This window comes from Callionymus lyra, chromosome 15 (genome assembly GCF_982586985.1).
Source record: "Callionymus lyra chromosome 15, fCalLyr1.hap1.1, whole genome shotgun sequence".
NCBI classification, from domain to species: Eukaryota; Metazoa; Chordata; class Actinopteri; order Syngnathiformes; family Callionymidae; genus Callionymus; species Callionymus lyra.
Genome location: NC_141832.1, coordinates 23,454,321 through 23,704,951, shown reverse-complemented (window position 1 = coordinate 23,704,951; position 250,631 = coordinate 23,454,321). Strand labels below are relative to the sequence as shown.

At 40.5% G+C, this 250,631-nt stretch overlaps 26 protein-coding genes across 40 annotated transcripts in view; 12 read left to right on the top strand and 14 right to left on the bottom strand.

Annotated features, from left to right (window-relative positions):
• The first annotated feature begins 11,760 nt into the window (after positions 1–11,760).
• fscn1a (fascin actin-bundling protein 1a) lies at positions 11,761–27,267 on the top strand. Its single transcript, XM_087809322.1, has 5 exons — positions 11,761–12,701; positions 22,522–22,678; positions 23,980–24,101; positions 24,483–24,650; positions 25,757–27,267. Exons 1-5 carry the CDS (start codon positions 11,861–11,863, stop codon positions 25,963–25,965), a joined length of 1,497 nt encoding a protein of 498 aa, XP_087665448.1. The 5' UTR covers positions 11,761–11,860; the 3' UTR covers positions 25,966–27,267.
• A 4,989-nt stretch (positions 27,268–32,256) lies between these two features.
• Positions 32,257–44,857, bottom strand: rnf216 (ring finger protein 216). Of its 3 annotated transcripts, none has more exons than XM_087808835.1 (17): positions 44,747–44,857; positions 43,940–44,067; positions 42,946–43,070; positions 41,425–42,576; positions 41,273–41,349; positions 40,722–40,824; positions 40,427–40,588; positions 40,240–40,351; positions 38,135–38,268; positions 38,026–38,076; positions 37,801–37,938; positions 37,438–37,586; positions 37,184–37,262; positions 33,505–33,602; positions 33,057–33,279; positions 32,903–32,972; positions 32,257–32,800 (listed from the first exon to the last, which is right to left on the bottom strand). In XM_087808835.1, exons 2-17 carry the CDS (start codon positions 44,007–44,009, stop codon positions 32,463–32,465), a joined length of 3,081 nt encoding a protein of 1,026 aa, XP_087664961.1. In that variant the 5' UTR covers positions 44,010–44,067; positions 44,747–44,857; the 3' UTR covers positions 32,257–32,462. The 3 variants fall into 3 exon arrangements, with proteins under 3 accessions (XP_087664961.1, XP_087664959.1, XP_087664960.1); XM_087808833.1 differs by having other exon boundaries at positions 32,258–32,806; XM_087808834.1 differs by having other exon boundaries at positions 32,258–32,806; positions 44,769–44,788.
• A 2,073-nt stretch (positions 44,858–46,930) lies between these two features.
• Positions 46,931–60,561, bottom strand: smurf1 (SMAD specific E3 ubiquitin protein ligase 1). 4 transcript variants are annotated; one of them, XM_087808900.1, is made up of 18 exons: positions 60,292–60,561; positions 54,204–54,242; positions 53,380–53,488; positions 52,335–52,468; positions 52,169–52,234; positions 52,018–52,093; positions 51,426–51,637; positions 51,271–51,355; positions 50,539–50,685; positions 50,111–50,351; positions 49,929–50,032; positions 49,734–49,848; positions 49,474–49,652; positions 49,266–49,403; positions 48,894–49,014; positions 48,557–48,758; positions 48,337–48,421; positions 46,931–48,266 (listed from the first exon to the last, which is right to left on the bottom strand). In XM_087808900.1, exons 1-18 carry the CDS (start codon positions 60,344–60,346, stop codon positions 48,167–48,169), a joined length of 2,208 nt encoding a protein of 735 aa, XP_087665026.1. In that variant the 5' UTR covers positions 60,347–60,561; the 3' UTR covers positions 46,931–48,166. The 4 variants fall into 4 exon arrangements, with proteins under 4 accessions (XP_087665026.1, XP_087665027.1, XP_087665028.1 ...); XM_087808901.1 differs by having other exon boundaries at positions 48,337–48,412; XM_087808902.1 differs by having other exon boundaries at positions 50,111–50,330.
• A 2,848-nt stretch (positions 60,562–63,409) lies between these two features.
• Positions 63,410–71,519, bottom strand: wipi2 (WD repeat domain, phosphoinositide interacting 2). The gene is made up of 11 exons (XM_087809361.1): positions 71,298–71,519; positions 70,656–70,738; positions 68,837–69,006; positions 68,674–68,770; positions 68,409–68,506; positions 68,235–68,327; positions 68,094–68,164; positions 67,912–68,025; positions 67,650–67,814; positions 67,358–67,563; positions 63,410–64,467 (listed from the first exon to the last, which is right to left on the bottom strand). The coding sequence occupies exons 1-11, from the start codon at positions 71,369–71,371 to the stop codon at positions 64,355–64,357; spliced, it is 1,284 nt and encodes a 427-aa protein (XP_087665487.1). The 5' UTR covers positions 71,372–71,519; the 3' UTR covers positions 63,410–64,354.
• Positions 71,520–76,429: 4,910 nt separating this feature from the next.
• Positions 76,430–85,123, top strand: mmd2a (monocyte to macrophage differentiation-associated 2a). Its single transcript, XM_087808765.1, has 7 exons — positions 76,430–76,736; positions 79,722–79,803; positions 81,138–81,298; positions 82,358–82,432; positions 82,497–82,598; positions 82,661–82,730; positions 84,124–85,123. Exons 1-7 carry the CDS (start codon positions 76,708–76,710, stop codon positions 84,322–84,324), a joined length of 720 nt encoding a protein of 239 aa, XP_087664891.1. The 5' UTR covers positions 76,430–76,707; the 3' UTR covers positions 84,325–85,123.
• Positions 85,124–85,151: 28 nt separating this feature from the next.
• ap5z1 (adaptor related protein complex 5 subunit zeta 1) lies at positions 85,152–92,560 on the bottom strand. 2 transcript variants are annotated; one of them, XM_087808762.1, is made up of 18 exons: positions 92,452–92,560; positions 91,880–92,017; positions 91,343–91,508; positions 91,024–91,174; positions 90,855–90,967; positions 90,089–90,263; positions 89,977–90,024; positions 88,879–89,019; positions 88,770–88,807; positions 88,414–88,576; positions 88,179–88,357; positions 87,798–87,940; positions 86,684–86,802; positions 86,484–86,611; positions 86,318–86,415; positions 85,807–85,939; positions 85,515–85,729; positions 85,152–85,435 (listed from the first exon to the last, which is right to left on the bottom strand). In XM_087808762.1, exons 1-18 carry the CDS (start codon positions 92,490–92,492, stop codon positions 85,183–85,185), a joined length of 2,442 nt encoding a protein of 813 aa, XP_087664888.1. In that variant the 5' UTR covers positions 92,493–92,560; the 3' UTR covers positions 85,152–85,182. The 2 variants fall into 2 exon arrangements, with proteins under 2 accessions (XP_087664888.1, XP_087664890.1); XM_087808764.1 differs by lacking the exon at positions 89,977–90,024.
• Positions 92,561–92,881: 321 nt separating this feature from the next.
• Positions 92,882–108,209, top strand: card11 (caspase recruitment domain family, member 11). The gene is made up of 25 exons (XM_087808930.1): positions 92,882–93,031; positions 96,630–96,830; positions 96,898–97,035; positions 97,106–97,282; positions 97,695–97,843; positions 97,900–98,079; positions 98,190–98,336; positions 98,392–98,517; positions 98,592–98,780; positions 100,244–100,390; positions 100,518–100,587; positions 100,655–100,812; positions 100,892–100,989; positions 101,382–101,422; positions 101,494–101,617; positions 101,689–101,890; positions 105,193–105,319; positions 105,386–105,626; positions 106,025–106,109; positions 106,189–106,284; positions 106,341–106,458; positions 106,524–106,706; positions 107,416–107,537; positions 107,621–107,736; positions 107,887–108,209. Exons 2-25 carry the CDS (start codon positions 96,641–96,643, stop codon positions 108,089–108,091), a joined length of 3,429 nt encoding a protein of 1,142 aa, XP_087665056.1. The 5' UTR covers positions 92,882–93,031; positions 96,630–96,640; the 3' UTR covers positions 108,092–108,209.
• Positions 108,210–108,654: 445 nt separating this feature from the next.
• LOC148065456 (carbohydrate sulfotransferase 12-like) lies at positions 108,655–115,953 on the top strand. 5 transcript variants are annotated; one of them, XM_087809443.1, is made up of 6 exons: positions 108,655–108,887; positions 110,249–110,325; positions 110,844–111,524; positions 111,616–111,768; positions 112,426–112,605; positions 113,673–115,953. In XM_087809443.1, the coding sequence occupies exons 3-6, from the start codon at positions 111,159–111,161 to the stop codon at positions 114,219–114,221; spliced, it is 1,248 nt and encodes a 415-aa protein (XP_087665569.1). In that variant the 5' UTR covers positions 108,655–108,887; positions 110,249–110,325; positions 110,844–111,158; the 3' UTR covers positions 114,222–115,953. The 5 variants fall into 5 exon arrangements, with proteins under 5 accessions (XP_087665569.1, XP_087665572.1, XP_087665570.1 ...); XM_087809446.1 differs by lacking the exon at positions 110,249–110,325 and having other exon boundaries at positions 110,923–111,524; XM_087809444.1 differs by lacking the exon at positions 110,249–110,325.
• An 887-nt stretch (positions 115,954–116,840) lies between these two features.
• Positions 116,841–120,966, bottom strand: c1qtnf6a (C1q and TNF related 6a). The gene is made up of 3 exons (XM_087809256.1): positions 120,875–120,966; positions 118,099–118,299; positions 116,841–117,800 (listed from the first exon to the last, which is right to left on the bottom strand). Exons 2-3 carry the CDS (start codon positions 118,289–118,291, stop codon positions 117,253–117,255), a joined length of 741 nt encoding a protein of 246 aa, XP_087665382.1. The 5' UTR covers positions 118,292–118,299; positions 120,875–120,966; the 3' UTR covers positions 116,841–117,252.
• A 411-nt stretch (positions 120,967–121,377) lies between these two features.
• On the bottom strand, positions 121,378–127,509 carry il2rb (interleukin 2 receptor, beta). Its single transcript, XM_087809035.1, has 9 exons — positions 127,258–127,509; positions 125,873–125,963; positions 125,577–125,740; positions 125,419–125,515; positions 125,205–125,347; positions 124,764–124,932; positions 124,557–124,662; positions 124,406–124,484; positions 121,378–123,634 (listed from the first exon to the last, which is right to left on the bottom strand). The coding sequence occupies exons 2-9, from the start codon at positions 125,943–125,945 to the stop codon at positions 123,134–123,136; spliced, it is 1,332 nt and encodes a 443-aa protein (XP_087665161.1). The 5' UTR covers positions 125,946–125,963; positions 127,258–127,509; the 3' UTR covers positions 121,378–123,133.
• A 1,506-nt stretch (positions 127,510–129,015) lies between these two features.
• On the bottom strand, positions 129,016–130,036 carry cimip4 (ciliary microtubule inner protein 4). Its single transcript, XM_087808392.1, has 4 exons — positions 129,970–130,036; positions 129,775–129,898; positions 129,239–129,346; positions 129,016–129,098 (listed from the first exon to the last, which is right to left on the bottom strand). Exons 1-4 carry the CDS (start codon positions 130,027–130,029, stop codon positions 129,016–129,018), a joined length of 375 nt encoding a protein of 124 aa, XP_087664518.1. The 5' UTR covers positions 130,030–130,036.
• Positions 130,037–130,874: 838 nt separating this feature from the next.
• LOC148065452 (SUMO-conjugating enzyme UBC9-like) lies at positions 130,875–133,155 on the bottom strand. The gene is made up of 7 exons (XM_087809513.1): positions 132,875–133,155; positions 132,560–132,644; positions 132,412–132,495; positions 132,098–132,170; positions 131,919–132,028; positions 131,776–131,855; positions 130,875–131,704 (listed from the first exon to the last, which is right to left on the bottom strand). The coding sequence occupies exons 2-7, from the start codon at positions 132,623–132,625 to the stop codon at positions 131,641–131,643; spliced, it is 477 nt and encodes a 158-aa protein (XP_087665639.1). The 5' UTR covers positions 132,626–132,644; positions 132,875–133,155; the 3' UTR covers positions 130,875–131,640.
• A 630-nt stretch (positions 133,156–133,785) lies between these two features.
• LOC148065451 (3-mercaptopyruvate sulfurtransferase-like) lies at positions 133,786–135,585 on the bottom strand. The gene is made up of 2 exons (XM_087809165.1): positions 134,969–135,585; positions 133,786–134,351 (listed from the first exon to the last, which is right to left on the bottom strand). Exons 1-2 carry the CDS (start codon positions 135,555–135,557, stop codon positions 134,053–134,055), a joined length of 888 nt encoding a protein of 295 aa, XP_087665291.1. The 5' UTR covers positions 135,558–135,585; the 3' UTR covers positions 133,786–134,052.
• Positions 135,586–137,543: 1,958 nt separating this feature from the next.
• Positions 137,544–139,170, bottom strand: LOC148065450 (3-mercaptopyruvate sulfurtransferase-like). Its single transcript, XM_087809544.1, has 2 exons — positions 138,524–139,170; positions 137,544–137,871 (listed from the first exon to the last, which is right to left on the bottom strand). Exons 1-2 carry the CDS (start codon positions 139,104–139,106, stop codon positions 137,576–137,578), a joined length of 879 nt encoding a protein of 292 aa, XP_087665670.1. The 5' UTR covers positions 139,107–139,170; the 3' UTR covers positions 137,544–137,575.
• A 301-nt stretch (positions 139,171–139,471) lies between these two features.
• Positions 139,472–146,731, bottom strand: LOC148065449 (uncharacterized). Its single transcript, XM_087809543.1, has 4 exons — positions 146,598–146,731; positions 144,466–144,930; positions 143,670–144,065; positions 139,472–143,575 (listed from the first exon to the last, which is right to left on the bottom strand). The coding sequence occupies exons 2-4, from the start codon at positions 144,904–144,906 to the stop codon at positions 139,754–139,756; spliced, it is 4,659 nt and encodes a 1,552-aa protein (XP_087665669.1). The 5' UTR covers positions 144,907–144,930; positions 146,598–146,731; the 3' UTR covers positions 139,472–139,753.
• Positions 146,732–146,884: 153 nt separating this feature from the next.
• Positions 146,885–156,360, top strand: LOC148065448 (uncharacterized). The gene is made up of 4 exons (XM_087809542.1): positions 146,885–149,219; positions 150,511–150,955; positions 151,297–151,698; positions 152,328–156,360. Exons 2-4 carry the CDS (start codon positions 150,512–150,514, stop codon positions 156,201–156,203), a joined length of 4,722 nt encoding a protein of 1,573 aa, XP_087665668.1. The 5' UTR covers positions 146,885–149,219; position 150,511; the 3' UTR covers positions 156,204–156,360.
• Positions 156,361–157,647: 1,287 nt separating this feature from the next.
• On the top strand, positions 157,648–158,561 carry LOC148065447 (mitochondrial ribosome and complex I assembly factor AltMIEF1-like). Of its 2 annotated transcripts, none has more exons than XM_087809509.1 (2): positions 157,648–157,688; positions 158,313–158,561. In XM_087809509.1, exon 2 carries the CDS (start codon positions 158,349–158,351, stop codon positions 158,559–158,561), a length of 213 nt encoding a protein of 70 aa, XP_087665635.1. In that variant the 5' UTR covers positions 157,648–157,688; positions 158,313–158,348. The 2 variants fall into 2 exon arrangements, with proteins under 2 accessions (XP_087665635.1, XP_087665634.1); XM_087809508.1 differs by having other exon boundaries at positions 157,665–157,823.
• Positions 158,418–161,544, top strand: mief1 (mitochondrial elongation factor 1). The gene is made up of 5 exons (XM_087809507.1): positions 158,418–158,547; positions 158,803–158,950; positions 159,036–159,216; positions 159,961–160,232; positions 160,417–161,544. The coding sequence occupies exons 2-5, from the start codon at positions 158,804–158,806 to the stop codon at positions 161,266–161,268; spliced, it is 1,452 nt and encodes a 483-aa protein (XP_087665633.1). The 5' UTR covers positions 158,418–158,547; position 158,803; the 3' UTR covers positions 161,269–161,544.
• A 1,722-nt stretch (positions 161,545–163,266) lies between these two features.
• napsa (napsin A aspartic peptidase) lies at positions 163,267–166,300 on the bottom strand. The gene is made up of 9 exons (XM_087809541.1): positions 166,142–166,300; positions 165,873–166,029; positions 165,269–165,392; positions 165,017–165,135; positions 164,758–164,957; positions 164,575–164,697; positions 164,014–164,158; positions 163,848–163,946; positions 163,267–163,667 (listed from the first exon to the last, which is right to left on the bottom strand). Exons 1-9 carry the CDS (start codon positions 166,207–166,209, stop codon positions 163,506–163,508), a joined length of 1,197 nt encoding a protein of 398 aa, XP_087665667.1. The 5' UTR covers positions 166,210–166,300; the 3' UTR covers positions 163,267–163,505.
• A 1,660-nt stretch (positions 166,301–167,960) lies between these two features.
• Positions 167,961–179,903, top strand: LOC148065444 (uncharacterized). Of its 2 annotated transcripts, none has more exons than XM_087809540.1 (12): positions 167,961–168,094; positions 170,147–170,228; positions 170,368–170,484; positions 171,315–171,434; positions 171,666–171,776; positions 174,272–174,355; positions 174,422–174,511; positions 174,918–175,040; positions 175,109–175,189; positions 175,251–175,290; positions 175,361–175,415; positions 175,589–179,903. In XM_087809540.1, exons 2-12 carry the CDS (start codon positions 170,166–170,168, stop codon positions 176,307–176,309), a joined length of 1,605 nt encoding a protein of 534 aa, XP_087665666.1. In that variant the 5' UTR covers positions 167,961–168,094; positions 170,147–170,165; the 3' UTR covers positions 176,310–179,903. The 2 variants fall into 2 exon arrangements, with proteins under 2 accessions (XP_087665666.1, XP_087665665.1); XM_087809539.1 differs by having other exon boundaries at positions 175,106–175,189.
• A 1,260-nt stretch (positions 179,904–181,163) lies between these two features.
• Positions 181,164–183,656, top strand: atf4b (activating transcription factor 4b). Its single transcript, XM_087808342.1, has 3 exons — positions 181,164–181,322; positions 181,955–182,398; positions 182,468–183,656. Exons 2-3 carry the CDS (start codon positions 182,062–182,064, stop codon positions 183,418–183,420), a joined length of 1,290 nt encoding a protein of 429 aa, XP_087664468.1. The 5' UTR covers positions 181,164–181,322; positions 181,955–182,061; the 3' UTR covers positions 183,421–183,656.
• Positions 183,657–183,710: 54 nt separating this feature from the next.
• LOC148065442 (GTPase IMAP family member 8) lies at positions 183,711–192,125 on the bottom strand. Of its 2 annotated transcripts, XM_087808339.1 has the most exons (7): positions 191,651–192,125; positions 190,830–191,442; positions 188,952–189,507; positions 188,795–188,892; positions 188,597–188,728; positions 187,866–188,456; positions 183,711–186,072 (listed from the first exon to the last, which is right to left on the bottom strand). In XM_087808339.1, exons 2-7 carry the CDS (start codon positions 190,858–190,860, stop codon positions 185,999–186,001), a joined length of 1,482 nt encoding a protein of 493 aa, XP_087664465.1. In that variant the 5' UTR covers positions 190,861–191,442; positions 191,651–192,125; the 3' UTR covers positions 183,711–185,998. The 2 variants fall into 2 exon arrangements, with proteins under 2 accessions (XP_087664465.1, XP_087664466.1); XM_087808340.1 differs by lacking the exon at positions 191,651–192,125 and having other exon boundaries at positions 190,830–191,539.
• A 77-nt stretch (positions 192,126–192,202) lies between these two features.
• adsl (adenylosuccinate lyase) lies at positions 192,203–198,071 on the top strand. Its single transcript, XM_087808341.1, has 12 exons — positions 192,203–192,445; positions 194,676–194,879; positions 194,965–195,009; positions 195,236–195,315; positions 195,382–195,553; positions 195,635–195,681; positions 195,825–195,915; positions 195,998–196,067; positions 196,143–196,290; positions 196,405–196,585; positions 196,896–197,072; positions 197,170–198,071. Exons 1-12 carry the CDS (start codon positions 192,308–192,310, stop codon positions 197,254–197,256), a joined length of 1,440 nt encoding a protein of 479 aa, XP_087664467.1. The 5' UTR covers positions 192,203–192,307; the 3' UTR covers positions 197,257–198,071.
• Positions 198,072–213,218: 15,147 nt separating this feature from the next.
• On the top strand, positions 213,219–222,179 carry pdgfbb (platelet derived growth factor subunit Bb). The gene is made up of 8 exons (XM_087809324.1): positions 213,219–213,709; positions 217,632–217,728; positions 217,969–218,016; positions 218,383–218,576; positions 218,646–218,822; positions 219,489–220,167; positions 220,228–220,372; positions 220,706–222,179. Exons 1-7 carry the CDS (start codon positions 213,644–213,646, stop codon positions 220,356–220,358), a joined length of 1,392 nt encoding a protein of 463 aa, XP_087665450.1. The 5' UTR covers positions 213,219–213,643; the 3' UTR covers positions 220,359–220,372; positions 220,706–222,179.
• Positions 222,180–222,692: 513 nt separating this feature from the next.
• Positions 222,693–231,415, bottom strand: csf2rb (colony stimulating factor 2 receptor subunit beta). Of its 2 annotated transcripts, none has more exons than XM_087809323.1 (16): positions 231,290–231,415; positions 229,394–229,536; positions 228,975–229,092; positions 228,558–228,730; positions 228,343–228,491; positions 227,356–227,500; positions 227,143–227,281; positions 226,924–227,072; positions 226,515–226,648; positions 226,251–226,440; positions 225,575–225,671; positions 225,448–225,514; positions 225,317–225,393; positions 225,109–225,256; positions 224,694–224,987; positions 222,693–223,403 (listed from the first exon to the last, which is right to left on the bottom strand). In XM_087809323.1, exons 2-16 carry the CDS (start codon positions 229,488–229,490, stop codon positions 223,326–223,328), a joined length of 2,055 nt encoding a protein of 684 aa, XP_087665449.1. In that variant the 5' UTR covers positions 229,491–229,536; positions 231,290–231,415; the 3' UTR covers positions 222,693–223,325. The 2 variants fall into 2 exon arrangements, 1 of the variants encoding a protein (XP_087665449.1); XR_015713406.1 differs by having other exon boundaries at positions 223,385–223,403; positions 223,755–224,987.
• A 2,690-nt stretch (positions 231,416–234,105) lies between these two features.
• Positions 234,106–250,631, top strand: part of pvalb6 (parvalbumin 6) — a 21,532-nt gene continuing 5,006 nt past the window's right edge. The window contains exon 1 of the mRNA XM_087810211.1: positions 234,106–234,234. The gene's annotated coding sequence lies outside the window, so the exon portion shown is untranslated. The remainder of the gene's footprint in view (positions 234,235–250,631) is intronic.

Genomic DNA, 250,631 nt, shown 5'->3' with positions numbered 1-250,631 from the left:
CACATGCTTGTGCACTTTAGCCTCCACTTCTTGGACAAAAGCAGTTTTGAAACTTCTTACATAATAAGATAAGATAAGATTCATTTTCTATTCTTCCCACATTGATTTTAGTTTTTTACAGCACTTCATAAAAACTATATGACATACTCGTTTTACACAGCACACAACAGTACACAAAAAAAACAAAAAAACAAAACTAATTAAAAAAAAACTAAATAATACATGAAACAATGATAAATATATCAACAACAATAAACAGTACTACAAGTGCACACACTACAGAAGTAGTAAAGTAAATAGTCAAGTAATAAAAACAGCTATAAAAATGAAAGAGGTTTTAAAGGAGACGGAAAAGTTCAGCTCTTCGCATTAAAACCTGTCTTGAGTTTCATTCGGGAACCATCTTATATTAGTTTTAGAGTTAGAGTCAAGGCTTGGAGAGGCACAAAAACATATTTAACAAAAATAGCAGAATTATCACAAACTATAAGATATGAATCAAAGTCGTGTAGATCATGTTTGTTCTGTTTTTCCTGTTCTCTCCTCCTCATTTATATCCCTGTCAAAACGCTGAGTTTAGTTTTTTTGCCGCGACTTGCTTTGTTTCATTGTTTCACATGTATTTTTGTTGCGAGCTGTGGGCCCGTCCAGTGTGCTAGCGGGCGACATTGTTCTCCACGGTGCGAATGCTTTTCAGTTCTATTTGCACTTCCCACCCTTCTCCTGTCTCTAGGTTTGAATGAACGTGCTGCTCTCATGTGATTGGCTGGGGGACGCATTCCATATAAGGACACGGCCCTGCAGTCTCGGGCAGGAAGTGGGGTAAAGAGGAAGCAGAACGCCGGCTCTCCATTCAGCTCAGAAGGAGCTGCCACACCTTTCCTCCGACCCCTCGTCTATCTGAGCCCCCCAAACGTGCCAGCCTGCATCATCCTCCCTCATTCCACAGCTTCCTGCCCGAGCATCCTCCCTCTTGGTACAAGTCAGACCTTTTCTATCCGTAAGCTGCTGCACAAGTATGTGTGAGCGGTGCCTCCTAAGCACTGGCGGCAGCAATATTTCAGCTTAGTGCAGCACACACGCCCAACTTTACAGCCCAGGGCTGGACAAAGTCCACTCCGGCTCGCTGTTTGATCATGATGCAATGGGTGATAAATAAGATTCATCATCCGCTGCAAAGCATCGAGTCTTCAGACTAGTAAACTCAAATGGAATGTCCATAACAGAGATTCAATCGCGCAACATTGACCTTTGACAATGAACCATGAGCCAGTTGAATTCACTAACTACCCGCAGAGAAACATGAAAACAGAAACCGTGGGGGTCACCTGATAAGAGAGCATTGACCCCGGTGCCAGTCTGATATCAGTCTGCATTAAGGCCTGTTTTTAGCATTTATGTGCATTCCTGTTGCTGTTTTTGTTGACCTGTGTGTGGAAGCGGGAGGCCGAACCCTCCTGCTAACGCCGACGTCCATAAAAGGAGACCTTAAGTGTGTCACATGACAACAATCGGAGGAATGCGAGAATGGTCACATGTGATGTGGTCTCAAGGAAATCAGCTTCACCCCGAAGGACCGTGGCATTAAGTGTGCGTCATACTGTGTGTAACCTTCCTTTTTTCACAACGTGTTCTCTTGAGACAAACAGTACAAATGAAATAGCCAGATTTTTTTCATTTTTTAATCTCAGGATCACACAGCAATGTTTCAATGGAAACTCACTGATGTAGCCCTCAAGGCTAATCGTTGGTTAATGGAGGATAGTGTGGGTGAAAAACAACTCAAGGTTCATGTGGACAAATACGTGCTAAAATAACCAGATATATACAGGTGTAGGTAAATCTGTACATTGCTTTAAAAGGCTGATACAATTTCTAATACAGTTCAACTGATCCTGCTGCTAATGTTAATATGACTAAGGCTAATGCTACTACCTTTACTGCAGCGAATGCTACCACGACTAACCCGGAAGCTTCTCTCACAATAATACTTTTAATGGTGTTCTTGAGTAAAATATTTTATTTTCACAATCAGGTTGTTACCCAAGAGTGTTGCTCTGACGGGGTGTGATGTCATCAGGTCATGCACTATGTCTATCACTTCTCATTAGATTAAAACTAGGTTTTTTAAATTCCTTCTTTCTGGAGATCTGTCTGAACATCTCATCTCACATCTCACAGTCTTGGTTCAACAGTCGACATGTATTTGTGTAATCAGAGGAGAGGAAATGGAACAAAACCTTTCAGTGGTCTAGTTCCTGCTCTCTGCTGCCTCCTAAAGGTCAGTCCCTGGACAGTGGAGTCACTGCTGCACACAACACACTTCCTCTTTGTTCACTACGACCATATAAGGTGAAAGTCAGCAAGCATAGACACTTTTGACTTCAGTCAATCATATATTTAGGAAGCTTTATAACTCTGAATGCATATTTAGAAATTATTCAAATTTACAGAACGTATCATCAACATGAAACAATGGTGTTCTCAGTCTTTCTGTGAGTGTTTTTTCTATTTTATAATATATATAGATATTCTTTTCGACCATACAAAGCACCACTCCTATTTTCTCTTCCCATTTCCTCATCCCTTACACTGATATTTGTTATAGACTAAAAGTTTAATTTTAACAGGTTGAAGTTAAAACCTTTCACTTGCTTTTCTCTCTGTTCATTTGTTTCGTTCGTTTGTTTGCCATCTCTTGTGAGCTTCAAGCCTGCATAAGTGCGGGATTCCCAAGGCAGCCCGGTACAGTCAAACCCCCTAAAATGTAGGTCAAGAGGCACTGCATTTCCCTTGTGCTATTACATAATCAGCCGAGCACTCGCTCACATAAGCACATCTGTGTCGCTGGATCCAGTTCAGGAGACAAAACATACACTGAAGCCTCCTCAAAGTTTCTCATTTCTACTTAAAAAAAGGGTTTTCCAATGAGGACAGAATGGCGAGTTAGGAGGTCAGTGATGGTTGAACTGCTGATCTGGACAATAGTCATGGACTTCCTGGAAGTGTGTTGTTACCTCAACCATGTGATTCATGGTTGAATCAGCTGTAGATGGTGACTAACGGAGGTCTTGTGTCAATCTTGGTGTTTTAGCAAAACGTATCAGGTCACAACATTGTCCTTATTTCACGTTGTTAGCTGGTTAAACTTGGGTACATTTTATGGAACGTAAAAGTGGGACAGTGTTAGGATTTATCTTTTATTACATATTAACTCTAAAAAAGCTTTATTAAGTGATTCACTTTGGCATAACATGGTAGATAAGACTTACATTTTAAAAGAGAAAAAGCCTGGAAAGAGTGTTATTTAACTAAACAACGTAACTAATAGCTCTGGGGTACTTAAAATGGCAAAGAAACCAAAAGTACAAATGCAATCCTCCAACAAACTAGCATTTATTTTTTGGAATTTATTTCTTCACCACTTGTTTCATTGTTTTGGAATCTGACTTCTCACTTTCTCAAGGAAAAACAGACTTCATAGGAAAGAGAAAAGTGATGAATTTGTGCTGATTCGGAGACATCATCCGAGAGATATTCCACAATATCAACATCTTGGTTACATTATGAAAGGAAAATTCAATGACAGCCCTCTGGTGATTGATTGGGACAGACATGAGAGTCTCCTGAACCGTACATATGCTGTTTTGAAATAAAATAAGTATGAAAGGAGACAGAATGGAGGTCTTTAGAATGTTTTTCTCATCAGAAAGAGCTCCCTCAGGTGTGAAGTGAATGTTGTGTGTCTTTGTACAGGTAGAAGCAGATGCGCATAATAACCTCGACAGGTCACCTTTTAGAGACTGATCCCAGATCCTGCTATCATTCTTCTTGTCAAATGTCCAATTACTCTGCTCATCTCCCAGGCTTGAGTTTGACCCGGCTGTGTGACACACTGCTGGTGTCTGAAGAGAAGGAGGACAAAGAGAGAGAAGACTCCTCTGGCTTGTCTGATCGTAAGATGATAACATGCAACTACTACCAAGCTGTTACATAAGGAACAGGAGACACCCAGGGCCACTGGGAGTGTGTGTGTGGAAGTGAGAGTGTGTGATACAATGGGCCGCAGTCCCATTCTGGACTTGTTTCCCCCTCCGTTTCCATGGTAACGCAGGGATAACTGGGTGATTTTCATTTTTCTTATGTAAAACAATCTGGTTTCAGTTATAAGTGGCTGAGGGCGTGTGTTTCTTTGTGTTTAAATAAATATTCCAGTGTGTACCTTCATGTCTCTGTGTGTCAATTCAAATGTAAACGTGTGTGTGTGCTTCATATAGGCATGTGTGAGTCTTTCAAATCAATTACATTTCAATGTAAAAATCACACTAATATTTAGAAGGGTCGGCTCATTCTTGTGTGTTTGTGTTTTTCTTTTAAGGCCTGCATCTGCTGACTTATGTGACTGTATTTGCAAGTGTGAGACTCTTTTGCATATGTGTTTTTTTAGTTTAAGCACGTATTAGGGATTGTTTGTGTCTTGCATTTGATTGTGTGCGTCAATGGATGTGACACTGACTTAGGCAAAGTAGGGCGTGGAGGAGACATTATTATTTTTTAGTTAGTTCTGTTTTTTAACTTATTTTCAGTGTTTTTGTGGTTTTATGATTTATATCGAAAGTAAATCTGTATAAAATGAAACAACTTTTAAAAGGAATAACCTTTAAAAAATAACGTTGTTAATTAAAAAGATGTTTTTCTTTTAATAATGAGTTTCACATGTACTTTGTTTTGAGCTGATGGCCCTTCAGAACTTCACAAGTTATATAATATCTGCATAAAGTAGTTTACAGGATGTGTGTCATCATGTGTTTGTGAAAGCTAGTGGGTGTGTATAAATGTATATGTGTCTGTATATATATCTATATATACTGTATATAGATATATATAATTGAAGAGAATCATCTAATATTTGTTGTTTACCATATACTCTTCTCTCAACTCTATCTCTTTGACCTGAACTTGGCGTCCTGTTCAGTCAAGCAGGGGAGAAAGAACACATTCCAGTGAAGCAGATATGAGACTGAAATGATTCTGATGTAAACATCCATTATTTAAAACACGACTTCTATCGGGCCACCACAGAAACCATGGCGACAGCAGTCTTAAGAAGGAGTCTAAGAATCTAACATGAGAATCTGAGTAAAAGTGACGAGGGTCAGGTCTGAGGTAAGTAAATTGAAGTAGAGTTCTTGAAGAAAACATTGAATCAATGTGTATATGTGAAAAGATAAGATTACTAAAGTCATCGAACTCATGAAGGTCAAGAAAATCAGACGAGAAATGTTCCTCAAGGACACAAGCACATTGTAACAGCTCCAACCTGAAAACACTGTATTCACTCAACACACCAGATGTGTGTGTCCCTGTGTGTGTTCATGTGGTGACGAAGCATGTGTGCCAGCAGATGGTGTGTGTCCATCACACACATGCTCTTTTCCATTATCACTTCTCAATCATCAATTATTCACAGCTGAGGAAAGGAAAATACCTCAAAGTGGTCAAATCAATTAAATTTCAATGTAAATTCACCCAAAATCACATCAATATTTAGAGGGGTCGACGCTTTTGGAAAGTGTGCTGGTTCAGGCGTGAACATCGAGAAAGTGTTTTATCGTGGAGTGTGCAAAATGGGAAAGAAACAGAGAAGCTAAATCTTTTAGGGGGGTCCATGTAAGAGGCTAGCAGAAAACAGTTGTGTGGGTGTGTATGTGTGGGTGCGTATGTGTGTGTGTGATCCATTGGGGTGCTGATCTTTTTGTGTATCATTAGCATCTTAACTTCTCAAGTGATTAATGATCACATGAGTGTCAATCTGTGAATACGAAGCATCATTTACACCTGCTGTAGATGTGTTTGTATTTATTTTTGTGTAAGAAGATTGTGTGTGCAGGTTAGTGTTCATGTTTCCATTTGTGTGTGTTTTGGTGTGTGTTGACACGCTGATGTGTGTTAAAAACAAGGCTTTGTCTGGGCTATTGTGCCCGTGTGTTACTCCATGAAATTAATGACTGTAGTTCAACTTTTCTGTCAGTAGGTGGTGCGCTAGAGTCAGGCTCTGGAAATAATCACATTATAAAACTATTCAGCTGAGAGTCACATGAAAACTATATAAAACAGAATTTAACCAGCTGATAAAGGTAGAATTAAATTAATAATAACAAGATTCAATTCCGTATGAAAGTAGCATTGATACAAAAACATGCTTTATTAGTGTTAACAGTTTCAAACATGGGTTATATTGTATTTATAAATAAATATACATCACAAAATAGTCAATACATATTGACATTTCTTGTTTAATAAACTTTAATTTACACAGGTCAATTTCAACACATCTGTTAAAATTTTGTATTAAAACCCCAAAACATGCAACAAACAGCACTTAAAATAGATGAAGTATTTCTGCATTCCACCGCACTCAAGCGAAACACAGCAGCTATGTTTTGAAAACAGATGAACAGCTGTTTATGACCCGGGAGATTGAAGGAAGCTAAAGTGAGACTAAAATAAAAGAAGGAAACAGGTGAAGAAGCAGAACTGGTCAGAGAAACAGTGCACATTCACTGGGACAGGATGTGATGTCATTCATAGCCACTGGAGGGCAGGAAGTGATATTTTTAGTGGCGCCGTGATCAAGTTTCCCTGTAGTCTGTGATGAAGGCGCAGAATACAACCAATTAAAACACACACACACACAATTATACAAGACCTGGGTAAATAGCAGGGTCAGTAACATTCATTCATCATTGTGTGAGAGAACACTTATCAACTCACATACACGTTGTACAGACACACAACTGGTAACATGGTCAGAAGAAACATCATCAAGAACAGCTTGGCTAAGCAAAGTGCTGCAGTAGTATATACAGTGCTCAAAGTACAGACAACATACATTGCAGGAAAACATGTAGAAAAAAATGTGATTCAACCACAACCAGCATGTTTACACACATGCAGACCAAGCACTTTTGCACATACACACACACACACACACACACACAAACACACACACAAAGCCTTGAGTCTCTCATGGGTTCCCTGCTTGTTGTCTTTTCACTGACCTATATCTATAGGCATCACAACCACACTCAAACCCTCAAGTTATGCGGCCTGATCTTGGTTGCTGTCACCATGGCAACAAGTGGGTGGCCATGATAAAGGAACCTCAGAAACACACTCATGCACATATAGACTCGCCCAGACCTTTGACCTGTCGCAGAATGGAGGCCAAAGCTAGCAGAGGGAGTGTGTAGGGTTGGTGCATTCTTGTTGATGGTGAAGAGGCTCTTAGTGGGCCACAGCTGTGCTCGGACACATTCCAGAACCACGGCAGAACTAGGAAGCTAGGTGGAGAACCCAGAAGAAACCAGATAAAGTAGCCAGTTTCATCTTCACAGATGAATTCATTGATCAGATGGAACTGTTTTCAGTTCCAGTCAGCAGCATTTTGAACCAACAATCCATCCGTCTAAGAGCTCGTTCGCTCCTTCAGACAGATGTGAGTCACTCTAAACTGAGTCTTCAGAAGAACTCTATCATCGTGGTGCTCCAGTTCTGGATGTGAGACTAGGACTTTCATTCTGAGCTCGAGGAGCTCACTCTTAATTTAAGAAAGGAAAAAGGGAATAACGAGGAACATTTCTCTACATACATGAAACTTACATTTATTTTCAACTCAAATGAGCAATAAGCAAACAACTCAAGCGGAAGAATAAATAATAGGAATTCATGAGAAGAAAATGTTTTCATTTAGCTACTTGATGATGCAAAACCCTGAGAAGCTAACTAAGTCATGGAGATTTTTACAGGAACTGTAACTAAAGGAAAATGTTGTCTCTATAAATAGTTATCATTGATGTTTTAAGGACTTATCCATTTGTTTAAAAATAGGACAGTAGCAGAGATACAAAAATAGCATTTGTATGTTTGAAGTTTGAAACACATTTTCAGTAATGGTTATTAAATTGTTTTGTTTACCTACATTCACATTGTTCTTCCTAACATAACCTTTGCAATATTACATTGTATTCTACTTTCTAAACCTGGCCAAAAATAAAACCATCTGACCGCCCTGTTAACGCAAAACAGATTTATTTGTTCTCTGAGTGAAGAGCTCTGCCTGCTCTGATTTCCTGGCAAACTGCTTCTATTGTTCTCTTTCTTCTGACCCAGGAGGAAACACGATCTCCTAAACCACACAAACAAAAGACAGACAAGGCAGTGACATGTGCCACCGTTAATACAATCAATACAATCAATACAATCAATGCAGAGAACCTGCTGAAGGGACACAATTGCTTAGTGGTTGAAACTGGAGTTTTTTAATCTGCCGAGGTCATACTCAGTGTGATTGACATGATTTTCTTGAAGTCACGAGTCATGCTTTTTATCTACATGATCGTGTGACTATTGGTGAAACTAAAACACATCGGAGAAACTGGGTTGAGTCCATTTATCCGTCAATATGACTCTAAAATGAACCAAATAAAAAGGTCATGTTACTTTACAGAAACAGTTTTTGTTAATCTGTCATGGATGAGGAAATCGTTTTCTTTTAATATATCAATTGAAAAAATTGATATATATTGATATATGATAATAGATAACAGAACAAATTCAAATGGGGTTCATGGCTTTGAGCCTGTAGATGAAACTCAACTGGGAAATTTGGGTCAGAGGAGCGACAGAAATCCCCCCTCATTCCATCAACCATCTCTCTGCGTCACACTGACACCATTTGCACCCCCATCTCTTTCATTCTGGCCTCTCTCATTTTTGTTTTGACATGTCATGAGTTGGTTCACATCCAAGTTTGATGCCACGTTTGAGGCAGCACTCTGTGCACAGAAAGCAATTTCCACAGTATAAAATGATAATGTTGAACAAGGAGAAGTATTTGTTGGATGAAGAGATGGATGGAGACATTCCGCTGCATTTTTGGCACAAAATACAAGCTAGATATTCAACAGGCAAGATATTTTTAAACTAGGAAATCAAATCTCAGCTTCAATGAGACGTCCACAAACGTCTTCTGTTTGAATTTAACCAAAATTTGAGCCAAAGAAAGGCTTTTTTTGGAGGGATTATTTGGCGCAGTATATACTTTCTTTTTCTGTATACTGGTCGATCTACGTCCCTAGCCTCACCCATTTTCAGGAACGGTGGGTGGGGACCGAAAGAAAAAGATTGTGGCCAAAATTAGTTTTCTCTGTAGGGTGGCTGGGCTCTATCTTAAAGTTAGGGTGAGAAAACAAAGCCAAAGATGTTCAAGGAATGTCCCACCGGTAGGAGACCACGGGGCAGACCTAGGACACAGTAGAAAGACCATGTCTCCCAGCTGGTCTGGAAAAGTCCTGGAGTCCCCCGGGAGGATCCGGATGATGTAGTTGGGGCGTAGAAAGTCTGGGCCTCCCTGTTGAAGCTGCTGCCCCCGCGACCCAAACACGATAAGTAGAGGAAAACGAGAGACGAGTATTTACTTTCTATACAATACTAGTAGACCACAAAAACTACATAAACAGCCGCACATGATGACATCATGACTGGCACAAACATTATGCCAACTACGAATCTGGAAAATACATATGTGAGGAAATTTAAGGAAGGTTAATATTTCTTCTTCAAGGGAAGAGGTGTTGAAAGAGTACAATCATTTTTACTTATTTTCTGGTGCTTACATTAATGACTAAGAACTGACATGTAAATTCATTGTTAATTTGATTTCATTGATGCTGTATTTCTGTCTCACTTTTATTGCTGAAGGGATCCTTCTGCACTCAAACTCCTTCAATGCTTGCTAATTGGCCGACATTGTGTAGCTGGTGGTGCAAGGGATGCTCTGATTGGCCCCCAGGCAGAGGTGTGTGATGTTAGGAGGCGGTGGATTGGTTGGCTCCGTGTCTTCTGATACAGCACTGCAGTGTCTGATGCTCGTGGCAAGTGTGTCAGTGTGTCAAATTGTTGGTGTGTGCGCGAGCACCGCAGCAGGCAGTCTGTCCTTCATCAGCCATCAGAAGTGAGGCTGTGTTGCCATAGCAACTGTCCATAAAGCTGAGCTTGCGAACAAAGCTCCGACTGCACCCTCCCTGTTTGGATGTGTGTATCAGGGTGTGTGACTGCAGCTCTTCCAACAATTTGGATTATTCTTCATCATTTATTTTGCGTTTGACACAACATTTACATCTAGAAAATGGTTCGGTCCACATCGATGTCAGACGAGCAGGTCCTCAGTGCAACTCTGGTTTTAACCTTGTTTATCCAGAGGGGTCAAAAGTCAAAGTCCTCAAACGCAAGGCACTTTACTTCAATGCTAAGGCACCTTCCACAGTAGCTAGCACGCTCGCAGTGCAAAACCATCCCTATCACAAGCATGTTAGATGATGAATCATGATCACTGAGGACGAAGCTGCTGACGCTGTGAGTGTGTGTTGGTTTGTGCGATGTTGTTCTTGCTAAAAGAAGATGCGGTCGTGATCTGTTTGGCCTCTTTGTTTACGGAGCCAGGCTTCCTGCCTTCTGATGTGCGTGTCTCTCTCATGAATGCAGCCTTGTGTACCAACGACACACAGCGACCTCGTCCGCATGATTGGAATACCGAGTTCATCTGATCAATGTGCGCCGGAGAGAGAAGCATCCAGAGGAAGATTTGATATTATCAGAGGAATTTCTGGGTTTGAGCTGATTCACATGGATTGGGAGGACACAGAACAAGGTTATCAGCACAGAAACATTTGTAACATTTACATGCTGGTGCTACATGAACTCTTGGCTTGTTATTAATGGATATAAAACATCAACATATATTTTTGTATTCATAGTTAATGTTTATTTAAAGTCCTACTCATATTCATTTTTAATTAGTTTCGTGTGTCATAAAACCAAACAACAACACACAAAAGCAATGGGAAAAAAGATGAAATAAATCAATTTAAATACGGGGATTTCTGGTATATTTTTGGTACACTTTTCAGTACAGAATACACACAGATACACTAATAACATCATAAGCCATCTCAATGTTGTGTTTAAAAAAAAAAAAATCAATATTCTCAATTTATATATCAATAATTCTTATTTCATTTTAATCCCATCACATATATTGAGTGTTCACCTTCTGTTCATTTCCATACATTTTAATTGTTTGTAGATATCATGGCATTATGATACTTCTTTACGTAATTGTTCACGCTTTTGATCATGGTCCTACATTTTATTCTTATTTAGTTTTTCTTTTACCATCATTGTAAGTAAGTAAGTAAGTAATTTTTATTTCTATAGCGCTTTTCAAGACCAGGGTCACAAAGCGCTTAAACAATCAAAACAATATTCAATAAAGTATATATTTTAAAGATCAAGATAAAACTGATAACACAACCGTTCTCTCAAAATGTGTTGAGGCTATGAGGGTAAGTTTAATTTAAGTGTTCTTAATGTTTGTTGTTAATCTTTGTGTTATTGCTGCTAATGTTTTAACTTTTAATATATATATTTTATATATACTATATATTTATAATCACACAAAACTTCTTGTAACTTTCTCTTGCGATTCTCGTGATCGTTGTCCAGATGCAGGTCCACATCAAGGGTCAGATAAAACCCCCCAAAAACCAGATTTTGCAAACATTCAAGAGGTGTGCCACCGCGTGTGACGTCACGGCGGTGGATATCTGCTGCAGCTGTGGCGGCGGGACCGCGCTGATGAGAGCGTGAGCGGCGGCGGCGGCGCGCACGTACAGACTCCAGCGCTCACACTCATCCACACGCTCCCCAAACAAAGAGAAGCACGCGAGGCAGCACAGCATCCCAACCCTTCCAGCTCATCACCTCACTGTCAGAACCGGTGTGAGTCCACAGAACCACCATGACAACCAACGGAGCCGCCAACGGAACCAGCGACATGCTGCAGATCCAGTTCGGCCTGATCAACTGCGGGAACAAGTACCTGACGGCCGAGACCTTCGGCTTCAAGATCAACGCCTCCGCCAGCAGCATGAAGAAGAAGCAGATCTGGACCCTGGAGCAGAGCGGCGACGAGTCCAGCGGGAACGTCTTCTTTCTCAAGTCACATCTGGGTCGGTACATCGCCACAGACAAGGACGGGAACGTCATGGGGGACCGGGAGACCCCGGACTCCGACTGCCGCTTCATCATCACGGCGCACGATGACGGCCGCTGGTCGCTCCAGTCCGAGCCGTTCGGCCGCTACCTGGGCGGCACCGAGGACCGGCTCATCTGCTTCGCGCAGACGGTGTCGGTGGCGGAGAAATGGAGCGTGCACATCGCCATGCACCCGCAAGTCAACATCTTCAGCATGACCCGCAAGAGGTACGCGCACCTGAGCACCAAGGTGGACGAGATCGCCATCGACCGGGACGTGCCCTGGGGGGTGGACTCCATGATCACGCTGGTGTTCCGGGACCAGCGGTACCACCTGCAGACCTCGGACAATCGGTTCCTGTGCAACGACGGCTCGCTGATGCCCGCCACGGACAAGACCACCGGGTACACGCTCGAGTTCCGCTGCGGCAAGGTGGCGTTCAGGGATTGCAATGGCAAGTACCTGGCCCCCTCTGGCCCCTCCGGAACCATGAAGTCCGGGAAAAGCGCCCGCGTGGGGAAGGATGAGCTGTTCGTGCTGGAGCAGAGCCACCCGCAGGTGGTGCTCACCGCCGCCAACGAGAGGAACGTCTCCACCCGCCAAGGTGGGTGTGGTAGTGGGGTGTGTGCGGGGGTCTGGATGTGCGAGGGTATGCAAGGGTTAAAGTGATGGCATGTCAGAGCACAAACACTCGCCGTTATTCAAATAACTGGAAATGTCAGTTAGTCATCTTATCATGCCTTTGGATCTGGTCTTGCTCAAGGGCTCAACCACCAGGACCCATTCTTCTAACCTGTGTGCAGCCTTTAAGCCCCATTAATGTTAGAAAATACATTGCATTTTAGTTAAAAAATAAAGAAATGAAGACAAAAAGTCAGAGTACCAGCCTGTGTAACCCTGGAATACTGGGACAAAGTGGGTGATGGTTATAAGTTTACTGTCAATCTGCAAAAAATGAACGCTTTACCCCATTAAAATCAACCTTTAAATAAATGAAATGTAAAGTATATAATGACACACACTTTATTTCTTTACAGTGTCTTCAGATAACTTTGTATTTTAGTCTCAAATGATAAAAAAAAAGTCTTTAATTATATTGTGTTTTTTTTTTTTACTTGATGGTCCTTTTTTTTACCTTTAATGATCGATGGCAGGTACATTCCATTAAACTAATTATATATCTGTGACACTGTCGGTTCAAATGTAGTAACAACATATTTAGACAGTCTATTGAGTTACAAGTAGGTCTCATAGTAAAGCTGTGCTCTTGATGTGACTAAAGTTCATGCAGGTGTTAAGATGACAAACATGCTAAACTACCACAAAAATCATTTATGCAAATGTTGCATATTTCTAATGGCTCGATCAATAATCCCCTTCCAACCCAGACTCGATCCAGTCTGATCAATAAGTCTACCCTCTGCACAGATGCAGGTTCTCGCCTCCTTTTCCTTCCTCTCGCCGCCTCCCTCATTGTTCCATCCTTGCACCTCTTGCATAATTTCTCTCCCCGGCTTCTCCTCCCCCATCCCTGGCTCCTTCAGCAGCCTCGTCTGAGCCCATTACCACTGTCAGTCTCTTTAACTGCTGTCAATCTTCTGTAGCCCGTTAAACGGATCTAACGGGTATAATTAAATTGAAGAGAAGAAGTCATTAAATCCGAAAATCTTTATGAAAAAAACAACACATGTAAACATCAACACTGATGGATCCATTTTTACAACATGGTGAAGTGTGCGGTGAGTTTACAGTGCAGCTCTGTGGCTTTAACTTCCTTCTCCTGACGATCCATTTATGTCTACGATCCCTCTGTTGCTCCGCTTTGTTTACTCGTCAAAGGATCATTTATTCATTCTCTCCACATCAGCAGTTTTTTTTTTCCCTTTTCAATTTCCCCTCGCACTTCCTGCTCGGACACAAAATGGACGCCAGCCCATTTTTCTAGTCGTCATCTCTGTGTTTTTTGAGACGCTTCGCTGTATCAGATTTACTCTTTGTGTGGGTGCATAAATGGCAGATGTTGGAAAAAGACAAAAATAGAAAATGTATAAATAAAGCAATGAAAAAAGAGGGGACAAAATCGCTACTTCACTAATTCATATATATATTGAGCTTGACGATCTCTGGTATAGCTAATTAAGATACAACGCAGCTCTTAATAACAATCCAAAATAGTTTCTGCTCGTCTTTTTGTGTTGCAAGAAAACATGCAGTGGTCAGTTTTTTTCCTCTGAGAAACTCAGTGATCATTCCCACATTCTGGTGACTTCAGATGGAAGTATTTCTTTGATTGTCCGACCACACGAGGAGAACCCAAAGAGGCTTCCTAATGAGCTTCTCATCTGTGGAGCTGTTTTGTTCACGACTGCATCGCTGTGATCAGGATGGTTGTGAATGTAAATGCCTCCAGATGCTCCAGCTGTCGCGGAACCTCGGCAGACCTGAGCCAACATGGCGGCCGCAGGCTTCCATTAGACTGCCTTTTTCACAAAGGTCCACAAGCAGCTTGTTTGAACTAAACCTCTTGAAGTTTGTGATCTGAACTTGATCAGGTTTTGACCAGACAAGTAGATCTGTTTGAGGGTCACATTGCTGCTGAAATATCAACTTTACACATTTAATCTATTTAGTTAACTCTATAAAATGTGTACAAATATTTAAAAGGTTTACATTTTTGTAACTTTATTAACACCATGCAATCCAAGAAAACAATGGTGTTGTGACGCTCCAGCTGATTGGACCAGAGACCGTCATCATAAGACCCGCCCATAAAGTCCTCCTGCTTTGATTGTATTGGTTTATCCAGCTTTCAATTAAAACAGCTGATTAGGTGTTTGGAATATCGATCCGCTCTGATTGAACTGATCCTAATGATTCATTTAGTCAACTTGGGTGCAAAAATGAACATAGTTGATTGTTTGTGGCAATATTGGCTGCGTTACATCAACATACATGTAACTAATTGTTAATATATTCATAAATAAATATATGTTAAGCATATTTGTTGTATGTATCTTTGACTTGATCATTTTACGAGTAGCTTGTTAGCTGAAAAACCTCCCCTAATCTCTGTTATAATGCATAATTTAATGTCTATTTAATATGGCAACTTATTTTTATTTATTTGTTTTTAAAAGAAGTACAATGTCTGACATTAAAGTCTTGGATCGTGTATTTAATTGATTTATGTCTGAGGTGGGTAAAGGTCAGCTAATATCAATATCTTCCACAACCTAGATGATTTAAAAAATGGTTTTACAGATTGACCTAGATTTGAAACACTATTTTCCTCATGTTGTCTGACTATAATTTCCAGATACAAAGATGGCTTCCCTGAAGTGAGCAGACACAACGAGCCCTGACACTAAGGACGTTAGAGCCAGAGGTTAATGTTGTTTCAGTGTTTTATTGATTCTTTATTGCATAACAAGAGGAGAAGTAAAGGAAGAAAGCAAACTTGATGACCTCCATTTCTGAACATTGAAAGGTTCTTGATCGTAGTCAGAATCTGCTCTGTGTGTAAATCTTTTCGCCGTTTTGACCAGGATTTGATTTTAATCTATCATATGGCATTAACACCTGGAGCCAGGACTATAGACGCGATTGGATCTGTTCTAAGGATTAAATTCATGGAATATAATCGGGGAAAAAAAATCCAGTAAAACAAAAGCTGAGCTTTACATAAGCTGATCTGGAAAAGGTCACAGGTTTAATTGAGAAAGTCATAGGATTAATGAAGCTTCAAGCTCAGCTGGAGAGAAATGTGTTATCAAATCATCATCATGATTGACACACATTACTCTCTGGCACAGGTATATCGTTTCTGCAGACACTTAAACAGTTAATATTGATATAATGAAAAAGCACTTTACAATAAATCTAAATCAAGTCATCAACTGTAATTTAACTGCGAAACATCTCCCATCTGTGACAAGTACGAAGCTCCACTTCCTCTCAGTAGGCCTTTTAGCATCCCTGCCATTAACCCCAGTGAGGTCGCTGGTTCCATCCCCTCCTCTGCATCCCTTGCTGACAAATTCCCTGAGAGACTAGTTTATGAGCCTCTTGGACTGAGATGCAATTATGAGACGGTTAGCCTGCAGCTAGATGGCCTTTTAAGTGGTCTGTTTTAGGTCTAAAACTGTGTGTGCAACTCTGAGAGGAGGGTTGAGCGGTCGTCATATCCTGCTGGCTTCCAGTGTGAGTGCGGCTCTGTACCCTCAGGGTGTAGAGGAACATAAGAGGTGTTGTGTTTTCATGTATATCTGCCTGTAACACCATAAGAGAAGGAACTTGGACACTGATTTGAATTCCTGCTGCTGTTCTTATTAGTGTTCTGTTGGGATAAGATTGTGCATGTATCATGTGTGATGGCAACGATGAGCAGCAGAAGGAAAGATCAGTTGAAAAATGCTTAGACAGCAATGATGACTCCTAGTTTTAATTTCAACACCTCATTTTGCCAAATTAAAGCTTTAGTAGCCACATTTGGTGTGATGGTGACATGTCTTCATTATATCACCGATGTTCACTCATTCATTCATTAATTTTCTTTACGGCTTAATCCCGTACTGGGGTTGCCTCTCCCGGTTTCTTTGGGCGAGAGGCGGGGGGACACCCTGGACAGGACGCCAGTCTGTCGCAGCCAGTACAACCATTAACATTAACACTCATACCTATGGACAATTATCAAACTGTCACATTTCATAACAGAACAATGATCGCATGTCATTCTTAAGTCCAAAACTAAGATTTAGAGAGACACACACATCTTTGTCTTCAAGGTAACATTCCACCACTATTAACCACAACTTCAACTTTGATGTTCGATGTCCCATTTTGCTTTTGCATTCCTGATACAATTCACTTTATTTTATTGTTTGCTTTTGTTTGACAGACAATAATTTATCGCATCAGCTATGCTAGCAGTGAATGCATTAAAGAACAAGAGTATTAGTAAATGATGCCTGAGTAATTTAAAAGAAGGTGTTTTGTCTAAACCTTCTGGTTTTAAGGAGTAGCTTGTTGGGGAGATGCCGTCTGTTAGAATGAGACGCTTGTATACATTTGTCTATCGCAGCAGTGTCAAACTCAGTCAAATCTTAAAGTTCAAGCCTCGGGCCGGACAATGTTTACACATATTGAACCGTTTAAAATGGTAAATTACCATTTCATACAGAATGTATTCTCAATCTTTTATTGGAGTTAAAAAAAAGGTGTATATGTAAATAAGCTTCTAATTAAATGATTCTCTGTGGCATATTAGCTTAAAATATATACTTAATTATTTTCTACTACTTCTCTTGTCGGGTCATCAATACAAGAGACAAGCGGTATGTATTATTTTGGATGTTTTTTAGCTGTTATATGGACATACATTTCTGCCTATGTTTCCAAAAAGACATGGATTACTGTGAAAATGCTCCTACCCATTAGTCAACATGAGGGTGTGTAGAAAAATGAGAATTCTGTCCCTTTCAAAGCTGCTGAAGTTGACTGTATCCTCCTGTCCTCAGAAACTAACTAGAATAAACTACACTTTATAAACCAATAACGCATAAAAGAATTAGGATTAAAAGTAAACTGATTTAAAAGCCAAAAAAAATACAATTGATACAATTCTGTTCAATATCAATACAGTGTATTTAAGTCGATGCATGGTCTTTTACACCATTACTAAAAACACACTTTCAAAGCATATATATTAGCTTTCAACAAATTCATTTCCCAGCTCTTGCCACACCTTGGCACTCACTCAGCGAGAATAAAAACACGTTTCACTCTTGAACTTCTCGTATTAAGAATCTCGGTGTCACATGTGAGCTCAGCTGTGATACAAACATCTCATGACGAATGTCCATGTGCTCTAGTTTGCTCAAGAGTTACCGGGAATCATGTTGTCTGGCCATGAATCCGCATCAGTGTCCTTCAACCTCCTGCTGGCAGGAAATGAGACACGACACTCATTTCGACCTTGGCTGCTGATGAACGGTCTCCAGCAGACATACGCACGCTTGCCAAAATGAATATTGAAAAAAAAAATCTGAGTAAGTTTGAGTGAACTGAGTGAACTCATTTCAGCGCCTCAGAGTTAGTGTGTCCCATGATGTAGTGTGGAGGGAGAGGCTCGGTCGGTTGCTCACTCGGTGCATCTGGATCACAACAAAGGATGAGGATCTGGCACTCGGCTGGTGGTCTCCTATGTTGGACCCGCCGAACAATGGCCGACACGCAAACACAAATGCTCTTGATACAATTGTGAGCGTTCACAGCGGGCCTCCGGTTCTGATTCACGGCTCCTCAGAGCAACAATCTGCTGCCATCGGCCTGAAAGAGGAGGGCGGGTCGGACCAGAAGATGGAGGGCTTGTTTAAGAAGCGGGTGCAGCGTGTGCGGCTGGTTTATGTTCTGGTGTGGTTTGGGAGGATTCTGCATGTGTGGTCACTCCTTTTGGGTGGGGTTAGCTTAACCCTTCTCTCCTTGGCCATCCTCGAAAGGATGTTTTCCAACTGATCACTCTGAGGACGGAGAGCACACGCCTCTTTCAGGGCCACAGTTTGGGACAGTGTTGTTTAGTCTCATAAGCGTTGGACCTTCACATTTGGGCGTGTTTTTCCTGCGATTCCCTTCAACTGGCGGCAAGGTTTATTTGTGTCCACTTTTAAATATAGATGACTTCTTGTATTTTACATCATCATGCGCAACAACATCTAGAACTGGGTTTTTCAACTGGTGGCTCATGACCCGTAAGTAATGGTGATTAGTAAAGCGCCTTTCAGGAGTCCCAGAAAATCAGGGAAAAAACATCACAAATATAATTTCTAAAGATGTTTCTTGAAGGAGTCAGTAGATCCATCAAACCCAGAGAGGGAGGAAGATTGTCCCAAAGCTTAGGAGCAACAGCCTGAAAGGATTTCTCTCCTCTGGTCCTGAACCGTGTGCGTGGAACCATCAGCCGTTTCTGATCCACAGACCTAAGAGCCCGAGCTGGGGTGTAAGGCTGGATCAGATCAGTGATGTAAGGAGGAGCCTGACCATGAATAGCTCTGAAAGTAAGAACCAGAATTTTATAATTGACCTTAAAAGAAACTGGAAGCCAGTGAAGAGATTTATGGACTGGAGAAATGTGAGTTCTTCTACCAGAGCAGGTCAGAATTTTCGTTGCAGAGTTTTGTATCAACTGCAGGCGAGACAGATCCTTCTTGTTTAGACACCAAAATAATGGTTACAATAGTCCAGACGAGAAGACACAAAGACATGAATTACAAGCTCAAGATCATGTTATGATAACATTTTCCTAAGTTCAGAGATTTTTCTCAGTTGAAGGAAACAGTTTCTAGTTGGTTTTATGAAACTGTTGAACTAGAGATATGTCTTTGTCAAATACAACACCCAGGTTTCTCAGGCTCAGTTTGACAGACTGACCTAAGTCACCCACGTACTGACTCAACCCTGGAATCTTATCACCAGGAGCAATAACCAGAGTTTCAGTTTTAATAAATATGTTCTATTGATGTTGTACTGTTGAATAAAAAAACTAAACATAGTTGTTGGAAAGAATTCAGTTGGACAGACTAAGAAAATGCAGCAACTCTGCTAATCCAACTTTTTAACACTACATATTGACCTTTAAGAGTTAAAATGGAGGAAATAATTTCAAATGAACGCTGTGAAAGATTAAACTAAACGCCTTAATTCTGTCTTTGTGCTCGACGTTTAAAATGTCAGACTTAATGGTATTTCTGTAAACCCCTTGATACTCCAGTTAACGATGTAATTACGATCTTTTGACATGACGTTACTTGCTTGATAAGTGGATGATTCAGTTAAAGATCTAGTAAAAAGCACAAAGATGGATAAACTCCCACTGCATCATGAGGCGCTAGGAGAGGTGAAGAAGACATGTGACCTCTCATTGCTTGTGTCCTCTCTTGTCCATTTCTTACATAAAGCTTTTGACCATGTGGTAACCATTACTGCCAGTGGTGTGTGTGTGCGTGCGCGTGCACGTGCGTCATGCCTGCCTACATATTTGTGCAGAAACATGATACGTCCTCAGCGGCCTGAGCTCTCAAGTGTTCGACATGAGGCGATTAATGTTCGCTTTTATATTTTCTTATCTCAACGAGACAACACTAGAACCTCAGCACTTTAGTAGGAGGTGGGAGACAAACACCGTGTCCCGAAGACATCTCTTTGTCCAGCGCTCTTGTTGTGAAATCCCATAATTGTCTTTAACATTTAGATTTATTAAGTGACATCACTCATGTAGCTCTACTACTTTGAAGTTATATCTCAACTGAGCTGAGAAATGTTCAGCCGTAATCCTCACCGTTCTTAATGAAAGTACAACGTCCTAGAATGTCTTCAGTCTTGCTTCAACCATAGGAAGCCAGTTTAGCGTAACTCATCTGTTTTGATGAATATCATTCTTCGTCACCAGCATCATATTGTTTTTTAAACAAATGGGTGGCGGGTGAGTCTTTCTCTGCTTGGTCTGGACACACATTTACTCAGTAGAATGGAAGACAGAACGTCTCCCTCATTCTCTCGATGGACGCCTGAAGCTCATGGTCGACCCCCGCCGTGACCTCGTCATGTACAATCGCCACTATTGTACTGTATGCAGTTTGTATGGGGCGGGGGTTGTGTAGACACTGTAGTCTGTATGATTCTATAATTGACTTTGAGTCCGTATCTTTGTCACTGTTGGTGACTTGTTACGAGAGTCTGGACGTTTGGAAGACGCCATATTAACTGTAGGATGGAGAAATATGTAAACATGCAGCACAGTAACATCTGGACAGCCTACAGTCCAATCTGTGCATGTGCATGAGACGATGCAAAAAAAGCAAAAATAATTCACAAGGCAGCGACATCCTAAACGTTAAAAAATAAAACTAGCATATCTAGATCTACCTCCTGAAATAATAAAAAATCTAAACTTATTTGGATTTTAAAAACGAATAAAACAACCTTGATCTATCTCTTGACATCTACCACACATGTAAACTTTAACCATGTACTTTGATAAATACTATTAAAAATATGATTAGTCTGTGAAGTGATGATTTGAAAAAACATTTTATACGAAAGTGTCAATGAAATTCCAATAAAACGCAGATGTCGGGTATTGTATAGTGTGTATATATACAGTATTATTTACTATTATGTAAACATTTGATTTCGGATATTGGCCTTTTAGAAAACGACTCGTATAAAGCTACAGTTTTATAGTTGCATTAGTCTTCAAACATTACAAATTTACATTACAAAATGTGCTTAAGCCCCGCTCTCTGAAAAAAAACGTCTGAAAACAAGATAAATAACCACACCCACTCTGCTGTGATTGGTCAAACATCAAGGTTTGTAACAGCATTCATTATTCCCCAAAGTCTCGACCTCCAAGGGATTTGTTGTATAAACGAAGCTGGGCGAGACAGCTGGCTGGAGTATGTCATAATGTTCCTGCTTTTGTAACCTTTCGTTCGTTGAGATTTCAGGAAAACTTCAGTAAGTAAGTCAAGTTGGAATTTTACATGAGTTGTCCTTAAAAATGACTTGTAAATACTGTACAGTCGGTCGAATTTACCACTTGGTCTCTGTCCCACGAAACCTTTATAATTTCTTATAAATATATTTACAAAATACAAAATGGCCGAGGATAATACAAAAGTGTGCGATGAGTGATGTGTCAACTGCATTACGGCACATAATTATGCTTCAAGATTTCTTTAAGGGCTGTCTAAGGTTTTTCAATAAAGTTATCATTTGACAAAATATTGGTCCTGAAGTGTGGAAAAATCAAAAATCAAACTCGCAGTGTAAAAGCAATTGATGACCTTTGCATTTTCTCCCACACATGTGCAGACCAGATCCTCTAGGCTGCCCAGATCCTGTCCTGACAACATCTTTCCTGAGAGAACATCCCATGATCCCCCTCGGACTAACATTTTTGTTGCCTCATTCCAGAGAAGCACCTAAATGTAAATGATCATTGATTAAAAATAAATGGATACATCACTTACCTTATGCACATATCTTAAATTTAAGAACTGACTGAAGTATTACATTGGAGTCACTTTTAAAACGTATATTGACTTTCAAAATCTCTCTGAAAGGAAAAGTACATTTGTGGTCCTGCTCCTATATGTCTGGATTCTCTATGAATACCAGAGGAGTGATGAGTCAAGGGTGTCCCGTCATGTCTGCTGACCTCTGACCTCATGTTGTCTGCAACAGATGTTTGTGCAGATACCAGTCAAATCCTCTAATCCTGGTCGTCTGATGCTGCTCATTTATCATGTCTGGTCGTGATCCGTTTGCATGAAGAAGTTTGTTTTATTGAGTCATTGTTGGGATCCTGGACTGATCTATAATATTATCAGCAAGTATTTAAGTTGAGCTCTTCTGTCTGTGCACAGGTATGGATCTGTCTGCCAACCAGGATGAGGAAGGAGACCAGGAAGTCTTCCAGGTGGAGATCTGTCGCGAAAACAGGAAGTGTGCGTTCCGGACAGCTGCTGGGAAATACTGGACCCTGACTCCAAACGGAGGCTTGCAGTGCACCGCCTCCAGCAAGTCAGTATTCACTGAGTGTACCCACACCTGCTTCTGTCCGTCATTTAACACACACACAAACACACTTGGAACACACATCCCGCGGTCTGTGCCAGTGTTGCTTGTTAATATTGCAGATCTGGTCTGACGTGGCCTCTGGTTCTCAGTCACATCTGGTCATCTGAAGGTTTTAGGAGGACAGAATCTCCTCCTGAGGTGTCGTCTGCATGTTTTGGGGAGATTAACTGTGTTTATAAAAAGAGAGAGTGGCTTCCTTTCATGTGCACCGATTCTATCCAGCTTGAGTGCTGGTGTCTGACCTCTGACCCCGGGCTCCTGGATGCATTCCTGTGAGGCCCCCGACCGATAAAGCAACAGAAGCTCTGGAGGGGTCCATTGATTTTTAGCATGATCATTCACTTCTGGGTAATAAAGTTGCAGATCTAATGGCGGCTCATTTGTCTTTTGGTCAAAGATAGGCAGCTCTGTGAAAATGTTTCAGTGTTTCTACTCTTTTACAGTAATGAAGCTAAAAATCATGTTTAGAAAGTTTGAACGCGTTCAAGTACTTGACTTTAAAGTACGCTCTTTGACACAACTGACCTAGAGGGTACTACTTCATACCACTATGACTCACATAATCCTACATGTATCATTATGGACCAGGAATGAAATTCAAATATAAAAAGGTAGTTTTATGTCTTACTTATTCAAATGTTACAAAATAATTGCCAATAACAAACAGAGTTGATACAATCAGAAACATATTTTCCCCCAAAATAATTGCTTCAGTCAAAATGTATTTTTTTCAATTTAAACCATTTTATTTGACAATAATGGAGGCCATGACAGAAAGATTTTGTTGTCATTGTCGGTCAAACATGTCAGAACCACTTGTGAAATACTGTCAATACTTTTTTCACTTAAATAAATAAAAAAGATTGAATTTATTTTTGGATCGAAGAAACTCTTTTGAGATCGAATAATAATACACACATTTCCCTAAAAAATGAAGGAACATTTGTTTATTAATTTAAGTTACTTTTCTTTGGATTGAAGCAACTTTTTTTTTTATTTTACATTAATATATTATACATTATTAACCTTTTTCGAATGAAAAAATATGTTGGAAAAAAAAACAACCTTCATACAAAATGCTCAGCAAAGATCATGGTTAACTTTAAGAATGCTAGTTGTGTAATGATGGCCTGCAGTTATCAGTCAGATCTTAGTATAATGTTAAAGCAACAAATAAATGGCCAGTAAAAACTACACAGTGATGTGTGTTGGTGTTTATATTTAAGAATCTTTCTTCTCTGCAGGTCGGCTAATTGCTACTTCGACATCGAGTGGCGTGGGAAGAGGGTGACTCTTCGGGCAGCCAATGGCAAATATGTCGCCGCCAAGAAAAACGGCCAGCTTGCCGCTTCCATCGACTCGGCCGGTCAGTTGGACATGTTGACACAAGAGCTCACACAATGACAGCGAGGCTGGCAGAGATAAAGCGATTACAGCAAAACACTCATTAGAGATCGGCAAAGGATTTGACTTTATTTAGGTCGGATTCAGACAAAGATGACCTGGAACCGTTCAATGGTGTTTTTTGTACAGCCTCCAGAAGAACACGGAAGGAATGATTCAGATTTAAACACTTCCAGATCGCAACAATGAGCCAAAATAAGCTCTAAACTTAGAAACTTCTGCGGGATAATTAAATTCGGCAGGAATTTGCTAAAAAGTACTTTAAATGGATGGAAAGAAAAACAATGTCTTGTAGCGTCACAACCAGGATTGAACAGCTCTGGAAATGTTTTTAATGTTGCAGGTGAGACTGAAGAGTTCATCATGAAGCTGATCAACCGCCCGATCATCGTGCTGCGCGGCGAGCACGGCTTCATTGGCTGCAGGAAGGTGACGGGAACGCTGGACTCCAACCGCTCCTCCTACGACTACTTCACTCTGGAGTTCCGAGACGGAGCCTACAGCCTGCAAGGTCAGTCCATGCTACTGGACTCACATTTGTCTGGACCAGTTTGTTCATCCATTTGGTTTGTCAGTCTCGTTCTTGGTTAGTCCTGCATCTTTCAGAGTTTAAGGCGCACTTTCAATCCTTAAATTATACCAAGAAACTGCAGAACAACTTATGTTTAAATTGTGGTTCTTCTACTGACCTGGAACTATAGTATGACTTTAATATGGAGCTGCACAGTAAGGCTCCGTAGTATTAATTTGTGAGTCACCATAGTATTACTCTGAGAGTCACCCTAGTTTTACTCTGTGAGTTACTGTTGTATTACTCTGTTAGCCACTGTAGTATTACTCCTCGGGTCACTGTAGTATTACTCCGTGAGTCACAAAGTATAACCACGCCTGTCACCGAAGTATTACTCCGCCTGTCATCGTAGTATTACTCCGCCAGTCACCGTAGTATTACTCCGCCAGTCACCGTAGTATTACTCCTCTGAGAGTTACCTTAGTATTACTCTGAGAGTCACTGTAGTATTACTCCGCCACTCACTGTAGTATTACTCCGCCACTCACTGTAGTATTACTCCGCCACTCACCGTAGTATTACTCTGAGAGTCACTGTAGTATTACTCTGAGTCACTGTAGTATTACTCAGAGAGTCACCTTAGTATTACTCAGAGTCACTGTAGTATTACTCCTCCAGTCGCCGTAGTATTACTCCTCTAGTCGCCGTAGTATTACTCCTCCAGTCGCCGTAGTATTTCTCTGCAAGGCTCAGTGAGGTTTTGTAGTATTACTCAAGATTGTATAGTATTACGCCACAAGATTGTGTAGTATTACGCCACAAGATTGTGTAGTATTATGCCACAATCTTGTATAATAGTACTCTACAAGATTGTGTAGAGTATTACTCCACAAGATTGTGTAGTATTACTCCACAAGATTGTGTAGTATTACTCCACAAGATTGTGTAGTATTACTCTGCGGGGCCTGATGCACAGCAGGGCTCGTAGTATTGACTGACTACAGAGCCTGGTGGAGTACTACGGAGTAAACGACAGGAAATGTGCTCATCCTTCCATCATCAGCGTTCTAGTGTCCTGACTCTCTTCTCCTTCTCTTCGCCCACAGACTCCACTGGGAAGTACTGGATGGTGGGAAACGAGCAGGCAGTGGTCAGCAGCAGCGACACGCCCGTCGACTTCCTCCTGGAGTTCTGCGACTACAACAAGGTGGCGGTCCGACACGTCGCCGACGGCAAGTATCTCCGCGGCGACCACGCCGGCGTGCTGAAGGCCAACGCCGACGACCTGGAGTCCGCCACGCTGTGGGAGTACTGAGGGCCCCTGAACGAGAAGAACCCGTCCTCACGTCTACCTAAACCCCCCCGAAACACTTTTTTGACCGAGCGCGTGGATGAACTGCACAGAGAGAAGAGGAGAAGACGCTTCCTTCTCTTTTTCCTGCCCTTCCATCCCCTCTTCAGCCCCTGCAGTATCTGTTGCTATAGTTACCGTGGGGCTGTGCACTTTTTCTGCTCCCATTCTCTGGTTTGCTGCTGTCACTCACTCCCTCCTCGCCTTATGATAACCCCTCCCCCTCCGGCTGGCCCGTTCCCTCCTTCAACCGCCCAGAACAGAGCCTTGTCTTCAGTAAAGCCCTCGTGTCGCTCCTCGTCTGTCTTGACTCGTCCTCTCGGTCAAAAGTAGAAGAACAGGTTTGTCTGATGGTGAAGGTCGTTCGTCTCAAGGTTGTTTCCAGAGGAGGAAGGATGTAACCTGGAGAGTATGTTCGACGATGTCATCGACGGGTGTCTTGCTCGTCTCCACTGTAAATTATAGTTTCCCGTCTCGTCCTCAAAAGCTGTGTTCTCATTGGTCAGCGGGACCAGACCAACTGTTCACCAACTTGTGTGGCTCGACGCAGATTAAATCCCTTTCGTTTCAACCAAGGCACAGACATTATCATGTGTACAGTCGGTAACCGTAGCAACTAGAGTGATCTATAGACCCTTTTAAGCGCTGCTTTCACGAAAAAAAAAACCTCAAACTCCTTCATCACTTGGTTCGTCGGCATCTCCTGTCACGACTGGAACTCGGTGCTATCATCTCAAACATCTCGTATTTAACAGGCACCTGAACGCCTCACAAGTGCCACCGTACTGGATCCAGATGTTCTTGAGTTCCCATTCAAACATCAGCATTTCATATTCCCGTCGAGTCCGTCGGCCAGGACGAGGAATTCAAATCTCTGAGTCCACGTTTACTGCCACGCTTCCTTCATAGCATCTCGCTGAGCTCCAGCATAAAGCAGCTCATCTCATGGTCCACTTTATTTCATGAAGGGTTGAGAACCTCTGAGTAAGTCAACGGAGAGTTTATCCTGGGAGACGCTGTTTCCACAGCGACGGACGACAAACGGATGTGGGAGGGTAAATATGTGGTAATGACTGTGCCTTACTCTAAAGTTTTTGGGGCAGTAAAAAAGAAAAAAAAAGATAAAAATCCACATCTTTGTTTTGTATAACTGGAATTTCCTTTTGTATTATTATTTCTTATGTTTTATATTGTGGATTCATCTCTCTTGTGCCATTGGTTCACCCGAAGTCCAACAACCAATAAAACTGGAATTTGGAACAAAAAGTATTTTTTCTATTTTTTTGTGTGTGTTGCATGGTTTGCTTAATTTTACATAAACTTGACCTCACATGCACCACAATGAGGTTTTTTAAGTGTCAAATCACAATTTTTCTTAAGACAATTTACAGTTTTAAGTCAATTTTTTTAAGAGAAAAGCAGATACCAGAGAAATGAAAAAATGAAACTAGAACCAATGAGGAAAACCTGGAGCCGAACCAGACCGATTGTGGACAGGCTTTAAGAGTCAGTGAAGACTTAATCAAATCTTTCTGCCAAGATTGAGGTGTTTTTTAAAAAAAAAAAGTATCTCTTATTTCAATCAAAAATAAAGTTGCTTCAATTTAAACATTTTCAATAAAAAACATGACATTTTGGGATTAAATCAATAAGACACAGAAAGATTATTAGATTAAAATTAAAGATGACCGTTTTTTAAATTGTTCAAAAACTTTTTTTTCTTTTTTTCAATGAAGCTACTTTTTTTTTTTAAGTTGAACAACAAGGAAACAAATCTACCTCCATAAAGGAGTCTTCAGACATTAAAGCAGTAGATCTGCTCCGAGTCTCTCAACAATGACAGGGCTTTATTGTTACAAACACACACAAGGGTGAAGAAGTTCATGATCTCTGCAGTGAAAGTTGATTCTGTCACTGAACCTCCAAAAACAGACTTGTTCCTGCACAGAACGTTCAGTCTTCTCGGCTCCTCTCTCAAAACCACATTCTCACTCAGGCCTCCTGCCAGGTTCTGACCACATGGAGCGACTCCATGTTCTGTCCCAATAACACACACACTTTTCCTCTGTCTGCTGAATAGAGCCTTTGTGTCGGAGCATTTATTCTAGTGCAGCGAGAGGGCAACCCCCTCCCCACACACACACACACACACACATACACACACATACACATGCACACACACTCACACTCAGACTCGCACACGAGGCCATGTTAATGATGGTGCCTCCAGAGCAGGTCTCTAATCCATTTCCCCTCCGTCAGGTTGAAGATCCCAGAGGAACATCAGACAACAAACACACCTCCCTCTGCACCGTCGCCTCCTCCCTCCCTCCCTGCTGCAACCATCGATCCCTCCATCTCTCAGCATTTTCCACTTCTCGCTAGCACCCCCCTCCCATCCCCCTCACTCTTTCATTTTGCTGAAAAGATGAGTCACTCAAAATATGACCCAGATCCCAGAAACCGGCTGCAGTGGTTTGTGGGTAAAGCTGTGAGCTGCAGCAGGTCTCCATTTTTTTTTCCAGTGGCAGAGGAAGGAATAGAAAAGAGGGGGGAGGGTTGTGTTTAAAATGGCTTCCACCCTCGACCCCCCCTTGCGCCATCCAGACAAACCCATCCTTACATCGCCATGGCAACCACAGCTGCTAGAAGGACTCTATTGTGCCGGTAGATGCCGATAACCTTCATAAATGAACAAATGAAAACATTTATTGTGGGGGGAGAATAAAAGTAGCAAATATACTGGAACTAAACAAATATCATTCTGGGTCACAATATGAAACCGGTCCCATGTCTTCTTTGCATCCTCAGTCTAAGACACATGTCCAAAACTCGGCCTATAGAGTCATTTTATGTGGCCCAGAAGGACTTGAATTGAAGGACTTATTTTTTGAAAGCGTGAAATAGTACTTTTTTTTTCAATGAATCAATAATAATTCAAATAATTGTTTCTATATTTCTATAGTATTGTTACTTTTTCTTTGACACGTCACATTTGTTTACTTCCGTTTGAATTGATTCCTCAAAATATACGAAGATAAAAATAAAAAGGTAACTTATTCAGTTTACTTTGCAGTAACGTTTCAGTGTTATTTGTAGGAGACATGAAGCTCGATGTTACTTCGTGAAAAAAGGTTGTAATCACGTTGGATAAATCCTTCTCATGGACACACACAGCTTGAGAGAGTGTGTGTGTCCTCCTGCAGCTGATCAGATCTATATCCAAGTGTGTCTCCTCCTCCACCAGTGGGTCAGTGGGTCGGTCAGTAATCACTTCAGGGTCTGTGAAGGAGCGACGAGGGTCTGGAGGAAGATTACCAAGACCATTACATACACACCAGTTTTTATGCACGTTCAATGAATCTTGCCCGAAACCCCTCAAAAGCATGAAGCATTCAAGATATTGGATCATGTAATTAACAGTTTATAACAGCCCACAGCCACGAGGAGCTCAGTTGTTCAACACACACAATCATAAAGGATACACAAACACTGCTGGCAGGAATGGAGCCGCACAAACCGTCTGGGGAGCATTTGCTGCCAGAGACAAGTAATCCCTTAGGACAACACACACACACACGCACGCACACACACACACACATGCACGCGTGCACGGACACACACACACACATACACACACTCACACGCATGCATGCACACACACATTTATTTATGCAGAAACATACATCCATACACACACAAACATATGCGTGCGCACACACACAGACAAAAAAACACACCTACACACACGTACAAAAAAACACATACACACACGGACACTCACCTACACACACACACACCTACACACACACATGCACACAAACACACACCTATGGACACAAACACACACCTACGCACACACACACACATACACACACACACGTACACCTACACACACACACACACACATTCACATACACATGGACACAAACACACACCTACACACACACACACACACATGCACATACACATGGACACAAACACACACCTATGCACACACACACACGTACACCTACACACACGCACGCACGCACACACACACACACATACTACTACACACACGCACACACATACACACACACACACAAACACACACACACACACATACACATGGACACAACCCACACCTACGCACACACACACACACACACACACACACACATACACATGGACACAACCCACACCTACGCACACACACACACACGTACACACACACACACACACACACACAGGTGTTTTGTGTTTGTATGAAGTTTAGGTTGGTAATAAAAATGATCTGGACGCAGCTGTGGCGAAATGAAAAAGGGATAACGATAGAAAAGGAAGTGAAGTAGTTGAAGCTTAATTCAAATGCAGTCACCAACGTTTGAGCGGAAAGATGTACTTGCTGTGAGATCAGAACTAGACTTTAAAACATTCTATTCCTCCCTCCTGGAAGCGTATTTGTGTTTGTCCACCTGAATAAAAACAAACAAAATTTGTCATTTATAAGGTTTTGACTTTCAGGCTCTGACAGGTTCTCCCCAAACTCACTATTGAGAGAAAGCAGTAGAAGTTACAGTACAATGTTGGTCCTGCTCTTGATACTGTACATCAGCTCCGCTCTATTAGGATATATTGTAAATAAAATATTGAGAAAATCCAGATGCAAGACTGAAGCGGAACTTTTCTCTCTGTTCATTGAGTACTTGGAAGAAATGATTGGACCCAGTTCTTCTTTAAAGAGCCTCACTGTAGTTCTATCAACCTCTGATGAATCTCTTTCTGTCTTAGCTGTTAATATATTCCTCTGTGCAATAACAACAGATGTTGTCAAAGGTTTACGGTGAATAGATGATCCCACAAAACTTAATTGATCTATTTGAAGCCAACTTTTCTTCCCTAATTCTTAAAATTAGAAGCGACTTAGCTGGTCTTCATTATCAACCTCCTTAGTGAAGATTTATTTCACAATCTGTCTTGTTATCTGAAATAATGACAGCCTTGAAATCCTTTGAGCAACATTGAGTTCAACATAACGAGCAGATACTCTTCCAGATATCTTCAAATGAACAATTCCAAACGCATTTGGATTCTTTTTCTGTGAAGAACATGCACTTTTTTTTTGTTACTGCTTATTTGATTAATAGCGTTTTTATATTTATTTTTTATCTTATTTTATTTTTTGTGAAGAACCTGGAAAGAGTTATTTCTGGAAAACAATACATTTTTATGATTGTCACACTTTTTCCGGTTACAAATTGACACTCCATCAGAGAAGGGAAAGGTCATGTGGCCCTCACAGGAAAAAGTTTGGGGACCCCCTGGAAAAAGAATTACGATTTAAAAAGTATAACCTCCTGACTCTGAGTCTTGATGGAAAAGTAACTAAAATGTCAATTTTTTAGAATAGTAAATTTCCAATGATGCTAAAAAATACATTTTATGGGATGGCTAGCAGGATGAGTGGCTAGTTAGCTCAGACTTTCTCACAGAGAAATGTTATCTTAAGAGTAGTAAGGTTCAACTTGACTCACATGCTTGTCCTCATGTGTTCTCACAAAACAAAAGCAGGAGCCGGGGTGAAAGGTCATCTGCCTGAGGCTGAGGGGTTACAGCAGAGCGATGGCTCAGCTGAGTAGCATCATGATGGTCACACATCACTGTGACGTCAAAAAATGTATGAATGACTCATATTTTCACTTTAGAATTGAAAATGTCTTTATGATTGTGTGTAATATGTTTTTATACAGTTGAAATCTACAGTTAAATCAAAGTCTCATATAACACAAATTATTTGTATTGTAATTTGAAAAAAGTTATACCTTTTTTGGTAATCTATTTAAGCAAGGACGGATCTATACAGCCAGATGGTGGCCAATACGTTTGAATAATAAATATATGTGATCAAGTCACCGCTGGTCATCACTTGAGAGTCATGAGGGTTTATAAGCTACAAAACACGGTGAAACTTGTATTCATGAGTGATTTGTGCCTCTGGTGTCGTCTCATGCCAGGCGAGACTAAAACCTTCAGGCTCTTGCAGAATAAAGAAGCGTCGCTGCGTTTATAGTGGCCATCCGTGAGCGAATCAAAGTGATTGGTCGCGCTCACTCTGCTGAACAACAGAGCCTCCTGTCCCAGTGCTGTGCTGTGATTGGTGCAAACAAGTCACTCGCGCCGTCATGTGATTGACGTCATGAGTCAGCGACTTTGTCGGGACAGAGGTAGTAAAACGACGTTGAAGTTTTATCGAAAGCTGAAAGCTTTATTAGAAACGTACATACAGAAAGGAAGGCTAACAATCTTCAACTTTATTACTTTTGTCCCAAAAATATCTGTATAAAGAGGACGATCAAGACGGTTTCCCTCCAACTTAATAGTTTCATCAGAATAGACATTTTCAACTCGTTGTAAAAAGATGCAAAACATGAACACAACTGTAGGGAGACGGTGAGACGACACCAGGACACACAACGGTGCTAGAAGCGTCGGTAGTAGGGCAGCGGCGGTCCGTAGTGCATGGGCATGTCCAGGTTATCGTAGCGGTGATTGACAGGTGGGTTGTTCTGGTGGGGATTGTTCAAGGGGGCGAGGTGTTGCAAGGGGGGCACGTACGGCGCTGGGGGGAGGTGAGGAATGATCAGGGCCGCCCGGTGAAGGCGCGGTGGGACGAACAGTGGGGCTTGTATGGCGTGAGGGGGAGGAGGGGGGAGGCGAGGCGCGGGGTTGGGCGGGACGGCGGCGGCGGGGTTGCCCGGACATTTTCTCTTGGCGTCTTCAATGGTCACGGGAGGACCCACTCTCTTGGCAGAGTTCTCTGTAACTTAAACGCAAGGACAGATCAACATGGGTGTTCATAGAGGAACTGGACAAAGCAGCAACGATCAAGAAGCGTAGATTTGTAACCAGATGTACTGACCTGTTGTTTTCTTGTTAAGCTCCGCCTCCCCTTCTTTCTGGATCTCCTGAATGATTCTCTCGTCGTCTTGCTGCAGACACACAACATTCAGATGATCAACTTTTGTGTCGGTGTTCTCTGTGTCTCGGTGTGGTGCAGGTGTGTGGCCCCTCACCGTGGGGTCGGTCCAGAGCGAGCACTTGTGGCAGTGTCGACAGGGGGCGCCGGGCGAGCGGGCGTGCTGGCAGAAGTGCTCGTAGCCTTGGATGGGTTTCCTGCAGAGGTAGCACATGGAGCGTCCGCAGCGACATCCCATCCTGTTGCAGCCCTCGGACTTCACCAGTCCGGTGCCGCACTTGTCGCACTTCCTGACCCGGGCCGCCGTCATGCGCTCCTCGCTGTCACACACAGGAAGTGAAGGAGGGTTAAAGAAAGAAAGAGACTCTTTTTGTAATGTGCATGATCAAGAGAGGAAGTTTGATCCACTTCCTCATTACGTCAACACCAGGAAGCAAGAGGATCAGCAACCGTCTCCAAACAGGAAGTGCTGCACAGGAAGCAGCCTGGTAACTTCCTGGCTTGCTCTCTCTGTGAAACATTTGGTTTCTGTGTGGCCCACTTACAAGAGGACCCTCATGCGGATCTCGTCTCGTTCCACGACTTGCTCGCAGGTCTTCCCCGCGTGCTGGTTCCACTGGATGTGGCACTTCCTGCAGCTTTCCTGAACACAGAGAGGTAGACGTTAGACATTTTGGAGCTGCAGTCTGGTCTAGGCGTGGCTGCAGACGTGCTCGCCATCGACTCCCCGGTTGCCTGGAAACAGCAGCTCTGCTCTGGGCTGCCTCTTCTCTGCCAACATCAGTTGGAGGACACAAGGCCTGACACGCTCCCACTTGTCGTGCCCGGTTCCTGCTGACCCTCTGCTAAGTGAGGTCACCATGAAACTTTGATCGCTCATCTAATATTAAAATGAAGGAAATGCTGCGTTGCGTTCCTAGGCTTCACTCAGGCTGTTCTTCTGCTCCTGACCACATGTGACGCGTCTAACAACTAGGTCGAGCCTCTTGTAAAAAGGACTCAATTCTCAGAAAGCCAAATGACTGACTTTTCTAGAAGATGATGCTGAAACCGAGGTGTGTGGCTAAATAGTAAAGAAGGAAATGAGCCAGATAACAAATCTTATCACATTTTTGCTGATGACATCGAGCTCTACTGCTCTTTTGATCCAACTGAGCCCCAGAGGCTGAACAGCTTAGTCAATTGTTTGCTAGAAATCAAACAATGGCTGAGTAAAAACACTTTGCAGCTAAATGTGGACAAAACTGAAACTCTGGTGATTGCTCCTGATGATAAGGTTCAAGGGTTGAGTCAGTACTTGGGTGACTTAGGTCAGTCTGTCAAACTGAGCCTGAGAAACCTGGGTGTTGTATTTGACAAAGACATGTCTATTGTTCAACACTGCAGAAAACTGACCAGAAACTGTTTCCTTCAACTGAGAAAAATCTCTAAACTTAGGAAAATGTTGTCGGAATATGATCGGGAGCTTGTAATCCATGCGTTTGTTTCTTCTCGTCTGGACTATTGTAACAGTTTGTTTTCATGTCTTAACAAGAAGGAGCTGTCTCGCCTGCAGTTGATTCAGAACTCTGCAGCAAGAATTCTGACCCACTATAGTAGAAGAACTCACATTTCTCCGATCCTTAAAACTCTTCACTGGCTTCCAGTTTCTTTCAGGATCAACTTTAAAATTCTGGTTCTTACTTTCAGATCTATTCATGGTCAGGCTCCTCCTTACATCACTGATCTGATCCAGCCTTACACCCCAGCTCGGGCTCTGAGGTCTGTGGAGCAGAATCTACTGATGGTTCCTCGCACACGGTTCAGGACCAGAGGAGAGAAATCCTTCCAGGCTGTTGCTCCTAAGCTTTGGAACGATCTTCCTCTCTCTGCGCTTGATGGAGTCTACTGACTCCTTTAAGAAACATCTTAAGACGTTTCTATTTGTTCAGGCTTTTTCTTGATTTTCTGGAACTCCTGTTGTGTTATCAGTTTTATCTTGATCTTTAAAATATATACTTTATTGAATATTGTTTTGATTGTTTAAGCGCTTTTTGACCCTGGTCTGGAAAAGCGCTATACAAATAAAAATTACTTACTTACTTACTAACTATTGATAGAACAATAAAAAAGGACCCACATGTTTTAAGAGCGATAAAAAGAACGTTGGACTTCATGTACAAAGTCGGATGACACATGGTCGGCTGATGAAAGATCGCCTCCTAGCGGCGGCTATTTAGAGAGCAAGTTCTCGCAGCTGGTGACATTTTAGAAGGGAGTGTCTCCTCGTCTGGACCGTGAGTGTTGATGTAATGTGACAAAAGGTCACGATAAATCTACCACATCATGCAAACACGACGCGGGGACAAGAGCAGCTGCCACACTGATGCTCTGGTTAGCTGGTGACAGTCGGACGTTCACACCTGCTCACTTCATTCATAAACTTCTATGAAAACATGCGAGTGTTAGCCATGCATCGCGGGTGACACATCGCCAACATTTGAAGACACCAGGGTGCTTAGATAACTTGAAGTGTGGCGTGATCACGGTGCCGCATTGAGAAACATGATGAGATAAACACTTGATTAATGTCTGTCACGAGGAAAAAGGAGCCACGGTCCGGAACTCTGACTCAAACTGAGTGATACACAAGTAAAAAGAGCAACAATCTCAAGCCTACAGATGCTGCTCGTCACTTCAGTCACAGGGAAGTTTCTAGCCTCCATATATATTCCTGACATGGGCAAAGTCCTGCTGCTGTCCTCATGGCCTACTTTTCACTTCCTTCATTTCATGAAGTAATGGAACACAAAGCAGAACCAGTCCAAAACTTCCTCTCTCAAAGACACATGGAAGACATTAGCGTCGCTGTGTTGAGCCCGGGACAGGCGGGGAGGGAGAATCTGGGTCAGATATGATCCGAACCCCGTTTGAATTAATGGGACAAAGGTTCTCCACCAGTTAGAAACCAGTATAAAGGGAGTGGTCGACCAATGACGAGGCTGGAAGGAGGAAGACGGGTGGGCACGCTCATGTGTGCTGGTTACATAATGGAGCCCCTCCCTGATCCTCCACGGCATGAGGGAGAGTCTCACCAGTTACAGGGCTGATGGTGGACAGAAGATCCATTTCAACTTCATCACTGGAAATGTGATGACGCAGTGACAAAACAAGGATCTGTGGACATTGCATAAACCAAATACACCACACAAGTCTACTCTTCAGGGTCATGCCTCACCCTCGGCATGTCTGGGTGTGTAACAGAATACAGATGTGCAGTCACATTGCACCACTGAGTAACGGGCGCCATCTACTGGCTCAGAGTCAGAGCGTCATTAAAAGCTTCATAAAGAAAATATTAACAGTGGAAGTCGGCAGAACATTTACGATTTTATTTTAAAAAGAATGTTAATAATCACATGTAATAATAATTAACATTAAATATACAACTGGAAATTTAAACCTAAATAATAAATAATTTTGATGACTTAAAAAACAGACAACCTGACTTTGTCTATTGTCATCTTTCACTTCAAAAACACATGTACTATAAACATTTGAGAAATCTATTTCGCTGCGATTTAATATATTAATTATCTAGTAGTGAATCAGAACAATTCGAAAATGTTAGTTAGATTTTACTCTACGGAGCTCTCGTCTTACTGATCTCACGAGGTCCGCGAAGAAAAAGTCAAAGGGATGGAATGTGCCCCCCTCTAAAAATCACCCACGCAGAGGCTGTGTTCATCTCAAAAGAGAGATAAGCTTCAAGATTTATGTCAATTGTAAAAAACCCAGACGCAAATTCCACTGGTTTTAAGATAAGGCTGAAATAAAGCAACTATAAGCAGAGGACTCCCACTTCCATCGAAACTCCATTTGCATTAATCAGATTTTCTTTGACAACATAGTGTCTTTTTCATCAGAACATTCTTGCAATTGTTGCAGATTTCTACGCAAATGTACTCTCTTATCATTCCTCAGACAGAGAGAAGAAAAACAAACCCATGGGAACCAAGGTCACGACCTCTCTATAGCCTTTTTCTTTCAATGAGACAAAGACCGGAGGAACAGCCTGACGATGGTGATTAAAGATGGAGCAAACATTAGATTAAAATAAATGTATTAGAAGTTCATCGTGTGTCAGGATTCAAAGAAAATTATTACCAGGAACAGGTGTGTGTAGGTGTGTGCGTTTTATGGGTAAACTTCACGGCACAAGACAGACACTGCTTGCAGACCAACCTTGCGACATCGAGGGTTAGGGCAGCTGAAGAGGAACACTTGCTTGTCCAGCAGGGCTGGGAAGTTGCAAAAAGGACACCTGTGAATAACAAGGAGGGAGCGTGATGAGGAAAAGGAACAGGGGATTATTTCTGATAGGCAGAGCATAAAGCTTCATCTGATTAAGTGTGCACACAATGGGATGGAAACATGTGCTTCCTCCCCACGATTAAAACCTTAAAATAATTGAACGAGTGAGAGAGTTATTCACTCACCGTACTAGCTCGTCCGCACAGGTGGCAGCAACAGCCTCCTCTGCCTGCCGCTCATAATATTTACAGAGGATGTTCTCTGGAAGAACCTTCTCCAGCTCACATACGGGAAAGGAGCAAGGGCAGCCCCCCTGCATGCAGCTCAACTCAGACTAAGAGAGTAAACACAATGAATTCAAGTGACTAATGTTACTTACAAAGTGGATAAAAAACAAACATGTGAAACGGAATTTAGATGGAGTTTACATGCTGATAGATCATGATTAATGTGTCATCCTACGGATAACAAATAACATTAGTCTCACAAGTTATTTGAACTTTTAGGATTGATCTCCATCACGTGAATTTTTCGGACCCTTGACTCACCCTTCCAGAGCCGAACACGGCCTCCTGAGCGTACTTGACGAGGCATTCTTTGCAGAACAAGTGACCATCCGAGCACTGCGTCATCTTCTCGAAGGCAAACTCCCCACAGCAGCACCCACACTCAATCAGCTGACCGTCCTGGAGAACATCTTAATTAATTTGAGCGTTTCCACCTTCATTAATGTGGTTTTCTTCACCCATCATGTAGTTATAATATGAACTCACGTTTTTATATTCGTCCTCGTTGACCTGCAGAGCCAACAGGAAGTCCTGATGCTGAAAGAATCAACACGTTGAATAAACTTTGAAAAAAAGACCCACAAAACAAGCTCACCTCTGCCCATTCCTTCCTCTTCTGCTGGAAGAATGAAAGCTCCTTCTGCACAGAAGCGTTTAGGTTGGTGTACGTTCTGTAGTAGCGCCGGTCGTTCTCCAGGAAATGCATCCTCTTCTGAAACTTGACCAGACCTGGTGGAAGAAAATTATCTTAAGAATCATGCACGATATATACCAGGGGTGGTCCATGATATTATTCTAGTGTACAATTATTTCAAATTATTATCAGAATAATAATGAAAATAAAAACAAATAAGTAAATTCTGGGAGTAACATAAATACAATTAAAAACATGGACTCATTGGACTTTTATTTTCAGTTTAATAATTGCCAATAAACATACTATTATTAGGTAGGAAAACAACAACAAAAATGTTTATTATTATAATGCAATATAATAAAATGTTGTCGTTGACAGTATAGAGAACGTCTTAAACAGGCCTTGCCGTAATCTCGTCACTTTGAAACAATAAAAAGAGTAACTTAAAGGGCAACTAATGTGTTGATTTAAGTGTCTCTTAAATTGATCTTGAACCTCCATTTTTCTCATTAGTATGTGTCTTTTTGTACAAACCTCTTTTTTTTATAAAGATATCCACATTATAATATGCGCTTTACTATAAGTATCTCTGCCCACTGAAAACACAGTTTTTGCTGAGACGAAGTCTCGTCCATGCTGCACGACATTGACTTCACTCTGCTGTAATTGGACAGACGGGTTCCTTCTGGCTCTCTAAACTAATCAGACCTCGTCTGGCAACAAGCTCCTTTTTGGACAACCTTTCAAGGTTTGCACTCAGGGAATCTGGGATGTTAATTTGTTTCAACTCATTCATAAATTTATGTGGCTCCACCAGAACTTCTTTATACACAGGTTTTATCAGCTCGGTCACGTAACCTAGAGAAGAAGAGATATTTTTAATAGAATGACAGATTCATCCATTTTCTTAACAGCAGCAGCTAATAATCTGAAATAACCCACTGGTATCAATAACTTTAAAAAAACAACAAATGTTAATTTTAATTCAGTTCACAATAAAAGAAATGTCTTACTTTCAACTTGTTTCATTAAGTTACCTAAAGTTGGGTGACAAGATAATATAGGGAATGTCTAGCTCAACCGTGAAACTTGTACAGTGCCATGTTGGCGTATAAAAAAACTAAGGTTTGCTGCCTAATGCTCACATTACAACAAGAACAAAGAGCAGAAGAAACTTATACCGGGTTTAAGTAAAGATTAGATATTGAGTCACAAATAACATGAAGGTTTTGTGTTTAACTGCTTAGTAAATATTGTTGTAGTCAGTATAGTTAAATGTTACAACGAACTTTGCCGACATTTCTACATTGCTACATCCTTCACTTACTTTCTGTAATGAGTCCTCAGTGGCACCATGTAGAGTTGAAATAGTAGTCGTATCACATGCTGTCGTTCGGCGAATCCAGCGTCGAACTGAGTCTCAACAATAGTCTTCATAGTAACGCTTGGAAACAAAAAATCTTCCAATTGCTGCGATCCTTAGGTCTGTTCACTGGCTGCCAGTTTCTTTCAGGATCAACTTTAAAATTCTGGTTCTTACCTTCTTCGTTTCTTTCGTTCTTACTCAGAACTATTCATGGTCAGGCTCCTCCTTACATCAGTGATCTGATCCAGCCTTACACCCCAGCTCGGGCTCTGAGGTCTGCAGAATCTACTGGTCTACTAGGTTCCAGGACCTAGGCTCCAAAGCTTTGGAACGATCTTCCTCTCTCTCTGTGCTTGATGGAGTCTACTGACTCTGAAGATATTTTTATATATTTTTTACACTTTTCATTAATATTCTGAGACTACTGTGTTTGTCTCGGTGTTGTCTTGAAGTATATATTTTATGGAGTATCGTTTTGATTGTCTAAGCGCTTTGTGACCTTGGTCTGGAAAAGCACATTAGTTGCCGTTTAAAGTAACCAAGTTATTTTTGAAAGAAGTAACGATTAACTTTTACCAAGCTACTGTTTTTAAGTAACTTGCCCAACACTGCTTGTGACCAAATTTAACTTAAAACCAAAAAAAAAAAACTGTTTTAAAAAGACTCAGTTTTACCTTACACTTTGGATTCAACTTACCTTGCTCAAAGCAGAAGTCGATGTAGCAGCAGTTGGTGGACGACTTGCTGCGTCGTCTCTTTCCTGAGGGGTTGCCTGAGTCTTGCCACTTCTTCAGAGCTTCACATAAGGCCTGCAGGGGGCAGAAGAAAGCACGTGTGAGACCTGTCAGGTGTTTTGAGGAGCATCATTTAATGGCGTCTGCTACCTTGCGTGTGATTGCATAGTGTCCCTTCATTACATTGAGGGCCCATTTTATATCCTGACAGCTGATCATTCGGAAGTCGGCCATGAGCAAGTCGGCGGCCTGCATCATGGCCTCTGGCTCCACCAGCCCCAGCTTGGTGAAATCAAAGAGGTCCTCCGACACCTGGAGGAACATGTGGGTCACATACACACACTTGCACATCATTATGAAACCACAGACTTCAGGATTTCCCAAAAAATTTTAGGAAAGCTGCAGTCCTCAGGATTTCATTTAAAGATTACAATAACGCACAAACCTCTGTGGGCGTGTCTCCAGACTCCAGTAGGATGCTGGTAAGTGCGGCTGTGGCTGCGTCCTTTCTTGGATAGCCAGGGGTCTCTAGCAGCATGTTACAAATTCTGAGACAGATAAAGAGGACAAAAAGGTCAGTAATTCCAAAAGTCTCTTCTGTGACTTTATTACAGATAAGAGGTTTTAATGTGTTCACACTTCAATTCATGTTAACTTTGATATTAAGGAAATTCAATTTAAAGGAAATCTGCATTTTCTTTTGCTCCAATTAGAACTGCTGTTAGAAGCATCACATTATGCAATAATCAGTACCCATCCCCACTTTTTGTGTGCTTCAGATAAGTTTCTCTGGCTACTGTTGGACACATTTCCAACTGGATTTGGCCCACACCCCTCAGGTTTGAAATTGACAGTATGAAGATGACATAATGTTATAGGTATACTATTCTTATGCAACAAAAGTTACCTCATAATCTTTATAAACAACATAATTCACCTATTGTTTTCTTGTAATGATGACTGAAGAAGGCAACACAGCAACACACAAAAACTTACACATTCAAGTCATTCACATTATTCTTCTGGGCCAGTTCTGCTACATAGGCTTCTTGGACATCTGGGAAAAGATCCAGCTAAGGGACATAGGAGATATAAGGGTATTTAGACAGAGAGGAAAAAGTTTGTGCACAATTCACCCAGTCACTCACCACTCCAGCAACAAGGGTTCTGATATGCTCTGGCTGCACTTGTGGCACAGACGGACCCGGCCTTGCGTCCTCTATCCTTGGAGCATCCTCTATTCTTGGAACGTCCTCTGGTGCAGGAGGAACAACAACCTGAGCGGGTGCTGGCGCTTGGTTAACCACTTCTGCGCCTCCAGCCGCTGGGTGGGCCGCTTCATGGTTGGCACGAGTTTCTCCAGGGGGGCCGGGGGCCGCATGATCCCTGTAAGGCATTCCAATATTGAGGCCATGGGGTAACGCTGCCCCAGTGATGACACCCATTTGTCGACGTTGGTTAGCTCCCATTGGCGCCTGACTCCCGAGGATGATGCGGTGACCCGCCTCTGGAGGTCCGAGCCTCTCTGGAGCTGCAGCTATTAGCACTGCAGGTTGTAATGGCTGAGGAGCTTGGGGGGCAGGTGGTGGTGCATGAGCAGGTGTCTGAGCCATAGGATGTGGTTCAATCTGGATTAAGTTTCCCTGCAGCCTGAATCTGGGCTCTTGCACAGGCTTGTGATGGGGTCCAGTGATCAGAGCAAAGGCTTTTATAGGTTGCTGTGGAAGGACTTCTGATTTGACCTGTAGACTCGTGGAGGGTGGGGTGGAAGTCCCACTTGTCTGAGGCTGATGTGCAGAGGAATGACTGGCGGGAAGATTGTCTACAGTTACTGCGCTTGTACTGGCATTTTCTTTTGATGGATGTGTGAAGGCTATTGAAACCAACTTTTGGGTTGAAGGAACCGGCGGATGCTTGCTGAGTCCAGATGTGCCAGAGGCCTGAGTGGGCATCTTCAGCAGTTCTCTGGGTGGGATGGGGTTGGCCTGAGAATTGGTGGAGGTAGATGTCTGAATAGGAGATATTGCCCGGACCTCCACTTGTAAATGTTCTGTTGTATTGCCCGCAGGCGGTCTGTTTGTGTCCAATCTTGGCTGTGTAGTTGATGTGCTGGGCTGTGGCTCTTTCAGTACGGATATCCGGACTGCTGAGGCATCACTGGAGGTAGAAGGTGCAGCAGAGCCAGGGTCCGTGTTGAAAACCCCAAGAGACGTGCTACTTTGTCCAAAAGATGGAACTGTGTTGGCTCTGCTCCACTTTGCTGCGGGCCGGATTAAGTGTCTGTGCAAAGGAGTAATTTGCTACAAGAGAAAAGCATGGTTAAAATAATAGTGCCTTTTCATATAATCAGTGTGAATGTAGTGCAAGTATAATTATTGAGTAACGTCTCCTCCATTATGGTGGGAAGGTAGTGCGAAGAAGCAGTTTAATTGGACAATCATCTTACATGCTAACCATTACACTGGATGGAAGGAGACGACCATAGGCCATCAAAGAGAAATTGTAATTTCCCCAGTTTTTTATTTTAATTATATCACTCAGCCGAAATAAACTAACTTTTTTTATTCTTAACCAGCAACAGGGCTCATTATAAACCGGTCTACACATTTCATAACAGATTGTCTACAGTTTTGCATCCTCTTAAGTAGTTATCAAATCATGTTACGCACCTCTAGTATGCTGACATCATCATCATCATCTGGGACTAAGACAGGAGTTCCATGATTTGAATTGGCTGGTTCCTCATCCGAGTCATCTGAAATGGTGATGAGTTCCCTCTTACGTGACCGAGAGCCTGAAGATTTGAGTTTTGTTTAGTGTTCAGTGAAAATATTAATGAAAAAGAAACAAAGCTAGTGCTGAGACCCATTTTCTCTTCTCTACTAAAGTGATATTTTAAGTGTTAATTTGCTATTTTAAATGTTAAGATTATTTAATTAAGCATTAAAAATAAAGTTGTACCTTACCTTGCCCTATAACATGGAAATGAACAAAAATATTTGGGTCTTTAAAGGCTTTATAATAATAATCTATAGTGAGCTTTTGTCTTCATTCTTCATAAAGGCAAAAAGTCAGAAGCAAAGAGAATAGAGCCACCGGTAGGACAGGGATGTCAAACTGCTCCAGAAAAGGTTTTTGTTCCAACCAATCAAGCACACATGAGTTAAATAATCAGGGTTGGCTTTAACCATAGACATATATACTGTACATAGACACTGCATCGACTGCAAACAGATGTGTATAAAGCGCCGCCATCTTGGTACAGTGCCATCAGAGGCAGCAACACATTCACATATGCAGGGAAAGTTTTAAAATACAATTATTTGTTGAATCCTGGGACGATTTTCAAACAGTTTGGTCCGTATTTATTTTATCTATCAAATTCATCATATTCAAAATGTGTTTTTATCTGGTCCGAGGTTTGAAAAAAAAAAACCTGTAAAAAAGCTTTACAAATGAGCGAGTTATGAACACTTTTATAGTGTAAACACATCATTCCTCTATAGACGTAATGCACTGTAGGAGCGAGTGCCACCATCTTCAGACGCCTGATTGGTTCAACTATATATAAGTTAAGTTTAATTCTTATTTGGAATTTGCCCTAATGTAAGACTGCCAATGCTGCATGTTAACTGGAGGAAAGGTTCTCCATACAACACTTACCTTGGCTGCGGTGAATGTTGAAACTTGCCAAGTGAATGACTTCATCGTCGCTGTATCCTTCTGCCATCATGATACTCAACCCACCTGCCTCCAGACGTGGCCAATAGTCACTGCTTGACAGGGAACATCTACGAATACAAAGTCAGGTTTGGCTTTTAGCACAACATTTATGTTATTACCTATCCAAATAGACCACAACATATTCAGGGACAGAGAGAGCCAGTTAGAATTTATAACACACTCGTATATTGAACATAGTTTGTGTCCCCTTTGTAGTTTCACTTCTTAATGCTTTGCCAAAAGGAAAGGACTAAAGGCTGGAACCACACCCGCTTAAAACACTCTGATCATACGACATCACAACACAAGTGACAATAAAATGAACGATAATACTAACAGTACCGTGAACTTTTCTCAATCTCAAGCGAACAACAACTTAAAACCAAAGAGAGAATGTGAACGTTTCTGATAAGGATTGAAGTGAACTGCAGTCTTCTAACTGATGTGAAAATATTTGTCTAATCTTAACTAATAAACCAGTCCACGGTGAACGAGAAAGGCTGCATTAGTTTTATTTTATCCCTGTAATTTCACATGTTAAATACAGTTTGGGAAACCTCCTCTTTCGAAATACGTAAAACGCCTGAATACTTTAAAGTGTCCTTTGGTTTCGATAAGCTAGCAACGGTTAGCTAAGCTAGCTAGCTCACGAGTGCTAGCAACAAACCAATAACATTCATTTTCAAGACCCTAATATTGTTTGTAAAGGTTAACGTTCGACAAATATTGAAAAATAAAAAACATTACCGCAACGCGGTGTCGGACAAACCGTTTCTAAACGTCTTGTTGGCGGCACTAACGATCTGTTAATAACCAAATAAACCAAAACAAGAACATTCGCGACGTCACGCATTGAACCGTCGAACGTCTCCGGGTGCATTGTGGGAAATGAAGTCTAACAGACTTCCCAGCGCTGCGCAGTTATTTGGTTTTAAAGCTTTACTTCACTGAGAAACTTTTTTCACAACTTGGAAGCAAGCAGCTGAAAATATTTTTGTAAAGCGAAATTGATTTTAGGATAGTACATATATCTTATTGACTAGAGCAGTTTGATGTTAATCGATCCAAGCACTTGTTATTATTGTATTATAACAGTCTGGGTTCTATTCCTTACGATTCTCTGTGCAAACTGTGGCTCCCAGTGGCCGAATTTAGAATCATAATGTTTTCTTAGAACTTCACCAAAACGTGAAGAATCCTACCAGGATGACATTGGAGTAGATGACGCGGTCCTCTACATGTTTCAGTGGTTTGTGTCCTTCCTGGGTGGGACTGGAGGTTCCGTGAGGCTGATGTTATTTTCACTTCACCAGTGCTTTAATACCATTGAAGATTGGAGTGGTTCCTATTTTTACCAACTGGATCCACAACTACTCCACTGTACGGCCACAGTTTGTCAGACTAGGGTGTATGGAACTGTGGTTGGCAATAAAGGGGCACCACAAGGTACCCTTCTGCCCCCCCTTTCTTTTCACAATTTTGGACTGGAGCGAGTAAAATGGTCTTATCCTTAACATGTCCGAGACCGAGAACATGATCATTATGACTTTGCAGGAATCTCTTTCAACCGTCACAGTGAATAGAGAGGTCATTGATGTGTTCCATTCATACAAATACCTGGGAGTCCACCTGGATCACAGACTGTACTGGTCAGCTCAGGCAAATGCGGTGCACAGTGGCTAAAAAAGTGTTTGGGTTATATCTTGTGTTATCTCTGGGTCAAGGTGACCCAGTGTCTGAAACCAAATGTTTTAAGTTATCACTTGTGTTATCTCTGGGTCAAGATGACCTTAAGGTCTGAAAACAAATGTAAGTAAGTAAGTAATTTGTATTTATATAGCGCTTTTCCAGACCAGGGTTAAAAAGGGCTTAAACAATCAAAACAATATTCAATAAAATAAATACTTTAAAGGTCAAGATAACACAGAGACAAACACAGGAGTCTCAGAAAATCAAGGAAAAGCCTGAACAAATAAAAACGTCTAAAGATGTTTCTTGAAGGAGTCAGTAGACTCCATCAAGCGCAAAGAGAGAGGAAGATCGTTCCAAAGCTTAGGATCAACAGCCTGGAAGGATTTCTCTCCTCTGGTCCTGAACCGTGTGCGAGGAACCATCAGTAGATTCTGATCCACAGACCTCAGAGACCGAGCTGGGGTGTAAGGCTGGATCAGATCAGTGATGTAAGGAGGAGCCTGACCATGAATAGATCTGAAAGTAAGAACCAGAATTTTAAAGTTGATCCTGAAAGAAACTGGAAGCCAGTGAAGAGTTTTAAGGATGTGTTTGTGGTATCCCTTGTGTTGTCTCTGGGTCAAGGTGAATGACCTCCCTGGCTGCCAGAAATACATATGGTGGAGCACTCCTTTACTCTGTGAGGTCCGTTTTGAAAGAAACTGGGTTGTACATGGAAAATGGTTGACGGGAGGGTTAAGTTAGAAGCTCTCTGATAGGACTCTCAACCAGGTGAGTTAAGTAAACATTACAAGACCGTGTCCAGTTGATAGATGACATGTGTCATACCAAGTTGTGAGGCATGACCTATAATAGTTTTTAATCCAAAATTGTTGGTACAGAAAAAAGCACAATTATTAATTCTAAGGTACATTTTATGCTAGAATTAACCTTAAATAATTACAAGGGAAACTGTATGTTTTATCCATTTAAAAGAATCCCACTTACAGAATAATTGTGATTTTTGTACTTTTGATATTTTTAATAACACTATGATTTAATTTTCTAGTCATAAATCTGTGATTTTCTTTTTTAGAAAATACAAACTAAACCATGAGGTTAAAAAGACAGATAAAGATCGGAACACAATCTCAAATGTATGTTAATCGTTTATAGTTTGAGTCAAAATAAACCTTTTGGGGAATATTTAAAAAATATGAACAATTCAGTAAAATGTACACACATGAGAACACAAACAAATCTGCTTTAATTTCTTTTAATATAATCTTATTTACATCTTCTTTTCTCATAAATGTTTAGTACATAGTAAGTTACAATACTCTTGCATCCATTACACAGTGAATTCAGAAAAAAAGGCAGATTGAAATGTTTTTGCTTAACAGTCTTCAATCTTATTTTACACATCGCTCAACATAAAGGGTTTGTAATTTAGTTCACCCGTTAACAGCTGCAAAAAGATTCCATGATGGTCAATTTCACTTTATTTCTGAGCTGGAATGAAAAATGCTAGTATTCATAATGACACATGTAGCAGAGGTTTTATTGGACAGCTCAAACAAAAATAAAATTCCTCAAGTTGACTACTAGGTTTGCATTTCCATGGCTCATTTAGGAAAATCTGCTTTAGGTGCGATGCTTTTGAATCTTTGTTGTACTTTTTGACTCAATATGTGTAACAGGATATTTGAATAATACCTACATGAACAACTTTCATACACCCACAAGAGTATGCATTAATATGAATGTAAAAAAGTTATGAAATTCAATAAAAACCACTTTGTGGAGAACTTGCAAGTTGATTGACCTTTGAACTCTGGTGTATAAGAGGAGGGTTAGTGAGAACTCTTCGTAGAGCAATAATAGCAGCTTGGTCAGTAATCACTGGGTAATAAATAATAAAATAGAGTAGATCAAAGTGGTCGCAGGTGCAAATGGAAGAGACAAAAAACAAACGGCGCAGGCTCATTTGATCATTTTACAGAGTAACCGTCGGAGCCATACACACTAACGCAGACACACACACACACACACATACACAAGTTCACTCGCACACATTCTCCGACGCCACAGTGGTAAAAACATGAAGCATGAATACTCAGTTTGTCAGAGACAATCCGCCGTGTACTGATTCTCAAGTCTCACTGTTCACTGGCTCGGTTTGGTTTTGCCCAAAGACTTGAGTGATTAGAGTCACCGTGGCGACAGACATTCTGATGACTGACATCATTGCTTGTTCAAACCAAAAGGATTCATTTAAAAAATGCTGAGAACATTTCAAAAAACCTTTTTTTAAAATACTTTTTTAGTTTCTTCCACTGCCGCTGTGCTTCGTCCTGTAGTCCGGTGGCAACAGTCCTCTTTGTTCACGCTCGGCCACTCTGTGTACTCGGCGTATACTCAGTGTTCCGTATATGAGCATAAACATTGAAAAATAGTTGTGTGCAAGTGCAAGCGCGACTCCTCCTGCTGGTTGGTTCACTCCACAGCGAAGCCGCAGGTCTCCTCCACCGCAGTCAACAGTTTCTCGTAAAGTTTCTCGTAAGACTCGTAGGGAGGGATGTCTATTCTGTTGAAACTGGACACAACAGAGTCGCCAAGTCATTCACAACTTCATTTCAAAGCATGGGTGACTATAAGATGCCTACCAGGTGTGAGCCTTGGGCAGGTTGTCTGTGTTGGCGTCTATCAAGTGGATGGTAAAGAGCCTTGGTCCTGCGGAACCTGTAGAACCTTACACAAATACATTCTAGTTATTACTGCGCTAGTCTGTTCAACTGACTCATTCACATTAAGAATCCAAAGCTGCTTCGTTGAAGAGAGTTAATCTATCATCTGGTGTTATGTTTGAACTGGTGCATGACCCACCCTGCAGCGCTTTGAACCCTTGTAACGGAACCCGGGTGGAGCCGGTGACAAACTGCAGCAGGCGTCCTCTCCTCTCCTCGGTGAAGGCCTCGACTGCCTGCCAGAACCACCGCACCACGTTGCTCTCGCTGGTACAGTGCTTCAGCCGCGTGTTTGTCTTCCAGTCGGCCAGGTCGATCTTTCCTAGTCCACCGATGATGAGCTGCAGAGAAGATGGTTGAGAAGATTTTTAAATATAAACAAGTATAATTAGATTAAAAATGTGCCTTCTTGTGAGCATGGGATCATGTGTACGTATCTTAATAAAAACTATTTGGGGAAAAACCATGACACACACCTCGAGTTCTTTATGATCAAAAGGTTTGAGTAGATGTTGAGGGATGAGCTCACTGAATCCTTTCTGTAGAGCCAAAAACTGAGCTTCAATGCCACGCATGAACCTCCAGTTCACATATAGTCTGTGGAAGGAAGAATTCACACGTCAAAACATGAAATCTTTTGATCTGGACCCAATTATCGTAAACGAAAAAGCCTTTCCTTAAGTCAATATCACAATAGTTAGACGCTACAAATTAAGATTTGTATTACTTATTTTTGATTTTGTTCAACGCTCTAACAAAAAGATGCTCTTTCTAACTGTAATAAATCGTTTTCTCAATAAACATGTTACTTATTTAACTTCACTAAAAACGTAAGGAAAAGTCTTCACCTGACATACTCCTTCTTGTTCTCCTCAGTAACCGGAATGTTTCGCCCATTAGGTTTGAGTTCATGTTGCATGAACTTCCCAAAGGCGTTGTGCTCCACACAGAAGGTGTGGTCCAGGACCGAGGTGATGTCGTTCTCACTGAAACATGAGAGAACAGTTTAGAGTTTTTATATAAAAGCCACTTTGATTTGTACAGGGATTTGCTTACAGTATCCAGACGAGGCTTTTGTGCAATTCTGGGTCGGTGGTCTCAAGGTCGTTGAGCTGAATGGGTTTTCCCAGCAGCTGTTTGTAAAACGGAAGCGTGAAGCTGCCGTTGATGTAGTGACCGTGGAACACTGCCAGGCCCATCACACGACCAACGAAGTGGAAGTACGACAAGTGATCCTGAAAATAAAGACAAGAAGCGTTACCTGAAGATCTTCCTAGTTTGTGTTTGCATGTGCGTTCATGCATTAGAGTACTCACTGGATTGATGGAGGAGTCAGGATTGATCTGTAGTGTGTAGATGTTGTCTGTGGAATACTGGAAAAGGCCGTAATAGGGGTTCAACATTTCATGACACAGCAGGTACAGCCACTCCCTGGATATAGACAAAAGGATAGGTTTAGTGAATCTGAACATTTTTAAGTATCACATACAGGTTGGGAGAGATTTGCATACCTGGCCACCCCACCGTAGTCCAGACCCTCCTCCCCTCTGAATTTCACCATCAGGCGCTTCTTCAGATCTTTGGGACGCATCTTCATGATCTGCCGGTACGACTCCTGGAATCACAGATCGATGAGTCAACTGAAAAGGTGGATCCATCTATGATTCTTTGTGCAACTCCAGAGGTCACCGACCTCAAAGATCTCCTCTCTGGACACCTCTATTCGACAGTGTCCAGCTTGGGGCTGCTGGAGCGACAACTCGTGACGCAGCAGCTTCAGTTTGTGAACCAGGTCTCGCTCGTATCGCGCTGCCACGTCTCCGTCCCCGGTGCCGACCAACCCTCCTCCTCCGTCCTCCCCACCCACATCCATCTGCGGGGGCTGCGACGACTCCTTCACTTGGGATTGTTGGCTGTCGGGACGCAAGGAAACACTGAGCAAAATAGACCATTAAGAAAGGCGTTTGTAAAAAGACATACATTGTATGATGGATTACACTTTCATCTACCCAAGAACCATCTTAATTGACAGAGCTGGTGTTAGGTCATGCTGTGATCCAGTCTAAGGTCTGTATTAAAATACATACACAGAGAAATGATTCAAACAGTCTTGCTTTGTACCTGATGATTGTGTGTAGACGTGGGTCTGTGAACTGTGTGGTTCTGTTGTTGTGGTCTACAAAGTAAATCCGGCCAGACACGGTGCTTCGGACCTCCCAACCCACTGGCAGCGGTCCAAGCTCTTCACAGCTCACGCTGGCCAGGTCCCTGCAGCGGAACAAGTGACCAGAGTGAGACGCCAGCCAGTCCAAATCCTCTATGAAACAGCATTTTCAATTTGTTCTGACTCGGCGTACTGTGTTCCTATCCTCGCGCTGACCTCCGCGCTGGCACCAGGAGAGAACCCGAGAATTTCTCAACGGCAGCATGTTCTTGTGGTTCTACTTCCGCTGATCAAATCAAATGTTGCTATTCATGTCTTGCTTCTTCACCAGCATCCTTTCTAACTCACACCTGTGTCACCTTATCATTTCAATTCATTTATTTCTGACATATACAAAACACTTTACAAGCCCTCTCTTTTAAATGTCAGAAAAAAACGATACACTCCAACTCTGTGTCGAGACATGATGTAGTGTTTGTACGCTTCCATTAAAAAGTGGCAAATGGTGAAATCCAAAATTCTTGTCAGTTTTAGTCAGACCCAGTAAATGTGCACTACTGCCACCCACAGGTCACTAATAGATGTTTCGATAATTTATCTCAGGAGGTGCACCATCATGATCATGTCACACAAAACAAACTTTATAACGTTAAACAAATCATTCGGGGTCAGTTGATATGAAGTCATACCGTGGTATTCTTGGATCATGCCACGTGCTGACGCCCGTCTGTGTGTGTAGGAAATACACCTGTCCTTGAACCGTCGTTCTTTGCTCTGTAGATGAACACAAAATTAACCATCATAACATTTAAGTGAAGAAAAAAACCAAAAAAAAAAACCCTACCATATCCTTCGGGCAGGTCGGGTGGTTGGTGACCATGCGGTCTGCTCTGAGGGGTGTGTCCATGATTACGAGAATCCTGCCCTCTAATTCGTTGACTCTGGAGTCTGTTGTCTTGACTGGGAGAGTCCAGGCGACAGTTGCCGCCCCCGGCTGCCCCCGTGGGGTCCGAATAAGGCAGAGGTTCTTCACTGATGCATCCCTCGAACACAGGGCTAACACACAAACACACTTAAACTGTCAACTCAATCAAAAGCATAAAATAGAGATAGATAGAACTTTTATTGATATATATAAAAAGAGATTCATACGTTGCAGAAGAAACTCGTGTTTAAACGGCCAGAGGTCACTCTTGTGGTCACATTTTTGTACGTATGAATTTTGCAACACTGAATAAGAAGTGCTGTCAAAACAAATTTGGTTTCACATCCCTAACAGAAGCTTGAGTCAACAACAATGACTAAACATTCATTGGTTCAAATATTACAAGTTGCAGTATACCAGTCCATCTACTAACAGACCCAAAGAGAACATATAGGGTGGGCTATGTAGAATCCTGGGGCATAAGCAAGTGATGCACCGATTTGATACATACCCATCATTCTCCAACAGTCCCCTACAGTCCACCACCGGACCCCCGCTGCCGATGCGATCCCGTGTTTGTAAACTCACTTCAAACAGAGACATTAGTCAATACTCAAATTTGTCTGTGACACAGAAACGCCCGAGCCGAGATTCAACCTTACCTACAATCTGCCCTCTGACTGCGTCGCTGTCCGAGGGGTTCAGCTTACAAAGGTCCAGACGCTGGTCTGAAACAAAACGTTCAGTGTTTTAATAACTTTTACAGCAGCGTGTAATAAATCATAGTCCGACATCTCATAATTGATTAATTTTTAATATGAGCCTCACATCCTGTGTCTTTTAGTCTGCTGACGGCGTTGGACAGAAGTCGTATGCACCCCAGGAAACCGGCCCCTTGTCGCTTATGAATCTTCTTGTGGTTCCATATACTGATCGTGATGGAGTCCGTCTTCCCGATGTAGCTACGACAGAGAGATCAAGACCTTCATCATAAACGGCAACTTTGTGATTCATAATATAGGAGTGAAATAGAGGAGGAGGTGTTCCTTCTGAATGAGAGTGTAGGTTCGTCATAGGCACATCTACTCCAGACACAGAGGCATCAGCAGATATTTGGACTAATAATACATTTGGAAAGTCAGCATATCTCAAGACCAGGAATGAGTCTGATGGTGTTAAACAGATTTCTAAGCAATAGACCAACTTGAGCAACAATGATCCTACAACCGTAATTTTTTTATTTGCAATTTGATGTTCAAAATGAATCCTATAAAGTATGACCTGATTAGTCCCTTTGATTGAAAAACCATCGATCGATGCACATTTTGCATTAATTTATTATTTATTCAAGTTAACCAACTAAGATTTGTTTGCCAACCGTTTTACACATAAAATATTAAAATGCACCTGGAGGTCATATCTAGCAACAGGAAGTGCAGGTTAAATTAAAAATTATTTCCTCTAGAAACATGTGCAAATAATATTTAAAATATCACAACAGTTGATTGTGTTCCAGTTCTCCTGGGGACTGACTATGTTGGCCGAGTGACTATGAAAGAAGAAGAGTGACCATGAAGAATCATGGTTGTAGATTCAGTATTGAAATAGACAGATGTGTCCTGCAGAGGTTTCTCAATACAAGGATGTCTCGACTCTTAGAAACAGGAGTTCACCCTCATCTTCTTGTTATGTCACATTAATAGAACAGAGTGGCAAACCCAGTTTGAAAAGTCAAGTTCTACACAGGCTTGAATAATTTACCCTTGTTCAACAGCTTTTCGTGCTGATCTGACGCTGAACCTACCCTTGTAACTACCAGAAGGACGATAAATAAATAATGTTTAGCTCAGCATCGATTCAAGAGGAGACTCACAGGTCGTAGTGCTGATTCCATTTGGGGTCCAGTGTGCTCTTGACTGTGTCTGTTGAGTGGCATTGACCCGATCCGTCCACCACGACCTTGGCAAAAGGATCTGGCAGACCTGCAAGCACACAGGAATACAATATTCATCATGGGGACAGGAACCACAAACGACTTCAAATCGATCCAAATCCTGCCCATCTCTATATCAGACTGAAATAGTAAGAAGAAATTGACAACTAACTTGGATCCTAACTTGTAGCCATCTATGTAGTTTGTGAAAATGAACTAATCATATGAACCTGTAATGTTGAGGACTAATATATATATATATATATATATATCAGTATCATAGTTGCTATAGTACCCTCATCTTTGTTGACTTTAATAACGTTATTTCATTATACGTTTTTCCTTACAGTGTTCTTAAATGGATCTTTTATTTAACTCTGTAAATTAAGTAACAATAAAATTCTTCTGATACATTCTCAGTGAATAGTTTCTTTTCCATTTTTATTTTGTTGGCATGTGCTATTATTTATGTAAATCTTAAAATAAAAGTGTACCTGAAAAAAAGAAAATATGACTTTATGTTTTCCCCCTAAATATAACTTGTTGCATTGAAGTAAACTTTTGTATATTGCTTTTTAGAACAACAGCAGTTTCTGATTTGGGAATCTCAATAAAATACAAAGATATTGTCATATTGCTTGATTTTATATCCAACATCCGTCTTATGTGCCACGTTTTGCGATCCGTTATGGTTTATAATTCACATTTGTTTGGCGTTCTAAAGACTTGCAGATGACGCAAGCAGCATGCAGAACAGTACTTACGAAAGAAGTCTTTCTTTGCGAGGTTCTTGGCACATAATACTGCAAAGAGAACAGAAAGATTAGGAAGAAAAACTCCACACAGAAATATGCAAACGAACCGAGCAAGTGGGCGGCTGGAGAATATAAGAACAAAAGAAGATAAAGTTTGGTGGAGACGTTAAAAACCAGAGGAGGATAATCAGTAGGAATATTTATGTTTATGACAGTATGAACAGTCAGGAGGCGTCTGGTGTCAGTGTGTGTATTCACAGACTAACACACACATACACAAACCGCCCACACCGAGCATGCCACTGACGCCAGCTCATTAATGTGGGCACACAGAGCTCAAACAGGCTATGCACAGTTTGTTGGTGCGTTAATTGATTGTGTCTCCGCACAAATTCCAAGTTACTCTTTTAATGATACCGCGTGTGATTCTATTAGAGTGTAACCAGTCTCCTGATCACTCACTGATTAAAACAAACTTGTTAATCAGATTCCCAACAGGAATGGACAACAGTGTCTCTCATTCTGGAAGACTGGATTTCGATATTGCAGCATGGGGCAAACAGCGAGTTTTGTCACAGGTGTGTAGCCGAGAACGAGTGTGGAAGTTTGAGTTAGAATATCCTAGAATCCATTACACCAGCCAACAGAATTGCATAAGGTATACATATTTTAAAGAGATTCCTGTCTGAGCCAATAATGATTTGCATTGCTTGGCGATAGTGAAAATCACTACAGGGATCCAGGTTTGTGGACGAGTCCCTCTTCTCACACCTCAAGCATCATTACCTTGAGTTTGCTTCAGACAAAAAAAAAAAATCAAAGAAGTTGGTCAGTCACCGGTTTGGGATGTGGCGGCAGTGGTGATGTATATTTATCTGCTGGAATATTTCCTGTGATTAAGTGACGGAGAATTGCTGCAGGATATCCTTATCCCTTCAACATCACACACCTCAGTCTCCTGACTCACACATTCCAAACAGAGACATCATCTTCTGCGCAGACAGACTCCTTTCTGGCTTCTTCCTTCAGACCAGCAGCAGAGGATTCTCTGTCACTGCCATGTCATCCACCCCCGCCACACAGCAACACAAGAGGCACAGCCCCGGTTTCACCCTGTATCCCTTTTCAGCCTTTAGACCAGTGCTTCCGAAACACTAACTGTGCGTCTGGCTGTTTCTCAGAGTCAGAGGAAATTCCTCATTTTTCCAAGGTCACGGCTGGTAAAGACACACAGACACACACATCAGCTGCTATCTTTTTCTGGCATTCATGTCTGCTGTTAAAGCTGCGGAGAGTCAACAGAGGAGGAATTCTATTCATCGATCTTCAGGGAATAACAAAACTCGCAGGATGAAGGGAAATGCATTCCATTAGAAGTCTAAACGTTTCAAACCCTACAATCCACACACAAGGAACGTATGGCATAACAACATTAAGAAACCATGTCTTTACTTTAACCTACTGTGTTGTCAATTCAGGCACAGATTTGTTGTCATCGCTGGATAATGCATGACTGTAAAAACCTAGAGATCTTTTTTTAATTCATTTTGGCAGGACGAAGCTTCAAAACATAAAATCCAGTCTGAAGGGGAAGAGAACCTCTGTTGTTTTCCCTTACCAATATGATCTACTAACGTAGGAAACAAAAGCCAGAAAGAACATGAATTCACTCATGCAATTTTCCATGGTGGATTCTTGTCTAATTGACATGTAAAGAAAGTATTTATAGGCCACTGACTGCACCCAACACATTACACAACGTACAACATTTTTAATTGAGCGTCTGGACTCCTTTTTGAGCAAAAAAGGGTTTGAAAATTTAAATGTATAACGATATAACTTAAGAAAAAAGAATTGTCTAACATTTGAACAAAATTAAGATCCAATATTTAACACGCATATTTTCAAATGGTGCATTTATAATACAATAATGTCCTGCTTATACAATATGTTAAAGGACGATGAAAGTGGGACTAAAACAGTATTCAGAACAGGGCCGGGTCTAGACAGGCATGTATGAGGGGGCAGCCACAACTCTTGAGGGGGCATTGTGCTGTTACTTACTTACTTACATGTAAGTTTGAGGGGGCACAACATTTATTTGAGGGGGCCAGGCCCCCTCTTGCCCCTGCCTAGACCCGGCCCTGATTCAGAATGGAGGCACTTTTGGACTAATCATCGCACGTGTGTATGAATTAATATTCCCTCTTCTTAATCCAGGTTGAAAGTCAGGAAAAACTGAAAATAGACTTTACCACTTAATAAACAATTGTTTGTTGGCCTTCAGCCAGTGAGAAATTATTGACAGTTTAAATATAATCTAAATACGCCGTTTATACTCAACTTTTATAAATTACAATTTTGCCATCATTAATTTCACTTGTGCTCTAATAACACTCGTCTGTGCATCACATTGCTGCTTCGAGCAGGTGACTCTTAAAGGACATCAGAAGGTTCCCTCAAAAGATTAAGCTGTGAATCTTAACGCACTAAACTGCTGAGTACAGCTAGAGATTTAAAAGTGAAGCACATTGACCGACTCAAACGAACGACTATGTCATTTCCTGTCTGACCTTCTCTTCTCAGCTCCAAATATCAAAGCAGCGGCTGTCAGGCACATGAGCAAATATCTCACCTACTTGATAACACAACCCCCACCGGTGTCCAAACACACACTCCAGGTGACAAATGGGTTTCTCTGTTCGCTGTGGCCTTAGAGAAGAAAGTAGGTCGATCTCCAATATTTTAGGTTTTATTGGTTAAGCAAGTTGCAGCTACAGGCTTATTTTGCTAAAAATAAAATTGTTCAGCTGGTTGAAAATGTCTACATATATTAAGGAGCCTCTGAATGTGTCTGAGAGGATTAGAAGCGCTTATGCAGCTTCCAAAGTGAACAGCATTTCTTTGCTACTCGTCTCTGTCAAACACACTTAAGCTACTTTAAGAGTCAATATTCCCCCTACTCTTACTTTCTCAAATCAACAATGCATCCTTCTGTTGCCATGTTTTCATTCCTCTGAGATGTTGTGTCCTGAATCACTCTGCCCTAACACGGCCCCAAGATTTAGCACTTCACTAAATCACTAAGGAATCCGAATGTCTGGCATCAAACCCAGAGCCGCACGTGCAGCGTGTGCGAGCAAATGAACATTACTGGACTGAACATTGCTGGACTTACTCTTTTCATTCCCTGACATTTCTCACAATAATCCTTTTATTTTGAAGACAAACATCTTGTTTTTTGTCTCTGATAACGTGGTGAGAGATTTCAGCACCTTGAAGAGGCCCTAAGAAAAGAAGAAACTAGTATTTTAATAATGCAAACCCTGTGATGATAAAATTATCTCATTTAAACCTACTCTAGATCTAAAGAATTACTATGAAAACAAATGTTTAATTAATTTATGATCGAGTCGATCAACTAAAATCATAAATCCGTCTGGTTAAAATTGTCCCCCTTTAACGTTTTCATTTTTTAAGTTTGTAATGAAGAAAGTCTTGATAAAAGACTCCAAAAAGGATTTAAAGATGACTTGTTAAACAGTACTCTTTGTGGTCGTAAGGTAATCCACATTTGACCAACTGTCGCCACACACGGCTTAAATGATCTTTATAAATGGGCTAGCCATTGATTTAAATGTAAAGTTTTTAATTAGTTTAGTTTGACAACTCAAAGCAGTTCGCAAACAAAACTGGCACTAGTAAAGAGATAGTACATACAATGTCCAAAATAAGACAATTGCATCATGACAATGATGTGATGAAAATGAACACTATATAATTAAAACCAGGTGTGACACAAGACTATTGTGACACTGTTGTTTAAAGTTACTTCACACTGTATGGCCCAAAATCAGACAGGGATGGAGACAACAATCAACTCCTGACTAGTTTAAACACGTTCTTAAGAACACAATCTTGTTTGGCCTTTGAGTCTCGAGCCCAGACGCTCACGCACACACACACACATACAGGAGAGCTTCCCTGATGTTGGACAAACACCTTGACAGACTAAACACAACCCTGTCCAGCTTGGCAACATTTCTCTCCCATTGGCTCTTTGTCATTCCTGACCCAATTAATATAGCACTCATACCTGTGAGGGCTGAGCACGCTTGGTTTACAATGAAGAATATCTCCTAGCATCCCCTTAATTGCACATTCATCTTATAAAAGGTGTGTTTTAGAACAAGCCAACCTGTCCCAAAAAATATTGACTGCCTTTGCATGTTATCCTAGCCATCACCATTGCCATCTTAACAGCCGAAAAAGCTTCTACAACTATATCAAATCTTTTTAAGCAGCACTTTCTTTTAAATTTTCTAAAGGTCAACTTCACCAACACAAGTCAAGCCATAACATTTCTCAGACAAAACATACTACTTCAAGACAAACCATAAGCGTCAAAATAAAGCCTCTCTCTCTCTCTCTCTCTCTCTCCATTTTACAGACATGCCGAGCAGAAATTATAGTTCAATGAGGCACTCACATGATTTCACCTTTAGCTACCATGGTAAAAGAAAACTAATTTAATACAATATTTGATTGTTTGTCCTCACTATATTTAAATTCACACGATTATATACAGTACATTGCTCATCCATAAACTGCTGGTTATTGAATATAGTTAACATCCTGTGACATCTGGCCTCTGAGGTAATTTCAGATAAAATGAGAAAAAAATCTCTTCAATATTGTCCTGGGTCTATGGCCAGATCTCTTGGACCACTTGGACATGCTAGGAACATCCCACCCGCCATTGTTTGAAAATGTAATTCATAAATACCAAGCATCTGGCTAAACATGTTAATCCATACTACTCCATGTGGTGTTTAAGCATTGCAACCAAAGCAATATAAAACTGCAGTTGACCCACATTTTTTTAAAATACCAATTGAACAAAAGTAATCTGGACAATGAACATATTTTCCATTCAAGACAAAAACGGTTTGTAGAGTGTTAACAATACCTAACATATGGAAGTTAACTGATCATTTTTTGGTAAACATTCTGATCGCAATAGATTTGTATCAGTGTATATTTTTAAAAGCCGTTGGTTGTAGAGTGAGCAACAATAAATGTGAGCTTTAAGTTGGTTAGATTGTAACAAAATGAACAATGAAACAACTTATTTTATAAAGATCCATATGGTCATTATGTATGTCTTCACTGTGATCGTTGGGTTCTAAATGAAAGAGGAGCCAGGCGTTTGCCAATGGCCACAGGGAGATCATTTACATTTGAATAGAGGCCCCTGGCTGCCCAGTGGGGTTACAGTTAAAACCATTGTTCCAGCTGTGTGTGTGTATGTGCGAAGACACAGACCCCAAACATTGGGATGTTGTTCTTTAAATCATAAACGTGTCAACCTTTACAATGTAAAACATTTATTTTGTCATCCACATGTAACAAATAAAACCGTATAGTTGTGAACTAACTGAAAATATATTTAACCTTATTATATTATATGATTCTCTTGAAATTAGACTTCAGACAAAAGTAACTCACAACCACGAATAAACAGTGCAGTGTTGGTTTTTATGTTTTAAAACAACCTGTTATTTCAACGTTGTATATTAGCATTTTTCTTCCGTTTACATTATTTAAACGTTTATTTGTGCGGGTTTACAATGCAAAGCAATATTCTTTTGCATATATAATAACATTTGTCGACATTTAAACCCAAATTAACGATTAACATCGCTACGATTGAAATAAAAGCTCAAACATTATGTAGCTAGCAAATCGCTTAGCGGTCAACATAAACTACAGCGTTAGCTTTCGCCATGCTAGCGACGCTTGCTAATCTGTAGCGAATTCACAACTTTTCAAGCATGGAGTTTTTCCCATCTGTGATTTTTAAAGCTTTAGGCTGTCGAATAAGAAGCGGCGACTTTGGTCGTTGTTTTCTATTTGCTTCCAGTAATGTGGTTAGCATCTCGGCTAACACAAAAACCGGATGTTTAGGCAAACAGAATTGAGAAGCTAAGCGACTCTCAGTCGTGTCTCCACAAGGTTGCTCCGGCGAACCGTACTTTCAAAAGTGCTCCAGTGAGCAAAAACACACTGAAATCGCTTCCGAAGCTCATTTTTCTACCTGTCAGCCGGATCTTGATGCTGGAACCGTTCCTCCGAGTCCCAGGATTCGACATCACTCCGAGAGAAAACGACCAGCACGAAAACTTCCCCTTGGAGTCTCCCCCCGAACACCGTGTCGCAACCCAGCGGAGACGCGAACGCCTTCAGTTCACACTCATGCGGGATGTTGGTGTCGTCTTCATGGGTACACGGGGGTAAATCCACCGCAAAGTCCTGCGCTCGCTCGAAATCCTACAACACGGGAGAACATTTTCGGGCAGGCTCAAGCACGTACTGACGTCATGCTCTTAATAAGTAGAAACGTACGTGTGCGAGCGGACGCTACGTGCGCGCTCCCGCGACTGTCCTCCCACTTCCTAATGTAGCAATTACTAAATAACGCGTTAAAAACTTCCTGTTATAAATAAAACCAACAAAATAACAGGATTGCTATTATTCATAAATCAACCAAAGTAAAACAAATACTTAACCATACATTTTGGAATATAAATATTTATTTATTTCCGAATGTTGTCACTGTTGTTTTTTTTTAACTTGTTTATTGTCAATTCACATCAATCACAGATGACATATCCATAATATGTAGTATACTTACAAGAAGGTACTCCTATTCAAGTCACCCATCAGGTATATACAAGAAACACAGTTAAACAAAGGAAAATCAAAAATAAAGTGAAAAAAAAGAGTACGAAAAATAAAAACAAGAAAACATCAACAACCTTTACCTTGAGACTAATTAAAATAGAGCTAAACATTCAGTTCAACAGTATCTGTATTCAGATTATGCATCTCAAGTATACTTTTAGTTCTTCAGAACTGAAACAAAAGAAGGGGTGAAGAGGAAGAGAAGTAAAAACTGTTGTTGTTTTTAAGACGATGAAACTAAATTGAGTCATGGGGATGGACATTGTTCTTGATAAAAAATGTTAAAATGTTAAAATGTTAACGTGGATTTATATTTATAACCCACAATTCATCATTTAAAATACACTTTGACACATTTTTGAGACATATTGAAAAATAGAATTGAACAGCAGAGTGAGTATATATTTTCTTTAAATTGATTTATTCTTAGATGATGCAACTATATTGAGTAAACTTGGAATAATACAGTAGTTCAAACTGTGTAAATAATACAGACACTTTTTTTCCACCATTTTATTTCAAATGTATGCACCTATACACACTGAATATAATTGACTATGTTTAGGGAAGGGTTCTCCGTAGGAGAGACTATAGAGAATGAGTTCACTAAAAAAAAGAGCTAAGCCAGAAGGCAAAGTTGGCAAATCCAAATTTTTGATGTCTTGGTTTGAAGTCATTAAGACTGAAACACTTAGTTTACAACTGTACCAGCGTCATGTTTTATTAATAAAACATTTTTACATGAGCCCTATTTGTCTTCCTCTCTGCCTCTGTTGCCGTGTTTGCTCTGTGTGTTAATCAAATAGTGTGTAAAACCCTTGAGACTCCTGGAGTGTGCTCCAAATGAGTTACACGCTTCCAATCACAGCGGTAAACCCGGCGACAGCTCCTGGGATACACACTGATTATACGCAGCAAAATGGCAAAGAGCTGTACATCCATCTCTGAGAGATGCTCTGTTTTTTGTACTACACTCTTCAAACTTGAGAAATGCATGCAAATGAAGCCTGATAGGAAGTGTGTATCTTGAGTGTGTCTCAAAGCCTCTGGTGAGTGTGTGTGGAGCCACATCAGGGCTCATGTGAATATTCTGTATCCTGTAAACAGGCTGATCAGAGGCTCCATTGTTCCTCCAGCTAATACTGCACTAGTTTACTAACGTTCTGTGCAGCAAAACAGTCAAATCCCTGCAGTGAGCCTTTATCCCTGCGCACCTTCTGACATTCCTGACAAACATTTGTAAAAGCTTATCATATGATTTTCAATGTCTGGACCCAGAGGCTCGGGTCGGTACCCGTGTGGAAAGTAATACATGTTAATATAAGACACCAAGAATGAAGTCAATTTTATACAGCTTTAATTCCAGCGACATGCTACACATACAAAGATTCTCTTAGACAGTGTTTCCCAACCCCTGGTCCAGGGACCGCTATTGATTAACATTTCAGTCTTACTTAAAAAATATAACTGTAAACAAGTGAAAATGAGTGATAGAAAAACTCTATATAATTATTTTTCACTGATTTTATCTGAAGGTCGGTCAGTGAATATAATGTCGACATTAAACTGGTATGCAAAGAACACTTGTATTGTTCCTATCTAAGGTATACAGGAGGTTAATTATCTTAATAATATACTTTTTTCAAATATATGTCTTCCACTACAATAACTAACTTTACATAACATTGAAAAACACAATGTAATTTCAAAAGTTTTCAATCTAATTTGTGCCATGGATGGTAGAGTCAAGTTTAATGGATCCTGTATAACTAGAAAAAAATGAATCACGATCTCAGCATCAACTCAGGGAACTAGCCTGCTTGAGATTGTGGGTCCTGCAATGGTTTCAATGATTTCATTTGTTGTCTGTGACTTTTAAAAATAATGTGTTTTTGTAATAGAAAAAACATGTAACATAAGTTACATGAAGTTAATTTAAACGTGAATTTATATTTAGAACAACACCAAAACAATCTCATCTTTCAATTCAAAACCCCTTAATTTTCATCTTTAATCATTTTAATTGCATTTTGCCACGTATGAGAGTTCACAAATAAAATTAAGTATAGAAGAGAAATTCATTTTCCCTGAGAACTTTTTGCTGCTTTCATTCTAAGATATCTGACCTAAGAAAACGATTATTCTTGCTGGTCCAGTTAAGATTATTCAAGGCTTTAAAATTTGCTTTTTGGATCAAATGTGATGGACCAAGATGAGCTGAGATGAAGGTGGAGTTATTAATAACTGTCGTTCCTCCCTCTAGGTTTGTGTTGGGCACTTAAATCCCTAAAACATCCGTTAAGCTGCTTAAACATTATCTGAAACTATCAGTTTTTTTTAGATTATATTTTCTATACAGGATTCAATCCATGTTTCTAAAGGAAGTTGAGGACCTTTGATTTCAAATCAGACTTCCATTTTCAGTAATAGTCCTGAGTGAATAATACATACGTCCCAAAAACACCCACCACTTGTTTCATACACCAACATGTCATTTATTTTCAATTAACTCTCAGATGAATGTTTCACATTTTGTACAAAATCATTAGAAAATGACCGACAATCCAAAACCCTTAGTGGCTTCAGACACCATTAGGATGACAGGCAGTCATGCAGCGCCTCGAACCTGAGCTTAGGATAGACCTCATTTAAACCACCTCGGAGTGAGCCAACAGTAAGGTACAATGTCACATTTAGAACAGAAAGATGAAGAGGAGGAGGAGGAAGGTTCGATATGCTGCTGGACGTAAAAACAAAAATCACTTTCTAAATGTTCTGGGTGTATGATCACAGTACCACGTCAACAACACCATGCATGGTTTGTTATGCATGACAACTCATTGGTTAGGATGCTGCTTGTCATAAGTCCTTTTAAAATCAACCAATGAGTCTGATGAGCCTCAGTATGGATGAGGTGACAGTTTGGGTCAAATGATGGCTGATGTTTGCCAATCTACATGTGCTGGCAGAGTAAAAAAAAAAATAACACTCACTCGATTAAAACTAATAAGAGATTTTATTATACTAACGTAGATTGAAGCCTCAACATGATCAAAGTGGGGCAGAGGCACTTACAATATTTTTTAAACACATCTGTGTGTGTGTGTGCACGTTTAACAGAGACAGCTACATTTACGTGTTTCCATCACGTCACACATCACATCGGAGCTTTAGCTGTTGGCACATGTACATGCAAAGCTTCAGTCGAACCTGTGCAGGTGAGCTGAGGGAGAAAGGATCATTAAAATAGTTGGAAAATAAAAATCAAGTGAAAAGACACAGAAATGAAATGAAGGGCTCAGGAACGCATTGGGCATTGAAAAAACAAAACGCTCTTTTAATGGAAACTCTCCCCTCTTCCGTTTACTTGTCAACACAGAAGAGGAGCACTCCGATTGGTCAACGGGGGGGTCCGCTCAGTCAGTTTCGAGGATGAGTGGCGGCTGCTCGTTCTCCTCCTCCAAGCGTAGGTCGTTGAGGTCCTCCTCTAGTCCAGCTCCTCCCACTGCACCCTGCTCTTCAGAGTAACCTGTCATGCAAGAGGTCAAAGGTCAAACACTCAGCTTCCACAGCACTCAAGTGAAAGATGCCAATTAAACAAGAAACAAAAAGATTGATTAACAAAATACAGAAAAACAAAAATTCTTCTGTGGTCTCGAGGATTTTTAAAGTTACAAGCAGTACTTCATTTTTAAACGGCAATTTTAGTCTTTAAAATTCATCTTGGACCTCTATTGTTCTCATCAATATGTCTGTTTGTACAAAACTCTTTTAATTGAGATATTTACATAAAACAAAACAAAAAATCAGCTTTAGCCATTATGTCACACATCACATCTACAAAAACTAAAGTTAGCTTTTCACATTAGTCACTAGGGATAGACAGATAATCGGTCCGATATTCAGCATTTTGAGGAATATTTTGACTGCAAAACTAGTTTTTTTCTGAGGCTAAAATCTAATCTGAGAGGAGATCACTGGACAAACTACTGTCAATCATGGATGATAACAGTCATCCCCTGAACACCGTCATCAGTGAGCAGAGAAGCAGAATGAGTGCACGAATGCTACTTACCAGATGAAAAACTAATAGACTCAGGGACTTATTAATTCCTCGGGCTATTAGATTGTACAATTCTGAGTTTGGGGGCAGGAGTGGAGCGAAAGTATAAAGTATCTTGACATTCTGTTCTATGTTAATCTTTGCATCCTTTGTCTTTGATTTATGTTCTTTATCTTTATACTTAGATTGTGTAATCTTGTTCTTTCCCTTTATTTCTCTTGTTCTTATTTTTATGTATAATTGATGTATTGCTCTGTCTAATTGGACTTTTTTTTTTCCCCAAAGGAGACTTCCTGAGGGATCAATCAAGTTCTACCTTACCTAACCTAATTTACCATAACCAAGGCCACCCTGCTGTGATTGGTCAAGCATCAAGGTTTGTCAGGCAGCGTCATCAATTCTGGAAGTTTCCACCTCCAATGAATGTGTAAAAAGTAAGATGCACAGCATTCTTTGCTGCAGGAGGAGTGAAGCCCATTATTACGTCATAATGGACTCGCTCTTGTAACCTTTGGTTCTGCGAGATTTCAGTGTGTAAGTAGGTAAGGTTAGCTTTTTACATTAGTCACTAGGGATAGACAGATAATCAGTCCGATATTCAGCATTCTGGGGCATATCAGCATCGGCCTTTTTTATAATCCGACAGCCGATAAGAGATCAATTTAAACGGTCATTTCGGCTCTGATGCAGCAACGCCTCTCTGACTCCAGTCACTACTCGGTCTCCAACTTCGCCCCATGCCTCTATGATGTTTAATAAAAATATATATTTAAAGTAAATCTCATTTCCAAGTAACAACCATTATTTAAAATAAAAAATGTACCGCATTTTGATCAGGGACGTCACCTTCATAAAAACAAGCGCTCCCTTTTTCTTCAACAACAAACCCGTTACGTTTAAATCCTGAAATAGGTTGGTAAATAGAATTGAGGCACAGAGGCATCTGCCGGAGTGTGTGCGTGCGTGCGCAGCTGGCGTCTCAGCATGTGCGCGTGTGTGTGCGCGGCTGGAATGTTTGCGTGTGTGTTATGTCAAAGTTTGTTACCTTCAACTATCACATAATTCTAATCGTATAAATGAAAATATATTGATGTGTATGACAGAGGATGCACTTATATATGACAGAGTAACAACAACAACTGTGCAAACATGTAAGTAAGTCATTTATATTTGTAGAGCATGTGCAGTAAAAGTCACTAATAAATATATTTTCACCTCAGTGAAGTTTTTCCGTTAATAGAGTACGTTTGTTCATTGTTTTTTGTTCAATAAAGTGCAATAAATATTTATATTGGGGGAAGAAAAAAAATCGTAAGACAATCGTGATCTCAATTCTAGGCAAAACATTTTGTGCAGCCCTAGATTAAAACCGTTTAAAAATTGTGTGGTGTTTGTATTACTCGAAAAATTGATGCCAATATATTAATTAATTTAAATCGGCCCTGATCGGTCCATCTCTATTAGTCACCCATTAAATATATATTGGCTAAAGGTCAAGTAAGTCTGTATGTTTTTTTAATCAGTAACTGATGCACGGGCTGCTTTAGGTCACGCCCAACACATAAACAGAGACATGACATGCTGTTCTCAGTTCACGCCGTTCAACAACCAAAACAACTCTCCTTTAAATGTACCAGAAAACCAACACACACTTCCTCCATCTCAGCAGAACGGTCAGTCGCTTAGCATCATGACATCTTCACTGACCTACGTAATGACCTGAACCTAACCACTATGAAACAAATGAATCGTCAGTTTGGTATATACGTAACACACAAGGATTGGGACATGGCATGATAAGAGAAACTCCAATTTATTTTACAGGGTGATAAACAAAGGACCACTGCACTTGATTTAAGGAGTCGATCCAGATTCTAACATCAGAGCACAATTTCCTTCTGAGGAAAGACTAGGAATAACTTCTGGAATATTACCCAAAAACTTTTATTTTCAACTATTCATTAATTTCTACAATAAAAAGAATCATAAAAAAGAAAAATCCCAATAAGTAGAATTTCGTTCTAAATGGTGTTCTGTCGGTGTAATTTTGGGGCTAAATTGTGCATGTAAGAAGTAGAGAGAGCCAGTGCTGTAAATCACTGATTCTGATATTATTTTTTTTAATAAACAAACGTTTTCAACACGCTAATAGTGTTTATGAGGGAAATTAAGGAAACACCTTATCACTTTTCAGTTTGTTCAGTCAGAATGTGTACAATTATTAATTATTAATTAAAAATATTGAATTGGTTAAAATGAGGATTAAGCCTTTTAATGTCAAATTTAAATCACTTAAAATAACACTGGAACGTTTTAGTACATTTCTTCATTCCCTTGACGTGTAGCCTTGTCTTACCCCTAGAGACAGCAGCACTGTACGCTTGCGCCACTAGAGGGCGATCATGGGACCCTTGCTCCAGGATCTCATTGGGGGGCTCAGCGCTGCCGTCTAAGCGGTGCTGCTTCATGAGCGTGCATTCTCCTCCCTCCTGAGGGTCCAAGTTGTACAAGTACAGGTAGCCATCAGCTGCTGCAACCAGCAATCGTGGAATCTTCTGAATCCTGATGCAAAACGACTTATTTTAGTACAAGCATGAGGCATAACTCCAATACATTTAGATTTAATGCCAAAAGATTTCTGCACTTACACAGTTAGAGCGCAGATGTTCTTGTGGCCGCAGAAGGGGAGACGTACAGTGGCAAAGGCGCGACCTTGTGTGAACATTTCTGTGACCTGTGAAGGCAGGTAGGTGGTGGACGCCATCAGGACTCTTCCAAACAACCCCCCCCAGGTGGTGGGCTCCTCTGCTGGCCTGTATCGAATCACAAATAAATGGAACATCAAACACATACTGAACTTAATGTTCATTCTGATGGACCTCCCTTTGCCAAAAGAGAAAAAGTACATACACATATTTCTCCTTCTGGGTTTCTAACTTGAAGATGTGGACCGTCTCTGTGTTACTTGAGGCTGACAAGTAAAGACCGTCCATGCTGAAGGCCAGAGAACAGATGCTGACGCACCTAAGAGGGGGAAATACAATATGAATTATCTTGATCAGTTCTGGTGACTTAAAAAGAGAGTTGCCTACCGCTTAACGCCTCGTCTGAACTCGAAAAGCTTCTGTCCTTCTGGTATGGAAAAGACTCGAATGACGGTTCCCTGTAGAGATAAATGAATCTACGTTTAGAAAACCTCATCACCTACTATCCATGTGAAGAAGATGGATGACCTTCTCTGAGGCTGTGGCCAGCTTGGTTCCACTAGCGTCAAATGCCAGAGCGGCTAGTGGACTGTCATGAGCTGGAATCATGTTAGCAGCTCGCTGGAAGAGACACAACCGGAAATCATTTAATTTGTCAAGTAAAGTGAGGACAACGCTGGCTCCTAAATCATGTCCACCCACCAGGTTGACTGTGTCAAACACTTGTACTTCTCCTATGGTGGCACTGCCAGGATAGGCCAAGTAACAGTTATCATTGCTGATGGAGAGCGCGCACAAGCCTGGAACAACACAGACAATTAGAACAAACATGGATCCACAGGCTGACCCGAACTGTTACTCATAATACATGACTATGTCTGTGTAAATCCATTATCAATGTTTCCCAAATAATTTCGCTGAAACCCTTATGAATTGTATAACAGAGAGACAATCACAGAATCATCACCAGAGGGGTTGGGCGGGGTCTCCCGGATCGTGTGCAGGACTTTCATGTCTTTGATGTTGTGGATGTACAGCGACTCCTCCAGACATACTATCAGCCTCTGCAGAGTAACGAAAGAACCATGATATCACTCGTGTAAAAGCTACATCTTGTCAACTATAACCACCTGTCTGTTTAGTTTAACTGCCAAAATTGTGTTGGAATACGAGTAGTTGCAGATTTCCGTTCCCTTCTTGAAGTGACAGACTTTGAGCTTCCTGGGAGCTTTCAGGCTGACGATGGCCACCAGGCTGCTGGAGAACAGACGCTCCACAATACACACATCTTCTGTGTCCGCTGTAAGCCAAACACACACAAGAGACAATTAGCCAAAGCAGTTTTCTTTGCAACATTTTTTCCAGGTTTTTGTTGAGACAGTAGATATTAAGTTGTTGTTTGGAACCTTGCCAAAGGAAGTGTCCTACAAAGATAGATAGATAGAACTTTATTGATCTGAATTCTTTTTCCCACTAGCACACAGCAATTCAGACGATAATTCATAAAAATAAGAACAAGAACAAAGTTTCCATAAAAAGTACAAGATGACACAATCTAAGTCTTAAGATAAAGGACTTAGATCTAAGACAAAGGATACAAAGATTAACATAGAATAGAATGTCATGGTACTTTATACTTTCGCTCCCCTCCTGCCCCCAAACTTCAATTTTATAATGCTTGCTGGTCTGATGTTAGTTTTACTTTAACAGTGACTAAAATTTACAAATTAAAATAACTAATCAAAAAACTGTCCAAGTGTGAATAAAGAATAGATTTTAACATGGTTTCACAAGGATGGATTCATTCATTTCACTGCTTTTGATAATAAGAATATGTTGTTATGGCTGTGATTAGATAGGAGCACTCACCATGACACATGATATTTACAAGGCTGCCAAGTTTCAGAAAATGACAAGAGTGAGATACCATTGTCATAATGCGTGTGCAGGGAAGAGTCGATTTATCCGATTTTATAATACTGATGTCATCACCTGCATGACAGCTATAGCATAAACCATCATTTATTCTTAAAAAGTCTACATGGAAACATTATATATTTAATTTATATAAAAATATTATATATTTTTGGGTTAATAGTAATCATCTTCTAGAAGATATTGATGGCAGAACTTTGGATAATTATTGATCTATAGCATCATTAACCATGTATGAGTCACAGACAAGATATTGTTTTTAATCATGAATTTCTCAAAAATTCTACATTCAAATGTTATGAAATTGTATCATTTCAAATTTTAAACCTGCCATTTTAAACAGTAAAGAGTATAGCAGTGATAATAAAGGATTACAAGGCATGTAATGTTGCTTTGATGTGCTGCTTCTGAATAGTGTTACTGTTGTTTTTAGCCATGTAAAGTAGTGATGCTGTATAATCCTTAGATTGCTTCTGATTAGTTAACATTGTTTGGTGCCTTGTGATTGACTGGATATACTTTAAAAAAAGCCAACGTTTATTATCAAGAATAAAATAAATTGAATGGGTCGGGGTTGACTGAATATATGTGTGAGAATGTCAAGTGTGGTGTAAGAATGGGTCAAATTGCATGACTGTCGCACTCAAAAGCGTGACACTTGGCAGCCCCAAATTTAATATAGTGGAATAATTTAAACAAATAAAAGAAAGACAAAACAAATAATGTATTTTGGTGTATTTTTTTCATATAAACTGACTTAACATTTAAAAACATCATAATTCAGGATGCATTTGTAATTGTTGTGAATAATCACTTTGGAATGAGCCACATGTTTCCCTCAGGGAGAAGAGATTATGAGTAGGGGTCTGAATAAGTAAAAGCTCAGAGTACAAAATGGTACATTGAGATTTTCTTCATCCCACATTAATATAACGGAAGTATATTTTGGGATTTGTAGGAACTGTTCAAGTTGATCCCAACAGAAGTTAATGAAAACAACTGGGAAATACTTACTACATTCATATATCTGCTCCAATCTATCCACTGAGGACAAGGAGAAGAACTTATAACCAGATTTGGTGCCAACCGCCAATGACCTTTAAAAATATGGAATAAAAAAAAAACACAATTGGTCAGATGGTATTGCAACATGAATACATTTCCCTGTATGGTCCTGCCAGTCATTCCACATGACATGTTGTGCAATTGACACTGCTATTCCCAGCAGCAGTTATTACATGTAATACTGCCACACACATGTCATCGTCAGTTATAACAACATGGTAGGAAGACGTTTTAAACATTATGAGAAATAAATTAAATATCAGTGTACTAATTGACACAGACAAACAATATACCATTACCTTGAAATCTATACTTAATTCTACACTAATATATACATGGCAGAAGTGACGTGACTAATAAGCATTAAAGCGACATGTGTACTGAAGCTAAAGTTAGCCTGAAGTACACTCAACATGTTAGCCACGAAAATAAAAAACGACCACATTTGATAGTAGAAATCTGTTTTTAAATCGAGACAGTCGTTTGAATGTTAGTGTCAAGTGTAATAGAAAGAGAGAGGTGTCGCTGTCTGAAGCCCAGACATGTCCACACACACGAGCTAACACGGCTCCATGCTCGGCCCTGTCTTACGTGTTGTCCTGGTTCAAGTTGGCGAAGAGGAGCTGGCTTCCGCCGGCATCCTCGCTTTGACTGGACCAGTTCATGGGCCCGAAACCATCGACTTCTTTAGCTTCGGTGGAAATCACTCGCCCGGGGATGGTTGTCGCTGTGCTGAGGCCAGAAGTGTCTCACGGCTCCATCGCTGCACTGCTGGACCGATTGTTGTTGTTTTTCATTGGGGCTGTTGCTCCACTGCTCTGCGCATGCGTCACCTACGCAGCGTGCGACGTCTTTAAAGTTGCAGAACACACTTCCTGGTTCCTGTTGAGTCACAACAGGTATTCCAAACAAGACTTAAAGCTTTTATATCAGAAGTCTTCTGAAATCTTCAAAGCATTAAAGAAGATGCTCGGTATGCATTAAAGTAAACTATGACATCAGCGGCGGCTGCTGGTCTTTAAAGAAGGGAAAGCTAATTTTTTGGGCTTGATCCTTAAATCAGAATCAGAAAATCTTTGTGGTGGCATTATAGATAGATAGATAGATAGATAGATAGATAGAAATGTATTTATAAATTGTTTTTCCATTTAGCACACAGCAATAAAGATGATAATTTATAAAAGTAAAAATAAGAACAAGAACAAAGTTTCTATAAGAAGAAAGTACAAGATTACTCAATTTAAGATAAATATAAAGATCAAAGACAGATAACAAAGACAAAGGATACAAAGATTATTATAGAATAGAATGTCATGATACTTTATACTTATATCCATACCTGCCCCCAAACGCAGAATTTTACAATCTAATAGGTTAGGTTATGTAGAACAAAATAGTTTTTTTTTCCAATTAGCCACAGCAATACAGCAATTTTCCATTAAAAATAAATCAAAATAAAATAAGACCAAGAACAAAGAGAAATAAAAAGAAAGAACAAGATGATACAATCTAAGACTAAAGATAAAGATAAAGAACATAGTTTAAAAACTAAACAAAGACAAAGGATACAAAGACTAACATAGAACAGAACATCCAGATACTTTTACTCCACTCCTGCCCCCGAACTCAGAATTGTAAAATTTATTGTGTTATATGTGTTATAGAAATGAATTGAAACAATACGAATTGAATAAGAAGAAATAAATACAAATACGGTTAAAAATAAAAGTAATTAAAACAAAGCAAGACACGTTAACACAAAATAAATAATTAATCAAAATAAAAAAAATGACATTAAATTTAACAATATTCATGATTAAGACAGGATCCTCTGGTCCGTATCGATCTCAGTGGCCTGCTGGACTGGAGCAGTTGGAACAGGGGTGTCCCGGGTGAGAGGGGTCAGCTATGATCCTGTCTACTCGATGTTCTGGTGACATACAATTCCTGCACAACAGATCATCTGTTGCAGTCTGTTCTTTTTTGAGTGTTGGAGGAGGTGGTGATTGACTCCACAATGGCAGTGCAAAACTGCACCAGTATCGACTGTGAGAGGTGGAATTTCCTCAACAGTCGCAGGAAGTACTTTTGGGCCCTTCTTCATGATGAAATTGATGTTCTTTTCCCACTTCAGATCTCCAGTGAAGATGGTACCCAGCTGAAAAGTAAATAATGTTGATTATGAGAGGGTTGGGGTTGGCTGGAACTCTCAGAAGGTCCGCGATGATCTCCACTGTCTTCTGAGTGTTGAGCTGTAAGTTGTTCTCGCTGCACCAGTTCACCAGTCGATTCACCTCTGATCTGCAGACGGACTCTTCTCTGTCTGAGATAAGTCCAAACAGTGAGGTGTCATCCGCAAACTTGAGGAGCTCTACAGACGGATGACTTGAGGTGCAGCTAGCAGGGGCGAGAGAACACAGCCATGGGGGGTATCAGTGCTTATGGTACGAGAGTCTGTGAGATGTTTCCCCAGCTTGACTTGCTGCTTTCTGTCTGACAGGAAGTCGATAATCTGTTCAGACAGTAAGGCCTGTCTGGCTGGTAGAGTTTGTCCTGGAGGAGGTCAGGGATGAATGTGTTTAACGCTGAAGAATAGTCCATCCTGTATGTGGACTGAGAGGTGCTGCAGGATGTAATGCAGGCCCAAGTTCAGAGCATCTTCAACAGACCTGATGACTGTGTAAGCAAAGAGGGGCTCCGTGAGGCTGTGTCTTTTTATTTGGGACAGCTCGAGACGCTCAAAACACTTCATGGTCTTGTGCTTTTCTGGCAAGGTGATGGGTCTTAAGTGAGGTGTTGAAAATGTGGTGGAGGAGGGCCTGGGCTTGAAGATAGTAATATTTACTCAAGCTCCTCCATACAGATGCAGAGTCATTAGCTGATAGCTGTTATTTAAATGTTTTAATTTTTTTATATTGGGATGGAAAATAAACATTGACATAGGAAAATGACCTGTCAAAAGACAAACTATATTATATATATATATATATATATATATATTGAAGCAAGTAGTAGAACAAGCAGTCGACTAAAAAAGTGAAGTTATTACAGATGGGGGTGTGTGTACATTCATTACTGAAGAATAAGAAAAAATACATAATTTGTCATTTAATACGACTTAGATAAAGTCTCTAGCCTTCCTCAATCAAAGAACACCAGCATCTTAATTCTCTCAGTTAGAAATAGATGCTTGCAGTTTAGAGAAGCCGCCACTGGAGGACATCAAGTAGTCACTGATGAATAACAGGGTATCTTTCTTTGTTAACTTTTGAACTCAAATGATAATATTAAAAAGTTAAAATGTGAACCAGCACTGAAGGAATTTTGAGTTGATCATTCAAGGTCCTCACCAAAATGTTCACTCATCTAAAAATAACCACACTTTTTAACATTTATTTTAACACTATATTCAGGTTAAATGCAGAAATTAATTCAAGCGAAGTAACAGTTCGATTTATGTTGCGTGTATGACCTCAAACCATCTCCATGCATCACTTTTTCCGTCTATCCGCGATGGAAAATATGCACTTTGTGTTTCATGTGTGTTTGCAAGTGGCGAGAGAGTGTGGCAAGTTGGACCCGGGCCTGTACTGACAGGCCTCCTGAGGGAGCGTTCGCCAACGTTCAACTTTGGACATAGAGTTCCAGCTGACACATTAACACAACGACCCTGGAGAAAAAAAGACAAGCTCTAGAGAACACTTCAGACCTAAAAAGAAAATAATCTTGTAGTTGTAAAAATCAACCTCTCACGCAGGTGAATAAAAAACAAAAAGATGATATTCAAAACATTCTCTTATACAGGTGGCTTCTTCTTCTGATTCCTTTACTCATCACTGCTGAGCATGCTGGGACCTGACCAGGAATATCAGATTCCTCATGATGATGGTAAATAACAACTTAATAGGTGACATTATCTTCTTCTACACACAAAGGAGTGTTAAACTCAATGGAGAAAAAGTGTCAGTCGTATTCCCAAATGCTTAAGTGAGACCAAAGTTTGGGTAAACTATTTTACAGTTGCATTTATATTCTAATACATTCCTATTTTAGACTTTAGTTTCTTGTGCGCAATTAACCCAGATAATTAATCTCATATATCAACGATATGAAAAATAAAAACTAGTTGGTGATCTTGCAGCTCCGGCAACTCTCCAACCAATGAAGGACGATAACAAAGGGGAGAAGAAAATGTTATTATAGTAAATTATCCCATTGGTGTCTCGTCTGAGTACTTAAACTTTTATCTTAAAATATCTTAATTCAAATATAATCAATGATTGCTTGAATTATAGTCTCACAAGGACATCCATTTATTAATCCAAGTTTTTCTTCTGGTGCCTGCAGGGCTGGATCTGTTCTCCAACAACAGCACCTTCAGTGATGGGGTCAAAATGTCCAAGATTGAATCCTAAATACCTCCCCTCCCCCCCTTTAACAGTCGTCTTAATTCGCGAGAATGTTGTATATTTGCAGCTACTTTAACTTAACTTTTGTCAAGTGTTTCTAAAATAAAGATTAGAATAGATGAGATCAGAAGCCGTCTTCTCTGATTTAGCCAGAGCACTGTCACAATGTTCCATTTGTCCGTCTAATCGCGGCTCGGTCCATCTACAATATGTTTGGAAAACAGAGGCTGTTCAGGAGTCTGTTGTGTATCAAGCTTTGGCTGCACAGCTACTGTTCTGGGTTAATGTTTAATTTTCCATGATGTTTCTGCCTGGTCACATATTTATCATGACAAGGGCACAACAAGGCTAACGCAACCGGATGACGTTTTTGTTTTTGCGTGCATATAAAATTAACTTTAATAAAGGGAAAAGGATGTGTGTTATTGTTGATATTATTGTTCTTCACAGGTGCCAATATTTAATCAATGAACAATTACAAAAATTAACATAAATAAAGACATTTCAATTCAAACAGTATCAAACAACCAAACAAAGAACATTTTTATTTTCTATAATTATAAATTAATTTTTACCAAATATTTCTAAAAATATAATTTAAAACCCATAAGGATATTATATATTTCTTAATGCCATTGTCAAACCTTATTAAACAGTTAGTTATTTTTATAGGTGTCTGAATTTTGGGTGTCAATAGTTATTATGAGATTTTCACTCTTGTAGTAATAAAAGGTTAAGTCCAAACATACCACACTGTAGTGTATAACTGAAAATGAAACAGCTTTATATTTGTGTGAAATTTGAAGCTGTAACACTTTTTGTTAATTATCTATCAAGAATGAAAACAATAGAAGTATCTATATATATAAATGCAGCACGAGCAACATGAATACAAGTTATGAAGAAATAGTAGTCACAGAATGGGGAGAACATGAATGGAAAACGTAGTAGAAAAGCAGTCGACTAGAAAAGTGAAGTTATTACAGTTGGGTGTGTGTACCTTCATTACTGAAGAAGAAGAAAAAATACATAATTTGTCATTTAGTACGACTTAGATATAAAGCTATATATTAACTTATAGTTGTACTGGAGAACCTTATTATTAGGATTCCAGTTTTTTTGTTGAACTTGTCTCATGAGTTTGTTTACATTAAGCACATGTTGATAATGTCAACTGTGTTAGCAGAGAGTGTGTGCGTGAGTGTGAGTGTGTGTGTGTGTGTGTGTGTGTGTGTGTGGGGAGGGGCTGTGTGTGTTATCATCAACCAGGAGGAAGGGGAGGAGGGCAGGAGAGGAGGGGTTTGAAGCCCAGTCCAGCAGAACATCCTGCAAACACATCCGAGTCTCGGAATTCAACTCCACTTTCCTCCCGTGCTTGCTCAGAGGCACACCGGCAGCTCTGCAAGTTCATCTTTCTTTCTCACGAGTTCTTCATCAGAAGTCAGCACCTCTTGGATCCAGTTGGGTCTGCGGGTCTTGGCTCCTACTGGACTTATGTTTTCGGGTTCGCACGCGCGGTTGCGGGGGAACATCCGGAACATGGACTCCTCGTAGCTCAGGGATAGAAGCGCGCACGCGTGCACGCTCCCGCGATGGATCTGAAGAGGACAAAATTCGGCAGGTACCGTATGAAATTTAAAGTTGGCCAAACATGGCTCACAAAGTTGACGTGTTCCCTCGCATCCAAGTCCTGACGAGCTGACAGCCAGAGGGTTCTATGGATCCGTGCGAGCGTGTGTTGGTGTGCACGAGACATTAAGTTAAGGTGGTGTGGTTTGTCACGTTCACACTACAAAGAAACCAACATTTAAATTTGCTTTTATTGTTGGTGAATCCGTTTCCCATTGTTATTTCAACTCTTTGTGAGTGATTTTAAAAGAACCCATTATCTCATCAAATGGAACCGTTCTCACACCCTTGAATTACTTTTTAAGGAAATAGAGATATTGAACCGTCACCGGGTTTGAAAAAAATATGCATGAGATAGAGCACAAGACAACACCAGCGGATCAGAGTCGCTAAACTTTTGTGTAAACAAACGTGTGAAAACATATTGACAAGTAAGAAAACTCTTAATTGAAGTGTTGAAAATGACCTTAAACCTGTTTCACTGTAACTTTGCATATAAATCGTTTTATCAAGAACATTTCCTCCACGTTTCACACAGAACTAACACACATATTCATTAAAATGATTAAAAGATGAAATGAACAGCTCATAGCTCAAACTTACTTTATCAACACTGAGAGATCGCTAGAGATGAAGAGGAGAGTGCAGGCAGGGTGGAGGGGACGGACACAGGTGTTCTATGAGAGAGGGAAATGAAGATGGACAAGATTGGAAGTGAGATAACAGATAGACACCTTGTGTGAATCAGATACATTTAGGTGGAGGCACTGGAAGACTGGAAGAACGAAAAAAAGGAAGTCATCAAAAAGGTTGTGGTGTTAGGACAGGTATGAGGGAGGATGGTTCTATAGGTTCTGGTGGAGAACTTGCTGCTGCCTCATTGGAAATGCTGAAGGAAGAAGACACTTGTCACTGCATCCCACACAGAGATCTACGGAGTGTGCGCTGTTGTTCTCCAGATCAACAAAACAAGGATAATCGTGGGAAAAAGAGTTGGACTCCCTGAGGCGATGAACTGGAGATATTGCTGTACACACCCAGACACACTCTTTTGTGCGCGGCAGTGCACCAGGATCTGATAGTTATGATCCTCTTAGATGCAAGTGATCCTATTAATGTATGGAATGTGTGCTAATGAGCTTACGCCACCTCAAACAACAGCTTACACAACTTTTTTTTCTGTCACACATGAAGCAGGAGAGAGTCGTGTCCGCACGACAAAGTTTCTTCTCAGTCGCTCTCGGGTCATTACCCAACAACACTCCGGCTCTGTGTTGCGTTCAGAGATGACAGAAACACTTCTGCCAACATTGAAACAGTGAAAGATAAACGTGCGAGTGGAAGTTGTTATGTTCAGGTCATTACGGCACTGAAGATGATCGAGTGATTACTAATCCAACACAAGCAGCGGAGAGCTTCCCCTTACTGTCTGCAAATACATATATATATATATTTAATTAAATATACATGCTCCTCACATAAAAAAAAATCACATATCAAAGACAATATTAAACTAAATAAATTTAAAAAGTGAATAAATAAATAAATATATCATAGAAAAGTAACATCAGTATCATCAATATATTCCGTGAAATATGTTGCTGTAAAAGTTAATCACTTTGCATATATGCATGTGTGTATCATGATCACGTCTATATATTTTGTGATGAACTTTTACATCAACATACTTCACGGAATAAATTGATGATACTGATGTTACTGTTATTGTTTTTATTTTTTATATATATATATATATATATATATATATATATATATATATATATTATATATATATTTTTTTTTTAATGTATTCACTTTTTTAATTTATTTAATTTATTATTGTCTTTGATATGTGTGTTTTCTTTAATGTAATGAGTATGTATGTTTATTATTAATAAGTATTCCCAACATGGGAAGAAGAATAAGGTTTATTACGCACTAAATAATAATTATGATAAAAAAGTGAATCCAAAAAAATACCCAAAGAAAATAATGATAATATAATAATATTAAAACATAAAGCATAAAAATAATAATAACACAATAATCAATACAATAATAATAACTATATCTACAACAATAAAATCATGTATATTTGTATCTCTGATTTTTCTTGTCAATGTTATATATTTATTTCCAAAAAGGTATTTTTTATTTATATAGAATAAATCTAATTATAAATGTGTCAGAATGCAGAATTTATTTTGTCTTTATCGACGCATTTATTTTATTTGATCTAGATGAAGATCAATTCTCTTCTTGTCTGTCTAGTTGGCAGAATAAAGGGAAACCCAGGAAAAGGGATGTGACACAAACACAAGAATAATTAGTCATTATCATGTCTGGTTAGAAATCACTTAAGAGAGAGAAATGTATGAAACACAACTGAAGTACTTCCTGTCACATGGTTCATATTTTATGTGTGCGTGTCTGATGTGCATGCCAGAATGAGTTGTTGCCCTAAATGTGTATTCGAACATCCCAGCTGATCCACACAGACACACCTGTGGCCTGTCATGAAGACTCATGGAAACTTGTGTGTGTGTGTGTGTCTGTGTGCGCTCGCCTGACGTGTAAAATGTGCTTTGGTAACATCTCCAGATGTGTTTTCTCTGTAAGCTGGGATTGAGACATTTATTGCTGATTAAAAAGCAAACACGAGTCGCATAAGCTTCTGTACAAAGACACACAGAGACACACATCACATGACTTGGAAGGTCATCAGAGTGAAGAACATGTCCCTGGATTATTAACACATATTCGAACATGCATACAGACAAATAAACAAGATCAGTCGAGAAAGACATGTATTGATATCACATGTTGTCATAGCAATGTGGACAGTTTCCTAAGTAACGATGAGAAACAGGCAACGTGATGTGGATTAAAGACTGTAAGCTCACCAGGAATGGCCATGACACACACACACACACACACACGATAATAGTTATAACTCATACAAGACCTTCTCTCCCAGGTTCATGAACTGCCGAGTGCCGTCCAGTAAGCGATACCAGCCGACTCCCTATGAACACGTTGCCAACTGTGCCACACACGGGGTGAGCAGCACACTCTTGAAGATGTCCAGACGTGAGAGTTCCTGTTGCTTCTCTTCTGCCCCCTTGTTTACTTCACTTAACTTTCAGATGTTGAATTTCCCACAGAAATTAAAATACATTTTAAACAAAACATTGTTTTAAATTGAGAATAATCTTAAATAATAATGAGAAGAATATTAATTAAATACTGAACTCCGATGAACCTCATTAAGACAATTTTTACCTACATATTGAATACTATGTATTTATTTATTTTGAAAGACATATGTTCAAGGGTTCAACTACATTTTTGTTGTCGTCATGACCTTTTTTACTGAGACAAAAAACTATTTATATATTTATTTGTAAAAAAAACAACCATTTTTTTGTCTTTTAACACAAATCTATTTATTACTTTACCAAGGCTTTCACAAACAATTTTTATTAATTCAATTCAAATCTATTGTACGTTTTGTCAATGAAGACAAACATGGAAATAGAGTAATTACAAAACATTTTGTTTATTTAATTACATTTCCTGTTAATAATCAATAATATCTAAGTGGATGAACTGATCTCAAAGCATTTACTTTCATCTAAACAATTTAATATAGATTTCTGCTTTCTATGGAAAAACTCATTCTCAAGATTCAAACTATAATTTGTAAAAGTCTCATTTTGATGAACGGTAAAGAGTGAAAAGGAAGAACCAGGAGCTCACAGATCACCCTGCACAGAAGTTTGTCAGCAGCATGTCGATGAAGAGGATTGTCAGTAAAAGGCAGATGATTTTTTGGCTCCACATTAGAGGCAGTGAGCTATAATCTGTGATTCAGTCTGTAGCTTTCTCTAATCTGCTGTAATCCCTGAGCCACCGACCGAGCGCTGGAGAGAGTGAATACAGCAAAGACAGAAGGAAGCAGAAAGCCGACATAATGATGATAAATCCTCAAAGAGTTCTTGTGTTGATCTGCCACTCTTGTTTTATGGTCCTGCTGCTGGATCGTCTTCAGTGCGGGTGAATTATTCATTGTGCTGGTGTCAGGAAGCAGATGAGTGTTGACAAAACAGCGTTTAACAAGACCACAGTATGAACGCCCGCATAGGACTGACGACTAAATGGAGTCGACGGGGGTGATGATGCAAATGTTGGAAAGTGTTTGTTAACTTGAGGTTGTGCACAGTACACCCCGGTTTAGGGCTTATTGGGCCGTTAACAAAATATATACGAGAATACGTTTGACTTTAGAGCAGTAGCTTTGGCATCAGGTGGTCATAATGTTATGACTGATTCACTCAAGTAAAAGGGGCAGTAACACCAAAAAAAAAAAAAAGGTTTTTCATTCTCATTTTAGTTCTGGATCCTGCCAAGCCTGGTGGGCGGTTCCGTGCTCTACTTCCTGTCTCTGGACCAATGGTATCGCGTGGCGGCCTGTCTGTACGGCAGCGGTCTCACCGGGCTGTTTGTCACCTCCACGCTCTTCCACACCGCCGCCTGGAAGATCAGCCACCTCAGGTGTGTGTGTTCGACAGATGTGTGTGTTCGTCTGCGCCGGGGCTGATGGTTAATTACGTCTCTTAATTATGATAAATCCGGACGCCCCGAGATCACAAGGCAGATGTGACCTGCTTAAGAAATGTCATCATCTCGCACTATTGATGAAACAGATGATGTTTAAAATTGTTATTTTATATTTTTATAATAAAGCACAATTCTACACTTTGATCATTTAATCAACAAACGCAAAAGAGTATTGCTGTGTCTCAAATCGCATACTACTCTTAGTATACTAGAAGTTAGTATGCATCAGTTTAGTGTACGTACTAACTAGTACACAAATTCTCCACAGATAGTATGCTCAAATCAAACTCTGCTGCTACACACTAACCGGAAATCACACGACAGCTTCTTCTTCTACTTCTATTTAACGATGTTTCAACCAGCTTTTTGAACGCTATCGCCGACACCTGCTGGCAGCACGTTTTGCAAGTTTGGAAAAAGAAATAAAGAAAAAATATGAGAATCGAAACATTCGCGAGATATTTACGCTGGTATCAGCATCGAAGACATGTCATCCTTCTACTGCTGCTGAAAATGCACCTGTAAGTATATGAATATATATGCATTTATATATGACGTAACTTTCGTTTAAAACGTCATTAAGATGGCGGCTGTTTAGGGTGGTTAGTGTCCATCGAACCATGCTGAGTTTTGTGGCCGTGTTAGTACGCTAATTTAGTGTGCATGGCGCACTAAATTTCGCATACTAAGAATTGAGACGCACTAATGCACTAAAAATACTAACTTTGAGTACGCTAGTATGCGATTTGAGACACAGCATAAGTGTTGTTAAAAGTACCACGATGTGTATGCACGCTCACCTGACACTACACACACATCAGGGAAGCTCACCCTAACAAGTTCATGCTAACAGGCTAATATTTAAGGTTTCTGTCTTTGCAACAGTTCGCACAAAAGGCTTTAGTGAAAACTCAGCTGTCACAACGTTTTGAAGACTACCCCACCCTCACATTTCTTCCCTGACCACTCTACTCTTGCTTGATGTTGTTGCAGGAGGGTTGAACAGCGCTTCCACATGTGCGACAGAATGGCCATCTACTTCTTCATCGCCGCCTCCTACACTCCCTGGTGGGTCAGCCCAGCCCGGCGGGGGAAGATGGGAGTAAAAGGTGACGTTTGTGTGTCTCGTCAGGCTCATGTTGCGGGAGCTGGGTCCCTGGGCGTGTCACATGCGATGGCTGATCTGGGTCATGGCGTGCGTCGGATCTGCGTACGTCTTCTTCTTCCATGAGAGGTAACGTTAACCCTCCCTCGCCGGGTGTTCTCTGCAGACTTTTGACGCTGTCGTGGTTTCAGGCACAAGCTGGTGGAGTTGATGGGGTACGTGACCATGGGGGTCGTTCCTGCTCTGGTGGTCCTCTCCATGGTAGGAACAAACATCAATTGTGTGTCTCAGCTTTGGGAATAGTCAGGTTTTTCCCTAAAGCCAGTTTCCTGCTATTGTGAGAGAATCTTGGGAACCAGTTCAGCAGGTTTTATTACATTTAACAACCGATTGTTTCATATCTTAGTAAACATCCTCCAACACTATCTATTCTATATCTTATCTTAAATCGTTGTTGGAGTCACATCTGTGTCCTCAGGTTCCCTCAATTAATTGCCAATTAAAATTATAATAGAAAAAATGTAAGATTTATTTAAAAAAGGAAATTGTAATATAAATTGCAAATCCATTAAACATTACTTTATCCAACCAACGTCAAAGCCCAACTGCTTTAATCACACCGGCTATGTTTATACAATGAGTCCCTTACAGATGGTTACATCCGGAATTGATGACTTGCAGCGACAAATCTTAATGTTTGACCAATCACAGCAGTGTGGGTGTGGTTATGGTAAACAAGATTTCATCTCCACAAAAATAAAGTGTTTTCAGTGGGCGGGGCTTAAGCACATTTTCTAAAGTAAATATTTAAATGAAAAGAGAGTTTTGTGCAAACAGACACATACAATAGAGGTGCAAGATCTATTTAAGAGACGCTTATATCAACATATTAGTTGCCCTTTAAATGATTATATCCTAATTACTAATTAATTACTTAATTTATGAATCATTATTTTATCCACATATTTCTTTTATCTTTTGGCTCACGGGCCCCTCTAGAAAATTAACTATCCATTCATGGTTCAGGTTATGGAAGTCAAGCAGTTTATTAAAGTTACATTTTCCAATTTTTCTTTTATTGAAATGTGTTTTTTTTTCATGCATTAAATCTTTTTTTTTTTTAAATATAATTCTATTAATTAATTTCTATATTGAAAGTTTGAATTTGTTTTTTATTTAATAATTGTTATTTTCCATATTGAAAGGTTGAATTCGTTTTTTATTTAACAATGGTTATTTTCAATATCGAGAGTTTGAATGTTTAAATTCCAATAGTTTAAAAAAATAGATAATCTAAAGAATTATTAAAACTCAATCAAACTCAATCAAATCCAACTTGTATTAAAAAAAAACTCAAAATATACACATTTTTGAAAACTAATTCAACCTTTAATATAGACATTATTGAACTGAATTATTTAAAAAATATATATTAATTGCTCACAAACAATATTACAATAAAACAATTTAAAGTTTCAACATTTGAAATGTTAAATTCAACTATTTAATATTCTGATGGCACTGATATATTTCCATATTAAGTCATCACTTTTTTCTTAGAATCTCTTTCATTTGATGAATTTTATTTAAAAAACCCACTAAACTACATTTCCTCCTAATTTGTTTCACCTGTATTACTCTACCTGTGCTTCAGGTGAACCGGTCAGGGATCTGTGAGCTGGCCACAGGCGGCCTCCTCTACTCGGTGGGCGTGTTCTTCTTCAAAAGCGACGGCCTCGTCCCGTTCGCTCACGCCATCTGGCATCTGTTCGTGGCTGCGGGAGCGGGAGTTCATTACTACGCCATCTGGAGGTATCTGTATCTTCCTGCGCCGCTGCTGCAGACCTCCAGGTGATACGGATCAGTGATGGGTCGCTTGGCCGGGTCAGGACACAACGTGAGAAAAACAAGATTTTCAAAAAAGATACGGAGAATTGCATCAGGTCAGTATCAGATGAAGTCATAAGCAGCAGCTTCTACAGTCGCTTCACTCACATGTGCCTTTTAAATCTGTTGAAGAGATTCTCTCACCTGTATTTTCTTGCTCATACTAAACATTCCAAATTGTGTTGTGACAGCTTTCACTTGTTCCTTAACCCCTCAAGTGCCAATAGTTCTTCGGTGCTAATATTTGTACTCTTTGATTAAGAATTATTTGAGGGTATCGTGACTTTCCAGGACGAATAATGAACCACTTTTGTTTTTAGTCGATAAATAATTATATCCGTGACCACTCTGGCTGTGGAAGGTTATGTTGTAGAAATGTGGGATTTGATTGACACATATTTGTGCTTCAATAAATCATGTTGGACTGACAACACATAAGTTGTACACATATTTAACTGTGATAAAAAAATGTTTTGGTTTATTTGCAAATTGAAATGTGATTGGATATTACAGTGTAATTATAATTGAAATATAATTACATTGTAGATTAAATCATTGATCTAGTTCCATTAAAATATCATGTTTTGGTTTAACACTGAGGAAACAAGTGGAAGTCTTTCTTTAAAAGCCTATTTTAAAATGATGCACTTTCGTTGTCTCCTGCTTCAGTCACATGTCTAGAAATGTTAAGCGAGGATCAAGCTGGAGACTTTGTATGCTCAGGAAATTGTTTTAAAAATGATTATGTGATTGTATGAATAAAGACGACGACACGACATTGTGATGCCTTTTTAATGTGAGGTGTGAGACATTATTTCTTGTCGGGTCACTGAGAGTGTGTGAGGCTGGTGAGGGCTCGCAGTTGTATCGACATGGCCACGTTCGTGTCCCTGTGCCACTGCGCTGTGGTGACGTGAGAAGGCGGCGTCAGCACGCTCTGGGCCACGCCGGGCGTCTTCAGCAGGGCCCACAGCTCTTCCCCCAGGGTCAGTATGGAGTCCAGGTCCTCCTCGTCGGGGCACCAGACCACTGGAATGGCTCTGGACACCGACCTCAGCTTGGAGAGGAAGAGCGACACTCTGGAAGATACATCGATCATGTGACCTCACTTCCTGCTTATCTGGCGCTAAATCAGTTTTCTCAGCTGAACTCACTGACCTGGGTATGAGGTCATGTGATCTGGAAGCCAACTTGGCTAAGGCACTCATGAGCATGGTGATGACCCGAGGGGCCGGGCAGTCGGATCCCGGCGGGGGCGACGACGACGTGATCTCGAACAGCACGGCCTCCAGCGCCTCGAAGCAGGACGTGATGAGCGTCACTGAGCAGCGAGAGTCACGTGACGCCGACAGATACTCTCCCAGAACCCAAACCTGATCCACACAAAAACATTCGGTTGTTCTGTGACAACACAAGCCTGTGACTTCCTCCCGTAGGAGCCCATCATTACCACGTGTGTGTAGATTTCCTCTCTGTTGTACACGTTGGCCGAGGTCCCGCCGAACTCCAGCAGCTCGTGGGACTGATCCACGACCAGAGACGGGTGGAGTTTACACAGCCTCAGCAAGTGGCAGCTGAACACTCTGGAGAGCAAGAGGATGAAAATCAGGTGTGAGCCTCTTTCACTGAATAAACGCAGCCCTCATGAGGTCAGTAAAATTATAAAACTGATCAAAAAGAAATGCTTCCAACAGACAACAGCTTATATTCATTACTAATAAATCTATAATCTATATGATATTTACACATTTCATATATTTATATGTTTATTGAAAACATTTGAATTAACTTTATTTAAACTGATACATTATCAGTATCCATTTGTGATGCTTACAAAATGTTTGATATCTTTACTTAAGACATTTGATCCTTTTCCCCCCATTATATCTTCATTACAGTCTTTTATTGTTATCATATTAAAGCTATTTCTTCGTATCCTCTCTGAGTTTTGCCTCAGTTACCTGTGTATCTGTGGGATGTATTTGGGCACATTCAGCAGCAGACTGCTTCGCTCCAGCTGCACCTGGATCAGGTGCGCGAGCAGCTTCTTATCTGCGAACTTATTTTGAACAGAATGGTCTCGATAAGAATCCTGCATCATCAGATCTGAGCCTCTACTGGTCTCACCGTGATGACGGTGTCGAAGAAGATGTGCAGCAGCACCGGGACGATCTGGGAACACTGGACTACTCTGGGCCACTCAGCGGCTTCAGAGAGGAGACTGTGGAGCGTACTGAGGCGTTCGATCGTGTCACCTGGACGATAAAAGAAAGAGGAAAAACATCAACTTTTGTTTCCAGCTTCATTGCTGCACGTGTTTTAAAAACCTGATCCTGATTCCCCTCGGAGCAGGAAGAGAAACAGTCCTCTCAAAGTTGGGTTGCGGAAGGCATCGAGAGACTTGAAGGTTCGACTCCCCTGGTCAGAAATGGCTAAACTTGTGGATCTGCGTGAACAGGAGATGGACAAACAAAATGTAATGAGGGAATGATGCAGAAATATTGCACTGGTTAACTCAAAGTATGACAATTTTGCTTTAGAACTTTTGTTCTCCTTTTTGTCTTTTTTGCTCATCAAAATTATTAAATTTTTTTAGGGATCCCATTATATCTATACAGTTGAAACCAGAAGTTTACATACACTGTATCTGTCATTGTTTGACATGAAATCCAAATAAATAAACATGTTTTAGTCAATTACGATAACCAAAATTATTTATATTAGTATAATGCAAGAATAATGAAATAAAATAATAAAAATTCTTGAAAGTCATAAGTTACATACAACTCATTAGTATTTGGTACCATTTGCCTTTAAACTGTATTACTTGGGTCCAACGTTTTGGATATCCTTCCACAAGCTTCTCACATTAGTTTAATTTTGGCCAATTCTTCTTGGCTGGTATAATTGAGCCATGTTTGTAGGCCGTCTTGCTCGCACATGCCTTTTCAAATCTGCCCATACATTTTCAAAATTTTGAAATGATGCTTCAGTTATTGCTGCCACCCCTGTATTTCACAGTTAGGATGGTGTTCTCAGGCTTGCAAGCTTCCCCATTTTTCCTCCAAACGTAACGATGGTCATTATGGCCGAACAGTTACATTTTTGTTTCATCAGACCACAGGACATGTCTCCACAAATTAGGATATTTGTCCATGTGTGCATTTTCAAACTGTAGCCTGGCTTTTTTATGTTTCTTTAGGAGTAATGGTTTCCTCCTGGCAGAGTCACGCCGGTACAGTACTTGTTTCACTGTGGATAATGACACACTCTCACAGCTTCAGAGTCTTCACAGGATCTTTTGCTGTTGTTCTTGAGTTGATTTGCACATTTTGGACCAAAGCACGTTCGTCTTTGGGACACGTCTGTTCCTTTTTATTCAGTTTCCTTTGACTTAAACTAATAACAGCTTTGTTGGTTAAGAAGTAAGAGGAGACATACCTGAGCTGCAGGATGAGTGTGGCAGAGAGACACGGCAGGTCGAGCAGCGTGTGCAGGAGCTCCACTGCAGTTCCGGGTGTCACCAAAGAGGGCAGCAGGTCAACAAAGTCGTCTACAACAGCAGGACTATCCCACGCCAAAAACTGAGCAGAACAAAGCAGCATCACAAGTCAAGGGCTGCCAATAACAGTCTGAGTTGCCCTCGCTCACTTGTCCAAAACCATTACTGTTTAGAGGTGTAATTTTACGCCTGTGAAATTATTGTAGTAATTTCAACGCTTCCTCCTTTTAATTAATTTTCTTCTTAATACAATAAGTAATAATAATAATACATTTATGTTAGTAATAGTATGATCTTCTGTTGATCCAGTCCAGTTGTACCTTCAGCAGGTTGGGAAATGAGCGTGTGTACTCAGACACTCTCTGTTCCAGGCTCTTCAGGTTCAGTCGTAAAAAGCGTAAAAGCTCATGGGAAAGGAAGGGGTCGTTGAAGAGCTCAGCAGGGAAGCGACCAAAGACCAACTTCCACACACTCTCACAGTCGACCGCTGCCATCTCACCTACAAAACAAACTCTTCAGTACAGAAAGAGCCCAGCAGCGGTGTCACAGACAGACCATGATTGAGGTAGAACTGGGCGATGGGCAGCACGACCCTTGCAAACGACAGATCCGTGTTCAAACGGCCGAACAGCGCCTTGATGCATGGGAACGCGCGGTAGACCAGCGATGGGTCTTCATCACATACGCTGTCTAGAATACACACCGCCTCCACAAGACACTGCAGAAAAAATATACAAAAATATAAAATAATGTAATATAAAGCATTATCCACATTCTTACGTAATAATACTTTACTACATTTACTTATCTAAATAACCCAAAACCATCACAGAGAAAAATAATCCAGGTGGAACTTTAGAGAACATGACTTTATAAACAATTAAATCTTACTTATAGGTAAAAAGTCTCACCACTTTCTGTAGCTCCATGTCAATCCGTTTCTGAGCCTCTAGACAGACAGGTGCGACAAAACAAATGAATCAAGTCATAACAGAACATCTTCATTCAGACAGTACTCACTTCGATCGCTCTGCTCGATAAGGCGTTGGCAGTATTGTAACGTTTTCTCTCTCAAACGCTCCTTCGGCGGCAGCAAGCGGCTGGAGGAGGAAGTGGCCGAAACCATGGAAACCACTGATCCATCCACCTCTGACCGGTCGTCTGAAATATGGAACGTCTTGAGTTTAAAATAATAATAATAATCTGCATTCATTTTCTAACATGCAAGAACAGAGAGATTATCGAATCAGTGAACATCATCACGTTCTTGTTTTGGCGAAGGGATGACAGGAACCAATATTTAGGTCAAAGGAGAGGGGAACATCTTATTTGGGACACAAAATAGAGCATTATCATAAGAAAATTAGACGAAGAACATGCCAAGATACTGTGAGAAGTCATTTATTTTTGAAAATAGGAATATAAGGAAACTTCCTACTTTCTAATTCAAGAAAGTTGAATAGAGATCAATCGGAACTTGAGGTGACTCAAAATGTTATTCAATACTGACTCAATTACTTAATCTTTTTTTTTTTTTTAATTAAAAACATTTTCCTTCTAAAAAAAAAAGTGCATAACAAAAGAGAAAATACCTTATTCTCACTGGAAAAAGCTGAATTTATCATTTTATAAAACAATTAAATTAAATTAAGTGCATTGATATAGTAAATTAATTTTTTGTAGAAGCTACTTTATTAAAAATAAATAAATACATAAATAAAATTAATACAAAATAATTATAATTTGAAGGATTTAATTCAACCAATTTATAAAATTATATAAAAATGAGACAAATAAAAATAGAGAAGTGTAACAGTATATATTATATTTTTAATAAAATGGTTCTCAAAGATGTTCAAGCGAAGAAAGAGCGACAATAATTTGAAAGATTTTGTTATGTACTGTGTATGAGGTGATCTGGAAAAAAATGTAAATATAATTTGCAAAAAGAGAGGAGTTTTTCAAAAGACCAAAATCAAAAATGTGTTTAATGTCAGAAAACAAATTAGTTCATTAGATAAAGAATTAAAATGATAAAGAGGGGAAGATCTTTATTTTAAAAACAGATTCAAAGTTATTTAAGTTGTTTACATGCAGACGGCCCACACACTTTCTTACCATTTGAAAAAGAGTGGGAGAGCGACAGACTGAGCTGCAGCCTGTTTGCTGAAAATATGTGATTTAAGGCTTTGTTTACTTTGCCACTAACACAATTATAAAAGTGACTTACCGATATCTGCTGCCATCTGTCCGCTGGCTACAGAATGGAAGGTGAGGAGCCAGTGTCGCAACATAGAGAAGGAGTAGACGTTCATCCACTGATCCTCAGTGAAGCACTGACCCACACACAGGACTGTAAAGAAGTCTCCAGACACTGACCCATCCAGCTCTGCTATCGGCACTGGCTGGAAAAGAGTAACTGCATATAATAATTGTTTTTTTCTACTGCTATTTAATGTGGGGGTATCACAAATGACCAGTGAACTTGATGAACATACCAACGTCCAATTATATTAAATGGTTCGCTGAAATGATTGAAGGTTTTACAGCACTGTGTGTAAGTGGTTTCATTTTAACTTTACACCATTTGATACATTTCTTACAGTGGAGGGGATTTTGGGCAACAATGGTGAAAATACCTCAAACCTTTAATCCAAGATCTACAATGAAACACTTGGAAAACAGTCACCATTACAACTTTGGCTTCAAACTGATGTACATTTCAGACCTTTGGTTGCCTAAACTTGTATCTGTGTATCTGGAGAACAAACATTCATTCATGCAGCCACAACATCACATTACTTGTGTCTAACAAGGCAAACGTTCAACTCCTCGGGCCTATCTATGAACTGAACACTTGCTTCTCAAAACAAAAGACATCTGCTATCCAAAAGACACAACCAGCATCTGCTTCTTGTCTCAGACCAAGCATGAGACTCAGCTCCAGTAAAGAAAGCTCAAGAGTTACATGCTGTAATGCTTTTGTTCAAGAATACCTGACGTGACCTGGATCCTCCAGTAAAAAATCCAGTGGATGCTCCGCCTCCTTGTGTAATGCTGGCATATCGCAGCCAATCAACCAGCTTCCTGCTCAGAAGTGTCACATGATCTGCAGATAGAAATAAACACATCATGTGCTGTCTCAAACGGACTGTAGTCATTTACCTTCAGTGAGGCTCTGTGGGCTATGAGAGAGGACCATGTTGAGGATCGGTAAAGCATGTGTGACTATTTGAGCTGGGCCTTCTGTTGATCGGTTGTCTAGTCGGCTGATGAGGTGACCGATCAGAGGTGAGATGTCTTCTCGTGAAGCAGCCTGTGAGAGAAAGTCAAGAATCAAAACGCCAACTGGTACTGTAAGAATATTATTTTTTTCTGGAGATTAAAGTCAAAAACTGAAACAACAATTCAATTTGTCTTCGTCATCAAATACAGGTAAGTTGACAAAGCAACTTTGCACGAATGTTGTATGTTGGTGAGTCACCTGCGATAGCAGCATCGCAGCATAGTGGCTGTTCATCGTGCTGTAGTTCACTTGATGAACAGAGAGAGGCAGTGTTTCTCTGAGCACAGCTGAGCTCAGAACCTGAAACTGCTCTGTTGGTGAAGAAAGAAGGTTTGAAAGCCTCTTTTGAAGATCCTGAGGGAGACTGAAGGGAGATGAACAAAATAAAAAAATATATATATATTACATTGGGAGACAATAGAACATTCACATTATAATTAAGACATATTCGCACCTCAGAAAAATTAATTGTTATTTTATGCAAGAAATTATGTTTGAATGGAAAGAAAATATATATCGAGGGCACATTTTAAATAAGCACAATTTAAATAAAACTGAACAGCACATGAGGAAACTGAATGTTGTTTTTGTAAAAATTACACTTTAAATAAAATTGTATTTAATTAGAGTATGCATCTTTCTGTTAACCTCTGCTCAATAATCTACTCAACCTTGACAAACAAAATGATCGTTTTCAATGATCTTAGAAGATGTGTTACTTGTTAAATGTCTTACATCCTAGTTTGCTTGCACGCAGAGAGGATGAGGTGCAGCCTCTGAAGGTTGTCCACAGCCTCATGGCCGAGCTCTTTTGCATGTAGCAGCTTCACTAGTCTGCTGTAGAACGACTGCAGATCTGGCTCCTGGATCTCCCTGTAATGGACAGTTACTATCATCAACCACGCTCAGTTTGCACATGCCACACAGAAATAAGAATATGAAGAGGCATTGCCAGTATTTTAGTTTGAAGGGACTAACTTCTTTCTTGGGTTTGATTCAATTGAAAAAAACAAGCTTTCCATGCACTTATCTCTACACTTGCCAACAAAATATATTGACACTTTAAGAATATATCGATTATTATATTACATGTTATTATATTATAGATAAGTTAAAAGAAACATGTCACACAAACCTATTTAAATGGTCAATTAGTTAGATTATATAGACAGTTGAGTTAAGATTAGAAATAATAAGCAAAACTAGTAACAAGGAAAAGTAGCACATTAGCCTGGTTAGCTTAGCTCGTGAAATATTTGAGCACATCTTCACAATAAATTAAGCGAATTGTCGATAGTTTTTCCTACCTCGCCTGCTGAACCAGACGCTCTGAACCAAGAGAATACATGTTAGGAGACCAGAACTGTCATTTCTGAGACAGAAGGTAAACAGTGCGGAGCCTAAACACGTCCTGACAGAAATCACATGACTCGCGACAGTTCCGCTAAAAACAGAAAACGGAATGAAAATGCAATTTACTGTTAAATTATATGATCAATGTTTGGATGCTTTTATGTTTCTAATTCAGATCCATATTGTTAATATGTGGTCAAAAATATTTTATTATTCTCTGTTAATTAACGATTTACATATCTTGTTTATTTATTCCTTTATTTGGGAATCTTTGGATACGTTATGTATTTTATTGTGTTTTTCCATGTCAATAATAATAATAATAATGTATTTTTAAACTTTGGTTTAGACTCCAACTCTCTCTCTCTCTCGCTCTCTCTCTCTCTGTCTGTCTCTTTCTCTCTCTCTGTAGTAGTAGTTCTGTTCTCACGCTGCTCTCTCTCAGGGACCAGATGTAAGTTCTTTTTAGAGTCTCGATTCTAAAATATCAACATCACAGATTTCAAGCACGGTGGACTTTTCTCCTTGTTCAATGTAAGTAACTTTGAAACGTTCTTTAAAGAAATAACTAGTACAACTGTTGCTGTTATTATCGTAGTATTATAGTAGTAATAGTAGATATTGTTTGCCATGAAATATTTTGTTGAAGAACTCGGTTGCTGTTTAAAGAAAAATACTCGTACCGTCGATTAAAGAATTTTTATTGCAAATGTTTTTTTTTCTGTTGCTTGTTTTGTTTGTTTTCTGGTTTTATTCTTTTATTCTGTATTTCCACCACAAAAAAACTCTCCAGAAACACCACACATCCATGTTGTGTTTACAAATCTGGTAATAAAAGTTTTTGATTCTGACCACTAAATTAAGATTCATAACAGGAGTCTTATGATACATTTAAAACATTTTACAGCCAAAATAAAAAGGCACACAAACGCAAAAAAAGAAAAAAATATCAACATGTTCACATGTAAGTAAGTAAGTAAGTAAGTAATTTTTATTTGTATAGCGCTTTTCCAGACCAGGGTCACAAAGCGCTTAAACAATCAAAACAATATTCAATAAAGTATATACTTTAAAGATCAAGATAAAACTGATAACACAACAGGAGTTCCAGGAAATAAAGGAAAAGCCTGAACAAATAGAAACGTCTTAAGATGTTTCTTAAAGGAGTCAGTAGATCCATCAAGCGCAACACTAAACAAAATATTTATATAATACACCATTAAACAAATATATAAGATATTGCAAAAGATAAAACACATACAATAAACTTAAAGCAAGGTCAAGATTGTAAGTCACGATGGAAACCACATTTAACAGAGGACAAATGAACTTCATTAAATGATTGAGGAAATAAAGTAACAGGTTACATTGGTGTTGTTGTGTCGTCCACAATCACAAGGTCACGGCACTGCCTTAGTTGTGTGTTAAATAATGTTGCTACTCAATAAGTTAACCGAGCCCAAATGTCATCTTTTTGGCCGTGGTTTCAAATATGGGATGAGATGGTAACTTCTGATGGAAGGTGGGAATATTATCTGACATCGTCAGCATGTTTGGCATTCCAGTAGCAGGTGCAGGATCGTGCAGGGTCCAACAAATCTGAATTAGCTTTTGAAGATAAAAAAGTTTCCTATTTATCCTTAATAAAAACACATATTTTTTTTAATATTTATCCATCAGTGGTTTAACTTGGACCACAACCACTCACAGACAGGGTTTCAGAGAAACAAGTGGAAGGTCTGCTCCACTGTGTCTATTGTCTGTCCAGGGACTGACGCTGGATATCCAATTGCTGCAGGTTCACCTGTACAAAAGAACCTTTATTACAGTTCAGCACACCTACACCAGTCATATCTGCCCATCAGCCGCCCAGCATTCCCACTCTCACATCTTTTATTGTGCTCCTGGAAAACACACTCATGAGATTATCTGGGAGACTTTTGTGTCCCTTCAGGCATCATTTGATTCCACATATAGTGCACCTAATCATTTTGTGTCAATGTAACAAGAAGCAAGGCTGAAAACGGGCCAGAAGATAAGGGTAAGAGAAGCCTGGAATGAAGGAAAGACAGGAAGTGGAAGTTTTGGGAATAGTATAGAAGTAAATAAAGTTTCCAATTAATTGTGAAAAATAAACCCTAAATGTTAAGGAAGCCATAAAGTGAAAAGACCTGTCAACATTTTATTCTTCAAACTCAAACATGTGCAAGACATCTTCGCTCCATTACCAATGAAAGTCTGTTGAATCATTATCAGTTGGTTTGAGGTACAAATACTACGAACAAGGAATTAAACAGAAAACCAGACATTTCTCAGTGAGTCCACCGCAACAGCTTTTACAATGAACTCCTGCTTTATGTAACATGTAGATGATGATGATGAGTTTGCAGGGAAATGACCCACATAAAGCCACAAAACCAGATTCCCTTTCGTTCAACTTCATATTCAAACATCAGTGAAGGTGTTTCTGAGCGGAGGTGTCAAAGGGGAATAATCATATATATCTTCCTCCATATTTACAGCACACAGACTATAATAAGTCTCTATAAAAAGTGTCGACTTGACAGTATTGTGGGCGGAGTTTGTGTGTTTCTTCCCACACTCCCTAGTTGTTAACTCTGTCAATGTTTTCTACACAGCTTTAACAACGTGGTGTAACAGATTTGTCCCTCAGGTTCAACAATAGTGTCTGAATGGTCAAAGTTGTGTGTGTCCGTCTATGTGTGCCATGTTATAGACATATGCCTGTCACACCAATTCACTTAAATAATAGAATATTTGAATGTCTCTGGAGGTGCATCTCATGACCAGACAAAAAGAGGAAACTGGAATGTACAGAGATGTTTGATGATAAGAGGGTTATTTAAGTAAAAAATGTCTTTGTCGGTCAATTTAACATTATTAGCTATTCCTTCTTCAATATTATGATTATATGGTATAATGTGGCTGTAAATTATAGTGAAATGCCTACAGATCAAAAGCAGTCCATTAACTCAAGCTTCACATCCGCACTCACTTTAGGGGCATGATAGAGTGATCCACATCTGTTATGAAAAGGAGGAAGCAAGTATAGCCTTCTCGAAAATGATCTCTAAATGAACAGAAGAGGAAATGTGTGTGTGGTTAGCGGTGCTGGGTGTGTGTTGCACGCACTTCTCCTGTGAAGTGTGAACATGTATCTTTTATAAACCACGTGAGTTATTTTATTGAGTGTCAATTCCAGAAAGCAGATAATTCCATCCAGATCAAAGTGTCAGATTTGAAGTGTGATAATCAATTGTTGTGTTGATATGTACAAGTTCAAGTTCTTTTATTGTCAAACATACATGTATGTAAGACTTACAGCACATATGAAATTGTAGTCTCAGACCCACGATGCAAAACATGAAGACGTTGAAAGGACATTAAATAAGACATTCAAAAAAAAAAAAAAAAAAAAATCAACAAAATGAAATAAATAATCAACAATACTTAAATAATCAACTAATAAACAGAATATTAACAAAAAACAAAGTTAAGGCACAGGTAGTGCAAGCGGACGTGAGAGTGATGTTGTGAGGTGATAACGAGGATGGTTTTTTTTGGAGATTATATCTGTATCAATCTAGGCAGCTACAGGGCATGCAAATACTAGACAAGGAAGGAAATGCTGTGGCTGTGGTAGAAAATGAAATGGAATTACAAATACAGATAAAGTATATAAATTCTCTCTGATCTTTGGGACTAAGTATATATACAATTAGATGGATGGATAGATGGATGGATTTTTACTGCTACTTTTCTACTTGAATGAACTAAACGTGTCAAAAAAAATTGTGTCGTTTTCGGACTTTGCTGAATAATCCCAAGCAAAGTCTTAAGGGTGACAATCATTTTAAGTAATTTGCGCAAACATTTTGATCACAGAGGACATGTGCAGCATTGTGAAACAGAAATCAATCAGATCCTTTTTTCTCTAATTTTCAAAACAAGGAACAGGTGGAGAGCATAGAAAAGTTGCAGAGAGTGAAAGGGTCATTATAGAACATGCAAGTTAACCTGTGAGGTATTTCCAGGAATGTGGCGTCAGAGGAAAACAGATCTATAAATGACCTGTGGGGCCATCATTAAACTTGCCATTTGTCTATTTAAGTGATCAATGAGATGGAAAACGGTGCGTCTGAGGATGTGGAGGAGCTTTGGGAGAAGCTGGAGTGCAAACGCTACGACCTCTGTCGCATCATCTCTCCCGCAAAACTCACCCCTTACCTGCGGCAGTGCAAAGTTCTGGACGAACAGGATGAAGATGAGATCCTCAACTCAATGCTGCTGGTCTCCAAAGCTAACCGAACCAGTATGTTAATGAGGACTTCAAGCTCAATCAGACCAGATTATCAAGAGAGAACTCTTGTGTCTTACAGGCCGTCTGCTCGACATCCTCCGCTGCAAAGGAGAACGAGGATGTGTGGTGTTTCTGGAGAGTTTGGAGTTTTACTATCCAGACCTCTACAAGCAGATCACTGGGAAAGATCCCACACGGAGCTTCTCGACCATTGTTGGTGAGGATAAAGATGACATTTACTCTTAGATTTAATTCAAACACTCGTGTTTACCCTGCTGTTTCTGCAGTGGAGGAGGGTCATGAGGGTCTGACCCAGTTCCTCATGAATGAAGTGGTGAAGCTGCAGCAGCAATTCAAGGTGAAGACGGTGCAGTACGTGGAACTCAGCAGGAAGAACTGCACCCTGGAGGACGAGAAGCGGAAGCTACGACTCGTCAACCAAGAGCTCCAGGCTGTCCAGCAGAGTAAGCATTGTTCATAGTGACGACTCATTCATGATACCATATGATACTAACCGAAATACAGAGGTGATGATAAAATATATTACGATATATTACCGAGTACTTTACTCTGGCATTGCACAACCTAAAATAATAATAATGGTTGCATGTTAACTGCAAATGAAATATTTTTTATTTCATACAAACTATAAAAAAAACAGTACATGATAAAAAATATATTATTATTTGAAAGCCAAATAAGGAAATAATTGTTTTTATAATTTCTTTTAATAATTTCCTTTTTCAGTCTCAATATTTAAGTGAATCAATAATCTTTCACACCCTTAGTCTCAAATTCAGATCTGAAGATCTGGGATGAATATGAGAAGCTTGTGTCCAGCTGTCTCTTCTACATAGACTCACATTTACTGTTCAGGCAACAAGAAGTTGAAGGAAGAGAGGAACTCCTACAATGACGAGCTGCTGAGAGTGAAGGACGAGAACTACAAGCTTGCCATGAGATACGCAGCCCTGAGCGAGGAGAAGAACATGGCGGTGATGAGGAGCAGGGACCTGCAGCTGGAGGTAGGAGCTCAACAAGCATCCCTGTCACTTGGAATCATATTTGAATCTTTTTTCAGATCGATCAGCTGAAGCACCGCCTGAACAAGGCAGAGGAGGAGTATAAGATGGAGAGAAAGCAGAGTCTGAAGCTGAAAAGCGACATTGAGGCCAGACCCAAGAGAGAGCAGATCTACGAGCTGGAGAGAGAGAACGACACGCTGAAGATCAAACTGCAGGAGCTGCAGGCTGTAATACAGGTGAGTCTTTGTTACTCACAGGTAGACAGAAGTCTTGGAAGACATACTTCTACAGCTCGGTGTCTATCTACCCGAGAATCATATGTACTGTTTATTATCCAAATGTTTAGCCTGGACCTCTGCCTGCATCTGATCATGCCATCCGTGATATCCTGGAGCACGACAGACAGGAAGCACTCGATGACAGACAGGACCTGGTCAACCGCCTCTACAGCCTCAATGAAGAAATCAGACAGGCGGAGGAGCTTCGAGATAAGGTAGTCTTAAGTCTGTTGAAGAGCTATTCTTCAGCCCTGACATCTCTGTGACCAGTACCTGGAGGAGAAGGAGGAGCTGGAGCTGAAGTCCACCACACTGGAGAAGGACTGTGAGATGTATCGCAACCGCATGGACACCATCACCAGCCAGCTGAAGGAGGTAGAAAAAGAGCGAGACCAGGTGAGCCCTTGAACTGGAGCAGATGTTATGTCCTCTTTCATAGCCTGAGGTCACGCAAGTGTGTTTCGGAGCAGGCGTTCCGAGCAAGAGACGAAGCCCAGCATCTGTTTTCCCAGAGCCTCATCGACAAAGACAAGTACCGTAAACAGATCCGAGAGCTTGAGGAGAAGAGTGACGAGCTTCATATTGAGATGGTGAGAAAGGAAGCGCGCCTGGCCTCGGTGGAGTCACGCCTGCGGAGGAAAGACATTGCTCTGGACCAGGTAACTGCTTGAATCAAATCCTTTCTACAATAATGTCCCTTAATAGTTAATGTGGGATTTTTGATAAAAACCTAAGGGTCACTTTTTTGTGATGAATGTTTAAATATAATCACCACTCTCTGTTTGTCTCACTCCCTCTTAGTGAACTTCTTGCTGAAGTTGCATGCAGCATACAGTATTTGGAATGTCAATAGCAAAGTCGTACCTCATCTGCTTTCAGCAGAGCTGATCGGGATTCTTTTAGCTTCATAGCAATGAGATACCAAACAAACTACCGGCCCAGCGCCCATAAAAAAAGGCTGTTTTTTAAAGAAACAATATAAAGGAGCCACAGATATGACATGGTAATATATCAGTTGTGGCCACGAAATTATGAGTATGAAATAAGAATTTATTTTTGTTCACCATAACATGTCTGGGGCTCCATACAAAATAAGTAAATCAGAAACATTATATACATTTTGATTTCTGTACCCAACATCTGTCCTCTTTAAGTAATAATAATATATCCTTGTTTTTAGGTTTAATCAGCATGTTTAAGGAAGTGAAAGGAGAGATTTTGATTTCAATTCTTAAGAACCTAATAGAAGGACAGGTAAACATTTTCCAGAGAAAAATGGAGTATGAATAAAGATTTGTGTCTTTATTATTCAATTAAAAAACAAGGCTTACAAAACGTACAGAGATGAGGTCATTTGACACACATTTCCAAGCTTGGATTTCCAAAATCCTAGTATCTCCCAAACATAATAGAATGTGTGTTATATGTGTGAATGGCTGTCAAAGCGCTTTGTGACCCTGGTCTAGAAAGGCGCTATATAAATAGAGATTATTATTATTATTATTATTATTTATTATGTTCAATAAAATAATGAATCATCAAAGCCAAATAATATAAATTCTTACGCACATTTCTTCTCACGTGTTATTGTACTGAGAAGTAGCACTGGTGAATCTGAAGTAAATAAGATTTGATTAGATAGAGTTTATTAATCCCTCTGGAGATCTCCTTCGGGAAATTAGGTTCCAGTTCACAGCACAACGTTACACACACACATAAAAACAGAACAAGAACAAAGTACAAACAAAATAATCAAGTGCAAGTATAAAGAAAATAGATTAAAATAAAGAACATAGATCGAAAGGAAATAACTCAAAGAAAGAGGATCGGAGATTAACATAGAATAGAATACTATCATCTTTTCACTCCACTTCTGCCCCAAAAGAATTATCAACCTGATAGCATAAAATGAGTCCTTGAGTCTATTTGTTTTGCACCTGGGAACGAGCATTCATGCACTCCATCTGCTTCTCTGCTCACTTATGACAGCGTTCAGAGGATGACTGTCATCATCCATGATGGACAGTCGTATGTCCAGAGATCTCCTTTGAATATATGAATGAATGAATAGTTAAATATATTTGAATCTTATTTGTGCAAATGATCTTGCCTTCTTCTTCAGTCTCTACCAAGGGACCTGCCTCCCACCATCATCTCTAAAGGAGAATTGGAAACTTTCAGAACCGAGTGGTCCAGTGACGAGTCGCACGAAGACAAGGCTTTATTCGAGGAGTCTCGCCTCAGACGTCGACCAAATCTCAAGGCACCAGTCAGCTCACATTCACAGTCTTTTAGCAGTAGAATATCAAAGATGACATTTAATTGATGACGGCAGTACAGAGGTTTTAATCAAACAATGATTTTGCATCTCAAAGTCTTTGTGTTTCCACTTACAGAACAGACTTAAATCTCCAGTGTGTTCCCACAAAGAGCCTGCAGTCAACTCAGATACTCAACAATCCTCTGGTATCAAAGATTGCATCACAGGACTGGTGTCGTTTTTAATATTCATCTGAATATTATTATTTTTTAGGCTTGTCTGTCAATGGAGGAGACTTTCTGGTGATTCATCCAGTAAATGTCGGGAGTCACTCGCTTCCATCTTCGCCCAGCTTCATCTCCCAGCCGTGGTTTGGCATCTCTCCGGCCCACTTCACCCCCCTGAAGGACCAGTCAAGTCGACCTAACATGGTGAGGCCTTTTCATCCTGAAAACACACTCAGTTGTGTGCAATAAATCTGCTTTAATAAATTATTAACTTGTGCGAAAGCTGCGAAACCGCAACGACAGCATCTGCCCAGAACCTCCAGACAAGTCTTCACTCTACCGCAGAGAGCGAGAAAAAGAAAGTGAAGTCCAACTGCGCAGGTATTGAATTAAATTAATATTTTTTCTCCTTTTTTCCTAGATAAATTAATTTTTCAATATATTTGTTATTCAACATGACTTTTAGTTATTTATTCAAATTTGTTCATGGAAGAGAAACTGTGATAATAACTACTTTACATATTTATAATAACAAAATTTACTGCTGGACTTTTGTTATTCAGTTTTTCTTCCAGTAAAGAAGTTCAATGTCAAGATGTTTTTTTATTTGGTATGATAGGACTAAGCAGCCTGCTTGGTTTTCTGAAACACTTAAAGTCCTTATAAAAATTATATTTTTGTCTGATTCATTTTCGAATGTAGGCAACTCATGCACCATTTTAGCTGATGTTCGATGTCAATTTTACTAAACAAACATCTCCTTCTGATTTCAGCCTTTCAGATGTTGACAGTGACAATATGGAAATAGAGTTTGGTAAAGTTCTCTACTCAGTCAGTCATTTTAACTGTTTTTGTTCTGATGATACTTTCATTCGACTTCCGCAGAAGACGAGGTGCAGTGTGGACCCCCCTCTGTGGACTCTTCGTCCTCCTCCCATCAGTCAGATGGGGTAGACACTTACGACCTGGAGCAAGTCAACAACATCTTCAGAAAACTCTCTCTTGAGAGGTACAAAAGTTCATCCTGCATCAGCGTGTTTACCAATGACTTCGTCACCACAGTATGTTTTTTTTGTCCAGGCCGTTTCGTTTGTCTCTGTCGTCTTTGACCAGGATCTGCTCCGGGCTGAAGCCAGTGCAGCAGATGTCTTTACCAGGCGACAACCTGCTTAAAGACGTCACTCTGGTTGGAGGGAATCACACTGGGATATTTGTTTCCTCAGTCCAGTCGGGGTCAATCGCTGAGAAGAGTGGACTAAGAGAGGGTCATCACCTTCTGTTGGTGGGTTAACACTGTACCTGAAGGTCTGCTAATTAAAACACCTGTTAATCCACTTTTGACACACATTAGAACTCAGATAAAAGATATCCTCCTCAGACTCACAAATAAATTGACTTTTTGTAAAAGATAATGTCTATAATGTATATCTATGTTTCATAGGTTTTCATGGGTAAATTACGAGGTACCTAATATTGACCCTTTGGAAACGCCACGTCTCATTATTGTAATCCTAGCTCTGATTATTATTATTATTAATTATCTATTATTATTATTGCAAAATAGATATATAGAAATTTACAAATAGAACTACAAATGGTAATCCTTTGCTATTAATCGCCATCTAAATGGAATAAATACAATTTTTTGGTCTACTTATTGTCGAACAATACTTTTTCTGCATCTGCAACTGACTGCAACTCTGCATTCTCAATCGTCATCCTCTGGATCTTCTTCAATTTGATCTTGAGTGTCTTCGCCAGTGTCCTGCATTTGTGCTCTCCATCTTACCACTCAGTCACTGTTAGTGGGGCTGCAGTTTTACATTTATATTGAACATCAGGTCAATGGGCAACCTCTCATTTGGGCGCTTATTTTTGCAAAAGCTACACACTTTCATGAGTTAATGCTCAATGTTCTTCTGCATATATGACCAATAAATCCGGACTCTAGTAACAGTTAATGCTCTTTCTACCCCCAGATCCATGCAGTTCCTTGTAAACCAACTTCTGTAACTGCTGAGGCAAATTAACTGTGCCTTTGTTGCACAAAACTCTCATCAGTTTAATGAAGTTTTCTGTTTCTCTCTCACCACAGCATTCATTTCTTTCCTTAGCTAGTGTTTTCCATCTTGGAACAACCATTTGTTGTTGTTGTGCTTCAGTACCTTTCCTGTTAGGGTATCCTGCTTTTCAGCTTGTCTCAATTCTTTCGGAGTCTTTTCAGAATCAGAATAAAACAGAATTATTGCCAGTGTTAACCAAGTCCTGTAATTCTCATTTCTTTCTCCGCTTTCTTCAAAACTCGTGGAAAAAGCCACGACTCAGGACTAGCAATTGTCCTCTCAGTGCTTGAGTGGTGCTGTTCTGTCCCTCTGCTTCCGTTGTTTCTGTACAGTTTTGCATGTGTCATAGCATTCAACTTGGCTGTCGTTAGGACCTATGTGAGGGAGTTGTTGGTGTCGGTGTATGCAAGAAATGGTGGTGAATAATACAGGTAATCCCTGAACCTCTCCCAAATGGCCCAATTCATAGCAGACAGTGTAGATGGTCGTTTTTCTCTTGGTTGGAGAGAGTTCAAGATGCATAAGCAATGACCACCAGCTTTCCATTCTGCCTCTGATAAAGAATGTCTCTGAGTCCCTCTTGAGATGCATTCCAGTGCAAGACAAACAGCAATTTGAAATCAGGAAAGCCTAAAACTGGTGGATGAGAGAGGGAGTCCGCTTGCAAAGTAACTGATGATGATGTTCCTTCCACACTATCAGATGTGATGAAGGTAGTTGATCCATGCCCTTTTTATTTTTCAAAGCTTTCACATGTTTCCTCTGTTTTGGGTCTTGTCTGTGCTAAGCAGGTCGTACTAAGGTTTCAGTTGCAATATAACTCCGATAATACAAAAGAAATCCAACGTTCTCAATTCTCCTATGGATGTTGGTTTATTTTGTTTTGTATATTTCAGCATGAGCCTTGTTGTAACCACCTTCTGTAACAAGCTTTCCAAGGATCCTCACTTGTTTCTTGAACACCTCACGCTTCTTTGCGGTCATTTTCACGCCATCTCTCCTACAGCACTTCTCCTATAACAGCGCTTTTCTAATGTCATTCAAATGTTTTTAGAATAAACCAAGTGTCATCTAAATAGTGTTAAACATAGTTCATCCTGTAATCCACTTAAACATTCCTCTATCGACCTCTGAAATTCAGCTGGGGGAGAGGACAACCCTAAGGGAATTCTTACCTATTCATACAATCCCCAAGGTGTAATAAATGCAGTGAGAGGGCAGCTGGAGTCTTCCAGGATTTTCCCTGGTTAATGACTGAACACCATGAGCTTTTATGAGCAGCTGCTTTAAATGTTGTTGTTGTGATGGTGGGAGACAATGAAGTGGAACTGACTTCCTCATTTGAATTTATCAACTCAGACCACAGGCATTCTTTGTTGAGCCCTTTGTCTCTTTTCGATCTCCACTGGCTTTGTGTAGGCAGCATATGTTGTCTTGAATGCTTGTGTTTGTCCAAGAATTCTAGGTGGTTCTAGTAGTTCATGAGATGAACAGTTACTGACTGTAACATGGATTTGAAAATCATTTCCTCTTTGTTCAAATATGAAATCTTGTGACTCTGGGATTAGTCCACCAAACATTTAACAGCTATTGCCTAACCTGGTCAACTCATCACTGGTCACTAAGAGCGGAACTGTCCTAGCTCTTCAGGTCTCACTCTATTTCAGCAAATGATTTCCTTTGTTAATGACTCTGGTCAGCACAGTTTAGACTCTAATGAAAGAAGCTGCTTCTTGTCATTCACCTAAATCCATCTAATTTTAGCTTCTCTGAAGTTTTTTTAAGATTCTTGTTAACTTTCCCACTCCACGTGATCAGAACACTCTTAAAAACTGTCTCTGAATGAACTATAGATGCCACTGAAAGTGAGCTCTGTTGGCCTGAATAAGAAGTTCTTGGAGACGTCTTGTTGTGCGTTAATGCTCCCTATAATGTCTCTAAGATAGTGCGCAGGTTGTGAGAGTGTTAAATCTGTTTGGATCTCCAACATATCATGGATAATTAGACCCGGACTGAACGATCAATTCCTGGTGGTTGGATTATAAAAGGTGTGTGACTCCCAAACTGATTTTCAGATTTCTTCCAACCTCTTGGTGGAATCTTGGAGCTCTCGAAGCAAAGCTTTTCTTGTTCTTTTAAATTTGTCAAAGCTGCGAGCTATGCCCCGTCATCTTCATCACTTTTACTTTTTATTTTCTCTTCTGCATTTTTAATCTGTCATCAACTTCTGTACTGTCAAATTATTACAATTTTCATCACAAATTATAGAAAAAAAGGGGGGGGGGGACTGTTGTCCTCATAATATAATCAGCAAGAGAATAGCAGACCAGGATATCAATAATCACATTTAAATTATGTGACAATAATTCAGTGTCTAAACCAAATTTCTTGTTTATCCACATATACAGGAGTATACAGTCAAAGCTCCTGCGAGCAACATTAAATGACTTGGCAAGCCTGACACGGCCTCCATACGACAAAATAGAATTGTAAAAATAATGTATGGTTTCTTCTCGAGCAGATTGAAGGATGTTTACGTGGAGAGTACCAGAGCATCTCACTGGACACCAGCACTCAGGAAGAAGCACACTGGACCCTCCAGCACTGCTCCGGTCCAGTTAAGCTGCACTATAGACTCAACTCTGACTGTGAGACTATTACAATTTTTCAAACCTTTTTTTTTTTTTGTTGATGTTCTTTGTTTTCACCTGCAGCTTACCGCCACCTTCAGAGAGAGCTTGCAGAGGGCTCCATGGTCTCGGGCGACTCTTTCTATATCCGTCTAAATCTAGGCATCAGCGGTCAGGCCGACGGATGCTCTCTGAGCGTGCGCTGTAATGAAGTTGTGCATGTTCTGGACACCAGGCACCAGGGAAGTGAGTGGCTATGTGCTCATGTCGACCCCTACAGTGGCAAAGACTTGCCTGAGCGTGGCACCATTCCTAGCTTCTCACGGTAGGAACCAGAACGATTAGAGATACATACTTTTTATTACAAAAAGGACGTATGACTTAGGAAAGAGAATAAGATATTTTTTCAGATTTCGAAAGTCATAGAAAGTATGACATTTTGAAACACTTTTCTTCCAGACAAAAAAATGTCATTTTGTTTTACATCATGTAGGCATTTAATCTTTCAGGAAATAAACACAAGCTTTAAAAAAAAAAGATTTCTCAAACTGGTTGGCAACTATTTGCCTTAAAACTAGAGTCTAGTCTGAAACTAGAGGAAGTCACCTGACTTAGTATACCACCATAATCAGCTTTTCATAAGTGTGGTCTTTTGTTAACCTCTTCTTTCTTTTAGTATCCTTAATTAACCTCATCTATGGTTCATTTTTTTGTTTTCAACAGAGCACAACCGCTACTTTTGGTCAAGATACAGAAGTGTGTCTGTCGAGGGGGAAAGGACGAAGTTGAATTACATCGCAACCTCAAGGTGAGATACTTCCTCATTATAAACCTTTACTCTCACTGTGATTTGTTGACATTGGGATCTGTTTATCCTGTCCTTGTAGAACATCATACTTCCTGATGAAAGCAGCCCTGTGCCCGACCCGAGACCCGGCAGCAGACTGTCAAGAGCCAGCATCTTCCTGACACATATCCTGCAGGTATGATGGATAAATAAATTGATGGATGAACTGACAACTTAACATGTCCTCTTTAGTTTGTCGGCAGGGTGGACATAAAGTACAAACGGATGAACAGCAATGAACGTGTCAGAATCATCAACTCTGGCAGCTCAACATTACCTCGTCAAGTGTTCGAGATGCTGAGACCAGAAGGCGCGTTAACAAATGTTTTCCTGAACAACTCTCAATGTTCTGATCCACTTCTCACCTGTATGCAGATGTGGCGGAGCCAGACAGAGAGTTAAGCAGTGAACTGAATCTGATTCCCTACAGTCCAGTCAACCTCCAGGAGAACAAGAAGAGAAGACCGGTCCTTTTCTCACCAGCTGCATTATCTAAAACCATTGTTCAGAAGCTGGTCAGCACAGTGGGAGCCGTTGACTTTCTTACCTGCAAATCTGGTCAGTTTCAGAACCATTATTCATCATTTTAATTTACGAAATTGCTGTAGAATAAATACATGCTTCATCTATGATGCGAAGCATAGCGAAGGTCTTTCTATGCATTTAAACATTTATTTAATTGCTGAAACTGTATTTTTAAAACACTTGATTTAAGGATGTGAAGATTTCTTCACAATGTTAATTTTCTTGTGTTGACGGTAGGGAAATATTTGAACTCCATAACCATAAAAAGCAGAACATTTGGTTCCTCTTATCTGATTTGCTGATACATTCTATTTCCATATGCTCAAATAATAGCAACTGACTATCTCATGGAGATATAGAGATGTATGTATAAATTTAGGTTTTGCTAGTTAGCCTTGTCATTGAGCAAAGAATAGTTAGTATTAACTACTCATTTGCTGCTTATACAGTATGTAGCTGTTTTGCTGATGTGTTTGCCAGCGTTTGATTTTCAGCTGAATAATATAGTTCAATAATTGTCCTGCTTGAATGTTGGTAAAGTTGTCGTTAACAATTTGAGTAATGTTCAATTTAAGTTGATACAGCTGGGATTTTGCCCCTTACCTGCAACAGTGCGATAATGTAATATTTAATGATTTAAAAAAAAAGAAGATAAATAAAGACATTAATATAAATGAAATGTTGATGTATTTGTTGCCAGAGAGAGAAGTATTTTTAACCATATTTCTCTATATTTTTACAGAGCTGCTAACAAGGGAAGAGTTTAATTTGAGGCAGAATGTGGAACCTTTCATTCACTACACAGAGAAACAGGCTGCATTTGAATGCATCACCAGAGAAAACATAGAAAGCATTGCCGCTAAGGTTAGTATTCAACTAAGTGTCTTTTGTAATGTGTAAATCAATCATCTTTGTGAATTTGAAATGTTTCATTCCTTCATTTCAAGGGTAAATATTGTCTTTTGGAAGCTGAGCTCTGTTGCGTTAAAGACCTTCTGAGGAGAGAAATCTATCCAATCATCATCAACATTAAGATCAGTGAGAAGAATGTCAAGAAGTTACGGTGCGTCCCACAGCTCCACATACACAGCCTCATCCCCGTTCTTCCAAAAACACACACTTTATATCTTTATTTAACCTGATTTATTATAGTGCAAAGGTTGCGCAATTGAAGTTACCACAACTGTTTCCTTCCTGTTTCCTGTCCTCACAGGAAACTGCCCTTACGTGTGGAGTCGGAGGAGGAGTTCCTGAGGATGTGTCGTGCGAAGGAGAAGGAGCTGGAGAGTTTACCTTGCCTGTACTACAGCCTGGAGCCTGATGCTTGGGCAGGGACCGATGAGCTCATCAGAGCCATTAGAGATCGAATACTAGATGAGCAGAAGAAGGTTATCTGGGTGGAGCAGGATATGCTGTAGACAAACATATGACTTATGTATTATGAACTATATTGAAGAAACTTACGAACACTTTATACGCAAAAAATAATAACGAAAACCACACATGTATACCTGAAATAAATGTATTTTGTCTATGTTTGTGCTTTTAACATGTATTGAAAATGTTGAACTTTAAATACAACAATAAATGGAGTACACACTCAAAAAATTCAAAATTCTACCTCCCAGTGGTATAAGTAAACATAAAAGCTCGAGTCGTTGAAAAATTGGATGGGTTTTATTTATATATACTGTATATATATATATATATATATATATATATATATATATATATATATATATATATATATACATACGATATTTAAGTCGTATAAAATACATTGATCAAACGATTAAAGTAGTATAAAATACACCTTTAACCGGATTAAAGTCTTTCAAAAATGCATTTATTACGACATCTTACACCGTGATGTATATTTTATTTCACTGCCCTTATGACGCATCTTTTAATAACATAACTGCATTTTTTTTTTTGCCGTGACAGCAGGTTATATGTGGCCCGTAAGGGAGGGAAACAAGCTTAGCAGGGAGGAGCAATGAGAATGTAGTCTTCATGAATCATCGCATTGACTTGATGTTCTGGAGATGACCCAGAGAAATTCATTTCCCTGTATTTATGCTGCAGAAATTACCCACAGGGAACTCTCGCGATACTTAATGTGATCTCGTGGAATACTCCAGCAGGAGGAGGAGAAGAAGACCTCCTGGCATCTTAAGAAGCTCAGCTGACGCGGCGATAGGAAGCTCCGAGAAGGTGGGGAACGTTTTTAAATTTATTCATCGAGAGATCGCGACACTGACACGTTTTTTTTTTTCGTCAACGACTTTGACGCTTCTAACGCATGCCAACATTGTTGTTATCGTGCACGCGAACCTTCGCCGAACCGAGAGCACAGATTCTCCCTCAAAGGCCACTTTGTCTCCGGGCAGGCATCGCGCACTTCTGCGGCTCAATCCGTCGCCCTTTTAGGCTCGAGCCTGCCATCATTCCTGCGTGGGTCAGTGATCGGTCACAGAGATGATGAGAATCACAGTTGATCTTCACCCGAGAGAGCGATAGCAGCAAACGTGTCCGAGTAACTTTCCCACGTCGAGTTTTCTTTTCTATGAGACTGATCCGTTTTGTGCTTCTCTTGAAATAAACAATATTTGATCATCTATTGCTGGATTATCTTGAAATATTTACAGCAACCAATAGTACCTTTTTTATCAACTTTGTTTGTCACAAGTTACAGAAAATCCTCGAACCCAATTTTTAGATGATGTCAACAGTTTACATTTGTTATGAAATTGGATCGGAATGTGTTCTTCATGATGATCCTGAACATATTTCAATGAAATTGAGAATGAATCCTTGTCTACACATATAATTTGTACCCAGCATATTTAAAAGCATTATTAAACAAAGTTTAATTTCACTATTATAACGATGTTGTTGGCACTATGCTTTTAACTATTATTTATGGCCTGATTTTGCCGCATCTGTTTAACTCTTTCACTTGAATACTGTTTTTTTGTTTTTCTATATGTTACAAAGCCCTAAAAACGATGAATAAATACTGAATTTGCATTTTAAACTAAATAGTCTCATAAAAACAAGAACATAGATCAAAGGAAATAACGCAAAGAAAAGGATACAAAAATTAATGAGTCCCTGAGTCTGTTTGTATTGCATCTGGGGAGGAGCAATTAATTCATATTCAAGACATGATCCCAAAAAGTCCCTTTACCAAACCGCTTCAAACTAAAAAAAATAAGCTCGATGCTTATTACTTCTAAAGCATTAACAAGCAGGAATTCATGAGCACAACATAGGGGACTGAGTCTAGTGCAGCCTCTGAAGCGAGTGATGATTTTCCATGTCAATGAAGCTTCTCAGCTCCAGGAAATAATTCGAGGACTGTGCATGAGAACTCCAAATTTAGAAGTCAGAGCAGGAAAGCGACGCCGTGGCTTTGAAGCTGTGCGGGAAACTGAGTGGAATGAAAATGGCAAAATGTGAGTTGAGATTCAAGTTGTTTCCCCCGAAGCATGAGGTGGTTCAGGAGGGATTGCTCATGGAAAGTATGCAGAGCTGACTAGCCTGCAGGTATTTCACGCCTTTTTTTTTAACAGCTCTGGGTTAAAGTCGGGTCAATGCCAGAGGGTGAGACACATTTGGTGAAGGCCGTATGTTCAACAGCTGCTTTGAAGTAAGAGACTGAAGTGATTTTTTTCTACCTACTTTTGGGATAATTTATGGTTAAAAATATTAATATAGTTTATTGAGTTAAAAGAGAAGCTCTGAAGCTTTCCTCCAATAAGTAAGTAAGTAATAGTTTTTGGTAAAGCACTTTTCTAGGGCACCAGGGTCACAATCAGCTGTTGTGTTTTACATTCAATAATGAAATATGCAGACAATGGCAATATTGGTAACAACCCATACTGAACAGCTGCATAGACATAGACATTCATTAGCAAAGTCAGCATTTTATGAATTATTAAAAATGATAGACGACGATTGCAATCGAAACATATATGCCACCTGGACCTCATTTACATTTGTAGTTGCTATTTCACCCCCACTATAAACCTTGATTGAGAAGATGAGCACCTTCTCAAAATATCTTTTTAAACCATTTCTATATATTGAAAACAAAGAACAAATGTGTTCATGCTCTGTCCAAACAAAACTGACATGTTTCTCTAACTTGAGCGTTTTTGTTTGCAGGTTTATGTAAACATGCAGCAACAGAATTGACTTTGCGCCACGTCAATATCATCATGTTTCCACCTCTGCCCTGTTTTAGCTGCCGCCCGTCCATTTCCATGGTGAGAGAAAAACTGCTGGACTCTGTTGCCATGGTGACCCCGTAGCAGGAGCTCATAACTACAATCTGTTTCCTTGGTGACCCTGTAGTAAGACCCAGGTAACAGTTTAAATCAGTTGCCATGGTGATGCTGTAGGGACGCCTTTACAGTTGCAGATTGTTTCCATGGCGATCCAGTAGCTAGCATCAGCGTTCTGGCTCGCCAATCAGTCGCTATGGGAACGTCCAGGATGTTCCGCGTGTTCGTGGTCCTGGGCTCGGCCTTCATGATCCTCCTGATCATCTTCTACTGGGATGATGTTGGAGCCACCCATCTCTACTTGCACACTTCTGTCTCTTCGGGACCCAAAATCCCACATCCAGCTCCCAAGCAACGACCTCACACTCCCCGTACCCCCTCCTTCCTGTCTGATATCGACGCCTTTGTAAATCAATTCTTAGAGCCCGGGACTGGTGAACCCACAGATTTTGTTCCCGTTGAAATGGGCAACCAGTCAGAAAAAGCCGAGGAGGTTTACGTACCCCGGCAAGAGTGGAAGATTCATCTGACACCTGTCGCTGCAGAGCTCCGAGAGAGACAGGTACATCCCCCCAAGATTGGTTCACTTCCTGGTTCCTGTTATGAACAGAAACCACTCAAGTTCATGAAATGTCTTCCCTGTATGAAACCAGGAGCGGCGGCGGAGGATGCTTCAGGAAATGTGTTCCAATGACAGCATCTCATTTCCTGGCAAAAAACGCTCCTTCGACGACATTCCCAACAAGGAGCTGGATCACCTGATCGTGGACGACAGACATGGAATCATCTACTGTTATGTTCCGAAGGTATAATATAATATATTTATCTTTAATTCAAATTTTTAGTCACAGTTATATTTCTTGTATTCTATTTGTTGTACAACTATTTTTGAGTCGTGAACGATCTTTTCTGTATTAAAGGGATGGTGGTGGTAAAGAGGGTCAGATGAATAGGGCTGGTTTTTAAGAGCTCATTTAGTGAAATATGCAACAGTTGTAACATGGTCCAAGAGCAGAGCAGAGTCTTCTGCAGCTCCAGCTGTTAAGATGATGGCTGATCTTATAAGTCATATTCTGACTAACTTTGTGTCCAGGCACACTCTTGTGACATTCTTGTGTGACTTGTTCACCTGATGCCAAGACTCTCTGGCTTCTCGTGAAGATTGTGTTGTCTTGGAATGTAGGAGTTGACCTCAAGATGACTAGCATCACACCATATGTAAAGTGTAATACATTCATTCATTTAGTTGAAATGCTAAAACCTTGCACTGAAAACACAATAGTATAACTAAACTGCTGTTAGTTATTGCATTGTTATGGTTTTTGTAGGTAATTACATTATATAGTTAACAACAAATATAAGCATTATTTTCTTGTTTTCTTAACGAAATACAGTTTAGATGACAATAATATTTCGTAAGTGCGGCGTTCTTCTTTGCACTGAATCACCTGATCTTATTCTAGGTGGCTTGCAGTAACTGGAAACGAATCATGATAGTACTCAGCGAGAGCCTGCTGCACGATGGCGTCCCCCAGAGAGACCCCCAAGCGGTCCCCCGTGGTCTGGTCCACAACAGTAGCATGCACTTCACCTTCAACAAGTTCTGGAAACGCTACGGGAAATTTGCGAAACACCTTATGAAGGTTTGTTTAAGATTATCTACGAGCTAGAAAATGGCCTGTGGAATGAATATCTTTAACAATCATTATAACGATATCAATATGTATTGATTAATGATCACATTTTTTAATGCAATCAAATCAGTGCAAATCATTTAGTGTTTTGAGGAGGGAGGGCTTAAGCACATTTAAATCACATTGAACTCTTGTTCAACACTGCAGGAAACTGACCAGAAACTGTTTCCTTCAACTGAGAAAAATCTCTAAACTTAGGAAAATGTTGTCACAACATGATCTGGAGTTTATAATCCATGCGTTTGTTTCTTCTCGCCTGGACTATTGTAACAGTTTGTTTTCATGTCTTAACAAGAAGGATCTGTCTCGCCTGCAGTTGATTCAAAACTCTGCAGCGAGAACTCTGACCCGCTCAAGTAGAAGAACTCACATTTCTCAGATCATTAAAACTCCTCATTGGCTTCCGGTTTCTTCAGGATCAACTTTAAAATTCTGGTTCTTACTTTCAGAGCTATTCATGGCCAGGCTCCTCCTTACATCACTGATCTGATCCAGCCTTACACCCCAGCTCGGGCTCTGAGGTCTGTGGATCAGAATCTACTGATGGTTCCTCGCACACAGTTCAGGACCAGAGGAGAGAAATCCTTCCAGGCTGTTGCTTCTAAGCTTTGGAACGATCTTCCTCTCTCTTTGCGCTTGAAGGAGTCTACTGACTCCTTTAAGAAACGTCTTAAGACGTTTTTATTAGTTCAGGCTTTTCCTTGATTTTCGGAAACTCCTGTTGTTTATCAGTTTTATCTTGACCTCTAAAGTATATACGTTATTGAGTATTGTTTTGATTGTTTAAGCACTTTGTGACCCAGGTCTGGAAAAGCGCTATGCAAATAAAAATTACTTACTTACTTACTTACATTTTCTAATTTAAATATTTGAATTCAAGATTTTTACAAACACATACTGATGAGTACAATAGCGGTCCGACATCAATCTAAGAGACACACTAATTCCTAATGTTTAGTTAGTAGCAATTTTGATTGGATGAGCCGTCCTTGACCTCCAGCTCGCTTGTGTTTCAGGTCAAGCTTAAAAAGTACACCAAGTTCATCTTTGTGCGGGATCCTTTCGTCCGACTCATCTCGGCCTACCGGGATAAATTCGAGCTCCGCAATGAGAACTTCTACCAGAATTTCGCGCAGCTCATACTGCGACGCTTCGCCAACCAGCCCACTCCTCCGGCCACCGTAGACGAGGCCATCACAGGGGGGGTCCACGTCTCCTTCTCCCACTTCGTCAAGTATCTCCTGGACCCTCAGACGGAGAAGGACGCGCCCTTCAACGAGCACTGGCGGCAGGTGCACCGTCTCTGCCACCCGTGTCAGATCCAGTACGACTTTGTGGGCCACCTGGAGACGGTGGAGGAGGACGCGGAGCATTTACTGCGCCAGCTACGCGTTGACAACGTGGTGGAGTTCCCAACTTCCAGCAGGAATCTCACAAGCAGTAGCTGGGAGAGCGAGTGGTTTAGCAGCATTCCTCTCACAGACAGGCAGGCCCTCTACAATCTGTATGAACCCGACTTCAGGCTGTTCGGCTACCACCGGCCGGACTCCCTCCTCCACGAGTGACCACAAAACACTAGCTGACTCCTTTTCTTAAAAGACGCCCTATACAGTTTCTGTCTTAAACATTTGAACCAGGGAACAAGCACACAAAAGAGGTTATGTGGGTGTTTTCAGGGCCAGATTTGCTACTATCCCAAATAAGCTCTCACGTTTGTGCTCGTGACTTGATCCAGTGTTGGTTGATATGCAATTGTTGAATTTACATGTTCTTTGCACAACTGAGATTTACTTAAGGATGATTCATCCAAGGTGCTTGAAAATATTTTAAAAAACAAGAATAATGTTTGAAACTTGATAAAACTATTTTGAAAGTATTGATTAAAGATGTAGATAATTGTGTTCATTAATTTAAGCATTGAAAAGCATGAGTTGTCACTATTGAAATTCTGTTAGAACATAATTACGTTATCAGAACATTCATTTTGTTTTAAATTTGCTTCAAATGTGGTTTGGTCAATCATGGATATGTTTTTGGTAAATATCACAGTACATGTAAAAACAGATAAACGGCTGACCTTTTTTTTTTAATTGAAATGATGAAAGTACTTAAAAGCCTACATTTTGTCTTGTTCACAAATGAGGGAAGAACAAATGACACTTTGTTATGAACAAAATACTTAAAGTGAGAGTTTCTGACATCAAGTCATGGCCGGTTATTGTTCTCTAATTTTAAATGAGTTGATCCCTAATGTTTATTTAAAAATAATAAGGTATATTGTGACATTTTAGAGATTGCTTGGTACAAATGCCTTTCAAAATAGAAGTTCTGCATTTGTGCTTTGTTTTGTAGCAGCATATTTTGTGATACATTCTGCACTTGAATTGTACTTTTAAGCCTAAATGTTGTCTCATTGAAAAGTTAAACTTAAGAAAGCAGCAGAGCCACTTGTTTTTTTTGTCACTTAAAGCTGAAAGGTGATGAAACGCTAAGATGTGCCTGACAACTACATCTTAAACCAAATCCTTGTATTGGATTGATAAAACTGTTGCACTCATGAAAATCTATCCACAAAAGCATAAAAACATTCAGACGAAATAACTCAGAAATAATCCTCAAACACACTACTCTGTAGTAACCTGGAAGTAAACACGGAATCATTATTGAGAATAAGGCAGCATGTAATTGAATGAAAAATGACATAACCTTTTATATTCATATTAGCTTAACACGGTTACTCATAATATAATTTCCTTAAGTTTTTGGTGCCAACATGCAACTCCATACTTAAAAAAAACTTTTCTTTGTCTGTGTTTTATTTTGCTCTTTGTTTTCAGCTTTCAGCTTTAATTATTGTAGCATCTGAGTGTGTTTAAACGTCAAATGTGCTGGAAAAAAGTAGTTGGTCATGGGTGGAGCGGTTGCAATAGTGCCTTTGATTGTCAAAGTTTACAGATCACAAGCAAGTAATTTTGTAGACAGACTGGAATAATACTGAGACACAACAGACCCAGTCGTTTGTTATTTGTTGGTTACATTTTCAAAGTGTTCTTCTGGAGTGTAAAACAAAAAGATTCATGTGTCAGTGTCCTGGACTCTTTGAGAAGTGTCTCCACAGAACACCTTATCTTTCTGAAGAACATTATGAGTTTAAACATGAGTCAGGTATTTTCCTTTTCTTTTGTATTCTGTTTTTAAGGTTACTTTGTTTTATCTTTCTCTGTTGAAAAGAAAAAAAAAGAAATATTTTGTATGAAATTGTATATTTATTGGGAAATAAAAATTCGGTAAAATTGCTTTTGTCTTTGCTCCACAGTATTAACATGTAACAGCATAACACAAAAACCGCAGGCTAATAAATACTTGTAACGGTTGGGAACATACAAAATGGCAAAAGGAAAATATATATATAAATAAAGGTACTAATGCAAAATGAATTTAAATAAATTTAGTAATGAATGATTTAGAAAAACAACTTCGAGAAATGTGTCAACTTCAGGAATAGGTTAATATTTTAACATTGACAGTTACAATATTTTCGTCCATCAGTTTTATAGTTTCGCTCCAATTTCGTGTAGGTCAGGCAAATACAGGCTACTTGTACCTTGGATAATACATTTAATTACATTTTCTTAATTTCACAACTGAAACGTGTTGATAAAGGAAGTGACGCAACTTAGGACTTTTTAGGAATAAATGCGCCAAAAAAATAAATAATGCCAAAAAAAACCGTTGTTTGAAATGCATAATAAAGAGAACTTAAAATGAAGAAACGTGTACTTTAACTATAGTTTTAATGTGATACGAGTCCACAACAACTACAATTGACAGTCTGAGAAGAAGTTGACTCTCACTGCCACCCAGCGGTGAAAAACGGTAACTAAAGCTTTCTTTTAGTGAACATTTTATTATTTTAAATCGCAATTACTTGTTTATAACGTTGGAGATTTATTTACGTATCTTTTAAATCACACAACAGGAGTGGTGCTCATTTCCTGCCATTTGTGTGAGCAAATGAACATGGGCTTCTTATTAAGATGAAACAGCTGATTTAGCATTTTGAGGCTACCTTAGCCTCTGAATGTGGCTGTAGAACCCTAAAAACAAATGCAGAGTGTACACTGCACAGAGGAAAACACGTGAATATCATTATGTAATAACAATATAAATAACATGTAAGAGACTGAATGTGAGTAAACTTTATTTGTATCAAGAACATAACAAACAAGAGTACATAAGGTAAGGTAAGGTAAAACATTGCGTTCACATAACCACTAGCACAATGTTTAGCACCACATGTTAAATCTAAGACAGGTGTTTGCACTTCAAAGCTTGTAGTTTACTTAAGGACCAGTTTTGACTGCCGAAAAAGAAAAGAAAAATTAATTAATCTTTCTTTACGCCAGTTTTAATGCTGCTGTTGGCTATCCGGGTAGAAAAAGGACCAAAACGTCAGACAGGTGGTCATAATGTTTCGGCCAATCAATGTATGTCTGCTAGTTAGGTTCAGGTCATCAGATGTGATGCTATTCTAAAGTGAATTCTCCCCAAAAACGATTTGGGTCAGTGCAAATATGATTTGAGTCCCTCCCTGTATCAGTCTGTTCTGGCCTTGATAAGATATCCGTTGAAGGTGATGTAGATGTCGACGTCATCACTGTAAACCGCGTTCTCCCTCTCTCTTTTGTACAGACGGATCCACACCTCGTCGTCCAGCTCCAGATCCAGCATCACACTCTGGCTCTGCATGATGGAGCGGTCACTGGGCTGCGCGTACACGATCGCCTGCTCTTCCTCGTTCCGCATGACGTGCAGGTAAGTCTCCTTGAAATTCCAGGTGTGGATGTTTACGTTAAAAAAGTAGATCCCAGGAATGTGACAGAAGAATTTCCCGCCAAACATGTTGAATTGGTCGTAGAGGTTAACGAAGACTGTGTCGAAGACTAGAGTTTGGTAGGACTCCAGGCTGTGGAGGGACTTACGACGGCCCACAGAGAAAGCAGCATACTGGGATTTGCAGGCGTCTCCGGGTAGACCAGCCTGACCTTTAGCGCCTTTCAAACCCATGTTTCCCATAGATCCTGTTAGACCTTCAGAGCCAGTTTTCCCTGGAGTTCCTCTTTCACCACGGTCTCCTTTCTCACCTGTGTAGAGATGTTGAAGTTGGTTGTGACAACTTTGTCAGCCTCAAACCTTACTTGTTTCTTACACCCAAGTATCTGCTTGTCACTTCTCTGCCTAGTTTGTGGTGCAAGCACATGTGTTGGCACCTTAGATGTTTGAGATTCAATAAACCATATATGCCATATATAATAAACCACATATTGTACTTAATTATTTTCATAAAAAGACCAGATTTACCCTCTCCTATCCTTTTTTTTTTCCAAAAAAGTACAAAGATTATTAAGTACTTCAAGTCTGTGAATGATGAAAGACTAGTACCTTTGAGGATGGTCATGTTGATGTATGTTCGGACCTCTGGCATAGGGCTGAACACTCTGGGATGCGGCTGGGCGCCACTCCCTTCTGCTGCATCCTGATCGTCATCACAGCACCGTCTGCATGGGGAGTGTCGGGGGGGCCCGGGGACGACTGCACAGGTTAATGACAGAAGGAGCAGGAGGAAACACAGCATGGTCTTATCTGCAAAAGATGTGGGAAAAACTAAAACCTAGAAGTAAGATCTTGGTAAGATGTGTTGTTAAGTAGCTGAATGCTCAATTTGACTTTCAAAAGAAACACTTATCAGACTCCTTCAGTGTCTTTTATTAGAAAATAAAATAAATATAATATTTATTTTCATTTCTATTTATTGTACCTTATGCCCTCATTAAATTACAAGTACATCTTTTACTGGTACGACTGTAAACAAACTAATTATTCTGAAGGTACAGTACAGGCCTTAAGTTTGGACACACATAACAGGCTCATTCAAAGTTTTTGCAATTTTCCTGTCTTGCTGACTTATGTTTCTTAAAGTAATGATGGTATCTGGTTGCTCTTTATTTAATCGATTGGTTCTTGTCATAGTATGAATTCTTACAGTTGTCCAATAATGCTGATGGCTGTGTTTCAACATGACTTCTGCACAACACAATTAGTTTGTGTGGTGCAGTAATTTATTAACATTTAAACATGTATTGCATACAATTTAAAAGTTACAGAAGTAGACAGAAACAAAAATCAACATTCTCAATTTCATTGAGTGGTTGTAATTTATGTACGTCACTTATTGTATATCTATGTAAGAACGGAAAAGCAATAACATGGAACCTTTAAAAATAAACACATGTTCTTTGATCTTAAATCATCCCAGAATTTTTAAACAAGTTCGCAAATCGTATTCAGAGATAAAGTGGCTTGAAAAGTTAATTATTGTTTGCTTTGGATTGAGTGACTCTCACAGCAGTGAAAAGAAAACACCAAGCCAGAGAAAACCTTCAAGTGGCAAAAAACTAAAGTTGAAATTTCCATCAAGCCAACTTGAGAAGTCATATGTAACTATTAATAAAAACGCTAGGGGAAAATGCTGGCCTTGCATGTCCTGAGAGCCGATGCTGGAAACTGTGCCAGAAAAAGAAACGTACATAGTGAAGAGGATTGCGCTACTAGTGAGATGTACGGTTCATAAATCAACAATGTTTAATCAGGTTTTACCCCATGTACTTCGATCCTCATTTTAGCAACCCAAGTAAACGGCCAAGACAGATGTGGAAAATGTTGTTTTAAGTCTGTCTGTGTTCAGTAATTAGCCTCTGCAGGGAGTGTGTTGATGGAGACCAGCTGTAAATCCAGAGCAGTCCGTAACATGATGATAAACAGAGCTGAGGCTCTCAGGTTTCGTCATACAGTTTAGTTTGAAGTATTGCGGGGAAAATATTCTCTGTGTTCAATCTGATTCTACTTTATGAAATATTTTGACTATTTCTTGAACTACAGCAAAATATATGAGCAAGTTTGGATGAGTTGTACTCTACAAACGGTGTTCTTCTTCCTGCCACGTCACATCTGTCTGCTTCATGATCTCAAGGGTCCAAATCCATGAACCTCATTGGTCCCTCATCTTTTACATTCTCCAACACCATGTGTCCAAACAGTGTTTGTCTCAACCAATAAATATCACTCATTAGCTAAATCTGCTTCTTAAATCCTGAAACTTAATGGCAGGAATAGAATAAAGCTTCCCTTTCACTCTTGTTGCACACCCTTCCACCCTGCCTGCATTCTCTTTTTCACCTCCCTGGATTCCCATCCAACTATTTTTATGACCTCTGCCCCCTGGTTTTCACTTAGCCTCACTCCTTTTCACATAGATGTATTCTGTCTCGCTTCTGCTTACTTCCATCTCCTTTCTACAGCCACTAACCCCCATTTCATACCTGTCTATCTAAATAATAGAATATACTAGACAAACTTTTATTTAAAGTCTGAAAGCTCAAGATATGCTATTGAGGTGTTTTATCTGCTTGTGGAATCCAAGAAAGTCTAAACAGACCATTGACTTTAAAATAAATGCAAATACACATTTGGTCTTGTCAACGATTCAAAGAAGACTCTACAGAATATTAATCAAACGATTCATTTTGAAACTCTATAGTTATTTGTTACAATGATATAATTAATAGTCACATTTCTGAACTTGCTTGAGCATCATGTGAAGATGCAGCTCTGGAGTGAGTGACAAATCCTTCATAAGATTCCTGTATCCAGACTGTAGTCAGGTATGCAATGCTCACCATAATCATCACACGTTTTTTTTTTGCTAAACAGACAGAGAACGCTGAAGACTGGTGGAGGTTAAAATATTGTCGGATAAATTATTCTGAGAGAAATAACTTGCTTTGCAGAGAAAATTCCTTTTTGCTGTCATTATTGCCTGCTTTGTTTCTTTCACAGCTTTTTATCAATTGGCAGGAACATTAAGACCATCTGCCTATTATTGATTTTGTGTTTTGAATTAGATGAAACTTCCATCTGTGAGCCCACAGTTAACCACGGTGTAGGAAAGAGGAGGGGCTACACCAGAGATGCATTCTCTGGTGTAGTGGTTATAATGTTGGAAGTCATGAGTTGGAGTAGTTTTTTCAATGCTTTAATTACAGGTTCATATTCTATTCGAATAAAAGCTGCAGGTCATCAAACGGATGTGTGGGGTTAGTAAAAAAAGCTTGCAGAGTTTCAATCCAAATGCATCAGCGGGACTGTGAATCAATCTCACCTCTGTGGCGTCGGTGTTGCCGCTTCAGTCTGCTGAGAGAAATCCCCTCCTCTCTCGCTTTCCCCCCTCTCTCTCACTCTGTGTAGGAGGTGATGTGTTCTCTTCCTCTCTAATCCCTCCTACTTTCATATTTCTAACCTCATACTTCCATGACATAATAAAGTTAGCAGCAACCAGGGTTGAACCATTTCTTCAAGCCTGACAGCTCTTATGATTTAAACTCTTTTGTATAAAACTATGGGAGTTCCTGGTTGTTTCCCCAGGGGTTCTTCATTTCCGTTGTGTTGAATTCCTTTCAGGCTGATGCAGCTGGTCAGCCAGAGACACAGAAGGGAAACAAAAATACAAAAAGTGCAGATAAGGAACACCAGTTTCTTTTTTATTCCACACTGAAGCGTTTATATTAGGATTTTATACACACATTTTCAAAAGATAAAGTCATTTTAGTCAAGTCAAGATTAATCGTAATGCAGCCTTGACATTTTAAAATGTTCATTCCCATTTTCATATCAACTACATATTTTACTAGTTTGGCAAGTTGTATCATACTTTTTCCTATTCTGTTTAGCTTCCATCCATAATATTTAATTTACGTTTAAGTTTTTACGTCCATTTGCCTTATTGACTGAGGCTTGTTGTTGTTTTCTAAAAATTATTAATTTAGTTCATTTTAAAACCTTGCAGTTGTACATTTTTGCCAAAATGTTTATTAAACATTTTCATGTCATGATTTTATTTTTGTTCTTGAATGTAGTTCTATCCAGTTATGCAAAACAAAAAAAACTAAAAAAATCATTCTGCTGGGCTTGTAACGGTTAGCATCAGTAGCAAGTCCTTTAAAGACAGAACTATGATGTCATGCGGACATTCTGGCTAAATTAATATATGAGATATATTTGGGCAGCCATTGTCTCCGCTCTGGCTCGAGCCTACTGAAGTCCGAGAGTCATTGATAAATTGTCAAGTTAGGAAAATGCTTACAATGCATGAGAAAACAATTTTATAGCCAACACAACTTACACAGATGTTACACATTACGAACTCTAGATCCTCCCAATTTCTGTATCAGCAACAGACATGTGGTTGCATCAGGAAAAACATTCCCTCCTGTTTTCTGCCAAAGTACGCGTTTAAAGAGGCCCATATGAAAACACCTGATGTGGTTTGGGTTCTGTCCCAGTTTTCCCCCTTAAACGTCAAAATAGGTTGTTTGTACAAGAGAACTTTCCCTTCTCCCACTAACTGCCATTGTTTTCTGGAGTTACTTGTTGTTTTTATTGGAAGCAGGTGTGAGAGTTTTTTTTTTAAATAAAGGATTATCCTCTGAGCTCTTTAAATTAAGCACGGGTACTTCTTTAAAGAATCCAAGAGATTGTTTAATTATTTGAGCACATTAACATGTGCTCAATGTGCTCTCACAAGTTGATGTGATCGCGTGACTTTATCTTAAAGGATTTTACCGCAATTTTAATACAAATTTCCTGGGTGTAGTATAGGTATGAAGTATACTCAAGAGCATTCCGAAAAATCCGTAGACCGGATTAGGGAATATGGAAAAAGCGGGAAGCCATTTCTGACAGAAACATTTTAATAATCAAGAACAAAGTTGAACATTTGGCAAAGCACGTCCTACTATTAAGATGTAATAAGTATGCATGCATTATAGAGTTTTCTAAGCAAGCTTTTTGATGGATCATAACAAGATGGAAGTCAGTTGACCCTGTTTGTCTCAAATTACTTTGAACACACATAATGTAACACTCGTTTGTTCATTTGTAAACACATGTGCAGTATTTTTAAGCATACTAGTACAATAACATCTTTAAAAATAAAGATAGTATGACAATTTATCCTTGGATTTTACTGCATAATGAGCACTGTTATCAACTACTTAAGCCGGCCATATTTATCTCACTTTACATTACAGTTGGGAAAAATACCCTTTAAATCAAAAAGCTTGAGACCTTGGCTCCTGTAATGGTTTAAGGGATCATCTGCTGTTTTAGTGATGCTTCAAGAAACAGTGTATGTAACAGACTGTACTGTATGTAAAATGTGTGAATTACACAAATTGTGGATTAGTTAGTTTTGATAATTATATCAAAGAAAATGTTGATAAGTATTCCCAATGAATATGTCTAAAAGAATCACTGAGAAGTGTAGATTTCCATTGAAAGTCATGCGAGGCCTCTAAGACCTCTCACGTTTGAAGTTTAACATGTCAGTTATCAACAAATCGTGTCTTCATTACGTAACAGATCAGAGGGAATTGTTTCTGAAGGTCACCTGTATATCCTTAAGTGTGCAGTAGCCAGGATTACTGGACTCAACAGGCATGGAGGAAGATCTGTAGGAGGGGCAGTTAATAGGCAACCCGACGTTTGAAATCTCGGTCGACCGATCCATACTATCAAACAACTTCTGAGCTTCACCAGTAGAAGAAGAATGGAATAACACCTGCTTGTGCGATTCAAAAAAGAGTGGAGCATTGGCTGTGAGAGAAGAGCTGTTGACAACTTTCTCCTTAGTTCCATAATCGTCATCGTCACTCTCCTTACCTAGGCTGATCCCAGAATCCAGACTCTTCACCCCTATTGTTTTGAACGTGTTATTTTGAGAGCTGAGGGCAGAATGGCTAATGCGTATGGGAGAAGAGCTGTCCGATGGAGAGGTCGCTCGTGCCACCTCCACTGGGGAGATGTTGTCATGGTGCTCAGAAATGAAGAAGGAGGCTGGGATAGACTGGGGATTTAGCCACTTCTAGACAAGAAAAGAAAAATGACAGATCAGTTGTCTTTGTGTTTCTTGGTTGCTAAGGAATAATCCGTTAAGAGAAAGATAGATTTTGTATATACTTTGACACAAACATGCACTTTCCAACTGCAAAAAAGCCGCTTTTCATTCCCTGCTGAGATGCCGCTTTCCTGCCACCCTTACCGTATCTCCTTGAGCGTGATGATATGCAATAACCAACATTTCCCCTAACGAAATAAGGTGGGTTCCACACTCTTGATCACTTTTGCTGAAAAAAAGGTTTATTGCAAGAAATAACATGGTGTCCTGGTGCTGTTAGAGTTCTTTCTACAACCTTTATTTTATTTATAAGGATTGAATTGCATTTGTGAAGCTAAAACATCCTTTGTCTGTCATGTAATGAATACACTTTTTCAGAGAGTGAGCTGTATCTGCCTTTACTGTATCGTCGCATGTTGTGGTTAACGGTGGGGTTTTAATTCTACTTTCTGGGTCAAAACTTTACTATTACTATTTAACTTGTCATGAACTCCGGCCCGTAAGAAAACAACAACTTTGAACTAACTCAGAACCAACCTCTAGACTCACCCAGAACTTTTCTCAGCAGGGATGAGCAATTACATTTTCTAGAGGTATAATTAATATAATTGTACTATTGAGAGGCTGTCAAATAAAAAGACAAAATGTGTAAATAATAGAAGCCTTTATATGGGAAAACATTTAGAGCAGTTAAATTAGGATATCACTGGCAGAATGAAGGTAAAACTTTTGACCCACCTTTAGGTTTCCTCTGTGGACTGAATGAAGAGTTTGAAAGTATTTGGATGGATTTGGTACTGGCTTCATTTTAAGGGACCTAGAGTGGCACCGCAGAGATATTAGAGACTTTCACACATTACAAGCAGGAACGAATACAACATGTACTCACCCAGTCCACCTTCTGTGGAAGCCCAAGATGACAGCAGCAATGACCATAAAAAGCAAACTGGACAGGACTGCCCTTATTATGACTTGTGTTCGATTTGAAGTTATGTCTGAAAGTTTAGATTTGAGATTCAGTAAGTGAGTAAGTAAGCTTTATTTGTAAAGTGTCTTTCACAGACCAGGCTCACAAAGAGCAAAGTAAATAACTCACCTGAGTCGGAACATTTAAAGGATTCTGTTGGACTCCAGTTGCTCCAAGTACTATTTGGTATGTAGTTTGCTCTAGGTCTTACTCTGACTCTGACCTGGCACTTGCCTTTGAGCTGCCAAGGTTCTAACGTTAACTCTTGTTCGAAGGTACGCAAAAGCGTGACAGCCACCTGACAAGACACATTTTATTAAACAATAACCTGAGGCACTGGTGTGTTAGACTGATTAAAGTCTCAGAGAGAGAGTGTTTGAATTATTGTTTTTTTGGTTGTACTGTATATTGTTTAATAAAGTCATGTTAAATGAGCTCCTTGGGGGAGGTATGTGCTGTCGCAGTTCTTTTGTAGGTGTTTATAGCTACAATAGAATAGAAATTATTTGATGGATTTTCATAGCCATGTGACATTTTAGTTAGACGAGGAATGAAGCTGTTGACACTCACCTTCCCTGTATCTGGGGTCTGTTGCAACTCCACATCGTACTGAAACTTGACCACATGGGGACGAGGGTGACCGGGACTCCAAGATATCAAGGTTTGATTCTCAGTCCTGTTGACGTTGGGAGTGCCAGGGGGATTCATCTTAACTGTACAGAAATATATTCATATATTACAAGCAAAAAAACAAGCTTAATGATTAAATAACTGTGGTCCTCACCGTGATCTTTGATATGGTAATCTTTGATCGTCACTGTTTCCGATGTGTCAGTACAGTTGAAGGTGATATTAGGCAAGATCGCATATGAGGAGAAAATCTGGAGCAAGACAGTAATGGTAAATGTTTGTAATAATCACTCCAATGGTCTGGTTACTCACATAATTGTGAAAGACTAAGATGCAGCCTGAAGGAGAGGTCCTGTTCAGTTTGCAATGCGTCTTTAATTTCTTTTTATTCTCCCCATAGATCGAGCAGGCCTCCCCTTTAAAATTCTTCCAAGTGCAGCTGACATTTCTGATCAAGTCGTTCATACAGGAAACTCCTAAAGTGACAAACAATTGTTATATTTTCAGGACGACTATTTTTATATTTACTTTGCTTGCTCAGACTTCAAAAATGTCTATGGTTCTTGAAAACGTTAGATTATGGATATTAGAAGCAAACATAAAACAACCTTGTGGAGTTGGGAGAGTTTGGGTCGAAGACATGGCAAACAGGACCATCAGGACAAACGTTGGCCTCTTCATCTTCCTGGATATCACTGACTGAAGAAAAGAGAGAATGTTAAATAGATGTTCATTAAACGCACGATCGAATTGGGATGGAATGAAGAGATTGGTAAAGACAAATTTTGATGGTCCCCTTTAACAATTTATTTCTTAGTCTTTCAGTTTTCTCGGGACTTCTTCATGACCTATGACGTTTTTATGTTTAGTAACTTTTGAGGACATTATTATTATTTTCAAAATAAAGGAAACAATTTTTCTGATTTTGTTGTTTCTTAATAACAGAAGGTTCACCTACATTATAACAGCAATTTCACATTCCATTTGTGGACCTAAAATAGTATAAATGTACAATATTCACGCCTTAGTTAGGACTGTTAAATGTTTTCATTCCATTCATCATAGTTTCCTGCTTTTCTGCATATGCATTTGAGTCATCTCAGGACCTGCAACTGAACACTCATCTAGAGAAGGCAGCAAGCCAACGAACAGCACAAAAGCGAAACTGCAGCTGATTATGTATCAACCAAATGAACTTCTGACTGCATCTGCTCATGTTCGTAGTGCAAAAGATAACTCATAGACACACATGCATATAACAAAAAGCTTTTTTTACTCCACGAGGATAATTTAAACAAAGATAAACATGTAGTTTAATAAGTTGAAATATAGGACAATATAGAATATCTTCTTTCGTATATGTATAAATACCTGGCTTCCTCATCCACTACCTGCTCCCCTCCTATTCAATAAACCCCTTTTTGTATTCCCTGGAACATAGCCTCTGTCTGCTCTTGGGTTCAGCATCGTGAAACGTAACAGAACTAGAATTTGTATAATTTAGGTTATGTGATAACTATGAATTTCTTTTAACTTTCTAAATAAGGACTTATTCATATTTAACCCCAAATAATTATCATAATATTTGAAAAATAGTTCCATGATAAAAAAAGAAAGAAATTTGTACTTGTGAAGTAATATCAATGAAGAAATAAACAAAGATGACTTTCTTTTATGATTCAAAAAGGATAAAAATACATTCAAAGACTGAACACTGGGTAGTGCTGTTGAGTATCAACACTGTCCGTATGCAACAATATACAGAAAAATAAAGATGCTCACCGTTAGAAAAGTTCATCATCATTATGTAAAGCTTTTTCCATCGAATCAGGTCGACATTTTTCATTTTATTATAGAAATTCGTGATTAGTACTTATCATTATTTTTTGAAAAACATTTTGATAGTTAGAAAAGTTTTTACAATCTGTTCGATACATTGTTATCTCTGTTAAAATCAACTATTTATAGATAATAAATGAAGATGCGAGCGTACCTTTGTGTTATTGTCGATCGAGTCAACAGCAGGTCTCACATTGTCGCCTCTATCCTCTGAGTGATCGTCATCTGTTTTTTTCCTCCCTTCGTCTCCTCTCTATTTCAAAGTGCCCAGTGACATTTTCCACTTCAACCACAGCTTCTGTCTGAGACTCACAGGAAGTCATAGTAAAAAGGTGATGGGCCCCAGGTGGGGAGGGGTTCCGATCATCTTTGCAGAGCACCTTCTCCCATTTGCCGTGAGTTTGGACCCCCGTCACAACTTTTGACACATCAACTGCCCTGAAACCATGACACAAACACACCACATCCTGTTTCAATCACAAAGAACAGGTTGCACAAACAGCTACTCACAGTGGTTTGAGTCAACTCTAATTGTTTCAAACAGCTAAAGTAAAGAACCTTTTATTTACATACATCGGAGAAAACCCTTGAAAGGTCGATGTCACATCTCAGCGCACATCAGGGCACATGTGGTCAGATGACCTCTCTGACCTTCATTATTCATACTTTGTTTTATTGGAATGTGAGAGGAAACCAGAGTTCCGAGGCAAGAAGGATAGAACTTGTGAACTATATAGACACAGAACACCGGTTGGCTGCGAGAGTTGATTCCACAAGTATTGACTTTTCTGTGTGCATTAATGCAACAATTTACATATCTCTGGTTTATTATTTAGATGATGAAAATGAAAGTTCTGTTCAATAGACACAGTTCCGTGTTAGTCTGTTGGAGGAATCAGAAGTGAAAGTGAGGTCAGGGAAAATCCAACTTTTTAATGCATCAATGCTAAAAATTGACAGAACTATTAACTTTCTCCATCAAGCAGTTTTCAGACTATCAGAACATGTTTTTGGGGTTTGAAATAAAGCAAAGGATTTTATACAAATTGGACTCCATTGTGGACTTTTACTGACGCTCAAACCGGAACTTACTCTTCACAATTGCCATCGAGCCTCATTTCACAGCTCAGCCAAGCTTGACTTGTTTTTTTTTTGTGCTGCAGTGTGGCCGCACACAGATCACACTGGTCTATATCGTGACTTCCTGCCAAAAGCATTGGTGGATGTTGACCTTTTCTGTAAGCTCTGTGTCGCACACCGCACTCTTCCTCCCAATGCGCCTCACCGGCTGATGCTGACAATGAACTAACAGCAGGAACTGGCGCCGGTGCAGCAGGTCTACTCCGGGGCCTCCTGCAGGCGACGTCTTCAGACTGCTGTTTGACAATCTGTGGATTTATTATGCATCGAAAATCACTCGATAATTATACTAAAACCTTACATGGTGACAGACATGTTGGATCTTCGGGCTCTGAGCTTGACACCGTCCACTCATGGATCTGTGAAATGTCATTCAAACAGATGTCAAGTCTCAAATCCAGTTGAAATCTAAATCAGCAGTGCATGAATGCAACTATTGAGACATCTCTGTCAAGAGCTCATAGAGCCGTAAAAAACTTGTGATTCAAGTCAGAGAATCAGATCTGGTGAATCTGGGACAACCGAAATTGTTGGTTCTCTTTGTCACACCAACACACGTACTACGACTAGTGCTGCTTCATAAAGGAAACTTTCAGTGGTTTGTTTTCAAAACCGCCATTTTTTGTTGTGAGCTCACGTCCCAAAAACAAGAGTAACTGAGAGCTTGAGAATCCGTCATATGATGGAACAAGATAGATTTATTGCTCAAACATTTCCACATCTTTGTATGTGTTGGTAACCATGGCACCACCGTCGCAATGGTTAAAGACCTCTAACAGCGCCGAGACTCTTTTTCAATCTCCGCAAGCATCTTCTTGAGTTTTCCATCCGAAAAGTTTCTCTCGGCCCACTGGACTGCGGACAGAGCAGAGACAGAGAAACACGACATGAGGCTGAGAACACATCATTCAAGCTGCACACCCTCTAAGTAGTTTTGTCTAGCTTCAACTTCACACGCTCAACCATTACGGGGGTCTAGAAAAAGAAGAACTGACCTATTTCATTGGTCCTGTAGCCAAACCACAGGTGAGGGTTTGGACGGGTGGGCAGAGGGTGACGGATGTAGGAGTCTCTGGTGAGGGAATTCCACGTAGAAGGAGCTCCTTTACAGCAAGAAGACGTTTAAAGTAATCAAAAGTGCTCAATAAAACTAAAACAACCAAAATATTTTTGTGTTGTGAGCAAGAAAAGCACCAAAACTTCATCAGGGTTTCCTTATTAAGCTTTATGGAAAGCGGTTTACTGAATTTGTAAATGTCTGAACAACAAATCCCTTTCAGTGATGACCTGCTAAATTGTGGCTCAAATGTGTTTTAGTCAGGTTGTCATAATGTAACGTGAACCAGTGGTTTCCCCATCATCCTTTTAGAACGTGTGCTTGCCAGTGGTCAGAGATACAAGCACAAGAGTGTGTGTGTGTCAATAATTCAGTAGGATATTTGAGCTTGTGTTTCAGCTCCACCGAGTAATGAGTCAAATGTGTTTGTTTGTTTAAAATTAAACTAAAAATACTATTACTTAAAAGATAAACCTGGAAATATATTGGAGCGGAGACTGTGGCCGAGCCGTTGACAGCCGACGAGGTGTGACGAGTCCGGGTCAACATAGTGGGGCGGGCGCAGGATCAGCACTGAGGGGGTCACCGTCTCCTGCATCTATAAAACGACTCCGACCACTCAAAACCACAAACTATTTTAAAAAAAAGAAAAAAAGAAGCTTTTCTCACCTTACAGTGCTGTGAGTAGAAAGCGAGGCGTACAGAAGGTGTTACATTTCCGAGGAACATCAGCACATACGAGAGGTTACATCACGTGTGTGGGGTCACAACCTTCAGTAGGAAAAATTTAGCAACAAATCCAAATGATAAATAATAATTTAGAAAGCAATGTATTTAGACAAGAATCAGTCTTATTTAAATACCTATATTTTTTTATTTTTTGATTCAAAATTCTGAAAAAGAAATGAAAGATGGAGTGACATTTCTCCCACTTATTTTACATACACATTTAAAGTTTAAAGATTTATATAATCTGTATCTCAGTTCTTGATTGACAATTATATTATTCCATTCTATTCTTTAGCTAATTTTGTTCCTTTTCTCGTCAACATTTTGATTATGATTATTTCTTAAGTTCTCATTTTCCCTCTAAAGAAAATCTTTAGTCACTTATGGGGTAAGTTGTTATTTTATTAAAGTTGGTCTCCTTATAATGTTTGTTGTGATCATGTCTCATCATATTAAATTTGTATGTGGTCCTTAATGGTTATTTTTTAATATACATGAATCCGTTATTTATAACAAGCCTTTTCTGTCAACACATATGCTGATATTTCCTTTTTCTTTAGATTGAAACATCACGTCAGTTTTAAATTGAGTTAGATAATGTTTAAATTCGTTGTTCAGGATTGTTGTTTTTTTTCATAGTGAGCTTTTAATCAATTTTATAGGTACAAGCTATTTGTTCCTAAATTGTCATTTTCCACTCAACATTTCCATCTGTGAGTTAAAAATAGTCAGATTATGAATGGGAATGACAAGCATAAAAGGACACATTATTCTAAAGATGATTATTTTGTAACAGGTAAAAGGATTAGAGGAAGACAGAAAGACAAAAAGAGCTCTCACGCCACTTTTGTCCTTTTATTCAATTTTATTCCACAATTATCTGCCATTTACTGTGTTTGTCGTTATAATAGCACACACAAATGTCCACTGGCTAAAACAATATAAAACATAACTTCCACACTTCGCATTATTTATATTATGTACACGCGCTCAGTAATTGAGAGGCAAACAAATCTCCGGTCTGGTGTGTACTTTCATCCGTGTCCTTGCTGATCGAGAGGCCATTCCAATGAGGATCCTTCACGTTGACTTTGGCAGTTGTTAGAAATCGTGGGGTTCAACGACCGGTTGTCAGTGTGAAGGCGCAAAAGGACACACTGGTGGACTTTCTGTGGTATTTTAGAAGTGAAAAAGTTTCTCTCCTCCTGAGAAGAGAGCAATTCAAACAACACTGATAAGCTTGGAAGAATACAAACGTCAGAAGTTCTGCAAAATGAATGAAACGGCATCTTGAAGCGTGATCACGAAACACAACCTACGGGACTTTCAAGTCTCCCATTCTGACGTCTACCTGCACAGATAACGGAAGTCTACAGCAAGAATGACATTACGAATGAAGAATGCAAAGAAAGCAGAATAAAGGATGACAACAGACCTTCACTATGATTCTATTTTATGAGCTAGTGTGAAACGGTATTTTTAACAAAAACAATCAGGCCTGTCTTGTTTGGACTCGTCAACTCTGAAGTAGTTTGATAATACTGGATTCTTATTGGAGTGGTCTTTCAGGTGCAGCCGTCTGTCACCTTCTACACTTCAAAGAGTCCGGGTCTATGTGGGGGCAAACTTCTTGGCCTGCGCTCTGACCCGCTTCTCATAGTCCATCCTGTTCTGACTGCAACACAGAAAAGAAGTAGACGTTCTTTGATCATGTTCTGCACAGAAAATGTGGATGATGGAACTCACCAGTAAATCGTGTACGCCTCTGCTTGTGCAGGGTCTTGAATGTTCGGCTCATTCAGCAGCTCCTGGATCCCCAAAAGGATCTGAGGGCAAGAATCTGACTTGAGTCCGAAATCTACAAAAATTAAAAGCATCAGCGTCATCACCTGTTTGATGGTAATGGCAGGCCTCCAGTCCTTGTCCTCCTCCAGGATGGACAGACACACAGTGCCTGATGGGTAGACATTCGGGTGGAATATTGGTGGCTCAAACTTGCCTGAATAGAAATAACAGTCAATGGAAGAAAACACATGATAAACCAATAAACATGTGAAAGGGAGCTCACATTTTGGAGGAGAAGACGGGTAGTCATCTTTGAAGAGCATTCTGAGTTTGTACAGACCTCCTTCCCATAAGGTCTGAGAGAGAACCAACATTCATACAGTTAGCAAGTTATATTTCCAGAGCAAAAGAGGTTTCCAAAGACACATGTTGAGAAGCTTGCATTTTTCAAAAATCTATTACATTATTTTTTAATATCTACTGTCTAATTCGTCATACAGACCAGCTTAACCTTTTTCTAGTAGTGCATTACGGATACAATGACCTCTGCTGAATAGGAAACTAATTTACGAAATATAATGTTAGTTGCAAACGTACTCCTTTTTTCCCGGGAATGGCGCACTCCCAGTTCATTAGATTCATTGTTCCGTCGGGATTCTTGGTTGGCACAGCAACAAAGCCCTGCGTGGATTGAAAGACATTAGTCAAGCATTTGTGCGGGTCGAAAATAGGTCGTCAAACTCACAAACGGGTGGTCTTTCCTCCAGGCTTTACGCTCCTGGGACAGTCTGCTCAAAGCGATGCCAGACATTGCTGCTCATTAACGCCCCCTAGTGGACATACAAAAAACGTGTCATTCGTTAGAATTACAGCTCAGTGTCAGACCTTAAATTATTGTAATGCTTCTTAGAACTCATGAATGTGTAAAATGTCTTTGTTTGATAAACACAACTATAAGTGTAGAAGGCGCGTTTACGCTCCCTTTAATGAAACACATATAAGTCCATACATCGTTCAAATATACATTTGATAGGGAATATATATTTTAGACGTAACTTACCTGAAATTATGAATCAAATATAAAAGAGACGTATCTTACGGGGATGTTCAACGTCACGGCCGTTCGACGGCAGCCGAGAAAAACACACCCTTTGACGGCGACGAAAAAACAAACCGCTGGATCAGCTCAGACGGAATTATTGAAAACTATGGAAGCGTCTGCAATATGAACATTCCGATCACACCCTTCAAGCAAAACAACTGGGCTATTTTTCGTTAATTTGACACAGGGGTAGGAGGTAATGTTTTGACAAAACCGCTGCGACAGCTAGCATAAGCAGGAAAGGACCCCGAGTTGTTTATCAGGCGAGGACCTTCAGGCAGTGAGCTGGACACCCTGATGGCCGGCGTCAGCCTAGGGCCGCCATCTTTGTTGTGGCATTTCATTATTTTTAATTGTAGCATTGGTGATTCAAGTGGTTTAATTAAACACGTCAAATGTTACCGTATCCTCAGGTTCGTTAACAAATAAAGTCTGATGTATGATTAAGAACAACATAAGTCAAATATTGTATACTTATATATTAAGCTAGTTATTTTTATATAAAAACGCCATACCCCCCCCTGAAATAATAATAATAATAATAATCTCTATTTATATAGCGCCTTTCTATACCAGGGTCACAAAGCAAATGATATCTTCAATTAACTTTATTCACTAATGTTTTCTTGAAAGAGAAATAGAGATGTTTAACAAAAGTTTTACGGTACAAATTGTGTTTCTGAGTCTGTTTGTTAAAATGTTTATATACACTGACTGAGACTTGAGACTGACTTTATTAAAAACGTTTACATATGTATGGGCTTCAATCCACAGGAACATAATGTTCATTCTGCTGTTTATTTATTCTGGACCTGTTTGCTTTTTGGGTTACTGATTAACAGAGGGCGAAAAAACAACAGAATTTAGGGTTTGGAAACTGTAATTTATTAAAATAAACAGTATATCAAAGGTAGATACATTTCAAAGGCACTGTTTATCCGTCAAAAATGACATTCTTTTGTCCTGCTACATACTGAGACATTAACCGACCAGCCAAAAGTGACATATGACTTTGCACAACTGAGTAAAACAGTGATTATGCTAAATTATATGAAACTCATTACAAGTGCAATTGTGCATGATCTAATTGTTTCTTTGTCTTTTCACCAAATAATCGAGAAGAGCTTCAGAGATTTTTACGCTTTCCTGGCCTCACCCTCTGAGATGATGTTCTCTGGAGATGCACGCTGGAACCACTCAGCCCAGGATCCGTCGTAGACACAGGGACCCGAGTGGCCGAGCATGTGAGCAGCAAGAACCACCTGACATGCCGTGACCCCTGACCCACAGGTGACCCACAGAGGCTGATCCAAATTCACCCCGGCCTCTTTGAACCTCTGTGACATCTTCTCTAAAGGGAGCTGCTTTCCAGAAGTGTCGAGGAAAGAGGTGAATGGCATGTTGATGGCACCAGGGAAATGTCCGGGTAGAATTCCTGAAAGTTAAAAAAAACCAAGGTAAATGCACAAAATATTGAGTTATTGATTATTTTTTGTAAAAGAACACTCTTGTTACACATGACCTTTAGGTCCGTTTCTATGTAAACTAGGATTTCTCAAATGCCGAACCAACAAAGAAGTGTGATCAAATGTTTACTGTCCCAGTGACAGTTAAGGTATGAGAGGAAGGGAGAGTATTTGAAAGTTTTTCTTTTTTTTTTTTTAGAACATGGAGGTTTCAAAATTTTTATGAAACTAACTGGAGTCATACAAACATTAAAGCTAAATAGCGCAAGGTCACATGATAGTGACACATTAAATCTAACAAAGTCAGTGGAATACCATGGGAACTCTCATTTATAAAAAATAAAATAAAAAAAGGTTTAAACATCAAATTTTCTTTATGATGAATCGTTGGTTCTTTCAGATTATATCTCATTTACCAGTAGAGACAAGTCAACGTTCTCTACCCAATGATAGATAAAAAAGGCTTGTTTTACCAAAACGTTTTAAGGTAAGGTAAGGTAAAACTTTATTGATCCCTCAGGAGGTCTCCTTCGGGAAATTGTTTATTTTTGTTTGTTTATTATTACATTTTTGAGATGATTCTCACCATCTCTTGGTTCTGGTTCGACGCCTCGGAACCTTCCAGCAGACCTGGCATCCACCACCTGGACCTTCTTGGTCTTGATGTTGTCCAACACCTCCTCGAAGCTCTTGACCCAGGAGGGGTTCAGCTGCGCCCTGAAGTCCCCTGGCGGGGTCCCGGTCAGCTCGGTGGACACAGGGTGACCCTCGGCCAGCCAGTTCTTCAGGCCGCCGTCCAGCACCGACACCGAGCCGTGTCCGAACAGGCGAAACATCCACCACACCCGCGGAGCGCTGTACGCCCCGAAATCGCTGCTGTCGTACACCACCACGTGAGTGTCGTGACCGATCCCGAGCCCCGACACGTACCGGGAGAAGTGACCCGATGTGGGCAGCATGTGGTCGTATTTAGAACTCTGGTCACAGCACTCGTCGATGTCAAAGAAGGACGATCCCGGGATGTGCTTCTCCGCGAACTCGACTTTCGTGTCGCGTTTCATCTTCGGCTGGTACCATGACGTGTCCAGGACGCGAATTTTGGATCCGATGACTTTGTTTCTGATGGCATCGGCGAGCCAAGAACCGGAGACAAGAGCTCGCATTTGCACCGCCATGACGACAGGGATCAACACGTGTCGCTAGAGGGAGCCACTGTCCACGATTCTGAGGGGAACTGCCAAACTGCTTACCTAATCCTCCCACCCCTCCTGAATCTTGTTCATCAAACAGTTCTAAACTGCAACATTCACTAACCCAGACTGTGGTGCAGTTTGAAATAATTATTTTGACTAAATTTGATCATATTCATTTAATCTAAAGTTTCTAAAAAACTGTATTTAGGTCATGAAACAGAAATACATAATCTGTGCGAATGTGTGTGAAACCTTAAGTTTAACAGTAACACAGTTTCATAGATTTGTAACCAGATACGTCAGTGTGGTCTAGTGTCACGGCTGATTGTGCAGCTGAGTCTTTTAAAAAGACAGTAATTACAGTTTGCTCCATTTCAAAACATCAAAAAGGTTCAGATTCCTTCATTCATTCATTCATTGTCTACCGCATTATCCCGGGGTCAGGGTCGCGGGGTGACTGGGGCCTATCCCAGTATCATAGGGCGAGAGGCAGGGGACATTCAGTTTATTTAAAAGGACAATGTGCAGTCACATTGAAAAGGCTGCAACCGATTTAGCACAATGCTAATTTCCATCTGTAGTCCTCAAATAAGATGTGGACAGTTTACATAATACAGCAACATACAAATAAAGCAAAAGCACAATAATATACAAAAACACCGTACAATCTAATAAAGTAATATGATGGCCAAATATCCATCTGGTACTATTAGTGCGAGCAGGACTTGTGGTCTAAAAGCCAGTCTTTGACAACCCATTAGAGGCGATGAAAATTTGCTTTGCTCATTAGATTGTCTGAAAATGCATCGTATATATTTGAAATTTCATACTACGTGAATACTTATTTTGTCCGCACATGGCTTAATATAAATTTTTCACAAACATGACAAAAATCATTAAAGGGTAATTAATTTAAGTGTGTCTTAAATAGATATTAGATAAATCTATGTGTTTGTTGGTACAAAACTCTTTTTTCATTGAAATAATTACATTAGAAAATGGACCCACTGAAAATACTTCAAAAAATGGTCATGATTAGGGACTTACTGCATCATGGAGAGGAAGACTTCAACATTTGAAACATGTGAGTATGTATTTGTGGAAGCCAGGGAGGTCGTTCACCTCAATCCAGAAGCAACGCAAAGGATAAAGGCACCTAGAATGTGTGAAGTCAATGTCGTCTTATGCCATTTAAACTACCATGAGGGAACAGCATATCCTTTTTTTTCTTAAAGGATATAAATGCCTGCAAATTCCTAAACTTTTCCGATCACTCAACACAAAAACTGACCTCTCGATCCCATGACACCACTTTTTTGAACTTCTCCTTTCAGACAGGAGACAAAAATGTGCTTATGGAGCTTTAGCTAGCTGTATGGAAGTATATAAGTACCATAGTGTACCAAGTACCAAGTACCAGATTATGTAATGGTTGTATTTAAAAATGTCAATGTTTTTTATGGCACTGTTATATATAGAATATTTCCTTATTGAATTAAAACTATTTTAAATTTAGAAAATGTATTCATTTTATACTTTCCGAATTATCGGATTTAAAAAATGTCAAACTGTATGTGAAACAAATATTTTGTTGTTTGTATTTATTTATTTAAGAATATGAATTCAACCTTTTAGTATATACATCATTTAATTAAAAAATAAATATAAACACATTTGGCCTTTAATATAGAAATGACTGAAATCAATAAAAGAAAAAAGTTTAATTATTTGAAATTCAATTCAATATTTTGGATAGCACTGATATACTTATAGCCTCTTTTAACTGTTCATTTATTTAGTGTTTAATGTAAAATTTGACCATTGACCTTTTCACTTAAGCTCACTTCAGTTATTTGTCACTTTTTTTTTCTCATTTTAAGTAATTTACTCTATTTTACATTTCATTTTCCCAACACCACAGAAAAAAACGAATTATTTTTTGTTTTGACTAGACTTGCAACATGATGATTGTGTTATAGGTATTTATTTTATGTTCCTCCTCACAGCTTGCTCTTCACACCAGAGATGATGTGCTCGGGCGGGGCTTTGGTGAACCACTCGAACCAGGATCCCACATAGACGGAAGCCTCAGGAGCGCCGAGGAGATGAGCTGCCAGCACCAAGTGACAGGCGGTCACTCCGGAGCCACAGCTGCCACACATTGGTTTGTTTGGATCCACCTGAGATCTCTTGAAGAACTTCCTCAGCTCTTCAGGTGAAAGCATCAGTCCGTCCTTGTCCAAAAAGTCAAAAAAAGGCATACACTTGGAGCCAGGGATGTGGCCTGGATCAACACCTGGGAGATGGGATAGTTAGACCAATGCATAAAAACATAAGATAAATCAAGGTGTATGTCAAAAAAGAATGTTAGTAACCACTAAGAGTTCAGGGTGCAACACTTCAGCAGCTAAACGCACACACATCAGGAGTATGGTATTTTTCCATAATCGCTGCCAAGAGACCGAACTTGTTCTGACCTTAGATGAGGTCTAATCTGTTCAGGAATTTGGTGGTCAGAGCCAAAAGAAAATACAATGGCTCTTATCTGAGATAAGTAATGTTGTTTTTGTTTCAGTGGAATCCATCATCATCAGAAACATTTACCTTGAAGAGAATCTTGTCTGAATATTATTTACTCGTACAATACCTTGCTAAATCGTCATTCAAAAGATCAAAACTGACTCATTAGCTACATCATTTGAAAAACATTATTAAGGATTATTTTGCAAGCTTGTGAAATGATCAGCTTTCTTGGAATGTCTATCAAGGTAAAAAAAAAAAAAAAAACAAGCATGTGAATCCTGATAGTTTAAGGCAACTCCAATAATCTTGCATATCTATTATAAAGTCGAGCGTTCTTTCAAGGAGGTTTTAACATCATTTCATTCATGTAGAGACGCGTACTTCATCTGAACTCGTGTTTATTTTGATAAGAGCAGAAACTTTACCTTCTCTCGGCTCCGGCTCTGTTCCACAGAACCTCTCGTGAGTCCTCACGTCCACCAGCTGGAACTCCTGGCTGCCGATGTTGTCCGTGACATCCTTGAACGTCTTGAGCCAGGATGGGTTTATGGTGGAGGAGAAACTAGCTGGTTCTGGGCGAGTGTAGGCGCTGCTCACCAGGTGTCCCTCTTTGACCCACTTCCTGAAGCCTCCGTCCAGCAGCGACACCCGAGGGTGGCCGAACAACCGGAACATCCACCAAACTCTGGAGCTGGTAAATGCCCCGAAGTCGCTGGCGTCATACACGACCACATGGGTTTGGTTCCCGATGCCAAGGTTGCCCACGTACTCGGAGAAGTATTCCTGGCTCGGCAGGCTGTGGTCGAACTTGGAGGTCGGGTCGGTGCACTGGTCGATGTCAAAGAAAGACGCGCCTGGAATGTGAGTTTGTGTGAATTCTTTCTTGGCGTCCCGGTTCATCATCGGTAAGTACCACGATGTGTCCAGGACCCGCAGTCCTGGACCCACAAGGTTCCGTTTCACCATGTTTGCAAGCCATGTCGTGGAGGTGAGAGCGTGTGTTTGCATGTCTGCAGTCAGGTCCAAATGGCACCAGTACAAAAATTCAGCCTGCACTTGGCAAGCTTTTATATACAGTACAGTTGTATTGTAACTTCACCTGCGGGGAATGGGCGTTTTTAGTTTGAGCAAAACCGGTTCATGTTTGTGTTCGATACAATCTTGGCGTCATTCTTTAGAGCTTCATCTCCGCTACAGATATCAGAACATCAGTGGAATGACTGGAACTATTTTGCAGCGTTTTGTCGCTTAAAGCCATACGGAATATATTACAAAGTACTTTATTTAATCATCAAATACAGTAATGACCTTCATGATAAACATCATACAAACTGTCCTATTTCCTGACCTGTATATCAAAGACATTTAAACAGTTTGGAATTGAAATTATTTTATTTTATAGATTTTCAATCAACTTGATTAGACAACTTTTAAACACATCACAATACAAACGATTCATTGATTCATCATTATTATATAATTACTCTCAAATCATTCAATCAATCAGAATTATTTACTTCATCAAACGAGCATTAAAATCACGAACTATATCATTCTACTCTTCAAGGTTGAGAATTACAGAGCAGTAGCAGTAGAGACGCAGCAGAGGAGTGAACACTAGGAGTTAATTTACATTGAGCTTTGATTTGCTGGCATCAGGGCATGAATTTAACTCCTTTCATTCTTGGAATAATGTGCATATCTCTCACATCATTGTGTTGAAGAAGCCAGCTGAGGTATCGTTCTGTTCCCATGCCCCAACCGCTGGTGAGCAGTGGCTTCACCTGGCGCATGTCAGTATACCACTTGTAGGTTTCCTCTGGCACCTCATGATGTCTAAGAGCCTCTTTAACCATCTCAGCGGTGGAGTGACGTTCACCGAGTCCGAGCGTCTCTCCTAAACCGATCAGAAGGTCTGCAGCTTTGGCTTTGTTTCGACCAGTACCTTCCACATAGGCCTGGTAGAAAGGAACACCTAAATGATCCATCTCAGTCAGCCATACTGCACCACCGTATTTCTCAATCAGGACTCTTTCTCCTTTACGCGTGAGCTTCCTGCCAAACTTTGGCTGGTCGTCCTGCACCCACTCAAAGCAATCAGCAGATGGCATCATTGGAATAGCCTCATCTAGAGGGACCCTAGGCAGAGGACCATCCAGTTTGCTCAGCATGGCGTTGACATGCTCAAGGGTTCCAGCTGTGTTGAGTATTATGTCAGAGTGCTTCTTCAACATTGACTTGGTCAGGTGAGCTAGGTATCTCTCTGCTGTTGAAATGGCATCATCCATGTCACCCAGCAGTTCACACTCCACATGATAGAACTGGTTCAGGTGTGTGGCATCTGGATCCTCCCCTCTAAAACTTGGGGAAATGTAGTAGGTGCCTGGCAGGTGCTCCTGGAAGCGTAGGAAATACTCCAGAACGAATTGCATGGAGTCAGCAAGGTAGATATTCTGACCCAGCAGGTTTACAGAAACTGGTTCAGAGTCAGACCCAAGGCCCATTGGTGAAGAAATGGTGTCAGTAGTCAGAGGTGTGAGGGCATAGGAGAACTTGCGTGAGGTGTGGAAGTACTCAACTGTGCTGTGGAAGAGTGTGTTCTGAATCTGAAACAGGTTACGGTACCACTGGCTCTTTATGGCAACTGTGGAGTGGGCATGAGGATCTTTCCACGAGGATGGAGGTCGGCACTCTGTGATCTGTGAGTGGAGCTTCTTAAGAAGCTCTGGCTCAGCAGCTGGTCCATCAAGTGATGACACAAATCCAGGGTATTTTTCAAAGCATTCCAACTGCTTTTCAGCAATATTTGTTCCATCAGGTGATGGTACGAGTGGAATCAGTTTAGCGTGGGCATAGTTGATCTCCAAGCCCTCAAAGATCAGTGCTACACCTGAAGCTTTCATAGCACTTTCAAGGAGACCACCAACTTCATAAGTGGCCAAAATAAGTGCCTCATAATCACCATCCTGAAGTCTGAAGACATCACTGGTCAGTGGTTTACGTGGCACAACAATAGTTTTCCCAGGAGTATTTGGGAATGGTGTAAGGAAGGCAACATGCTGGCTGTCTTCCCATACACGCCACTGTTGCTCCTCCCCCCTGACAATACGACTGAACAAGTTGTTGTCAGATTTATCTCCAAAGAAATCAAAGCAGTGAGGTTTATTTGGATTTGTTAGTCCACTTCTAATTTTAGCTTGAACCTGCATTAGCGAGGTGTCATCCCAGCGTGGGCCATTTTTTGAGGTGCAATATCCTGGATCGTGGGTGTTAAATTCCTCTTCTTCAGCCACATATTTCTCCAAGTTTTGCTCCAAGCCCTGGAGAGGGAGAATACGAATCTGGGCCTGCTGATTGGATTTTGGAATGAACACCAATGCACAACGCTGCACTTCCAGTTTTTCACAGAGTAAGTCAGCAACGGCTCTGGAACTTTTCAGCAGAGACACAAAATCAGGAGGACTGAGATGGAAGATGCTGCAGGGCCCGTTTAGAGCTTTTTGTGTCAAAACAGTGGAACCGGGAATCCAAGGATTGGAGTGAAGGTAGGCCACATGCTCATCTGTCTCCCAAATCACATTGGAGAAGATCTTCACAGGTTGAAGAACTTCCACATGTGATATCCCACCCACTCTTGAGGCCACAAACATCACAGCAGCGTTTGTTTCAATGACAAAATCACCCTTTACATCCACAGCAATGATTCCTGCACAGACCCCTTTCAGGTTGTCACTGATCACTTCTCTACATGCCTCCTTCAGACTATAGCCCTTGTGGTGGTAGAGACTGGCTATCTTTTGAGCAACTGTCTGCCGCAAAAAGACATCTCCATCTCCTGAGCAGGCGATGGCTAACTTGTCATCTGCATATATTCCTGCTCCAACTACTGCCGTGTCACCAACTCGCCCCTTGAGCTTTCCAAGTAACCCACCGGTGGACGATGCCGCTGCAAGCCCCAGTTTGTGATCTAATGCCACAGCTCCGACAGTTTGAGGGTGGTTGTTTTTGGACCTTGTTACATCACTGAGCTTTGCCATGAGCTGCTTGTGGCGAATATCGGTGTGGAAATACTCAGGTCCGACAGGCTTGTAATTCTGCTCTACCTCTTCCACAAACTCTTCAGCACCTTCTCCTACCAAAAGGGAATGTGAGCTCTTGTCCATAACACACCTGGCTGCTTTTATCGGGTTTTTAATGGTTTTGACACAAGCAACAGACCCAGATCTCAACGCGGTGCCATCCACAATGGCTGCTTCCATTTCATTCTTGCCGTCTTTGTTGAAGACTGATCCTTTACCTGCGTTGAAGAGGAAACAGTCTTCTAGAGCTTCGACTGATCTTTGAACTGCATCCAGGCTGTTGCCTCCGTGCTCAAGCACTTCAGACCCCAGAGATAAAGCTGTTTGTAAAGCAAATTCAACAACCCCGACCACATGTGGGCTCAGCAACATCTCCTCACCAGCACCGCCATGAATCACAATGGTGTAGTCGGAGCACTTTTCTGTTTGCCTTTGTTTTTCCACATCTGGATTCTTCGTCTCTTTTTGCTTGAGGACGAGCTCAAGGGCTCCCATTTGACATGCTATGGCATATCTAACTGCTAGAAGCATCACCACCTTCAGGTTTATCTCTAGAACATCTTTAAGCTTCTTCAGTGTCAGAGCAAAGCTGCCTTTAGCATTCAACACAATTCGAACTTTGTCGTTTTTCCCCAGGTAGGTTACAGCTAACTGATCTTGAGCGTAAACATTCCCAACTGCACACTCAACACCATCTAGCAGATCGCAGCCTGTTAGATACACTGATGGACTTGCAAAGGGTGCAAGGAATACCTTCAATGGATTGTCAGAGGACAGCGATTGTCTCAAAACAGCTATGTGAGGACCAACACCGTGACCACACTTGGTGTTTTTGATGAGACGCTTGTGTTCCAAAAACGCAACGTGAAACAACTGCAACTGGTCAGTTGTATATTTAACTGTGTTATCGCGACTCAGCCCAGAAGCTAAGGCTTCTACAAATTCACAAGACTGTCTGCTGGTTGAGTATGTGGGGTCACAGCGACCATGCTTGTAGTGGCGAACATGAGTTGGGGTGACAAGAATGGGCTTTTGGTCCGATTCTTGTAAAACTTGAGTGAGGGAAAGTTGCAGTGAGAAGTTGATCCAAGCATCAAAAAGGCTTCTGTGTCCTCTGAGAGTAGAGAACACATCAGGAAAGAAAGAGACGTCCAAAGTTTGGACAACATTAGCTGCCTTTGAAAGGATCAAGGAGTTTATATCTGAAGGGAGTGTTAAGAACCCAGTTTTGTCAATCACAGACTCATTTGTCATGTTGGCATGGAGAACAGAAGACTCAACAGTCTCAGATAATTTGTACATGCATTTTGCAACAAGTCCAGCCACCACCCCATCGACTGCACAGTGTTCGAACACCATTCCGGCTGTGCTGTCCTTGAACACCACCACGTTCACCACCTGCCAAACACATGGGCACAAGAGAAATCGTGTCAAAACTGCCGCCAAGGCAGGTCTGGAAAAGCGCTCTCTAAATATAAATGACTTTACTTACCTTGTCGTAGTATCTGAGGGTTGGCTGTCCGTCTCTTCCTCCCAGCTTCACTACGTTCAAGGTGTCGGCCAGTTCAGAAGGTGCATCAAAATCTTCGAGGCTTAATACCAGTACTGCACTCTCTACTATCTCCAGAGATTCTGCAGCAGAACCACCACTCTCCAGAATCTTCTCCCTAATGGTGGCCCATGACCTGCGTTCCATAGCCGTGAGGCTGCACATGGGAGAATGCCCATTCTTTCCCCCTGATTCTTGTGTTTCCACGACCTTCACCAGCTGCTTGTAGATGTCAGTGAAGGATCGTGCAGATTTCCCTCCACCAGACTGAATAAGGATGTTAACCGGAAACAGACCCTCTGGAGAGCTGATGATGGCATGAAGGCTTTTTGGGTAGACCTGCCAGAAATGTAGTGTTTATTACATCTGCCAAGGAGGTTACCAAGTTGTAATATTTCTGTCTGTTGGGAAAGTAACTCAAAAATATATCATGATTTTTAAAACATTATTATTATAGGGAATGGATTAACCTCTAGATCTAGGAACATTTTGTCATTCCCTTGTATGGCTTCTCACAGTTGCTGCTCACGTCATGAGACGGGTGACAAACCTTGGTTGTTATTGTTCTTTTGAAACGTCAGTTGATTTAATTCAAGGACCGTGTTGGCTTATGGCCAATTAATGGAGCAAAAATATTGGAAAATTAAGTTTTAGAATGGAAGCCCTTAGTTGGTCTTAATGAAAAAATGAATAAAGATATTTTATGATTTCGTGTTTTTTCTATTAACCTCCTACTCACCTTCAACGTGTCGGTGTTCTTCCCAGGAATCCTGCTCGCAGAAAAGAGCTCGGACTGCTGAGTTTTCTCTGCCGACACACCCTGCTCCAGCAATGAAGGCTCGCTGTGCAACTTGGCAGCTGCCCACAGAAGAGCAGCAGCTCTCTCCAGTTGGCTGAGGTTCCCAGAATGATCATGTAAAACCACCGGGAGAGCTGTGGATGTTGGCACGGGGTCATCAAGCGAGAGCAGCCCACTCTTAAACTGCCCGGTGACCCAGTTCTCTTGACCTGCTGATCTTTCTTCCAAATCCTTCTGTGTCTTTTCCAACAGCGCCCTCTGCTGCTCCAGCGTGGTTTTGAACTCAGTGTGGGCGTCTGATGACAGGCTGAGCTGAAGGACGCGACTCACTTCCTGTAACGTAACGTCCAGTTGCGGAACTGGGTAGTTAGGAAGTTCCATCTTGTTGTTTTTAACAACACGACCCTGTATATAAAATGGAAAAATCATTATTAAACTTCTCACCAAGAAGATTAAAAGCTACACCAGTTTTTGCTTTTAAGTAAGAAATTAACTTGATAATTGTGTCTAATGTGATCTTATTTTGCAGAAAATGTACTTGTAGTTATCATCACGATTTATTTTACATGTTTTTTTCCCCATGACACAGCTAAGTGATTTTACATTCAAAAATTTAAAATATGTTTGTAAAATTATAAGCAAAATGCAGTGAAAGAAAATATCTGATTTGATGATCCCTGAAGTCACGCTCTTCCACCTCTAGATGGCACTGTTTTATTTCAGCAAGTTTTCCATAAGTGGCATGTTATAAAAGTATTTTAAGATATGTGAAACATCACTTAAATATTCATATTTTATAATTTAAACATTATTATTTATGGGCGTTTATCAGTGGCAGCATGATAGGAATGGTTGAATATAACATCTTAAGGAAACCTTTAATAATTGTATTATTAAAATGTTGTTTGACATTGACTTGTTTTGTTAAATAATTGTTTTCGACAGTTTGATTTTTGAAATATTTAATCATTTGTTATTTAACACTTGAAAATGTGTTAATATTTCAGTTATTTTAAAATTATTATTATTTCACTATCTTCATAAGAGAAAAAACAAATTATTCATTGTGAAAATATTAAGAAGTTAAGTTATTATATTTAATTATTTGTTTAAGAAAAAAATACAAAAACAACTTGTACCTTTCAATATACACATTTTTTAAATATATTATTAAAAGTTATAATTCAATGTTTAAACACAACAACAATTTAAAAAATATTCAGAAGTTTACCATCTGAAATGTTGAATTCAAGCATTCAACATTTTGATGTCACTGGTGTACTTTCATACTTGTTGCTCATCATTTTTTATTGTATGATGTGCTCTTTTTTAATAATTATTTTAAAGCTTATATTAAATAAAGTAAACATGTATTACTATACTATACTCTAGTTTATAGTAATATAAAAACACACAATTAATAATGTTTAATTAATGATTATATTTTTTCATTTCACTCTAAAATATATAGCGCAAATCAATTTTGTTTAATGCTTTCATCTAATGATGTACCTGTGATGCTATCCCTCTCATAGCAGTGGAAATCAATAAAGTATTTTATTTTATTTTAGTACAATGCATACACTGTACTGTACTGTACTATAGTAATGGAGTTAGATTGATAATCTGAATTATATTTTTAAGGCAAATATCAGACCACATTCAATGATAAATGTTTAAATAATATCATAAATGTATGACAATTAACCATCAAGGTGAAACAGTCTCAAACATCATTCAAATATTAACATCAAAACATCATGTACACAGTGAATACCATTTTACTAATGGATGGAACAGGTACATGATCAAATACTAAATTGTTATAATTAAACTTTTTTAGTAAGATATGGAAAAGACTATCCAAGAAACTGAAATATAATGAAAGAAAAACAATGATGTTATTGTCAAATAAGTTAAAGGAAAAGAAAAACAATAACAAGTGTAATCATTGGTGAAAAACTAACAGATTCAAAAACGGAGCAAATCAAAATAACTTTTTACAAACATTATTCAAACAGAAACTATGATTTAAGGGAAGTGTGTAAATGTTAAAATAATATTCTTGTTACCGTGTCTGTCTTTATGTTCTCTTGTTGAGGATGTTGGTAGATGAGAAGATGTTCCTCCTCTTCTCTGTTCTTCGCTTTTTATAAACAGTCACACACACACACACACACATACACACACACACACACACACATACACACACATACACACATACAGCCCAAAGTGATGATGTCTGCACTGGCTCCACGTGTTAAATGAAAACCAGAAGTGAAAGTGTTGAATGTGAAACTTTTTTTCAGAAGTCTGCGGTAATAAACAAACTAAGCAGTTACATAATACACAAGTTAATCTTCACTAATATTGTTTTTTAGATTTTTTTCATTGTCAGTACCTTCTTAAGTTAATATGGCCAAAGAGGAAACACTTTTGAGCAACATAGGTTTTCCCTGCTGCACCTCTCTTTCTTCTCACATTCGTCATCTCTTTATGATCTTCTTTGGAGGATAATATCAGATGGTAAGTCTGTTTAAACAGGAAACAACTCACCAAGTTTTCAAAATCAATTGTGTATTTGTCTTTTGTTGTGTTTTATGCAATGGTACGCATATCGGTGTTGGTAGTTGTGTGTTTTAAATGGATTGTTTTGGTGTGTGTGTGGATCCATTTTGTGTTGTGCCATTTACCTGAGTGTGAGTGTGTCGCTATATGTGCCAGTATTAGTGTGTGTATGTTTGTGTAGATAAAAGTAAGAGAAGTGGAGTGGACAGGTATGTATATGTTTTCTGGCATGAGTGTGTATTGCAGGTGGTATTTGTGTTTGGTTTGGTGTTTGTTTGTTTTGTGATTGATTATTGTGTGTGTTATGGTATTATTGTGTGCAAACATCCAAAACATGATGAATGTGTATGTCATTTTGTTGTATACACATATGTTTCTATGCATTTAATGTGTATAATTCTCAGTGTCTATCAGTGTATGACCTTTTATGTTGTCATTTGATTTATTTTACTATTTAGTGGCAAAACATGCATATTTTGTCTTGTCTTTTGTCTGTTTTTTTGTGTTGGTTATTTTGTGTACATTGAAGTAATTTTCCAGTCTATGTGTACTAGTCTTCATTTATGGGGTTATGTATTGTGGAATTGTTTCTAAGTGGTGCATTTAGGTTTGTGTTGGATTTGTCATGTTTCCATGTTTGTTTATAAAAGTGTGTAAATGTGGAATAATAGTGTGTTTGTATATGAAAGATAAAGTGAGAGAGAATTTAACCTGTACTATGTCCGCTGTTTAGGATTATGATTTGTTGTATCATTTTGAAGATCACTAGCCACTGTAGCCTAGAGGAAACAGTTAGGTTGAGCAACATGGGTTTTTCTCTGCTGCACCTTTCTTTCTTCTCACAATTCTTCATCTCTTCTCTCTCGGCTTGTATTAATTCTCTTTAAACAGAAAGCAAATCACCAAATTTTCAAAATCATGTCTGGACCTGTGTGTCCGTGTGTGTGCGTGTGTGTTTGGGTTGTTAACTATTTGAACAATCCTAATGTTATGAGTACTGGTAGTACATGCTTGTTTGTAAAAGTGTGTCACTGTTAATTATGATGTGTTTGTATATGAAAGATAAAGTGAGAGAGAATTGAACCTATACTGGTATAACTTTCAGGAGAAGAGACGGTCAAATGTGAGATCTTATCTGTTAACAGTTGAGTTGCTAAACTACCTACAGTTGATGAATTATTTCGAAAAGAGGGAATAAGGGAAATGCACGATGTCTCAAACACCACTTCTCAGTTTGATATCAGTCCATGTGAGCACAATAAGGTAATTTACTTCCTCATCTCTTCAGCACACTGTCAGTTGAAAATGATTACATTAAAACACACACGCACACACACCATCATTTAAATAATGCATTACTCTTGTAATAATTTTATTTTACATATTAGTATGTCTTCATGATTAGAAGGTCAGGGGTTCATATCTGTGTTGAACCTGACTCATGTTTCTCCAGAGTATTTGGTATTCTTGTGGTAGAGAGCTTCTTTGACATTTAAAGAATAAGTGGGAGAAAACGAATGTTAGAATAGAATAGAATAGAATAGAATAGAAAATGTTTATTCATCCCCAGAGGGGAAACACACTTTTACAACAGCACAGTTGAAAAAAATAAAGTGCAAAAAAAAAGAAGTAATAAAAGAGATAATAAAACAATAAAATAAAACGATCTTAAAAATATACAAATTATTTACAATATTAGAAATGTAACACTATTAACAAAATAAAATAAAATAAAAACAAAAAATAAAATAAAACACACGAGAAGAAAAACACACTACGGATTTGCATCAGGATATTTAAAGTAGAGAGTTAAATATCCTGACTCCAGTTGGGATGAAGGACCTTCTATAACGCTCCGTCCTGTTGTTTATAAATGTGGGATAGACCTTTTTAAATGTTGTTAGCACGCCTTGCCGGAATGTGAAGGTGAAGAAAACAAACTTTCAGAAGGATATAGAGAGAGAGAGAAAGTGCGGTAAAGCGAAGATACTTAATTGGTTAATTGGAGTCACTGCCTCAATATTAGAGACAAACTCTCGCTTCTTCAGTCTCGGAAAGTTTTCCTCCACCTGACTGTTCCTGCGTTCGCACGACTGACCGGAGCTCAGAGATCGCCCCACACTGAGGTAAGAAATACTTTGATTGGAAGATCATCTTCCCAACATAAAATACAAATACAAATCGTTTTTTCATTATAACAAGAAATTTGTGTTTTCCTTTTAAAAAATGTGACTTTTTAAATCAGTTATGATGAATACAATGAAGTGTTGTCATAATATATATTATAATATAATAATATATATAATATATAATATAATATATAGTAATATAATATAAAAAAACTAATTTCCCACATTATTTAGTCTCAAAACATATTTTATTGTGAGAATTTTAGAGGAACTCTGGTTTACTTTTCACTATATAAAACCTGATAGAAAAGTGAATTGATCTCTAACCCTGTATAGCTGGGATAGTGTGAGACCCAACGAGAGAGAGGGAAACTTTTTAATATAACGTGTGACACCGAACTAGCCTTGTTCAAATAAAGACAACTAATGGAAAAATCTCAAGATAAGTTTGAAAAAAAAGCCATAGTCTGCTGTGTCGAGACCATTTACAAGAATTCATGTGCTGTGTCACTTACAGTATTGCCTCATCGCAAAAAACCCCAGCAAGGCTAAAGGAAGGGGCCGTTAGAACAGGGGGGGCAGGTGGTAACAGCTTTCACATGTGTTGCGGGACGGTTCTAGTTACTGCTCATAACCACATTTAAAATCCTGCTACTCCGAGCTCTGAGTCACCCTCGGAGGTTAAATGTGACCACATGCCATTCACGTTCATGTCATTACCAAACAAAGAGAGCAGTGTGAAAGTCAGCTGAAGCATTTGATCACAACTTATCAATTACTGTAATTGAATAAGTGACGAGTTAACCATGAACACATGATCAACATATGAGAAAATGTATTTTCAAACTCCTACTCAGTATATAGTTGTTAAATGATTATCTTATTAAGTGTTTGTATCTCTTTGTCTCGTCAAATATAAAAGAAGAAGAATTTTTACAAAATGACTCTTTTGAAGACATATGACACAAAAGCCCACCATTGGGGGAACAACAGACTAATATCATGAAATGTTGTGTCTTGAAAAAGCAGTAAGAAGTGAATGATAATTAAAGTAAACTTTAAAGTAAACAAGCTATGTAATTGGGGACCCAACATTTTGTCCCCAATTGGAAAACCTGTCCCCAATCTGGAGTGTATTTTTACAGCAGCAACAACAGAAACACGGTAGAAATACAAGTTTGTTTCAAAAGACACAAAAGTCTTGTGGGTAAATACAAAAACTAGAAAGAAAAAGGGTTCTAAATACTGGTAATGCTTGTATTTATAAAAAATGTCCTCCCATCCACAGGATGAATCTCCTTGACTACCCTGTTCCAGACTTGGATGTCACCTTGGAGGAAGTGAGCCGAGTCTTGCAGCTGATCCTCGATCCTGATCTCTATGTTGAGTTCAAGAGTACTCTGGGAAGGCAGAAGGAGGCGCTTCAGAAAGCGCAACATAAAGTAGTAGCTGGTGCCACTGGCCAGGAGAACTGGGTGACGGAACAGTTCAAGAGGAGCCTGTTGTCTTGTCCCGACCCCTTGCTGACGTCCACGTCCCTGCCAGTGGTTCTCCTTCCATCTAAAGCGGAGGGATGTACTCAGCTGGCGAGAGCTGCCGCTCTTCTTTGGGCCGCGGCAAGATTGTACTGCGAGCCCTCTTTGCTGGAGGGCGATGTGTTGATGGAGCACACACAACAATCCGAGGTCTTTGCTTCGTGTCGGATTCCAGGCAAGATTCAGGATGAGATCAAGGTAAGGTGATCTTGATCTATGATTCACTTTCCCACCTGCCCAAACATTAACCCTAATCCTTGAACCCTAATTAAGAATCCATTACTCTTATCCTTGTCTTAAGTTTAAACCCAACCTAGTGCCTATGTTTGTAGACTTAATCATGACCAGCTATGCTAAGTCCATAACCCTGACCCCCTGGTTGTCCCTACCCACCAGCACTAAGACTTCGCATGATGATATGATTTAACATAAAATCGATCAATCTGCATCAAACTAAATAAAACTCCGTCATCTGCCCTAACCTTGACTCATGCCACATATGCTAAATTAAACTAATGATGTGAACTTTATTCGTGTAGGTCTACCCAGAGAGCCAGCATGCAGTAGTCACCTGCGAAGGTGGAGTGTTCCCCATCGACATACTGTGGCGCTCCACTACTGGCGGACCCATGTCTGCTCGATCACTCACCGACATCTACAAACAGCTGCTTAAAGTGGCGGAACAACCCAGGACCGGAGCGAACGATGACCCGTCTTGCATTTGTAGTCTCTCAACAATGGAACGCAAGTCCTGGGCTGCCATAAGGGAAAGGATTGTGGAGCAAGGTGGAGCAGCAGCAGCTACACTACAGATCATGGAGAGTGCAGTACTGACATTATGTCTGGAGGATTGTGATGCACCGTCTGAGCTGGCAGACACACTCAACATAGTGAGGCTGGGACTAGGAGAAGGAAGCCCCTGTCTCAGATACTATGACAAGGTACCTTGAATCTGTCACGATTGTTGCCTTAAGATAGCCCAATGCAAATTGTTTGTACTTTACTTATTTTACAGCATATTTATTTATATATATTATAAACATTTAAGGGGTTAGGATTATAAAATATTACCTAAGGATCATGTAATCCTACATATTTTGGTTTTCTTCTTCAAGCACAAACACATATGTGATCTCACATCATTCATTAAATCCTCTCCACCACCATCTGTTTTGTGTAAAAGTTTGAACGCGGAGCTTACTACAAATTCATAAAAAAAAATCACTTGCTTTGACAGTTCAACACATTCTTTACAAATAAGGAAGTCTACAAAATTAAATCAAGTTAAAAAGGTTAATTTTCTTGACTCACTAAGCTAAGAAAGAGAAAGTACAATTGTATGCCAACTTGGGCTGGAACACAATGTTTCTGTGTAAAACCGAAAGTAAAAGTTTCAAGTCAGTATAATTTGCCACGCATCACCACATCAGATGTTTTGCAGAAAGTGGAAAGTCCCAAGTAAAAATAGAAAAGAGAAAAGACAACTGAAGCTCTTTTATAAATCTGTTTATTTAAAGTTAAGTTTATATAAAATATATTGGTATTAAGCTCCTCTCTGCTCTGTTTGCAGGTGGTGAACGTGGTGGTGTTCAAGGACAGCACAGCCGGGATGGTGTTTGAGCATTGTGCAGTAGATGGGATGGTGGCTGGTCTTGTTAGTCAGCGACTATATCAGCTGTCCGAGACGCTTGACTTGAACTCAGTCTACACTGATGGAGAACAAATGAATGGATCCATTGTTGTTAACGATGTTTTTTCTCCAACGTGTTTGAAATACCCCCTGCAGGGTATGGATACTCTCAAACCAATCCAAAATCTGAAAGCTACAAATCCAGTTCTGACATTTGACTTGCCATCTTTCCCTGATGTCTTCTCTACTCTCAGAGGCCAGAGGGGCCTCTATGATGCTTGGATTAACTTCTCTTTGCAACTGTCCCTCCAAAATATTCTGGGTGAATCTGCCAACAAGCACATTCTTGTAACACCTACCCATGTGCGCCACTACAAGCATGGCCGATGCGATCCGACATACTCATTAACTAAGCAGTCACGCAAGCTAGTGAGTTCTTTGGCTTTGACCCCAGACTACGCAATGTACACCCCTGACCTGCTACAAATGTTTCATTATGCTTTTCTGGAACACAAAAACCTAATCAAAAGCAGCAAATGCGGCCATGGTGTAGGTCCTCATCTTGCAGCCCTTCGCAGAGCTTTGCCGCCTGACAATCCATTGAAAAAATTTCTGGACCCATTTGGATGTCCATCTGTCTATCTGACAGGAACAGATCTGGTGGATGGTGTTGAATCGGGAGTCGGGAATGTTTACGCTCAAGATCAGTTAGCAGTAACTTACCTTGGGAAAAATGACAACGTTCGAATTATGCTCAATGGTAAGGGCAGTTTTGGTCTGGTACTGGAGAAGCTCCAAGAAGCTCTAAAAGTTAACCTGAAGAACATCATGCTTCTGGCTGTTAGATACGCCATATCATGTCAAATGGGAGCATTGGATGGTTTAATCAAAATAAGTCAAACAGAGGAGATGTTTGAGGAGTTAAACCACAGATTAAACGAGCACAAACAACCACCTCATATGACCAGAGACAAGTGCTCCGACTTCACCATTGTGATTCATGGTGGTGCTGGTGAGGAGATGTTGCTGAGCCCACATGTGGTCGGGGTTGTTGAATTTGCTTTACAAACAGCTTTATCTCTGGGGTCTGAAGTGCTTGAGCACGGAGGCAACAGCCTGGATGCAGTTCAAAGATCAGTCGAAGCTCTAGAAGACTGTTTCCTCTTCAACGCAGGTAAAGGATCAGTCTTCAACAAAGACGGCAAGAATGAAATGGAAGCAGCCATTGTGGATGGCACCGCGTTGAGATCTGGGTCTGTTGCTTGTGTCAAAACCATTAAAAACCCGATAAAAGCAGCCAGGTGTGTTATGGACAAGAGCTCACATTCCCTTTTGGTAGGAGAAGGTGCTGAAGAGTTTGTGGAAGAGGTAGAGCAGAATTACAAGCCTGTCGGACCTGAGTATTTCCACACCGATATTCGCCACAAGCAGCTCATGGCAAAGCTCAGTGATGTAACAAGGTCCAAAAACAACCACCCTCAAACTGTCGGAGCTGTGGCATTAGATCACAAACTGGGGCTTGCAGCTGCATCGTCCACCGGTGGGTTAGTTGGAAAGCTCAAGGGGCGAGTTGGTGACACGGCAGTAGTTGGAGCAGGAATATATGCAGATGACAAGTTAGCCATCGCCTGCTCAGGAGATGGAGATGTCTTTTTGAGGCAGACAGTTGCTCAAAAGATAGCCAGTCTCTACCACCACAAGGGCTATAGTCTGAAGGAGGCATGTAGAGAAGTGATCAGTGACAACCTGAAAGGGGTCTGTGCAGGAATCATTGCTGTGGATGTAAAGGGTGATTTTGTCATTGAAACAAACGCTGCTGTGATGTTTGTGGCCTCAAGAGTGGGTGGGATATCACATGTGGAAGTTCTTCAACCTGTGAAGACCTTTACCAATGTGATTTGGGAAACGGATGAGCTTGTTGTTTACCTTGACCCAAAACCATGGATACCTGGTTCCAGCATTTTGACTGGAAAAGCTCTTAATGGGCCCAGTAGCATTTTCCATATTACTCCTTTTGAATTTGTCAAATTGCTAAAGGAGGCCAAAGCTGTGGCTAGTCTTCTTTGTAAAACACAAGGGGTTCAGCGGTGTGCTTTGGTATGTAGCCCAATGCTAGGACAGCCAGCCAAAATAAAGCTAATTCCGCTACATGGACTTGAGCAAAAGTGGCAACCTCAACTTGCCCTCCAAAAAGAATTTCATACCTTCAATCTAGGTTACTGCACCTCAAAAAGCGGTCCCCGTTGGAAGGATGAAGCTCTAACAGAGATCCAGGCCAAAATTAGAAGAGGACTTCCAACAGCTAATGCACCCTGTTGCTTTGATTTCTTTGGAGATAAATCTGACAACAACTTGTTCAGTCGTATTGTCAGGGGGGAGGAGCAACAGTGGCGTGTATGGGAAGACAATGAGCATGTAGCTTTCCTAACTCCCTTCCCAAACACTCCAGGTGTTACTGTTGTTGTGCCACGTAAACCACTGACCAGTGATGTCTTCAGACTTCAGGATGTTGATTATGAGGTACTTATTTTGGCCACTTATAAAGTTGCCAGGCTACTAGAAAATGGAATGGGTGCTACAGGAGTAGCAATGATCTTTGAGGGCTTGGAGATCAACTATGCCCACGCTAAACTGATTCCACTCGTACCTTCACCTGATGGAACAAATATTGCTGAAAAGCAGTTGGAATGCTTTGAAACATACCCTGGATTTGTTTCATCACTTGATGGACCAGCTGCTGAGCCAGAGCTTCTTAAGAAGCTCCACTCACAGATCACAGAGTGCAGACCTCCATCCTCGTGGAAAGATCCTCATGCCCACTCCACAGTTGCTATAAAGAGCCAGTGGTACCGTAACCTGTTTCAGATTCAGAACACACTCTTCCACAGCACAGTTGAGTACTTCCACACCTCACGCAAGTTCTCCTATGCCCTCACACCTCTGACTACTGACACCATTTCTTCACCAATGGGCCTTGGGTCTGACTCTGAACCAGTTTCTGTAAACCTGCTGGGTCAGGATATCTACCTTGCTGACTCCATGCAATTCGTTCTGGAGTATTTCCTACGCTTCCAGGAGCACCTGCCAGGCACCTACTACATTTCCCCAAGTTTTAGAGGGGAGGATCCAGATGCCACACACCTGAACCAGTTCTATCATGTGGAGTGTGAACTGCTGGGTGACATGGATGATGCCATTTCAACAGCAGAGAGATACCTAGCTCACCTGACCAAGTCAATGTTGAAGAAGCACTCTGACATAATACTCAACACAGCTGGAACCCTTGAGCATGTCAACGCCATGCTTAGCAAACTGGATGGTCCTCTGCCCAGAGTCCCTCTAGATGATGCTATTCCAATGATGCCATCTGCTGATTGTGTAGAGTGGGTGCAGGACGACCAGCCCAAGTTTGGCAGGAAGCTCACTCGTAAAGGAGAAAGAGTCCTGATTGAGAAATACGGTGGTGCAGTCTGGCTGACTGAGATGGATCATTTAGGTGTTCCTTTCTACCAGGCCTATGTGGAAGGTACTGGTCGAAACAAAGCCAAAGCTGCCGACCTTCTGATCGGTTTGGGGGAAACCATAGGTCTAGGGGAGCGTCACCCCACCCCTGAAATGGTTAAGGAGGCTCTTAGACATCATGCTGTGCCCGAACAGTCATATAAATGGTATATCAACATGCGTCAAGTGAAGCCTCTACTCACAAGTGGATGGGGAATGGGAACAGAACGCTATCTCTGCTGGTTGCTTCAGCATCATGACATCAGAGATATGCACATTATTCCCAGAATGAAAGGAACCAAGTACATGCCCTGATCATAGTAAAGTTTTGCTTTTAATGTTATTTGTATACAATCCCCACTTTTCCTGTAATTTCATTATGTTGTTTTTTTATATTTGGTTGCCAAAAAATTCCCTGTGACATGAACTCTTGCCCGTAAATTATGATTCATATAATTTTTGATTTAACACTATCTCAATAAAACTCTTTGACTCTAAATGTCTTGTCATTTTCAGCCTCAGTTGGTACATATATATATATATTTTTTTACGCATGAGCAGGCTTCTAATATGAAAAATTATGCACATTAGTTACATATATAATATGATTGTTATTAGGTGCAATTTAATCACTTAAGGTTCATCCTAGCATACATCTTTACTTTGGTAAACTTCAAAAGACATACTCCAAACATACTCAATGCATTTGTGTCTTCTCATTTAGACTATTTAACAGTTTATTATTGAGTCTAAACAAGAAGGAGCTGTCTCGCCTGCAGTTAATAAAAAACTCTGCAGCCAGAATTCGGACTTGCTCTACTTACATCAGTGATCTGATCCAGCCTTACAGGGGTGTAAGAGCTCAGGCTCTGAGGTCTGTGGATCAGAATCTGCTGATGTGCGCACACGCTTCCTGACCACAGGATATAAATCCTTCCAGGCTGTTGCTCCTAAGCTTTGGAACAATCTTTCACTCCCTCTACAGACTCCTTCAAGAAGCACCTATAAAGTCCTATTTATTTGTGCAGCCTTTATCTTGGGGCTAGTATTTTTGTCACTGTCTTGTCTTGACCTTTTTTAGTAGTATGTATCTGTAAACTATCTGTATTTAAAGATCTTACATGATTAAATCATAATCATAATCAGAAAGTGTTGTAAAGAGGGGTTATTCATCCATTTTAATTCATTAGTATTTATTGAATTAATTTTTAATCTATTGTATGCAATTGTGTGTATTTAGATGATAGATAGATAGATAGATACTTTATTCATCTCCTTAGAGAAATTCACGGTTCAGCAGCTCCAGAATATGTTACAAAGAAAATAGAAACAAGAGGCATGCAAGTTACTACTAGACTGTACATAACTTGCATGCCGTGAATTTCTCTAAGGAGATGAATAAAGTATCTATCTATCTATCTCTCTCTCTCTCTCTCTTTCTCTCTCTCTCTATCTATCACCTAAATACACACAATTGCATACAATAGATTAAAAATCAATTCAATAAATACTAATGAATTAAATTGGATAAATAACATAAGATATATAACATGGAAGTGACATTTAAATAATAAAATAAGCTAATTAAGTAGCAGTTAAATGCAAATATTTTCTGTGGGAAAGCATATCAAAAGATTTTTTACAGGAAAGGGTCAGAATAGTTTCGGCGCCTTGCAACGATATCGACCACAAGGGGCGCTGTCTACATTGGAGGTCGCTGAGTACCCCGGATGTAGAACGTGAGTATTTGTTTCCGGTTCTATCTCTGGGTTCTGACCCCGGCTGTTCGGCTCTTCCTCTGTATGGACACTTGTTCAGATTTTTAAAACACATGTTATGTTCTTTATCTTGCTCTCACGCGTTTGAGAATACAGTCGCGTTCTACGCTTCGCATCTAAGCTGTGAAAATTGCCGATTCACTAAGATACAGCTAAGGTCAGAGTTTTTCTTAGCCGAAGAGCTAACTAGCGGGTCAATAAGAGATGTGACTTTCCACTCAGTCAGCCATCTTAACAAGTCAAGAAATGCTATTGGTGTTTGTACGATACTATTCGTGTTAGTGTAGAAGTGAGGCTGTCAATGTGTTTGATGTCGTTTTGTTTAGAGCGGCTGCTTTTTACCTTGTTGCACAGTTTCGTTCACGTTGAGGTGACGTCACCATTATGAACAGGTTTATGTGTGTAGTTTACAAACATGTTTGTTTAGATGTCTGCTGCTTTGTAAATTACATGACATGAAAAATAAAACTAATCAGCCGTCGTTTTCATAGGTAGCAAAACAATAACTTCATATATTGGTGATTTAAAAATACGAGTTCTAATGTGTGCAGTTTATAATGAAGGTTTCACAACTCTTGTGTAAAAATGTTTTTTTTGTCATATTAACCATTCAAGTAATTCTACCCATTTCTTACAAATATCTTAGGTGCAAGGGTGACTCCCCTCTCGAGTGTTGTCCCTCATGGGCGGCTGGTCTAGCAGTGCCGTGCTGGAGCTGTACCGAGCACTGCTCCGTGCAGGGCGTCACCTTCAGTACACTGATCGAAACTTCTACCGCCGGGCTGTTGCTCGTGAGTTTCGTCGCTGCAAAGCGCTGACGGCACCTGAAGAAAAAGAGGAAGCATTTAAGAGAGGCCAGTTCTTCCTCAGCAGCCGATTGGGTGGGCTTATGTAGGGGGTTTCGCCAAGTGGTGGCGAAGGTCAACTGGACGTGCTCTTCCAGGTGTGTGCCTATATGTGTTCTTCCTCATATTTCAGTGTTTCCTTTGAGGTGTTGACACAGGATGTCCTTTATTTGACCTGTTTTGATCTTCTATAGTCACACCTGTCATGGTCATGGTGAATTTAATTTTAGACATAAAAATTTGTATTTTATTTAGTACATTAAAACTTCTGTCTTGTCTTTGTTTCCTCAGGATGGCGGGGGTGAATGGAGACCGTAAAGGTAAGAAGGATGACAATGGAATCGGCACTGCCATCGACTTTGTGCTGTCCAATGCCAAACTTGTGCTGGGTGTTGGAGGAGCAGCAATGCTGGGCATCGCAACCCTTGCAGTTAAGAGAGTATGTCTAAAATGTTCCATCCAATCGCTTTAATGGTTTTACCTACAATACAAATCAAGTAAATTCCTGTATTTGTCTTTTGCAGATGTATGACCGTGCCATCAGTGCCCCCACCAGCCCCACAAAGATGGATCAGAAAGGAAAGAGGAGCTGGGAGGAGCCGGCATGGATGGGATCATCACCTCGAGTTCTAAACCATGACATGAAGTCAACAGTGAGCAGGTCACTCCAGACTCTGCCTACATCTTCTCATTCGTTTGAACCAGGTGGGGTTACTAGTTTATTAATCAAGCAAACTTTCTTCTTTTTTTTACCTCTTTCCTCTCAACATTCACTTGTGTTGTCAACAGACAGCCCGTTTGGAGGATTCTTGCTCATCCTTTACAGTGGGTGACAACTCCTGTAGATAGACACGTACAGAATTGATCCTCATTTAGCTTGATTAGGTTTAAAACCCTTTAGACTTATTAGATGCTTGTCGTCTAGTGTGTCTTTCCCTTTTTAATTTACATCACTCGACATGATATTTACACAATCCAAATAAGTAATTCTACACATACTTAATCTTTAGCCTTTGAAACAGAAGTGAGCAATGGAGTTTCCATTTGCGAAACACATGTTGTGTAAGCGCTGTTAACATATTGACTGGATTTTCTTTCTGTTGGTTTTGCAAATCACTTGCACAACAGACTGCATGCAAGAACTGCCTGTTTTGAACCAAGAGGTTAATTTAATCTTCAGTGTAGCAAGAGATTTTACACAATTTTTAAATTACACAATAATTGAATCAAGTATCCTGTTCTATTTAATTCATCCAAAGAAAAAAAAAACATTTTCTGCTCCATTACAGGAAACACAGATGCTTTAGAGTCAAGGATTGTAAAATGTGTTTTGAATGCTGTATTGAACAAGCTAAACCATTATTACTGTGTTGAGTCAGTCTTGGGTTGGATGAAAGCATGAGTTTGTCTTCCCAACTTGATTGACTTGTATTTCTTTTCAATTCCCAGACTGTTTGCGGAGGGTTGTCGGCCGGGCAGCTGTGGGAGGTAGCGGACCGACTCAGCCAGAGATGCTCCGAGCTCGGATGCGTCTCTCCCTGCAGGAGCATCTGTGGGAATTCTACCAAAACAACGTGGACATTCCTGCAGAGGAGCAGGCCGTGGCCCGAAGAGCAGCGCTGGACATATGCGCTGAACTCCGAGTCTTTCTTCACGCAAAACTGCCCGACATGCCCCTCAGAGAGATGTACTTGAGCGGAAGTCTGTACGACGACCTGCAGGTGAGATTCGATCAGGTCGTCGCCATTTGTGATGCCACTGGTTGAACTATTGGACAATTTTATAATTAGCAATGAGGAATCAATATTGAACAATGACAAACTCCTTCAATTCTATGTGTAGAGCTTTCATTTGTAATCTTTATTTCAACTCGGTTAGATGTTGATCGTGTGTCTGATCTTCCAGGTGGTGACAGCAGACCACGCTCAGCTCATGGTCCCGATGATCCTCGAGAAGAACTTGTGGTCGTCTATCCCTGGTGAAGAGACCATTATGAACGTCCCTGGCTTCTGGTTGGTCCGCAGAGAAAACCTGGAGTACTTTCCTCGTAACAGCAGCTATTGGGACCGTTGCATGGTTGGTGGGTACCTCTCCCCAAAATCAGTACTGGAAGTCTTTGACAAGCTTGTAGCGGGATCAATCAACTGGCCCGCTATTGGAAGTGTGCTAGATTATGTCATTCGTCCAGTGGTCCCCTCAGAAACTTTGACCCTGGAGGTACAGTACGAAGAAGACCGTAAACTCTATGTGGACTTTTTGCCTCTGCTGGTCATGGAGGACGGAACATCGCTCATTGCCAAACCCCATCGTCTCGCTGCAGAGCGGCACGAGAATCTCTGGCGGCAGAGCTTCCGTGTGGCGGAGACGGCTCGGCTCCGAGCCCTGGACCAGGATGACGGAGGCTGTCGCTGTGCCTGTCTGAAGGTTGCGAAAGCAGTGTGCAAGCTCAACCCCGCCCTCAGCCGGCTCAACGCTAGCCAGCTCACCAACGCCATCCTGCTGCAGAGCGAGAAACAACGTGACTGGACACAGGAAGCGCTAGCAGACAACTTCCTGGAGCTGCTCAGGTCGCTAGTTGGATACTTGGAGGCCGGTCGGCTGCCCAGTGCCCTGAACCCGAAAGTGAACTTGTTCTGTGAGCTGACGGAGCATGAGGTGGATGAGCTGGGCTACACCCTCTACTGTGCCCTGTCTGAGCCAGAGGGGCTTCTCAGGACTGCCCTGGATCAGTTATTGACCGACCAGAGCCATGAGTGATGAGGCCAAGTTGAGCCCTGCATGGTTCTTCACTTCTGACATGTGCACCTTTTTAAGGAGAAACGAGGAAAGTGAAATTAAAGTCATGTGCTCGTCCCAATATAGTCGTCTGCAGCAGAACTTGACTCACGCTGAAGCCATTGTATTAATGAGGTCACAAGGCTGTCGAGGTCAATCACATTCTTTTTAATCACGAGAGAGTCACGGGTGGGTCATTTAGGATGTGACGTTGATGGTGTGTGCCGACGCTGAAGCTAATAAACTTGATAAACTCAAGGACTTGGTGTTCCTGGACTTGCCTTTATCTTGGTCAACTTCATTAATACACTGGCTGCACAGGAGTGTGTGTTCGCCGCCTGCATGTGACCATTACTACTCTGGGAACTAATGAAGTGAACCCAGCGAAAAACAACAAAAACAGCACTGTTCCTGGAAAACAATTTCGGCATAATAGGAAAAGTATTTCCTTGTGACTTGACGTGGATCCACTCGGTTACACAGCAGCTCTTTGTCATTTCTCCTCCAGTCCCGCGTTAGTTCCCTTGCCATGACATGGTGTCTCTGACATCACAGTTAGCGTGACACAAGGGTTTCTATCGTATCTGTCGACTATAAATCAGTGGATCAATGGTTTATTCAGTTAAGCTAAATACAAGCTGTAAGTCTTTTTGAGGACATTCTGGTACACACCCACATTACCAAACAAAGTTGATTGGGAATTTTATTAACTTTTCTTTAAGTTTGCGCCACTTGTTACAATGGAAAAAGAATATAGTAACATACTGAAAACTCCGGGCTGCTCTGATTGGTTTTTGATAAATACTTGTAGGTTCACAAACATCTTTAGTTAATCTAATTTTTACAACCCACGAGATGCGATCAGTTCTATATATTTATCTAATTAAACTATAGGGTGATTCTGACAATTAGCAAATTTACTGTTGCTTTGATGTCTTCCTTATTCCAGGGAAGTTTTAATTTGGACCATGTTGGTCTCCAGTTCCTTGCTCGTTTTTTCACTTGATTGAATTAATCATTGAAACACTGGTTTGTCTTCATACTAGGCAGGAGTCTAAAAAATGGTTGGCTCTATTCCTTGTTTTTACCGAAGCCAGAATCCACCACTGATCTGACACGTTTCATTAGCCTGAGCCGTTGCACAGTAATCGTCTTCCACCTGTTGTCTTAAGACCGTGATTAGTGGTTCAGTTTGAGATCCGGTCAGGTGAAGTGATCGAGAGCAGCGGCTGAAAAAAGACGAGTCAACAATTGTGTCTCTGTTGTGCTTCTTTGTGTCCCCAAAAAAACAGGCTCACATTCAAATCTGACTTTCGTAATCACTGTTTCCAACAGTCAGAGCTAAGAAAAACAACATTTGGCGTCGTTAGTAGGATTAAAAGCAAGTGAATATTTTTCTAATCCATGTTCGACAGTTGTGAACAAAAATAATCTAATAGCATTCGTGTGCTTCTTAAAGTGCTTTTTTTCTGTAGACACAGGGTCTTACTGAAGCTTTATTCTAGCGGGTCGCTCTGCTCTCAAGAGTCGCTGCCACATCTGCGACGTGTTGGTGGAAGAAACTGTAGCTCACTACCTCTACGTTGTGCAGTTTGTGTTGCATGCTGTGTATCTCACCAAAGTTTAATTTTCCAGCTCTGGGTGTCACTTTGTTTACGTCATCAAAGGATATTACGTTAAATAAATGAATAAATTAAACTACGTTTGTTGATTGTTGTGGCTTTGTGTGTAAAAGTATGTGTTGATAGGAGTGTATGTACGGTGTGTAGATTACATTTGTGTGTTTGTGTGTGTGTTAGGTGTCTGTGAAGTGAAAGGAAATTTAAAATGTGCAAAAAAAGGTTGCAAAACAATTGCATGCTTCTGCAAAACTTTGTTCTAGATTGTGGTGAGTGGGTGAACGGTTAAATGTGTTTGAAGACGTTGGTGTTTATGTTGTGACGTGCAACTGAGAATAACAAACATTCAGACAACAAAACATTAAAAGTCAAAAATCTTTGTTTTAAGTCCTTTAAAAGTGAAAAACGCAAACTTCATCATCACATCAAAAGTTTAAAACTATTCTCACTCTGACAAAATTGATCTCAAACGAAATGCAAATCATGTTTTTTTTATCGTGTCTTTTGGTCGATATTAAATTAATTTGTAAAGGTGGATTATAAACGTTGTGAAGTATCATTTAAAAATTTCATTGTACATATTCTCAGTCTGACAAACATCTACTTGCTCGCAGCAAAGCCAACACGGTCTGCGTCCCTGTCGAAAACCGTGTAGTATTTTCCAATAAAGACGTCGCCCAGGATCCACAGCGGCCCAGCAGGGGGCGGTATATCCATCCCCATGAAGCCAGACAGACAGATGGACGTTCCCATTTGAGACTCCTGGGTTACAGAACAAATCATCACTTACTTCCTGTGTATACATGTGCAGATTTACTTCTTTGCTAAAGCAAGTTTAACACAGGGAGTGACATTATAGTTATGCTGGACCTGATACAGATACAGCTACTCTTAAGTGACTCCACTGACCCCTGCAGGATGTGACCTAATACAATTGACTACCTTCATCACATAATCTTCTCCCGTCAGGTTGAACATCTTTCCCCCGATGTTGAAGGAGATCACAGGCAGAGTTGGAATCTTCTTACAGTCGATCAGGTACTGAGGAGCCAGCAGGACTGATGTAAGAACCACCGAATGATGCAAACTCTGAAGGTCGTCTTCTTACCTCTCCCATCACCAGAGGAAGAGCTCCGATGGCTTTCTGCAGAGCTTTGACTTCTACTGAAGGACCCACGATGAGAGATGTTCCGGTGTCGACGATGGCCTGGCAGCCAGATTTGCAAAGACTCAGCTTGTCTCCAACTTCGGCTCTGAAGTAAAGTAACATTTGTCTGACTCAACTCAACAATCTGAAATATATTAGTCCACCTGTTTTATTAGCTTTTTGATAGGAGACTATGGGAGGTTTTCCTCCGAAATGACTAAAGATGTATTGCCTCTGCCAAGGAGGTTCCTTTTTTTCTGTTGTGATGGCAGGTTGTTAACAGATTTTCTTAAAGTTTTCCTGACATTTTCAAAGAGGTGAAAAAGTGGGTTCCATCTGGATTCATGCACAGCTCATGCTCATGTTAACAAATGACTTAATTAAAATAATCTATATAATCTATAATTAAATCAACTATTTAATAATGGCTTGGAATGTGAGCTTCATGGAGGAGGTATGCACTTTTTCAGTGCTTTTCTGTTGACAAAATATTGTGTCATGTGTTCTAACACTAGCACTCACCCATCCATCTTGATCTGCCAGTAGGCCTTCCTGGTGACGTTGACATAGTGCAGCTCTCCAGTGTAGTACTGTGGATCGGTACCGCCCAGCATCAGCTCCCCGCCCACTGCTGCCGCCGGGTCTCTGAGGTAAAGCAGCTCATGTGACCCCTGTCATCAACAAACCCATGTGAGGAGCACTGACCGGCTGATGTAGAAAGAAAAGATGTTCTGCGGGAGCAGCTTGGCAGCCATGGCGGTGTCAAACACCGGCATGACTTTATCCACGGATATGGAGGGGTAGCCCATCCCCAAAACCCCGTCGAACCTGGCAACAGCAAAGGTGATGCCGGGCTGCTTGACCGCCTCCCCAAACTGCTGAGTGGGAACAGGCAGACCAGCCACCTGCCACAAACCACAGCGGCGGTGAGTCAGGAAGGATTTGAAGAGTCAATGAAGCTCACCGTGACTGTGTCGCCGCTGATGAAGCCGGACAAACTGCCTCGACCATACTGGATGGAGAACTTGGTGCCGTTCTGGACGTACGTGCTGGACTTCTTGGAGTTGTAGCGATGATGAAGCCCTGGGAGCAAAGAGAGCGAACTTTAGGGTTGTTATGAAGTTATATTCTTCAAAGGGAGCTCCTACAGTTAGTGCCACTCGCCAGAAGAGGGCAGTATTTCCACGTTCATTACAAGCAAAATGACAGCACTTACAGCAGGCGATGTCCAGGAAGGAGCAGTGGATTGAGGGGATCCAGAGGTTGGAGGAGCCGGTGTCGAAGAGGACAGAGAAGTCCTGGGGAGGTGTGCCGATGCTGATCACCCCGTAGTACTGGGCCTGTGCACACATGCAGAGGTCATGATATATTTATACAAAAATAAGTGGCTCATTCTATAAACCCTGACTTCTGAACGAGAAATGTTGTTTTTAAGAGCATAGAATCAAGACCATGAATAATGAGTGAATACATTTTGTTTGAAAATATGAGAAGGTTAGAAGTACTAACACATGCACAGGTACTTTGATATAAAGTTTTGATCCTCATAAATACACTTTTATTATAGTGAGCTCATGAAGTAGATCGGACGCAAAAGGCACTTGGAGCAAAGCATTACGAACAAACCATTAATAAATGTTAATATTAAGTCATGTAAACGTGTATTATAAGAGATTTATCTTTGAGATTCACTTCTGTGTTGTGGTGACATGTGAAATTCTTTGGGCAACGCTTCGACATTTCACTGAGCAGTGTCGTAACACTTGGATAACGATTTTTTTTGTGTGCGTTTCTCTTGAAAATAGTGGAAGCGAACCTACATCCATGAAGTTGGTGAGCGTTTCCACGGACGGTTTTATGGCCATGTCACTCGTGACCTGGTCCCCAATGGTCCCGGACAGGGACCGGAGCTGCTCCACAGACATCCCATTGTCGCTCAGCATCCGACGCAAACTTCTCGTTTTATGAAGAGGAACCCTAAAATAAAGCATATAAGTCACGTGACGTTGTCACATACGAAGGTCTCATTCAATCGAGCGAAGGCAGAATTTAGGTTAAAAACATAATCAAAATAAAAGACAATATTTACCTGATGATAGCGAAGGTTTGAACTACTAGCAGGGCTCCTATTAAACACGGCAACCCTATTCGTTGCATGTTTGCAGTTAGTAAAGGAAATACTTCCTGAAATGCAGTTTTTAGGAACACCTTGAGAGAGAACGTAAACGCATCTGACGCAGATAGAGAGCTAAAGTGGGATCAGCTCGATGGTGTTCGTGCTCACTCGGGCTTTTCCGGTTTGAGTCTGCGCATACGCGACGACTTAAGTGAAATCGTGTGATCTCACTGAAACGACGCGTTAGATCACGAGTTCTTTACTTTAATAGTGGTTTACAAAGTCCATTGTGTGGCTCGCGTGTAAATGATTGACATTTCTATATTGTTATTACATTTATTCTTTCACAGACGGGTTGACTGCATGTTGACTTTCTTCAGTGAAGTAAAGAAAGGACAAGTTTTGTGAATAAATGAGTGATAAAGCACGTTCAGATAAAAAGAAGATATGAAAATACTTTGATAAAGAGTAATAACTCTAAGCTGCCACTAGATGGCTTAATAAACATTGATTTTAACTAGCTTTCCTGAAACAAAACACCATTTGAAGTCATCATGAAGTTGTTTATTCATCCAAATATCCAACTTACAAACGACTCGTCGATTTTATTAGGTTTAAAAATAATGTCACCACAAAGAAATCCTATGTTGCGTTTACAACACTGGCAATACAAGTGACTTATTCTGATTCTGATATTTCCTGGAGCCACATGAACATTTTAATTAATAAGGTATTTTCTATTCAGAAAAAAACATTAAAAACATGGATTAGGGGCTGAAGTAAAAATAAATGTTTCCTTTTTTTCGATCTCCCCGAAAATGAATCTCCAACAACATCAGCAACACTGAGGAGAGAAGAGGTGAGTTAAAGATTGTGGCTGACATAATTGATTTTCAAATTATTGAACAATTATGAGACTTTAAACATGAAACATTTACTAATGTAACCATGAGCTCAATGACAATGATGGGTAAGATGAAGCCCACAACCTCCTGGTGATAGACTATGTGCATAAGAAGTGATAAAAAAATGACCACCTCATTGTACATAGCATTGGATAAAACCACTAGTAAAATCATATTTCCTCTTTGCATTGAAAACAGCTAACATGTTTAGCCACAGGCTAAATTCTATAATAGAGCACCAACAACCATTCATGCACACACTCACACCTACAGACGATTTATATTAATGATATGAAAATTAAGATCAGATCTTACATGAGAAATAAACAACTTAATGCATGATGTGCTTTATTCTCTCGCTGGTCTCACGTATCACAGCAGCAGACCAACTCTGTCTGATGGTTTGCTGAAGACAACCTGTCCTGTACGCTGGAAGCACTTTATGTAAAGTAAAATGGTGATTTTCAAAAGAAATAATTGAGTCTGTGTGTCTGTCTTCTGAGTCACAGCTGAACAGGAATGCCATGAGCAAGAATTATCTCACTCCACCTGCTGAGCGAGTTTTAGGAGAAATCCTGTCCCTGACAGACTCACGGATGAAGCTCTGAGGACAAGAACAACAAAGTGTTGACAGCACAAACAACAGCAGCAGATGAAACATATATATACACAGATGAAAGTTTGATTCATATTTGAGCACTTGAAATCAAAACTTTCTCCTCAGATATGACTCATTCATAGTGAAGCTGTGTTTATTTGGACTCTCATGTTTGTATACTTCTTCTCTAGCGACCCACCCACATATTTCCTCGCTCTCTTACGCTGCCGGAGATTACAAACACACCTTCTAGTCTATTGAGACGAGATGACAGTAAAATAACAAGGAGGGAGGAGTCGTCATCTTTGGCATCTAACCTTTTTCAGGACTCCTCACAAAGCCAGTTGCTTCTCAAAATGTTAGCTTGGAGTAATATTTGGAGATAAAAGAAAAGAAATTAACCCTGAAAACTGGAGCATGACGGTAAGAATCTTATTTTTTATAACATCTTTTCAAATAGATAATGAGTTACGACTCACACAAGGAGACAAAATGTTTTTAATTCCTGTTAACCTACATTTAATTAAAATTGATGATTTAAATATTTCGATGAAATAAGATGGGATTCTGAAATATTATTATTTTTTACTAATATTAGTAATAAATTAGATAAAACTATTAATAATTCTCACAATACTTTACATAAATTGATGTAGGGGACATTCACAAACAGGAAAATAGTATTACATATATACTGGACATACAGTATATTTAGAAAATATTAACAATTCAATACAAAACAATGAATAGAAAAAATATATATATATAAAAATAAACAAACAAACAAACGCTTCAGTGATCATGGAAAAGGAACAGTATGTTAATAATCACTCCCTGCTAACATTTCACATTTGAGTTTACAAGTTTACATTCCTTCTGTTGCTTGTTTTATTACTGCTTTATTGATCCTATTGTTTTAATATTTACATGTTTATCTTTAAAATCCGCTTTTTAAGATTTTTATTTAGGATTCTAGAGAATTGCGTAAATGTGAAAAACTAAATTATAAATAATGAATTATTATTTATTCATTGACAACTGCTTTATACCAGTCTGTTGCATGGCACACAGAGACAAATTGATCCCAGCAATTCAACAAAGAGCAAGAAACAAAACACTGTACAGTGAGCTGTACAGTGAGCAATGGCGAGGAAAAACTTCCTTTTAGAAGGCAGAAACCTCGAGCGGAACCCGACTCATTGTTGACGGCCTGCCGCTTTGACCGGCTGGGAGGAAGGATGGGGGGGTAGACAGATGGATAAGGAGAGGAGTGAGGGAGGATATAGTGAGAGAAAAGAGGAGAGTGTAGGAGGGTCCATGGGGGTGCTGGAGAGAACTCGGGATCTGATGACGTGGTGAAGATCCTGGATCAGCAGCAGCTCTGGAGGTGGATCCCTGGATCAGCAACAGCTCTGGAGGTGGATCCCTGGATCAGCAGCAGCTCTGGAGGTGGATCCCTGGGGCTCCGGGAGAGAAATAAAAAGGTGTGGGTTTGGGACAAATGTAGACAATGCACAGGTATACAGACTCCGGTGACGGGTGAAGATATATAGAGGGGAGGGGGGGGGGGGGGGGGTTGAAATAACCAGGCCAGAGGGCACATACCTAGCACAGCAGATCCAGACACAGTGGCCCAAGCCGCGGCAGGAACCCACGGGAGACCAGGACCCGGCAGGCGAGATAACCACCAGAGCCGACCCCAAACACCAGCGAGAAGGCGGACCACCACCGGGGGCGCGAGAGGGCGAGCACAGGCGAGGACGACCAAGGAAGCAGAGAGGGGGAGGCACCAGGCACAGGCACCGGGGCAGAGGGGCAGCCAGAAGAACCAGTCAGGGGATAGGGCCCCGGGGCCAGGCCGGGCGACGGAGGACCCCCAGATCGTCAGGCCGCCACCAATTCCATAGCAGGGGACCGAGTCAAGGAGATGGGGACCCACCACAGCAGCGGCGGTGGAACCCCCCCCAATACCCTATGGACAATTTGACAAAGTTCTCAATTAACCTCTTTATATTTTTGGACTACAAATTCCACACAGAAAGGTTGCCTCGGCCTGGAATCGAACCATCAACCTTCTGGCTGTGAGGCGACTGCCACTGTGCCACCGTGTTCCCTAATCATTTATTAATGTAAATAAATTGGGAAAAAACTTATAAAAACTGCTTACAATAAGTAGGTATGTAGGTAAACATTTATTATTTAATTTCAACTGAGAAAAAACTGCACTTTTCAATAAATAAAAATATAACGATGCACTTTACATTTTATATATATATATATATATATATATATATATATATATATTTGGTTGATGTATGAATATGAGGAATAATCTGATCCTAATCAGGCATATTTTCTCTTTATATGGATTATAATGCACATAATCAGATCCAGACAAGCGTTATATTGACAATATCTTAGTTATGGTTGTTGGATGACGTCATGATGGTCGCTCTGCTGATGTCCGTCCTGTAGAGACTACTGCAGCAGCAGGATGACGTCAGCTCTCGAGTCAGACTCTCTGGAAGCAGCCGCAGAGAAGGCCGATGAATCAGAGGTGAAATGACTGTGTTCCTTCCCTCATGTCACTCAGCTGCTCAACTGGCAGATTGTTCATTCAACACCCATTGATCTTCTCTTTAATAGGGAACATAGTTTGGAAACGCTCTTCAACTTGTTTTCTCCTTCTATATCAGCTTCCTCTCACAAACGGGTTGCAGACAGACGTGCTGGCCCGACCGGTGCCGAAGCCGCGGTCCAAGATCAAATCAACAAACAACAAGAGCAACACTGAGGAGAGCGGCGGGGCAGAGGTGAGAAGAAGATGTTGTCTGACGTAATTGATTTTCACATGATTGAACAATTATGAGTTGAAAACATGAAAACATGAAACATTTACCAATGTAGCCATGAACTCAATTGTGAGCAAGTTCTCCTGGTAATGGAATATATTTTTAAATGTGATTTATAAATTAAGAAAATAAAATGATCAACATGTATTTATGCACTAATATTCATTACCTTTTGACAACCTTATTGTAAGTAGCGTAAAATGATGGTCTGGTTATTTTTACAAAAACATTTTCTAAGCTGCTTGGGAAGCTAGCAAGTGCAGCAATCAGTTCAAAATGGGGGCTGGACCCAAGCTTATAGTGACACCCAGTGGAGGCAACCAACCTATAACACGGCACACATATAGACAAACAACCCACACCTTCAGACAAGTTATACTGATCAATTTGATTTAATTTAAGTTAAAAAATGACAAAAATAAATTTGAACTGTTACATACTATATATTACGGTGAGGTACGCTTAAGCTTAAGGAAAAACGTTTAGCTACCAAAATAGCAAATAAGTAAAAGCATGCGCCTGCTTAAGACCTTGGACAATGGATACCTCAGCACAGGATGAACACAACGCTAATGGACCCTAAGACTCTAAACTCTGTTTGTTACTGGTGAAGGTATGTTAATAAAAAAAATAAAAAAAAGAGCTCATGTTTGGTAGAATGACTTTGTAGTGCAGTGGTCAGTACCATAACTGTCGTGAACTGTGATTAAACTCATGATCAGTGAAAAATATGACCAGCATTAATGATTGATGATTGACAGGTGGATGGATTAACAATATTTTCCCGGCAGAGTTCAGTTGAGGTCAACAAGATTACTCCGCCGGCTCGTCCTCCTCTTCCATCAACTATCTATGTGCCTTCTGGTCGACCTGCAGTCGACACCGATGGCAACTCTGAGCTGAGTGTGAAGGTCTGACAAGTGTTCTACTGCTTTTAAGTTTCACGTTTAATGTACTGTCAATTACTGTGCTACACTTTTAATTTGAAAATCCCAGTCTGTAGTCTCATATTCTAGATTGATTTAGACTTTAAGTTCCTGCTAAGTCCTTCCTTCCTATTTCAAGTCCTGAAGTTGAAAACATTATGTGAACCTGCTTTAGTTTCACTTTTTCTTGACTTTAAAGAAGGTTGTTTCTTCTAGCCTCAGAGAGGAAGCGCTGAAGGAAGACCTTCTCCACTTTCTTCACGACCAGAGCGGCCTCCTCTTCCCTCCATCTATTATGACCGATACTGTTCTCTACGCAAAGAAACAGTGAGTGTCAACTGTCAATCTATGGCAGGCTAAGTGAATGTTAATAATAAATATAAAAGTCTGTCCTGAGCCTAATAAAAGAGCTAGCTTTAGAACGGAGTCAATACATTGTAAAAAAAAGTGCAGTCATCTGATTGACGCCAGCAAAAGTATGTTTGTCTGTAATTATAGAAGAAGTAAACTATTATAAAGAAAAACCCATCAGGTTGCATTCCAACAATGTCTGTCATGTCATTTCCCAAAATTGTCAGTCACAATTCCTTCAAATCTTCAACTTCTTCAACTGCCAATAATAATAATAATAATAATAATAATATTTGATAATAATGATTTATAAGGCCTCAATATAGTGTCCTGACCTGATCTTATTTTCTGCATGCTTGTCACACTTGTGATGTTTCAGATCATTAATGTAATTTACATATTAGTCAGAGACAACAAGGTCAAAACAAACTGCTGTTTTTAAATTAAGGTTTTTTATTATAAAGGGAAGAAAAAAAATCTAACCTACATGGCCCTGTTTGTAGAATAGATTCCCCCCTGTTAAGATATAACTTTGGTATACAGTGTCACAGTTCTCTGCCACACCCGGATCACTGCCAAACCTGTTCTTAATCAAGAAATCACTTAAAGTGATAGTTCACCCATAATTCAGTGTTTCTACTCTCCCTCAGGTCGACTAAGGGATCGTTAACACTAAAAAAAGGAACGGATAATCCCAACCCTTAGTCGACATGAGGATGAGTCCCTTTAAATAGGATCCTCCAGACGAAATCAAGTAGACTAGAAGATCCACAAACGCGAGACATCCTTCTGAGATCTACAGAAGTTCAGCACACATGAGAAAGATAGAAAGAGATCTATCTGAGTCTGAAAAAGGTTTTAAAGCCATTCCTAAAATGTTGTTATAATCCACAAAGTGGTTGGTCAACCAAAATAATAATAATAATAATAATAATAATAATAATGTCTACTTATATAGCGCCTTTCTAGACCAGGGTCATAAAGCGCTTTGATGACCCCAAGAGCGCAACAAAGACTTATCCAAGGGGTGGCAAAAGTCCCCACAGCAGGCCTCATTTCAGTTCAGTGTTCATGACTCAAGCATAAGTAAGACACATAATATAAGATAAGATAAGATGTCTTAACAAGAAAGAGCTGTCTCGTCTGCAGTTGATTCAGAACTCTGCAGCGAGAATTCTGACCCGCTCTAGTAGAAGAACTCACATTTCTCCGATCCTTAAAACTCTTCACTGGCTTCCAGTTTCTTTCAGGATCAACTTTAAAATTCTGGTTCTTACTTTCAGAGCTATTCATGGTCAGGCTCCTCCTTACATCACTGATCTGAGCCAGCCTTACACCCCAGCTCGGGCTCTGAGGTCTGTGGATCAGAATCTACTTATGGTTCCACGCACACGACTCAGGACCAGAGGAGAGAAATCTTTTCAGGCTGTTTCTCCTAAGCTTTGGAACGATCTTCCTCTCTCTTTGCGCTTGATGGAGTCTATGACTCCTTTAAGAAACGTCTTAAGACGTTTCTATTTGTTCAGGCTTTTCCTTGAATTTCTCGAACTCCTGTGTTGTTCTCAGTATTATCTTGATCTTTAAAGTATGTACTTTTTTGAGTATTGTTTTGATTGTTTAAGCGCTTTGTGACCCTGGTCTCGAAAAGCGCTATATAAATAAATATTACTTACTTACTTACTTACTTACACAACTGTGCCAGAAAACGTGATGATCCCCAAGACCTTTGGTTTGACAAGACAAGGTGTGTGTCACATTACATCTAACATCAAACAGAGCTCCGCAAGTAACCATCAAACAAACACTAAATATGGAGGCTGAAGTGTGACGAGGGTCTGGGCTGAGTTGCTGCTTCAAGACTTGCCATGAGAATTGGAATTTTACTAACTACCAAAAAATCCTGAAGAAGAATGTCTGTTTGTGACCTCAAACTGAAAGGAACTTGGGACCATTATCCATAACACACCAAAAAGTCCACCTCTGAATGTCTGAAGAAAGTGTTAATGAAGGCTTTAAAGAGGCCTTGTCAATCCTGACCTGAGACATATTGAGATGCGTTGGCATGACCTTAAAACTGTGGCTCAAATTTTGCTAATGCGTGGAAAGAAGAGACTTGCAAGTTATTGCTAACCCTTGATTGTTTATTGTTATTGCTAAGGGTTGCCAAACCAGTTATTAGGCTTAGAGGAAAATCAGCATTTTCCACATGGCCATGTAGGTCTGGATTTCTTTCTACCTCTACCTTTAAAATCATTAATTTAAATAGCATTTTGTGTTGACTTTTGTTTGTTTGGAAACATTTAAGTGTAACAAAAAGGCAAAACAAAAAAAATGGGGAAACCACCTTTAACACCACTGTAGATACAAAGATAAGGACACATAATTTAGGAAATATGAACAAGACATACCAACATTTAAATTGTGAAATATGAGGAATATCTGGTGATCAGGTAATTGTTGTTTTGGCTCAGAAAGATGCTGAAGACGTTCAGAGGGAAGACGACCCGTCATCCCTACAGCAACAAGACAGCGTCTGCAATGCAACTGAAGACACAGTGAGTGACAACACATGCAAGAATGTATCACTCGGTTAGTGCTTTACTACTTCCTACGACTTCAAGGGACAAGATTCTGACATACCCGAAGTTCCACCTCGACTACCTCTCCAGAGCTTGTACCCATGCTCCGAGTATGACCCGTCGCTCTCACAGGTGAGCAGATTATCTTTCGAATTTTGAAAGCAACACTTTTGAGTCTCAGCCATATGACAAGTAAACTTTAAATAATTGAACCATAGTTTAATTTTATGCATTTCTTTTCATTTTTTTTGCCTTGTGGTCACACTCACGCACTTTGAAAGACACTCTGAGAAGACACTCTGAGAAGAGAGTCAGTACCCAATCAGGGACCAAGAGTCTGCAGTTTTGACTTCACCGCCAAAAAACCCAACAAAAAAAACTTCACAGCTCCCCTGTCTTCTGTTGCTAGATACATTCCTGACACACATCATTAATTGTTGATACATTAATATGTAACATATGGTTGACGTCTGTTTAAAATCATAGAAAAACCACATGTCACATACATCTAAAAAAACCCATTTACTTTCTCCCCTAGAACCGTCCGCCTCCTCCTTCGTTCACGCCTCCTTCTCCTCCGTCAGAAGTTGCTGAGTCCATCTACAGTGAAATAGAGTTTCCTCCGTATCTGACCGTTCTGCCAGAGGACGAACCAAACATAGTGAGCAACAAAACAACACACACACCGCAACATCTTTAACATGCTTGTATTTCCCGACAAACAAGCAGGTTCCCAGCAGGACAGTATCTCAAACCGAGTCAAACGGCAGAGGAGCACCAAGGCGTCAGCACACGTCAAAGGAGTCAGAGGTATCAACTCTAGGATGCTAAACCCTTGTTGCTGTGTATGACAAATAGCTTGTTTCGACAGGAGATCTTTGTGATGCTGAGATGGTTGAAAAAAGCTTCCAGTAAGTAAAGGGGCTATGAGAGGTGCAGACATTATGAAGCAAACATGATGGAAATAATGTGTTTCGACAGAGCTGGACTACATGGCTCCGTCAGTGTACGGCCTCAGCATAGAAGAAGAAATCAGGTAACACCTGTTTAGAGATCGAAACATTCCTTCACTTGTTGTCCTGGTCAAATGTGAGATAACTGGTTGTGTTGGTCCATTTCATTTGCCCTGCCACATAGTTTTGTTTTCATTCAAGTAATAGAGAATGAAGGTTTAATTTCTACATGAAAATGAGGATTTATGACCATCAGGACTTTCAATCTGAGAGCCAACAACGTGAAGCAGGCGCTCCGGCTCTTCAACCTCTTGATGATCAAGCGTAACGAAGTGCTGCGGGACTATATCTCACAGTTCAGCGACACTGCGACCGATCTGGACAAAGGTCAGAAGAAGAGCAAGACCCTCAACGTGGCCGGCGGCACCACAGGGGCCGTGGGGGGTGTCACAGCAGTGATCGGCATCGCCTTTGCTCCCATCACCTTTGGTGCTTCTCTGATAGCGACCGCCGTTGGCGCTGGTATGGTAGCGGCAGCAGGAGGGATGGGAGCCCACGCTGTCAACACCACCAAGAATGTGGTTTGCCGGGCAACAGTTGAGAAGTTAGTAGAGGACTACAAGGCCCACGTGGTGGACATGGAACACTGTCTGGAGTTCATCCTGGCTGGGATGAACGAGCTGCAAAGACACGACTTGGCCCGGTTACAAAGGGCTGGAGCCAAGAACGACGCTCTGAGGATCGCACAACTGTCCCAATCTGTGTTCAAGAACAACATGAAGATTGGAGGCAGGACATCGTCCGAGCGGTTGCTGCAGGCCTTCGCCAAGGAACTGGATTCGTACTTTAAGGATAAGGACCCGGAGAAGCTGAGGAAGTCAAAGAAGACCAAGTTTTCAGGCAGAGTTCACCTGTTAGCACAAAACCTTCAGGATGAATTAGATTATCTTAATCAAATGTGGGAAAGGTTTTGTTGATTTGTGTATGTATTTGTGTGGAAGAAAATGATTATACATCCCATTATATTTGACTACTTCTCATATTTGATCTCATTTGATGTCTCTTACTATATACCGAAGTGGACCACAGAACAGTACTGGCAAACATGAACTCACTATAAATGTCAATGTAAACGAAGAGAAAAACTCAGAATAGGGGCAGTCGTGAGAAAAAAAACCTCAAAACGCAGAAACCTCAAGTAGAACCAGACTTGGTGTGAACGCTTACACAGGCTAGGAGGTAGAGAAAGGCCGTGAGATGGAGAGAGAAGGTGAAGGAAGAGAGACTTGAGAGAGATGTACTGAAAAGTGGATTTAGTTTGTATTTAATTTAATTGGGTTAAAAACTGCATCAGCTCAGCATGTGAACAGAACATCTGATGTCGGCTTGTTGTCACAGACCAGTGAAGCATATCTGTAGTGAAAAGGCCACACTACTTAAGTAAGTTAATTAAATTAAGAAATTAAAACAGTATTATAAAACCCCAATAACAAGAAACATGTATTTATTCATTTTCCGACACTTATTCTCTTATGGGGTCGCTGGGGCTGGAGCCTATTGCAGTTTACACAATTCAATTCAATTTTATTTAAAGTAACTTATCATAACAAAGTTATCTCAAGACACTTAACAGTTTAAGTTAGACTATAGTGGAGAAAGGAAAAACAGATCCAACGACTCAATAATGAGTAAAGCACATTGTAGCCTACGCGAGGAAAAACGTCCATTTAGAAGGCAGAAACCTCGAGCAGAACCAGACTCATTGTTGTCAGCCTTTTGCTGTGACCGGCTGGGAGGAAGGATGGGGACTAATCAGATGGACGGAGAGAAGAGTGAAGAAGGATACAATGAGAGAAAAGAGGAGAGTATAGAAGAGTCCATGTAGGTGCTGGAGAGAACTCTGGATCCGATGACGCGGTGGAGATCCTGGATCAGCAGCAGCTCTGAAGGTGGAGCCCTGGGTGTGGGATTTAACTGCACAGGTGATGAATGTAATGCAGAAAAGAACGGATATACAGTGTCTAAAACTCCTCTAACGATCTAAGCCTATAGCAGCTTAAGAAAAACAAAAAGGGAAGATTCAGGCAGAGCCCGAGTCAGTCCTTATTATAGGCTTTGTCGAAAAGTAAGGTTTTAAGATTGTTAAAACATAGAGAGAGTGTCTGCCCTCAGGACTGAAGCCGGTATTTTATTCCACAGCAGAGGCGCTTGAAAACTAAAGGGCCTAGCTCCAAATCTACAGTACATTTAGAGATTTGTGGTATAACTCATAGATCAGAGTTTAGGCATCGTAAGGTCCTAGAGGGTTGATCAATTTGGATTAGATCTTTAATGTATGTTGGTGCTATGCCATGTTAAGCTTTATAGGTTAAGAGAAGGATTTAAAATTGGATTCTAAATTATACTGGAAGCCGATGTAAATAGGACAGCACAGGAGAAATGTGTTCGCGCCTCTTAGTCTTAGTCAGGACAAGAGCTGCAGAGTTCTGAATGAGCTGAAGAGTTCTGAGAGACTTTTTAGAACATCCTGACAGAAGAGGGTTACAATAGTCCAGCCTGGAGGTAACATAAGGATGGATGAGTTTCTCAGCAGCATCCGAAGGAAGGAAGTGCCTCATTTTTTTTAAATGTTACGAGGTGGAAGTAGGCGGTCCATTAGATCTGTTTTATGTGTGAGTTAAATGATAAGTTCTCGTCAAAGCAGACACCCAGATTCTTTACAGTGGTGCTAGCAGCAGGAGCAAGTCCATTCTGGAAAGCTAGATCATTAGTTAAAGATTGTCTGAGATGTTGGGGACCAACTATTAGAACCATTGTTTTGCCTGAGTTCAGTAAAAGCAAGTTTTTGGTCCTCCAGGACTTGATATCTGTAATACAGGACTGTAGCTGTGTTAGCTGGTTTCTTTCATCTGGCTTCATTGACAAGAAGAGTTGGGTGTCATCAGCATATAAATAGTGAATAGGATTGGACCAAGAACAGAACCTTGTGGGACACCATAGCTGACCTAAGTATGTGTCGATGAGAGGTGGTTGACATTTACATAGTGCATTCTATCTGACAAGTAGTATTTAAACCAGTTTAGAGCAGTTCCACATATGTCTATATGGTTTTCTAATCTCTGTAGAAGAATTTGGTGGTCAACAGGGTGAAATTCAGCATTGAGATGCGACTGGTCCTCAAACATCTTAGGCCACAAGTCCAGCACGCACAAGACCCCCTGCAGTTTGCCTACCGGCCAGCAGGTGGTGTGGAAGATGCCATCCTTCAACTCCTGCATCGGACCTACTCCCACCTGGATAAAGGAAGCGGTTCAGTGAGGATCCTGTTCCTGGACTTTTCTAGTGCCTTCAACACTATCCAGCCCACTCTGCTCCAGAACAAATTGACACAGATGCATGTGGACCCTGGTCTGGTCTCCTGGATTACGGATTATCTTACTGATAGACCACAGTATGTCAGGCTGAAGGACATCACGTCTGACACTGTGGTGTGCAGTACAGGAGCACCTCAGGGGACAGTACTGGCACCTCTTCTCTTCACCATCAACACTTCAGACTTCTGCTACAACTCAGAGCTGAGTCTCGTCCAGAAGTATGCTGGCGACACTGCCATTGTTGGATGCATCAGGGACAACAGCGAAGACGAGTATAGGAGTCTGATACGTGACTTTGTGGACTGGAGTGAGAGGAACCACTTGCAGTTGAACACCTCAAAGACCAAGGAGCTGGTCTTGGACTTTGTGAGGTCCAAGACAAAGCCACGTCCAGTGTCCATCAGAGGCGACGAGCTGGAGATAGTTGATAACTATAAGTACCTCGCTGTGTGGCTGGACAGTAAACTGGACTGGTCCTGCAACACAGACCATGTATAAGAAAGTTCAGAGTAGACTGTACTTTCTGAGGAGGCTTCGATCTGCAGGAAACTCCTCTGCATGTTCTACCAGTCTGTGGCCAGTGTCCTGTTCTATGCTGTGGTGTGTTGGGGTGGAAATGTGTCCAAGAGGAGTGTCAACAGGTTGGACAGATTGATCATAAAGGCTGGCTCTGTGGTTGGCATGAAGCTGGACTCACTTGTGACAGTTGCTGAGAGGAGATTACTGGACAAACTACTGTCCATCATTGATGATGACAGTCATCGTCTGAACACTGTCATCAGTGAGCAGAGAAGCCGAATGAGTGCACAAATGCTCCTTCCCAGGTGCAAAACAAATAGACTCAAGGACTCATTCATTCCTCGGGCTATTAAATTGTACAATTCTGAGTTCGGGGGCAGGAGTGGAGTAAAAGTATCATGATGTTCTGTTCTATGTTAGTCTTTGTATCCTTTGTCTTGTTTATTCTTCTTTGATTTATGATTGTATCATCTTGTTCTTTCTCTTTATTTCTCTTTGTTCTTGTTCTTATTTTATTTTGTTTATTTTTTATGAAAAATTGCTGTATTTGCTGTGGCTATTGGAAAAAAAAACAATTTCCCGATGGAGACCTCCTGAGGGATCAATAAAGTTCTACCTTACCTTACCTTAGATCTAAGAACAAGAACTGAAACATGGCCCTGATCAGAGGCCATTAACAGGTCGTTACCAACTTTTACCAGGGCGGTCTCTGTGCTGTGGTGTTCCCTAAAACTAGACTGAAACAACTCAAATTGATCATTGTCCTAGAGATAATCACAGAGCTGACTCGTGATCAGCTCTGCTGAGTCAGGTTGCAACCTGACTCCAAAGGTACCACTCAACTATTCACGCACACACTTAAACCTACAGAAAATTTCACCAAGTTCCCAATCAAACACTGTATGTTTTTGGACTGTGGGAGGAAACAGAAGTAAACCCACACAACACGGGTAGAACATACAAACTCCACACAGAAAGGTCACAAGTGTTCTATCCTATTTTTATTTTTAATCTTATGTTACTTTTTTTTTTAATTACCGTTTTAAGAAACATTTTAGCCTTTCTTGTTTCTTAAATTACATTAAACAGAATCATTTTACATTTTTCATGACACAAAATGTTTTACTTGTACATCCATCATGACAAAATACAATAGAAGACTGACGGAAACAGTAGTTACAATATGCAGTTGAAAACTGGTAACATGACACTTAAAGGGAAACGGTTAGGAGAGTTGGGTTTTCACATTAGTTTATACTGGTCGATCTGGTTCTTTAGTTTTCAACTTAACTAGACAGGGATGACTAACTTCTGGGCTTAATTAAAATAATAAAGGTACTTAGGTATCATTGGAAAGGCTTTAATAATTGAAGTAGCTATCATTGCCTCTGAGGGTAACCCTAGCTACCTCACTTCACTTGGAATTGAATCAGTCTGAAGCTAAAACTGTAACTTAAAAGCCTAGAAAAAGTAAAATAATTAAAAAATAACGCCTTATAAAAATGTTTTTATAAGCGCTGCTATATGTGTAAATAAGAACATTTTAAATGATGGGGTTAATTTTTATAACAATTATAAGGCGCTTTATAAATAACTGTTACTTATTTACTATTATTTTGTTTTTATTATTTTTAATTTTATTATTATTTAGTAAGTTTTATTAATAACTGTTACTGTCAATAAAGTTTTACCTTACCTTACCTTACTTACTTACTTAATTACTTTACTGGATCGATTTTCGTTCGTTTCAGCGGTTATTACCTTTATTACCAAACCTTTATTGAAAAGCAAGTTACACTCTGTTGTGGACTATTTTTGTGACAGCAGTAGACTTTGAAAAGCATAATAAAGTCACCCTGGCGGAGTGATATGGCGCGTACTGCGGAAGGACACTTCCCGCTGTTAGATGAACCAATATATAGGCGTGACTGTGTTGCCTGCGCCATTTTCCCGCTGAAGGAACAACACAGAGCTGTCAACGTCACCAGGCTTCGCTCCTTTTTTGCCAAAATGGCAGTGTAACGTGTGCCGCGAGCCAGACAACAACCCAGTGCATCCAACCAGTGCACTGAATTACTTTTAATTCAGCAAAATGTCGTAAGTATTTTTTTGTTTTTCTTCGTTGACAGATGTCGGGCCTACTTTTTCCATGACAGCCGGTCTAGCCCTACGATTAATACTCGTTAATATTGTTTGTTTTTTACAAGTAAACGAGCTCTATACATGATATCATGTAGGTTTGCCAATCAACCCATTTTTTTTATTGTAAACCCGTTGTTGTAATGCAAGTCTGTTATTAAATGTTATGAAAACCGTTGCCAAACGTAAATGTTATGACTTGACTCGAATAATTATATATTTGATGTCGAACTTAAGGGTTCTATAAAACCTCGGTTGTCTGTTTAAGATGTTTTTGAGGTGTTGGCGTGGCGGCCAGCTTAGTTAAGCATCGGTTAAAATGGCGGCTGTGTGGGCCGACAGGAAGAATGTTGACGTCACCAGCGTAGGCGAACAGTATGACCTATTTTGGAAGCGTTGACGTCAGAGTCACAAGACTACCTTCTCTTCTGAACATGTGTTGTGCAGTGACAGTCCTGCTCAGACGGGGGCACTGTTGTTGATTTGAAATATTACATTAAATATGTTCAAATTCTATGTTTCACTTAATTGTTTTAACAAATAGCTTGTTGGTTTCAAATAATCACATGGTTTCTCAATGTCTCTTTCAGGTCCTTTTTGGAAACCCTCAGCACTGCTGCTTTCGACAGCAAAAAAGAGTTCTCCTACGCTCTCCTACCATCGATACACACCCCTTTTGTGACCAACAACAGCCACTATGACCACGATGATGACAAGCTCACAGTTTGGCCTGGAAGACATGGAGGACCTTCTCTTGGTGCCTTCCTCTCCCATGGCTGACCCTCTGGGTTCTCTACTGTTTCACCCTGACCTGGAAGAACACACTAAAAGAGGAGGAGGAACAACCTCTGTGGAGGGGGTCACGTCCCCCCTCACCTCTTCATCTCTGTCTTCTTCCTCTTCCCCTCCACCTTTCTATTCCCCCCCTCAATCACCATCGATCGCCCTCAATGGGGGTAAGGCCAGTTTTGACCCCAGCACACTCTCGTTTCCCTGGTCTGAACATCCCCAGATGTCCACAGAGGTCACTGAAGGTAAATTGTTTTCACCGTAAAGGCTTGTGGAAGAGTGTACTCATAGATCTCTGTGCTCTCTGTTCCCAGGTGATGTGTATGGCGACCTGGATTGGATGACGGAGAAGATGGACCTGAGTGAGTTCGACCTGGACTCTCTGATCGGCACCTGTGGTCCTACCGACGTGTCCGCCAGCGCTCATGACGACCTCCTGGCCTCCCTAGATTGCTCCATGGAGTTTGATGCCCTCTCTGTACCAGCCGACCCCCATGTTTCTCCTGGCGTTCCTTTTATGGGCTCTCCTGCCCTGTTGTCAGAGGAACCCACATCAGTTGTAGATCGGCAGGAGGTTCCATCCTCCCCCGAGTGTGTCCCAGAGCCAGAGGAGGAGTTGGAGATCAAATCAGAGCCGATTTCACCAGAACCCACCACCTTCCCAGTGAGCGCCCCCACCTCCCCATCATACACTCTTGATCTTGGTAGCGAGGTAGATGTGGCAGACAGCGAGGTAAAGCCGTTGGTTGTCACAGTAGCTCCTGAACCACAAAGATTTGTGCTTTCCCTCTCTCCAACTCGCATCCTCCTCGTGCTTGCTCCCAAAACTCACCTCACCATCCCCACTGCTGCGTTCACCACGACAGAGGTTGTCCACCATCAATGCCCAACCTCCCCTTCCCCCAGGTCCTCCAGAAGCAGACCTTACCCAGATCCCAGGGGTAACGCTAGTCCATCAACATCTACTGTCACAAGTGTTAACGATTCCTGTGTGAGCTCTGATGAAGAGGAGACCATGCCTCTGAAGGCGCCAAGAAACAAGAAGCTCAAGAAGATGGAGCAGAATAAAACTGCTGCCACACGCTACCGGCATAAGAAGAGGGTGGAACAGGAATCACTTACTACAGAGTACGCCGTGCTGCAGAAGAAGAACGTGGAGTTGAATGAGCGTGCAGAGTCCATGGCCCGGGAGATCGAGTACCTGAAAGAGCTGATGGAAGAGGTCCGGGCGACCAGGATGAGGAAAGGTCTTAGTGCTGACCTTTAGTTGCTATGATGTGGAGAGTGTTAATGAGACGTTTCTCTGTAGATGTAAATAAAAATAGTACGTTGTAGATACAAAGGTAAACGATTGTTTATTTTTTAAGTGTAAACATTGATAGATGTAGCATGCTCATATAGAGGTAGATCTTAAAAGTATTTTCAATCAGTATATCCATGTTGATGTTCCACTGCTGGATTACTCAAACATGATCAATAAAATCATTCATTACCATTATACAACCTGCCTGTTTTGTCTTGAATTTTCATCAGGAAAAAAAGCAAGGGGATGAAAACAAGGGTTTACCCACATCATTTATTGCCACTCAACAAAGAACTGATGCCACAATGGTGCTAAAGGACACAGGAAGTAACATCACTTGGCCACAGTAAAATCATGTTTCACATCAATATTTACTGCTTATACAATTTTAGGAGCCTAGAACCAAACAAAAGCTTTTAATGTCCTCATCACACTAGAGGCATGCGTACCAACTTGACTGGATGATCAAGGACCGGATCACGATCAGATAACATCTCGTAACACAGGAAACTACAGCACGGCAGTGGTTTGGATCATGGTATAAATGCCTTATACAGCGTTCCTTTAATAGTGCTGGGCGGCCCAAACAACCACTATTTAGTCCTGCTTCCTCTTGTGACGTAATTGTCACTTATGCTGAAATGGAATTTAATATAATGCATTGCCATTCAATCATCTGAAAATGAACGAAGCAATGGGTTGCTATGATTCTAAAACACTGAATTCAATAACGTTTTTTTTCAATCAGTGGATGTGTTACATTTTTTAAAATTAATTTGTATGCATTAATCTTTGCATGAATGATGCAAATCATGATGTTAGTAAGATTGTTTAGTTGTAACGCTAAAACCTCTAACACTGACGGATTTTCTTTTCTTTTCAAATGTTCTATTTAGCGACATCTGTTGGTGACAGCCCAGCACTATGTTTTTGAGTCATGTGACTTGCAAGGTTCAACAGGACAAGAGGTGATTTTGCCATCAGCTCTGTAGGCACTGGGTCATCTGCATGCGGTGTGTTTACATGCCTGTAGGAAATAAATAGATTAAATTCTTCTTCTATAAACGTCCCTGTTGATGTGTCAGTGGTGAAAAACTAGAGCCCTAAGTGAGCTCAATGACTCATGAGGTTAAGTTGTTTTTTTTATCTGGAGCATGCAAAAGCTGGATGTGGCGTAGAGGACGCGGTCCTGCCGCAGGCCGCACTCCCGCTCTGATGCTGAGGCACATAGCTGAGTCTACCTTGTCAATAAAAGCAGCTAAGCAGAGCTGCCCGTCGGGACTCACACCTCCACCTCAGCTCTTCTCTAGCGAGACCGCTACTTATGGCAACTACACTAACGACCCCGGCACACGCACACACTCACACACACAGGTTACATTAGCACAGGAGTAGAAGAAAATGGCAACAGAGGTGCACAGACAGATGACGCAAGGAGGAGCAAGAACAGTTTGCAGGATGAACACATTTTAGCATTCCTGACGACTGGACAGAAATCTTATCGGGGAGGAAGTGAGCAGGAAATAAAACATCACATCCTTTGTCATGGTTCCACCGTGGAAATGTAAACGTTACCATGTGACCTTCAGCAATCTGGTCGACAACATAGAAATATGCTGCACAGGTTTGACATTAACTGGCCACAAAAGGCTTCTCGAAATGACTCAGAATATTAGTACTGTTAGCTGAAGCACTCGAGATCCAATTGCTGAGGAACGAGTTGTTGTTGACGTGGACAAACTCGATAGAAAAAGGGGCCCTAATCTTCTTGCACGGTGGTCCCCAATCACAGATCTGGGGACTGAGACCGGTCCGTGGGCCGCACAGAAAGAAATGTACAATTATTACTGTTCTATTGATTGTTACTGTCTGAAATGTGTGTGTGTGTTTTTAAAGAATGGACTTTCTTTCTTCTTAGCAGACTAAGTCAGCTGTTTATTTACCAACAGTAAATATGAGTCTAATTGAAATATTGTCTTGGGGGCTCAAGCTCTTCTAATTTCCTCTGTGTTTGTCCAACATCAAACACATCAAAATCCTTTCCTTTAACATCAGTTTGACTCTGATGTCCGGCAGGCCGGATTTGGCCTTGAGTTTGTCACATGTGGTTTTAATCATATGCTTCATGTGACCAGGTGAGGAAAGATCTGTGCCAATATTTCAAAATATAAATCTCATGTTTAGTCATGAAAAAGTAAAAGTGCTTTACGTTCATATTCTTGTAGAGATTTCCTACTTCAATGATCCGACGCAAGTGCTTGAGTAAAACTGTTCCACCTTGATGGTGTCGGAGCAGCCTGGATGGTCAGCAGTCATGAAGTCACAGAGTATCTTTAGCAGCGGCAGGGTTCTGCAGTTTGTTTAGAAGCATTTCCTGGTTGTTGGCGGACCATTTATACACAGGTGTGTGGCTTCAAGTCCTAGCTTAAAGCTGCGAGACACTCCCTAGTTAATGTCTTGGTGAGGTCAGGGTTCCATGAGGCGGTGGAGCCTTTTAAAAAGACTCTGAAATGGTGTAAAGCCGGCTGACATCCATGATGTCTCACTGAAGCTGGCAGCCTCTGCAGTCGTCCTCAGGCTCTGTGTTGTCGGAAGAGTACGAGCTCTCCTCGCTCACTGTCAAACAAACATAAGCACATGTCAACACTGTCCAGAGGAAGACACAACAAATTAAGAATGTTTGTGTCTTAAGTCTGCCCAAGAAACTATATGTGGCCCTTGATGAGATTTCATGTGGCCCATAGCTTTATGAGGGGACGGATAGACGGAAGGATGGAAAGATGATGGACTGACAGATGGAATGAAAGGTTGGTTAGAAGATGCACAGACAGAAGGATGGTCAGATGAAATAGAAGGATGGATAGATAATGGACTGACAGACGGATTGACAGATGGAATAGAAGAATGGATAGTTAACGGATAGATAGAAGGATGGACAGATGGAATGTTAGGATGGATAGATGATGGAATGACAGAAGGATGGTCAAGTAGAATGGATAAATGATGGACTGACAGAAGGATGGACAAGTAGAGTGGATAGATGCATAGCTGATGGAGGGACAGAAGAATGGACAGATGGAATGGGGGAATTTATAGATGATGGACACAAAAGAATGAACTTATGGAATTGTAGGATCAATAGATGGTTGACTTGAGAGAAGGATTGACAAGTTAAATGGATTGATGATGGATGGACATAGAATGAACAGATAGAATCGAAGAATGGAAAGAGATGGGCGAACAGATGGATGGATAGATGGACAGACAGAATGATGGACAAGTGGAATGAATGGATGGATTTGATGATGGACGGACAGAAGAATGGACCGATGGAATGTAAGGATGGATAGATGATGGACGGACAGAAAAATGGACAGTTGGAATGGAAGGATGGATAGGTGACGGACAGACAGAATAATGGACAGATGGATTGACGGATGGATGGATGGCTAGCAGATGGACGACAGAAGGATGGACAAGTGGAATGGATAAATGGACAGATGTAAGGATGGATAGATGATGGACGGACAGAAGGATGGACAGATGTAAGGATGGATAGATGATGGACGGACAGAAGAATGGACAGATGGAATGGAAGGATGGATAGATGATGGACGGACAGAAGAATGGACAGATGGAATGGAAGGATGGATAGATGATGGACGGACAGAAGAATGGACAGATGGAATGGAAGGATGGATGGATGATGGACGGACAGAAGGATGGACAGATGTAAGGATGGATAGATGATGGATGGACAGAAGAATGGACAGATGGAATGGAAGGATGGATAGATGATGGACGGACAGAAGAATGGACAGATGGAATGGAAGGATGGATAGATGATGGACTGACAGAAGAATGGACAAGTGGAATGGGTGGATGGACAGATGTAAGGATGGATAGATGATGGACGGACAGAAGGATGGACAGATGTAAGGATGGATAGATGATGGACGGACAGAAGGATGGACAGATGTAAGGATGGATAGATGATGGACTGACAGAAGAATGGACAGATGGAATGGAAGGATGGATAGATGATGGACAGACAGAACGATGGACAAGTGGAATGAATGGACGGATAGATGATGGAGAACAGAAGAATGGACAGATGGAATGGACGGATGGATAGATGTAGTGTTCTCCCAAGAAAAATGGAACAGGATGGCGCTGAGGTGGAAGCTCGTGCTTTTTGCCCGTTTGAAAGACAAATGGAGACTATTTCCTGGGAGAGACAAGGAGAATCTTCAACTTCAAACTTTCCTTCCAACTTCAAAATAAAATGTATTATGCTCAATTTTAAGAATTGAAAAAAAATTGCACAGTGTCCGCCGCGGCTTGGATAGATGAGACAGAAGAATGGACAGATGGAATGGAAGGATGGATAGATGATGACTGTTACTTACACCACTCGGTCTGGATGGGGAGAAAAGCCTTATCACCGTTCTCCCGGATCATCTCCTCAATCCTGTCCAGCAGCTGTGAAACACTTCTGTCTTTGCCCGGCGTCTTACTGTCCAGCACATGGTAATAGTTCCCACAGAACTCCAGCAGTCTCTGCAGCTCCCGGCCTCCTCTCAGGATGTGCTCCTCGATGGGAGTGCGACCCAGCCAGTCCCCGCAGCTGAACAGCACCATGGTGTGGAGACAGGCGCTGTCGCCAAACAGAGTCTCTATGTGAGAAAGGAGCGTCCTCCTCTTCCGGGCAGTCAGAGACGACACCACGGGCAGGACCAGCAGAAGCGTGTGTGGGCCGGGTCGAAGGAGAGCCGCCCCGCGCTGAGACTCCTGACGGATTCGCTTTGGAGTTCTCCTCACCGAGAACCAGTCCCACCCAGGGGTGTCCACGATGGTGATCCGTCGCCCCGAAACCAGGGCTTGTCTCCTCAAACAGAGGTCAGTCTCCTGGCCTGACTCGAAGCATCGGCGGCCCAGAATCGCGTTTCCCACTGAGCTTTTCCCAACACCCTTCCAGCCCAGCAGCAGGAGCCTCAATTCTACCAGGAGATAGAAAATCAAACAGCTAACTAATTATCATTATATTATTTGAAAAGTTAAATTTAGACTTATTTCGTCTCTAAAAGGGATTAAATGATGGAGCTCTGTTGTGCAGGTACATAGTAATTCACTCTTTCACCTCTTGGGGGTCCACCGATCATCTGATCCCTCTGTCTGACGTTCTCCTCCATCCTCATCCTCTCTTCCTCCAGAGCTCTCCTGGCCTGCTCCTCCTCCAACAGGATCAATTCGTTCACCTCAAAGTACCAGCCTGCAGACAAACAAATACTCAGTGCTGCAGCACGTTGGAGGAGAAACCTCTGCGTACGTGTCAAACCTTGGTTGTCGGTGATCAGTTCCTCCACCTTCTCCATCAGCTCTGGCACCTGAGTATTGTCTTCTGTGTCCTTGTGAGTGTTATCGAAGGCATGGTACCTGCAGGTGCAGAATGTGTCAGGTTCTCGATCGTCAGACGTAGCAGAGAAGAGTCGTACCTGCTGCCGCATCGCTCAACCAGCCACTGCAGGGCCTCTCCTGTGTTGGCGATGTGTTCCTCAATGAAAACCCCTTTCTGGAGTTTGTCCACCCCAGTGAAGAGCACCATAGAGTACCTCCAGGTACCTCCCCCCAGAGCCCCCAGCTGCTCCTCTGCAGCCCTCCTGTGAGTGTCTGTGAAAGGCTGCGTCACCGACACCACCAGCAGGATGGCGTGCGGTCCAGGAGGACACAAGATGGCTCCCATGCACGGCCCCTCGCTGTCTAAGCTCGGCGGGGCCTGCGGTGGGCTGTCGGACTCTGCGGCGGTGTTGTCGTTGGTGTCTTCTTCGGTGTCCTCCTCCGTGTCGCAGGGGATGCTCCAAGGCGGGGTGTCCACCACGGTGACCCGCCGGCCGTAAATCTCCGTCTGACCCACATTGCTGTGCGTGGTCTCTGCCCCCGCGTCAAAAACCTCGTCCCCCAGGATAGTGTTGGCGGTGGAGGTCTTGCCTGACTTGGGGCCCCCCAGAATGAGAAGCCTTCGCTCAGGGGGGTGTCGCCCCCTCTGGTCCCCTGTTGAGGAAGACACCCTGTTTATTGTTTATTTATTGTCCCTGGGTCAAGGTGACCCGGTGGCCCTTATCAAATTTGTTTGAGGGGCACCGGGTCACCATGACCCAGAGATAACACAAGGGATGAATCAAAGATCAATTGCATTGTCAATATTTACATCTTAAACAGTGACAGATAAAAACGTAAAAAATAAAAAGGAACTACCTGCAAAAACTAAATTTTAAGTGCTTTAAAATACACTTAGCCATAATGCTTAATCAAACAGGGTCTTACACATTAGGCTTGACATGATAATATGACCTTGGAGAGAATCCTTTCTTTCTTTCGAAATAAAACACTTTTCAGAGAGCTATAATTAATACAATATCTGTGCGGTCCGGCATTAAGTCTCCTGCCTGTGGCGAAAACAAACCAAAATACTATCAGAATACTAATAAGAAGTCCCAGTTACAGTGAGCACCTTTAAATATCAAGTATTCTAAAATGTGAGTTTCCTTCAGATTCGCCATCTCTCGCCTGCTGTTCTGAGCTTTTGTTTATGTAGGTCACAGAGCAAGAACCATGGACTCCTGTGTTTGTAAATCAGGATGACCCGGCACACAGACCAGCTGTACAGGGGAGACAAAAACGAAAACGAACACGAACACGTAAAAGTATCTTGCAAAAACAGCCAATGAGACCACAGACCAAACAACATTTTCCTAAAATATTTAAGAAAACCACGAAGAATCAGCTGTAAAATGTTTAGAATGATGCGTCATTATTTCGTACCATTACTGTGCATATTGGACTTTGGGGGTGTTACTTGAGGCTGGATACCCTGACGCTCTTTTATTGATTCATATCCAACATCTTGATATAAGCTACTGTAGCTTTGAAAGAAAGTCTCAAATCGTGTCTCGTATGTTTATGCTTTTGCTTGAATTGAAGAACAGAGCAGGATGAATTTTGTCGTCTCTATGGTGATGATGGACATCATCCATTCTCGGGACTCAAAAGTGAGCCCTGAGTTGGGAAAGGTTAAGAAGCACAGACCCAGAGTCAAGTGAGATACTTGATGGTATAATCTGGAAGATGGATCTTGTTCCAGCACAAATCAAGATCTGCTTGCTCCTGCGAGAAAGACACTTCTTCTTAATATGATTAGAAGCTGGGATGAACGCTAGAAGTCACGTCGTCACTCTCCCTCAGAGAGGATGAAATCACTGTCAGAGCTCCACTACAGGAAGTTGACAAGAGCAACAGTTTCTCATGGTGGTGAGTGACATGCGATGCTTGCTGGGGAAGATATGTGAGGAGAGAAGGTGTGTGGGAGGACTCACCAGTGTCAGAGCCAGAGGACACAGCAGCCATCTTGAGCGTGGAACCTCTGGCTTCCTCCTCCTCAGCCACCCTTCTTCTTCTCCTTCTAGGCTCCACTTTGGTCGCTTCTTGTTGCCACCTCAGAGAGAACGCGCGACGACCGAGCTCGAGTGGTGTGTGAAACGCTGGCAGCTCGCTCTCTCCATCCACTTCATTCTGCTGCAGTGTCACTCACTCTACCTCCACTTCCTTCTGTCTGCCCCTCCATCTGCTCCCTCAAATGTCTTCTGCGCTACTTTAATCGTTCTATTCTGTTTTCTTCCAGAGCTTGTTTATCTCTCCGTGCAGGAGGGAAAGATTGAGCAATGCAGAAGCAGGAGAGCCAAATATCCCTCTGCAGCAGCAGCTGTTACAGGAAGTCGTCTCGTCATTTTTTTGAGGCAAAACAGAAAAGCTGTTCCTCCCACTTGCCTGTGCAACAGCAGCAGTGGCAGTGAGTGCAGACTGCAGTCAGGGAGCAAGAAAGATGGATAGCTAGAGAGAGGAGAGGAAGAGGAGAGGGAGCTCACAGCTGTATGTATTCCCCAGCTGATGCATCCAGCACATGCACTCTTTCCATCGCAAGAGAAATCACTGCGAGGGAGATAATTAAATATTTAACACACAACCACACATTACATAACACACTGGCTACTATTAATAGTAAGAATCCTACTAATTCAAATCATCTTTTAACAAAAGCTGAATGAATGGAGACCTAGAATTATGTCAGTATTATATTAAAAATAATACACATTTCACTCATGGCATGACACAGGTTGTCATAACTCGGTATACTAACCTGAACCTGTTGAACATCTCATCGATAACTTTTCTGTAGGCGCTTTTAAAAATGTGAAACAAATCAACAACATTTTATTACGTGTTTTTAATTTCATTTTTTTTAGACGTCATTGCATGGATGACGTTAGCTACAGCACCATCTTGTGGAAGGATGACTGAGCTGCAACATTTCAGTAAACATGTCCAGTGATGAATTCAACTTCGTTTCTATATTTGGTTTAAATGCTCACTGATGTTGATCCAATACTAACTTAAAACTTCATTCCACGTTCCAGTCGTAACAGACACGCATGAAAGAGAAAGTGATGACGAAGCGTTGAAAGGCGCAAAAATGAAGAGTTCAAGTAATGGAGATTCAAAGGTGCAGCTCATACCAGAGATGACTATTGACGAGCGCAGGGATGACACGTGTAGGTGAAAATGCTGAAGCCTACGTTGGTCTTCTAAAGCTCGTCCCTTAACATTTAAAAAAGTGTTATTTACATTCCGAATACGTCCCAAAATAGACGACACGCCTATCCGGTAGGTGGCGTAGATGCGCCGAAGTGTCATTTTCCCGCCGCCACGAAGAGCTAAAAGTCACTGCAGCAGACCTTCTGTGTGAGAACCTGTCACCCCTGAAGTCTTCCATAACTGCTTAAATCCACTCCTGACCATGGCGGATGAGTTCATGAGCTACCGATCCCCGCTGGTGTCCCGCTACGCCAGCAAGGAGATGGCGTACAACTTCAGCGACAGAAAGAAGTTCACCGCATGGAGGAAGCTGTGGATCTACCTGGCCAAGGCTGAGAAGGTTTGACACCTGTTTGTTCCATATCCATGAAATATTCCATTATATGCGTACAGTGTGTGTCCATGTTACTCTCTCACCTTTCTCAAGTTTCAAAGTTCTAAATATAGAGGCCTCCTGTCACTCTCACAGACACGCACTCTCCACGCACACAGATAACTGATAACAAACAATACTTTTAAACCATGAAATTTAATTAAAAATATTACAAACTTCATCGAACATTATGAGGTTATTTGGAAACTTTATTTGTATGCACTTTAAGATCCAATATTAACGTTCAATATTAATAAGCACCGCATTACTTTGTCCTTCACAATTATGTTATGTGTTAAAGCAGTAGATTTTACTTCACTTTGAAGCCTTGTAGTAAGTAAGTAATTTATATGTAGAGTGAATCATTTAAGATATATTCCATTAGTCGTCAACGTGTCTATCAACACATTTTAGACTGTACATAACTTGCATGCCTCTGTTTTCTATCTCTTTGTAACATTTTCTGGAGTTGCTGAACCGTGAATTTCTCTAAGGAGATGAATAATCTATTTAAGATATAATAATATAATTAATAAGAATATAAGAATCTATTTTAAATTTTTTTTTAAATATCATCATAAAGTTATGATCAACATTAATAATCCGGTACTGTGGCCATATTTAGACTTTTCTTGTCTTGAAATGTGCTTTTAATAAACTCCAGTTGAAGAAAATAATCTCATCAAATTTAGAAGTTCATTAATCTGCTCTTACATTTGGACATAAATGGTTACAAATGGCCTGAAGTGCGTTCTGACTTTACTCAGCCTAAATGGTGTGTGTGTATGTGGGTGTGTTGGTGCGTGCGTGTGTGTTGGTACGTACGTGCGTGCGTGTGTGCGTGTGCGTGCGCTAGTAATGTCACAGTAATGGGAGCCTCTGTGACTCACCCTCCTGATCCTCAATTAGAGTCACTCGCATGTTTTCAGTTTTTGGTCACATGACAGTTCTGCTCTGTCCAAACGGAGATTAAGTCTGATTCTATTATGTCCTGTGAGTGTCACAAGGAAGCATGTGACTGCCAAAGATAAAGTTAATCAAGGTCTCGGAAGTCAATGAAGGCACCGGTTAGTAGTTCCTATCTTTTGCTAAGTTAAACACACACTCATGTCCATAACCTTTTTCCTGAGCAAACTGTCTTTTTCATGACCCAGCTCATGTGATCAGCAAAACGTTAACCCATTAAGAACCCCTCAAAAACGTTATCCTGTCATTAACCCTTCAAAAATTTAAACCTGCCTTTAACGTTGCCTTAACCCTTCCATTACAATAACCTGTTAATTACACTAACCTGTCAATAACATTATCATATTGATAATGTTAACGTGTTATGATCCCATCCATAAAGTGAATCAGTCATTGACCATTCATTAACAGTAACTCACCCTCAACCCGTCCTCAACCCGTCAATAACGTAAGCCGTCCTTAACTTTTACCCATTATTACCATCATTACCCGTTAATTACATTAATGCATCAATAACATCACTCTCCCTTAATACCCACAATGAAGGTTAAACCGTCAGGGAGCTTAAATGTCAGTAAGGTTTAATTGCCATTGGGTTTAATTGTCAATAACATCAACCCAACGTTAACCTGCCAACTATTGTTTAAGGTCAACTAATGATTTGAAGTGTCTTTTAAATTCATCCTGGACATGTATTGTACTCATCACTATGTGTCTTTTTACACAAAACCCTTTAAATTTATATATTTGCAATTGTGTTTAAGCCCCTTTTACTGAAAAAAACAAGTTTTGCTGGAGATTATTTCTTGTTTACCATTACCACGCCCACTCTGCTGTGATTGTTCAGCCGTCAGGGTTTCTCATGCAGCTTCATAAATCAAGTAGGTGTTTACCTCCGAGGGACTCATTATATAAACAAAGCAGGTCGTGATTACAGCCTGCTGGAGCAGGAGTGAAGCCATTATTACGTCATAATGAACTCTCATTCAGACAGGGGAGAACTTTATGAAGTAATAACTATAAAACATTGTCATTACTGCATCTTGGTGAGGAAGACTTCACCATTTGACATGTGAGTGAGTCAGGAGGGTTGGGTTTCCACATTAGTTGCCCTTTAACCTGCCAAATGCTTACTATCATTACTATAATGAAGAGTTTGTGAACTGGTAATCCATGCTGACTCGTAGTTGACCTTGTCTCTTCATTCATTTTAACGTATTCACTGGTCCAGACTCTAGGTCTGCCCATCACTGAAGAGCAGATCCAGGAGATGGAAAGCAAGGCAGAAGACATCAACTTCATCATGGCGGCGGAAGAAGAGCGGAAACTCAGACATGACGTCATGGCGCACGTGCACACCTTCTCACATGTCTGCCCCAAGGCGGCGCCCATCATCCACCTGGGGGCGACGTCCTGTTACGTGGGCGACAACACTGTAAAGAACTTTATATCATTTCATATAGAGTTTAGATTATGTACTGTATTCTAATCATCCCTTTTGCCTCACTTCCTCTCCTCAGGACCTGATTGTGCTGCGGGATGGCTTCGACATTCTGTTGCCAAAGGTGGGCTCAGCTGTGTGTTCACTTATTCATGCATCGTGGAAGTAGAGTATGAGCAGCTGTGTTGTCAACATGGGTGGCATCAGCTGTTTGTAGCAAGTCAACAGTGTGAAAGTCATTTGTGTTTCCTTTCAATGCTTTCATTTGTGTCTTTTAAAAACATTTAAAAGATTATAATGTGATTCCCTAGATCGTGGTCTGTGTATTTGAGCATATATTCTTATTACAGCTAGCCAGGGTGATGGACAGGCTGGCAAGTTTTGCTGAGAAATACGCCGAACTCCCCACTCTGGGCTTCACACACTACCAGTGAGTTTCATATTATGACGGTTCTTTTGGAGATATGCAATCCTTACACACTCCATCCTGCTCCAGACCAGCCCAACTAACCACGGTCGGCAAGAGAGCCTGTCTGTGGCTGCAGGACTTGGTCATGGACATGCGGAACATTCAGAGAGCTCGTAATGACCTGCGTTTTCGGGGCGTCAAAGGGACGACGGGCACTCAGGCTAGCTTCCTGCAGCTGTTCCAGGGCGACCACGACAAGGTGGGAATCTGTCCATTCCTCCGTGAATTCATTTAATTGTTAATTCTTTAGTAAAGAGTATTAAACGTGCCATGGTTGCAGGTAGAGGAGCTGGACAGGCTGGTCACTGAGATGGCTGGATTCAAGAAGTAAGCTACTTCTCACTTGGTAACTTGATAACTTCAGGAGTTACAACAAGTAAAAATGCACATGTCAATGAAGGGTTAATAATAAACTCTTCTTCATTATCCTATTCATCACGAGTATAACTAATTTGCTCTTTCGTCCACAGAGCCTACCTCGTGACCGGACAGACCTACAGTCGGAAAGTGGACATTGACTGTTTGGCCACATTGGCCAGTTTAGCTGCAACAGTACACAAGGTGCGCTATTCGAGCTATGTCTCCATCTTGTGGTCATGAGTAGAACCTCTACTCGTTTAACTTTATTTTTGGTCCGTCTTAGATCTGCAGCGACATCCGCCTGCTGGCCAATCTGAAGGAGCTTGAAGAGCCTTTTGAGAAAGATCAGATCGGTAGGGTCATCTTTTGTTCTCTCTTCATGATTGCTCTTCACCTTAGGTCATGTCTGGTTCTCTGAAACTCCTCAGGCTCCAGCGCCATGCCTTACAAGAGGAACCCCATGCGGTCCGAGCGCTGTTGTAGCCTTGCCCGTCATCTGATGGCTCTGATGTCCGATCCTCTGAACACGGCCTCAGTCCAGTGGCTGGAAAGGACACTGGACGACAGCGCCAACCGGTCAGCCATCTTGCAAATACTTATTTAGATTAGTCTTGTTTCTGTCACAAATTTTCAGTTTTACATGTAAGCAGATGCACGCCATCAACTATCTTAATGTTTTGAATCTCTTAGGAGGATCTCGCTTCCCGAGTCCTTCCTTAGCGCTGACATCATCCTCAGCACCCTGCAGAACATCTCAGAGGGGCTGGTGGTCTACCCCAAGGTCATCGAGCGGCACATTCGACACGAGCTGCCCTTCATGGCGACAGAGAACATCATCATGGCCATAGTGAAGGCTGGAGGCAACAGACAGGTGCTGCAGGACACTGACCAGATCACGATATTTCCCTCCACCCATTTATTCTAATCAAACATCACTTTTTTTTAAATCTGTTTTAATATCTGCAAGATGCCCCTGTGATTTTCCATGTACAGAAGTGGGCACACAGGCTCCAAGAGACTTTCATGATTTTAATGATTAATCACACTAGTATAATTCCTGAAGGATTTAAAACTCACAGTTAAAGTTTAAAATGGGTCACAAAGAAGTGGATTTTTTGTTTGACGAGACTTAAAACTTGTTCATAATGTTTTGGATCATTTCTCTTCATCCCTTTATCCAGGACTGCCATGAGAAAATAAGAGTTCTGTCGCAGGAGGCAGCGGCCGTGGTGAAACAGGAAGGAGGTGACAATGACCTGATAGCCAGGGTCCAGGCGGACTCCTACTTTGCCCCCATTCTGGGGCAGTTGGATTCCCTTCTTGACCCTAAGACCTTCATTGGAAGGGCTCCCCAGCAGGTGAGCCTTTGTACCTGGAGCTTGGAACATATGTCTTTATAACATGACAGGTTCATTTTTTAAGTATCTCTTGGTTCTACATTCTGTTTCCATCCAGGTGGTCAGATTCCTGACGGAGGAAGTTCGCCCTCTGCTGGAACCTTTCAAAACCAAAATGGATGTAAAGATCGAGCTGGAGCTCTAACAGCTGGAGAAGTTGACACTTCTTGATGTGGTCACATCCATGCCTTGTACAGTAATAAACTTAAATGAAAAAATAAATAAATTAGTGATTTTGTAGTGCGATAATCAATATGATTGATTTTGAAGCTACTTCCCTATGTTGCATAAATGTTTTAAATCTTAAACTAAAGCTTTAAAATGCATATTTAAGGCTTTGCAAAAATGAAATGCGCGATAGAGGGGTGGTGTGTTGTTGTAGTAACCATTTGTGCCGCTAGATGGGGGTGTTCTGTCAAGTCATTACATTTCTTCTCGTCCATCCTTCGGCTTTTTTAGTTTTAAATATTTGTTTTTATATAAATCCATCATCGTCATTCCACCAAATACAAATTAAACTTCAGAATAATCAATATAGTAAGTGCAGTGTGAAGCCCTTAGCTTTTATTTAAATTAAGTTTTGTTAAATGTTGGTGCCTTAACCTTGAGTACTCAGAATACACAAAGTTTGTACTTTTCTTTTTTTTTTTCCTTTTAACTTGTGTTTAAAAATGAATACAGCGCTTTAGGTATATCATATTTACATGCAGTAATTGTGATTTGTATTCCTCTTATATTCTGGTACTCTAAAATATATATCAAATGAAACGACATGCAATCAAATAATCAATTGTTTTATTCCATCATTATCTTTTCATAACTATTTTTGATGTGATCTGTCTTTTAAGCAACGGCTGGTGAACCAGTATGTGACAGTTTATACATACTGTAGGATTTGACTGATTTTTACTCAAGATTGTTTGAGAGCTATGAGGCCATAAAGTCTCTTTTTACATTTTATTAGAGTTGTTTTTCATGGTTCCTTTTTTTTCCTCAGTAAAAGCTATTTTAGATGGGAATGCTCATCTGACAACATTCTTTCACATGATGGTGGTAGCTTTGATGAGGAGAGATCAGAATTCTTTCAGAATTTCTCAAGAACAATTTGAATGTCCCATTCCTGGCTGCAGCTCTCTGTAACTCGTAGGGTTGAGAACTAACCTCATTGACAGAAGTTATTTGGCATTCTTTTGCAACTCGTCTTTTAGGAGCTCTGGTTTCCTCCCACAGTCCATAAACAAAATGTGTTGACTCTTTATTTTTGGTAGATATGTTTTTCGCCCTCTGTTGGTCTAGAGACAAGTCCTGGGTGTCCACTTGCCCTGGCTAGCTAGGATATTTTTTACCAATCTGTTTGAGAATAACCTGGCAACAAAATCAATATTTATATATTCATACAGTTTTGTCATCGGCATTCATGAGATGGAGAGAGTATTTTTGCGTGAGATTACTGAGTAAATATAATTTAACAATGGTCTTCTTCTGATTGTCTCGGTACAGCTGTGTCGAGGGAGGTTCTTTGTGTGTCGGCCAGAATGTGGTGTGATTGGCATTTTTGGAAAAGGGCAGCTCTTATGGAGGCTGCTGCCAGCAGAGAGGCGAAAGGAAAACTTTTGGATCCAAGTCTGCAGAATACACAATCCCGCCGCGCGCACACATCACATTATCTGGCTGATAAAGTGGCCTTTACATGAGGAATAGAAGGAATTTTAGGCTAGCCGAGGGCCTCCTGGCATCAGTATTGCAGTGACGTCTGATTTTTTTTTTTCATTCAGTGTTGCATAGTTGCATCAAGACAGAGCAAGTATTTTCTTCGATGACCTTATGTTATTGTCAAATCATCATCTCTTTGTATTTGTATCCGTTTGCATTCTTTCTTTGAAATATAATTGAATATTATTTATCTTTGACTGTTACTTTACTTTTTGGTTTTCTTCAAGGTTTTCAGCTTTATTTGTATATACCTGTAGTACAATGAGCATTCTATTTTTTTTCTGAATCTGGTGATTTTAAATTAAGAATTGTAGCCTCAACCATCACTGGCATTATATGAAGTTTGACGAAGTTATTTTATCATTTGATATCAAAATATTTAACTAAGTTTCAGTAAATGTTGCCAAAGGTACATGGTGTGTTGCAGTGACGTGCGCTGAGGTCCATGCTTGGTGAGGCACTAACTCCTTTAGTGTCTGTTTTACTGTGTATATAAACCCAAAAAGGTAACTTATTCAATTGGCTACTAATTATTTCATATCTCAACAGCATTCTTCATACAGACATGCACACACACATGCACACGCATGGTTTTGAGTGAAATTTTTAAAAGAAGATTTCTATGATTTTATTATACTGATGTCCTCACCTCCAGGCCAGATATAGCATAAACCTGTCATCTTTAACAATATCATATGACTAGGATAGTTTATAAGAAAAAAGAAAAAATATTTAGTTAATAATTTCTTAACTACATTGAAATGTGATATTTTGTGGTATCTTAGTCTACATCCTCTAGATCTATGGCAGTCATTGATTGTGGATGAAAATTGATTTATAAGTAAGTAAGTAAGTATTTTTTTATTTAGCGCTTTTCCAGACCAGGGTCACAAAGCGCTTAAATAATCAAAACAATATTCAATAAAGTATATACTTTAAAGGTCAAGATAAAACTGAAAACACAACAGGAGTTCCAGAAAATCAGGGAAAAGCCTGAACAAATAGAAACGTCTTAAGATGTTTCTTAAAGGAGTCAGTAGACTCCATCATGCAGCCTGACCATGAATAGCTCTGAAAGTAAGAACCAGAATTTTAAAGTTGATCCTGAAAGAAACCCGAAGCCAGTAAAGAGTTTTAAGGATTTATAGCATCATAAACCTGTCATCTTTGACAATTACATAAGAGTCATAGATTAAATGTTATGTTTTAATTATCTTTTTTTTTCTAAAATGTTATATTCAAAATATTTAACCTGTCATATTTATTGGTCTGCAACCTTTCAATTGGCTGGAAATCTAAATTTGTTTTAAACAAACAATAGATGTATAAAAAATGAATGAACTAATAAATAATTTAAAAAGGATTAGCAAACCTGGATTCTAAACATTATAGAGTACGGCCGTGATAGTAAAGGGTTACAAGGAAGACGCCGCTGTTTCAATGCTGGCAGTTTAAAAAACGTTTATTTCCTCCTACTGAGGGGAAGTTACCATAAATATTAAAATTTGCCTCTGGAGTGAAGAATCTCGAGCAAGAGTTAGCTCGACAGCATTATGATGTCAGGAAAGACCGACCAGCCTTATGTTGCTTCTGATTGGTTAATATGTTTTGGGGCCTTCTGTTATTAGATTTACGCAAGTAGTCTGTCTCAAGCTTTGCCTTTTAACTGCGGTTGTTTTTCCCGATCAGCGAAACTAAATAAGACCCTTACAAAACATTGAACTTAATGGTTAAAAAACATCTGTCAGACTTGAAAATCAAGGCAAATAAACATATCTGCATGCATTATATTGCCGACATGCAGACCGCCGCGCATCAATTGCATGTATCAACGTAGTTTGTGACACTGCCACGCCTGCCTACCCTGACCGCACGGCCCTAGTGTGTTGTTACCTACAACAACTAATGTATACATGTTGGTATTGTCCAAATGTCCATCTGGATCCACACATAACTTGAAGATATGCCCCTCCCTGTGGTGCAGAACAAGCTCTTTCTTCTTATTGGCACCTCAATTAAAAAAGATATTTCAACTGCAACATTTTTTCATTAAAATGTTATTAAAACCATAAAAATAAAATGAAGGGCAATAAAATGTGAGTATTAAAACACAATACAGTTGAAAAATAGGAGTTTGGTGGGGACCGACAGACCAACTCTGTGTGAACCAGAACTTCCAGCGGTGAAATCTTCAAATCCACTAAACACATGAAGGCCAGTCTTTCACCTAGACTCTGTAAAGGGAAGCGGGTCTTTGTTCCGCGGCCAGGACGGAGTACACATTGTTGGTTGGGATCTGAAGTTCAATATGCGGTCATATCCTCCTTCCCTGCATCGCGGCGTGAACTTTTCCCAGGAACCTGATGGACACGTGGTGCCTCAAAAAAGTGCACCACCTTCTGACCACCCTTTTCTCAAGAGACCCTCACCTGCACACCAGATCTGACGTCTTCTCTGCTTGTCCAGTGACTTATTTAAACGGCTGAAGTGTTCAGATCCTGAGGTGTGAATGCTGGTCGTGTGGTTCACAAGAGCAATTGAGTCCCGGTGCCAGCACTGCACACGCTCCAGCGTGGGAGTCGTCCTACTTTGTATGTGAGCTCTCCTTCCCTGGTTGAAAGCTAATTTCTCTCCCACCATCTCCCGTCCTCCACCTCCCTCTTCCCCTGGCTCGCTGTCTTTCCCGGCCAACAATAGACTATTCTGTGGCGTCCCGTGCGAGCTCTGACACACCCTGAGCCAAGGCCGCGATGCGAAGGGAGAGTGCTGGACCGTGGCCAGCGAAGAGGGACACAGGCTCGATTCTCGTCTGGGAATGTGGATTCTGCCTGGACGACGGATCCTATCCGTCGCACTGCACTTTTCCTTTTACGCACAGATTTGACATTTTGTCACCTTTCATCCATCCAAGAAGAGCTGCTACATTCAAAACTGCAGTACAATTTCCTTTATAGATGTACACAGAGCTACAATAACCTGTCCCCCTGCCTATTACCCAGGGTTGCTGGGCTGGACTCCAGTATCTCTTTGAATATGATGGATCAGCAGAAATAAATGAAATTGGCCATTTTATGATTTTGCTGTGTCAGCATTATTGATTTGAGCGTGACATTGTTTGTCTGGACTCACACAGTAGCAGAGGGAAGACAGCCACACGCATCACATGACTCAGCCACAACTTACCTTAACTTAAAAGAAACATCTAAGCAAAATGAACCAACAGGAACCTTTAATTACCTTCCTCAAATAAAAACATAACTTCTAAAACGTAAACATTACCAGATACAGGTACACACTGTACAGACAAACAAAGAGTAATTCAGTGGAGCCTTTTGTCCTGCAATGCATGCTGGGACAGTTCTTTAAAAAAAAAAGAAAAAGAAGGCAGTTGAACGTAGACTGTAGAGTGAACTGAAGGACTTGTAAGTACAGAAAATAAATCACCGTATTTTAGTTTTATGACACCTAAATTCATCATTTTAAAATTATTCTTTAACATTTCCGAGTGTTAATGCAGCCACTGGTTTTGTAAAAACAAAATGCTTGTTGAAGCTGTAAAGTCTTTAGAGTACAGACGAGCGTTTCTCCTCCACAACGGAAAACATTAATTAACGCCGGGCGGCTCGTCTGCCTCATGGCTGGGATTAGAAAGACGAGTCACTGAAAACGATCGTTGGACAACAGCCTCTTACGTCTCCGCTGCTGCTTGAGAAGCGTGTTGCTAAAGTGGGATGAGAAACCATGAGGAATAGTTTTAAAGTCCCGGGAGCTTTGGCTCATGCTGGCTCTCAGAAAAAGACTTTCACAAGGATGACTATGAATCTAAATCTGATACGAGCGAGTCTGCACGACCCTACTTGTTACTGTCTCACCAGAGTAACATCATCGCTTCATTGATTTTGTCCATGAAAGGCATGTAAACAAACGTTGATGCAATCAAATGCAACAATGACTGTTCGGACTCCCACGACACATTTCAATAAAAAACTACTTGATTCTGTTCTTGAATTTATACTTTAATATCGGGCCCCACTTTAGCTCAATTATAAATGCTTCCAAAAACATCAACAACCACACAAGGTTCTATTTACCATATCCCAAACGTAAATGTTGATTATATGTACACAAATATCACTTTTTGATTGACGTGTCACCCTTGAATCATGTTTCACACACACAAACACACACTTTCAAACAAACACAGACGAAGGAAATGGAGACTAAATCACAGTCATCATGTTGTTTATATGTTCAATGTTTAGTTCAATATAGCAAATAATTTTCTTCTCCTAAAACATCTCATTGTTGTCTTCTTCTTCTGCTTCTTTTTTCTGGTGCCTTCATCGCCAACAACCTCAGTACACTTCCAAAATGAAGGCGTATTGTTCTGAAAGGGTTAAAACAAAACCCTCTGTAATGTTGAGAGACACATCTATTGGTCAATTACCTTAAATAAGAATTGATGTGTTTAACAAGATCTGTCGTTACATTATCACACAGCTGGGACTCTATCCACAGTCGCACGAGAAGAACTTCGACATCAGCTGTGTATAGAACCGACTCCCCCGTGAAGTTAATATCATGATGTAACGCTGCCCGCCGGACCTGCCAGCTGGACCTGCCAGCGTCGACCCGGTCCGCCTTGACCTTTATAGTCGCCCTCAGAGGCGTAACGTGGAGCAGCTCTGCGGTTATGTAAGAGGCGTGACATTTCTGTAAGCTTCTGTCATCCAACGAGGCTGCAGGACTTGCTCAGATGGACCTTTGTAGTTTTAGAACTTGCTAGTTTAGTTAGTGGCTAACAGTGCTAGCTGTTATCAAATATACCATCCCTTAACTTTTATAATCGTTTATAATGAAAATAAAAAAAGGCTTAAATCTCCAGATAAAACTAATCTTTGATTTTTTTGAATTCAGGACATTTTTTAGGAAGTGTTTTGAAATAAATGGAGATGGAGTGCATCAGTTATGGAGTGCTAAAAAAATCAGAAAATATTTCTTGTAGAAAATGGTAGACCTGAGTGATGAAAAAATGAAATAGAAGTTAACATATGTTGAAACAGTGCTATTAATCTAACCATCATATAACTTGCCAGCTGTTACAACTAGACTTCTACACTCTTCTCTCTCTGGCCCGCATCTTCGTATTTAGAGGTATTTCCGCTCGCACTTGGTCCGGGCAGCATAATGGTGATTATTACAGTGTGAACAATAGTAACTGAATCAAAGCCTGGAGAGGCTTGTTGACCTTTCCAAGCTAAACTGGTCCTGGCTTCTGTCTGTGCGCTGCTGAGTCCATTGTGTTCTCGGACCTTATCATTGTGCCGCAGCTTCCTCTCCCTGCGGTGTGAGCGCACACGTGCATGTGTGAGAGATGTGCGTCGCCTCATGTGTCCGTGTGCGCCTAAGACCTGGACCACAGAACATGTGAAACAGGACCTGGGCAAAGTGAGGCTCAGGGGCCACATGCGACCCATATGCATATGTGTGGCCCTCAATAGTTGGGAACTATTAACTGACCGTGTAGACACATTTCTGATAGCTTAAGTATTTATTGAATTAAATAATCATTCTAAGTAATTCAAATTTTCTTATTCTTATAACATTGTGTCACTATGAAACTTATTTTTCTTGTTTGACAAACCAATAATGTGGGTTAATGCATATGGCAGCTGATTATTGATCATTCGTGTTCACATGATTGTGATTGTATCACAAATCTTATTTCTTATCAGTTGTGATAATACAGTCAGAAACTTAAAACACCTGTCGCTCTCCCTCCCTCTCTACCTCTCCGTCTCTCTCCCTCTGTGGGAGTGAGACGTCCTATGATGTCACTCGAATCCAGACAATGCACCCACTCTACCGGGGCTTCCCCTGCTCCGGCAACAGGGGGTGCTGTTGTGTCCTCATGGCATGTGCACTATGACTCATCGGCTCCTGTCTCCCACGCAGTCATTCACAGAGTGGCTGTCAGCCAGAGCTCCATTCTATGACACACACACACACACACACGCGCGCACAAACACACGATTTGCGTGTGCACAGACACACACACACACGGTGCAGAAGAGAGAACAGTGGGACGCTGGGCTGGGGGAAATGTTGATATCCTGATAGAAGTCTTGTGGGTCACTGAATCAATGGCAGAATTGAAACACAAAAGACAAAACACAGCGTTCATTGTGTGTGTGTGTATATGTGTGCGTTTGCATGAGTCACAACACTTGAATTCAAGGACACATCCATCCTTTCTAACTCTGACAATACTTGCAGATGTACAGCATTAAATTAAATATAAGGTTCTGAGGTTCACAAATCCGTCTTATCATCCATCTTCCTTGTGAATTCCTCAACTAAAATCTGACCAGAGTTCTTCTGAAGTTTCAGATTTTTGCTGAGATTAAAATTCTGCTGATTCAGATAGATTTTTCCTTGAATCAGCAGAAAAAAGTCAAATCAACAATTATGCAGCGGACTTCTACACAACCCAAATAAAAAGACAAAACAGGCATCAATGTAAAATATACTAAATATCCAAAAAGCAACATTTAGAAAAAAATATTTGTATCCATCTATAACATATTTTTATAGATTACTTGGATTTATGACTTTAATTTCTGAAAATTTAATTTAAATTAGTTTTTCTATTTCGGAGCTATATTGCAAAAATGACAGCTAATAGCAGTGGTCTATTACCTCCTTGGCAGTAGTAAGTAAATATGGTACCCAGACTAAGTCCTAAAATTCATTGCAACAACAGGAGAAGTAAATATGTTGAGTTCTGTTGGATTTCATGGTTTGAAAATCAAATGTTAAGGCTTAAAATTTGACATTGTCTGTGTGATGTGTTCTGTAGGGGGCGCTCTCACATAGAGTTCAGAACTGTTTTTATCCGTCGAGCAGTTGTGAAGCGATGTCAACAATGGTAGTCTCGTATATCAACACATAGAAGTGCTGCCAACGCTATATGTTTGTGTGCTAGTGTGAGCCACAACACATATTAAGATCCATAATGAATAATCAAGTGGTTTGAAACACTTTAGTTACGTCAACACAACCTTTGCAGTGTGTTTTGTGAAGTAAAGTCGTCTCAACTGAGCCTCACGCTGAGATAAAAGCGAAGCTATGCTAGCATTGTTCCACACACCGGACACGCGGTTCGTTGTGCTATTGTTGGAGGAACGTCAGAGATGAAGTTGTGTAGTTTCAGTGTGTGCGTCGATGGCAAGCGCTCCGGCCTCTACCTGAGTCAGACCGGAAGAGATGGCAGGAAAACACCTGGGAGCCGACGAGGGGTAAGCAAACACAGAGGCGGGAAACGGAAGAAGAGGGAGAGGAGAGGCAGGATGAAAAGGGAATTGAACTACTGTTTAAGACAGAACAGGAAGATGACCGGGGAACACAGCGTTCCGGTTTACACCTTGGCTCAGGATTTTGATCTTGAATTGGAAAAGTGCGACCAAAGTCTTTTTCAGAGTCAACAAACCTGGTGAGGCTCAGATTAGCCAAACATCTGCAACGAACTTCCCATCTGTCCTGCAACATTCCTGCGTGGAGGAATGAATCAAACTGAATCAAACCTCAGAGAACTTGTTGATCTTGTCTGTGTCAAGCACTTGTTGCAGAACTTGAAGAGATTAACTGGTCACATCCCAACTGGCAGCTGAGCTGCTTCTTCCCACTCCATTGTGCTTCCAGACACAATTTTCATTGTATCTGCAGTAGGAGGGGATGGAAATCACCGCTCCAGCAGACGCCAGGCGGCCTGTACCCATCGACCCTTCGCCCAGCAGTGGCAGCGCGTCTGTTTGCAAACCCCCCACCTACTCTTATCCCTGTCTTCTGGGAGGTAAAGCCTGGATTTCCCCGTTTCCACTCTCCCTGGCTGTTTAACCACTAACGCCTGCTCTCACCCTCTCATTTACACCACCCCTGTCATTTCCTCTCCATTAAACCATTATGTCTTTTTACTCCTTCCCTTTGTGCCCACCTGCACCCCCCAACACTCAACCTGTCCTCGTACTTGACACTTTTACTTCCAGCAACTGGAATCCTTCGGATCACATGACACAACTTTTCTCACCTGGAGCTATGATCCGGTACTTTTACAAACTTCTTTTTTCAGACGTTCACATCCTGAGGGACACGAGTGTGGGAACCTGCTTGAGTCCTTGGCTCCTGCAAAACTTTGATGTCTGGGGTGACACTTAAAGAAACAACAGCTTTGACTGTTTTAACAGAACATACAGGCGTTAAGGAAGAGGTGTCCAAACTTTTTTTTGAGTGAAAACAAGCAAATTTCAAGAGAGAAACTAAGAGTTATCTCATTTAAAACTTTCATATAAAAGCTCCTATATCTTCCACCAGACAGAGAAGAAAAAAACATTTTCAGTCTTTAGAAATTAACATTGTCACTTCAATTTTGTCATTAAAATCTCGTAAATGTTACATCAAAATCTTAATATTTTTAGGATTACAAATATTGTACATTCACTGGTTTATAACAAAGACTGCGGGCCCATGAAATCTGCTAAACTTTGGACATGCCAGCGTTATTGGATGGGGTGGAACAGTATATGAAATGAGGGATGGACATTATTCTTGGTTTTTCTATAAGAATATTAACTTTAATTATTTTAATTATTTTAGAACAAAGTATCAGGGAAATGATATTAACAAAATATAAATACAAAAAACATCAGTTTAAGACAGTTTAATGAGCATGTTAGGTTCTAATTTTGGGACTTTCCAGGCATAGAGTAAAAAATGTACTAAGAACTAGGAATATATATTTACAATTACATTCAAACATGTGTCATGTGTTTCACAACACTTGAATTCACAGTTTTTACATTTATTTTTGGGGTTGTTTCTACACTAAAAATGAAAGGTATCAGACGGAAAAATGCACCTTGAAACATGTGAAACGCTTTCACCTCACCTCGGAGGTGAATCTTTGAACATGTCAGCAGCTTCAATAACAGCAGTAGACGTGCACGGACATGCACGCTCAAAGCCTCAGAAGAGTGTCACAGTGTCCTTAAGTTAAAATCGCTGTCTAAAGATACATTGTTGCTACGGCAACACGTTCGATGAGTTGTGATGTGTCATAGTGAGACATTTTTAAATCAATTTATAACCTTTGATTTGAATCCTAGGCTTATTTACAATCTACTTATAAACATATGACAATATATACATGTGGGTGTGTTCGTTCCACTGAGTATACATCTATCACACTTACAGCTGCTGACAGATGTGCTGACGTGACAAGACGATTATCTATTTATTCTTCTTTATGTTGTTGACACGCACTTGGCTGAACTCTGTGTATATCGCCACAGTGACAGGTGTCACATACATCTCTGTCATGTCATGTGACCACTGAGCTTCTTGCTCGATCTGAGGGTCGACCTGAAAAATCCATTAAAACTGGGAGTGAATCACAATGGAAGGATCCACATCATACTGGCTAAGAGGAATACCAGATGACACGGCAGCACATCAGGAAGGAAGCCTGTAAACAGGAATTTGTGGGAGAAGGCACAGACACTCGGCAGTCCGAACATCGAGAGGGAAACACGTAGAGAGGTTTTAAAATACACCTGTGATCCTGTTTCCTCCACTGTCCTGCTATTTCTGTGGCCTCATGATCAACATGTATTTTGGCCATGTGACTTCAGGACCACATGCTAGTGTGACCTCTGATTGAAAAAGACTCTGATCAGTGCGACTAAAAGTAAACCTCAAGTTGTGTGTCTTCAGCAGGTCCAAACTATTTTTTTTACTTGTAAACATTCTCATAATGAGATTGTTTATCTTGGGTTAATTATCGACGTCATGTGACTTGGGTGTGACCGCAGAGTATGAAACGGTGCAAATATACACTAGATGGACTTGATTGTGGTCAAGGCTCCAGATGGACCTTTCACAATCGGTCAGAAAAAGATATTTCTAGATTAATACTTAAAGACATTTAACTTAACATTTAAATAAAGAACATAAATCAACCTTTGTTTGACTGTTTGCTGTGAATGTCAGAGCTGAGCTCTAGCTCTACTCCACAGCTATGACGGATGACTTAGCGACTTGGAACCACTCAGCGTAACTGTCACTCAGCAGTGTTTGCAGCAAGTGTTAGCAAACACACAGACGCAAACAAACTTGGCTCGTTCCCTCTGTACAGTGTTGAGAACAATGCAGCAGATTTCCATAGTTTCAATAGAATGATTGCAGTGGTGAGCAGGGAAGTTCCCTGACGGAGGGGGTGGGTGGGGTAGGGGTGGGGGGGGGGCGGGGGGGGGGGTAGAGGAATGCTGCCTCCATGGACTGGAGCTAACCAAGCATTTCTCATGAAGGTGTTTATTCTCTGCACTGGAGTTGTCCTCCGGGACTTTATCCAAACGCTGTGATCAGCAGCTATTGAGGGTCGATTGATGTCCCAACATACACACCTGCTCTCCTCAACTCCAGACCTGTCATGTCAGGTTTATTCCCGCCTAGCGTCAGCGTCTGTTCTCTTTTCTACCAGGACGTCTCTGTCGTTCAGATGGTCGTAGTTGAGAAAATTCCAACAATTCTTTATTGTCAGTCTCCTGCGCTCATTTGTTAGCTGCTGCTGACAGATCTGTCCTGACACACACATACACACACATACACACACTCACACACAAAGATGCACACAGTCACTCATGCACACACACACTCAAAAAGAAGCACATAGTTACTCATACTTTCTCACAAACGCATGCATATATCTAGACAAAAAAACTAGCAGTATAGATGCACACACACACTCACGCACTCACACCCACCTAGACAAACACACACACACACGCATGCATGCACGAACACACACACGCATTAAGACTAATACACAGACATATGCATGTTAACACACATGTACACACTTACATTTAGACACAAACAGATGAAGACAAACAGACTAATCTATACACACACTAATTTAAATAAATACACACATGTGGACAAACACACACAAATGTAGACACACACACACATGAAGAAACACACACACGAAGACACACACAGATCTAGACAAACACACACATTTAGACACATACAGATGTACACACACATGTAGACAAACACAAGTAGACACATGTAGACACTCAGAAGTTCACACACATGTAGATAAAAAAATAAATGTAGATGCACACACATGTAGTACACACATGTACACACAGACATGTAGACACACACACATGTAGACACACACAGATGAACACAGACATGTAGACAAACACAAACACCAACACATGTGCATACAGACACACTCACATGCACAACACACAAGAAGAAGAATCACTAAAACGGCATCATGTGTTCTACTTCTATGTTTTGTGTTTGTATCCAGAGAAGCAACATTTATTGTTCAGGAGTCACTTTACTTCACAACAAAGTACATCTTTGTCACTGAAGTCGGGGTTCATCCTCCTCCTGGCCACATTCAAGAAGTAACCTGAGAGGTGAGGTGAGTGGATCAACTCCAGGCCTGAACTAATGACTTCCCACAAACCGCCCGGTTAACTTCAGGACACGTGCTGGCGAGATCGTATCCCCGCAGCTAATCGAGGGTCAGCGACTCCCCTCTTGACCACCATTCATTCATTAATTTCTCATGAACACACGCCAGCACGCGCACACACACATGAAGGGAGAAATGACATTACCGCGGACATTAACCGCTGAAACCTTCGGCCTGTGATGGAAACTGACGTGAAATGAAATGGCTTCATTGTCCTCGTGAAGATTAGTTCAAGGAGCTTTGACCTTCTTTGGATCTTCTGAGAAGCTCTTAAACATCTGAGCTGCTGTTTTGCATAGAGGCGACTCTGTGCTACACTGTGTGTGAGTGTGTATGTATGTACTGTATATGGGGAACAACTCTGGGACAGTGTTGGATGTGTTGAACTTGTTGAGCAGTGGAGTCCTGCCCATGTGACCGCAACAACTGAAGAAGAGACTTGTGAACATTACTTCACCTGTCGCCCCTTTAAATACCATTAGCATCATTTGATGCAGTGCATTGTGGGACTTGCAGTATGTACTCGATGGTACAATTAATAAACCTAAAAAAAAATTATGACATGTGATTCATTCTACACAAACGGTGCAATTTCCATTTAAAAAAAGGATCCACCCTCCCAGCTAAGCTATACCCAGCAATACTAAGGCTGGTTCTGCTCGAGGTTACTGCCTCATAATTTTCCTCGCAACTGTCACACTGTGATTCTCTAATTGTTGTTTCACTGGGATCTGTTTTTCTTTTCTCCACTATAGTCTTATTTAATTTAATTTAATTTAATTTATAACACAAACAAAAATAATATTTTAAAAACTTTTAATGGTTTAATGTCATATTAAAATAATAGATTTGCTGTGGTTCATTAGAGCAAGTTAGCCACTTGCTAAGGTAGCAAGTATAGAATTTAAGAATGACTGTTAGCCGCCAGCTAAGATAGCAAGTGTAGCATTGAGTTTATAATGACTTTCACTTTACATAACTTTGTGTTAACTCGCTTCTCACAAAATTATTTTGAAACTAATCATTGGATGTTGAAAACATAACATTATGAGCACTTTGCAGTTTTGCAGTGTTTTCTTAAGCAACCTGTAAGAATGATGTACACAAAGTGTTGCTCAAAGGCAGCAGGTGGTCCACACTGTCTTGCTTTTGTGATGCTTCAGACGTGGATGTTTCATTTGTACGGTCACAATAGTTGTCGGGCCGGTGACCTTGCTCAGACGTGTGAATATGAAACAAGAGTAAATTTAGCTCCATAGCTCACTCGGTTTCCTCCATCCACTCTTGTTAGACAAACAATGGCATCCTATTATTCACCTCCGCCATTTTGAAACAGGAAAAAAAAAATTGTCGGAGAAACAGTAACTAAATATAAGATCTTGTTTTCCTAACTTCGATTTTAGCTTCAACTGGAGGTGAAACCTTCTTGACATTATTAAAGCAATATCAAGCCGTCTGGCTGACATTTTGTCCAGACATAAAAATTTGGATCATTGTTCCTAAATGTTGCCTAAACATTAGCGAGAACTAAAGGTCAGACCAGGCAATAACAGCGGAGAACACCTTTCCTGATAACAGAGAGGTAAAACCAGGAGTCGGTTGTCAAGACAACGATCTCTGTGACCTCTCTGATGATGGCTGACATGCCATTTTTACTTTTACTGGAAAAAGTTGGGGGTGATGAATAAATAAATGTTTAACTATTCCTTAGTTTATATATATATATATATATATATATATATATATATATATATATATATATACAGTATATATATATATATATATTTACAAATAAATACATGTATTTAGCATATTGTCAATTTTACAGTTTTTCAAACAATAGATACATCCATCCATCATCCATCCATCCACCCATCACTTATCCATCCATCCATCCATCCATCCATCCATCCATCCATCCATCCATCCATCCATCATCCATCCATCCATCCATCCATCCATCCATCCATCCATCCATCCATCCATCCATCCATCCATCCATCCATCCATCCATCCATCCATCCATCCATCCATCCATCCATCCATCCATCCATCCATCCATCCATCCACCAATCCATCATCAATCATCCATAATCAATAGTCCATCACCCAATACATCTCCAATTCATCCATACATCACTAGTCCATCCATCTGTCCATTATCCATCCATCCATCCATTCAGCCATCCATCTATCCTCCCAGCAATCCATCATCCATAATCAGTAATCAATTATCAATAATCAATAATAAATAATCCCTCATCCATCCATCCACCTATCCTTTCATCCATCTATCTCTCCACCAACCCAATACATCACCCATTCATTTATCCATCACCAGTCCGAACATCTAAGTAAGTAAGTAAGTAAGTAATTTTTATTTGTATAGCGCTTTTCCAGACCAGGGTCACAAAGCGCTTAAACAATCAAAACAATATTCAATAAAGTATATATTTTAAAGATCAAGATAAAAATGATAACTCAACAGGAGTTCCAGAAAATCAAGGAAAAGCCTGAATCATCCATCCATCCATCCATCCATCCATCCATCCATCCATCCATCCATCCATCCATCCATCCATCCATCCATCCATCCATCCATCCATCCATCCATCCATCCATCCATCCATCCATCCATCCATCCATCCATCCATCCATCCATCCATCCATCCATCCATCCATCCATCCATCCATCCATCATCCTCTTTCATCTGCTCCCTCTGGTGGGCTATCTCTCTAGCCACCAGGGGGCGGTAGAGACGCGCCCTCCGACAGCCCCTCCTCCCTCCGCAGCGGCGGCGGCAGCAGCGTAATCAGGCAGCTCCAGCACTGAGGCGCTCCGCTGCACTTTGCTGTGTGATAAGACTCGGAGGAAGAGGAGAACCGCAAACTTCCATCCTGACCTCAGACTTGTCTCTCTTTCAAGGTGATCCTCGGAACGGTTAAAGAAACGTCAAGACTCTTTGAAATACTTTGTAACTTCTACATTTTATTTTTTTTATCTTTTGTTCATCTTTTTTTGCTGCGTGGAAATGTAAATGTTTCTTTTTAAAGTACCGGAATCAGTTTTGAGCTGAAGAAAAATTGAAATTGGGATCTTATTAAACCCTTTTTTTGTTACAACACGGAATAAACGAGTCGCTGGAGCGAGGACAGAGCGGTGTTTTTGCTCGCTGAGGAGGGTCTGGTCACCGGGCGCAGTGCCAGCACAGACGGACTCTCGCTCTATAAATGCCCGGGCCGTGGGAGCTCCAGGCCGGGCAGCAAGATGAGATCGTGGGTACTGCTGCTGCTCCTGCTGCTGGCTGCGTGTCCGCGGTTTGGCGTGGCCGAGGTGAGTCCCCAAACTTCAGAGGAGCATCCAAACATTTCTTCAACTCACACCCCGTAACACCACTTGTTTCACAAGCTCACTTGTTAATGCCTACATATCTTTATTTACAGAAGAATTTAGACCTTGTCCTCGTCATGTTAATATTGTTTACTGGCTCAGTTACTTTTTGACTCAAATCCAAGGGGAATAATCTGTTGCCTTGATCAGTGTGCTGCTATCACCAGAAGTTGACCTTTAAGTCTGAGCAAGTTGTTCTCGAGTCAAGCAATGCTGAATGATGCCTTCCTCAATAGGGACCGGACCTGGCCAATGTGCGGCTTGTGGGCAACATGTGGCCGACTTGCTGAAATATGTTTGGTCTTATTAGCAAAACTGAACACAATGTTTCGTGTTATGATAAATAATTTCAAGTGTTGAGTTTTTTTTTTAAATTACACAATTATGATTTGTTGTCCCACATTGATTTTTTAAACAATACAAACAAAACAAAGAGGGGAAATATATATATCTACTGATTTGTTTGTCGTTCATAATTATCTTAAAGATTATAAATAAAATGGTTTTACCGAAAAGTGAACATTGCCTCGTTTATGTCGTAAGAATAAAAAGGGCAACAATATCTGATGACCCCTCACGTCCCCGCCAGGATGTGAAGTGGCCCCATTGGAAATGTAATCGCGCACCACTGGACCAAGGCAAATATGGAGTGACTCTCCCTCACATACACTGCCTTTATTAGAGGATGCCCAGGTGCATGCTGGGTTGTCTTCTGGGGCTGACAGGTCAGAAACTTTAGGTACAGTGAGCTGCAGTTTGTGCAGATGTTGGGTGGCGTGCTTGGTGATAACTCACTACACTGTAAGATGTAGTTTTGGAGTGAGAGGTTCAAATACTGAATTTTACATCAACCTAATCTATCTAGCTTTCCAGGGTGTCCCCACACTCTCGCTCATTGTGAAGCAGAATGAGAAAATTAAACCTGCCTTTTTCGTCCAGACATACTGCTACCGTGAAAGTATCTAAAGGGAAATTGTAACATTCCTCCAAAGTCTGTATTTTTTTTTCTACACAGAGACAAGAACAATCTGCCCACAGTTCCTACTTTCATTTATTGACACAAAAAAGAGGAAAATTCGTGTCATTTTTGCGTCGTAATATAGATGAGCAGGTCAAGTCTAAATGATAAGCCTAAAATCTTTTTTATTTTTAAAGGGTTGACAAAATGAAAAACATTTGATGCATGTCTTAATGCCAAAATAAACTCTGACTCACATTGTTATTTTAAAAGCAGAAGCATGACTATTAATAAGTTGAGCCAGCTAATAAACAAACACGAGGAGTTCAACTGTCCTGAGATTAATAAAGATATACAAATATAAAACATGTTTAATGTAAGAAAAGAACCTTCGCCATATGTTCTCTTTGAATCCAAATACTGATGTTTTCAGCAACTGTGGAAATAAAGTAGTGAAAGGGGAAAGCATCACCATGACACCCCCCCCCCACCCAAATGAAAAAAGAAAGAAACCACCCCTGTCAGTCAAAGGTGATGGATGAATTAAAATTCCTCTCATCAGTCACTTGTGAACAAAAAGCTACTTTAAATCAAAAACCTGGAATTCCCCAGGTGTAAAGAGAACATGTGACGGTTGCGAGGAGGCAACATTCCTGAATCAGCTATAAGAGATGCTTGATGAGTGGCTTCAGTTGTCCGTCTCTCTTCATGTGAAATGAATTCTTGAACGATCATTTAAATCCCATTCATTAACTAAAAACATATGACATTAAACAGACCACCAGAGTTGTACTCAGACGTGGAAACATCACACCATCAATTTATTTATAAATAATCTGCTTAATACATTGAGTTTAATGGTTTGACATCTGAATTCACGATGAGAAGACATCCAGTTGTAGAGTGTTGTAATGGTTTTCAGTGTCTGAGGGTGTCAGTAACTTATGTCACATTATGTCTCTTTAAATTTATAAATTTTATGGATACAAATTTAGAAATCAAAATCAATTTAGAACATGCTGATCTTTGGGCCACATGAAGAGCACATCTGCACACACCAGCATCATCATCATCAACCAGCCAGCTTGTTAGTGAGTTAGTTCTATCAGCCACTATCCCAAATACATCATTTCAGAAGATAGTGTCTAATTGACATACAGACATGTTCCTGTCCTGCATTAAGGCTGACTTCCCATAAATCTCAGCTAAAACAACAAACTTATCAGCATTCATCATCAAGTGAGAAAAATAAAGTAAATTTGATACCAAAATAATGGGATGGAAATCTGCACACACGTGCTGCCTTAGTAAGAACCTCACACGTGACTCACAGCCGGCAGTGAAACCTTCTATTTATGTTTGTGTTTGTTTAGAAGTTCTTTTCTCTGTTCCAGCTGCTCTGTTCACCCGGAATTCCTCAATATGGCAAACATTTCTTCAAGAGATATGGATGTGTTTTAACAGTTTTACAAACTTCACTCATCTCTGTGGTGTTTGTTAAAATAACATTTCTTACGGTGAAATATTTCCCAGCTGCATCTATCAAATGCCAGAGCCAAGAAAACAAACAGCCCTACTATATAATACAAGTTCAAACTGGATTAACAAATAGAAGATTATTTTTCCTTTACTTAACCAGAAACTATGTTTTTTTTGGAAACAATCATTAAAAGATGAGGTGTTGCTATTACTGGCTAAATGCTAAACACGCCAATGTGATACAAGATTGAAAAACAAAAGGGTATGTTCTTAAGTCGTTTTAATAAGCATCATTGCTACTTAAAATAGTGCCTCTGTTACTGAAGAGTTTAATTGAGTGGCTGAAGCTAGCTAATCGGCTAGTTATTCAGAAATGTTCATCAATATTTCTTGCTGGGACACAAACGGTTAAACAAAGACACAATTCCTATAATTACCATCAGACACAATTAGCCGATCTGGCAGGTTGACTCCGCTGGCGAGGAGAGGAAATAATGACTGAAAAAGTCCTCGGGGGCTTCAGCGGCTCAGCATCTGAAGATGTGAGCAGAGCAGTCGGCATTTCCCTCCTCTGTTATTCCAGTTTCTGAAAAGATGGACAACAATGGAGCAGAGTCTGAGGTGTAGATGGGAGGTCATGTGACTTCCTTCAGCCTCAGCTCCACTTTAACATCTCGTTTTATGGTCTTTGACTGCTAAAGCAACTGATTGTCGGTCCACTATAAAAAGGTTAACAGTTGATTTGAGACTCACAAAAGTCTAAATTAAGCAAATAAAAAGAAAATCTATGTTAGGATCACAATACTAAACAATAAACAATTAAAACTATTCATTGATCAACGTATTAGTATGATAGTCTTTCTTCAATGCATTTTCCTTTGCTTCCCCAGTAATTTATTTCATACACATTATTATTAATCACTAACACACTCATTTTGTTGTGTATTTTCACCTCTTAGACTCATTAGACATGTATTTATTTGTAATTTAGATACAATTGCAGATTTGATTTCACCCTCTTTAGGTTTTAGGCGATATTCCTCAGTGTCTCCTGGCTTCGACAGCACTCCAGATCAAGCATTCAAAATAGCATCACAACGTCTCCCCTCTTTTATTCCTCTATTATCCCTCTATTTTTCTGATGCCCTCTCTTCTCCTTTCTGTCACTCCTTCCCCCACTTCCTGGCTCCTTCCTGGCTCCTTTGACCCCTAAATGTTAGCAGATGAGAAGACACAACGCCAATAGTCATTCACCCTGCTCTTAGTGACCATTGTGTGTCTGCTTTGCTTAAGTCTCACCCCCCGCCACACACACACGCACACACACACACACTAATAATGACCAGAGGGTTAAAGCCACACTCAGTTCATCACATCAGCTGCCCAGTGTGTTGTTATATTCACAGTCAAAGTTTGGATGTGTTTCAGGGGGAGCCTCTTCCAGCAGCTCTGGTGGAGCTGGTTAGAGACAGTCCCATCTCCTCCATTGAAGACCTTCAGCTGCTGCTCCTCTCAGACTCCGTAGGTAAAGACAACAGTTACACCTACACAAGGAGTGGATACATTTTACCCACATATTGACTTCAAGAGCATTAATGACGAACGCCAAAGCTACAATATAACAAGATGAACTTGTGAAAGTTATTTACTGTTGCTTTAATAATGTTGTATGTTTTTCTTATTAGACTTGTAATGATAATAATAACTTTAAGCCCAAAGTACTAAACATGAATTAATTTCCAGACCATTATTTTTTCTGACTCAGATGAGGAGGGAAACTCAGCTGCTGGTCACAGGTCACCAAGGAGTTTAGGTGAGTGTATGTTCTTTTGCTCTTTATTGGAATAAACACATTTGTTTTGAGGCTGATAGTCCTCGCTGGTGTGCAGCAGCAGATTCCTAATTCTCCGCACGCACGTACAAGTGCTCATTAGTTTGCCCGACAGTTGATTAATGAGACGTGTGGTTTTAGTGACACGTTAAAATCCTCCACGTTAACCTTCTCTCACTGTCAGGGTCGAGCAGATGTTACTCCGCGTCCAACCTCATTAATCCACTTAAACTTTTCAATTTGCAGCCGTGACGCGCAGTTTTCATCAGGAATACTGTCCGCTTTCTTCGTGCTAATAAATCAAAGTCAAATTTTAATCATTCTACTCTTTACACCGTTGCGTTTCAGACGCTCAGCCGGCGCAGCAGGCTCTGTGCAAAGTTCGTACAGAGGTGGTGGAGGTCACCAGGTCGATGCTGGACCGCAGCAACGCTAACTTCCTTCTGTGGCCTCCCTGTGTTGAGGTGCAGCGCTGCTCCGGCTGCTGCAACGCCAAGAGTCTCCAGTGCGTCCCTTTCCGCACCAACACCAGATATCTGCAGGTGAGACGCGCAAAAAAAGTCGCTTGTTGAAATATCTCGCGACAAATTATCTTTGCTAAATCGATCCAGGTGATGAAGGTCGAGTACATCAACAAGAGTCCGACGTACGCCAAGGCCGTGGTGTCTGTCGTCGACCACGTGGAGTGTCGCTGTCAGTCTGCACCGGCACTGAAGAGGAAGTCGCCCCGCAGGCAGAACGGCCCGCACAAGGAGCAACACCAGAACCAGACTGTCAGCCATGGACCGGTAAGGATGATGTTCAGGTTACTAGACCAATAAGGTTGACATCCTTCATGAAGGTTCAACACCAAACTTCTTAGATCCACGTAAACAAACTAACTCTTCCTGCTCCCTCTATAACCACTATTTTTCTTCAAGGAAATATCTTTAACCAGGTCCATTATTTGGATCAATATGGCCCCCAATATTCTGTGTTGATTATTATTGTCTTCAAAAGATTAGTGCTGCTCATTTAGGTGTCCAAACATATGTTAATAATAGAAAAACACAGACATAACTCTGCCAAGGAGATCATGGCTTTATATAGGGTTGTCTCATATGTGGTTGTTATAATATGTGGTTTTGTCTATAAAGATACATAAAAAGGTCCAAATGTTTGTGATATGATTTACACTGTATATAATGAAAGAAATCCCGGCTCCACAGGGGAGGACCAGAGAAATAGAAGTTTAGCTTTGATTGACACATACGGAAGTAAAAATGATTTTATGTTTTCTTTTCTGTTACAACATTTGATGCGTGCTCCACATATACACCTCTTTACATTGATCTAAAACATTTTTCTGGATGTACAAAGGCTCAGATGTACATCCATATTCTCTGGGTTAGCTTTAGGCTAACTATAAATTAATGTGGACTGAACAGGCCTTTCTAACTACAGTCTTATTCCAGGTGAAAACACACTCCAAAGACGAGCTCCATCATCATGATGGACTGAAACACAACCAGGGTTCTCACCTGCAGGACCTGCTCCAGCATCACTGGAGCACCCGAGGAGACACCTTCACTCATCATGAGGGCTTCAGTCTGGTCGAGAAGGACTCGTCTCAGCCGGGGGAACCTGCCCTCTATGCGCCCCACTGGAGGGACAACTCCACAGGACAACTGCAGAAGAATGGGAAGACCTCAGAGGGAAACAAGAGTGCAGAGCGTGGTGGTGTGGAGGTGGTGGAGATGACAGGGGAGCTGTTGCCATCAGGTACTGTAGGGAAGGAAGGAGTCGAGGCGGACGACTCACAAGCAAACAGCCGGTCGTGGCGGCAGGACAAGTCCACACTTTTGAAGCCTGTGACCCCTCAAGACAAGCCGAATCCGTTTGAGGCAACTGCCAGCAGAATCCTGAGCAGGTTCCGGCCCACCAAGGAACCAAATCCAGAACCTAGGAGAGGAAACGACACTCCAGAGGAGGAGGAGGTGATATTAGAGCTAGAGAAGAGAATACTGGAGCAGGAGAGAAGAGAGCTGCTAATGCTCCACCAGAGGTTGGATCAGGAGAAGGAGTTGCTGAGACAGAAGAAGAAAGAAGATGATGAGCACACTAAACATCACCTGCATACAACACAGAGACCAGGTACGAGAATCAGCACAACATGTTCTCATTAAAGATTTTAAACCGTTCATTTCTTACAAGAAACCACTACGACGGCCAAAGCAGTACCTGCAGCACCAGCAGCACCCAGACCTCCAGCTCAACCAAAGAGAAGGATGAGGAAGAACCGCAGACGAATCAGCAAGGCAGCGATGAGAGCCATGTTGATGTAGGACCTCGGGCACAGGTACGAATATGAATTCAACCACTGGTTGTCAGTTTGAGCTGAAAAAACATTAACAGAGGTAGAGGGGTTAAGAGGAGAGTGCAGGCAGGATAGAATAGGTGGAGGCTTTGGACATTATTGGACCTTCGTTGATGTGTAAGAGCAGTTTTTCTCCACCGGTCTGGCTTCAGGTCCTTCTATTGTGACACAATTTAAAAACAGAAATCTGGAAGTTGAGAATCACTGGTGTAGAGAGCTCCCATACACAAAGGAATAATCAGAGTTAGAAGAGTTAAAGATGCTTGTTGGACGTTAGGAGGAGAGAAAGTGAAATTTTGTTTTTCTACTTTTCAGCACAACATCCTTGAGGATGTAATGGATGCAGGAGAAGTGAAGAAGAGTCACGTCAGTATTTACGCTCTTGTCTGTAACCTTCTCGTCCAGTGAGTTTCTTCGGTAACACTACTAATGACTGATCCTTGGAGCTTCTCTGTATCCCATCTGGAGAGAAAAGAGGAATCATTTGTTCTTCAGCAGACCAGAACTGTCTTGTGAAAGTGACAGAATGAGGATTTCTGCCAACCTAAAGAAAATGTTGACTCGAGTGAACGATAAAGACAATGTGCCAAAGACGAGGTTGACCAACTTGTCAATGTTGCTCTAAACACCTGATATCAAAGAGATGAATGCAGAGATGGTGTAACTCTATTTAACATATTTTACAAACCTGGTGCAGTTTCAAGTCAATAAGGTTTCTAATTTAGGATTCTTTATTCCCACCATGTGCTTCTTTCTTATTTATTTTTCAACACTGTTACTGTGGATTAACATTCCTGTACAATACTGAAAACAAGATGTGATGATGATGATGATGACGATGCACTATGTGTGCATGTTTGTCTTTGGTGTATGTTTTTTTTACTGCTTGTATGTAGAGTTAGTATAAGTTAAGTTTATTTGACCAACATTCTGATAGAGAGTCGTCCACTAACAGTGTGTCGGTCCATCCTGTCGTATATCACTTCTGTCTTTGATCGTGACTGAGAGATCAAGAATGGATAACAAAGTTAAATTAAAGCAACACGCGAATGGATACTCTGAACCAATGAAATAAAACCCAAAGTTTACATTTAGCGAAACAGGAAAGTGAGCAGGACAAGTCAGTCAGTTTGGATAAAACCAGCTCTAGCTAGCATTAGCTAGTAGACGAACATGAAGCAAGCTCAAACTGAACAGAGTTGACTTCCATATTTCTAAATAAAACTTCACTGATGAAGCTTGAAATCATTAAAATCTTTCTTAGCTGCCATTTGAAGTTGCTCCATCCTCAGCGTTGGCATAGAAAGAGCAGCATCTGTAGTTGGCTCTAACATGAATTTTCATTAAGAGATTGGGAATTCAATTCATTATAATTCATATATTTATTATAGCTAAGTAACAGGAAGAATTTGTCAGGTTTTACAATGTGCCTAAATTCTACTTCTTGTTTGCAAACTTTATTTAAATGGATTCAAGTTCTGAATTCGATTTGGACTCTTGCACGGGCCTCATTGTGAGTCCAGGAGACCTGGGAAGCTTCAACACTAACCCCAGAAGAGGAGGACAAAGTTTGCTTGTCACAGGAAACTTCAATAAACAGTATCTTTACAGTATTTGATATAATGTAAAGTCTCAAATGGAATATCATCCTCCAGTGCCACTCAACAAAGCCATAGAACGTATTTAAATAGACAACAACCATGTGTTCATGTAGCTGATGTCAAACTATTTGTCTGTTTTCCATGAATTTACTTCAGTCTGAGTGTTTATTCAATGAGAACAAACTTCTTAAAACTGATTCCGTTTTGTGTTTTTATTTCAAGCGAACAATCTTTTTTGTCAATAATTTGACAATATTGATGAATAGATTGAAAATGTATTGTGACGTATTCACTCACGCTGAATGTAGATTAAATTAACTTGAGTTGCTTCAATAAGCATTTTAAGTTCCTGTCACCATAACGTTTAGTGACTGCTGCTTAACTTTTTTGAAACCTTATAATATAGTCTTACAAAGAAGTAAGTGTAAAGCTATGTAAACATTAAAAAATAAAGAATAAGAAAAAAAAACAAAAGATGCATTTTTATGGACTTTTACATTTTTATGGTTTATAGTTCAATAAACTTCAAAATATATGGTTAAAACGAATTACTGCATTTTTTCTAGTCCAAAAACATGGAAAAATGTTCTTTCTCTGGCCTTCTGACACCAGAAGCTTGTGTGTCTTCACAATTACTTCCAGTTAGTCTTTTGTCAACTTAACACAGACACACTAGCTCCAAACAGCAGGCCATCCTCAAATTCATCACGGAGGTGGGAAGCCGGCGTTCCTCGGCTGTACGCGCAGCTCCTAACCCCCGCTGCACTCTAACAACAGAAGGGCGTAGAAGTGTTCGACTGACTGACAAACACATACAAGAAGACTCACACAGGGGTCAACCACCATGACAGTGTTGGGGGGTCACTGATGGACTGTGACTAAAGACACAGATGACTGACTGACCTTAAAGGATGATACGCCTTGATAGATCTGAACAGCACTTTTACATAATGACTGTCGATCGACTAAGAAGTAACAAGACTTTTCGTTAAAGTCTAAAACTCTAAAAGTGAAGAAAACAGAGGTTTATTGGTTGGAAAGTAGCTTTGTTTCCTCTCCATATCGTCAACTCCATTCGTTGAAATGGAAGGAGTCTCAGTTCCCAATGTAGCGCCCTGGATTCCCTGATGGACCGCAGTGAGGAAACAGGAGATTACACAAGTATCCGTGAGTACACATATTTTCCTGTTATTGTGTACAACAACAGACTCAAAGTGCTACGTCACAGACACACAGATCTATACTGGGCTGCTCGCTCTGACGGTGCCACTGGGGATCGTAACGCTCTTTCTCGTCATAAACCCGAAGTCAAGGTCAAATAAGTTCCTGTCCCGTCAGGCAACGTGACTCGCTTGTTGTGTTTCAAACTGCCCTGGATCCTCAGCAGACAGGAAATCGTACCTTGCATTGGTCTGGAAACACAGGAAGTTGATATCAGCATGCTTGAAATTCCATGATTATGTTTTTCATCGCAGAGACAAAGAAGATGTTTGTGTGTCGATCACAGAAAGTACTTGTGTTGATGTTTTGTTTTAGCTCGAGGTAAACAACAATTAACCATTCTGTTCTGTCCGTTCTGTATAAGAGAAATATATTAAAGTAAATCTAATTATTATTATGTATGACGTGTAGTTTCCCACATCAGAACATTTAAATTAATCTTTACATCTATGTCACTGATACACTGCACTTCATAAGACTTGAAGCAATTAATCTAGTATTACTTAGCTATATAAATAAAAATTACTTACTTACTTACTTACTTATATTAGCAGTCAGGTTAAAATAAAGCTTGAGACCTTCACTCTTGCAATGGTTTGCGAGATGCACTCTTCTATCTGTGATGTAGGTTAAAGGAACAATGTGTTTGTAAAAATACATGGAGGCTTTATTTCTTATATTCAAAAATCATGTTTTGCAAACATGATTTTTGTGTTAATGACCGACATGGCCGAGGCCTGAACCAGATCTCATGTTTCACACCAGAATATCTTCACTCGTGTGGCTACACTGTCAAGCATCAGCAAAAAGAAAAAAGTCAATAACAAATTGTAAATATATCTTTTTCACTTTGGCTAGAGTGTTGACAACAAGGCTCCAGGTCACACACCTCTGTGCAAACACTAAACTCTGACCGCAGCAAGTGAGCCTTCCCATCGGCTCAGTGGCTGCACTTTCAAGCACATTTTCTTCTATTTCAAGTCTTTTAAATCACACGAAAAATGTTTTAATGTCATCAGTTTGAAGAGATTTCTACTCAAGTACATGAAAAATAACTATATCCTTGAACTCTCATACAGAGAAATATATTCATTGTTAAAATAATGCTCTTGATACTTTGCTCACTTTTAATAGAATTATTGTGGAGAAAGTTTAGAATTGAATCCCTATACCTCTCATATTAAAACAAGAAACGTTTCATTTCTAATATTAAATCGATTTGTTAATAAGATTCTTTACTTTATTTAATAACAATTTCTCTATAGTAGAGAATTTGTCATTTACAGAGTGGTATAAATAATTCCAGTGTCTGAGTAAAAAGGGTTTATATTATATTTGTGTCAGGTTGTATGTGTCTGACATGATGAGAATGTCTAAAACATGTGAAGAGGAAATGACCACAGTTTTCTTGAACAAGCCTTATCACAGTCTACAGTGGAACACTGCCTCTAGTGGCGATCTATATCTTTAGGTTACTTCACTTCATTTGCAGGAAGAGAGCAGTAGCCCGAGGCCTTGATGGACGGCCAGGAGGTGAAAGGTCCAGCGACATAGGGGTCACTGCTGGTGGGCTCATTAAGGGGTGAGTGTGTCAACGCTCCATCACGGGCCTCTGGGATGTCTGGGCACTTTGGGTCAGAGTCACGGCAGTTACAGATGAACCGGTCCTGGGACACGAGGTCTGGTGTCCACCTGGACGCAAGAGAGCTGGGGAGGCAGACGTAAGCTTCTTCCGATGTCTCTGTTCTCTCCGTGGCTTCAGGTGCGAAGTTTGGCTGAAGACACACATACATAACTTATGAAGCAGATGATGAACGTGCTAAAACAAAACATCAACACAAGTACTTTCTGTGATCGACACACAAACATCTTCTTTGTTCTTTGAGAACCTCTCACCTCACAGAAGATATACGGGCCACTAAAACCCATGGCAGACAGATGAGGCTCCAGACTCTCTTGAGAGGGAGAGTTTTCACTGCTCCAGTATCCTCGGTTCCCCCATTCCCCACCATTAACGTCTTTGTGTGAGACGACAACAGAGTCGCTACGGAGAGAAGAAGATGTGATGTCGATCAACGTCTGATTGAGGAACACCTGAACGTACCAAGGTGGCTTTTCAAGCCGCTGCACTGCGCAGATGAAAGTCTTCTCACTCAGCAGGACGTGGGGTTTGGAGGAAAACTGAAGTCAAACGGTGATGAAATATTCTCACACAGTTGTGTTCAACATTCTCACCTTCAACTCAGAGATGATCCGACTTTTTCGTGGTGACGGAACCGAATCCGACCACAGAATAGCTCGTCTGTGAGAAACCCACATCAGTACAGGATGATATTCAATGAGAAGTGGAAGGGAATTGAACCTGTGACAGGCTGGGATGGTGAAGTAGATCGCTAGGAAGACAGCCACCACCAACACCCCGACACAGGAGTACACCACATTACTGAGGCTCCAGCCGGCTAACAGACAAAGAAGAGACGTGAGTCAGGTGCACGATGTGATGATGATGATGATGATGATGATGATGATGATGATGATGATGATGATGATGATGACGATGCACTATGTGTGCATGTCTATCTTTGGTGGCAAGTACTGCCACTACTACTCTTCGACCTAGATTATACCAGTGCTCATCGTACTACAGTTGTCTTTAAATACTGTCAGATATTTACCTGCTGCACAGATAAGCACACCTCCACCACTGTAGTACCATGAAACTTCTACACCTAGTACAGCGATCTACACACACACACACACACACACACAACTCCTATTTCTACTACTACAGTAGTAGTAATATTGATGGTACTACAGGTGCTCTAGTTCTAACACTAATCTATTTTCTTTAGAGGTACAAAAGTTAACCCATGTCAGATGTGATTAAGGACCAAAATAAATAGTTTAAAAAATATATATAGTTATAATATTTTTATTTGCCTTAAAAGTCTATACTAGCGCCAAAAAGAATTTTTGATGTCGTCCATTGTTTATAAACAAACAAAAACATTTAAATCTGAACTGTGATTGGCCAGTACCTGCGTGTGACGTCCACTCCGCCGGCTGCGTCCACTCGGACGGCGTCCCCTCATATAGTGACCCTTGCCCAGGCTGCACCACTGACCGCACCTGGACCCTGTAGCTATATGACGGGATCAGAGACGAATCTAGGATGTTCAGGAATCTATTCGAGACATTGAAGGGTTCAGAGCAGTCCTGATGGAGGAACTAAAGAATAAAAAACGAGATGATTAACTTGCAGTACACGTGTATGAACACTAGAGGGGCGCATTGAGCATCACCTGAAAGTCTGTCCGATTATAGCACACTTGATAGAGCAGCTGAATATCCGGTGACGTGTTCGGTTTGGTCCATTTCACCAGCCAGTTTCCATCTTTAGCCTTTATTTCGAGCTGCTTGGGAGGATTTGGACGAACTGCACGCAATATCCCGAGCACAAAATGTTATAAAATAAAACAATGAAGTGAATGTTCAATCAAGTAGAAAATAATTATTGCGTTAAAAAAAATAACAAAATATATCCTGTTTATGAAATAATGATACAAATATAAATAAAAGTTCAGTAAATTGCAGTTTGTGACCGCTAGATGGCGACAGAAACGTCTCGACTCATCATGCCGTGTTCACAACTTCTACTAAGATTTTATATCTTTCATGTTGTTCACCCCTTGTACGCCCACTGACACTCACTGTGTTTGTGAGCTTTGAATGAATTTGCCTTGTGTTTCTGGACGAGCTCCAGATGCAGATGTGCAGGATCTGTGGCCATCAGTGTGCAGCTGTAAGTAACTTTTCTCCCAGAATCTTGGACGGAGGAGTTCACACAACATCTTGTTGACCTAGAAGATTTGTTGAATTACTTTTTGATTTCTTAAATGTCACCTCTGGTTTGTGTTGGACATGACGTACAGTGAGCTCTGGTTGTCGCGACAGGCCAGCTGGTAGCTAATGATCTGGTCCTGAGCTCTGTTCACTTCCCAGCTGCACGACACAGACTCTTCTCCAGTCAGCACACAGCGCAACCTGGGATGCTGCCCGGAGTCTGGACCTTAACACAGGCAAGATAGAATGTAAAGGCCGTAGTTTCATCGACGCCACACCCCTGCTGAGTCTGAGACGAACCTTCCTCAGTCCTCCATGTCAAGACCGGACTCCAGCTGCTCCACTGGCTGACACTTGTTCGACCTCTGACCCTGGCTTCATAGGTGTGACCGGCTCTTAGTGATTGTTTAAGCAGTCTTACATCTGGTTGTGTCACAAGCTTTTTCTAAGAATAAAAGAGAATATTTAGTGCTTCAGATCAGTGACACCACTAAAAAGAAAATAGACAATGTTTTAATGATAGTAAGACATTTGCTATTTTTTAATTCTTGATTATAAAATCGTTTAATTTATGCTGTTATTTGCTCCCCGAAGGAATGTTGCAAATACCACATTTGCAACATGTGGTATTGATGGATTCTTACATTTTTTTAAAAAGTTCTTTTTATTCATTTAGTTAGCCGTATGACTTCAACTACTAAAAATACTAACAAATCACAATCCAAAATGCAAATTTCTAATCCGAGAATCATTTAAGAAGGAAGTATGTGTTGTGAATTATTGTATCTACAAACCAAAAAATAAGTGGTTTTTTTTTTGCTGGAGATGCTGCCCTTTATGCAAATTTCTAGTTTTCCCATGTGTTTTTTAAATAGTATTTGTTTTGTTATTTTATTTATAAAAATGTCAGAGTTGGAAAAAAAAAGGTTAAAGCATTTTTCTTTCATATTTATCGTTTCACAGCGTGTAAATGTAACTCTGAATACACTTTTTAACCCTTGTGTTATCTTAGGGGGCGAGGTGACCCGGTGGCACTGCATATGTATTCATGGTAGCCAGGAAGGCCGTTCACCTTGACTCTAAGGCAACACAAGGAATACCACAAACACTACTGGGTCACCTTGACCCTCAGACAACACAAGGGTTGATTACATTTTCATTCAGGTTGCCTCTATCACACACGTCTTCAGCAAATGAACATTTAACTTATATTATAGCTGCTTATATAACATATAGAATATTTTAATTCAAGAGCTGACAGGAAGTGAAACATGGTGAGCTTCTGACCGTCCACTCGTCCTCTCGCTGTGACCTGTAGTTCAGTTGGTACGTCATGTTCTTGCCCATGGGTTCAGGGTACGGACTGGCCCAGTGAAGTTCATAATCCCCAAAATCTGTCCGTTTAGAGGCCAAACGTTGCGGTGGAAGTGCTTGCACTGCACAAAATGCATCCCAGTGAGAGTGTGTTGAAGGTAGGTGTGTGTGGAGTGATGTTTACTCACGGTGCTCAGAGAGGTCCACAGGTGTGTGTTGAGCAGCACAAGAGATCTCCTGCCCACGAAAGAAGGCTGTGTATTCGGTGCTGATAGAGAAAGATTTGGTTCTGTATCGACACTGGACTGTTCTTCGTCCATCTGGGCGCAGAACCGCAGGTCCATGAGGAGGACAGAGAACACTGCAGGAGGATGAAGAGTTTGAAATGTTCAGATATTCAAAACATTTAAGTTTCCACAAATAAGTGTTAAGATGGCTTCTTTTTAAACTCATCCACACTATGTTCTCAATTCAGAAGCTTTTTAAATATTTGTATTTTAACTTTGATTGCTTTGATTTTCTCACTTAAGACAATAATTCTTTTCATGAACTTGTTCCTATGAAAACTGCATTCATGTTCATAAATGTTCACTTCTTACGTTTACCTTTGATCCTTTCTCAGGAACCAGAGCTGCAGTGGAGGTTGATGGTGCGATTCCTCGGTCCACTGGCAGTGCACGTAAGATTCATAGTCATTGTGGCACTGAAGAGAGTGCAGCAGAGCTGATGTTGAGGGGTGAAGACATGTTTTCATGAACACATAGTTGAACAAAGTGGGGATATTGAACACATATTCCATTCTTTTCAGGGTTCATAAACTCATGGGCAGATGCAGCTGGTAAGAGGCTAAGACTAACACACACATCTGTGTCAAACATTTAACAACAAAATACAAATAGAAAACTGAATACCCGCCAGCCTACCCCTTATTCTCAACAAGAATTGAGCTCCGGGGGGTCTGAGACCCCTGAATGATCTACATCTGAGGTGCCTGTCATGGTAGCCGTGTATAAGTGGGACTCACGGCTGTCGTGGGTCACATTGATGCCGCAGTGATTATGGTTCAAGAGAAGAGCCGGACGAGTCAACAGAGTCCCAATCACGACCAGAAGAAGCATCATCCTGACTCAGTGTGGGAACATCTCTATGCTTCGTGATGTCTCATGACTGTTGGAAAAAAGAGAAGTCACACCAAAGCCAGCAACTTCCACTTTAAGCTCTTATTCACAGCGTTATGACACACTTCCTTCCCAAATTCTCCCACACATAGAAGTCATCAGAAATGACATGTAAAGTTTTAAACCAGCAACCCTTACCATGAGCTTCATTTAACAAAAATATGTAAAAAATATATTGGAGAATTACTGTATTAATGTATGCTTTATGTGTGCTTAATTGTTGTGGCATTGCTTTATCAAAGTATTCAATTAAATTATTATTAATTCAAGAAATGATTTCCGGAACTATCTCATCGTTCTTGAATCCCTTGCATTGCTGTTCAAACAAGGCCCAAGAGCACTACTGCAACTAAGAGTTTCTAGCAGCTTGACATTTTTAAATGTCATGTTGACTAGTTTTGCTGATACACACTAATGTGTGTCTTCAAACGGAGGAACAACATTCTTATTTGAGTTTGATTATCTACTTGCCCTCATTTCACCAACAAAAACTTTCAATGGATGCGTTCAATCAACTTCATCACCTGAACCTTCTCGACGCCCCATCATCTACAGGTAGTCACTGTCAACAGTACAACCATCACTGTCAACTAATTATTCTTTTGTCTTTGTGTTTCTCTGTAGATAACTTTTATTTTATGTGTCCTGGTTTCCTCTCACAGAGCAGTCGTGACGCTAAACATTTTAATGCTCATTTTTTTGTGTATATTGTGTATATTTCAACTTTATTTCAAGAAATTATGAAGCAACTCTTCTTCGCCTACTGTGATGTGCGAACCAGTTTTGTATTTCTACTGCCATTGACAATTTTATCAGATGCAAAATAATGTTTAAATTTAAAGCATCCAACCTCCCAGTCGGTCTGAGTCTGATTCTGATTGAGGTTTCTGCCTTCTAAAAGGAAACCTTTCTTACTTCTGTCACCCTGGGATTCACTTATTGATGATTCGCTGGGACTTTTTTTCTCCGATATAGTCTTGTTTAAACTGTAAAGTGTATTGAGATAACTTTTTTAAGATTTGTAACTTTGATTAAAATTGAATTGATTTAAAAACGTAATCATCCTTTTTATTAAGTTCCTTTTAGTTTTAAAACCAAAACAGTCACCAATGTTATGGAAGATAATATTTCTACTATTAATCTTAAGGGAAAAATTGTGTGTGCTGAAGTTAATTTTATTAACGTTAAGCCAGACTTACACTCACAACAGAGAGAAACGGTTTAGTGAAACCATCATTCTTAATGTCATGAAACCATTGTTCTTTTTTGGTTATGATCTTCAGCCTTGACTGACTTCTGCTCCTCCAGATGTTTACGACAGTTGCAGGAAATCCCCGTCACAAGAAAAACATGTATTTTTAAGCACAGACAATACTCTTTTGGTGTAAGTAAATATTTTGTGTGTTCACAGAGAATGTTATCTGCTGCATTTATTTATTTTATTTTTGTACTTTCTTCTAGCTTGACAGGAAAGGAACTTTGAAATAATGTATCTATTATCAACAATCAACTGTTTAAAAAAATCAAATTTTTTCTATCAGTGGTATATCAATAAACTTGAGTTTATAAATAAAACTAATGACAACAGAGATTCACAAAAGGAGATTTAAACCCAATTAAAGCAATAAACCTTCAGGACCATTTTAAACTCCTAAACTTGTCTTTGACAGAGACTCTAAATAAATTCATGTCTAGAGAGTAAAACACGAGACTTGATGGATAAAAGTTTTCAGATCACTTACCTTGTATTTGAGTTCTTCTCAAACTCGTCTTGTTTAGTTTCCTGTTCCCTCTTCAAGAGTCTTGTCAGTTGTCTGTTTCTGACCGGATGTGCCGTCAGACGAGTTTCAGAGAAAAAAAAAAAAAAAACGTCTTCCTTGAATGTTTTTTATCTCCTTGGCAGAGGTTTTAATATAAGTATGAATTAGATTTGGACTTGATTTACTCTTTCACCAGTTGGTGATCAACCGGCAGCCGTTTTAAAACTCGCTAATGAATCCCATAATGCACAGAAACAGTTCTAGAAGTCAGATAAGCACCAGAAAAACGATCTTACTTTGAGGAAAGGCATGTTTCTCCTCTGAACCACAACAGTCAAAAACCGTAGAGAGGCTGTAACATGGTTATTTTTGTTTTTATATTGTTATAATTAACATGTTTCACGAAAGCATGACATTTATTTTCCAAATGCAACGACTAGTTCCTGGTCTGATGTTCGGAGGGAAGGAAGCGTATGCCTTAAATATCTCTCTGAGAAAATGAAATGATGGGGAAGTGTTTAGCTGTGACGAGGATGTGTGTTGATCACAGAGGAAGCTAGTAAGCACGACATCACATCTTGAACATCAATTTATTTAGACACCAAACAATGCATAAACAATATATCTCAGATTAATTATTTTACATTTTTCTATTCCTTCCATAAACATTTGTTTTCAAATGTGACTCATGGTTATTAAGAAGCATTAGCTGCATAACCTGCCTTTCTTACCAAACCTATTCTCTTGTGACATGTTCTCTGAGCAGGAGTTTATAAAAAGTTCTTTTGAATTGAGTTGGAAAAACAAAGTGAACATCTGGAGCAGTTTTTTCTCTTTCCTGCTGCAGTTCGATATAAACTCTTTGAGGCTAATGAGAATGAAATGCAAATTAAAGGGATCAATGATGTGTGTTTGTGTGTTTGCATGTGTGTGTGTGTGTGTGTGTGTGAGTCAGTTATTGGACACATTATTCCGGGCAGTCAATAAGCGTACATTACAGAAACAAAGTCATTTAGTGCGAGGGCTGCAGGCTAATGAACCGCTGACACATCTGACTCTGTTTGTTTTATTCGTTTATTTTAGTAGTTGCTGACTCTACAGCGATTACATCTCGTTTTCCACACTCCTGGGTGTTTGCAAACATTGCCACAGAATCAAAAATACGACAGTATTCGTGCTCAATACATTTAAAAAATAAATACATTTCTACTATAAATATCATTTTTTTCTATATGAATCTTTTCAGAACCTTTCCAAACTCTCCCGACCTTTACTTTACTTTCTTTATTGTCACCACAAAAGTTGTCTGCACCTTCTGCTCCACATGACTGCATCGTGAACCCGGCCCTGAACTGGTCACAAGGTCTGCGTGTTCTTAAAAGTATCAGCCTATGTGAGAGACACATCACACATCTCTTCACCCCCCTTTTTTTTTAACCAGCGCACTCGAGAGAGTCTCTCACGTCCACAAAGAACTCCTTCAATCCATTCAATTACACCATAATCCAATCCTGTGCTGAGATCTACGATCACCTCTGGACCACTAACGTAGTTCTGCCGTGGCTGCGGGAGGAGGAGGAGGAGGAGGAGGAGGAGGAGAGTGTGTTTCAATCACTCAGCAGTGAAAGAAGGGAGGTGAAGAGGAGTTGAAAAGAGAAGAAAGAGAATGAGGTCAGGGATATTGTGAATGTCCAGTGATCTGTCATCTTCATTTCAGCACTGGACATGTTTGAAGCAGCGTCATGTGACCACTAACTGCAGGGATCTTTGTTGAGCTCTTTAAAAGTGCTGCCGTCCGACTGAGGTTTATATTCGGGTCGAGTCTCCCTGCTGCCCTGAAGGTGTGAGAAGACAGGGAGCCTGAGGTGGAAAGTCTCAGTCATGATAAGAGGTCTCGCTCGGCTGTAGGACAACGAAAGATTCATTGATATGTTTTCTTCAATGTTGGATTAACTTGCCTTCCTATACACTTCTTTACAGTTAAGGCTTCAAAAAACAAGAATAATTATAAATATGATCTAGTCTCCAATGTTCTAAGCATCAGCTGCAACTAGTGATGACATCTTAGTACAATTATTTGTGGTCAATTATATAATTATATATTACAGTAATACGTTAACACATGCAATGTTGCTTTTCTTCTTGAGTAAATGTTAAATGACTCTTTTAATAATTCCTATTTTCTGTCATCCAATGAAGACAATATGTTCATCCTGAGGCTGACAGTAATAATAATTTATTTAAACAATGGATCAATGATCTATGATTGTGTTTGATCAGTCGTCAATCTAAAATTATATTAATACAAATAAAGAGTAAAGATTTGTTCTGTACTGATGGTCCTATAAGGTGGAAACAAGGTTTCTTCACTGACAACTTGCATCAATCATTGTGACGAGCCGTCACTTTGCTCACGTGTAGTGTAGCCATCCCATCTAGACAGGGTGAGAGGCATGTCACAGGAAAGAATACTTACATGAAGGAGAAGCCCACTAACCGCCCGCTCGCTCTTTAGCCAGGGTTTCTGGCGTGGGATTCAGACCCACAACTTTCTCACTGTGATGCCGCAGTACTTACCACTACTCCGCCGTTTCTCCTTCTGAACCTTCCATCCATCCTCTCCACAACTTTCCTCTCCTGCAATCCCCCCCCTCCCCGCCAACATCACACAATCCCCTCCTATCCCAACTCAGCACCCCTCCCTCGCCCTCCCTCTCTCCCACCCTCCCTCCTTCTCCCCTTCAGCTCACCTCCAGCCAGCCCGAGCACCCTTCTTCTTCTCCTCCTGGATCGCAGACTGTCCACTTTCTCTCTCTCTCTCTCTTTCTCTCTTTCTTCTTTCATCTTCTCCTCTCATCTGTGTCCGGGTCTGTCCTTCACCGCAGCTCGCCGGCGCAACACTCTTCCTCCAACTGTCACAACTGCAGGTAGGACTTTGACTGTCTTGTCAGAGAGGGGTTTCAAACAGGAATGTGAGGGGATGTTGGTTTGTGTTTGAAGGGATTTAAAGTAGTAATTTAAAAACAAAATCAAATTCTTGTGGATGTTTTTGAGTCATGTCGGTGTCAAAATACCTGCACACCGCCGCCTCCTCTCAGTCCCATTCACAAACTGGACCCACTGGACAGTGATTGGTTCTCCCGAGCGTTGTGTTGATGTATGTGTGTGTGTGTGAGACAGTGGGATGAACGAGGCTCCGGCGGAAGGGGAGAACGACTGTGATGCACAAGTGATGCTTGAGAGAGAAATCTTGAATGAAACTGCAGTTGTGGGTGTTCGTGGGTTAATGGATTAAACAGACCATAATAGACGCTCCCAGGGCTGCTGTGTGCTGATATGGACAGGCCAGTGTATTGCTGCAGTGTGACAATGCTGGATGAAACGACGAACAGATGCGGGCACAGATGGACAACAGAATTCAACGAGTTTTTTCCATTAGTCTTATCACCTCCCAACCCTCCAAAATAAATGCATGTCCACAAATGAAAATCCCTCGTGAAGGGCATTTATCGTTTAAGTTTTTTGTGTTGCGCTGCGACTGCTTTCAAGCCATATAAAACTGGAGGGAATAAAACACATTTACAAGTCTTCTTCTGATCCATGATTCTGCCTCTAACATTAAACTCAGATTAATGTGTCCTCTGTTGGTAAAAAAAATATATATATATATAAGAATCTTTGGTAGGCATAATAGCCGTCTGACAAAGATATATACATGGGTTTTTTTAATAGAAGGTCTCAATTTAAAAAAAATATATTTTCCGTTTTCTTCCAGCTATTATCCAAGTGGGTCGAAAGCGAGTCAACTGGACTGTGTAGAGTTCTAGGAAGCAATTCATCTCTCACCCGAGAAGCTTTTTCAATTGCAATTCAATCTCAATTGAAAAAGCCTCTCGAATAGGATGAGGTGAATCATCTTCCTAGAAGTCTGCACAGTCCAGTTGACTCGAACCACTTGGATAACCATGACCTGGATGAATGAGATGGACGGATGGATTCCATTCCAGAGTGTTTCTGTTTGTTATACAGTAGCTATGGTGTCCTACACACGTGAGAAATCTAATTATTTCTATTTGTTTTTTTAGAATCTTGCACAATTTCTATATTTGTTTCCATGTGAATATTGAAATAGTTTTAAGAAATCCACAAACCTCTATATTTTATTACAAAGTCATTAAAAAAATGAAATAAATGGATTTTTTATTTTAAAGGTTCAAATGAGCAGCACTGAATTGCCTTCCTGTTAGATCTTCTGCTTTCTATGTTACACCATCTCAATCACCTGTTTAGAAAAAGTTAAACACAAACACAGATTTGTAAAAACTGGAAGTGAAATATCCTGTTAGAAACCCTCAACAAAAATGCAGTATTATTGCAGGGCTATCAATTGCTTTTGATAGCTGATGACTTAATAGGAACTTCCCAGGGTCTTGGACCTGATGTGCACCTGCAAAGACATTATACGCACAAAACATCAACGGCCCTTTAACACGTTTGAAGAAAAAACATGATTATGTGTGCCTCAGGGTTGTGAGAGACTCCCCAATTTAATAAAGTATAAACCATAAAAGCGATAAGAGAGCGGAAGATGTTCATCTTTTCTGCATCTCCTCCCAGCATCCTCGCCTTCAGCCAATCGTACCTGCCTATAAACTTTATCGCCCTTCTCTCTGGTCCATGTAAGAGGTTAAAGAGTTGAGGTTTCTCTGGATAAGGTGGGCATCTAGCTACACAGTTGGAGCGGAATGTAAGTAAGTAAGTAAGTAATATTTATTTATATAGCGCTTTTCGAGACCAGGGTCACAAAGCGCTTAAACAATCAAAACAATACTCAAAAAAGTACATACTTTAAAGATCAAGATAATACTGAGAACAACACAGGAGTTCCAGAAATTCAAGGAAAAGCCTGAACAAATAGAAACGTCTTAAGATGTTTCTTAAAAGAGTCAGTAGACTCCATCAAGCGCAAAGAGAGAGGAAGATCGTTTAATGTCTGAGTAAAGGAAAGAGGCGACCACACTGGAGCTTCAGACAATAGTCATCAGTCGATTTCTGAGATCTCATGGTTCACTATAATCTTCGAAACTACACAGTACTTCCTGTGATCATCTCACTGAGACATTTGGGAAGCATTAAAGTATGTTTGACCTTTATTTAAGCGACGACATCGCAGCTCTCATCTACCTCTGACTCCCGACATGAACCTTCCTTTCCAGTCCTCCACGGCAGAACAAAGGTCACGTAGTTATGTGTTAAAAAAAACTCTTTAGAATTTCTGCAGGGACGTTCTTCTGCAGGGACGTGCGGCCAGGGGAGGCAGGTGAGGCAGTGCCTCACCTCTCAATGCACAATCCATCACAAACTGTGTTGATACATGCAATTGACGCACGCAGGTTTCAGTATCTCTGAAAGTCGCCAATATAATGCTCATAGATACGTTTATTTGCCTTGATTTTCCTTAGTCTAGCCAATCACAGAAGGCCTGTCGCAATATTAGCCACTCAGAAGCAACAAAAGGCCGAGTTTATCACGGAATGCATCGCAAAATATTAACCAATCAGAAGCAACAAAAGGAGGGTCTATCTATCATTACAGAATCACATGTATAACGCCTCGCATGGGATTCTCTTCGCTCTTGAGCCAAACTTTAATCTGTTGTCGCTAAACTTTGCGGTAACTTCCCCCAAAAGCCATTTAATAGGAGGAAATAAACGTTTTGCTTTCAAATTAAGGTCATTGAATCAGCTGCGTCTTCCTTGTAATCCTTTATTATCACGGCCATACTCTTTACGGTTGCACTGTTTAAATCCCCGTTTGCTAATCCTTATTAAATTATTCATTAGTTCATTCATTTCGTTCAATTGATTGTTTAAATAAATTAAGATTTTCAGACAATTAAAAGGTATAAGATAATAAAATATGGCAGGTTAAAGATTTTAAATATAGAATTTTAAAACGCAATATTTCAGGTATGACTCTTATGTCAATGTCAAAGATGACAGGTTTATGAAGCTATAAATCCATATTTATCCACAATTGAATACTGCCAATGATCTAGAGGATGTAGACTAACATCCCACAAAATATCACAACAGTTCAACATAGACTTGCTGATGAATTATTGATTAAATGATATGTATTAAAATTTTAAAATGTCATATGTGTGTGAAGAATGCTGATGAGATATGAAATAACCAGTAGCCAATTGAATAAGTTTCCCTTTTAGGTTCATATACTTGTAAATCTGACACTAAAGGAGTCAGTGCCTCACCAACCATGAACCTCACCACACGTCACTGTTCAGCTGATAAGTGTGTTAGCTGTCAGACATCAGAGAAGAGACTTATTCAAAAGTGAGGATCTTTTGCTAATGGTAGTGGCTAATACACTAAATTAGTTTCTTTCATGTGGTTTCTGGTGAGGAAGTTTGTCATCTGGACGGGACTGAGAGTAGAACAACGGCTTCAAGTTTGCAGATCCTGGACTTCTTGTAAAGATAATGGCCTTCTCCAAATGAGAAAAATACTTTTCATGTTTTATCTTCTTCTGAGATTCTTTCTTGAATTTTTAATTTCAAAAATCATGTCAGGCAGATGAGAGTGGCCATTGACGTGTGGTTCTTAGCGATCCTTTCTTCTCCCTTTCAAACTTATTAACCCCCGACCCCTGTCATTGTGCAAGATTCTTTTGTGAACCGCTTATTCCGCATGTGAGGACCAGTCCAAATGGTCAACTGAAACCCCTCAAATCTTTTCTCCAAATCGTTTGTTGTGTGTGACAAAGGACAATCAAACACCTGCTGGTGAGAAGACGGTATTGCAAGACGTTCACATTTTAGATGTGAAAAACACTTTGATCTTGTAATAAATTATGATTTTTATTTATTAATATCTGTACGTTTGTGAAGGTTCTGATAGAAAATGTGTGTGTGTGTGTGTGTGTGAGCTGTTTACTTCACTAACAAGGAAATATGAGGCTGGCGTGAGCAGACATATTGGGTTAGCGCTCTGAACCTGGCAGAATGGAAGCCAAGCATGATTCTGCTCAGCAGAGCACAGCTGGGCCTTTTGAGCAAAGACATTCCTACAGACTGGAGCAGGATATGAAGGTGGTGTCAGGTGTGGAACAGCCCGATGACATGCACGAGTTTCTGCTCAGGGGTTTTGTGCGTGTGTCCGTTGTGATTCGTCACCGAAGCGTAACACATTTATCTTGATTCAAACCACCTCAGACGCTGGTGTTCAACTCAGAGAGGCAAAAAAAAACTCACCAGGGGCAGATGAGGATGACGGTGAAGATCAAATGTTCCTCAGCGAAGTTAGCGACATGATAAGACTTTTTTAAATGAGGTCATGAGTGCGTTTGTGGAATATTAAGCTTTGGGGAGTGGAATCACCTCATCATAAATTGTTGAGCTTATGTTTGAGTGCATAAAACAGTTCTGTACAAATTTACACATACCCTGAGGGGACTGAAGAGCTAACTCTCTCTGTAAGCGCCGCACAGGAAGAAGCCAGTTGAGGTGAACCTGTGTCTTCCTGTTCTCCCTTGTGCTGGCACAGACGGACATAAGTGATTTCATGTGCTTAAATGTCTCTGCAAGGGAACAAGGCAGGTTAAACTCCAGCACCTCCTGGCTAGCTTGGACATACAGTAGGTAGATAATAGGCACATGTATCGAAGGACCCACAAATCCACATTTGTATACAACTTGGAGACACTGGAATGTAGATTCATGTGAGGAGGAAATCAGAGTTCAAATGGTGAAGGTGGGCAATGTACATTTATAAATAATTATTTATGTTTCAAGAGGGGCTGGTTTTAAGTTGAATACCTTGTTTTAAAAATAAATATGAAGAAGTGATTTCAATGAAAGTTCATACATTTTTACAATAACTCATTTTCAAGGGAATAAACATGTGTGCCGAGAAACACCAAAGTGATTCTGATGCAAGTTATTATAACAAATATTTGTATCCATGAACAAATTCAATAAAAACGACACAACAAACAAACGACTGAAACAAAATAAAACAAATTTGAGCAGACACTTGATACTCCCTTAATCCACAACTTTATCCGCATATTCTCTGTCCTCTCCTAACATTTATAACTCCTTTTATCTTCTTCAACCGGCCTCAGCCCTGAATTAGTGTCTATTTCTCCAGCGACGCTCCTGGAGGCAGCAGCTCCATCAAGCTGCAGCACAGATCATGATGAGATAAGAGAGCTGGTGGATTCTCAACAAAAAGCCATTTTCAGATGCAATTAAAAGGCAGACCCAGCCCTCCGGCTCTGTCCGATGATTCCACGCTTTTCTTTTTTCTTTTTAATTAATAAGCGCTACTGAGATTATGGAAAGAATTTTGGGAGCAACAGAAACAAAAGAGAATGACTTTGATTGTTTAAACTCTCATTGTGAGTGATTCAAAAAATGATCATGAAAGCAGCGTGAAGAAGCTGTTTTGAAAAAATGTCTAATCAAGTTGCTAACCTCAAGTTAGATACATTCATTCCTTTTTTTTCTTTACCGCTTGATCCCGAAAGAGGGTCACGGGGGGGGGCTAAGCCTATCCCAGTTTTCACACACACACTAATACCTACACAACGATTTCCCCAAGTTCCCACAGGAAAATTTGAGTCGTCCATAGACAGACCCTTGTGGTGTCCCATTTTTGATAATTAAAAAAAAGGGATGATCAAAAATCCAGGTGACGCATATACTGTCTCAACGACTGACTGTTCCGACCTCTTTGACAACCTTCCTCACAGGCTTGGTTGGGGAACTCTCCCGACTCTTTAAGAGTAAAAACAGACGTGATTTAATGAGTTCCTGAAGTCAGCACTAAGTTTAGACGGTGGCACAGAGGTCAGCCCGGCACTTAGCGTGAACCCACTTCCAATTAGAGAACCCTGACCTCTGAAATAGCATCATTAGCTGCCCCGTGGTCAGTCGGGACAGAGTGAGGCTGAAAATGATGCAAAAGCTTCAGTTCAGAGTCTTGGGGGTTTTAGTGAAATTAAAAAGGTTGATGATGTGACCTAATTTGACAGAGCCACTTAAGGAGGGCGGCCCTGGAGAACTTGTGTATATATAGAGAGTTCATTTTTAGTTAATAATGCTCAAGAGGTTGAACGTTCACTTCATCTCATAGTGTTGGTGACATCACATGGATTTACAGTAATAAGGTCTTCATCAGCATCAATTTTTGCCTGAAGCAGGTTTTCTTTCTATCTGCAGGTTTTTTAAAGATGCTTGCATTGAGAATCCTTAATGTAATATATCAGCTAACACAGACTCTTCAACCTTTCCTTCAGGATCCTGTCGGCAACTTTAATGTCTGTCCCAGTGATTCCATAACTTTTGATTCAGGCATTTTTCATGCTGAAAAAACAGCTTCAGGAGCTGGTTTCTAGACATCTTCACTGAGTTAGTCAGAGACAAAGCTGACATCTGCGTATCAATCAAAGGACGATTCAGTATTTTATGAGACAGGCGGCAACCCCCTGGTCTTTTCTTCTTATACCTAGTAGTTTGTTGTTTTAACTTCTTTGATGGTTTGTCATTTTTTTCTTTCTCCTACACTTGTTATTACACTATTCCCCACTCGAGGAACTTACACTGTCTTTATGCATTATCTTATGTAGGATATTGTGTGTGTATATATATAATAATATATATATATATATATATAAACGCAGCAAAGAGTTCACTTAGAGGGAGCTAGACAAGAAAACGTGTTTGAAAACTAGAAAAAATAAAAAGAAAGTTTGAGAGGCTGTTATTTGTGAGTCCAATAGATCAAGTTGTCAGTATTATTCATGTCATCTTCTGACCATGTGATGAAGATTTTACTCAACCATCAACTCAAGATAAACCCAGGCGACATGCGTTTGTGTTGGCATTTATAAGTGTGTGAAGAATAAAATGGCTGTGGCATTAAACCGTCAACTCTCCACTGGAACATTCAAACAAACCTGTGAATTGACTGACAGCTCATGGTGACACTAGTTTTGAAGAATATCCATCATTCCTCATTCATGTCAAAACTCATATCTTGGAAACGATTCCAAGTTTTTTTAATTTTTTTTATTGCTCCTGCTTACTTTTCCCTTCCTCCCGTTGACCTTCCTTCCCTCGGCACATTTAATTTAATCCACAATCCATATCCTATCACCCCTCGATCACTCTTCTGCGCCTCAATATTATTACCGCCTCCTCACTGATGTTTATTCCCCACATAAAACCAACTGATTTATATCAGATTAAGTTGAACTCCGGTGAGGGTAAAGTCGGATTTGGCAAGTGGAGGAAACTTAAGATGTTGTTGCAGTGAGGCAGGAATAATAATCAGTCACCAAATCCCAACATGATTTGTATTCAACATGGAGGCTCGGCGTGCTTCGGTCAGCTCACACTTACTGTTGTTTCAGGAGCGTCATTCTCCAGAAGGTCCTGTGGACAGTCGCTGGTGTGAGTGAAGCTCTTCATCAGTTCAGTTATGGTAGTTGAGTGAGTGGTTTAATGTGATAATTAGTGGCTCCAGTCGAGCTCTGAGCTGTCAATCATCACAACATTATTCAATGCTGGAAACTGATATTGTTAATTTATCCAGTAATCCTGCTTCAATCCATCACAACGACTTTAAGCTAAGATCACATGAATCTTCTTCTTGATGGGAGCTGATGAGAGGTTGATATTGTGCCGGGGAAGCTTTCAAACTCTGTGACAAACCTTTTTCAGCTCCTTGAATGTTAGTGTTTGTACAAGTGTGACGATCTGTGGTGTGTTCATCATCGCCAGCAGCCAATGTTCTGCCCCAGTAATTTGTGTGTGAATGAATGATGCACTTTAACGTGCTCTCTCCGAGCGTGGACATGTCCGCCACCCGTATTTCATCCTCGCTTTGAGAAGGCTGCTCTCAAACTCAAGGCCCCGCAGCGTGTCCCGGACACTGGTGACGGGTCAACGGCGACATGAGGAGCAATCGCCCGGATCCAAGTCTTTGTGCAGGAGCATAGAAGAGTGTGTCGCTGGCGATGTAACTGCGAGGTCAAAGACTCGCCTTGCTGCAAGTGAAAAGAGGCTTCAGCTGCTGCTGTGTCGGGCGTCACTGCCGGGCTGGGTAGATGTGGAACAACAAGAGCATTCTGGTGCAGTTTCACGTCCACACTGGACCGAGAGAGCGATTCTCTTCCATGTGAGCGCACACATACACGGACACACCAGCGCCTCAGACTCACGTTAATGGGCAGCAGCTCCTTCAAGGCTTCATTAGCCATCCACAAAGAATTATATTTAGAACACGCCCCGCGGGCGCTTGGGGGTCGATACATGGAGCCCTGTTTGATCAAATGAGAGGAATGATGCTTCTGATGTAAAGAGCTGGTTGTTACTTAACACCACATTAAGTCTGTGAGACTCGACTATCTCTGTCCATCACTGTGGAGAAACTGATCACCGGATCAAACAGCAAGTCAGTTCAGCTTTCCCTCCAGAGCCAACAACCCAAGGAAGACAACATCACTTTACACGAATGTAATTTGAAGAATCCAAAATCTGAAAGAATAGATTTGGATGGATTATCAGCCGTATCATTGCTGAAAGGATGTCAAATACTTGAAATCATTATTCAATAAAATGTCTTGGTTTACAGTTCATTAAAATTGGACATACTTGAGTCTTTGGGGGAAAGTGCTAAAATTCTGTTGCTTAGTTTGTCATACAAATGGTTTAAATCTTTACATCATTTGGTATATTTAACAAGGTCTGCTGTCCCCAATGTGCCCCCTTTTCCTTCGATCAAGTTACCGCCATGCTCCAGGGCAACTAATGTGTAAAAAAACTGTCTCTTTTGAGTGAAGCCCATTTTTACATCATAATGGATTACGCTCTCGTAACCTCTCTTTCGCCAAGAAATACCAAACATCGACAAAATGATGAATTACTGCATATTGGAGAAGAACTTCAACATTGGAAACATGTGAGTAATTCAGGAGAGCTGGAGTTTCACATTAGCTGCTCCTTAAACCCTCACTGAAAGGTCAGTAGTTAAGTTGGTCCTTGTTCTATGTTGGTTCCAACACCGGGTAGGACAATTATTTAAACCCTGCTTCAAGCTAACAGCTAGCATCTCTGCTGGCTGATTAATAAAGGTGACAACTCACGTCAAGCATGTGACCACAAATACTGTTCCGCAGGCCCTATTTGGCCCACTAGTATTCGACCAGTGTCTTCATTGAAGACCTCTCATTTTTCTTTTGTGTACGTTATTATCTCCTAACCAGAGAGTTGGTCATTGTCTCCAAGGTCAAGCTCACTTTCACAAGAAACAAGGAGTGTGATCTTCCTCCGACACCTGTCTTTACATCCAGCCCCCCCCCTACACACACACACACACACACACACACCTCCCCTCAAAGACCTTCTTTTCTCACCTCAGAGACGAGGCAGAATACAAATCACGCCAACTCCGTTATTTGTCTTCTCCTGCAGGGCTGCAGGCCGGAGGAAATTGCGAAGCAGCAGTGAAAGAGTCTGAGCGATCGAAGAGAAGCAACAATGAGGCAGTAAAGCTGCTCGGCTGACAAAAAGACGAGGGATAAAGAGCTTGAGATGAGACACAATGAGTCGTCCAATACTGGAGATGAATGAGGGAGAGAAGTGGAAGTGAAGTGGTGAAAAATAGAAGGCATGATCGGTGACAGATCATAAGTGGAGACCTGGTTCTTTATGTTGTTCCTGTTCGCTTTATCTCCGTCTTCGGTTTTTCTTTTGCTCCGACTCCTCCCATCGTGGACGTGCCTTCATCCAGAAAAATGTGTGAGTAGAATTCACGAGGTGTTGCTCACGAGGTTGTTAAAAGAAAAGGAACATAAAGCTTCAGAATGAGAAGCTGCAATGAATGTCCAGATTAAAAGAATTCCTAACATTGACTTAAAACTGTAAGTGAGACATTTGAGCTCTAATAACAGAGAATAAACTTCAACGGCTGCAGTTCATTATGGGAGCAAATATAATTTGATTTGTGACCAGATGTCTGACATGCGTTTGTATTAGGTATAGTTATAATTTAGTTTAATAATTTTAGAAGACATTATTATTATTATTATTTTTATCTCATTCAATTTCATTTTTGTGTCAATTTAGGTTGTGAAATTAAATGTTTACATATGAAATGTATACATATACTGTATATATATATATATATATATATATACAACTTCAACATTATCTTAAAATCAAGTGAAGGGGGTGAGCAACAATTAGGCGAGCCTCTTAAAGAGAGTTTGTATTGTGAGTACAAAAAAAAGTGCTGCGTCATCATACTTGCTACATTAAATTCACCTGCACGACTGTGCGGCTTCCAACAGGACAGCAAATTGTTTGGGGCTGATCTGATATTTGCTCTCACTTCCTGTCAAGGACAAGGCTTTCAGGAGACTTAAGTGACGTCAACAACGCTTCCACAAGGTTGTCTTGTGTCCCTGACGGACAGACGAGTCTATGAGTTTATTTACTGGTGACACATCTGAAAGGAGTGAATGTGTTAAACTTGAAACTTGAAAATGAAATGATGTGCTTCACCTGACTAGCTTATCATCTTATTTCTTAGACAGTACTGGCTGTATTATTATTATTTTTGTTTTATATATGTTTATTTATTTAACAACTAGTTTGACTTGAACTGCTATTTTAACTGAACTGATTCACCACGTTTTCATCTATTGACCCTAAGAAGCTGCGTCAGATTTAATTTAAGGTTTTTTAATAAAAACTGGTTGTGAATATATGAACTTAATAACTTCTCCTTGACAGCAAGTCCAGAGTGCACAGACCCTTCTATAACAGCTCTGAATATGACGTGTCTATACTGTCATGACAACATCACACCAGAAGTTTTTGATCATATAATTAATGTGCTAAAGTATAACTCAACTAGTGAAAAATATTTCCATAGCTGGTATTGTGTGTCTATTGTTCCATCGTTTTTTTAATGTTTACCCTGAAGACTAAGAGGAGCAGTAAAGATTTAGTGTTAAAGTGCATTAGCCCGGTCACATGATAGAGATAGACAAAGGTCAAGTGTGGTCAAATTGTTGCAGATGTTCCTTATTTATAATGTAGTCATTAGCTCTCCAGAACAACAAATAGTATTGAATAATTAGGTTTGCTTTGCACCGTAGTCATTTAAAATGGACAACGATTTTGAGAATTTAGGATGAACTATCACTTAACCACTGATCTTCAGCTGGCAAGAGTATGTCCCAAACATTCATTTACTTCACAACAAGATTCTGTTGTGCTCTCCCTCCTGAACAAGCCATGTCTCTCCTTTTTCTACTTCTCTGTCCCCTTGTCTCTCTTTCACTCCTGCTCCTTCTCCCTCTCATCTCTCATGTCAGCTTCTGTTCGCCGTGGCAACATATTGACATTCAACAACTGAACAAGTAAAAACATGTCCCTCCCTGATGCTGAGTGTGTGAGTGTGTTGTGTGAATGTGAAACGTTTATTGAATCTATGAGAGAAGCTTCAGGAGGAGTTCTAGAGATTATTTTTCATTTAATTTCTTGTTTGCTTTCCTCTTGAGAAAACACAGCAGTGGCCTGTAGCGGTGCTTCATAACAAATCCAACACAACACACACTTGACTTTCACACACTCCTCTGAGCCTCAATGTGATCAGCTGCGGTGGAAGCTTTGATCGGTAAGAGTTATTTCTCTGTTTACATCACAAACCTGTTCGCCCTATTAACTCAATGCACTAGAATTCATCATGAGCAATAAACTAGTTGTCGTCTTTTGTCAGAAAGTCAATGATTAGAGACTTGAGTTTACAATTTGAAACTAATCAGTGCTGCTTTAAGTCATTTCCTCAGTTTGTCAAAGTTACGTGCAAAACATCCAAAAACTAATTTCTAACTTAATTATTTCTAGACTCAGCAGCACCTCAAATCCGATACAGCTCCACAGACTTTGTTAACAGTGTTACAAGTCATTTAGACATGTTAGCTTTGCATGTAACTTCTTGTATTATTCTGCACTAGTTAGCATGTAGGCAATACAAATGATCTTGAATCCTAGGAAAGCCTAGTAAAGACAGATAATAATATTAATACGATGAACGTGTCACGCTCTTACGTCACATTGACGGAGCAACAGTCCCATATAGAGATGTGATGTAACCACTCCTCGTGGCGGCTAATTAAAAAGCATCTTGTTAATCCACATGAACAGTATGAGGTCAGAGGAAAGACAGAATAAGTGGTAAGTTGTGAGCAGCGGGGCGGCAGGAGCAGAGGTGAGGTGAGAACTGCTTGTGACAAGTACCAGTGGAGCAGCGTGCAGGTGCATGTGTGCAGCAGGAGACCAGCAGGCTGTAGGGTTTCCCCCAAGACCACCGAGTCCTGATTTCATCCGACGCAAGCTATGCATGAACGCGTGGCGACGTGAGCGGAGATGAAATTAAATCCTGCGGCAGTCGGATGCATTTTTCCTTTTTCCTCAGAGGATCCTTGAATAAGTTTCTTTTCTGCCTTCGTGACGGGAAATGATTTCTTTGATGGCTGCGAGCTTTCTTCACTTCTCTCTCATGATTTATGAACAAATTTGTGAAGAACATTTCTACTTTTGTTGTGTGCCTCTAGACACAGTCATGAGGAAAAACTCAGATGTTTCTTCACACCATTGATGGATATTAAAATCCACACTTTGCAAACCTGGCAACCCTTGAAACACCTGAACACTTTCCTTACTTGGAAGTGACAACTTCTCTGACAGTCAAACACACTTTTCTTCATGTACGTCCTTCACCTTGTGAGAGTCTTTTAAAGCCAATCTTGAGTTGATTCAGCCAAACAAGTGTTTTATTCCCGGGTTGAAGGAAGTGACATCATTAACCGTCGAGACGACTGACTGCTCTTTAATCTCACCATGATGCAGTGGTCGGTGTGCTTTTAATAATGCTGGCGCCTCAGAGGCACATGAAGCAGGATTGGATGGACCCACGTGTTCTTCCAGTGCATTAACTCGACTTAATGAACAAGTGACACACCTCTGTGTGACGGGTCGGACTTGTGAATGAGTCTTTCATTATAGCAGGTATTGATCGTGGATGCTCATTGTCCGTGCTGTTCAAACAGGCAGAAGATCCTCCTCTGAGCTCTTGACTAGATTTATCTGCATTGCGGCCAGTTTTCATGGCGGCTGCTATAATCTGTGTTAATGGAGCGCTCACTGAGGAATAGCTCCATAAACAGCACTTGTGCAGCATGACAGGGCCGATCTGTTGCCTGTTTCCACTCAAAATTAGTTTGTGATCATGCTGCTGGTGATGTGTGAGGAGTAGTAATCCACCAGATGTTTCTCAGTCTCTTCACACACGCTGGTCAGCACAGAATTACATTAAACAGGAAACTGCTGACGAAGCACATTTGAAAATAACGGCCAAATCCCAAGTTATTAAATGTCTTGTGGTAAACCTTAAATATGTAACTTTCCCTGGGCAAAACATTTCTACTTTTATAATCAGTGTGTGTGGGTTTGCGTGTATGTGTGAGTGTGTGTGTGTGTGTGTGTGTGTGTGTGTGTGTGTGTGTGTGTGTGTGTGTGTGTGTGTGTGTGTGTGAGAGAGAGAGAGAGTTTATGTACACGTGTTAATGAAAGTGTGTGTGGTTGTCTGTGTGTGTGCATTTGTGCGTGTGAGTGTGTGAGTTTGAGATTCTGTGAGTAAGTAAGTAAGTCCTTTATATTTATAGAGCACTTTTCCAGACCAGGGTCACAAAGCGCTTGAACAATAAAATATATACTAAGGTCAAGATAACACCAAGACAAACACAGTAGTTTCAGAAAATCAAGGAGTCAGTAGATCCATAAAACGCAAAGAGAGAGGAAGATCGTTCCAAAGCTTAGGAGCAACAGCCTGGAAGGATTTCTCTCCTCTGGTCCTGAACCGTGTGCGTGGAACCATCAGTAGATTCTGATCCACAGACCTCAGAGCCCGAGCTGGGGTGTAAGGCTGGATCAGATCAGTGATGTAAGGAGGAGCCTGACCATGAATAGCTCTGAAAGTAAGAACCAGAATTTTAAAGTTGATCCTGAAAGAAACTGGAAGCCAATGAAGAGTTTTCAGGATCGGAGAAATGTAAGTTCTTCTACTATAGTGGGTCAGAATTCTTGCTGCAGATTTTGTATTAACTTGCAGGCGAGACAGCTGCTTCTTGTTAAGACATGAAAACAAACTGTTGTTGTAGTCCAGACGAGAAGATACAAACGCATGGATTACAAGCTCCAGATCATATTCCGACAACATTTTCCTAACTTTAGAGATTTTTCTCAGTTGAAGGAAACAGTTTCTGGTCAGTTTTCTGCAGTGTTGAACTAGAGACATGTCTTTGTCAAATACAACACCCAGGTTTCTCAGGCTCAGTTTGACAGACTGATCTAAGTCACCCAAGTACTGACTCAACCCTGGAACCTTATCATCAGGAGCAATAACCAGAGTTTCAGTTTTGTCCACATTTAGCTGTAGAGTGTTTTCACTCAGCCATTGTTTGATTTCTAGCAAACACTTTACTAAGCTGTTCAGCCTCTGTGGCACAGTTGGATCAAATGAGCAGTAGAGCTGGATGTCATCAGCAAAAATGTGGTAAGAAAAATCAGGAAATCTCTGAATGATTTCACTCAGGGGAATGAAGTATATCAAAAATAGGACCCAGAACAGACCCTTGAGGGACTCCACACAACAGATCTGCTGATTCAGACCTCATTTGATTGGCAGATTCACTGAAACTGCGCCCAGAAAGGTAAGATGAGAACCATTCTAACACAGACCAAGACAATCCCACTTCATTCCCACTTCATCCCTCAGTCTTCTCAGCAGGATCTGGTCATCAACTGTGTCAAAGGCTGAGGACAGATCCAAGAGAACCAGAACAGTGTGTCTGTGTGAGTGCATGCTTGAGTATGTTTGTGTGAGTTCATCTGTGTTTGTGAGTGTGTAAAGGTGTGTGTGAGTGTGTATGCGTTAGTGTGTGTGAGTGTGCGTCTGTGTGTTTTATGTATTAATATTTGTAAGTGTTTTTAATCTTACTGTAAATATGAATTTGTCATTTTTACATGAAAAATGTGTCCACTCCTGTAATGTGTAGAATCAGCATTGAAAATATTTAATTCAAATTCTGGCTCTTCTAAGAAAGAGTTTCTTTATGTAAGTAACACAACTTTAATGCAAAGTTGTCGTAACCAGTGTCAACTCATAGAAGAAATGAAGATGCTACACTCATAAGTGGGAAAACGTAAATCTGAACCTTGTACTAAGAGTCTACCGAGCCCAGAACATCCCACCCATGCATTGATGCCCGACATTCAATCTGTGTGTGTCGCCCTCCTGCTCCGCAATCAAACCATCATGTTATCTTGTCCTCATGTCACCCCAGTGTCTGTTCAGACAAGTCCATCCGTCTCTGTCGTCTCAGCTCATCGGTGTCCCTGACAAAGTCGTATCCAGGCGGCCCTGCAGCGAGTCAAGTTCCTCTGCATCTATGTGAGCCCAGTGTCTCCTCTCACTCACTCCTGCTGCTCCACAGCTTTGATTTCACCCTCAGCACTTCTGGACAGAAAAACAAACAGTCTCTCCTCATCAAACACGCAGAAGCAGGGATTGAATTTCTATTAATAAGTGATATCATTTCTCCGCCGCCCGGACTCATGTCGTCTGTGTTTGTCCACAGTAAATATGCTGCTTTGTAGATGACAAGATGACAGTCATTGTCCATCTTCTCTTTCCTCATCATCCTTTTTTTCAACACAAAAAGATGATATATTTAACAGGCATTGTTCTCATGAGATCAAGTCAGTCATTATTTAAAGAACCTTTACTTTTCAAAAATTATTAGACAACATTTAACTTCCAACCATTCATGCTCCTTGAACTGTATTTTCTGACAAACCAATCTAATTCTTCCTTATTTATCAAATAAAATAATCTATATCCTCAAACCTGCTCCTTGCTGTCACCACAGATCCCACCGTCATCCACAAACATGTCCATGGTCTCTTCTGTAACAGCACTCATTTCTCCTTCAACACAAAATAATGTTTGTAATCTCTCTTCAAAAACAAAACAAAAAAATAAACATTTCTAAGTTAAAAGTTAAAATAAATTCAAATATGATGATGAGGCACAAACTCCACAAAGTGCTGCCCTAGTAGATTCCAGCCAAATATGAGCCATAATACTTTATGAGGAGAGTGATGGGGGAGATTCACTCCAAGGTCGGCCATCATTATAATGCCAGACACGTTACTTTTTAACATATTTTT

Coding starts and splice junctions, on each gene's coding strand:
- fscn1a (XM_087809322.1), top strand. CDS start 11,861: ATGACAACCAACGGAGCCGCCAACGGAACCAGCGACATGCTGCAGATC. Junction 12,702..22,521: donor GAACGTCTCCACCCGCCAAG/GTGGGTGTGGTA, acceptor GTCTGTGCACAG/GTATGGATCTGTCTGCCAAC. Junction 24,102..24,482: donor CGCTTCCATCGACTCGGCCG/GTCAGTTGGACA, acceptor TTAATGTTGCAG/GTGAGACTGAAGAGTTCATC.
- rnf216 (XM_087808833.1), bottom strand. CDS start 44,009: ATGATGGCAGAAGGATACAGCGACGATGAAGTCATTCACTTGGCAAGT. Junction 40,352..40,426: donor ACTATGCAATCACACGCAAG/GTAGCAGACGCC, acceptor TGCCCCCTGCAG/GCCTTATGTGAAGCTCTGAA. Junction 33,603..37,183: donor CTAACCCTCGATGTCGCAAG/GTTGGTCTGCAA, acceptor CTCTGTGTTCAG/GAAAGCTGCAGGAAGTGCCA.
- smurf1 (XM_087808900.1), bottom strand. CDS start 60,346: ATGTCGAATCCTGGGACTCGGAGGAACGGTTCCAGCATCAAGATCCGG. Junction 51,638..52,017: donor GGACTGTTGGAGAATGATGG/GTATGTATCAAA, acceptor TTTGTGTGTTAG/CCCTGTGTTCGAGGGATGCA. Junction 48,759..48,893: donor TTGATCATAAAGAACTCGAG/GTGTGTGTCATG, acceptor TCTTCTCTGCAG/CTCATCATCGGTGGACTAGG.
- wipi2 (XM_087809361.1), bottom strand. CDS start 71,371: ATGAACTGGTCCAGTCAAAGCGAGGATGCCGGCGGAAGCCAGCTCCTC. Junction 68,771..68,836: donor CAGTTAAACTAAACAGACAG/GTGGTTATAGTT, acceptor GTTACTCTGCAG/AGGCTGATAGTATGTCTGGA. Junction 64,468..67,357: donor CAGTGCTGCTGTCTCTAGGG/GTAAGACAAGGC, acceptor CTTGCATGACAG/GTTACTCTGAAGAGCAGGGT.
- mmd2a (XM_087808765.1), top strand. CDS start 76,708: ATGGATCTGAAGAGGACAAAATTCGGCAG. Junction 76,737..79,721: donor AAGAGGACAAAATTCGGCAG/GTACCGTATGAA, acceptor CTTCTCTCCCAG/GTTCATGAACTGCCGAGTGC. Junction 81,299..82,357: donor TGGAAGATCAGCCACCTCAG/GTGTGTGTGTTC, acceptor ATGTTGTTGCAG/GAGGGTTGAACAGCGCTTCC.
- ap5z1 (XM_087808762.1), bottom strand. CDS start 92,492: ATGTATTCTCTTGGTTCAGAGCGTCTGGTTCAGCAGGCGAG. Junction 92,018..92,451: donor CGTCTGGTTCAGCAGGCGAG/GTAGGAAAAACT, acceptor TGTCCATTACAG/GGAGATCCAGGAGCCAGATC. Junction 86,612..86,683: donor CCGAGGGGAATCAGGATCAG/GTTTTTAAAACA, acceptor TTTATCGTCCAG/GTGACACGATCGAACGCCTC.
- card11 (XM_087808930.1), top strand. CDS start 96,641: ATGGAAAACGGTGCGTCTGAGGATGTGGAGGAGCTTTGGGAGAAGCTG. Junction 96,831..96,897: donor CTCCAAAGCTAACCGAACCA/GTATGTTAATGA, acceptor TGTGTCTTACAG/GCCGTCTGCTCGACATCCTC. Junction 98,337..98,391: donor CGGAGGAGCTTCGAGATAAG/GTAGTCTTAAGT, acceptor CTCTGTGACCAG/TACCTGGAGGAGAAGGAGGA.
- LOC148065456 (XM_087809446.1), top strand. CDS start 111,159: ATGGGAACGTCCAGGATGTTCCGCGTGTTCGTGGTCCTGGGCTCGGCC. Junction 111,525..111,615: donor CAGAGCTCCGAGAGAGACAG/GTACATCCCCCC, acceptor GTATGAAACCAG/GAGCGGCGGCGGAGGATGCT. Junction 112,606..113,672: donor TTGCGAAACACCTTATGAAG/GTTTGTTTAAGA, acceptor CTTGTGTTTCAG/GTCAAGCTTAAAAAGTACAC.
- c1qtnf6a (XM_087809256.1), bottom strand. CDS start 118,291: ATGCTGTGTTTCCTCCTGCTCCTTCTGTCATTAACCTGTGCAGTCGTC. Junction 117,801..118,098: donor CAACATGACCATCCTCAAAG/GTACTAGTCTTT, acceptor ATCTCTACACAG/GTGAGAAAGGAGACCGTGGT.
- il2rb (XM_087809035.1), bottom strand. CDS start 125,945: ATGAAGAGGCCAACGTTTGTCCTGATGGTCCTGTTTGCCATGTCTTCG. Junction 125,348..125,418: donor TTACCATATCAAAGATCACG/GTGAGGACCACA, acceptor ATTTCTGTACAG/TTAAGATGAATCCCCCTGGC. Junction 124,933..125,204: donor AGACCCCAGATACAGGGAAG/GTGAGTGTCAAC, acceptor GTGTCTTGTCAG/GTGGCTGTCACGCTTTTGCG.
- cimip4 (XM_087808392.1), bottom strand. CDS start 130,029: ATGTTCCTCGGAAATGTAACACCTTCTGTACGCCTCGCTTTCTACTCA. Junction 129,899..129,969: donor TCTACTCACAGCACTGTAAG/GTGAGAAAAGCT, acceptor GTCGTTTTATAG/ATGCAGGAGACGGTGACCCC. Junction 129,347..129,774: donor CCGCTCCAATATATTTCCAG/GTTTATCTTTTA, acceptor CTTGCTGTAAAG/GAGCTCCTTCTACGTGGAAT.
- LOC148065452 (XM_087809513.1), bottom strand. CDS start 132,625: ATGTCTGGCATCGCTTTGAGCAGACTGTCCCAGGAGCGTAAAGCCTGG. Junction 132,496..132,559: donor GGAGGAAAGACCACCCGTTT/GTGAGTTTGACG, acceptor CAATCCACGCAG/GGCTTTGTTGCTGTGCCAAC. Junction 132,029..132,097: donor CCCGTCTTCTCCTCCAAAAT/GTGAGCTCCCTT, acceptor ATTTCTATTCAG/GCAAGTTTGAGCCACCAATA.
- LOC148065451 (XM_087809165.1), bottom strand. CDS start 135,557: ATGGCGGTGCAAATGCGAGCTCTTGTCTCCGGTTCTTGGCTCGCCGAT. Junction 134,352..134,968: donor CGAACCAGAACCAAGAGATG/GTGAGAATCATC, acceptor TTTAACTTTCAG/GAATTCTACCCGGACATTTC.
- LOC148065450 (XM_087809544.1), bottom strand. CDS start 139,106: ATGCAAACACACGCTCTCACCTCCACGACATGGCTTGCAAACATGGTG. Junction 137,872..138,523: donor AGAGCCGGAGCCGAGAGAAG/GTAAAGTTTCTG, acceptor CCCATCTCCCAG/GTGTTGATCCAGGCCACATC.
- LOC148065449 (XM_087809543.1), bottom strand. CDS start 144,906: ATGGAACTTCCTAACTACCCAGTTCCGCAACTGGACGTTACGTTACAG. Junction 144,066..144,465: donor AGAACACCGACACGTTGAAG/GTGAGTAGGAGG, acceptor CATTTCTGGCAG/GTCTACCCAAAAAGCCTTCA. Junction 143,576..143,669: donor CCCTCAGATACTACGACAAG/GTAAGTAAAGTC, acceptor TGTGTTTGGCAG/GTGGTGAACGTGGTGGTGTT.
- LOC148065448 (XM_087809542.1), top strand. CDS start 150,512: ATGAATCTCCTTGACTACCCTGTTCCAGACTTGGATGTCACCTTGGAG. Junction 150,956..151,296: donor AGATTCAGGATGAGATCAAG/GTAAGGTGATCT, acceptor TTATTCGTGTAG/GTCTACCCAGAGAGCCAGCA. Junction 151,699..152,327: donor GTCTCAGATACTATGACAAG/GTACCTTGAATC, acceptor CTCTGTTTGCAG/GTGGTGAACGTGGTGGTGTT.
- LOC148065447 (XM_087809509.1), top strand. CDS start 158,349: ATGGGCGGCTGGTCTAGCAGTGCCGTGCTGGAGCTGTACCGAGCACTG.
- mief1 (XM_087809507.1), top strand. CDS start 158,804: ATGGCGGGGGTGAATGGAGACCGTAAAGGTAAGAAGGATGACAATGGA. Junction 158,951..159,035: donor CAACCCTTGCAGTTAAGAGA/GTATGTCTAAAA, acceptor TGTCTTTTGCAG/ATGTATGACCGTGCCATCAG. Junction 160,233..160,416: donor GTCTGTACGACGACCTGCAG/GTGAGATTCGAT, acceptor CTGATCTTCCAG/GTGGTGACAGCAGACCACGC.
- napsa (XM_087809541.1), bottom strand. CDS start 166,209: ATGCAACGAATAGGGTTGCCGTGTTTAATAGGAGCCCTGCTAGTAGTT. Junction 164,159..164,574: donor TGGCAGATCAAGATGGATGG/GTGAGTGCTAGT, acceptor ACTTTACTTCAG/AGCCGAAGTTGGAGACAAGC. Junction 163,947..164,013: donor TTCCTCTGGTGATGGGAGAG/GTAAGAAGACGA, acceptor CTGGCTCCTCAG/TACCTGATCGACTGTAAGAA.
- LOC148065444 (XM_087809539.1), top strand. CDS start 170,166: ATGACGTCAGCTCTCGAGTCAGACTCTCTGGAAGCAGCCGCAGAGAAG. Junction 171,435..171,665: donor ACTCTGAGCTGAGTGTGAAG/GTCTGACAAGTG, acceptor TGTTTCTTCTAG/CCTCAGAGAGGAAGCGCTGA. Junction 174,512..174,917: donor ATGACCCGTCGCTCTCACAG/GTGAGCAGATTA, acceptor TTTCTCCCCTAG/AACCGTCCGCCTCCTCCTTC.
- atf4b (XM_087808342.1), top strand. CDS start 182,062: ATGACCACGATGATGACAAGCTCACAGTTTGGCCTGGAAGACATGGAG. Junction 182,399..182,467: donor GTCCACAGAGGTCACTGAAG/GTAAATTGTTTT, acceptor CTCTGTTCCCAG/GTGATGTGTATGGCGACCTG.
- LOC148065442 (XM_087808339.1), bottom strand. CDS start 190,860: ATGGCTGCTGTGTCCTCTGGCTCTGACACTG. Junction 188,457..188,596: donor GATCGGTGGACCCCCAAGAG/GTGAAAGAGTGA, acceptor ATCTCCTGGTAG/AATTGAGGCTCCTGCTGCTG. Junction 186,073..187,865: donor CCCCATCCAGACCGAGTGGT/GTAAGTAACAGT, acceptor TTTGTTTGACAG/TGAGCGAGGAGAGCTCGTAC.
- adsl (XM_087808341.1), top strand. CDS start 192,308: ATGGCGGATGAGTTCATGAGCTACCGATCCCCGCTGGTGTCCCGCTAC. Junction 195,554..195,634: donor TCCAGGGCGACCACGACAAG/GTGGGAATCTGT, acceptor CCATGGTTGCAG/GTAGAGGAGCTGGACAGGCT. Junction 196,291..196,404: donor CTGGACGACAGCGCCAACCG/GTCAGCCATCTT, acceptor TGAATCTCTTAG/GAGGATCTCGCTTCCCGAGT.
- pdgfbb (XM_087809324.1), top strand. CDS start 213,644: ATGAGATCGTGGGTACTGCTGCTGCTCCTGCTGCTGGCTGCGTGTCCG. Junction 213,710..217,631: donor CGCGGTTTGGCGTGGCCGAG/GTGAGTCCCCAA, acceptor GATGTGTTTCAG/GGGGAGCCTCTTCCAGCAGC. Junction 218,577..218,645: donor CCAACACCAGATATCTGCAG/GTGAGACGCGCA, acceptor AAATCGATCCAG/GTGATGAAGGTCGAGTACAT.
- csf2rb (XM_087809323.1), bottom strand. CDS start 229,490: ATGATGCTTCTTCTGGTCGTGATTGGGACTCTGTTGACTCGTCCGGCT. Junction 225,515..225,574: donor ACCATCCCAGCCTGTCACAG/GTTCAATTCCCT, acceptor GGTTTCTCACAG/ACGAGCTATTCTGTGGTCGG. Junction 225,257..225,316: donor CGGCTTGAAAAGCCACCTTG/GTACGTTCAGGT, acceptor TTCTCTCCGTAG/CGACTCTGTTGTCGTCTCAC.